General features: G+C 42.9%; 3 protein-coding genes across 4 annotated transcripts; 2 read left to right on the forward strand and 1 right to left on the reverse strand.

Moving 5' to 3' along the window:
- The first annotated feature begins 22,808 nt into the window (after window positions 1-22,808).
- Window positions 22,809-193,442, forward strand: LTBP2 (latent transforming growth factor beta binding protein 2). The gene is made up of 34 exons (XM_054971057.1): window positions 22,809-23,714; window positions 41,904-41,974; window positions 55,918-56,161; window positions 83,667-83,854; window positions 86,937-87,107; window positions 88,294-88,494; window positions 89,536-89,801; window positions 92,299-92,401; window positions 126,995-127,069; window positions 137,166-137,288; window positions 139,180-139,344; window positions 140,978-141,193; window positions 142,087-142,106; window positions 145,477-145,516; window positions 148,075-148,173; window positions 151,620-151,745; window positions 152,013-152,141; window positions 152,978-153,097; window positions 156,712-156,837; window positions 157,719-157,844; window positions 169,787-169,909; window positions 171,408-171,533; window positions 172,665-172,787; window positions 173,165-173,296; window positions 175,806-175,931; window positions 178,675-178,818; window positions 181,299-181,490; window positions 181,900-181,983; window positions 184,506-184,634; window positions 184,858-184,998; window positions 185,404-185,571; window positions 188,053-188,328; window positions 189,782-189,931; window positions 192,197-193,442. The coding sequence occupies exons 1-34, from the start codon at window positions 23,188-23,190 to the stop codon at window positions 192,361-192,363; spliced, it is 5,217 nt and encodes a 1,738-aa protein (XP_054827032.1). The 5' UTR covers window positions 22,809-23,187; the 3' UTR covers window positions 192,364-193,442.
- A 425-nt stretch (window positions 193,443-193,867) lies between these two features.
- NPC2 (NPC intracellular cholesterol transporter 2) lies at window positions 193,868-205,031 on the reverse strand. Its single transcript, XM_054972389.1, has 4 exons — window positions 204,874-205,031; window positions 196,805-196,912; window positions 195,533-195,705; window positions 193,868-194,586 (listed from the first exon to the last, which is right to left on the reverse strand). Exons 1-4 carry the CDS (start codon window positions 204,950-204,952, stop codon window positions 194,500-194,502), a joined length of 447 nt encoding a protein of 148 aa, XP_054828364.1. The 5' UTR covers window positions 204,953-205,031; the 3' UTR covers window positions 193,868-194,499.
- An 8,791-nt stretch (window positions 205,032-213,822) lies between these two features.
- ISCA2 (iron-sulfur cluster assembly 2) lies at window positions 213,823-220,073 on the forward strand. 2 transcript variants are annotated; one of them, XM_054972010.1, is made up of 4 exons: window positions 213,823-213,890; window positions 216,609-216,774; window positions 218,881-218,996; window positions 219,550-220,073. In XM_054972010.1, exons 1-4 carry the CDS (start codon window positions 213,829-213,831, stop codon window positions 219,722-219,724), a joined length of 519 nt encoding a protein of 172 aa, XP_054827985.1. In that variant the 5' UTR covers window positions 213,823-213,828; the 3' UTR covers window positions 219,725-220,073. The 2 variants fall into 2 exon arrangements, with proteins under 2 accessions (XP_054827985.1, XP_054827986.1); XM_054972011.1 differs by having other exon boundaries at window positions 213,824-213,887.
- Window positions 220,074-288,358: the final 68,285 nt, after the last annotated feature.

The following is a 288,358-nucleotide window of genomic DNA, read 5'->3' on the forward strand; positions in this document are numbered from 1 at the left end:
CTCTGCTTATGTCTGCAGTGCTCTTTAGGTATGGGCGAACCTGGGGTGTGTGTGTGTGTGTGGCAGCCCCTGGCTGGGATTCTCTGGTGGTGATGAAAGTCCCTGACTGAGCTTCTCCTGTGGTATTGGGGCTGGAGGGTGCCAGTGGCCCTGTCTCAGCTGCTGGCTGTGAACTCTGATTAGCCAGCAGCTGTGGTTCCTGATCCCTGGCTTCTGCTGAGTCAGGGCTAGGGCTGGCTACATGGAGCTCCTCTTCTCCTGAGGAGTCATGGCTGTCTACATGAGGCTCCTCTCCTCTGGAGGAGTCTCCACCCTCACTGAGCCCAGACTGGGCCACGACAGTGTTTCATTCATAGGGTTGCCATAGGTCAGAGGTGACTTTGAGCAAGAGGGCTCAAAGAACTTTCTAGAGAACTTGCAGAGCCTCTGTCCATCATCTTCAAGGCTTCCTGGAGGACTGGGGATGTGCCACAAGATTGGAGAAGAGTGAATGTTATCCCAATCTTTAAGAAAGGGAAGAAGAATGACCCGGGAAACTACAGGCCAGTCAGTCTGACGTCTGTTGCTGGGATGATATTAGAACAGATTTTAAGGGGATCGATCTGTAAGCATCTGAAGGACCACTTAGTGATCCGGGGAAGTCAACATGGTTTTGTCCCCAACAGATCTTGTTAGACTGAGTGATGAGCTTACTGGATCGTGGGAACTCTGTCGACATGATTTACCTGGATTTCAGTAAAGTTTTTGACAAGGTTCCCCATGACATTCTAATGGGTAAACTGGAAGACTGCGGACTGGACTATAGGACAGTTTGGTGGATAGGGAACTGGTTAGAGGACCGCACCCAAAGAGTGGTGGTCCACTGCGTTTCATCAGATTGGAGGGAGGTGTCCAGTGGGGTGCTGCAGGGATTGGTTTTGGGCCCGGGACTTTTCAATATTTTTATCAATGATCTGGCTACTCAGGCTACTCATTAAATTTGCTGATGATACCAAATTGGGAGGAGTGGCAAACACCCAAGAAGATAGAGTCAAAATTCAACAAGACCTGAATACTCTGGAGAAGTGGGTGGTTGTGAACAGGATGCAATTCAACATAGATAAGTGCACAGTATTACATCTGGGCCACAAAAATGTGAAGTACAAAAACAGGATGGGGGATACACTTCTGAGTAGTAGTGTATGCGAAAGAGTTCTTGGAGAAAGAGTGGAATGTAAACTAAACATGAGCAGTCAGTGTGATGCGGTGGCAAAAAAGGCAAACTCAGTTTTGGGTTGTATCAAAAGGGCCATTGCATCGAAATCGCAGGAGGTCATAGTCCCTCTCTATACTGTCTTGTTCAGGCTGCACCTGGAGTACTGTGTGCAGTTCTGGAGCCTCACTACAAAAAGGATGCGGACAAAATTGAGAGGGTGCAGAAGAGAGTGACAAGAATGATCAGGGGTCTGCTGAGCCCTACGAGGAAAGGCTGAGGGCCTTGGGAATGTTTAGTTTGGAGAAAAGGAGATTGAGGGGGGACATGATTGTTCTCTTTAAATATTTGAAAGGCTGTCATTTGGAGGAGGGCAAGGAGCTGTTCCAGTTGGCAGCAGAGGATAGGACTCAAAGCATCGGGCATAAATTACATGCTGAAAGGTACCGGCTGGATATTAGGAAAAACTTTTTCACAATCAGAGTAGTTCAGAGGTGGAATCAGCTGCCTAGGGAGGTGGTGAGCTCCCCTTCACTGGCAGTTTTCAAGAAGAGGCTGGATGAATATTTATCTGGGATGCTTTAGGCTCATCCTGCACTGGGCAGGGGGTTGAACTAGAAGGTCTGTATGGCCCTTTCCAGCTCTGTGATTCTGTGACTTGACACACAATACAGTAAATGTGAAATGAGATACTAGAGCAGATGAGTTTCATTGTGTAATCATAAAGATGCTGATGCTGAACTTGTATACAGCAGCAAAAAATTAAAGAAAACTGATTTATAAATTCTCTGTTTTTCTCAGGTGCAGGCGCCATTGGCATATGTTAGGTCTTGGAGAGTTTTGCTTTAATCACTTCCATTGGTTTACAAATGGATGCTTTGAATTCTTTTCTTATGTTCTAAAGGAAAATTATATCTTCTCTTTTTCTCAGACGTTCACTGTCTCAATTATTGCTCCAAGACCTAATCGGCTGTGGCTGTGTATGGTTATCCAAAAAGATTTAATTGGCTGTGTAAACAGCCAATTTCATATTTGTTCCAAATAACTGAAACAGTACCTCCCGTGAGGAAAAACTTGCTCAGATGTAAACATTGTGTAATACAAAATATGCCTGAAATATTTTGTGGGGGAAAATCTGCAAAACCTTTACTGTTGGGTTTAGATACCAGTTTTTTCCCCCTAGTGCTACATAAGAAAGCAATTAAGAAGAAATGGGGAGGACAGTTTGCCTTAGAACAAAAAAACCCCAGTGATGACTTTTATCGAGCTGCACTTTCTGGATTCAATAGCTAAACTCACGCTATCACAAACTGATCTCTAAGTGGAAATGTGGACTTTGGAGAGAATGAAGAGCTCAGCATGCAACTGAATTCCTAATGCGCCCCCTTGAAATTGCCCAGCACAATCCTTCACTGACAAATTAGCAACAGCAAATATCAAGAGCAAAACAGCAATTTAGCTGGACTGTTCAGATGTTTTCAGCATCGTTGATAAGTTTCTGGTAAACCATGTAACTTCTGCAATGATCCATTCCTAGCATTTCCCCCCACTATAGTATTTCCAGTAACATACAGAACAGTACTGAGTTCATGTTGTTCATAGAAAGAGCTCTGTAACCTTACAGTGGCTGTGTAGATGGCAAGACTGAACATCTGTCCTGGCAACTGGACATTTGTTCTAATTTATTTTATTTATTTATTTTATCGTATTTATATTCCGCCCTCCCCGCAAGCAGGCTCAGGGCGGATAATTCTATCTGAATGCCAGTACAAGAAAAGGTTTCCTTCCCATATTCCAGGGAACTCATTTCTCTTTGTATTTAACCAAAATTGAAGCTTGAGCATCTTTTGGAAGTATAATTTTGGAAGTATTACTTGTGCAGACTTTTTTGCAAGTGGTAGGTCTAAATTGGTAGAGCATTATGTGCTTTTAATGTATTTAGTGTACTGTACACCAATAATCTCTAGTTGAAGATAGATGTGAGGAAGTTATTTCAGTTATGGAATTCATTACTGTAAGAGCAAGATTCAGGTCCAGTAGCACCTTAAAGACAACTAGAGCTTTCAGCAGTCAAAGCTCCCTCCCCCAGATACTCTCAAAAGCTCATAGTCTGGAAATCTAGTTGGTCTTTAAGGTGCTACTGGACCTGAATCTTGCTCTTCTACTACAGACCAACACAGCTACCCACTTGAAACTACTATAAGATGTAATTATGGATTTGGATTCTGCTTGGGAGCTTCCCAGAAGCATGCTGGCTGCTCTTGGGAATAAAATCCTGAACTTGATGGATCTTTGGTTAGATCCAATAGGAGTCTTCTTATGATTTATTGAAAATAATTTCAAGGCCAGAGGCCTCAGATATTTTGGTGCTTATATTTCATTCTATCATATTTTAATGGGTTTCTAATGCTTTCTTTTCCATTTGTTACTTACACTTACATTTACAGCCTATAAAATCAATTAATCTGATACTGCTAAAAGGAGACATTTGGCAAAACAGTATGATTTAAAGCTGGAAGTGAAGCCAGGGAAGATTAGAGTTGAAGAACTTCATGAATATAGCATTTAATACATTGCTTTGCTTGTACTCAAAGAGATATGAGGTTATGGGAACAAGATGACTTTACATCTGATGTAGCCTTAGTCCCTCTATCTACTTAACTGTTTTTATTCCACCCTTCCTATAAAGCAGATAGGGCAGTTTACATGGTTCTCTTTGATACATAAATTGTTATGTAGGTCCAAGAAACCTAATTAAAGGATTCCATGTTTGGGCAAGGCCTGTATCCATGCTGCCAAGATGGAGGGAGAGGAGAAAGGTGTTGCCTGGAACAAAGCCAGGAAGAGAAGGAGGGAGAGGGAGGAAATCAGGAGGAGGAAATCCTAGGGTTGCCAGCTCCAAGTTGGGAAACTCCTGGAGATCTGGGGGATGAAACCTGGAGGAAGTGGGGTTTGGGAAGGGAAAAGACCTTGGCATGGCATAATTCCATAGAGTCCACCCCCCAAAGTAGCCATTTTCTCCAGGTGAACTGATCTCTGTGATCTGGAGACCAGTTGTAATTCTGGGAGATCTCCAGCCACTACCTAGAGGCTGGTAACCCTAGGAAATCCTTAGAATAGCAATCTGCATATTAAAAGACAGAGCAGTAAACAATAGTAAACAGAGTGCCCTAACCTCTCTATCTAACTCTTTGGCTTGTCCCCCTCCGAAACCTGGGCCGATTCCACACCACCTTAGATCTCGCGTCAGTTTTTCGTCTCTGCCACGCCATTCTCTGATCAGTTCACACGTGTCGTCTTTGAAGTCGCCATTAAATCGTCATTGCGTCGCCCCAGCCTATTGCACTTTTGTCACCGGTTTTTTTCTTTTGAGTAAGAACCTCCCCCCCGTAGATTTCCAATCTTCTCCTGACCCGCCTCCAAATTAAGGATCAACTTTCCGCCCCGACCTTGTCCAACCCTTTTTAAAAAAAAAAAAAATGTACGGTGTCGATAGGTCGACATCTCATTATATTGCTTTCATTTTCAGGTACTGCCTAGAACTGTAATAGCACAGTAGTAATTTTGATCGTTAAACCATGAATATTTATTCATTCACAGGTCAGCGAAATCAATTCTCTGGTGATGGACAACACGGAATGTGCTGCCGATCTTTTCGTTGCTCCCAAGTTTGCAAAGAAATTATGAAGCTCAGCTCTGGCATCCTGCTGCAGGGCATCCTTACCAAACCCCCTTTCCCCTGGATATTTCACGCTTCACGCTGGCCGTTAATTATCCTGTGGTAATAGGGACAATCTGACCAATGACCATCGAGGGAGGGAACGTGTCTTCATTAAATCAAGATAATTGCACGTCGATATATTGTCCTTTCCCCCTTTTTTAAAAAAAGAAAAGAAAAACCTGGAACTGGTCATGTTTTCCCCACCCCTTATCCCGTCTTTTGAAATGGGGATGTGATCATTGTTTTGCGCGGTAGAGGTGCTGATTAGGGGGATGTGAACATGGTTTTCCGTGAGAGAGCCGCTTTTAGAAGGCTGATGTGGACGACCGAGTGAGAAACGCGCCATAAGGGACTGTGCAATCATTGCACAAGAAAAACGGGAGATAAGGTAATGTGGAATCGGCCCTGAAGAAAGAGACAGCGCTGGATCCTCCTCTTTCAACACGCTTCTCCTCTATGTTATCTTCACTATAATCCTGAGAGGTCAGCTAGTTTAAAAGTATAGTGAGTGGCCTAGTTCCAGGATTTTATGGGCCTTGGGTGACAGAGTATAACCTGGCCACCTTTTCGCTCTGGAATAGCCCCTTTCTCCTCTAATCATACCTCCTTCTATTTGGCGCCTCGACTTGGGCTCTACCCTTTTTTTAACCACAGTCTTTCCCATTTCAATTAGTTTATTCTGACAATGTGTGAAAGCAGCACAGAAAACCATCACCCTGTAGGTGCAGCCATACTGTAAGTGCTTGGCTTTGGTTTAGCAAATTACTATAGTGTACACTACAGTTGAAATGGAAAAAGTGCCTGTTTCCTAAGTCAGGTGTTTGTCTAAATCATTAGTTTGCAATATGCTTAAAATTCCATAAAAATAGTCCAAGAAACTTAGGAGGAAAAGCCTTTTGTTACCTCATCTCTCCCAGTCTGATTCATAACTTAGGTTCCTGAGACATTTACAAGAGAGAAATACTTTCTCCACTATTCTTTATGATATAGTTGGTTATTATTTTTCATTGTAAATACTTCAGTCATTCCATCTCATTAGTCTTTATGTTACTGTTCCCAGTTGTACACCTTACACCCTGAGCTATGGACCAGCATCAGAGCCTTGCATCCTATAGATGGGTGAAGGAAAATCATACTGGGAAATGTTATTGGGGAAGGGGGGTGGGCTTTGGGTGAATTGTTGAACTGGAGTTTAATTGTTTTATTACCTCTTTCTGCAGACCAGGCCTTGGTTTGCAGCAACCTGAAACATTAACTAGGTATTCTTATGGTGAAATCCTAAGCAGAGTTACTCCAGTCTAAGACCATTGATTTCAATGAGCTTATACTGGAGTGACTGTGCTTAGGATTGCACTATTAGTGTAGTCTACAATGGTAAATGGAAGTTTTTAGTCTTTAATATGCCACTGAATTTTTGTTTCATAAAAGAAACACAATTATTTCACAGTGGAGGCATTACGTTTATTTCTATGAATAGTTTCATAGGAAACCCTCAGGCTTTAGCCTTACCCTTTCTCACAGACTGGTGATTGTAGCTCTGGCCTTAGACCACCCAATGAACTTCATGTTTGAGTGGGGATTTGAACACTGGCCTTCAGAGTGCAGGGAGGGCAAGTGGCATGGTATAGCCTGATCTTGTCAGACTGTGGAAGCGAAGCAGGGTCAGTACTTGGATGGTCAAGTACCACCAAAGAAGAATTAGCAGAGGAAGGCAATGGCAAACATCCTCTGCTTCTCACTTGCCATGAAAGCCCCTTGCTGAGGCTGCCATAAGTCCACTGCAACTTGAGGGCACTTTACATGTGCATACTTCAGAGTGCAACACTGTATGCTATAGACTCATGCTAATTCTCACAAATAGTACATGAAGAAGTAAACCTATGTCTTCACAATATCACTTTCCACAGCAGATGGCGGGGGGGGGGGGGTCATATGAGTGACTGTCATGTGTATAAAAATATTAATGTACATAGAAAACTAGAATGTCAAGGAAACCCTAGAACCTTTCTGCCAGATATGTAGGAAGAACAGGTCTTGTGCTTCAGTGGGAGACCACCCTCCCTCTCTCCACTCTCCTCAGTGCTGTTCAGCTGGGTGGTGGAGGAAAAATGACAGGGGAAATGGAGGGTGTGTGTGTCATGTCTGCGCCCCATCCATGCCATTATTTGATGCTGATGTATTATTCTGAACCAGTGTTTAATGCTGTACTTTGATGTCATATTGCTAATGCCATAACTGCTTTGCTTTCACAGGCATACTGAAGTTGCAGGTGTCTTAACTAACGGCTTTGGGAGCTCTCAGTGCTTCTGACCTTGTACACTGCTCGCTCCCATGAATTACTGTGTTTCAACTTTAATCTCCTGCTTTCTCAGTGTCTAGACTTGATAGTTAAAATATGAGAGAAGTTCTTAGGATGGGTTCGCACCAAAAGTTATGTTTTACTGATGGGAGGGGGGAAAGGAGTAATTGTGTTCTTTAAGAGGAATGGTTTTCCCACATGTTGCCATTCCTGTTAACCTGTTTTCACTGCTTAGATGCTTACTTTGCTTCTGAGTAACCCTATGGACATATCTGTGGAAATGATATGATTCCTGAATAAAACCTTTTAACCAAGACCCTGGATTCTTGCTGTAATGGTACAGGGGTCTATCTGCCATAGCCTGTCATCCATAGCCTGACAGGGGGTGATCAGTGTCAGACCAATGCCATGCTGTCACTTCCAGCATGACCTGGAAGTGACATAATTGTGTCAGTGGATGCTTTATGGTTAAACCATAAAGTTTTGGGTAAATGTTAAGAGCATTACCCCACTGAAATGACTTCCAGGTCTCACTGGAAGTGATGACATGGTGTTGGCACAGTCCTGAAAATGTCTCCACTACCCATGATGTCTCGCCAATTGCCAGCCATGAGCCTCTGCACATGGTCTGGCAACTCTACAGACATCTAGCGTTCTAGTTACTTCTGAAGTCAGTAGTGGTACAGTCCAGAAACATATTTTGCACTTAATCTACTATTTGTGAGAATTATCCTTCATGCATATGATCATTTTTGGACAGAAGTTATAAGCCTGGTAACACTAACCATGTACATGTGACATATGTGTGAACTAGGGTTGCCAGCACAAGTAGGAGACTTACTGAGTGGGAGGAGCCCCACCAATGAGATAATGATGTAACTGGCAATGTTTTGATGTCACTCCTTGTGACCCAGAAGTGATGTCAGCTTATCACTGGGGACGCTCTAGCACTTGGGCAAAACTCTATGGTTAAATTATAGAGTTTTGCCCAAATGCTGGAGTGACCCCAGTAACACTTATGTCACTTCTGGGTACACAGAGAGTGATGTCAGTGTGTTGGGATGCCACCTGTTGTTTCCTCAGTTTCCTACCATTTTTCACCTGTTGCTACCAGAGGGAACATAGCAAGCCTAGTGTGAACAGATACATAAGAGTAAAAAGTGTGGTTGTACACACTAACCTTATCTCTTATGTGTTCAGTTCCACATTGGAACAGAGCCCAGTTTGTATGTGCAGGTAGGTCAGAGACGACCTGGCATGATCCTACTCCCCACTCTGGGTGAAATACAAATGTTGTGGGTAGAGAGCTAATGTAACCAATGGCATGGGTCCTTTCTAATGCAAGGAAAGCAAGGCTTGTGGAAGAAACTTTCCAACTTCTCCCCTCCTGTAGCAGCCGCCTGCTGTGACCCCTGAAATGGTGCTCTCAGTGGTTGGTGGAACAGCATGGGTGTGAAGAACAGGTCTGTAGTGGCATGTGAGAATCAGTGAAAATTGTCTCCCAGTTTCTAATGACATAATTGAACTGAATTGAATTGAATCAAATTGAGCTGACCTCTACTAACAGGCTAATCTTTCTAATTCCTGTTAGTGGTAAATACACAGCTATGCACTTCAGCAGTCAATAATACTAGTTATGCTACACATAGGATAGGAGAGTGTTTAAGTTTAAGAATGGCTCAGTAGCTGAATACTAGCCAGAGTCCCTGAAGACTCTAACTATAGCACTGTCCATCCAAGATCTTTTACCAGATTAAAAGGGAAAAGAGAAATTTGTGAGGGAGAATAGGGACTATGTGCAATATAGAAGACCTTAAAACTGTTCAGTATTATTTACCATTTGAAAGCTTCAAACCTGATGGCTATTATTTCTGATCTAAGCCCAGTGAACCAAAGCTGAGGGTGAAAGATTAAGATATAATGCGAAACCATGCCTTATTTTAACTATGATTAGTTTGTCAAATCAGGATTCAGCTCACGGATAATCACTCAAATCCTGGTTTGCCCTAACAAATACTGCTTACATTTCCTTCTCGCTGTTGGCTATAGTGTTGCCAGACTGAATTAAAAAACAAAACAAAACAAACCCTGGAGTTACTCGTGTGTGTACCTGGGCCCAACACGATGATGTCACTTCCAGAATGATGTCACTGCTGACCACTCCCCCAGTACTCAGGAGACTGGGCAGGCAAGTGGGCCTGCTGCTTCCTGGGTGCAGAGGAGGAGGTTGGGCTTGCTGGGTGCACCTCTGGCACTTAGACAAGTGGACCTGCTGCTTCCCCAGGTGGGCTGGAAGCAGGGGGAGTAGGCAGAGCTGGACCAGGAAGGCCTGCTGGTACTGCTGTCAGCTTGTGAATGCTAGTAGCCAAGCATCCCTCCTCCTCCACACTAAAAAATAATGGACATTTATATGTCCAGTATTTTAACTGTGTTTCCCCTGGACAACCCCAGAAAAAAATGGACTATCTGGGGGGAAACTGGACATCTGGCAACCCTCGTTGGTTTGAGGGTGTCACCAGAGAATAGGCCAGGATTGAACAAGGATTAAACTAGGGTGGCTGCATTCAGACATCATGTAAAATCATAGTTAAAACTACCTATGATTAATAAATCAACTTCAGGTCCTGGTTTCAGATCCTAGTTTGACTCCCTAACTAACCATAGTTAATGGAGTGGCCTGCATTCAGACACTTTCATGAGTAAAACATAATGTAAAATCATGTGTGTCCAGCATAATGGCCCCATAGAGTCTGCGTGGTGACAGGGCGTTGTGGGTGGCCTGGCTGGAAATGAACCTTGCTGGGTCTGAAGGGATGCTGGTGAAAGGGTGGGGCCTGCTCTAGCCATGTGGACTGTCGAAAGGCAGCCATGGACCAACAATAGGGGAGAGGTGGCACAGCAGGAAGATAGGCAGGTTGGGGGCTGAGGCAGGTGACCGGAAGCAGGTGAGGCAGCATGGCCTAACGTGATGCCAGGTCCAAGCTGGAGTAACAGGAGCCCTGAGAAGTGATGAGACTGAGGCCCCCAACTAGGTGGGCCCAAGTGTAGCCTTGGAAGGAGCACCAAGTACCTGTGGGACTGTTGGCCAGCCATGGGACAGAGAAGCAAGGAGTCCTGGAGAGGGAAAACAAAACTGAGGGCTTTGGCTCTGAAGCAACATCGCAATTGGGGAGGGCTACATATTGGACAGGAGGAAGGCACACCAGTGTAGGGGAGCACCATATAAAAGGAGTGGGAAATGGGTCACTTGGACAGGGAACTCTCTTACAGGCCAAGGAGGATCTCTAGGAAACCTCTCTGCGGTTGCGCAGCCAGGGACCCTACTGAGGCTGTGGACACTTGTGACACCATGGTTTAATAAACTATGAATTAAACCATGGATTCACATAGCATTAATTGGGCAAGTGAAGTAACAAACCATCATAGGTAAGGCAATGCTTGGAAAATACTTGCTGACCAACATTAGTTGGTGAAATAACAAAAAAGACTATTTATTTATTATAAAACATTCTATTACTAAAAATAAATGGAAATCTTCAGAGATGTCTATTGTAACTTTTGTTGCTTAAACTGACTGGTTGTCACTGTTGAACAAATCAGCAGCCATAGAAGAAGGAGAGAAGACAGTGAGAGAAATGAGACAGTGACAGTGGAAGGAAAAAAGGGAGGGTGAGTCTGCCCAGTGAGAATAGGCATTTTACACCACCAGAAGAATTAGCAAATTTCTCCATCTAAGTGGATTGTGGTTATAGGTGTGTCTGTGCACAACATAATATTACAGTAATGCTAAAAGTGTTTTGGATGCCATATAAATTAGCTATGTGGTGCCACCCATATGAGTACATTTTCCTCACTGAGACAATGCATTTACATTTTCCTGTTCTGTAGTTTGGTTTGATATTAGCAGTTGATTGTTGCTTGTTGCTATAGAGAGCTGTGTTGTATGAAATAACAGTGTGGTTTTTTTGGTAGGGTGCATAGTGTAGCTATTTATTACATCTGTCAAAAGTAGTTCCAGGTTTGGGGGGACCCAGGACAAAGAGTGCCCAAGTCCCTGACTCAAACATCCACTGCTTCCTCAGTTGCCATCACCACTCATAGGCCTCCCCACTCATTGCCCTCTTGTGTCTACCTACCACTCAAATGCTTACCTCCTGCTCACTTCTGTTCATATGCCTACCTCTACCCCCACTTACCACCACTCCAACATCCCACTCTCCTATTTGCATGCTTTCCCCCTGCTCACCCTCTTGTCATTGCTCTCCCCCCGTGCTATTTATGGGGGCATTGGCAGCAGCAGACCCAGTAAAGACTTGTGGGCCACAGGAGCTGCTCCACTTCAAGGGATGCTGACTAGAAATGGGCACGAACCAGAAAAAAAACCAAACCATGTGGTTTGTGGTTCGTCACATTTCACGAACCACAAACTTTCACGAACCTGCCCCGGTTTGCAAACTGGTTTGTTTGGTTCGTGAAAATGTCACTCCCAGGACAGCAAATCGTCACTTCTGAGTCAGCAGAACTGTCCTGCCGCCCCTGTCCTGCCGCCCACGCGCTCCTGGGGCTGGCAGCTGTGCCCGGCGCCCCCTCTTTGGCGGCGGCGGGGGCAGACTACCCCCCTGCCCCCCCCCGTCGATCCGGCCCTGGTGCCATACTATATTTACCAGTATTTCCTGGCTTGCCAACCCCTTCCCTGTTCCTGCTCTACCCTTCTGACTGCCTGGAAGGATTGTCTAATGGTTCCCTGCATATACTGCAAGCCAGAATATTCACTGGGCAAGAATTCCATCCAGTTATCTTGTTGATAGTTGATATAACATCTCAGATACTGTTCCATTATCTGATTCATACATTCTGATTGTCCATCCGTCTCTGGATGATAACTGGAGCTTAACTCTGTTTTATTCCGGTTACTTTCATAAGCTCCCGCCAAAAGTTGGCAACAAATTGACCCCCTCCGGGTCAGAAATTAACTTGTTTGGGAAAGAGTGTAAACAGACCACATTCTGCATGAATAGAGTGGCTAGTTTCTTTGCTATGGGTAGTATGGAGCAGGGAATTAAATGTACTTGTTTGGAAAATAGATCAACCACTACCAGGATCACCGTTTTTCCCTTAGAGGGGGGAAGGTCAGTGATGAAGTTCATGGAGATGGTAGACCAAGGCTGCAGGGGGGTCTCTAGCAGTATTAAGAGATCTGGAGGCTCCCCCCCTGTCTTTTCCCTATCAAACTAATGGGGCAACTGGACACATATTGAGAAATGTCTTTCCTCATTCTGAGCCACTGGAATTGCCTTTGTGTTTTTATGAATCCAAGTGCCCTGCTGTTTTGTCATCATGGCATTTTTTCAGCACCTCCCCCTTCAGGGCTGCTGGTATGTACAATTTGCCCTGTCAGTGCCAGTATCCATCCTCCCCCTTCTCCAGAGAATCTTGCAAACCCTTCTTCCCCTCCTTTTCCTGCTCTGTTTTGACTGTCTCCAGCCAGGAGTTTGATGGGGGAGCGAGGAGTTTTTGTGCTTGCCTGTGCGTCAGCACTGCCCTTCCCAACTATGTGGGTGTGAAAATACTGTCAACAATTTCCTCTCTTTGACTTTCGTGTTGAAGGAGGCAGGACAGAGCATCTGCTAAGAAATTTGATTTACCTGGGAGATGCTTGAGTGTGAACTGAAACTTGGAGAAGAACTCCACCCACCGGAGCTGATTTGCCCCCAACCTGCGGGGTGATCTAAGTGCTTCTAGATTTTTATGATTAGTCCAAGTCTCGAAGGGTATTTTGGCCCCTTCCAGCCAATGTCGCCAAGTAGATAGGGCTAACTTGATGGTTGCTGCTTCCTTGTCCCAAATTGACCAGTGTCTTTCTGTCTCTGAAAACTTTTTGAACACATAGGCACAGGGGTGTAGCTCTCCATTAGAGCCCTCTTGTAAAATCACCCCCCATCACCACATCACTTGCATCTACTTGCACAATGAACTTCTTGTTTTCATCTGAGTGGCATAACACAGATTCAGAGGTAAACAGGGTTTTTAACCTTTCAAATGCGGGCTGGCATTCATTTGTCCACTCCAGCTTAGCACTTGGGTTTAGCCCTTCTGGTCTTTTTCCTTTCGTTTTTAACAAGTCTGTTAAAGGTAGCACAATCTGGGCAAAGTTTTTAATGAATGGTTTGTAAAAATTTGCAAAGCCCAGGAAGGATTGTAATTGCTGTCTTGTTTTAGGAGCCTCCCATCCCAACACATCTCTGATCTTAGCGGGATCTATCCCCAGTCCTTCCTTGGATACTCTGTAGCCCAGGAACTCCAGCTCAGTTTTATGAAACTCACACTTTGACAATTTTGCATACAGCTTGTTCTTATAAAGGGTACTTAAAACTTCCCTTACCAACTTTACATGTGAGTCATAGTTATCAAAATAGATCAGAACATCATCAAAATAAACAACCACTCCTTTGTACAGGTATTTATGCAACACTTCATTAATCAGATTCATGAAGACTCCAGGTGCCCCTTGAAGTCTGAATGGCATGACTAGGTAGTCAAACTGTCCCAGGGGATGTTAAAGGCCATTTTCCACTCATCCTCCTCCTTGGTACTCACTCTGAAGTAAGCATCTCTTAAATCCAGTTTGGTGAAAATCTTTCCTTTGAACACCAACTCCCAGCAGCTCTCTCATGAGGGGAAGTGGGTATGCATTTGACATTGACACTGCATCAATCCCTCAATAATCCGTGCACAAACATAACCCTCCATCTTTCTTTTTGCAAAACAACACTGGGACAGCGTGAGGAGAGCTTGCAGGTCAAATGAATCCCCTTTCCAAGTTTTTGTCAATGAACTTGCAATGCTCTGTTCGCTCAGCTGGGCTCGTGGAATATACCTTCCCCTTAGGAAGGTTCTGCCCAGGGATCAGTTCAATAGCACAGTCTGTTACCTCGTGAGGGGATAATTCATCTGCCTCTTGTTCCCCAAAGACCCTACTTAAGTCCTGGTACTCAGGGGGGATTACATCAATTTCTTCTCTTGTTAGGCATACAGTTTCAGACATGGGAGGAGGGGTGCCCCCCCACTGGGGGTTCCACACATGTTTCTGGCAATCCTCAGTGGGGAAACATAATCGCACCATCTTCCACTGTTTGTACGGGTCATGATCATAGACCCATCTGAATCCTAAAACTGCTGGAAATTTTGCAGTTGGGCTTACTACAAAAGTTCTTTCCTCCCAATGACTCCCCATTCCAATGTGGGTCAGTTCAGTCTCATAGGTGCAGGGAGCCCTTTTCATAGGAGAGCCATCCATTTTCTCAAATTTAATAGGCTCTGTTAGTTTCACCAGATTCAGTCCCGGATAGGTGACTAGGGCTGCGTCAATTAGGTCCCTGCTGCACCCTGAATCGATCAGAGCTCTCACCCTAATATGCGTCCCCCTTCTAGGGTGTACTATTGTAATAGGGAGGAAAAACAAGGTTGCCTTTTCTCTCACCATGCTTGGCATTTGCTCTTCTTTGACCTGCTGATGGGTGCCTGTCACAGCAGGTCTGTGCAGTTTCCTCCAAGCTCTTCCTACTCCCTGCTGGAAGGATATCCCTCTCACAGCCTCTTGGGTGCTTTTCCCATCCTGGCCACCACTGCCTTCTCGTGTGCTTGGGATGCTGCTTCTCCCTGTCTCTGGCAAGCTGGGGCTGCTGCACCTCCCTGCCTCGGCCTCCTGGCCAGGCTGCTCCAGGGCCCTGTCTTTCTCTCAGCCCCACTGCACTTTAGGCACAAACCTTGATTCCTCCTCCTCTCCATCTCACCAGATGGGATCAGTCCTCTCAAGTGAGGCTTGTCTCCTCTTCCTCTCTCAGCGGCTCCCTGCTGTTGGCCAGCTTGGTGTTGCAAGTGAAGTAGCTTTACAACCTCCTCTCTGTTTTCAATCTCACACGCCAGTTGTATCCGCCCCAGCAGGGTACATAGATCATCTTGCACCATGGCTTTGGCCACTAAGTCTGAATTCAAACCAGCACTGAAAAACTCCACTTTCGCTAATTCAGTCCAGTCTTGAACTTTAGCAGCACACGCTCCAACTTGGCTGCAAACTCATGCACCGGGCACTTCCCCTGCTGCATGCACTTCAGCTTAGTTCTTACTCTCTCCTCATTGAGGGGATCTTCATACTGCACCCGCATTGTGTGCGTGAAGGCTCTCACATTCTGAAGATCTGGGGCTCGAGTTGTATAGATAGTTACACATCACTTAGCCACTTCTCCCCCCAGGGGGGAGCCCAAGAAGCTCACCCAGCTGGCTTCATTAAGGAAGGTGTGGCCCCATTCTTTCAAGAATTCTGCCGCTTGCAGTAGGAAGTACCCCAACTCCTCTGGGTCCCCTTCAAAGTGGGCTTCTAGTTTCCATAGCCCCCACGGCAGCTGTGGTGGAGGTCCAGGGATCAGCCCAGCTGGGACTCCTGCTGGGCATACGGGTTGGGCCAGTAGATCAGCCAGCACTGGAGCTCTTTGCCTGTCTGGGGGAAGGATGGGTACCTGGCCTTGGGGCACCGGTGCTCCTTGCCCATCTGGGAGAGGAATGGGCAGCTGATCTTGTGGCATTTGGGCAGCTTGACCCAGCTGGCCCCCTTGGCTTCCCACAGGACCGGGTTGGAAGGCTGTCTGCATCATCTGTTGGATATTCTCCATGTTAGCACACAATTCACACCTCATCTTCCTCATCTCGTCTTGGATCTCATGCACTTCATCTGCAGAGGGCACTTCCAGCATTCCCCTCCTTCCTGATTCCTTGTCTTCCCCTCCTTTGGGGAAATCATCCCATTGGATAAGGGACTGTCTGTGAAGCTGAGCCCTCCAACGATCTCTCGGGTCCAGCTCTCTCCTGGCCAGTGGTACTCGTGGGATCCACTCCACCAGGGTCCCTTCCATCCAAGCTCTATAATTGATAAACTGCCAGGAAACACCTGTGTGGAGTCCTGTGCCAGCTCCAGCTCCAGCCAATGCTCCTGTGTGGGGACAACACTCCTTGGCGGGGTATTTAAGGCTTCTCTCAGCTCTGCTGCACTGGTCCCCTTGCCTCCCTCAGCCACCATGGCTCAGAGTTAGGAGTCTACGGTGAGTTAGGTCCAAGGGTTAAAGAATGGCAGTCCTAGCAATCTGTAAGGATGCCAGGCCACTCTCAAGAGACTTCACTTCATAAGTAAAAGTTCTTTATTGATAAGATGCCAGTATCATACACTTATGCCATCTTTGCTAGGACTGGCGACTACAGATAAGTATCATGCAGATATAGGTTCCCCAAGGCTACTCCTAATCCCCACCCCCTTTCTCCTAACAGTTCTCTAACTCTGCATTCAGGAAAACAGGCTGTGTAATTCATGGACTGCTCAAGGTCAAGCAGGCTCCCATGCTCCCATGCTCAGGAGATATTACCGGCTTGGGAGAGATTACAACAGGAACAAACACCTTCTGTTCCCAGTTTCCCACCACAGGTTCAAATAACAGAAACACCCCAGAAACACCCCAACAGCATCAGCTTCAGCTGCACGGGGAGGTATTGAATATAACAGGTGATCCTGAGCACCTGACACTCTGGGCCCTTCTAAAGAAACCAGTAGCAGAGTGGTGGCAGTCTACAGAGAGCTTCCCTGGTCCTTGTCTGTGACAACCTATTTTGGGAAGGTAGAAGGAGCAAACAGAAGAGAATGCAGAGGCAGGAATCATACATAGTTAAGGACAGTAAGTGAGGGTCTCTTTCTAACTTCCTCCTTTGACACCTGTCCTGTTCCAGTCTCCCGTCTCACTGCTTGCAGCCAGCCGTAGTGCTTTGCTTTCTACTCTCAGACATCATATTCTACCTTCTCTTTTGCCCGGTATTCCTTCTTTGCTACCATTCTGCATCTCTGTATTTTTTAAAAAGGTTTCTATTTTTTATTTTCATTATTTATGGCTTGTGTGCTCTAAAGGCATCATGACCACTATTAGAAACAGGATGCTACTTTAGATGGACCTTGTTGATTCAGCAAGGTAATGCTTATATTTTAGGTAAATCAAAACTGGTAATATCCATTGATAGACGAGACATCGGTCAGTAAGATGGTACTTCCCAGCCTCTCTCCTGCTACTGCATCCCAAAATGTTCCTTGAAATGCTGCTCCTGGGGGAAAGGGGCCCTCAGGTACAGCATAAGGGTAGAGTCGGTGGTTTGCAGTAGAAAGGGGGAAATCCATGAAAATCACCTCTTCTTTCCATTCACAGAAATTCTCTGCTGGATCCAAGCCAATATTTTGTGAAAAGGAGACAAGTATGACAAATTTGCATCAGAAAGTAGCAGCTGTTGTGGCAAGGGTAGGAACTGGAGTGGGAACAGTGCATGTTCGAGATGTTGACATCTGCAGTGAGATGTCCTTTTCTGCACAGGCAATATTTGCTGATGTTGGCCCCATACCTCTTTGGATTTTCTTCCAAATTCTGAATGCTTAACTCTCCTTTCAGATTTCAGGCTGGTGTTCTCAAGATTTCTCTTCACATTTTCTGCCTGCACTTAATCCTCAATCTTTTTTTCTCCTTTTTTTGCTTTTACTTAAATGTAATCATTCAAATTGCTCTATATGTGAATAAGTGCTTAGTTGCCTTGCCAGGCAGAAACTTCTTTTTTAAAAAAATTAATCTTATTTTTATTAAGAATTTTTCAGAACAAAAAAGATAAATTGTCGAAGGCTTTCACGGCCGGAGAACGATGGCTGTTGTGGGTTTTCCGGGCTGTATTGCCGTGGTCTTGGCATTGTAGTTCCTGACGTTTCGCCAGCAGCTGTGGCTGGCATCTTCAGAGGTGGAGCACCAAAAGACAGAGATCTCTCAGTGTCAGACACTGAGAGATCTCTGTCTTTTGGTGCTACACCTCTGAAGATGCCAGCCACAGCTGCTGGCGAAACGTCAGGAACTACAATGCCAAGACCACGGCAATACAGCCCGGAAAACCCACAACAGCCAAAAAAGATAAAACTAGCAAAAAACTGAAAGGCAGAAGAAAGAAAAATAGATGCAAAATATGTGAAAAAGAAGTGAAAAGAAATATAAAGTGGTGACTTCTAATTTTCTCTATGACAAATACAAATAGAATCACAAACTTAACACTTACTCTATAATTACAAACAATAAATTCTATTATCTACTTTCTCTCCCCTCCCTTAATCATCAAATCCACAAGTCATCAGTTCATTTTTTCTGTTTCCTGCAAAAAGTCTATAAAGGGTTTCCAGAGCCAGTTTGGTGTAGTGGATAACTGGAGAACTGGGTTTGATTCCCCACTAGGGGTGTGCAACCTCAAAAGATTCAGGTTTCCTGCTTCTGGTTTACCCAGAGCAGGAAAAAAATTTGGGTAAACCCGAAACCCGAAGTGGCAAGCTGCTTCGAGTTCGGGTATTTAAGCCAATTCGGGATTATTAGGGAAGATTCAGCCATTGATTCCAATGGGAAATGCTGCTCCCGGCTATCTGGAGGCCTGGGGGCGGGGTCATTTTCTTTCCTAATAACACCAAATTTGCAGTGGACCCTCTCCCAACCCTCCTCTCATGCCCAACCAAGTTTTAGGGAGATTGGACTTTGGGGGGCATGTTATGTACCCCCAAAGAAGGTCCCCCCCCAGCCGCCGCCTATCTCCATTGTTTCCTATGGGAAAAATTGGGGGGAAGGTTCCCAGGAGGCTGGGGGTGGCATTTTGCAAGCAAAATGCACCAAAGTTGCAAGGGACCCTCTCCCAACTCTCCTGCCATGGCCACCCATGTTTAAGGGAGATTGGACTTCGGGAGGCTATGTTATGCCCCCCCCAAAGTAGGTCCCCCCAGCCGCATTATTCCCTATGAGGACTAACTTCACACCAGAGAATCACAGTAAGGAAAATTTGATTAAAAATAAACAACAAAACCATATGAAGCAAGTGAGTGAGCAACTAGAAGTGAACTAATGAACAGCCTTCGTCAGTGCAGCCAAAATGATGAAAGGAGATCAACTTCACTCCAGAGAATCATCCATTGAATTCAATCCAAACCAAACTGAACCATGTGTTGAAAACTAGTGGACTGTTCTAGGAGGCTGGGGGTGGCATTTTGCAAGCACAATGCAACAAACCTGGAGGGGACCTACTCCTACCTGCCCTCTGGAGATCAACCAAGCATCAGGGAGATTGGACTTCGAGGGGCCATGTAATGGTTCCCCAAAGAAGGTTGACCACTGCCCCAACCACCCCACTTTCTATTGTGGGAAAATCCAGACTCTCACCATAGAAACACATGGAATGTGGCATTCATGGCCACAGGCAGAAACCTCTCAATAAACCCCCAACAGCCCAACAAAACCAAAGACAAACTCCTCAAAATTCCCCAGCAGCCCCAGAGCTGGCTGGCCAGCCACTCTCCATGCTTCCCTATGGGGCCAACCAGCAATGTACAGTCCTAGATTAAATCAACCCCCGCCATCACACCGGAGAATCAAAAACACTAAAAAAACAGAACCAAAAACACACCAAAAATAATTTTTTAAAATTTTATTTCTTGGATTTCTTGGAACAGCATTAAAAGCACATTCAAATCACAGTCCCACCTTGAAACATTTTTTTTTAAAAAAAAATACTGTCCTCTCAGAGAATCCCCCAATTGGGAAGGGAAGAGCTGCTTGCTGCTGCAGCGACTGGCTCTTTCTCTCAGCCAATCTGCCTTCCCTGATCACCCCTCTCCCCCTCCCTCTCCTGCCTCTCTCACTCCCCTCTTCCCCCTCCCATCAATTGAAAGCCGTGGGAAGAGAGCTCTTTGAAGCTTTTTTCCTCTTGCCACGGCTTCACAGAGCAACCCGAATCAACCCGAATCACTTCGGGTTGCTCTGCTTCGGGTTTCCCAAATCTGGCCAGCTCTGCTGGGGCCAATTCGGGAGTCATAGATTAACCTGAATTGGGGTTCATTCGGGTTTGCTTTGGGTTTCTGAAATTCGAAGCGCACATCCCTATTCCCCACTCCTCTACTTGAAGCCAGCTGGGTGACCTTGGGTCAGTCACAACTTCTAGGAGCTCTCTCAGCCCCACCCATCTCACAGGCTGTTTTGTTGTGGGAATAATAATAACATACTTTGTAAACCTCTCTGAGTGGGGATTAAGTTGTCCTGAAGGACAGTATATAAACTGAATGTTGTTGTTATTATTATTATAACAATACATGTAAACAATGTCTTTTCTCTAATCAAAAAGTAAGTTTCACCATCTCTGCAAATTCCATCATCTTCATCAACCATTCCTCTGTTTTTGTTCAGGATTTATGCGCCCCCCCCCCCACCCAGTCAAAACCAGAGAGCCCCATGCAGGCTGACTCAGAGCTGGGAGGCAGAGGCCAGCACTGGGGGGCAAACCAACACAATGCATAACAATGATGTTATGATGTTATAACATCATTAAGTGTTCTTCACAAAAAGAAGGACGTCATAACAATATGACAGTTAATTTGTGTTGCGATTACATGGGTCTCTTTTAGGTTGCTATGCTTTTTGGGTTAAAATGTCTGTGTTTGATGTGACTCTGCGCCAACATTCCATGAGTGCCATATTAGGTTTCTTTTCCTTTCCTTTCCCTCCCCCCCTACTGTTAATGCCTTAGTGCTAGGCGCCTTTGGTTGTTGTAACATCACAACATAACATCATAACATCATAACACGATTGGGCATACACAAAAAGTTTTTAAAAAGAGGTGATGGTGATGTGACAGCACCAGTCATGCTGACAGTGACACCAATGATGATGTCTGCATTTCACCACATATCCCTCTTTATTTCATGGTGGTGCGGACAAAAAAAGATGGCACCCACACCAAGATTAAAAGTAGTGTTCAGAAAGGTAGGTGGCCCAAACGAATTTGATCCTTGAGAAGTGAACACTCACAAAGAGAGGAGTAAATTGCCAGTGCAGAAAAGGCCATTCACAGGATGAATGCAAGGCCCTAAGATGTGAACAGGACACACATCTTGAGCTCTGTGTAGGTACCAACTTTTCAGCTGGCTTTTGTAGCTGTGCCTTTAACAGTGGTTTGATACACAGGAATTATCAGGCAAACTTTCCATGGCATGAAAGATAAACTTATACCACCTGCTAATTGCTGTAGATCAAATCATTGTTAAAGTTACAGGAGAAGGCTAAAGGGATGGAAACATTATGTTCTTCTCTTCTCCAGACTGGCATAGATGAGTTCCATCTGCATGTAGATGTCAGAATATTAATCCTGTACCCTGCCTCAGCACAGCCAGCTAGCCCTTTATACATTACAGAGGCTAGGCTGAGGGCACTCACCCTGTGTCCTGTATATAGCAGTGAGATGTGTTCCATACTCTTATCCTCATGCAGTTTCCCATGCCAAATAGCATTCTCTGGACCATTTCAGATCAGAAATATGGTACAGGAGGAATGACTGAAGCTCCTTCTCTGTGTGTGACACAGTTACAATCTGAATTAGGTGCTACATGCACAGGAATTGACCAAGAACCTGTAACTCACTTCTCACTGATACATCCAGACATGTGATGGGGACCCTAGATCCAATCTATGTCCTGTATAATGTGTAGAGAGGCTGCCCTGGAGTCTGTCAGAACTATGTAAAATTTATTGACTCAGTATATCTAAAGCACTTGCTCTAGTTCCTCCCAATCTAACAACCATGTCTAATATTCCTCATACAATCAGGATTTGGAATCTAAACTATTGCAAAACAAGTCGAGAAGTGTATAGGAAAAGGCAGAAATAAAAAAGAAAACAGAATTAGTTTTAAAAAATGAAAATAACAATGTAGTAAATAACTTGCAGTCTTAACCCTTAACACCTGCAGAGTCACATCTGTGTGATTAGCACAGAGCCATGGATGAGCAATCACAGTTCAAATTAGAACACCAGAGACATCTCTTGGATGCAGGTTTAGATGACTGACACTGCCTGCTGTAAGGAGCCATGCTCTGGCTCTAACTAAATTACCATTTTCTGGTTTTTGAAGTAAAAACAAAGAAAAGTATTCTTTCCCAAAAGTCCAGCTGCTTGTTCATGTGTTCCATACCCTAACAAGAGACCATAGTACAGTGCTATAGCATATGTTTTCATCATGGGTCCAATCCCCGACATCTCCAATTAAAAGTTTCCAGACACAGTGTGGAGAAAGGTCTCTGCTTCCCCCCAAGACACTTTGGGGCTGGTGAGCTCTGTTATCACCTGTGACGGGAGTCCATTCATGCCTGCAACTGCTCTGTCTTAACTAAACAGCAAAAGCTATACAGCAGCAATCTTAGCATGTGGTGCAAATCCAGGAAAATGACCCACAGATTTGTTCAGTGAGATGTGTGCCCATGAGAGAGCCTGAAAACAAACTTCTTGCGCAAGCTCTGGATGGGACTTTCTGGTTGCTCATGGGTTAATATTTCTCTCTTGTAATTTGTTTCCCCGTGCCAAAGTGGGTGTTGCTGGAATGTCTCTTGTAAGGAGGGGGGCTGAGCTGTGTCCTCTGGAGAGGGGCGATGTCAGCATCAAAAAGACACAAAAGGGGGAGGTTTCCAAAAATAAAACCGTCCATCCCCTCCAGACCCAGCTAGTGCCAGCGGCAGGCAAAAAGGTGCTTGGAGCTGTCTGCACAGTGAACACGAACTCTGACAGCCAAAGGAGAGGGGACAAGGCGAGGCGAGCCTGGGAGTTTCTCATTCTTTCAAAGGTAGGAGAGCTGCAGCAGCAGCAGCTTGAGGGAGCCTGCACTGCCATCCGGACTTTTGTTGTGTTATTGCCCCTCTGAGTTCTTTTTCTCTCCAGGCAGCAGGTACTGATTAAGCCTCTTGTCTATCTACCTGGCGATGTGAATGGCTTTGAAACGTGCTGGAGGAGTTTAGCCCAGCTGCCTTTTCTCTCCTTCTAAGCTCCAGTTGTATTCTTAGTTTTATGAAACTCCCAGTCCTACCCTGAGTGTTTTTCCTCTTGGACAGAAAGCATGAGGTGCTCCTGGAGGAGGCTTCTCCCATTAACTGTAGCTCTTTTTTGGTGGGTTGGTGACTGCCAGAGAAACTTTGCTGGACAATTAGATCAAAGACCTTCATTCAGAAGTGAACCTGGGAATAAAGAGACAGCTCGGCTGAGATTCCGGAACCAAGGTAATCTGGGAACAACAAACAAAGCATTCCATTTGATCCAAGCTCACAGTCCTTCCACAGCCATGGATCATGTTCCTGTGACCCCTCGAGTAGATGGAGTCCCCAATGCCTGGATGAGAAGCCTGGCAGGAAGAGAAAACCGAAAGCCACCATCTGCTCTCACAGACCACAAATTCCCTGTTCCCACTAATGGCAGGTCCCAAACCAACAACCCTGGGACAAAAGACGATACTCCAGGCAGAAGTCTGAGCTGGACATCTCAGCAGAGACAAAAGACTGACATCTCACACCAATGGCAACGAAATAGCCTCAGATCAAGGTCGGTGCCACAACCAAGAATGCAAATTTCCCGAGGCCGGATGGCAGGGTAAGTGCAGAAATAGTGATCCGGTTGTCCAATAGGGTGATTGTGAGATTTGACAGGTTTTTGTTCCCCAGCACAACAAAATTATGATGACAATTTGGCACTAAACTTTTCATTTTCAGAATATATTCAAAATAGTTGTTGTCCCAGAAGTTAACCTCTTCTGCAAAACTCAAGTAGCCAAGCACCACGTTCCTGAAACTTTTACAGGACAGATCTCATATCAGCATCTAGGTGGCTTCTAGTTTTCTCTAGAAGTTTTCTCTGGCTATACACAGCCGTAAACATATGATCCTTCCTCATCTTAAAGTTTTTCTGCCTCTGGAGGATATCCCAGTGACTATAGCAGATTAGTGCTGTGGGTATACTACTATATATACTGTATTCATGTCCCAGGCACATTTACTGTCTGTGCATAAGAATGGCGCAGAGCACATTTAACAGGATGGGTATGACATTGTGGTCTCCACTGTCATTATTGAGGCAGTCACAGGGTATTCAAGTGCAATTTGTGCACATCAAAGGATTGCTTTGCTGTGTGATTTGCTATATATGTCATGGTTTTCATGCATGCCTGTTCTATTAAAATGCATTGCACTTTTTTGATACTATTGTAATATCAAGGCATTTATTCTGTTTTTTGAGAAGAGGGTAATTGCTTGACTATCAGGTCCTTCTCCCAATGGATTTTTTAAATGATCCATTACAATTCTCGCGGTGATTTATTAAATCTTATGACTTACATATCATAATTGCATTGTCCTTGGGGAGGAAAGGGGCTTTCTGATGATTTTGCCACCACAATAGGAGATGAGTGGTGAGTTTAAGAAAAGCACTGTTGCGAAAAGCCATGTGAACAGGTTGGGTTCAGATCTGCTCAGAGTGATTATTCTAGGTGCTCAGAATCATGGATAATCTTTTTACTCAAGTGAGACTATACTAACTGGGGGATTTAAAACAACTATAAGTAAAGCTGGTACAGGTTTAGGTACATCTTTCTTACTGAAGTTGGTTGGGTTTCAATTATGTATTTTAACTGTCTTTTTATAATATGTTAATTATATATTTTGTGATGTGCCTTTGTGTAAGGACTGAGTCATACATTGTACTGTTCCTATGATCATGTTAGCTCAGTGCTTGCTGCAAAGTGTCCTAGGTGATCTGAGAGAGAAGACAGAAGCAGGTGCTTAACCCTTCTCCTACTGATTCTTTTTCACTTAAAATTCTATCCTCAACCTCCCCCCTCCCCCCCATTGGAGTCCCATATTTGTGTTTATTATGTAAATATGGTTCTGGAATCCTGTTAGTGCTAAATGTAACAGTGGCAGGAGTGGGGAGTCAGGGTGGCAACTGAAGGAACGCTTCCCTTTCTTGCCACTTCTCAGTTGCTGCGATTGCTTTCCTCCTGAGGATGGTTTGCCTCACAGAAGGGCCCATTTGACTATGGCTTCATGCAACTGTATGGCCCCAGGGCTTCTGGATTGGCATGAGCTTTAGAAGACCCCATGTACCAATAAAAAACTATTTAAACAGAACTAAGGTTTATTCAAGAAAACAAGAACATAATTTCAAACATAAAAATAAACATTAAAACTCATTAAGATACTCAGTGTGGAATCATAAGCAGAGTTACATCCTTCTATATCCAGTGAAGTCATGGTACTGCATGGTATGTGTAGTTCATGATCTAATTTAGTACCACATTTTAAATGTCATAGCCAGAATAAGAGAGAATCTATACCATTATCTAGTCCTAGAGAACAAAAGCAATGTTCTTATTCTGGCAGACGCATGGTCGCATGCAGTGTGTGTGTGTGTGTGTGTGTGTGTGTGCATACATCTTTCTCTCTCTCTCTCTCTCTCTCTCTCCCCCCCTCCCTCTCTCTCCATAGAAACATGGCCATTCAGTGACAACTCCTGACAATGAAAACTATTTCTTTATTAAGAGAAAAAGTTCCTAATGTAGCGTCACATCAGAATTGCTCATGGGACTAAAGTGCATTTCACAAGTTTCTAGAGATTAGGGTTGCCAGCTCCAGGTCATGAAATTCCTGGAGGTTTTGAGAGTGGATCCTGGAGAGGATGGGGTTTGGGCAGGGAAAGGACCTCAGTGGGGTATAATGCCATACATTCCACCTTCCAAAACAGCCATTTTCTCCTGGGGAACTGATCTATGCACCCTGGAGAGCAATTGTATTTCTGGGAGATCTCCACCTACCACCTGGAAATTGGCAACCCTACTAAAGAGAGAATTCACAACAAAAAAGTAATTGTATTCTAAATGTGAGGTTGTAGCCAGGAAAGGGAAATGTCAAGATCAGTAAAAGATTAGTACGTCTTGCTGTTGATATGGATTCAGATGTCTAGAGGGGAAGTTTAAGTGGGCATGAAATTGGTGAGGATGTGTGAACGGTTTCAGTGTACATTCCAGAAAAGGACACTCTGGTAACAGTCTTTAAACCCACAGTCTACTCAACATGCTATAAAATCAATGTGTAATATATAAGTACGTTTGAATATTTGCAAGAGAGTTTCAGAAGTTTAAATGTCATGCATGTTTGAGCTGTATGGAAGAAACAGGCAGAGTAAGGTGGGTGTGGCAAGTAACTTCTAAGAGAGGTTGTCAAAGGCCACTTTTACAGAATTTTTGCACATCACACAAAGGGACCAACAAGGGAATTTTGTGTAACAATTTGCAACTTAACAGAAGCCACCTGATACTCATGAGAAGAAATACAATTAGTTGAATTTGGACAACTGTTCATTATTTGGTTGTTGTGGGTTTTCCGGGCTGTATTGCTGTGGTCTTGGCATTGTAGTTCCTGACGTTTCGCCAGCAGCTGTGGCTGGCATCTTCAGAGGTGTAGCACAATAACTAATACCAGCTTTCAAAAAGATGTATCCAGTCATGTAACAGAATCAATTTACAGAGGTTGATAGGTGGTGTCTATAAGTGTCTTTGTGAACAGGAAAAGAACTGTTAGGTTGCTACTTTTTAAAAAAATCACAGATATATGGTAGAAATAAATAAGTGTGTGTGCACAAGCATGTGCACACGAATTGATATATGTTGGAAGAGAAGCATGTTTGCATCGCAATCCTAAGCATGTATACTCAGGAGTAAATCCCAAGTTCAATTGGACTTACTCCCTAGTAAATGTGCTTAGGGTTGCAACCGGGACTTTTTTTCTGGGAAAAGAGGTGGTTGCCAGCACAGGCAGCGACTCTTGGTGGGAGGTGGTGCCCCTGGTGCCACATGCGCACGCACAAAGTGCATGCATGCCCCCTGGACTGCACAATGACGTTACTTTGGGTCAGATGGAACAAGGGGGGAGTTTTTTTAAAGTTTAAATTGCCCTCGGTGAAAATGGTCACATGGCTGGTGGCCCCGCCCCCTGATCTCCAGACAGAGGGGAGTTTAGATCACCCTCCGTGCTGCTCCAGTGGCATGGAGGGCAATCTAAACTCCCCTCTGTCTGGAGATCAGGGACCAGCCATGTGACCATTTTCAAGAGGTGCCGGAACTCCGTTCCACTGCGTTCCAGCTGGAAAAAAGCCTTGGTTGCAACCATTGTGAAGTAGCAACTAAAATTATTTGTTTAGATATTTATACCCCACTTTTCTTCCCAGCAGGGGACCCAACTCAGCTTTCAACCTTCTCCTCTCTTCCATTTTATCTTTACAACATCCCTGTGAAGTAGGTTAGCTGAGAACTCGAACCTCCAGAGAATTTGAGTTGGATTTTAAATTAAGGTCATACACAGAGGTAGATATAGTTGCCGTGGAATGTCACTGGCTCCTATATACAGACTACAGAACAGGCCAGATTTGAGTGGTAGTCAATATGGTGGTATGTTATATATGCATGAGGGAAACTCTCTGCAGTCATTCTGCATTGTTCTTTACTCTTTGCACTTCCCTCCCACTCTCTTTTAACAGGATTTCTATTAAAAACAGAACCTTTCACTGCTAGCGAGTCAGATAGAGTGACAAGTCTATTATGTTAGCTGCTGTCAGTATTGGCTTGTTTCCTTGTATTCTGCACCTGTCTGTCATATCCACCTGCTGCTTCATGATGTAAAGACTTTTCAGACAAGCCAGCTTAAGCTTATGTACAATGCCTGGGGCAAGAAAACTTTATGGCTTACATTCTAACTATATTATAGGAATAATTTTTAAAGGATCAGTCAGAGAATGATACTATTCAAAATCAGAACCTTTGATTGACTCAAACCTTTGTTCCCCATACAAAATGGATCTAAACAAAGCACACACACCCTTGCATCATTATTCCTATGTACAATAAAATATCGATGATACCTATTGCTTATCTTATATCCCTAATGGAGTATATAACTTCTCAGAACATAGCATTGCATAACCTGTAATGTTTTATGAAAGATTCTGAAGGCTGTATAATGGCAATAAACTATCTTATTTTTTCCCATTGATTATGCTGGGGAATTTCTTCCTCTCCACATTATTTTCTTCAAGAAAGTACTTCTAAGGTGGGTGGACTGGGCTGCTGTGGTGGACAGAAGAGGTGTTTGAAACCAGTAACTTCATGATTGTGTCCTGATGAATGGAAGAGCCAGCAATGGATTCTTTATTGTCACACTTATGACCTTTCCACCCCCGTGTGATGCAAGAATGATGAACTTGTGTTACTTTGTGGAAGTCAATGTGGATAAAAATGGCTCTCTTTCTAGAAATATAGTCAGTGGCTATACTTGGGAATGTCTCCCAAACACTACTGCTATTTTTAAATCTGCTCCTAGAGAGCGCTGTGATTCTGAGTAGAGTTGGCTTTCAGCTGCTTTTATGAGACTCCAGTGATTCTGCCTTCCAGACTGGCCTTATGCTGGGTCATCAAGCTGGCATGTTAACTAGTTCTCAGCATTTTGTTAGGTGCTGATATGTTACAGGCACCTATGACAGCATTTCCTGTGTAAACAGCACTAGGTTTGTGTCTGATGCTGTGTTTCCCCCTTGCAACAAGGTAAGGAAGCAGTCTAATGTGATGTTATTCTTTTTTTATTTCTGTAACTAGGGACTCGGATAAATCTGGGAATGGGCACTGTCAAAAATAGTGTCTTCTATAATCAGCCTTAATTTGAAGCTGTGGCTGTAAGGTTGTTGAGTATTCATGCTGCAGGTATTTATATTCTGGGTTCATGAAATTTCCTAAGTCAGGTCAGCTTTGAGTAAGGCTTTTGCCAGTACACAGCTGAAGTGGCAGGACAGTTTTTCTTCCAATTTCTCCAACACTCACTGACCCCTCTTTATATGGAATCTCAGCGATCAGGGTGGGAACATAATTTCTCACCAGTCTAAAAAGCCCTTATGGGCAAAGGAATCATTACACATTTAAAACAGTCTTTAAGATCCTCCGCTTATATATACTGAATTGTGGACTTGATGCTGATCACTGTGACCCATTCTGTCTGATATGACAAACAGAATGGTATAGTAACTTAATGACTATAGATATCCCCTTGCAAGTGCCCATCAGGGCTTGGAAGAGGTGACCCTCCTGACTAATGGTGGATAGGCTGATGTGTGTCTGTGAGATATGAATGCACAGTTGAGATTCTGGAAGAGGCAGAAAGAGAAGCTGAGAGCCGCTGCTGCGAATTGGTTGAAGCCTCTTGAGGGTGCAAAATCTCCCTCCCTCTCTGGGGATCTGATGTAAGGTAGTAGATCTCCTGCTGTGCAGAAGTGCCTGTTCCTCCACCTGTTTAAATAAAGCAACTGTTACAAAAACACTGTATGTCTTCAGTGCTCTGTCCTCTAAATGAAACTTACCCAAGTAAATCACTACCTCCTGGAACTTCACTGTTTGAGAAGTGAGGCATGCATAATAGTATAATACCCTTTACTCCTTTGTTACTAAATGCCAGGGGGTCCTGGCATGTAATATACTTAGTGGCATCTGGAAAATATGGGCTGCTAGAGTTTTTTTTTTTTTTTACTGGGCTAACTAATGCGTTCCTTTTATCTTTAATGGAATAAAAGAAGATAATATCTCCTGTATTCTTAATGTAGTTACACAGAATACTTAAAACACTTGCAAATTCTGTGCATGGAGTTGGGGACATTAGGGGTCCTAATCTCATTTATAGGCACCCTAACATTTGCTGCAGTGCATCTTTAAATGCTGTTCTCTTCTCATGCCCATTGCAAGCAGAGCCTTCATTGCTGAGTCTATCTTAGTGAAATAGAAACTTATTGACTGGTATTGTTGTTTGCTACTTGGTGAACTAGTGAAGAAACTCCAAAATTAAAAATAGGTTACAACAAGTGATCAATCACGAGCCCCCCCGCCCCCCGCATCTTGCAGATGCTTTCTTCACCTGCTTCAGTACCACCTAGTGGCAGAATTGGGAATTACTGGGCATAGTTTTCACCCGGTTGCACATGTACTTTGGTCCATCTTTGGTCAAACAGCTTTCCTGGATCTAATCCATTTACCTCAGTGAGGGGAAACCCCACAGGGAATAACTTGTTACCACACAACCTTAGGAGTTAGATAGAAAAATCTATCCAGTGGTGGGTAACCAGCAGGTACACATACAATAAAGGTTATGTACTGTTATACTGTTCAGCTGTCTCTTGTTCTAGAGAGTCCAGTGGCACCTTAAAAACCAGCAAGATTTTTAGGGTATAAGCTTTCAAGAGTTAAAGCTTTTTTCATCAGATACAAGTAGGAATGGAGATCCTTCAGCCCTTATATCTCAGTCAGAAGGTGAGAGGGGTGTTCAAATAAGGGACTTAGGATGCAAATTACAATGCAAAATGCAATCAGCTTGATTGCTCCCTTCTGTGCTCCAGAGGAGTTAGCCATGTTAGTCTGTAGTAGCAAAATAGAAAAGAGTCCAGTAGCACCTTTAAGACTAACCAATTTTACTGTAGCATAAGCTTTCGAGAACCACAGTTCTCTTAGTCAGATGCAACACTCCACCCATCTTCTCACTGGGTTATAAGGGCTCAAGGATATACATCTGATGAAGAGAGCTTTGACTCTGGAAATCTTGTTGTTCTTTAAGTGCCTCTGGACTCAAATCTTGCTCTTCTACTCCAGACCAACACGGCTACTCATACGAAACTTGTTCTATCAGCTCCACAGATTGAGCATTTGCTACATTTGCTAACTTTCACTTCTTACTTTCACTTGAATTCCCATAAGGCATCAGAAGAAAAATGCCAATAGCTTGGGCAGCAATCAGTAATCAGGAGAGCCAGTTTGGTGTAGTGGCTAAGAGTGCAGGACTCTAATCTGGAGAGCTGGGTTTGATTCCCCACTCCTCCACTTGAAGCCAGCAGGGTGACCTTGGGCTAGTCACAGTTCTCTGGAGCTCTCTCAGCCCCACCCACCTCACAGGGTGTTTTGTTGTGGGGTAACAGTAGCATACTTTGTAAACCGCTCTGAGTGGGCATTCAGTTGTCCTGAAGGGCAGAATATAAATCGAATGTTATCATCATCATCATCATCATTAATATAGTCCATGGGACAAACCAGACATAGTAGACCAAGTGCACAATCACGACTGCTAAATCCTTATACAGTTATAGAATGGGTGTGTGTGATTTAAACCACCACATGGGAAAGGGGAACAAAACCTTCCCCTTCTAGTGCCAAACAAATTTTTAAAGTCTCTGTTACTCCCAGGGAGACTCTTTGACAGAAAGTAACCTCAACTAGGTGAAAAAAACTCTCTATTGAACAGCAGTATTTGTTGGTAAAGAGCAGGCGGGTGGAAGACCAGGCCCAACCATGGTGTGTTTTAAATCACCTCTACTACCCCTTGCTTTATATAGGGAACTGTCAGGATCCAGCTTGTTCCCTGCCCTCTTTTCTATTTGCCCCTGTAGTGTGAGTTGCATCTCAGCTGGCAGGAAAACATTAATTGCAAATGAGCATGGCGTTAAGACAGCCCAACATGGATCTGCTTCCCTGTTCCATTCTAGGAAGCTGGCTTTTCCTTGGAGCACCATTGCTCTCAAAGCTGTAAACACACTGCGGTCCTCAAAGCTGCAGGAATTTATTTTGGATTCTTTATGAGGCAACAAAAACCACACAGCATTCAAGCCACTCAAATGTCAAGTAAATAGTTTAAATGTAACCATATGCTCAGAAGGTTGGTTATTGTGCAGAGGGAAAGTTACAGTTCCTTTAGTCATCCCTGTAGCCCCTACTCATTGCCAAAGCCCTCAATGCATCTGGCTGCCCACTCACATTTTGTTTAATTAGAATTTGAGTAGTATACACCATTCTCAAAATGGCATGCCTTTCTTGAATAGGGGCCCTTAAAATGAATCTTTCCAATTCTGAAGATTGTTTTCTCATCTGCTTTAGTTGTTACACTTTTGGTAATTCCTCTAGTATTATTAAGTGTACTCCTAAAAATGTAAAGTGTCAGTGAGACAGGATTAGATTTTGATATGCATGTATCCCATACGTACTCTCATTAGAAAGCCAGGTATGACTGTAATTCTCTGTAGGGTGTCAGGTCCTCCAGGGGCCAAACTGGAGGGAGGGGGTTGGGAGCAGGGGTAGTGAGTTCTTACAACCCATCACACTGGAAAATTATGTGCTTTGCATGTATGCCTCTCTGCTGGCCAGATGAGTGGAGGTGGGGGGAGCAAGGGCTGTGGGCAGGGGGTCCCCTGCCACTGCTGGGGGGATGGCATCCCTAACTCCCAGTCAAGGGTATACTTGGTCACAATCCCAGACTTGCAGGCAGATAATGACTGGAATAACCCTATTATATCATATTTGCTTGGGCATCTGAAAGAAAACATTCTTTAATATTTTTTGGCTATCATGTTCATTCTGTTCACAGGCAGACAGGCCAATTACCTGACAGGGAACTTTCCCAATGGGCTGCTGCTCTAGAGGGGCCTCTAGGGGTAGCCAGGAGCAAGGAGAGCTAAACCCTGCCTCAGGAACTCTGCCAGTGCTTCAGTGTACCAGCAATGATGATAGGCATCAGCTGACCAACTGCCTCCTTGCTGCCTCCTGTCAGGATATGGGAGGAGGCACTGAGTGAGCCAATGCCCTTTGTTGGCACTGAGCTAAACAGCTCTGCAGCCTTAGCTTGTAGCATGACAAGAGCTGTTCCGATTGGCTTTCTCCAGGGCCGCTTTATCTTCCTAGTCCATCTTTGATTAGGTGGTACTCATAGGGTAATCACAGGAGACTGTCAAATTTTGGTAACATAATGTATGGTCTATCTAGTGCAGCATCTTGTTTCCCACAGTAGCCAGTCAGCTACCACTGGGAAGCCCATAAGCAGGGCTGGCAGATAACAGCCCTTACCTGGTGTCTGCTCCTCAGTGTCTGACAATTGGTGGCATTCTTCCACTGAACCTACAGATCCCATTATAATGAATAGCCAACACCAGACCTATCTTCCATACATCTGTCCTGCCCAAATGATATATTGATCCACGGTAGATTCCACTACTACTTCATCAGGCAGAACAAGGTATGGGCTCTAATACAGTAATCTACAGAGTCTAGAATGAACATATTTTCTAATTACTATCACAATAGAACCTAATTCTAACCTCTTCACAATTTCTTGTAATTGTATTAAAACGATGACAAAATTGTTGTATATAAATAAATGTAGAGGTAACCTTGATTGTCATCACACAACCAAAAGCTAACCTTTAACCCGAGCTTAACTTCTCCCCAATTTCTCATAATTCTGTTATTACTTTAAAAACTTACATTTAATTGAATATTGGGACTAGTATAGAAAGCAACTGTTTATGAAATTATTTATTCTACCACCACTGAATGGTGCAAAGGCAGGTTTACATATAAATGTAGTAAATGCATTGGCAAGAATGTCATGCACACTTATTTTTATGTTATACAACAAAACATTCTGATGTAAAATAAGAAACAAACTTTGAACTTCCATTGAGAACTGCTGAGACACTGCAATAAAATTATTGCTGAAAATACTATTTATTTATTTATTTTTTTATTTATTTATAGTCCGCCTTTCTTACTAAGACTCAAGGCGGATTTCACAGTATGAGCTTAATACAATCAGTATCAAGTACATTTCCATACAGTATACCAAGTACATTTCCATACAGTGTCAAGGATATTTCCATAAACAATAAACAAGTTTACAAAGACATACCATTAGCAAAGATTCAATACAGAGTAGAAGAAATGCTGAAACAGAATATAATCAATTCTAGGACTGATAATAGACAACATGAAGCTGAAACAGAACATAATAAATTCTAGGACTAACATTTGACAACATGAAGCACGGTAATGCATAGGTGTACATATTTTAAGCAGAAGATAGTATGTAAGGCAACATGGTGAAGTCTATGGTCCCTGGACCCTAACTCATTAGTGAAGCATCTGAGACTTCATCCCTACAATACAGTCTTCCTATCTGAGTAAAAAGGCTTTTTGAATAATTCTGTTTTGCATTGTTTGTGGAAAGCCAGGAGAGTGGGGGCTCTCCTGACTTCCTCAGGCAGGCCGTTTCACAGAGTAGGGGCCACCACAGAGAAAGCCCATGTATGGGCTGCTGTTGATTTCGCCCATGTGCAGGGTGGCATCTGCAGGATACCCTGTTCAAATGAGCGAAGCTGCCGTGGAGGAACATACTAAGCGCCACAATGAAATTTCTTGGCACCATGGTAACTTAGCACCTATGATTTATTAAGCCTTGCCATAGCTAGCACTTTTACAAGCCAGCCCTAATGTTCACCAAGCAGGCAGTGGGATTTTGAACAGATATGTGTATTACTACTATTGTGGCTACTATTATATTTATTATTATTAATTTAGTGCATTGTGCTATACAAAACATAGATGTGATTTAGCTCCTAAGAGAAAGACTGGAAACTGCAATTGGTGGATGAGACAGGGTAGGAAGAGAGACAAGGGTTTTAAAATAGAAGAGCAAGGCTGTAACAGGGGAATTGCTTGCAAGGTATGATAAAGCTTTATTGAAGAAGTGGGTTTTGAGAAGGCATTAACAGAGAAAGAAGATTGGTGAATATAGAAGGAGGTTACTTGTCCTAGTACAACAGTAAAAGGTACACAATTGGAGATTTCCTACTGTTTTAAGAGTGTTTTATACCTCTAAGTAAATATGAAGAAAACAATTCCCAATCCATATACTGGGGCACACTGGTAATTTACAAGAGAACTGCTACTGTGTGCCATGACAAAGTAGACTCCTATGAACTCAAAATAACCCCATAAAGGAGGCTGCCTACTGTGTGTCTGCATGACTTAGTGCTGTGATCTTGCCACCTTCTAGTTAGCTTCTGAGGATGGATAACAATGTTAGATGGTTAGCTGGTGTGCTGTTGGCAGTAGCATACAAATGCTAAGCACCAGGTTGGTGACAGGGAAGCCCCATGTCCTTACCACTGACTGTTGCATGGCAGTGTTGGAGTTGTCAGGGCTTGTCGCTGCCGCCGCTAGGCAGGGCGCCGGCTGGGCCGGCCCTGACATCAGAGGGGCACCAGGGATGCTGCAGGACCCTGCTCTGTGGAAGGAGGGGCAGTATACGTCACCCTGACTTCCTCTCAATCCACTCACTGGCCTGCTCAACCTGGCCTGTTTACCCCCTGCATCCTCCATCATCTCCTCCTCCCAGAACTCTCCTCCAAGCCTCCATTCTTGCTCTGCTCTCATTCCACACCATCACTCCTTACTCACACCCACCACCTCAGAGCTCTTCCTAGCCACCTTATATAGGGTTTCCTTTCCCCGCCCCGCCCTCCTTCTAGGCTTGTTCCCTCTCCTGACTTGTCCCAGCTGTGCCTTCCCTCAGGTGTTTCTCTCCTACCACTAATCCCTTCTTGGCTTCCTTGCCTTGCTGGCAGGGTGGGGTTGAATGCGAGCCATCCCCAGCTGAGGTCTCCTTGGCCTTGCTCACAAGGAGCTGCCCCAGTAGACCTTTGAACTGCTGAGCTTGCCTGGCCTTGCTCATGAGGAACTGCCCCAGCCGGCTTCTGTGCTGCTGAGCATGCCTGGCCTTGCTCGCAAGGAGCTGCCCCAGCTGGCTTCTGCGCTGCTGAGCTTGCCTGGCCTTGCTCGTGAGGAATTGCCCTGGCCAGCTTCTGGGCTGCCTGCTCATTGATGCTGGGCGGGGCTACCCATCTCCTCCCCCAGAATGCCTGTGGCAGCTCCACCTGGAGGGGCTTGGCTCCTAGCAACTCCTGCGCCATGCTGCTGTCCTCTAGCCGGGGTGTGGCTCTGGGCTGTAGTGGCTGCTTCTCCTCCTTGGCTGGTAAGGGCTCTGTTTGGGCTGCTGCTTGGTCCCTATTCCCCCTGCCTTGGCCATTTTCCTCTGTCCTGCTTAGCCCCCTTTCTTCCCCTTGGAGGGTGGGACTGGCTGGTCTCTCCCTGCTCCCTCCAGCCCTCTGAGGCTTTGGCCTTCCACCCCTTCCCCCTGGAGTGGGCAGGTTCTGGACCTGGTTGCTGGCTGGGGTGGTAGGGCCACTGCCTCCTGGTTGCCTCCCACTGCTCCCTCCTGGCAAGTTTGGGGTCTGGGACTCAGACCCCAGGCAGGAGTCAAGAGGCAAGATCTACACTGTGGGTCAATGATAATGCCATCTTGTGTGGAAAACTGCAGGCCAGACAGCAGCTGGGTACTTGACATAGTGCTGACTTTGCCATCTTCTGACTTGTCATCATGGACAACCTGATTACGTCCAAGAGGCTGAAAGATAACTCTCTAATACTACGTTCTATAAACAACTAACCTAGGACCCCACTCAGGAATACCAAAGAGAATTAAATAGGGTTCTAAAGGAATTACCCACACACACATACAGGAACAAATCTATATGGACACACCACAGGAACCTCAACCAGGTACTTTCTATTTTCTGCCCAAAATACACTTCTGGCAACCCAGGATGTCCAATTGGCTCAGGCATAGGGGCCATTACTATCAAGGTGTCTGGATATATGGACTCCATTCTCAGACCCTAGGCCATCAATCTCCCCAGTTATGTGCGAGACACCACAGACTTCCTGAGAAAAGTACAATATGTTGTATACACTAACATTCCCCACAAAGATGAACTACATGCCACCACCACAGCTGACCTTGCTATCAAGCTGTGCCAGTTTGTCCTCACTCAAAATTTCTTCAGATTTGGTGAAGATTTATTCATTCAAATCAATGACATAGCCATGGGCACTTGCATGGCACCACTAGGGATCCTCTTCTATCAGTGAATGTGGGGGATCCCCCACTCCCAGGCTCCACCCACCACTATCTCTCACTTGGCCAGCAGCAGGGGATGTACCGGAATGGGTCAGGACCCCCCCCCCCCCCGAGCAAGTTCCTACATGCTCTGGAACACTTCTGCATCTTGCTGAGAATGACATTATTCATGGCATCCCCTGTGGCCTCCTGTTACCTGGTTTGAGCCCTGGGGGACCTGGCAATCCAGGCATCATAATATGTCAACATTTTCATGGCTGACTTGGAGCAGCGCTTTCTCAGTTGCCACCCACTAATACCCCTCTTATACATGAGATTTATTGATGATATTTTCATCATCTGGACACATGGAAAATAAACACTGGAGGAATTTCACCAGGTCTTTAGCAACTTCTGCTCCACCATCAACCTTACCTTGAACCAGGGCTTTTTTCCAGCTGGAACGCGGTGGAACGGAGTTCTGGAACCTCTTGAAAATGGTCACATGGCTGGTGGCCCTGCCCCCTGATCTTCAGACAGAGGGGAGTTTAGATTGCCCTACGCGCATAGAGCGGAGGGCAATCTAAACTCCCCTCTGTCTGGAGATCAGGGGATGGGGCCACCAGCCATGTGACCATTTTCTCCGCGGGCAACCCACTGAGTTCCACAACCTCTTTTCCCAGAAAAAAAGCCCTGCCTTGAACCATTCCACACAGCAAGTACATTTTCTAGACACTACTGTACAAATACTTGATGGCTGCTTAAGAACCACAAACCTACCAACTGGCATACATATCCACATGCCTTCAGTCACCATCCTAAACACACCAAACAATCCAACGTCTACAGCCAAGTTCTACATTACAACCACATCTATTCCAGTCTCTCTGACAGAGATTCTCACTTGCAGGATCTACAACAGAGATTTATGGAATTACAATACCCACCGGATGTAGTAAGGAAACATTGACAAAGCCAGAATGATACCAAGGGTAATGTGCCCCAGGACAAAACAACAATAGAACACCACTGGTGGTTACATGCAGCTCTCAACTCAAATCAGTGCATTGCATCCTCGGAGACTTGCAACTTATGCTGGACATTGATACTCTTCTCTCACAGGCATTGGAAGGCAAGCCTTTTCTTGCTCATAGACAGCCCTCTAACCTTAAACAACTTCTCACTCATAATAATGTACTTCCGAACACTGATATGGATTCTGGGACCAGGGCCTGCAATAAACCAAGATGCCAACTCTGTCCCTATATTCACTCCAACAACACAATCACTAGTGTTACCAGCTCCAGGTTAGAAAATTCCTAGAGATTTTGGGAGTGGAGCCTGGAGAGGGCAGGGTTTATGGAAGACAGGGACCTCAGCAGAATATAATGCCATAGAGTCCACTCTTCCTTCACTATGTCTCTCCCATCTAATTGAGCTGCATTGTACTTTTGCATCCTGATGCCCTTGTTTGTAACACCCCACTCACTTTTTGGCTGGAATATAAAGGCTCAGGGATTTCCATTCCTACTCATATCTGAAGAAGGGAGCTCTGACTTGAAAGTTCATATTCTGAAAATCTTGTTGGTCTCTAAGGTGTCACTGGACTAAAATCTTGCTGCAGACCAACGCAACTACCCACCTAACTATGTTCTGGGCTTGCTGCATTCTATTAGGAGGCACACCCAGAACAGTACTCACGGAGACCAGGGGTCATTTCGTAGAAAAACAGCTGCAGGAACTCATTAGCATAACTCATTAGCATAACTTATTAGCATATGCCACACCCCTTGCCATCACCGGAAGTGTGTCATTAGCATAATTGATTTGATCGGGCCCGAAATGGCTGGGATTTGGTTGCTGCCAGATGGGAGAGTGTTTCCCCACCTGGCAGTGGCTCGATCAGGGCTGTTTTGGCCCCAATCCAGGCCAAAACGGGCCCAGAATGGCCAAAAATGGCCATTTGGGCCCCTTTTGGGCCCGGATTGGGGCCGAAATGGCTGGGTTTGGGTTGGTGCCAGGCAGGGGAGGGTTCCCCCGCCCCAAATGCTCAAAAGTCAGGTGGGCGGGCCACCTGACAGTGACCTTTTGAGGGAACTACTGGAACTGCGTTCCTGCACGTTCCCCCTCCAAATGAGCCCTGATGGAGACACAACAAGAAATGGTCTTCTCTGTGTGGATGGGAAACTCTTGCTCTTTGATAGCGTAAAAGTAAACCTTTTGGGGTTTTCGAATGAAGCATGCCTTCAATTTTAACCCAGAAAACGTGCCTCCTTTATCAGAAGTTTGTGAAATGCTGCCTTGAGGCAAGAAAGTTCAAGCTATGAGTTAAAAAAAAATTCTAAGGAAGGTAACCAGGTGTTGGCAGTATACATTTTCATTTAATGTGAACAAGCTGTGTATGTGTATGAGAGTGCAGTGGGAATTATATTTGCCATGGTTCTGGAGTTTATCCCATCAGGAATTACAGTCTGGTTTACAGCCAAAACTGTTCTCTTAGCAGGGTGAGTGGTCCCGCCTGCAGGAACCACCGCCAGATTGTGCCAATAATTTGAGAAGAATGGGAAGTGTGCCTCTCCTGCATTTGCAAGATGTGTTCAACAGTTTTGCAAAAGTCCAGTTAACAAATCCTTGGGGGAGAATAGGAAGTTATTACAGTTTTTGCCGTAACATATTTGGCCTAGGGAAAACATAGGTGGGAGGATGTTGTCGGTAATGTTAAAAATATACTTTAACTAACTACACATCGGCAGGAATCTATTCTCAGAGCTATTTAAGGAAGCACCCATTAGAGCTGGGATATGTCATGAACTCTGGATCACACATAACGATTTAGAGTGTTTTAGGATAATATGTCCAGGTCAAGAGGATATAGCTCCTTAGTCCAGGAAGGCAGAGAATGTTAATGAGGATTCATGATCAAAACTGCCAGACAGCCTCAAGAAAACCATGACCTAATCATGACATGTGTCTGCTAAGATTGCCAACAGGCCTAGAGAAAAATGGGATGGGCTTAATGGGATGTTCTTCACAAGCTGATGTTATTTATCGTCTTGCCATGAAAAGTTTCAACTGTCCATTTTCATACATTAAGCCTCTGTTAAAGAGAGAGGAATTCCCCCACCCCAGACCTATTGGCAATTTGTCTATCCCCCTAACCCCCTATATTATAAGGAACAAACTAGACATTATAAGGGTTTGTTTAAACCTACCATAATCAAGCAGATAGAAAAGTGTGGTTGTCCACTTTTAGGAGCAAATGTGTATGTGGGTGAAGGGGGCTGAACTAATGACTCATGACTATTTTCCTTGTAACCTTTATCCCCAGGTACATTTCTCCCAGCTGCTGCTGCTATAAAGCAAGTCAGGCAGCAACAAAAAATGCCTGGGGAGAAGGTCTGTGGGAGGCTAGGGTCAAGAAAAATGGGGGAGGCTGAAGACTTCAGTTCCTCTTACTCCTTAAATTCAGTCCCTGCTTTCTTTGCGGTTGTAAAAGAGCTGTCCCAAGGGCACCAAACAAGCAGAAAATACAAAGAGCCCTTAGGAAAATGCAATCAACAATTATCCCAAATTCATATATTTAAGGTGCTAAAAGTGCTCAGTGCGAATAAGTCCATCATATGAATTGTTCCATCATACAAATTGTCATATAACAAATATCAGCGACGGTATGAAATCACAAATTTCCTTTAGACATCAACGGTGGTATACAAGTCACAAAATTTCTACAAGCAGTACATGTAAACAATACATAAGGTGCTTGGAAGCCCTAATAGTCCAATATAAAGCCAGAATTTCCACAAGAATGTAGCATCCAGGTTATAGAAGTCTTCTCTTGAGTAATGTGCGCTGCCTACGGGGTTCACCGGCATGCAAAAAGTCCAGTCCCGTTTCTCCCCAAAGGCTTCTTCATAGGCAAGATATCAAGTAACAGTCAATCTCATTCCACCATTGCAATTCCTTCCAGTCAATCAGCCCTTGGGGCGAAATGGGACTGGACTTTTTGCATGCCGGCGAACCCCGTAGGCAGCACACATTACTCAAGAGAAGACTTCTATAACCTGGATGCTATATTCTTGTGGAAATTCTGGCTTTATATTGGACTATTAGGGCTTCCAAGCACCTTATGTATTGTTTACATGTACTGCTTGTAGAAATTTTGTGACTTGTATACCACCGTTGATGTCTAAAGGAAATTTGTGATTTCATACCGTCGCTGATATTTGTTATATGACAATTTGTATGATGGAACAATTCATATGATGGACTTATTTGCACTGAGCACTTTTAGCACCTTAAATATATGAATTTGGGATAATTGTTGATTGCATTTTCCTAAGGGCTCTTTGTATTTTCTGCTTCTTTGTGGTTGTGGCTACTATGGCTCTAAACACATAGATCAGCCTTGATCTGCTCCTCTATGTGCAACAAAGTGCATGTGCAGCAAATAGCAGCCACGCAATTGCTAATCCTGCACAAAGGGAAATAACTCATTTAAAAAATAGCCATCTAACTTCCTACTGCATCTGGATACAACTGAGAATTGTTCCTGTTATGATATTGCAGCTTCCTACACTTCTGTTTTGGTGATGTGTACATAAATGAGCACAAGGGAAGCCTCCAGAAAAGAGACAGGTGCTTTTCTTAACACATCCTTATACGCATAACAGCAAGTTAGATGTTTGGATTGTGAAGTCCATGCTTTTCCTGCATTGGTCCATATGAGATGTATGGACTGGAACACTGCATATTTGAACTGAAAGTACTGAAAGTAATGGGTACTGAAAGTAATGAAGCAGCACTCCCATATCATGAAATAAATAGTCTCTGGACATTCCAAAATGCACAAAAGCCACATTGCCCTGTATGGTTTGAAATGACAGCTTGGATCTTATAAGGAGATAGTGTTAGATGAATAAACAAGTGTTTGCTTCAAGAAGAGCCAAACGTTTATGTTCTAACCTTGTCCTTTTTGACTTCCTAGGCCAAATGTTTGTGGGGGACAGTGCTGCTCAGGATGGACAACAGCTCCAGGGACAAATCGATGTATTAAACGTGAGTATAAAAAATAAAAATGTCATAATCATCATTTATACAGCACCGTCTGTGTGCAAGGCATTTTACAGACTAATATATAACAAAACAAAATCCAGCTCCCTGCTTCAAGGAGCTTCCAATTGAAATTTCCACACTGATGACCAAAATAAGGGGTTGGAGCCAGGGTGAGTAGAAGAGATTACAAAGGGGAAAAAGAGAGGGCAAGGGAGAAGCAGGGAGCATAAAATTATCAATGATAAGCCTTAATAACGAGCCAAGCCACAAAAATAGCATAAAACTGCATTCAGCAGCCTAAAATGATATTCAGAAAACAATTCTGAAGCTAGAAGCAGGCTGTAAAAACAACTTTAAAAGATGGAATCCTTCAGTTAAAAGCCTGTGTGTAAAAAGAAATATTTTCACCAGATGCCTAAAGAAGAGTAAGGAAGATGCCAGGCAAAACTCAAATGGGAGGGCATTCCAAAAGCATGGTGCTATTACTGAAAAAGCCCTTTCTCTAGTTGCCTGCCTCCCAACTAGGGTTACCAGCTGATGCTGGCAATCTGCCGAGAGTTTGGTGGGCAGGAACAATATTTTTGATGCTCTGATATATAGTGTCATTTCCAGAGAAAAATTGGAGGTGACATCATTGTGCTTGGGTGATGCTCTAGGATTCACCCCAAACTCTATGGTTAAGTGGCAACCTGGGAAAGGAGGCCTAGCTGGGAGGTCTCTCACTATAGACCTGGCCCCCTTACCTCACCTCTGTAGGCAGGGGCACAGATACTAGGGTTTGGGAAGAGGATCTTATAGATGTGCCATACTGGTTTCATATTTATTTATTTGCTTATTTATTTATAGTCTGCCTTTCTCACTGAGACCAAAAGCAGATTATACAGTGGCTTTTATTACCATAGTTGCTTTGGAATTTTATCTTTGGGAAGTGGGAGATATCTGCCTGATGTTCTGCCTTTCAGTTACAATTTCTTAAAATTGGATCTGAAGGTTTCCTTCCAGTAAGTGAGGAATCTCGTGTTCATTGGAGCAGAAGAACAAAACAGAATATTCTTCATCTTCACTTATTAGAAGGAAATCTCAGAATCCAACCTATGGGCAAGAGTATCATGGAGTTAGGTCTGTAGTGGCCATGAGGGTACTTTTTAGAATTCAGCATAGGTAAGTCATCCATGGTTCACTTCTGCCATGCTGTGCTGCTCAACAACTTTTTGAGATGCTTCTATGCCACATCTGGGGGTTTTAGTAGCTATAACTGGTCAAGTTGTACTGAACCATGCTGTTGGGTCAATATGATGTTCTGTTAGGAGATGGGGGGCATGGAGATGAGGGATGCCATTGTTGCACATGACAAGTTATCAGTTGTGGTCACTAGGTGATGTCACTCTATTCTAGGAATCTAGGAATCTGTTTTAGGTTTTACCATAGAGTCTCTGGCAATTCCAAGAGTGATGTGACCTTACTTCCACATTTTCTTCAGAAGTAATGTCACATATATTATGCTCAGCAATGTTGATTTAAAAAAAATTCTCACACCACCTGAAGGAACAATGACAGGAAGCGCAGGTTGCTGGCTGTGTCGCTATGTAACCCTATGTCCCCTGAGCAGGTTCACAATCAATACAAAGCTCACTGTGAATTCCTGTGGAATTAAAAGGGGGAACCTAGGGGAATCAGGGCAGTGCAGATGGTGTTATCCACATGGAGGAAGGTTGCACAAAACCCACACATAATTTAGTAACTTTGTATGTTGGGGGGAATGGAAAGTGTTACTTCTTGTATTTTTAGATTTGCCCTGAAATATTGAACCAAAAGCACAGGATCTTCAGTCACAACAGTATGATAAACTGAATAAAGGAGCAGAGGCAGTTTTCTTTGAGCAATGGTGAGGTCACATGTCTACATGGACAATTTTTTGACAAAGTGATGCTTCTTATTGGTTCCAGAGGAACCATTCGCTTATTAAAACTGGTTAAAAGGCTGCACTGGGAGAAGCAGGGATGTGATAGTCCATCTTTCATAGGGCAGAACTGCACTCAAGGGATATAAAAGAAGAGATCTTAGGTATTTGTTTAGTTGCCAATCACTTACTTTTCTGAGAATTGATCTTTTAAAGACATTCAAGCAGATGGTTTTACTCTGAAGCTATGTGACTTTAAATACCTGTGCCCCCTCTTCATAGCTTCCATGAGATCTTTCTTGGGTGAAGTTTCTTCCTCTCTTAGGTTATTACTTCAGCAATTCCTCTCTAATTTTAAACATGGGATCTTATAAGCTGGGGCCTCCCGCAAGGCAGTTTGCCTTCAGTATATTTATAGGAAACGGGACAGAGTGGAGTGATTTATAAGGAAATAGTCCCATGGAGGGTTCTGATGACATCATTAACCATATGAGCTGGAAATCCAGCGATGCAATTAATTACACTGTAAATCAGGGCAGCCCATTGGTTGCTAGTCAGTTTTCCTAACCTTTTCATTCAGTTGTGCTTTTAAGTTTTTAAATACTACAAACCTCTGAAACCACAGAAGAATTATATAATGTTACAAGCCTTCAAATCCAGCATTTGCTGCTTGTGATGTTCCTAGCCCTGCATGCAGCAACCGGCCTGAACTACTAAAATCTGCTGCCCAGAAAGAGGCTTTAGAATTTTCGATATAGGAGAGCTTGAAATCAACAGATTGGGTTGGATCCAAAGTTGTTTTCCCACTCATGGAAGATACCCTTTTGTTCAGAAAGGGCATTTTTTGACTCATGAAGGAACACCTTTGGATGGCTCTAACCCATAGCTTGAATCTAGCCTATTGTTGTTTATTTTCTGTGCTCAGCAATAGGGGACCGAACTCTAAGGCAAGCTGTTTGTTCACTGGCATGAATGAACAGAGAATCCAACCTCCATATTACTTGGTATTTACAAGTTCGAGTAGACGAAAGCCTCAATAAACCCGGTCAGAACCACTATCCTCTCGAAATCATACAGGCCCACTAGAAATAAAGAGGATAATAGCAAAAAAAGAGCCCATCTTAAAATTGCAAAATTGGAGCTACTCATTGACAGCTTTGTAATATCTGAAAGTCTTTTGATCTGACAAATTTGAAAAAAAAAAGCTATTTGTTTGGGAATTTCTGTTTGGGAAAATTGTGGGGGGAAGCTACTTCTAGGAATTTGGCGCAAAACTTACGGAATGACGCGCCTTCATGGCACTATTTTCCATCATGACTTTGCTTCGTGGTGTGTTTTCTGACATCATCACAGCACAAAGCAAAGTCATGTCAGGAAATCGTGCCATGAAGGCACGTCGTTCCATAAGTTTTGCGCTATTTTTCAGGATAGGGAGAAGACATGTGGAAATGACCTTTGTTGTACATTTTTCCTTCGGGATAATTGTCACAAACAGCAGTTGTATTAGGGTTGCCAAACTCCAGTTTAGGTAATTCTTGGAGATTTGATGGCAGTGCCTGGGGAAGGCAGAATTTGAAGAGGGGAGGAAGTGCTGAAGGGTGATACCTTAGGATCTATCCTCTGATGCTGCCATTTTCTCCAGAGGAACTGGTCTCTGTAGTCCGGAGATGAGTGGTAATTTGGGGAGAACACCAGGTCCCACATGGAGGTCGGTATTAGCAAACCTGAGTTTTATATAATCCTATTACCTGTGTTGAAAAGCTATCTTGGTTTTGCCTAGTGTATGGAATGTGAGAGGAGTGGGAGCCTCATTCAGGCAGGGCATTCTAGAAGGTGGGGGCCACAATGGAGAAAGCACATGTATGAGCAGTTGCTGATTTTGCCCATTTTTAGGTTGGCACCTGCAAAAGCCCCTGCTCAGATGAGCAAAGCTGTCATGGTGGAGCACAGGGGGAGAGGAGGTCCTGCTGATATGAGGGGCTGAGGCTGAAGGCCTTTGTATGTGATAGCCAATACCTTAAATTGGACATGGTAACTGATGGACTGTCAATGGAGTGACTGCAGAATGGGAGTAATATAGAATCATAGGGTGCAAGCTACCTCCAGGGTCATCTAGTCCAACCCCCTGCGCAATGCAAGAAATTCACAGCCCCCCCCCCCCAGTGACCTCTGCTCCATGCCCAGAAGATGGCAAAACACTGTCAGGATCCCTAGCCAAACTGTCCTGGGGAGAATTTCTTCCTACCCCAAAGTGGCGATCAGCATATGAATGAAAGGGTGTGGAATGCTAATGGAGGCTTCACTGTAGCCTGAGGCACTGTATCCTGAAACCTCCCTCCATTAGCATTCCACACCCTTTGAAACTCAGCCCAACCCCACCCCTCCTGAGTAGATATAAATTACCCGCCAACTTCTTCTCCACACTGTGACACTGAGAGATCTCTGTCTTTTGGTGCTACACCTCTGAAGATGCCAGTCACAGCTGCTGGTGAAACGTCAGGAACTACAATGCCAAGACCATGGCTATACAGCCTGGAAAATCCACAACAACCATTCTCCGGCCATGAAAGCCTTCGACAATATATAGAAATATTTTGACTGACTGACTGACTGACTGACTGACTGACTGAATGATGGGAAGGCTCAGAGTTCATGTTTCTGAACCAAGCAGAAAGGGAAAAGTTAAACAGGCATATGGGGAGCCCCTTGTTCCCCATTAATCAGGCACGATGATCATTGGGGTAGGGGGAAAGACTTTCTCTGCTGGATGTTGTATCCCAAAAGGGAGGATTATGCCTGAGTGATTTGAAAGAGAAGATTCTTTTCCAGAATTGTAGGATTCTGATGCTCACTAATCTGAAATAGTGGCTGGTTTTTTTTGGTCCAGCAATGTTGATTTTAACAATAATACTGTATACATTTATTAGTCACATTTCTGTAAGAATTTACTCAAAGCAGCATACAGAAGTAAAAAATCAGAATACAATATAAAGCAGAATCAGAATACAATATAAAATGGTACAGTTAGAATGGTTTAAGGTGGAATACTTAATGGAACTATAAGAGTAGCACACCATGTGTTCAAGGACATATTGTCCCGAACACATTACAGCACTTTCAGGATGCTGGGAGATAAGTGGATTATGATGTGACATAAGCATCTAAACTGCTAAGCTTTGTCTGAACAAAACTGAGCTCCTGGATCTAATGATCCAGTGAAGCATACCTGGGACTGAATAACATGCCTGTCAGAGTCGACAGAGGCCTCTAGCCATTCAAACCCTTTCCCTTTCCACTTGTATTGCTGTCATTCTTCCTCCAGCTTCTCTTTTTCTAATTATCTCTTCTGGGTTGTGTTCCTTCTCAGCTCTTAGTTCTCAAGAGTGCTGGCTGATTAAAGCCTTCCGCTCACTCAAGTGCTCCTGCTGTTAGTTTGAACTGTGCCACAGGCAGGCTTGTGCTGGACTGGAGAGTGTGGCTGATTCTGCATTGCTGAAATCCATTTGTATGATGTAGGAGTGCAAAAGTCAACAATATGCCTTGGGAGAGTGCGTGCCCTGCCTGGCAGAATGTTACTCAGTAGGGGAGAACTGGTGATATTGTGGGATGGGGAGAGGGACCTGAAGGAAAATCTGCTGCTTGGTCATGGTTTATTTAGAATCTATGGTGTTCCTCATAAGGACGTGATGGGGCTTACGAATAGGCAAGTAGCAAAGAGAATTACAGTCACCTTGGAATGCACCTTGTGTGACAGATGTGCCTTGCGGTATGGGACAAGCTATTGAGCTGGTTTTGCCGTCTGTTATCGGGAACAAGGGAGAGAAACTGCAAAAGGCAGTTTGCTTTAGGCTGCCAGAGTTGCTAAGAGGTTTAACAGGGAGAGAGAGAGCTGATTTAAACGGACTGGAATATTATTTTGAATATGTTAAACATTCAAGAGGACATTTTTATAAATAATAATAATAACAATAACACTCAATTTATATACCATCAGGACAATTTAATGTCTGCTTAGAGTGGTTTTCAAAGTGTGTTATTATTATCCTCACAACAATCACCCTGTGAGGTGGGTGGGTCTGAGAGAGCTCGGAAGAGCTGTGACTGACCCAGGGTCACCCAGCTGGCTTCAACCGGAGAAGTGGGGAGTCAAACCTGGTTCTCCAGATTAGAGTGCTGCCACTCTTAACCACTACATCAAACTGGCAGAACTGTAATATAATGGCATGATGAATATAATGGAGAGCAGGGCTGGGCAATTGTTTTGGCTTGGGGGCCACTTTGTGGGAGTGGAGGTTAGCGGAGGGCCGCACCTTTTAAAATGATTGCATTCATTAGTTAACTTTGCATTTCAGAAAAGGTATAAATTGTATCATAAAAATCAATAAATATAAATTAAATAAAATAGTGGTAGTTTTATTCAATTTATTTATTGTGCTAATTTCATATCATCTATAACTGCAAGCTCATTTAATTTTAGAATCAGTTTAATGAGACAAATTTTTTCTGACTGTCTTGGCGGGCCACAAAAAAACTCTGTAGCGGGCTGCATGTGGCCCGCGGGCCACAATTTGCCCACCCCTGATGGAGAGCATTTTTATAAGGGGACAAGATTGTACCATATTGGGATGTTTATCATACATATCATCATGCTTTTACTGCCTTGTCTTCTACCTTTGTAATTCACTCTCTGCATTGTTTAGGGTATACCTTAGTTTTCTGTTAGCATTGCTTCCTAATTTCTGTAATCCTAGTCCTATTGCATTGTATTTATTTTTAAAATTTTGTAATCTGCCTGGAGCCTCAGTGAGAAAGGTAAGCTATGAATTAAGTAAATAAAATAAATGAAAATGCTGATGAGCTTGTTTCAGGAAACTTATAATATCAACTCAGACTTCATTCATAAATAAACATATTATTACAAAAACTTGATTCTTCTCCTTTGCACTGTCCTCAAAAGGAAACTGACCCCATCAAGATAGCTTAGAAAATACCAGTATTACAGGGAAGGAAGGGGAACATGAAGGGGGGACATGAAGCAATGTATTCTTATGTTTGTTATATACAAAAAATGTCACTGGGCAGCTAGCACATATTGAGAATAACTGGCAACGGACAATTAAGCATTAATGTTTAAGCTGATGCTCACAGAGGAGGGGCTGTGGCTCAGTGGTAGAGCATCTACTTGGAATGTAGAAGGGTTCAATCCCTGGCATCTCCAATTAAAACAATCAAAAGGTAGGTAATGTAAAAGATCTCTGCCTGAGACCTGGAGAGCTGCTGCCAGTCAGACTAGACAGTGCTGATCTTGATAGATTAGAGGCTTGACTCAGTCTAAGGTAGATTCATGCATGTGCTTACCAGTGCTGGACTCTTAAATAGGCTCAGAAGCAAAAGTAAATTCATAAACCAGAATCTCTCATAGCTGAGACATCCATTAGAAGTGGCTCTTTCCAGGCACACCGACTAAAGGTGAGAGCAGGCAAAAGTTGTCATACTAGTCCAAAATCTACAAACCACACTCCATGTAATACCTTTTATTAGGACCAGCTACAGTGACACAGAATATTCTGCAAGTTTTCAAGTTCTCCAGAACTCTTCTGCAGGCTGGATGTTACAAAATAAAAAATAACCAGTACCGAGTGTTTCTCTCTGCCCATGCTTTTGTGGTACTGCACCCTTGCCAGTCTGAGCCCATGTGACAATTCCTTAGGAGTTCTCATATTTCTGGTTCTGAGGTACCAAAATGCTCTTAAAAATACACAACTGCCTTTGCTGTTTAATCTTTAACATGTAAGAGCAGCACTTTGATCTTGACTGTGAATCTTCCCCCTTCTACCATTCAAATCCAAGATGGTATCCCAGGTGGTCACACATCTGGGGTTAGTGGGCAGGGCTTTGAAGATATTAGAGGTGGCTTCCAAGGAAGACTGAACTGTGGCATTTCTCATTTCACTGTTGTGAACCCTCTTGAGCCAGATTGGGGAGCAGATTCCTCAGATGATGACCAGGAGAAACCAGAACCCATTCTGAGGGATGAACAGAAGGTTTGAGCAACACCCAGCACCATTGGATCCCCTCCAGACCTAGAGCAGCTTCCAGACCCAGGGCCCCTTGATCCTAAGGCATCAGTCAAAGGACTTACCCCTGAAGGCTCAGCTCCAGGCAATCCTTTGTGGGGAAGACAGAATAGAAATCCAAAGAAAGCCAAAGAAAATAAATAATCCTGTCAACATGCCAGAATGCAGGACAGCCAGTCCCCAGCCGTGTAGGGCCAGGTCTCGTACTACCATTCCCCCCATTCTGCCAAGTTCTCCCCCAACCAGCAAAAGTGACAGAGATTGCTGGCCCATGAGAAGGCAATGGGGCAATGGAGAAGCACCAGATGCACGTAGTGAGGCAATGGAGTAATGGGGCAATGGGGAAGCCTAAATGCATGTAGTGCTTCACAGGATCAGGGCTCAGTCAAGCCCAGGAACAAGCTGGTCTTTAGCATATTTAAATGTGGGGCTAAACAGAAAGCCTTGCTGGTTCAACCAGTTCACAAAGGCCAAAGCCCTTGAGTTGTAGAACCAGCTCCAGACTCTGCTAGATGATAATTGGCAGAATAAGTTCTCTGTCTCTTGAGGAGAACATCAGTCCAGGAAGCCTGAGGCCAGAACATTTACAAATGAAGCCTGAGAGTGGTTATTTTATTTATTAAAATATTTATATTCCTCCTTTCTCTGTGAATCAACATGGCTTACAAATCATGATTTAAAATATACAACATAAAATAAGCCCCTAAACAATCACACTTCCTTCTAAATAGGGTTGCCAGGCCTCCCGCTATGGCAGGAGATTTCCACTGATTACTTCAATTGCCTAACGCTGCTCCAAGTGGTGGCAGGAGGAAAACAACAACAACAATAGCTGATGCCTTCCATGCTGGCATGTCACTTCTGGATACAATCCAGAAGTGGCAGTGAGTAGCTCTAAGAATTGCTGGAAACTCTATGATAAAACCACAGAATTCCAGATATTCATAGAGTTACCCATAGTGATGTCACCCCCCCCCTCAATTCCCCTACTGACAGACAGACATCTATGGGAAAACTCTATCCAGAGTTTCACCATAGAATTTCCTACAGTTTCTAGAGCTATCCATTGTCACTACTGAGTTGTATCCATAAGTTATGTACTGGCACAGAGGCTGGCAATGTTGTTTGCTTTATTTTTCTCCCAGTGGTGGCTGGCAATGAAAAGAATCCCTGGGACATTGGCTGCCATAAGTGGGCACATGGTAAGCTTACTCCTAAAAGATGGCTGAGGTCTATATACCATTAACACCATGACAAATAACATGGCCTCGGAGCCCTCCTTCCAGCAATTGCCTTCCCTGGCCAGAAAAGATCTACTGTGGTGCACGGCCTGGTTATATCTAGATTAGATTATTGCAATGAGGAGTATTTGGAAACTTCAATTGGTGCAGAATGCTGCAGCCAGAATATTGATTGTAGTGAGTCTTAAGGATCATATCATATTATTCTCGGTCCATCTCACTGGCTCTTAGTTTGTTTCCAGGCACAATTCAAGATGGTGGGGTTGACCTTCAAAGCCCAATGTAGCTTCGGACCAACATACTTGAAGGGCTGCCTACATTATGAAGCTACCCAACCATTGTAATCATATTCAGAGGTCCTGCTTTGGGTGCCCTCACTTTCTGAGATTAGGCAGGTGATAACGCAAGAGAGGGCCTTCTCATTTGTGGCACCAAAACTCTGGAACTCTCTCCCCAGGGAGATGTGTTTGTCTCCTTCAGTTACCATTTTCGACCGGTGTGTGAAGACTTTTTTGTTTGGTTTGGCATTACCTCCATGGTCCGCCCTTCATACTCAATATTTTTAATTGTTTAAAATGTTTTAATTGTTGTTTTTATGTCTCTGTATGTTTTTAGCTCTGGTTTAACTGTTTTAAAGATATATTGTTATTTTGGTTGGTTTTAGTCATTTTAAAATATAATTTTGTTATGTATAACTTGTTAGTCACCTTGGAGGCACTTATGAGGGCAGAAAGGCGGGATATACATTTTGTTAAAGAAAAATAAATATTTCTAGAGATAGCACCCCCTCACCTCCTCAGGAAATTTATTACAGGCTATGATTAATGCCAGGTAGAGTTCCTTAAGTGGGGGAACACTCACTGGGAGCAGCCTGAGGAGTGTAGGCAGCTGCCAAAGCAGCAGCAGATTGGCCATTTAGGCCACTCAGAAGAGTCCCAATGGAACAATGGCGGCGGGGGGATGTCCCCAGGGCAGCCTCATGCAAAGTTAGGGGTGCCAGTCCCCTTAACCTCTCGATGGGAGGGGAGACCCAATGCTTACCTCTTGCCCTTTCCTGGGTGCTCCTCACACATGCTCAAAGCACATGCACATCCTTGAACAATGACGTCACTTCCGGGAAGTGCTGTCATTGTGCATTGTTCAGGTGTGGGGCCCAAACAGGCCTGCTGTGAAATATGGGTGTACTCTTGGGGCAGTATGATGACATCACTCTTGGGAAGTGATGTTGCACCACCCTGAGAGTGTGCCTCGGAGGCCTCAAAAGAAGTGGGCAGAAATCACCGCTGCTGCAATATGGTAGCCCCTACTTTGTGCAAGGCAGAAAAGAGCTGCTCTACTCTTCTCCTTCCCCCTCCATCATGGGGACAGGGATGGGACGGGCCTTCTTTCTCTTTCCTTTCTCCTCACTGAGGGGTGGGGTCCACTTCCAGAACAGTTTTGGCCTCCCAGGCTACCCCTGGTAGGCTGTTATTAGGCACGTTCACAGATGTTTAGTACCAGTTGGGCTGTGCTTTGTTTGTTGAAGGCAGGCCTTGCCATTGATAATGACATTATTCCAGAGAAGTTGAGTAAAGCTGTATTCTGGAATAAGGGGCCAAAGAGTGACTCACTTTCTCAGAAGCCAAACAGTAGAGAGCACACGGAACTGCCAGACGGTGTCTATAAACAACACGCAAGGCCAGGAATGGCAGCATCTTTCTCTCATTAAGAGACTTTTCTGGGAACAGTACAAATGCTATTTCAGAACGACATTGACTCTTGGCTATTAGGGCTGCCTGGTGACTTTTCAAGTGTCAGGCCATTGTTTGCGTGAATTAATTAAAAGGATGCTGTCAAAGTCATAGAAAGTCCTTTTTTGATAGTGGATGGCATATTTCAGGCAGGCCTGAAGGTCAGAGACTTTTTTTCCAGCCAAAGAAGGCTAATACTTTTTAAGGGTAAATGCTGTTTGGTTCCCCTGGTAGCATCCCTCCCACCTTTCTTCCTAGGGTATTTGGGCTGTGGTAATACAAAGGCTGAAATCTTTACAGCTTCCCAAGAGAGGAAGTAGCTGGGTATTCCAAATGCTTCAAATAGCTTTGAGAATCCTAGCCACATAAGAGTCAGAGAAGAATTTTGTCCTTAAGCCTCAAAGCCCTAACTCAAGGTTTGAGGGATTCAGAATTAAGACAATAAAGAGGGTTTAGTCTGAAAACAGAACACCTGCCTTCAAAAACACATTTCATATTCTAATGGTACAATCCTAAACACCCTTCTAAGCCTGTTAATTTAGGTGGGCTTTGAAGGTTATAACTCTATTTAGGATTATATTGTAATTCTATTTGGATGTTCTGTTGTGCATTTTCTCTTGTAGATTTTTTCCCTTTTTGTTACATTCCATCTTGCTTATGAATACACAGGTAGTATCCCTAGCTTGGAGAACCTTTTACCTACTACAGATTGCTATCTGTTGCTAACTGCTGTAGGGGAATGAAGATCTTGCCACAGTTATTCATACCTTAGAAATGCCCAGGCTACATTACTGTAATATGTGGGACTGCAGGCATCAGCTGGTCCAGAATATAATGGCTAGACTCTGGCACATACTTTTTCTAAATAAATAATGTTATTAGGAACTTGTCATAAGGAGTACATTTCTTCTGTGCTCAAAGATCTGCAGTGGCGTTCACTCTTATGTCTGGGCACAGTACAAAGTGCTGGCAATGACCTTTAAAGCCTTAAATGGTGTTAGGGCATGTTATCTGAAGAATGTTTTCTCACATCCAAACTGCTCATCAGTCGAGATAATAATCTCTTCTTCAGATATCTTCCTCAAGTCCTCATTATGATGCTTACTGATCTTTTCAATTTATGTTTTCTTATTTTGTGAAAGTCATTTTGAAGCCCCTTTTAGTGTAGACAATAAATTCTTCTTATTAAGGAAGACAACAGAAGCAGCTTGCTAATGTGTCATGCAAGGAAGGCAGTGACCTTATAGGCAGGTGTTGCAAGGTGGTAGATGCAAATAGGGGGGATGTGGTGCACTTAATGAAAGACACACACGGGCAGGGGCATGGCTTGCATGCCCACTATTGACACAGATATCAGAGCCTTGTGCTGGGCATGATTGGCTAGTTGGCAGCCACATAACTACACATTTCTGGCTTTCTGTCTCTGCTATCTTTAGGGTTATCAAACTCAAGAAAGGACCTAGACTACAGAGATCCATTCACCTGGAAGAAATGTCAGGTTTGGATACCAGACTCTATGGTGTTCATTTCCCCAGTGAGCTTCCTCTCCTTCTCAAATCTTCAGAAATTTCCCAAGCCAGAGCTGGCAGCCCTAGAGCATGACTTCTGGTGCAGGTGCAGTGTCCCATCCTTCTAAGTTGCTCTACTGTTCTAAGTGGATCTGGTCCCTTCCTCCATGAAGCACTTCCTCCAAAGTCACCGCAGCAAGCCAATGAAGTAGAAATCTATTTGCCACCACTTGAGATGTAAAACTGCTATGAAGCAGCATCCAAGTAGAGAACAACCCATCTAAATGAACTTACTTTCTAGCTGTTACTTTGCTGGATTAGGAAACTAATTTGTCTCCCGATTAATTTAAGAAAGAGTGGGGCCCTAGTGTGTAATAATTAATGGTGCTTTGTTTTTTCCTCTTGGAGTTTACAGCTGAAGTTGATGTGCTGTAATTAGGAGCGTACATAGACTGTGGGGTGATTTGGGTGCAAAGTTAATGAACTGTAGCTTCCAATAATTGCTGAAGAATTTGAGTGTGGTGACTTCTGAATTAGCTGGTGGAGGGAACATAGGAATGCTCCTGATTGGATGGGACAGCTTGGAACCAATCTCCACTGCTAAGTCTATGGGAAGTAACAAAACATTTGATCATATGTTCAGTCTGCCTTCTAGATGATTGAACATGTCTTTCAAGAGACAGCAGTGTCGCTTTTTGTCTCAAAGTTGGCATCTCTACTCCCAAATTTCAAAATGTACCTGATTACCTTGGCAAAAATGATCAAGCAAATGAATGGAGATCTTTAATGGAGATTAAACTAAAGGAACTGTATTCAGTTGTCTAAGGTTGAAACACACTGTGGAGAGGGAGATATATATATATATATATATATATATATATATATATATATATATATATATATATATACACACACATATATATATATATATGCGCAATGGTATGAGAGTAGTGAAGATGCTTTGAACAGTATTTACTGTTCTGTGCTTAAACAAACCATTTTCCTACTAGAGTTGAGTTCAAGAAAAACTATTTTCTTCTTCTGCAAACTCTCAGTAGTTTTTGAGGAAGCCAGATTGTTGATTGGGTGGCTCCTGTGAATGCCAAAAACTCACCTGCTCCTCTCATTCCCAATGTAACTGCCTTTAATCTGATTGTGATTGCATTTTTTTAAAAAAGGAGATTAATTAACATTTAATGAATACATATACATGCAAAATTTTACAAAATGTAAAAAGATGGACACTACACCAGAAGAATGGTGGAAAGGAAAAGACTGATGGACTGCAGTTAAAATTGCTGGTATATATGTCTATCATATAATTGCAAAGATAGGAGAAAGCTCGGCTTACTCTACAGGAGAAAATCTGCTGCTTCTATTGTGTTAATGTTATATCCGTATGCAGTGCACCTTATCTTACTTCATCCCGCAAGATAATTTATCACAGTAGGGATCATAGTTCTCTGTTAACTCTTCCCTTGTCTTCTCAGCTGTATGTGACCCTCCATGCCAGAACAAAGGATCCTGCAGTCGTCCTCAGCTTTGTGTTTGCCGTTCAGGCTTCAGAGGTTCCCGATGTGAAGAGGTGATTCCAGAACAAGAATACCATCCTCTTGGCAGTGTAGCTGCCCCTCAGCCTCCAGCAGACTCCCTTCTGAAAAGAATGGACAATGTACAGAGAGAAGAGTCCTTAAAAGGGAGGCAGCTCCCTGCCACACGGAAGTTACCAGCTGGGTAAGTTGCTGTCAGTTAACACATAAGAGCTGTTCTCTTTGTAAATCACAGTGAAGAAGTACAAAGGCAGGAGATATGATTCTTTCCCCTTCTTTAATGGACTAATGATCTTGGTTCCATTCTAAGACAGATGAGGAGGGGAAGGAGGAGGACACACTCTGGCAAACACTGAATCGAGGAAATCTTCTCCTCAAAGATGCCTATCTGGTTAATGGTAGCACAACAAAAATAGCTCCGTCCACTTGGATAGGCATAGCTTAGAGGATTCTGTTGCCAATCTTTCCTGAACCTCCATGCATCTTAGCTTTCTCTCTCTTTCTCTCTGCCTCCCCCCACCCATTATTTGGAAGAAATAACCACTGTATCATCATCTGCTTCTACAGTCATTCCATTAGGCATTATAATATACATCAAGCATTATATGAAACCCTGCTTCAAGAATACAGTTGTGGGTTTTGCAGTCTGCACTCTCATGCCCTCATAATGGAGCAGGTAGTCCAAACAACTAGTCCAGAAGCTTCAAACAATTAGTGATTTAGGAATCACTTTAAAAAAAAACAGTAAATGTGAGGTTTCTGACTGAGGTCTGAAACTGCAAGGGACTCAGAAACAAGAAGGGGGCCAGCAGGGGTTTCCATTAGTGTGAGCAACAGACAGTAAGACATGCAAACTCAGTTCAAGTCTCTATCCCTCCTTGTTGCCCTTCCATTTCTCATCCTCTTCTCAACATATTATTTCCTGCCCCTTTCTATCATATCTATCAGGATAAGACAGATACCATATTTGTTTTAACTGTAAAATGTGCTATTTTTGCAGAAGGTATCTTTTTGTCAGCAGTTGAAATAATGAAATAGTATGACCATATGTGGTCTTGAAGACAGCATCTTAGGACCATAAAACTTTGCAGTTTAAGACGGAATTCTTTTCCCTTCACAATTAAAGACTGCCATCCTGCCCACAGTTAGCTTGTTTTTAATCCCATTGAAGTCAGCGGGATTTAAGCAGCCTGACAGGAGAAATTTGAGCTGTGGAATAAAACTGCTGAAGCTACAACCATACTGAGACCCTTCTTGATCTGGATTGAGAATGCTTTCAGATGTGAACATGATACGTTTGTATATCTCTGCTTCCCCTTTGTGGGTGAATATGTTTCTCTTCCTTCCAGATCTGGGATGGCAAGCCACAAAGGCACATGTACTTTAATATGATATGAGTTTTTAGACGGCTAGATGGAGAGAGGGGAAATGAATTCAGTTATTGAATACTCTTGTCCAGGCAATCAGACACAGTAATTATCAGAGAGCCTTCGCATGGGATTTTGAGCGTTCAGCTGCTACTTGGTACTTAAGACTTGCTGGCTCTGTGCCAAGGAAATACAACTCCACTAGCAGGAAAATAGTTTGTTCTTTTTATTCCAGTGGGGAAGGCCCCAAAAATCCTTTTAACCAGCTACTCTCCTTACCTTGATGTAAACTCTTCCTACTTGCCTTACTTAAGTTTCTATGTGCAGATTCACCATAGTGGGAAATCAGTTTCTATGGCAGTAAATGTACAATAAATTCCTTAGAACGTTGTCTTTTTCATTTAAAAGTGTTTTTTGTGTTGCTATTCATGGTCATGGAAACTATTAGTAACCGCAGGATAATAGCATGATTGCAAGGTTCCCCTACCTTCAAACTAGGAGATGGGGGGTATTGGTTCATCTTTCTTTTGTGGATGCTTTGTGGGGCTTCTGATGACATCACTTCTGGTTCAGATCATAAGGGACAGGGTCACAGCAGGCCAGTTCTTGAGAAGTTGGTCCTAAACATAGCATTTGCATGTTGGCCCAGTTTATAAAATATTGGCCCCGTTGAGACCCCATCACTTCTCGTTTGAATCAGAATTAACATCATTGGAAGCCCTGTGGAGCATGTGCATGCCATTATGCTGCATGCTCTGACCAGCCTCCCCACAGCTCCCCTTTTGGCCAGCCAGGTAAGCAAAGGAGGAGAGTGGCAGCAGGGGCAGGGGGCTGGCAACCCTAGATAATAGGCAAAATGAAATAGCTGTCTTGGGCAACACATCTGGATGCCACTAAAGAATGACAAATTTGCAGTAAGGTATTATTCTGTTTTCTTAGTGAGGACAATATTGTTTAGATTTTTCCAGTTCAGTTGGGAAAATTTCTTGGTCCAGCCCTGATTGGGTAAGAACTATTTTTATGGCCTATTTCCACTGCAGGAAGGTATCGCAGCATTTGTGTAAATTATTCTTCATTATTTATTACAATCAAGAGACTTAACCCAGGGCTTGAAGCCTGTTTTGGTTTGTACTGAACACACACAAAGCATAAAGGTGGTCCTTGCTGAAGCCATTTACACCGCTGAATAATGATGGAAATGAATTTGGTTTCAGTGGTTTGGGAGAGTATTTCAAAGTGCTGTAGTAAAGTCTTTGTTTAGATAGTGTAAGAGGCAGTCTATCAGAACTGAAAGGCATTCTGTCCTCATGAGAGACTGGACTAGTTTTACATTCTGTTGTTTAACTCCTCATCGCTGAAACTAGCCAAGATTGTGGTGAGGCCTTAAACCAGGTGCTGCCATGGTGGCCTTCATGGTAGGTCTTTGAACAAAACAACTTCTTCAACCTACCTGTGGTGCTTACAGAAAATGAGGCTTATGAAGCCCATCTCTTCAAGATCTTCTGGGTAATGTTGCTTTCATTATGATGATGAATACAGGTCTGCTGCTGCTGCTGGGAAGACCTTTGCCATTTGTTCCAAGTGGCATTCAACCTCACTCCCTCAGATCTAAGCAGCAATGAGTGTCCATTTGCTTTCTTATTGCGTCCTGACAGACTTCAGCTGTTGGTTTAAACAACTGACATGCTGAACAGAGAAACTTCACTCATCACAGAGCCCATGGAACTGGCACTCAGTAGCATTTCCCAGAATCTTGGACTGGTTCTGCCATGTTCATCTGTTCATTATTCCTTCTGATGTGGTGAATGTTTGGCTGTGGTTCTATTCATAACAGGCCACCAGCTGATGAGCAGGATTTCTTGCAGGTGCCACGGAGAGATGACAGCCAATTTTCTCCTTGGCACCTTTGAGAAGGTGAGGCCCCAGCCATTCTCTAATACTGTAGCTGATTATTGATTTCATTTCCATAATGCTTTGGTTTAAATGCTTTACTAGTTAGTTTGGATAATCTGAAAGGTATACATATTTTTCTGCTGTCATAAACATATACTGGTTGCTTATAAACATATAGGTTACTTATATCCATAGATTTGTCATAGTATCTGGGCTCAGAATCTTTCCACTGCAGAGAGGCAGTGTGATGGTAGGATTAGAGCGAGGAACTTTCACTAGAGACACTTGGGTTCAAATCCTCATTCTACCAAGAAGCTCACTTTGGGCCAGTCATTCTCTCTTTCAACCTAATCACCTTAGGGTTGCTATGAGGACAAAAAGGGGCCATCCTTGGATATGATAGATAGGTACCGTATTTATGCAAAAGGAAGACAAACAGCCCTAAATGAAAGCTGGCCCCCTTAAAGAAGGTTATACCCCCAAAACTGTTTATTATTAGAATTAACTATAATTTGTATGAAAATGCAAGCTGACACCCCCTCCCAATTTTGGTAGTATAAGTGGGGAAAAACTAGTCTTGCATTTGAGTAAATACTATACATAGATGTGGATTCTTCTGCACTAGAAAAAGGCAGCAGTGGAGAAAAATATAACATTTGCATGTGGATAGTAATTGGTATGGCACTCTCTCGAAATTTCAAAGGTGATATAATTGTCTTTTGTCAAAATACCATTTGATGGGGAAAGGCCACAGCTTAGTAGTAGAGGCCATGGTTATATACAGAATACTCTAGCTATGATCACTAGCAAGGCTCTGCCTGAATGTTACTTCTTTTACAAGTTTTCCATGGAGCCAATCCATCCCTCATGTAGTCACACAGCAGCTCTGGGGAATGGCTTTTATAAAAAAAATTAGAGCCCAAAGGTTTAGAAAGCTGCCTTTCTCCCAAGCCTTTTAGCCCGTGCAAAAACAGTGTGGACAGGGGGAGAGTTTTCCCATTTCTGCTGCCACCATGTGCACACAATACCTCCACAGGGAGCAGCAGAAACAGGAATAATCTCCCTCCCTGCACTTGGGAGAAAGTCAGGAGTTTTCCCTCAACAGCTTTCCAAGCCCATTTGGATTTTCCTTTTTTTAATGCAAGCCCAGAGCTACTGTGTGACTGCGTAGAACATGGATTGGCTCCCTGGTGAACTCATAAAAAAAACATTTAGCATTACCCTGAGACATTGGAGGGCCAGTGATTTGACACACAGTGTAAAGGAACTTCACGTGGAGAAGACAGTGAGCAGTCTGTGGTTGTAGGCATATGCTTTCCTCTTTTATGCATCACAATTAACAGTTATGGGAGAGGTATTGTATTATGGTTAGCATTGTTTACCACCAATTCTGAATGCTAACATATACAAATGCTAATATAAAATGACATTACATTTTGCTCTCTCATTGTGCTGTAAACTGTTCTATTAGTTACAAGTACTGAACTTAAGTACTATCAACTAGAGGTGGGCATGGACCAAAAAATGGACCAAAATTTGACACAGACCAACCTGGTTTGGCATTCACGAACCAGTGTGGGTTGTGGGATGGGCATTTTTCATGGATGTGACTACTTTGGGGCTAGTCCGTTGGTCCGTGAAACCAGACATGCGGGGGCTGAGCAATCAATTCCCTAGGCAATGGAGGGGATGTCCGCACACCTTCTCTGGCTGTCAAACAGAGAACTCCCATTCTTCTCTATGAGAGCAGAAGGAATAAAATCCCCCCCCCCAGGCAAATAGTTTCTGTTTCCAGCTGGCAGTAAGACCTGGAGAAACTGCAGGATGGATTTTTCAGTCACAGAGGGAGGTATTTGAAGCTTTTGTTTGAGATGCTGGTTGCTTCTGTTCCACAGCTAGGCTCAGGGGCTAAGCCTGTGAGGACTCACAGAATATTTTTATATATCATACTTATTAGCAGTATCATTATTATTTAGAGCACTTGTCCCAGCTGGGAAGGTGCCTGGGTGGGTCAGGGCTCTGGACTACCCCCTGTCCTTGCCAAGTGCAAATGCATTCTTCCCACAAGGGGAATTTTAACCTCCTTTCCCATGGGTCCTTCCGTCCCCTAGTCCACCAGTACCTGCTGCCCTCTGGCTGCATCCTAGCAAAGGGACTCATTGTCCATAGCTGGGTTCATTTCAGAAGGGTCTGAGTATAATGCCTTTTGGGAATTCCTCACCATTAGACCATGAGAATCCATGGTTTTGAAGCATGTTTTTGCTCCATGGTAGTGCAACAAAGCAGTGAATGCATGGGGTTTGGGGTGGAATTTGTGGCAGTAGATATGATATGGGGTTGTGTGGTGGATTTTGGGTGGCCCCATGTTAAAATCAAGAGGATTCATGAGGATCCATGCTTTTGAAGCATGTTTTTGTGCCGTGGCGGTGCCACGGAACAGTGGGTACATGATTGTTTCGGTGCTGTCTGTAGACTAGGACATGATCTATAATATGACAGCCTTTTTGTTTTGTTTCAGAATAAAAATCATATGCATTCATGAGGATCCTTTTAAAATCACCTGGATCTGACTTTTACCAACCTCCCTTTGATCTGTTCCCAGAGAGTGTCATTCCACTCTGGTGGCTGTCATTCCAGCCCCAGAGCAGTTTACCTGCCCCCAGGTTACCTGTCATTCCACTGGCAGGGGGGCTTCATTCCAGGCCCAGATAGTGTTGCCAGCTCCAGATTGGGAAATTCCTGGAGAATTTGAGGGTGAAGCCTGAAGAAGGCAAGGTTTGGGGAGGGGAGGAACCTCAGCAGAGTATAATGCCATAGAGAGCTCCCTCCAAGGCAGCCATTTTTTCCAGATGAACTCCTCTCTGTGGCCTGGAGATCAGTTCAGGGAGATCTATAGCCACCACCTGGAGGCTGGCAACCCTAGGCCCAGAGTAGAGCAGTGCATCTAAGCTTGTGCAGAAACAACAGAGAACAGCCCCTCTGCAGACCATATTCCATTCTCAGAGGAAGATTCTCTAACTCTATTCCACGTTTTCATTGCAACTGTTTGGTGCTGCAGTGTATCTCAATGGAGCCAATGCAAGTCAATTAGCATTTGTGGCTCCTATGATATCTAATGGAACTTTCCTGGGGGCAGCCACTTTGGGTGTCTATAACTCAAACATCTGAAATCCAATCTTCACCAAACTTGGAAGGTGGCTGGAGGAGAGCCTGCTGAAGACTCCCTGCAAGTTTGGCATCTCTGAGTGTGAAGGGAGCTGTCCTAAGGCCCCTAGAAGTGATGGATCATGGACTGATGAACCGGTCTGTGAACTGGGGTGGGTCCGTGAAAAGTCCGTGGTCCGTGAAACATGATGGACCATGGACCAATGGTTTGTGTTTTTTCCTGGTCTGTGCCCACCTCTATTGTCAACTTATCTTAAAGTTGAATCTGTGCTCAGTCAAGAAACAAATTCAGTTATTTGGGTAGCATTGGTTAACAGAATTCACATTGTTTATACTGTTGACACTCAGGAGATGGCCTTGGTTTTGTTACTTTTATTACTTGAAACACCCATCTGAGTGGAATACCAATTTTGTTATGGTGTGTGCAAACATCTTGCACAAATTCAGCTGACAGAATATAGTTGAGCTCATGCTTGTGGTATGAGGTACTGTGCCATCCTAAGCACAGTTATACTCTTCTATGCTTGCTGGAGTCAATGGGCGTAAAAGGATGTACCTTTGTTTAGGATTGCACTGGTAGAAAGGCTCTTATCTTCAGCAAAGTTTTATTTCCATGCAGCAGCCAAAAATCAATTCTTGGTCCACAACCATTAACACATGGATGTCATATTTGAGATTCTGTGTTTTTCTAAGGAAACGAATAGGCAAAGGAAACTAAGAGGGAAGTTTTGCTTGTCAAAGTGCAATTATATAAATAGCAGCGCTACTTGAAACAATGAGAAATCCATATGTCTTTTGGAAACTTAAATGTTTGAGAATGATCCAAGAGAGGTGATAATGTCTTTTGTTCTTACCAAAAAAAATTATCTCTAGATCACTAGGCATGGGCATATGGCCTCAGCCTTTATACTACAAAAGGATAGTCCTGTGTAAATAAAGGTTTGCACTTGTAGGCAGGATCTTATTGTCAGCAAAGTTCAAGTTTTCATCCATAATGAAAAGTTTTGCAGTTTTGTTGCAAATGTGCGTGTTATCAGTTTCACCGTTATTTTATCATTGGCTAAAGGCCCATCAAGACTGATAGATGGAGGAGTGCAAAGTTCTGACTTTTCTCCTAGCCATATTCCCCAGGAAAAGAAGCAGGACTGACTGCCATGTGCATTGCCTGCTGAAAAGGATGAGGACTGCAATGAAAGATGAGAGGGCAAGGAAGTGGGGTGGAGACATTCATCGCTGTGGGCATTTTAATACGCAGAACAAAGACCAGGTCTTTTTCTCCCCATGATTCTAGGCCCTGAGAGGTGAGAAATCTTTTCCCCATCCCTCAAAGCTAGAATTCCACATTGATGAGAATGAGCCTGAGATTTCTGTTTTGTTGTTGTGGATTTTCCGGGCTGTATAGCTGTGGTCTTGGCATTGTAGTTCCTGCCGTTTCGCCAGCAGCTGTGGCATCTTCAGAGGTGTAGCACCAAAAGACAGAGATCTCTCAGTGTCACAGGCGAAACGTCAGGAACTACTGGCGAAACGTCAGGAACTACCATGCCAAGACCACGGCTATACATCCTGGAAAATCCAGAACAACCATTGTTCTCCGGCAGTGAAAGCCTTCGACAATATATTTCTGTTTTGTGTTCTGTCCCGCATTAGCAAATCTCACCTGCAAAAGCAGCCTACAAAGCAAATGGGCAGAGATGTGTTATTTGTCTAAACTGTGTCTCTAATCCTTTTGCTAATAAGCAACTCAGCCCCATGGGCAAGAGCAGAACCGCCAGGAGGTTTATTTCCCTCTTCTTGTTATGCCAGGGGTTTGTGGAGAGAACACATTGTAGCTCAGCAGCAGAGCCTAATGGTTCATAAAGCAGGAATGGGGTCAATAGCACATTAGAGGGAACTGGAGGAAACCTAATTAGAGTAAAACAGATCCAAAGGCCATCCCCCCTCCCGGAGCTTTCAAGCACTATAAGAATTTCTCTCCTGGTGTTGTCATTTTAAATTAAAATGCTTGCAATTACCTTAACTCTGCAGAATGTTTCAGATTCTCTGGAGACTTCCCAGCATTCCTGGCTTCACAAAATTGTTCCTGCTCTGATGTGTAGAGGACCAGAATCAGATAAATCTTTTCTGCTAGTTGGGCCGTTTCCAGACGGCCCCCCGCCTCGCGAAACGTCGCGCGTCGTCGCGCGTCGTCGCGCAGAAAACGCGAAATATCGCGTTTTCTCGCGCGAGTTTTGCGCGACGTCGCGCAAAACTCGCGCGAGAAAACGCGATATTTCGCGTTTTCTGCGCAACGACGCGCGACGACGCGCGACGTTTCGCGAGGCGGGGGGGCCGTCTGGAAACGGCCTTGGTTGTGCAGGGAAACTCCCTGTGTGGTTTGACTCATTGTTCAAAGGAGAAATATTGTTAGCTTTCTGCCTTGTGTGCATGTATGTGTACATGGTTTATAGTTATGAGACTTCAGTTATTGGACACTGTGCAAATGGGAGCCTAATCAATGCATTTATATTACCATATTGAAAAGAGACATATCTGAAGTTGTCCTGCTTAGAGTCAAAACTCCTTTCAACCTAACTGAAGTAACACTGATGATTCAAGCATCTTTTTAAAAAAATTATTTACATCATTTATACCCCGCCTTTCTTCCCACTGGGGACCCAAAGCAGCTTACATCATTCTTTTCTCCTCCATTTTATTCTCACAACAATCCTAAGTAGTAGGTTAGTCTGAAAGTGTGTGACTGGCCCAAGGTCACCCAACAAATTCCATAGCAGAGTGGGAATTCAAACCTAAATCTCCCAGGTTCTAATCTATACCACTATACCACACTGGCTCTCTTAAATATACATGTATTCAACCAAATACAAATATCCTCCTTGGGTTTAAAGGTGATCTGCGTCTCTGCCTGATAAAGGGCTACAACCTTTTTGACCTGCTGAAGGATCCATTTCCCTTATTCATTGGTAGGCAAAACTTAGTGGTTTACATGGCACTTAATATCGCACTACATTAACCATAAAAGTCTGTCCCTGTAAGATCCTATTATATGATTACTCTGGTCTCCTTCAGCAAAGGTTCCACTTCCCTTTACAATTTTACTTTTGTTTCTTTGTTTTCAATCTAATTAATGACTTCTCCGTTCTCTCTTACTGGGTGGTTGTTGTGGCACATAAATCAATGTTTCACTATCAGTTCTTGTTCTGTTCCATAATTTTTGGTTATTGTTTATGATCACAATAGTTTATGAAAGATAATAAAAAATAAACATGAGTAGCAGCTTTGACTGCTTACAAAGTGAGAAACAGGTCCAGAGAGGCCTGGCCACTTCCAGCTTTTGAGGAAATGATGACACATGAAAATAAAACTAAGTATCAGGAAGGAGCTACAAAATCTATTATCTGTTAACAAAGAATTACCTGATGGTTGTTGTGGATTTTCTGGGCTGTATAGCCGTGGTCTTGGCATTGTAGTTCCTGACATTTCGCCAGCAGCTGTGACTGGTATCTTCAGAGGTGTAGCAGAGGTGGTGCTACACCTCTGAAGATGACCCTGAGAGATCTCTGTCTTTTGGTGCTACACCTCTGAAGATGCCTGTCACAGCTGCTGGCGAAACGTCAGGAACTACAATGCCAAGACCATGGCTATACAGCCCAGAAAATCCACAACAACCATCGTTCTCCAGCCGTGAAAGCCTTCGACAATATAAAGAATTATCTGTTTTACAAAATCACATCTCTTATTTACTTAAGTTTGCAGTGGTACACTGAGAGTGTATATTGGTCCAATAAGCTGTAAAACATATCAAATGCTTAAAAATTAACAGATGACTAAATCTGAAGTCCCCTTTTGCGCTTGAGGCCAAGGTCAAATGGCCTTCCTGCCCTGCCCCCCTCTCCCTCTCAACCAGAGCTGATAATTTACCATTGATTCATGAATGTTGTGAGATAATTGGCAGGCTGTGAGAACAAAGTTAAGCTGGAAATAGAAGGGCAGAAAATTTAAAGAGACAATATACATGGGAAACCTCAATATCATTTCGACTGTCCACATAGGACAACCTGCAAATTCATTATTTTCATGAATTTGCAAATTCATTATATATATATGAAAAATATATGTTTTTCCATTAATTAAAGAAGGTTTTTCAAAAAAAGATGGCGGAGGAGTAAGACGTGCCGCAGGAGACTCCTCGTTTTATCTTTATTTTATTGCTATTTTAACTGGTAGCAGCTTTTTATCTATAATTTACAGCTGTGGACTTTGTATTTTAACCTTGACCTCCCTAGCGGAGAGTATTTTAAGAAACTAACTAAAGTAAGGAGTCTTCAGCATGGCAGCTAAGAAGCGAAGACGCCGACCATCCCCGGAACATTCTGCCTCCAAGGCTGGTAAGCAAATGAGAATGGACAATTTTATAAAGGAAAAAGAAGAAGAAAATATTTTAACTAAGGATTTAAGCCAGCTACTGTCTTCAAACAGATATGCCTCCTTGCAACATAACACCTCCGCTCAGGAAAGTGATTTAGAGCAACAGAGCTCACCCGTGGCGTCTCAGGAGCCGCTGAATACAATTGAGCATCTGAAGAGGGCAAGTAAGGGAAACATTCTTTCTAAACAAACTGCCCTCATTGCTGATACTCTGATAAGCCTGTATACTAAGATAGATGAGATTAACCTTAAGGTAAACAAACTGAAAGAAGCAGTTGAACTTTTCTCCGGGAAGCTGCAAAACTTACAGGCGCAGAGAGAGAGTTCTCATTCCACCTCTACGAAGTTAACTTATGTGAGCCCTACAAACAACACAGATAATAAGGAACTAGAAGACTCCCATCCTCTCTCTTCCCATGGTATGAGTAGCCGAATTCTGCAAAACAATCAGTTGGCTTTCTACATAGGACATCTAAGAATTAATTATGGTCGTTGGGGCAATAAGAGAGCAGTTGAAAGCTCACTTAACCAGATACTGCAAAGGGATTGTTTAAAGCTGAACTTGAGTCAATGCTTCTGGCTTCCAAGTAATCAATTCTACAAGAGGGTGATTGTAACGCTGAAACAGAAAGAAACCTACTTTTGGCTTTTGGATAGCCGTAAACATCTCGAAAGGTTTCAAATTTATGTCACAAGGGTGTTCAAAGATAACAGGCTGCATTCAATGTGCAAAAAAAGAACGAACCCCCACTCAACTAATAGCAATGGTTTACCAATCGCGGGAAATATTGTACCAGCACATCCTGGACATTTAGCCAGTCGCTTTCAGCTTCAAACACCTATAAAATCTGCTACTAAGTTGTCACCCCTAAAGACTATAAAACAGGCTTCCCTGCATAACACAGGGGGAAGATCGAAGCCTCTCTGTAGAAGCGATACTAACAAGATTACGCAAGAACGGTGCGGAAATGCCCTCTCAATGTGCTCCCCTCAGCCTAGTACCTCCCCCTGTTCTCAGGAGGAAAAGGATCAATCTAAACTTAGCCTGAATAAGTCCACAGAATTGCAAACAGCCGGTTCCCTTCATGAATCCTCCAGTGTTATGGCAGTAGAAGAGTCTCCAGAGAGTCTAGTGGTGCTACCAACCCTGGCAGCAAATTCTAACAAGAAACACGCTTCTCGTTTGACTGTCCCAATCAGTTTGGAAAAAACTTGTCAAAGTAAGAACGAGTTAGCTGAAACATCAGAATTACCACTGGTTGATTACGAGCTAGACTCCTTACTTCTGCATTCTATATACTCTAATAAAAACCCAGCGTCTTTAATGGATTCAAAATCCCTAGCGGATGAACTAGCTGATGCAGCCGAGCAAGTTTCAATCTTACAACCTGCACCAAGTAGACAATTAAGGGTGGAAACCCTCCCCGGAAGGAGTGCCTACATGCGGAAAAATGGATGTGTGTTGGAGGAGCAGATCTCAGAGGAAATCGAGATCATCTCTTCGACTGCTAAGGAAGTCATTTCAAGAAATACCACTTCAGAGGGATCCCAGGATATTGGACATAATTGACTAGTCAGTTCTAATGTTATTAGACTCCTGTCATGGAACGTAAATGGTTGGAAAAGCAAGTGTAGTGACCCTCACATCCTGAGAGTGTTAGGTCATTTCCATATAATAACTGTACAGGAGACATGGGTCCTCGATCAAATTAGTTTGCCAAATTACTGGTCCTTCTCAGCCCCTGCAATAAAAAGCAGGGGTAAAGGCCGACCTAAAGCCGGCCTCGCTTGCCTTGTTTCTAGGGACCTGAAATTGACTAAGAGCGAAATAATCATGGTTTCACCCTTGTTGTTAGCTGTTTGTATATGGACTAACTACTTAGTAGAGCCTCTCCTGATTCTCACAGCATATATTCCACCAGTAGAAGGGGATTCTAAAGCCCAGTCACTCTGGGAAGATTTTACTGACCAAGTGGGACATTCACTTACCAAATACCCTAAAGCGTTGGTGATATTGTCAGGAGACTTTAACGCACGAATAGGAGGTAATGATGAGGCCTTGCTTCCAAATGTGCTGGGCTCATCTGATTTAGTTCTTCCATCTCCCTGGTTTTCCAGATGTTCTAGAGATCGCAAAATTAACTCAGCCGGCAAGTATCTGGCCTCACTGGCGGTCACGCTAAATCTGGTGCTTTTGAATGGTAGTGTCAACCCTAAGCGATCAGGTTGTTTCACCTGCATTACCTCTAATGGTCTAAGCGTAGTTGACCATTTATTGGCATCCCCAAGCTTACATTCCTTAACCACCAATGTGGAAGTAGGTGAATATCTTGGGGGAGATCACCTCCCTTTGATTCTTGAATTCACACCTCAGCAGATGGATATGTCCACCTATATCACTATGGCCCCCCAAGATCGGACCCTTTTCAAGAAATCTATCAAATGGTCCCATGAGATCGAGTCCCAGATAGCTGAATTGCTTAATCAAGGAAAACCTGATATATGCTGGGCACAACACTGCCATTCAGATGAAACGCAAGGAGGCTTGGAATATTATAGAACGTTGATGAGGAGTTTGTCATCTTTCTTCTCTGTAGATAAGAGGGTTATTAAGCAAGGAAATGTTGCACCTAATTTAAGGGGTAATAATTGGTATGATGAGGAATGTAGAAAGCTGAAGAGATTAATCAGAACACAGTTTAGAATCGCTAAAATCACAGGTCTTCAGAAGGAAGTTGTAAAGATCAGACTTCTTAAACAAGAATACAGGAAGACCATTAAAAGGAAGAAAGAGTTGGCAGCCTTGAAAGACTGGGAATCCCTTCATCTAGCGACAGTAAAAAATGATCATAAGCTTTTCTGGAAGCTAGTCAAAAATTCATCTACTTACTCACATGAAAACTCAGATATTACCACACACCAGTGGATTTCTCATTTTAGTGCCCTTTTTCAGAGTACAAAAGAACCTATACAAACCACCATCACAGTACCTTGCTTTTCAAATGAGAACATTGGAACTTGGCCAATGGTCTCTCCAAGCCAAATAACTAATATAATAAAACGTCTGAAACGGGGCAAAGCACCCGGACCGGATTTTATCCCTCCTGAATTGTTCCTAATGAACCCTGATTGGTGGGGGGCTTGTTTAGCTCCCATCTTTTCATCAATAAATAGTTCAGGTTCCATGCCATCTGACTGGAAGCGTTCAATTATAATCCCAATTTATAAGAAAGGTAATAGGTCCGACCCTCATAACTATCGTCCTATAAGTCTACTTTCTATTCCAGGGAAAATCTTTGCGGCACAACTTCTTGATAGGTTAACGGATTGGATGGATCAAGAAGCAGTACTCTACCCTGAACAAACAGGCTTCCGTACAGGGGCCTCGACTATGGATCATTGCTTGGTTTTACACCATCTAGCAAGCAAATATTTGGCACCCCCCGGCGGTAAACTCTATGCGGCCTTCATGGATTTGAAGACCGCATTTGACTCTATTAATCGTTGTAGATTGTGGCGTAAATTGTCAGAATCTACAATAGATAAAAGACTTTTATATTTAATAACGAACTTATATACTGACACTTCCGCCCAAATTAGGTACAACCGGCAGGGTCAATTAACTCCAAGTTTTCAAACCGATAAAGGTGTGAAACAAGGTTGTTTGCTGGCTCCATCCTTATTTAATCTATTCATTAATGACATGATTCCATTTGTGAAATCACATACCAGACACCCCCCTTATCTAGCAAATACTCCAATTTCGATTCTTTTATACGCAGACGATGCTCTCCTTATCTCCAAAACAGAACTAGGTTTAAAATCACTAATTAACGCATTTATTACATATTGTAATAATGAGGAACTTAAAGTTAATTATGCTAAATCAAAAGTCCTGAGATTTTCCAGGTCCTTCCATAACGGCTCCAAATCGATAAGAGTACTGGGAGGGGCTTTGGAGAGAGTCCCCTCCTTTAGTTATCTTGGTATCACTTTTAACTACAATCTATCATGGAAACCACATATCCAGGCTGCTCTGAAGGCCGCAAACATTTCATCAATGGCAATTAAAAAATTCTTTTACTCCAAAGGAGCAAAACATATACCAGCAGCCATTAGGATTTTTAATGCTAAGGTTATCCCACAGATACTTTATGGGTGTGGAGTGTGGATTGAAGGTGTATCCGACAACCTTGACACCCCTCTACACACATTTTTGAGGGAGATAGCGGCAGTCCCGAGATGCGTAGCAGGTACTGCACTTAGGGTGGAATTCGCCCAACCCTCAATTGAGAAGAGAGCATGGATTACAGCCTTTAAGTTGTTCTTGAACAAGGAAATTTACAAGGACAATTCAGGGAAAGTAGGTTTTGCACATTTGATCTCGCAGGATACCTATAAGAGTAGCCGAACTAATTTAATTAACCAGAAACTAAAAATTCTGGATATTGATATAACATCTTTACAGACAAATGAGGCCCTAAGAGTTATAAAAATAAAACTAAAGGATCTCGATTACAGCAGTACTCTCCAGAGAGCCAGACGTACATGTTCGGGCTTATCCCTGGGACTTTCACCTCCAGAGGCTATTCCATCTTATTGCTATTCTTTAAAGATTCCAGCTCAACGCAGAGCCTTCACATTGGCCAGACTTAACTCCTTCCCCTCTAAAGTGCTTTCTGGTCGTTTCTCTGGACTCCCTTATTCTGAACGAGTTTGTGACTGTGGACAAGGAAAGTTAGAGACCTTGGATCATATAATAGTATTTTGCCCTAAGTGGAGTAAGGAAAGAGAGAGATTTATTATTCCTATTATGTTAAAAGAAAAGCTTCCCTTCCTTCCTTGGGCAATCTCAGTGTTATTGTCTGATAACTTTCCTGACAATCAAACCTCTGCTATAGTGGCTTCCTTTTTAGCCACGGTGATAAAGAAACAAAATCTTCATGAGCTTAGATAGTTTAAAGTGATAATGACGAGTTATGCCTGTGTGAATTGGGTATGTTCAAGTGTACAGTTCATATTTTGTTGGTGTTTGTATGGCTTATGGCTTCGGCCGGAAAAGCAATAAACATATTATTATTATTAATTAAAGAAAGGAACAACATATTAAAAGATAGCATGTGTTTATTGTGCATTAGTAATGAAATTATTCATTGATCAACATAGAGTGATTCCGCACACGTTGGATAGTGCACTTCCAATCCTCTTTATAGATCATTTGGAAGGGATTTTTTTTGTGTACGGAACAAGAAATCCACCTCAAACGATTGATGGGGTGCATTGAAAGTGCGTTGTCCTACATGTGTGGAATCACTCATAGACTACTATAGATTTTAGCCATGATGGCCTAATGGAAACCATGTTCGGAGGCAGTGTACATTTGTTACGAATGGTTGTGTTTAAAAAGTGGGGGCAGGGTGGGGGAGCTGTTTCCTTCAAACCCTATTTGTGAACTTCCTGGGAGCATTCCTGGGGGGAAGCTGCGTCCTGCGTGGTGACATCACTTCCCGGAAGTGACATCATCACATGGTTCTGGGAGCAGCGGGCAAAGCACACACACATGTGGTACCAGGGGCACCACCTCCTGCCAGGAGTTGCCCCATGTGCTGGCAACCAATTTTCATATTATATATATATATATATATATATATATATATATATATATATATATATATATTTAAAAATGCAACGAGTTGGCAGCAATATCGTCTGAAACTTAGATTAAAACTTAGAGAACAAAGAATGCCAATTCCATGCTAAACAGGTAGCATGGAACCACCCACAATCTCTGGGATGTTACCCTTCCATCCATTTCAGTAACAAAATATATGATTTTTCAGTACCTTTGACTGTGCATTAAATACATTGTCCTGTCCAGAAACCTTTCATAGTGTTGCAAAGAAGATTTTCAGGTTGCCCACATACTTATTATAAACTATATTTACTGTGATGTGACACTGAGAAACTGTAAGAACCCAGGACCCAGCCATCATACACCAGGGCCCAACTGGCTAAAGCGCCTTCTCGTAGTCTCAGGCAGAAGAGAAGAGGTTGAATGCTATCCTATTCCACCTCCTTTCTTCTAGCTGTACTTCATTCTGACCTCAAGCCTTTTGAAAGCCTTAGCCAGGCCTGGGGCATGTCCAGTGGTCTCCCTCTACTCATAAGCCCTAGGGTTGTGGTCAAGCCTGTGAGAGACCAATAGTACCTTCTGAACAATTTCTGCCCCTTTACTGCATAGGTCGGAGGCGACTTGATGGCACATAACACACACGCACGTGCACATGCGTGCTGACCTTCCCTGACACCAGTGTAGAGCTTCCCAACAGCTGATTGTCATACAGCTGTTGTCAAAGATCTAGTTGTTAGTGGCTACCTGACTGTTGAAGGGCTACTGCCATTGATCAGATGGCTGGTGTGAAGATCTTTAGAAGTTGCCTCTGAAAGCATACTGGATTTGAATGCCATGTTTGACCATTGGGGAGCTAAGAAGGATGGGTGTTGTCTCTAGCTGAACTTAGGGACACAGACATCAGTTTGCAATATGTTTAAGGTAATGTAATTGAGAACTGCTTGTGGACTGCTGCTTTGAATTGTGTTAATGATATTCACCTCCATCTCCTAATAAGTTATTGTTAGAGATAATTGTTTTTGGAGTCTTTAGCATGCAGAACTTTAGTTTTCCTCCACAGCGGGCGGAAGAGGAGCTTGGGTTGAAGATAAAGCAGCTGTATCATTTTTTTCCTCCTTGGAGCTTTGGAGGCAACAGGCATGTTCCTCAGTTATCTATCAATTCTAGAGAGATATCGAAATAGGAAAGTAATTTCATTTGGCTTTTATTCTTATCATGTTTGAAAGTTTGATTGTAATATTCATTAACTAATATAATCCTTTACCGTAGTTACATAAAAACTGGGTGCTTTTCCCAATAATGTACAAATATATTTATCAATAGAGGTAATCTAATAAGGCAAAATAGTTATGTATTTGTTTGTTTATACCAGATTTTTTGTCCCCAGTGGGGACCTAAAGAAGCTTACAATATTGTTCTCTCCTCATTTTATCCTCATGACTTCAACCCTGTGAGGTAGATTAGGCTGGAGAGTTACTGACCTACAGTCACTCAGTGAGCTTCTGTAGCTGAGATCTCCCAGATCCTAGTCTTACTCTCTGACCAATGGGATATAAAGGCTCAGGAATCCCCATTCCTACTAGTGTCTGAAGAAGGGAGCCCAGACTCTCGAAAGCTTACACTCTGAAGATCTTGTTGGTCTCTAAGGTGCCACTGGACTCAGATCCTGCTCTCTAACCACTACAACACATAATGAATGGAGTTAACAGCAATGTAAGTATTTTTGGCTATTTGACTCCTGTCTTAGAAGGAGTGATGAGAGAAATGTCTGGCACTTTAGGGAAAGTCCCCTCCTACAGTCGTTTCAATTGAGAGGAGAGAAAAACACAAGACTTGTATGGCTGAATTGACAGTGTTGCAGTTTGTTCTTTTGGGCAGTTTAGTAATGTTATGTTTTGTGATTACTGTCTTGGCCTCGAATTGTAGTGAAGTAAAACTGATCCTTCATTGCCTGTTGTAAGGCACAGAGAAGCCTTTTTGTGTGTGTGTGTAATTCCTTGTATCCCACACACTATCTTAACAACAGCTGTTTTATTTTTTTGGTATGTTTGTGGGCTCTGTGGTAAAAAGAATTTCCAATGTTGTTGTTGAAAGATGCCTCACATCAACCAAAGTATGGTCTATACATGTTCTGCCTAGACATTTAATGACCACTTCATAGACTGAGGAGGGAAAGCTTCTGGGCTGTGGGTAGTTTGGGACTTTCCAAGGTTGGCTACTTATTTCTGTCCCTGTAGACTTGATTGTTGGTGTAATGTCCATTCTTCTCTAATGATTCAGTGGAAAACTGGAGAAATACAGGAAGGAAGTGAATCACTGGCTTTTGGTTTCAGTGGCTTTGAACAAGGAGGGCTGTTGGCCAGAGGGGAAGGCAGATGGATCGGACAGGTTCTGAAAAGGCTTTTGGCTGGCTCTTGAGTGATGATGCCAGAACTATGATGCCACCATGATGCCAGCAATATATAGAGACGAGGCAGACAAATCTGAATGGAATTACCAGCACTTCAGAAGTAGTATGCTTCAGTGAAAGATTAATTCTTTGCTTCTTTAATAAGGAAACTCTCTCAGCAAGTTGAGTTATTTATTTAAAACTTTTCTATGCTGTCTTTCCATCCAGTTCAGGGTCTTTAAGGCACTGAACAATAAAATATTTATTTCAAATAATCCAATGACCCAACAGACAGAACATTAAAACGTTTCAAATATGCATTTAAAATACACAAATATTTGTATAAAATATTTTAAACACATAAAACTTATAAATATAAACTTAGAGAGAGGGGGTCTAATAAGAGTTAGTGAGAGAAAAACAAAAAGAATAGAGGGAGACAGACAAATCTCCCTAAGGCGAAAGTTTCAGAGCTTTGCTACCACAACCAAAAAGGCTCTTTCTTGGGTTGTCACCTGTTTAGCCTCAGATGGCAGGGGGCCCTGAAGCTGGGCCCCTGAAAGTGACCAGAGTGGTTGTGTAGGTTCATATGGGACTAGGTGGTCCTGCAGATATGCTGGTCCCAAGCTTTACAGGCCAGTACTACCAGCACCCTGAATTATGCCCAAAAATGAATTAGGAGCCAGCGTAGATGGAACAAGAATAGAATGAAATGGTCCCTAAGATCCACCTAGTCAGTATTCTGGCCTCAGCTTTCTGTACCAACTGCACATTCTGTAGCTTCTGGACAGTCTTCAAGGGCCATCCCTACGTAGAGTGCATGTAGTAATCTAATCTAGATATTACCAAAGTATGCACCACAGTGGGAAGATCTTTCCTTATTGTATAGAACTTTGTGAACCTCTCATTCTTTTCATAAAGGACAAATGTGAAGCAGTAACTTAAATTCTGAAGTGCCGAGCCGACTGGTATCCATTCCTTGGATTTCATGTTGTTCAATATGTACTTTTTATGTGGTGTCCAGTGTGCTTTCTGTCCCCTGTGAAACTGCATGATGCAGCAGTGGCCGTTTTCACATGTCTTAACTGTCACGTGAAATCACACAAAACTCATGGAATGACGGTGTCTTCATGGAGCGTTTTCCCATCATGATTCCGTTTCATGGCACGATGACATCAGAAATCGCACCATGAAATGGAATCATGATGGGAAATCACGCCATGAAGACACCGTTGTTCTGTGAGTTTTGTGTGATTTTGCAAGATGGTTAAGAAGACGTGAAAACAGCCAATGTCTAGGTGTCATTTAGCAGCTCTTACTGACTGCCAAAATATGCCTTGTCTTTATTACATGAGCTAATCTAAAATCATAATGGCCGAAAGGGCCCATACAGCCTATTATGAGTATATGAAACTGCCTTATACTGAGTCAGTCATTGTTCCATCTACCCCAGCACTGATCATTTTAATTTCTAACAGTTTCCCCATTCTTCCAGCCATACTCTCTAAGATCATTTTAACTGAAGATTCACATGAAGCTGCCCTGTACTGAATCAGACCGTTGGTCCATCACAGTCAGTAATGTCTATTTAGACTGGCATTGACTCTTTAGCATTTCAGGGAGAGATCTTTCATATCACCTACTACAAAATCCTTTCACCCAGGATGCCAGAGACTGTACCTGGGACCACCTGCATGCCAAGCAGATACTCTGCCTCTGAGTTACAGATCCTTTTCAGGATTGAGGCTGGGAACATTTGTAGGTAAAACATGTTAGACTATTTCCTCTTTGCAAATGGTTGTGTAATTTTGGTCAAGTGAAACCTGCACTGCATCTCAACATATCCACCTTCTCTCCAAGGGACCGTCTCTCCCCGTATGTGCCCCAAAGAGCGCTTCATTCAACCAGAAAACATCTACTGGTGGTCCCTGGCCCTAGGGAGGCTCGGCTGGCCTCTACCAGGGCCAGGGCCTTTTCGGTCCTGGCCCCAACCTGGTGGAACTCTCTTTCTGAGGACACTTGGGCCCGCCATGATCTTGTATCATTTAGGCAGGCCTATAAGACAGAGATGTTCCGCCAGGCATATGGTGGAGGCTAATTTTATTCCATCAGTGCTGAGCCTTCCACCGGTCTCCTTCTACTGCTGGCTGCCCCGAAAAGGAGTACAGTAATCTATCTGTCTGCTACTACCTCCCCTTTTTGTATGCTGACAGGCAGGAGTGCAGGACTGCCCATCTTGGAATGGTTTTATTGATTGCTGTTTTTATGCTGTGTTTATTGTTTTTATATTGTATTTTAATCAATGTTGTACCTCGCCCTGAGCCTGCTTGTGGGGAGGGAGGGTTAAAAATATAATTAATAAATAAATAAGTTTGCTAAAATGAAAAAAAAAAACCAGTCATTTGACATGGGTTTTTTTTGCATGGCTTCCATGAGTATTATCAACATTTTTGATGCTTTCCATGTAAGTTCCAAACTTGCTTGAGTTCTTATTGAGTTTGGCTCCTAGCAGCCCTTGAGGCTAACACCATGGGAGCAGATGCGCGGCATAAGTCATTGTGTGATCATCACCATGTAGCCTCCAAATTTGTCACCCTGATAGTTTTATTGGAAACACATGGTCTGGTCTCAAGGCAAGGTTGGAGTAGTGGGACGGTAGAATGGAAGAGACAGTACAGAGATGACAAGGCATGGCTGTCCTCAGACAGGATGACTTTGCTAGATTGAGTGCTATCATTACTGCCCATGGAATGTTAGGCAAGTTCACCATCATTCCCATGGATGGTACAGTAACTCTAGGAAAAAATGATGGGATTGTAAACATTAAAAGAATAAAGAAAATACACGTTTGTGTTCATTGCAAAATAAAAATAAACAGCTGTAGGAGATATTCCAAGAACAATATGTGCTTGGTAGGACAAGGCTGGGGTTCCTCAAAACAATCTCCGTCTGGCGTGTGTTCTTTTCCCACTGTTTGTGAGCTTCTGGCTGCTTTAACCTCTACATAGTCCACCCCTCTCCCCCAGAACCTTTTGAAATCTCGATCTACTATTATTAGTGCAATGTGAGACAGTTTCTAGGTTTAAGGAGTTATCCTATTCTAAATAGGATTGCCCTTTAGGAACAGGTTTACATTTTGGAGGCGCTTTTAGATTTCTGTCTACAGATCATATTTGTTATGTGACACATAGTTATATGGTGTCTTCCTTGCACGGACACTTCCTCATTGGGCGAAGATGCCGAAGACTCAGGAAAGGAGGCAGCTGGGCATCTAACACCACCACAGAAGGAAGCTATTGAAATACCTCCAGGAGCTTCCTTTGATGTGCAGGAGGAGCCCCAAGACTCTTACAGCCCTGTCTTCTGATTCAGACTTGGATTGTGAAGTCACTCCCCAGAGCCAGCTGCTGAACCAGAGGTCTCTTTCCAATTGACCCCTCAACCCTCTCAAAGTCCTGAACTACCCTGGCCCCATCACAATATTCACTGTCATAACCGGGTATGGCACTTTTAAATACTGGTAACCTGCTCTTGGAGAGAGAGGCCTGTATTCTCACTCCTTAAAAGAGTATAAGGCTTCAGTTGACCTTCAGCCTTTGCTGGAGCAACATCCATGATACACTATTGGCACCAGCTGCAGTAACTTGGCTCCTGCCTTGACCCACTGAACCTCTGTCTTGCACAGGACAATAGTATCTTGAGCATGATTTGGTTGGTGAGCTGAATGCATCCTTCCTTTAAAAAGTGGGTTGTACTCTATCACATTCAGACTGGATTACTACCATGTGTTCCACATAGATCTATCTCTGAAAAATGTTTAGAAGATTCAATTGGTGCAAAATGAAGTGGTTGGATTGTTGCCTAGCACAGATGATAGGGTCCAATATCTTGCCAGTGCTTAAAGAATTGCACTAGCTGCCAGTTTCTTCCCAGGTACAATTGAATATTCTAACCTTTTAAAATGTCGAACAAGTGATCTAACATGGTGGCTGAGGGCACCATTTTGTCTGCCAGTGTGTTTCCTGGAAACACCTGCTTCATGAGGTTCAAGGAGAAAATTCAAAGGATCTTAAATGGAATGGGGATGAGGATGGGAAACAGAGAGCTTTGGTTGCTCTTTAACAACTCACTGTCTAGCAAAGTGCTGAGTTCATCCTAGGTACATCATAGCTCTGCATTCTCAGTCCATAGACACAGACTCTTTTGTTGCTCTGTGAAGCAAACTTTCCCTCTACTTTGGAAACTAAAACCAAACAGCAAAGCAAACTTGAATCCCAGAATTTTTCTGCCCTCTTGGTGCTCAAGAAGAGCCTGGGACACGTTACCTTTGCATCTGCAGGAAGAGCCCATTTGAAAGCAGCCTTGGTCATAAGAGGACACTTGGTTTGGAACCACTCCAGATTTGTAATTTTTGCCATCCCTGTGGCAGCCATATGTGGAGGCACCCAATTTATCAAAATTCCAAAAGTGCCCACAAGCTCAACAAATTTTGGGACTGTGGTGCCTAAAAGTTCATCTGTTCCCATATGAACCTACCAGCCAGAGAAAAGGTCTTTTTTACTCCATCACTTTTATTTCCTTAAAAATACTTTACTAGTGTGGTTTTTCAAAAAGAAATTGCTACAGTTACCACAGGAATGTTACCATGAATGAGAGATGAGGCAGTGCTGAATACAAGTGAATGGAAAGAGTGTGGGCGGGACAGAAGCTGAGCAATTCTGAATGAAAAACTAATGGAAAAGCCAATACTTCCTTCTGATGACTGAAGCATCTTCAATAATAATAGTATTATGAGAAAACCTATTTATTTATTTAGATACCTGTACCTCATTTGTCTCCCTAAGTATGTTATCCCCTCCTCCATTTTATTCTCCCAATCCTGTGAGGTAGTTTAGTGAGGGTAATTGGCCCAAGAATACCCAGCAAATGTCCTTGGCAGAGTATGGATTCAAACATGGGTCACTCATATCTTAGTCTGAAACTCTTATTACTACACCACAATGGATGACACATTTGTACCTGTGTATATCTTAATTATTTTTATTTATTTTACTTTATTTATTTTCCATGTTCCTCATTAAGACTCAAGGTGGTTTAGAAAATTATACCACAATGTAATAAAGTAATGTAATAAAGACCAACAAAAATATGTAATGAACAATGCAATAAAACCGGATTATATAGTTCAATCACAATGACATAAAACAGTACAATAATTCCAATAAACTTCATTATCAGAACTTTTAGTTCATTAGCTTGAGGTTCCAAGCAATCTCTTCTAGATCAGCCTAATCTTCATGTGGATGGGATAAGCCTTTTGGATTATACCGGGACATCTCCTGCAACGAAGGTAGCGGGGAGGTAAAGAAGGCACAGCAACATAGGCAGAGTTCATTTGAAAGGGGGAGGAGATTATCCTGCACTGGCCTCTGGTCTGTTAGTTGGCAATCTGGGACCAGCAATGTCCTTTCAACAATTAGTAGAGCACCAGAGGAGTCAGGTTTGGGTTGTATACCACAGTGAATTCTGAACTCCATGAAATACCATCCTAACAGGCAGAATTGTATGTCTGAATGTGAATCCCGAGGAATTTTTTGAAAAGGTAGTCCAGGGTATATTTCAGCTGGGAATATTATCCTCTGCAGTTGTTTGTATGTAACTCGTTGCAGTCTTGATATTACTGAGGTAAGACAGTGAGATAATAGTTAACTACAAAATGAAAGTTCAAGTGGCTAACTTCACTTTAGCAACAAACCTTGAATTCGTTTTTTTAAGATTTCAGGTAGAGATGAAGCCAAGATTTACAAGCATATGGAAAATATGTGTTGCACCCATGACAACTGTAGCTCCTAGTTTATTTGGGGCTGTTTATTAAATGCAGGAATAAGCAAGAAATCTGACATAGCTTGTGGGGCTTGCACATTTTGTGTTAAACCCCACTTAATCTCACTGGCTCATGTTAAGTTTCTTTGGAGATCCCAGCAGGAACTTCTAACTGATTTAGAATGCTGAAAAACAGAGGGTGGGTCAATATACTTACAAACAAAACAGTCTGGAAAGCTTGGCATTGATTTCTGAAATAGAAAGTGGGAACTAAGCGTGGAATAGGGTTGAAATGGCTATGCAAGATTTAGAACCCACTATATTAAAACAAACTCTGCTCTGCAAAAGTCTGTCGTGGTGACAACCAGCATGTGTTAAAAGGCACTCAAGAGTTTGGCCTTGGAAGCTGGGAGTGTCTGCGTCTTCTTGTTGCTTGGCTGCTGCAAAAGCCAGGCACCATAAATAAAATTACACAGAAAAGTTGCAAATTCAGTAATGGGTGTTCATTCCCTGTAAAGTTTCTTTCATTCATGACTTTTATGGGCTGTATAGTTTCTTTATTTCCTTGGCAAGGCTCCTCTCTCGGCTGCATCCTTGTTGATTCCAAAGGCATGGATGAGAATAAGCTCCAGTCCACTCCTTACAGAGAGCAAGAAGGTTTTCAAGGGATTGCTCATGTTTGGAGGAAGATGAGAGGCTTAGCACAACAACAGGACTTTCTCCGTGAATATATTACCACCCTTCACAGCCACTACACTGATGATTCTTATACTCTGGACCAATTAAGATTGTTTGCATGACTGGAAGCATTTTTTTAAATAAATCCCAGATAAAGCTGTACTTATGGTGAAGCATTTTGAAGTGGCCTGCATGGTAGCATACCGAGCTGAGATCTGTTCTGGTTATAAACAGCTCTGATGTTCAATCAAAAATATTCCTTGGCTGTCTTGCACGCTCTGTGTGTTCTTATGCAACGCTGCTAGATTCATAGTAACATTTAGAGGATGCTGAATATGTTATTTGCAGTCAGTAATGAAAAATTAGTTTGCAGTGATATTGGGGGGAAATCTAGGAAGACTAATAGATGACCCAATAGTGAAAGCAGATCTGAAATGGATAAAGTTGAAAGTTCTATATGTTGAATTGAGGAGGAGGATTCAAGAATAGTATTTATTTTTACTGACCTCCCTGCTAAATGTATATATACACCTTTCTCCCAAAGCATTGCATTATTTTCATTTACTTATGTTCTGCTTTTCTCCCCATTGGGAACCCAAAGTGGATTAGAACATAGAGCAGAACTACAAGTGACAAAAGGCACAGGTTGGACATTTGTCAGCTTCCCTCAAGTTTTGATGGGAAATGTAGGCATCCTAGTCTTGCAGCTTGGCTCTCTGACTGCTGTCCAATGGACTTTTCAACTGTCACTTGTCCAACATTCCGCCAAGCTGCCTACATTTCCCATCCAAACTTGAGGGAAGCTGACAAGTGTCCAATCTGTGCCTTTTGTCACTTGTAGTTCTGCTCATAGTTGTCCTCCATTTTCTCACAATAACCTGTGAGGCAAGTTAGGCTGAGAGAATTAACTGGCCCAAGATCGGGCTTCTATGGTAGAGTTGGAACTTGAACCTGTTTCTCCCAGAATCCTAGTCTGACTATCCTCTGTACCACACCGGCTCTCATGGTTTACATTAATTTAAAATAATTGTACACAAGATGCTTTACATTTTAAAATAATGACTTACAAACTATGCGCTAAGCTACAAGAGACGAATTACACGAGGACATGCATGTGAAGGGAGTTGCAATGTTAGCCGGGAAGCTGAGCTTTAAAAGAGATTGGAAGGTTTTGTCAATTTCCCTTCTCTACAGAGCCACCAAAGATCTCTCCTCAGAGGGGGTTGTTTATTTCCTCTTCGCCTCCTAGAGAGGGGGTGAAACTGACAGAGCCTTTCTGAGGCAAAGAGAAAATTAGCAAACCCTCTGAGGAGCAATCTTTGCTGGCTCTGTAGAGAGGGGAAATTGAGAAAGCCTTCTGATCTCTTTTAAAACTCAGCTTCCCAGCTAACATACGACTCCCTTCCTTGTATAATTTGTCTCTTGTAGCTTAGCTCTATGACATATGGTACAAAAGGGAAAAGTAGTAGGGATGGAAGAGGATAATAAAAAAATAGTCAGTCAGTCAGTACCTTTATTGGCATCAAACAAAATCAGTATTTGAATTCACAAAATGGAAAATACGATCCAAAATTAATCATCTCTCTGAATTTAAGTACTGACTATTTCATGACGTTGCATGATTGGTCTGCTGTAATTATTTTGGGAGGGGAAAAAACCAGAATTGTGCTCAAGGAAATTCACTGGATGACTTTTCTGGGGTGCAATTCAAAGAGCTGATTCATATTTAAAGTCCTAAAAGATATAGGGCCAGTATATCTAAAGGACTTCCTGCTCCCATATGAATTACATGAATTTTGATATGCTCTGACGTCCTGTGTAATCTACCCTATGAAGTATTGTGGGTGGCCATAAAGAAGAGTCCTTTTGTGTTGTGGCAACTTGTCTGTAGAATGCCTGTCCAGTCTTCCAGCCAATTCAAAACTTGCTGACACCTAGCCAAACTCCATTTATTATTATTTTCTTGGGGTTTTGTAAATTGCTGATATCTGGGACCTTCTGATGTTTAACTCATCTGTTCAATTCTTGCTGGTTAATGTTTTTATGCTATTTAGGTTACTTTTAATGTTTCCAATTGCATTTTATGTTTTGTTTTGAAAGTTGTCTTGGGCAAATCTTTGGAGATTGTGCTGTTCAGATATATTAAATAAATAAATACATATTAAATAAATAAATGTTGGTTTGTCCCAGCTGAGCCTCTGGAAAAGCTCTTGCTGTCTCCCTCAAGTGCAGATAGATTTTAACCTCAGAAAGTACTAGAAAGAACAATTAGTGCGACTTCGCTATACAAATATTAACTCGGCTTTCCTTTCTACAGAACTCAAAGCAGAAGTGGTTCCCTTGTTCCCTCTCAGCAGCACACGGGGTCCTCCCGCACAGTCAGACGCTATCCAGCTGCTAATAACGGTCAGCTAACATCCAATGCGCTGCCTAATGGGAATGGATTTGAGCACAATAGCGCAGGGCCTCGTGTGACATATCCAGAGCCTGCTCTATCTCTCTGGGGTAAGGTTCACAGAATGATTTATCATTCTTTGGCAAATAAAGGCTTCTGAGTGCAGTTTTGCGATTGTTAGGAGAGTTCTTTGTTAGATAATAGCTAATTCTTTCATTCTATATCCCTTGAAACATGCCAGCAATCTCTGTCATGTGTTAAAAAGTGTAAAATGTAATTTAAAGCATGGAAATAGAAGTCAGAAAGGGAAGGGGGAGAAAGCAAAAGATGATGGGGATTTTTCTTTTTTTTCCCCAGAAACACAATTTAGCCAGCTGTTCCAGGCCAAGGAAACTCTTCTCCTATTTAAAAAAATTAGCTATATTTTTCTTTCATTTCTGTTTCTCCTAGTTGGAGACATCGGAATTTTGATGGGGTACAGAGTTGTTATCAGTTTTTAGTCTTAAGGCTATCTGATTGTCACACTGTATCAGAAGAAGTGAGCTGTGAGTCACAAAAGCTCATACCCTACCAAAATTGTTGTTAGTCTTATAGGTCCTACTGGACTCTTGCTCTTTTCTATTGCTACAGACAGACTAACATGGCTACTCGTTTTAAAATGTTTTCCTTGAAAGCCTGATTCTTAGTGTGTGAGATTAGATTGTGAATACTCAAAATGAGGGGAAGGCATTATTCACATGCTCAGAGGCATTTTTCTTAATCATATGTAGGCTTCAACCCAGGCATAAGAAAAGAGATTTCAATTATTAGTCCTAGTCCAGAGGAGATGCCCATCAACCTGTCCACTTTCTGAAACATTCCTCCCCCTTAGTGCATCAAAGTAAACTTTCTTTGCTCTCCCACCTAACGCACTGCTTCTCTCCATACTATGTAAATCTCTTTTCTTCCATTTGTGACACCTCCACTCTCATAATTGTTCTCTCCATTATTCCTTTCTCCACACCTCTGCTAATTGGTCTGGCTCTGACTTTGCTGTCTTTTCTCAGTTGGAGGGAAAAAGGAACAAACTGGAAAGCAGCCTTATACTCTGTTAGGGGGGAGGTATTATTGTGGATTATTGTTGTATCCAAGACTCTTCCTTCAGGATAACATTCTCCATTTCCTCTCCTCCTTTAAAAGAGGGGATCGGGACAGGGGTTCAAAGGGCAGAAAAAAATGTCTTTTACATAGAAATATTCTCATGATCTTTTGTTTAATGTTTTCTCCCCCCCCCCTTCACTTTTTTAATTTGAATGGCTTAACTCGTCAAGAATTCTGTTGGTTAACTAACAAAACCCCAAAATACTGCTGTCATCCTCTATCCCTTAACAGTATTTAATGTTGCTTTATAAGTTTCATATCATATGCTATGAAAAAGGAAAAGTTTTGACAACTTTTATAAAGTTTTTTAAAAACCTATGCAGAAAGTTATGTGAAGGAAATGCAAAGATTTACCAGTTAAACACATGTGGTCATACTCGACATGATTTGAAAGATCGGTGAGCAGGACCTTACACTCTTTTTTTGCTTCAAAAAAGCAGTACGGTGCTGGTATATTGATCAAAGAAGCTGAGCTGGGGAAGGGGGTGCTTAGCCCTTTTCTTCCACACTAATTCCATGATCTAAATTGCATCCTGAAGTTATTTGCTATGCAGTGGGGAGAAAAAAGCAGGTATAGAGGTAATCATTTAGATCAGGGAAACGGTATGGAAAGATTTAAACACCTTCATTCCCAGTACTGCTTCCCTGATCAGTGTAGATGCAGTCTTTGCATACACAGCACAAGATAGTTTCAAGATAAGCCCAAACAAAACAACAAAAGAACACCACTGGTAGTCACATACAGTTCACAGCTCAAACCAGTTCAACACATCATTAATGATCTGTAACCATTGCTGAACAATGATACTACTCTTTCACACGTATTGGGAAGCAAATCTTTTCTTGCCCACAGACAGCTCCCCAACCTTAAACACCTGCTTATTCATAACAATGCACTTCCCAACATGGACAAGAACTCTGGGACTAAGTCCTGAAATACACCAAGATGCCAACTCTGTCCCTATATTCATTCTAACAACATAATCGCTGGACGTAACAACTCTAGCTATACCATCTCAGGCTCATTCACTTGTTTGTCTTCCAACGTTAAATATACCATCAAGTGTCAGCATTAATGATCATCAGCTTTCTATATTGAACAAACAAGTCAATCTGTTCACAAAAGAATGAATAGACATAAATCCGATACCAAAAACCACAGCATTCAAAAAACAGTGGGAGAACATTTTAATCTTCCAAAACATTCTATCGCTGACCTAAGATTAGCAGTTCTGAAACAGAGAAACTTCAAAGGAAAATTACGTGAGATTGCTGAAACTGAATTTATTTGCAAATTCAAAACGATGGATCCCCTAGGGCTTAATAGGAACATTGGATTCTTCTCTCACTACAGATTCTGCTTTTATTAATGGAAGGCTGCCGTCTTCCTCACGCGATTTTTGACGCCATCCAGTGATGATGGTGCTTTCATGGCTGCTTGCCTCCATTTTGTAAACTGATGGTGTCAAAAATCATGTGAGGAAGCTGGCAGTCTTCCATGAATATCGTGCTACTTTTAGACCGTGGGGGAAAGGCTCTTGTATGGGTTTTAATGTTCCTCTATGTTAAAAAAAATCTGTTAGTAAAAAACAAGCAAAAACACCTGTCATAGCAGGGAAAACCGTTCTAATCCATTCTACTTCCTCCTGTGCTACTTCTCTTCTTGGTGAAAATTGTATTTTTGTAGAGGAGCATTAAAAATGTGACCCCTCCCACCTGTTCTCGCTGATGATATAATTCCTTCTATCAATTTCATAGTCTACCACTTCATTCTGTTGCATGTATAGATTAGATCTCGGCAGCCGTACACAATTGCTTTGATGTAAAAATGAGAGATCTTGATCTATCTCCACATTATATCTACTTTTGAGGCCAGGAAGAAAGGTAAAACAAGAAGTTAGGAGCAGAGATGAAAGAACATTTAAATTTCATGACAGACAAGCGTAAGAGGGAGAGAGTAACTGAAGTGACTGAGGGAACCATGTCATGTTTGGAGATAGCTCATAGAATTAAGCTGAAATCTGTATTCTTCTCTGTGACTTTTCTCTACAGGTGTCAATCTTACAGAAAAAATCCGAAAGATAAAGATTGTCTTCACCCCCACAATCTGTAAAAAGACTTGTCAAAATGGCCACTGCTACAATAGCTGTGAGAAAGGGGACACCACCACTCTGTACAGCCAGGGTGGACATGACCATGATCCCAAATCTGGCTTCCGTATCTGTGAGTCTTCCAAGATGTCTGACCCATTTCACAAGGTTTATTTAAGTTCCTGTTTCTTTTGTTTGCCAGACTAGCAATTGCCTATAGAAGTAGATTTCAGAGTTGAAGGATTACAATGCCTTCAACGGCCTGAAAAAGAAAGTCTCTCTCAGACTGGTCTTCTTGAGTCCTCTCTGGGAAAAAGGATCAGAAATCAGTCCTTGCTCTAGATGTAACCATCTTTGGCTTTCAGAGTCACAGACAGGCAGTGTAGCATTTCTTCTTGTCATGGCCAGTGTGCTGCTTTTTTTGGCATTCATTTTGGGATCTGATTCCCAACACCTAATTTCTTCCCATTCTCTTCTTTTACTTATGTGCAAACCTGGAGTATTGGCTGAAACTTTTATGCCATTCCCAGTGAATAAGGCAGAAACCTTCCCTCTAATCTTGCTGCTGAAATTTCATAGAAAATTTCCGTGGATTGGACAGGTCAACTATGAATCCACTGCTCTAGAGTTTAATCTGTCTGGTTCCATGTGTAATTGTATTGAGCAGGTCCCAGAATAGAAAAACCAAATATTATTTTTCTGTGACTGATGTTTTTAGGATGTGATGCTTTAATTGCCTTTGGCTTAAGTTGGTAAGTTAGGGTATAAAACCTACACCGGCCACACTGCACATTCCTATGCTCTTGGAATTCTTCTGGCCCATCCTAACAACATTCTTCCATAGTAGAGGTATACCTAAAGATGCCTTATTCAAAATAAAACCATTGGTCTACCGAGGTCAGTATTGTCTCCTGTGATTGGCACCAGATTCTCAGCTCTATCACATCACTTACTACCAGATCCTATTTAACTCAACATACCAAGGATTGAATCTGGGACCTTCTGCATGCAAAGCAGATGTTCTGCCACTGAGCCACTGAAACATCACAAAAGCTCAACATGCATTTAAACCTTGCAGGTTGAAAATGTATTCTTGGAAATGAAGCTAGCTAAATGCTTCAGGTGCCTCACAGTTCTTTCCAAAAATCTATTTTTCCATTGTTGACATTTTTCTGTGACAAGGGGGCAGTGCTGAAGTGAACATGTATTTATGTGAGTTACTTCCCAGTGGAACAACCCATGACATACTTAATGGCTAAACTGGAATTTTATACATTTCTCTTAGTAAACTTATCTTACAGCTTTCTTTGCTTTAACAGATTTCTGCCAGATTCCCTGTCTAAATGGGGGGCGTTGTGTGGGCAGGGATGAATGTTGGTGCCCATCTAACTCGACAGGGAAGTTTTGCCACCTTCCAGCTGTAAAAGCCGAAAGAAAGCAAGTGGGGAGGTCTTCCAACAGCCTAACAAGTAACTCCATGAAGCATTCTATGTACACACTTCCTCTCTCCAACCAGCTTGGTAAGCTGTTTCTCATAGGCTGCTGGAATACAAGATTTACTTTGCTCTTATCTGAACTGCTCATTCTTCTTGTCATGTAGTGTCAAAATAATTATCAGATTTTACTAGTACCTTTAAAGAGGAACAGGTCTTACATCAAAGTATTTTCTGTTTTAAATGCATGCTGAACAGTCCTTAAATGTGAATGTATTTATAGTACTACTCAACATAGAGATATTAGCTAAAAAGGCTACTTATGCTTTGAAATCTTTGAGCGAATATGGTGTTGCTTTTCCTGCTGTTCAGAAATAGCTCTGATTATTTCTCAAACTGAGTCAATCTAAAATATTAAAAAATGAGAGTTATGAGATTTAATGTAAGAAAAGATTTGAGAATATTAATTAAAAATGGATCCAACCCAATGTCTTTAAATTACCATAAGTAGAGCTCTGCTTGCAGAATAAAAATTTCCCACCTCCTGCTGCTGTCCACTGCCCCCACCCCAAATAAGCCCTAGGGGAGAGGAAGCCCCCAGAAATAGCACTGGGCAAGATGTGGGGAATCTATAGTGAAAGGTGAAATTGCTTCCTCTGCTTTGCCTGGTGAAACACCCTTCTGTCAGCAGAAAATAAGGTTTGGATCTAACCTGTTGCTACCACATTACCTTCATCTAGGTAATGTTTCTGCTCTAGATTTCTCACTTTAATAATCTTGTACTTTTGAAATTATAGTCTCTATGTCACCCAGATAGAAATCCGCCTAGATAATGGATGCTTTTAATCATCTTGTCCAAATTTTGAAGCTCACAAATTTCTTATTTTCCTCTGGGCTTTTGCCCGAGTTAGACATTGTTTTATTGGTTTGTATATTATGTGCAGTAGGTGACAGTTGATTCCTGATTTGTCTGGTGTTTAGTTTGGGAACCAGTGTGATCTTGTAACTGCTGTGGGTTTCTTTCTAAGTGTACCTGCCCCATTACTTTTCATCCTAGAATTCCTGTGCTGGTTTATAGATACCTGAATAACAAGAAAAGTCATGTTTCTATTCAAAATTGTCTTCCAGCTTCAATACATCCTTCTCTTGTGAATGTACATATTAACCACCCTCCAGAAGCTGCAGTACAGATCCATCAAGTGGCCAGAGTGAAGAGTGACACAGATCAGTCTGAAGAGAATAGTGTTGAAACCATGTTGATGTCTCAGCTTCCAACCAACCCCCAGTACACTGATAATACTACCACTAGCAACAATATAGTTACAGAAAGCAACCAGCAGCAGAGACCCCAAGGCCTCATGGGGAGATGTTACCTGGAAACAGTACATGGAAAGGTAAGAGATGTTCTGTGTACATTTGTAATGACCCCACTGGGTGACCTTGGGCAACCTCTCATTCTTTCTCAGCCTAACCTATCACAAAGGGTTGTTGTAAGGGTAAAATGGAGGAGCCTGTTGGAGGAAAGGTGTGAGAGAAGTGTCATCAGTTAATAGTCTGTTTATGGGGTGTGAGACTATGGATGCAATATGTGTGATATATGAGCTATGTACTGTACTGGGTAGTTTCTATTGGTTTAATGTCAGTCTTAGTCTTAGAATTGCTTGTACTGTTTCAATATTTCTTCAACTCTTTATTGGATTTCTGCTGGCTCAGATCTTTGGAGATTTGCATTTATGTACCCTATTACAATTGATACGCTGTGTAATCTATCTTGAGTCTTAGTGAGAAAAGCGGACTATAAATAATGTAAATAAATAAAATATAAATAAATAATAAATAATTGTGAATGTGCAGGCTTATCCTACTATATAAAAGGCTAACTGTCTTCCTGACAACTCCCTACTCTGGTGCACCTCCAGAGGGCGCTGCCGTGGAGGGAAGCCTAGACAAGGCAACCCATCCCTCCAGAGAGCGCACCACAGCAGGAAGCCCAGGCTGGGATCAGGCGGCAATGCCTGCTCCCCCCTTCACCCAGCAGGGATCAGGAGCAGAGGAAGTGGCAATGTCCACCCCCTGCCTTCACCCGGACGGGATCAGGCATGGAGCAGGAGGCAATGCCCTCATGCCCGCCCCCCCCCTTTCTAGAGCCCGTTGTATTTTTCCCCACAATGAGCTTTGTTACTAGTGAAATAATAGAGTGAAAATAAAATATATAATTAAATATTCATAAAATTTTTAGAATATCAATTTTTTAATCATGTGGTCCTCTTTCAGTGTGTTCCCCTGTTTTGGAATCATTACAGTAGTACAGCAAATCAAGATTGACACATATGTAACGAAATCACATCCACTCAAACCACATCTCACCCCCTCAAAGTAGTTGTGTGAATTGTTCTTAAGAGTTAGGCAAAGGAATAAAAAACACAGTTTTACCCGACCAAATTCTCGATGATTAATGCTTTAACCTGAAACATTTCATCTTAGACAATAGCTGGAAAAACCCAGTTCTATTATATGAAGTTAATAGATCTGTTCAGTGTTTCGCTCAAAGGCTTGTCCTTTAATCAGCTTATTCAGTGGTAAGAAGCATGTTTATGCCTAACATGGTCTTCTGTTGAGTTCTCCAGGTTACCTCAGGGGGAAAGCTGTGCAGAGGTGAGGAAAGAGCACCTTTAGTCTGTCCTTGCTTTGTTCAGCTGGAGCAGTCTGCAACTGAGCAGACTGGGTGATGGCTAGAATCCTGAACAGGAAGTATTTGTCTCTTCCATTTCATTCAGAAGCCAAACTTATTGGAATGTGAGCACTGGGCACATGGCCATTTTTTGGGATGGATGGGTGCCAGATTTGGCCTGTGGACCACATCAGCTCAGTTCTAATGGGAAATACTATAATCCAGAAGGCCTTGTTGAAAAATGCCTCACCGCAAACATCCCCACAAGGTCTGGAACTGTGTACCCATCTGGCTAGCCAAAAGACACAAGTCTAGGAGTAGGCATTTGTTTATCCACAGACTTTGTTTGGTGGTATCATCTCTGGGTTATGTTTTGCTGTACAAACCTAACAGTAATGCCTCATGTCTAATGCTAATATTCAAGCTTTCCAAGGGGCAAAATAACAAGCAGGCTCTCATAGCCCTGTCTGTGAGTCTGTTTACTGTATTAAAATCTATCTATAGTCCTTCAGGGATAGGCTTGCCATCCTCCCGCCTGGAGCAGGGGATCCCCCTATCCCATCTGCCACACACCAGCTCCACTCACCTGGCTGGGGAGCATACAAGTGGGGAGAACTGCATACATGCAGTCCCCCTCCACAGAGAAATCCCAGTATGCACTGAGTGAAAAACACCCCTTTGGAGGCAGTTTTTACTTTCAGCACACAGGCACTGTTGATCCTTCATCCTGCTGGAAAATGAGTGCAACGAAGGAAGAAACCACAGTGTGTGCTTGCTGAAAGTGAAAACTGCCTCCGAAGGGGCAGTTTTCACTCAGCGCACCCTGGGATTCCTCTGCAGAGGGGGAGCACGGGAACTTGTATGTGTATCACATGCATGGTAAGTAAGTGCCCTGCTGTCCTCTGTTCCCCTGCACTCCCACTTGGCCCCCTGGAACCCTGACAACCCTATGCAGGGAACTTTGCTGCTCATAATGCGTTAGCATCTAAACTATAAAGCAGGTACCTCTGCCTTAGCCCTGGATCACTCCTCCGCAGAAATCCACAGCTATGATCTTCTTTCTCTTCCCTACTCTCTTGGTTTTTGTAGTATTTGGTCAAGAATCTTCTACCTCTGGAAAGAAGGAATAAGGAACCAGGCATTTTGTTTGGTATGGTTTTTGTCCATGAGCGCTGAACAGGGTTAGAATCCTGATGCTAATTCTACTCTTTCTTTTCTAGTGTGCTGAGCCATTACCTGGTCTGTCCAAGTATGAGGATTGCTGTGGAAGTGTGGGGGCCTTCTGGGGGATCAGCAGGTGCATCCCATGCCCATTGAAACCAGGTAAGTGCTATCCAAGGGGAGCATTGTTAGTCTCTGCTCTTCTTGTGGGCAATAGTCTCTGAACATGAGGAGGCTGAACACAAACTGAGGTGTGGCAGAGATGATTGATCTATTTGAATAAGGAAGAGGGGAAAATAGACAGTTGGGACTTATTTATTTATTTATGTTATTTATATTCCACCTTTCTCACTGAGACTCAAGGCGGATTACATTGTGTGAGATTAGTACAATTCGTGGCAAGGCAAGGGCAGGCATTTCCATACAGTGTCAAGAACATTTCCATAAACAATGTCATGGGGTAAAGAATATAAGTTTACAAAGATATAGTATTAGTAAGGATCCAGTATGGGATTGAGGAACTGCTGAAACAGAACATAATCAGTTCTAGGACTTACATTGAACAACATAAAGCACAGGTAGGTTATAGGAGTACTTATTTAAAGCAACAGATAATATGAAAGGCAACATAATGGTGAAATCTATGGTTTCTAACTCATTAGCGAAACATCTGGGATCCCTTTCCTACCATACCACCCTCTTAGCTGAGAAAAAAGGCCTTTTTGAATAATTCAGTTTTGCATTGTTTGCAGAAAGCCAGGAGGGTGGGGGCTCTCCTGACCTCCTCAGGCAGGCTGTTCCATAGGGCAGGGGCCACCACAGAGAAAGCCTGTGTACGGGTTGCTGTTGATTTCGCCCGTATACAGGCCAGCACCTGCAAGAGACCCTGTTCAGATGAGTGAAGCTGCTGTGGAGGGACATAGGGAGAGAGGCAGTCCCATAGGTATGCTGGACCAAGGCCGTGAAGGGCTTTGTATGTAATAACCATTGCCTCGAACTGAGCACAGTAACTGATAACTACAGTCGCCAATGTAGTGTAGATAACTACAGTCGCCAATGGAGCGACTGTAGGATGGGAGTGATGTTCAAGCTCCTGCTTGCTCCTGATAATAGTCGAGCCACAGCCTTTTGCACCAGTTGGAGCCTCCTAGTTAACTTAGATGGGAGACCAATGTATAATGCATTACAATAGTCAAGTTTTTATGTTACCATAGCATGGATCCAGGTGGCCAAGTCAGCTGTGTCAAAATAAGAAGCCATTTTCCAGGCTAGAGTGAGATTGTAGTAAGCATTTTTAGCAGCTCCCTTAACTTGTTTTTCTAGTAGTAATACTGGATCCAGTATAACCCCTAGGAACCTCATTGAGTCTGCAAGGGTCAAACGAACTCCATTGAAGGTGGAGAGTACAATGTTTTTCAAGATCTCTAACTTCCCAACAAGCATCACTTCAGTCTTGTCTGGGTTCAGCTTTAATTTGTTATTTTTCAGTCATTTTACTATAGCTGTCAGGCAGTGTTCTAAGGTTTCTACTGCATCCTGTGGGGACCTGGATAGTGAGATATAGAGTTGGGTATCATCTGCATATTGATGGCATCCAACTCCATAGCTGCAAATGAGTTCTCCTAAAGGTTTTATGTAGAGGTTGAATAACATGGGAGATAAGATTGCGCCCTGCGGGACCCCACAAGATAATTCCCATTCTGGAGATAGCTGATCTCCGATGGCAACCTTTTGAGTCTGTTCCATGAGAAACTATTTAAACTAGCCCATGGCACATCCTTTGATGCCCACTTCTGTTTTTAAATGCTTCAATCAGGACGGCATGGTCTACTGTATCAAAGGCTGCAGACAGATCCAGGAGGAGCAATAAGGAGATGTGGCCTTTGCCTATATTTAGACAGAGATCATCCACTAATGCTACCAGTGCCGTCTCTGGTCTGAATCGACACTGGAAAGGGTCTAGAGTGCTAGAGTTTTCCAAGAAGATCTGGAGTTGGTCAGCTACTGCTCTCTCAATCACTTTGCCCAGAAAGGGCAGATTACAGACTGGACGATAATTGGCCACATCAGCTTTGTCTAGAGATGACTTTTTAATTAGCGGGCGGATAGCTGCCTGTTTGAGTGGCTGGGGGAAGGTGCCCTGAGTTAGTGACTGATTTACAATAGATCTCAGTGGTTCACTTATGTGATCTTTACTTGATTTTAACAGCCAAGATGGGAAAGGATCAAGTGCACAAGTAGTGGCTTTCATAGATGCTAGGATTCTGTTAAGGTCTGTCATTGTAATTGGTTCAAAGCAGTCCAAATATAGGTCAGATGGTGTATTAAGCATGTTTTCTATTTCGTTTGTATTGCAGCAAGCAGCTAGATCAGAGCCTATTCATGCTATTTTATCAGCAAAAAACTCAGCAAAGGCCTCAGCTAATTATCTGTTGTTGGGTCTGTAAAGGTTCAGATTTAGGGGTTAGAAGGTGTCTGGATACCCTGAACAATTGGGATGATCGTGAACTAGCCGATGCAATGGTTGCCGAGAAGTAACATTTCTTTGCCGCTTTCATTTCTGTTTCATAGATCCTCCAATGTGTTCTGTAGCAAGTTCTATCAGTTTCTGTGTGTGTTTTATGCCAGTGTCTTTCTAGATGTCTGCCAGCCCTCTTCTGGTCAGCCAGCTCCATGGTAAACTGTGGTGCCAGCTTCCATCCCAAGGGCTGGAGGGGTCAACAAGGAGCAATGGTGTCGATAACGTCACAGAGCTTTGCATACCACGCTCCTACCACAACTTCTGTGGAGCATGTGCCTGGAATTCTAAAGTCCCCCAAGGCATTTTGGAATCTGGAAGGGTCTATGAGCCTTTGTGGGCAAATCATTTTAATTGGACCCCCTATTTTGTGGGGTGTTGGGGCCATATTCACTTTTGTCTTCAGCAGATGATGGGCTGACTGTGGTTGAGGCCGAACCTCCAATGCTGAAAAAAGGTTTTCTCTTAAAGACTCAGTGCAAAATATAAAGTCTAGTGTGTGGCCTCTTTCATGTGTAGGGCCTGATGCTATTTGAGAGAGGCCTAAGGTTGCTAGGGAAGCTATAAATTCCAGAGCCGGGCCTGACTTTGAACACTCAGCATGGATGTTGAAGTCTCCCAGAACAATAAATCTAGGTGTTTCCAACACCATGTCTGCGAGTAGCTCTGCCAACTCAGAAAGGGGAGCTGGGTGGTCTGTAAATAAGCAGTATACCCAGTCTATCTTTAATTCCCAGAGACAGGAAGATGCAGTCAATACCTGGTATAGCTTGTACTGGAGATCTGCGGAAGTTGAAGGACTCATGAAGAATGATAGCAACTCCTCCACCCCGGCTGCCACAACGAGGTTGGTGTAGGATTGCATAGCCGGGGGAGTTAGTTGGGAAAGACACAATTTGTCATTTTCCTGCAGCCGAGTCTCTGTTAGGCAAGCCCCATCAGTTTTCTCATCCTGCAACATTCCAGCAATGTATGCAACCTTGTTCCTAACAGATCTTAGTGTATATAAGTGTAGCGGGGGTGGTGGTGGTGGAAGTGGCCCCATTATCAGTAGGGGGAATGCTAGAGAGGTTGGATAAGCAACGAGCATTTCTGCTTGATGCTGGGTGCCTTTGGTAAGTCCCACTCCCATATTTACCAGCTCCCAACTGCACTAGAATATCAAATGTGCCAGACATTTTCACCAAGCAAGTAAGTAGTAAGAAGCTTAGCATGGGACTCTAAAACCATGTACCAGAGTATCAGACATACTGATGGTCTCAATTCAAGAGACCAGGGCTACAATCATGGTATAGTTAAGAAAACAGTGTTGGAATGAAGTTGCAACCATCCCAGGAACAGTTCATGATGTAGTGATGTTCTTCCTATTCTCTTGTGTCTACCACGTTGTGGAGTTGATGGTTGTTCCCCGGCTGCGTGCCCCAGGCCAAGAGCCCTTGTGCTCTTGCCTTTCAGCTTGCGCCAAGAGGCTCACACCTCCTGCACAGAGCCCCAGTTAAATAGCCAGCGGTACCTGTGTGAGAGAAGGCAGGGTGGGCAATAAGGCCTGCATCACCAAATGGCCCCCAGCTGCAGATCAAAGGGAAGCACCACGATCTCCTTGTGAGAAAGTATCCATCTAGCCCTCAAAAACAGACTCCTCGTAAGTAGGCACTCCACCCTCCTGCACAGAGCCCCAGTTAAATAGCCAGCGGTACCTGTGAGAGAGAAGGCGGGGTGGGCATGGTCACTCATTCCAGGGACACTGTGGGCTAAACTAGACATGAGGACATCCTCATGTTCGCTATGGGCCTGCTACAGGCATTTTAAAGCCTAATATGGGTGATTTAACAATGCTGCGAGGGCCTGATCCTGATTCCCCGCACAGTCATTTCTGCACTTCTAAAGGTGCAGGAGAGGAAAGCGAACACTTCATCCCCCTGGGCTGTGGGCCCAAATCCCTCATGTTAAACTAACATGGTAGTGGTGTCCTGGTGACAGATATGAGGATGTAGTCTAGTCTGGCCTTGTTTCTTCTTGAACATGGGTGTCTTTCTTGGGATAACCTTGGGCAAGAGACAGCACATATAATGTTTTCCGTGATGTTTACTTGGCCATAATGTTGGCTTAGGTACCAGCGAGAATTGGTTTGGCTTGATTCCCCACAAACCCCAGGGCAGACTGATGTTTGTTCCATTGTAAGAGATGTTAGGGAAGAGAAAACTGGAAAACAATGGCCATCATTTTAGGCAGTACAGCTACAGATTGGCTGGTAAGGCTGTATACTCAGTCTGTCTTTGCAGCTACAGCCTGATAGAATTACTGGCCTGCTTTAGATGAGGGCTTGGCAAAGGCTCTGGAAATAACACCACATCAAACAATTGGCAGGATTTAATCTAGAGCCCGTTCCAGGGGCATAGAATTCCGGCTCTGGATTTTCTTTTCCCAGTACCCTTAGACACTGATGTAGCACAGTTGTAGACTTTGGCTCAATTCATGTGAAAGGAGCATGGCATTTCCATGCATTATTCCTTGGAGTGCGCACGAGTGAGACTGAGTACACAAGCATTTGGCATTTTTCAGGTCAGCTATTTTGTTTGCCTCCTCTTCAAGCGCAAACACTTATTCCTCCACATTGGGGCTAGTTCACATGACCATATTTATCAAGTGAAAACGACAACTCTAAAGTGGTATTTTCTTATGTGAATTGCTGATCAACTTTTATACAGAGTTGTAATGCAATACTGTCTGGGAAGGCAAGCTAATCACTTGTTAATTACCACATCCCCTGTTGGTATGATGAGCCCCAAACTACATGTTATAGTTAACACGTGATCCCTATGGAGACTTGCCCCATGACACCAGCTGTGAGTTTCCCATGGGAACTCAATTTCAAACCACTCCAGGGGCCCAATTTGGATTGGGACCATCACACTGGGGTAGGAGAGGCCATTTTCTTGTACCAAAATGACTTAGGGTGTGTGGTTTGCTGTGTTGGGAGGGGGCTGCATGTGCAAGTATTCTGTGTTCATGCAGCTCCTCTCTACAGAGCAAATAACACCCCCAGGGCTGTTTCATGTCAGCAAAATTGCAAGGGGGAAGCTGGAGTCCCTCCCCCTTTCATTGCAATCTCAATCCGAATAGGGCCCCAGAGTCTTTAGAATTGACTTCTCATGCAGAATTTGCACCTATTAAATGTAACATCCCCATGATGAGTGTTAGACAGGCACATAATACACGCGCAATAGTGTTCACCTGCTCTCTCTTTGTTTTCTCCTGTTCCTGCCAGTGCTGTTCAACAATACATGGGGTGGGGATTTGCTATGTGATGGCCTCAATTCTGGCTAAGGTTCATGTGGTGACTTTTGCTAAATGTTACAGTTGGGAAGTTGTAAAATTAGCTGCGGGGGTGCTGAATTCCAGAGTGACCATAATGTATATAGCCCAGCTCTCGGTTCTTGTCAGTGGGGTGGTATGTGCTGAAGAGTAGGAAAGTGGTCAAACTGGTTGCAGGATGACTCTGAGGGAGAAGGCGATACTTCCTTGGTCTCTGGGTCAGGGTTGCAGTGCTAGCATGCTTTCAGTGTGCTATTACAGACACTCTACACGGCAAAGCTGGAAGCAGTGTACAAATCAGTCTCTCTCTCTTTCTCTGTCTCTCTTGCTGCGTTTGGTCCTCCATCAGCACCCTGAGAAAGTCTAAGGTGGGTAATGGTGTTTGTCTGTAGCAGTAAAAAAGAGCAAGAGTCCAGTAGCACCTATAAGACTAACAAAATTTGTGGTAGAGTATGAGCTTTTGTGAGTCACAGCTCACTTCTTCAGATCACTTCTTCAGGTATCTTATATGTGCTACTGGACTCTTGCTTTTTTCTACTGCTGAGAACGTCTGTGTGAGTGGCATTGATCAAGCCAAAAGATGTGCCTTGCACATTTTTCTGGAATGGAATTACCTTGCTACAGTGATCTATGGTTTTGTAATGCTGGTTTGGGCTACTGTAATATATTACGTGTGAGGCTACCTGTGAATAGTATACAGGCTGTTCATGCGGTTCACACTACAAAGATGACATTGCCACAATGACCATATATAATCCTTATCAAAAAATTATTTTTATTCATTTATTTTATGTCATTTATAATCTGCCTTTGTCACTGAGACTCAAGGTGGATTACATAGTGTGAAATTAGTACAGTCAGTATCAAGGACATTTCAATAAACAATGACATAAGGTAAAGAAATGCAAGTTTACAAAGACATAGCATTAGCAAAAAATCCAATAGAGTTGAAGAAATGCTGAAACAGAGCATAAGAAATTCTAGGACTGAGAGTAGACAATATAGAACTACCCAGTAGGGTCATACTTAAATCAAGGAGCACATACTTAAAGCAAGAGATAGGACGTAAGGCAACATAGTGGTGAAGTTTATGGTCCCTAACTCATTAGTGAAGCAACTCTTTCAGACCACCTCCCTATAATACAGCCCTCCTCTCTGAGTAAAAAGCCCTTTTGAATAATTCAGTTTTGTTTTGTTTGTGGAAAGCCAGGAGAGTGGGGGCTCTCCTGACCTCCTCAGGCAGGCCATTCCATAGGGCAGAGGCCACCACAGAGAATGCATGTGTATGGGCAGCTGTTGATTTTGCCCATGTGCAGGCTGGCACCTGCAAGAGACCCTGTTCAAATGAGCAAAGCTGCCGTGGATGAACATAGGGAGAGAGATGGTCTCGTAGGTATGCTGGACCAAGGCATATGTATATGACCAAGGCTTTGCTTGTGATAGCCAATATCTTGAACTGAGCATGGTAACTGATAGGTAACCAATGGAGTGATTGCAGGATGGGAGTAGCAGCATTTTGCACCAACTGGAGTCTTCTAGATAACTTAGACAAGAGACCTAAATATAGTGCGTTACAATAGTGAAGTCTTCATGATACCATAGCATGGATCCAGGGCCGTCGTCACACGGGCTTAAAATTAGCGCGAAAATTGCGCAATCTACCGCAAAATTCCCACCTTATTCTGGCACTGTTGCGAGTCTGAGATTTCTCCTCTGGTCTCAATTTTCGCGCTATAATCTGCTTCCGTGTGACCATCCGGCATCGATTTCTATCCCATAATGACGGAATTTTCCCTTTCTTATCTTGACCCGTTATTCCAGACACCCTTTCGCGCTCTCCTGCAGCGAGCTCCTTTTTTTTTTAAAAAAAAAACGTCCTTATATCGCTATAACGTCATAATATTATAAAAATACAAAGCAATGAAAGAGTGTTCTTTCTATGCTGCTCGAGCAGCATAGACCGAAAAAGTCTTTCTGCTGCCCTTCGCCTCCGACGGAGGGATCGCAGGTGTGCATGGCACAGAGTGAACGTGCTCTGAACCATCAAAACAACCAGTTGGGCCACCAGAACTACAAGTTCACTCGGTGGAGCCATGGTTGAGTCTTTGGCGATGGGGATCACGTCAGACAGGGGCTTTTCTCAGAACAAGAGTATATTTATGGATGTTCAAATTAAGAAGAAAAACAATCTTAGCCAATGTTCAAGCTGCTTCCAGGGCGGGAAAACTTGGCCAACCTATCCTGCTCTTTTGGGGTTGGGCTAACGTTTGGTTATAACGATGTAATGTCGTTATAACGCAATAAAGCGGAAAAAAAATTAAAAAAAGGGGGGAGGAGTTTTTTCTGTGCCCGTTCAAAATGACGGCACAGAGCGCTACGGTGTGAACAACTCGAAGCGGGAGGAGACGGTATTTGACAAAAGATTGCATCATGGCGCCGATAGGAACAATAGCGCCACATAATGGAAATTTGACGGAATAAACGCCCGTGTGACGACGGCCCAGGTGGCCAGGTCGGCTGTGTGAGGTTGTAGAAAGCATTTTTTTTGCGGCTACCTTAACTTCCTTTTCTAGTAGTAGCACTGGATCCAGTATTACCCTTAGGCTCTTAACTGAGTCTGCAAGGGTCAGACAAACTCTGTTAAAAGTGGGAAGTACAATGTCCTTCAAGATCTTTGCCTTCCCAATAAGCATCACTTTTGTCTTGTCAATTTCAATTTGTTCATTTTCAGCCATTTGACCACAGCTGTCAGGCTGTGATCCAAGATTTCTACTACATCCTCTGGGGACTTGGATAGTGATAGTGAGAGAGTTGGGTGTCATCTGCATATAGATGACATCCCTCTCCATAGCTGCGAATGAGTTCTCCTAAAATCTTTACACAGAGGTTGAACAACATGGGAGATAGAATTGTGCCCTGATGTCTCCGCAAGGTATTTCCCATTCTGGAGAGAGCTGATTTCCAACAGCAACCCTTTGAGTCTGTTCCATGAGAAATGATTTAAACTAGTCCAAGGTGCATCCTTTGATGCCCACTTCTGTCTCTAAATGCCTCAACAGGATGGCATGGTCTACTGTATCAAAGGCTGCAGATAAATCCAGGAGGAGAAATAAGGAGGCATGGCCTTTGTCTATATTCAGATGGAAATCATCCACTAAAGCTTCTAGTACCATCTCTGTCCCATGATTTGATCTGAATCCAGACTGAAAAGAGTCTAGAGCTCTAGAATTATCCAAGAAGACTTGGGGTTGGTCAGCTACTGCTGTCTCAATCATTTTGCACAGAAAGGGCAGATTAGACACTGAGCGATAACTGGCCACATCATTTTTGTCTAGGGAATTTTTAAATTAGTGGATGGATAACTGCCTGTTTGAGCAGCTAGGGGAAGGTGTCCTGAGTTACAATGGACCTCAGTTGTTCACTTATGTGGTCCTTACTTGATTATAATGGGCAAGATGGGCAAGGATCCAGCGCACAAATAATGGCTTTCATAGATGTCAGGATCCTATCATTGTCATTGGTTCAAGGCAGACCATATGTAAGCCAGACAGTGTATTAAGCATTCCTTCCATCTCGTCTGTATTACAGCTAGCATCCAGATCAGAGCATATTCATGCTATTTTATCACCAAAAACCTTAGCAAAGGACTCACAGCAAATTGTCTGTTCTTGAGACGGTAAAAGTTCAGATTTAGAGGTCAGAAGGTGTCGAGATACCTTAAACAACTGGGATGGTCATGAACTACCTGACACAGTGGTTGCTGAGAAATAATTTTTTTGTCACTTTCATTTATGCTTCATAGATCCTCCAATGGGTTCTATAGCATACTCTATCAGTCCTCTTATGTCACCCAGTTCTGTGGTAAACCACAGGGCTGGCTTCTGTCAAGGACCAGAGAGGTCAACAAGGAGCAATGGTGTCAATGGCTTCAAGGAGCTTTGCATTCCATGCTCCTACAGCAGCTTCCATAGAACATATGCTGGAATTCTAAAATCCCCCAAGGCATTTTGGAACCTAGAAGCCTCCATCAACCTTTGTGTGCTCGTGTTCCCACTGTATTTCTGGACACAACTTAAAGTGCTGATTTTTAACTTTTAAAATCTTAAACAAGGAACAAGAGTATTTGAAGGATCACTTTTTCCCATGCAAATCTGCCCCTATTCTTAAGTTAGCACCAGAGGCCCTGCACCTGCTTTCTGATGACTGGCACAGGTGGCTAGAGATTGCAATATTAATACTGAGTTGCCTTAGATTGAATGAGACCATTGCTTTATCAAGGTCTACTCTGACTGGCTCTCCAGGGTCTTGGGACTTTCACATCACCTGCTACCTGATCCTTATAGCTGGAGATGCTGGGGATTGACTGTAGGATCTTCTACAAGCAAAGTATGTGCTCCACTACAGAGCCACAGCCCCTTCTCTTGGTGTATCTTCTGTGTGTTTAGAATAACGCTGGTGACGCTGTGTGTTTAGAATAACTTTACAAGTGAAAAAATGTGAGTTGCAGCATCATTTCAGATGTCCGATAAAAAAATGATTTATCCTCCAGAGCGTTCCCACTGGAATTCAGCTGTCTCTCCCTGTTGTTGCTTCTGGTTTCTTTGACATTGTTTGATGTCTACTGCTTTTGGTTCTGAATTATGTTTTTAAAAATATTTTAATGATTATGTAAGCCCTTGTGAATACTTATGTAGAAAGGTGGTTTATAAATATTTAATAATAAAAAAAGTTTAGAAACAACCCAGGTCTCATATGGTATGCTGGTTCACACTGAGTGTGAACTCTCCTTGCACAGAGCAGGGTCCTCTGCGCAAGGAGAGTGCATGTAAGTTTGGAAGCAGCATATAAACCTCTCTCATGTTGCTCTTGGCCTGGCCAAACCACTCTTCACTCAACCTTGCTTCATGAGTAGCAGTGCCACCAGGGCTTTTTTTTCAGCTGGAGTTCCGGAACCTCTTGAAAATGGTCACATGGCTGGTGGCCCCGCCCCCTGATCTCCAGACAGAGGGGAGTTTAGATTGCCCTCCGCACCGCTCAGCATGTGGTACCAGGGGCACCAACTCCTGCCAAGAGTTGCCCCCTGTGCTGGCAACCCACTGAGTTCCACCACCTCTTTTCCCAGAAAAAAAGGCCTGAGTGCCACCCATGGCTGAGCGTCTTTGGCTGTGACCCTTTCTACACAATAAAAAAAAAGTTTCAACTACAGCATAGTTTTTCTCTCTCACAGGTTCCTTTTCATGACAATAGCAATGCTCTATAATAGAAAGTGGGAAGAAAGCTTTGCTGATGGAGAATAGCTATGCATTCAGTTCTCACCTAGCCTTTGGAAATCTGGCTAGATACAGTGCAGGCAATGGAGAAACACACAACCACAGAATTAAAATAATTTTTAAAAGGGTTCACAGAAATGCAAAAGATTACTGCAGAAAAGCTTTTAAACATATAAGAATAAGGGTGTGTGAGAATACAGAAAAAAACCCAGAAAACTGCTGAAGAATTTTAAAAGTAATGTGATAATGGAAGGGCAGAGGAATTTTCATACTGTCTATAAATAGCACGAGACTCACGGAAGGCTGCCGGCTTCCTCCCACGATTTTTAACACCATCCGATTACAAAACGCCATAAATCACTGTTTGTGGCGTTTTGTAAACAGATGGCATCAAAAATCGAGCAAGAAAGCCGGCAGCCTTCCGTGAGTCTCGTGCTATTTATAGACAGTGTGAAAGCGGCCGCAGTTTCACATCAATAATTGTATCAGGAAAAAATCCAGTCATGCTCGATTCCACACACAGTCACAGCATATCCATAGTGAATAGATTATTTTTGAGGAAGCAAAACATTTTTCTTGTTACAAAAAAGTGATATTCCTTTACCAAAAGTGTAATTTTTAAAAATGTATACTGTGCTTTTTCCTCAGCTACCCTGGAGAAGTAACATTATATCTTCTGAGGTTCCTCTGCAGCCTAAACCCTGCCCTCCCCTGGCTTCACCGCTGAATCTCCAGGGCTTTTCCAACATGGAGCTGGCAACCTATAACAGAACAGCTGAAAAACAGGGTTTATATTAGGGTTGCCAGCTCCAAGTTGGGAAATTCCCAGAGTTTGGGGGGGGGGGAACTGGAGAAACCTGGAGAAAGTGGGGTTTGGGGAGGAAAAGGACCTTGGCATGGCATAATTCCATAGAGTCCACCCCCCAAAGTAGCCATTTTCTCCAGGTGAAATTATCTCTGTGGCCTGGAGACCAGTTGTAATTCCAGGAGATCTCCAGCCACTACCTGGAGGCTGGCAACCCTAGTTTATATTAATAAACCCTTAGGGACAAACCATCTGGCATTCCCCAACCTAACTTGCTGATAGACATTACATCGGGGAACTAATGTTCCCAAATGTTCCAAGGACTGATTCAGCATGAAAGTGTGGTGTGGGGGGAAGAGGGGCTTCAGCTTTCCTTTCCTTCCCATTTTCAGGATCCTCTGTATTGTCTAATTAGGCTTTTATTTTATTGATATTACAGGTGCCTCAGGGCTACAACAACCCAGGCCTTGTTTTCTTAGCATTCCATGAAGGAGAATTGGAGGCTTATCCCCACAAGGCCCAGCCCCATTCATGTACTCTACAGTCTGTCACAACTGTTAGCAGGCAACACTGGGAGACCAAATTAGGCAAAATGGCTGTTGTAGGACAGAAATGATAAGAACAGGAATATGGCAGAGCTTGCTCCAGAGAACAGACAGAGCCCAGAGAAGTCTGCCTGAGATCCCTGGGGATTTGAGGTGCACAGAATGCTGTAACTGTCCAGGAGGGTGCACCTTGTTAGTCCCACTTTCCACCAGGTATAGTGGCAAGTCAATGGGAACCATAATGTGGAAAATTGCATTTGGGCCTCATTGGCAAGGCAGCTACATTCTAACAATTTTAAGACACCCTGTTCTGTTAGCCTGAAGGCTACCACCTGTTTGTAATATGCCAAATATATGATTAAGCTGAATCCTAATGTGTTGCATGGTCCTTCTGGGTTTTGTGGGCAAGGATTGTTCAAACAATGTTATGTGTTGATTCAGCCTGGAAAAATTAATATGGCTCTAGGGCATTGTAGTTCAGTAGGTGCATGCTCATGAAGATATTTCATATCTCACAGACTTTCTAAATTAGAAAGAGCACAGAAAAAATATTTTACAGAGAGAGGAATAGGTCATGGAAGAGTACATGGTCTGTGTGCATCAAGTCTCAGATTCAGTCTTTGGCTTCTCCACTTTAAAGAGATCTGAGGTTGCAGGGCTAGAGACGATTGGGGCCAGAAGTCTTGAAGATCTACTGCCACTCAGAACAGACCACCGTGGAATAGACAGAACAGTAGCTTGACACTTGTGTGTTTGTGTGCCTTCTTGATTAATTCCATATGTCTATGAAAGAGTACAGCAAAAGTCATTCCCCTGAGGGTCTTCCTTTTACATGCTGCTAGAAAATCCCATCTTTAGTCTTTCTGGATTTAATTCTCTTGGCTTCTATACTTTCTGGAAAGGAGACCACAAGAATAGCTAGCCTGTAAGCACAGCACCAGGTGAGGATAGTAGATTACAACAGCAGATTAAAAACATTTACAAGTAAAACCCAAATAAATAACAACATCTATATTCCCTCTGTCCCTTAAAAGATACCTCCCACTCAAACCCCCTCAAAAGCCCTGGCAAACAGACAGTTCTTGCAGCACTCCCTGAAGTTCTCCAAGGTGGGGGCTGCCCTCCCTCAAGGAGCCTATTCCACAGTGTAGGAACCACAGTAGAAAAGGCCCAAGCTCTGGTCAATGCCAAGTGGACCACCCTAAGAGGCAGGATCACCAACAGATGTCTGTCTGAGGATCATCCGACCGGAACTGAGCCTTCAGAGGCAGGGCCTTTGATGGAGGCCTCAGAATCCAGTCGTTCTGGGTCTGGAGGGGGAGTTCAGTTGTGTCGGGTGCCCCTGAACTTTCTGATCATCCCTGACGATGGTCCCTAGTTTGTCCTGGTCATCTTCAGATGAAGATGCTATTCCTAAGTCTGGCCAATAACCCTGTGAGGTAAGTTGCTAGGATATGCTGTGAGAGTGGTTGCCCAGCAAGCTTCCATGGCAGACTGGACCTGGATCTCTCAGATCCTAGTCTAACACTCTAACCACACCATGGTGGCTCTTAATAAAAGAAGTTTCTAATATAGGAAGTAAAAGGAGCAAAGGATTGATTTCCCTGGGCTTGAAGGGAGGTAGGGAGATTTCAAGTGAAGTTGGAGCAAGCCTTCCAGTTGGTACAGGGGGAGGCTTGAGAATGAGAGGTATGCCTGGGGAGGTGTTAATGGTGGAAAGTTTTCAAAATAGGATGGCAGGTTTAGAAGTCATGAGATATAGGCTTAGATCCTGTGGGCCAAGCTAGAAGTGATGAATTACACTTGAATGGCAAGTGAACAGACTCACATGTATTCCTCCCTGTTCACTTGTGCTCCACTTGTGAGTGCAAGTGGAGTGCAAGTGAACAGGGAGGAATACATGTGAGTCTGTTCACTTGCCATTCAAGTGTAATTCATCACCTCTAGTTTGGCCCTGTGACATTGTTCCCCTTGTGCTCCTGCAGTGCTCACTTCCTATACTGCTAGCACTTCCACATGCACAAAACCAATGTTTTTCAAGGAGCTGTTACGTGCGCAGAAGTGCTAGTGGCAGAGAAGTGAGTGCCACAGCAGAGGAAAGCCTCTGTGGTAGATGAAGAGAAGCATGAGAGGAACAATCTCCTATAAAACAGAGATGTTCTGCCGGGCCTTTGGCTGACAGCCAAGCTACAAGTGACAAATTACACTTGCAGCTCTGAGTGCCAGAGGGTGTCCCCCTTCTTCCATCTAAGACCACCACTTTTTCTGGGGCTACCCTCAGCCATCTATTATGCCCATCTACTATGCCTGTATATGGACTCCCAAATATTTAAATAGCCTGCATCTGGACTATTTTAATGACCTTTTAAAGATTATTATTGATTTTATGGTTTTGTGATTAATTCACTGTGTTTTATGAATGTTGTTAGCCACCCTGAGCCCATTTGTGGGGAGGGCGGGGTATAAATCAAATAAAAATAAATAATAAATAAATAATAATTCTTTGGGGAAACCTAGTCTGATATAACTGAGGTGAGGTCCAGCAGACTGCATCAAAACAGTAGAGCACCTTGATTGGACTGAAGTGCTTGTGTTAATAGCTGTGGCGCTAGTAGTGCTTGCTTGGATAATTTCTGTTTGGGTTTCTCCATTGTTCTGACATGCCAGCATGGCATAGAAATTAGCAGGGCTTTTTTTCTGGTGGAGGTGGTGGAACTCAGTGGGTTACCCTTGGAGAAAATGGTCGCATGGCTGGTGGCCCCACCCCCTGATCTCCAGACAGAGGGGAGTTTAGATTGCCCTCTGTCTGGAAATCAGGGGGCGGGGCCACTAGCCATGTGACCATTTTCAAGAGGTTCCGGAACTCCATTCCACCGCGTTCCAGCTGAAAAAAAGCCCTGGTAATTAGAGTGTTGGGTTAGGCTTTGGGAGGTTTAGGTTCAGATCCCAACTCTGCCATGGAAATTCACTGAATGATCCTTGGACAGTCAAACCCTCTCAGCCTAACCTACCTCACAGTGTTGCTATGAGGATAAAATTGAGGAGAACAATATGAGCTGCTTTCGATCCTCACTGGGGAGAAAGGTGAAGTATAAATAAAAAGAATAGATAAACAAATAAAAATAAAACTAAAAAATTGGGCTAGACCTTTCCACAACCACACTGTACTTCATTGCTACAGTTCAGTCATGTAAAGTGATCTACCCCTGCCTAGTCTTCTGCCCTACTCAGCTCCTTTGTTGTGCAAATAAACTTCAGAACAACTCCTTAGCAAGGGATGGCAAGACTATTCTGAGTGTGGCAAAACACAGGGGTTGGGAACAGACCAAAGATTAGAAACTGATGCCAACAAAATGGAGGCTAAATGGTCATAGCTCAATTGATAAATACAGCTGGCTAAGGATAAGCCAAACAAGCACAAAACCTTTTCAAATGTAAAATTAAGAGCATGTTGTTTTGATATTATATCCAGAGTAATATCTTGCACACCCCTGCTGCTGCCCTCACCTCAGGGAGCAGGGATATTTATTTCTGTATATGGGACTAGGAATGTGCACCTAAAAAAACCCTGCTGTTTTTCAGATTTAGATTTTGGGAAAGGAATAAATACAAGTATTCGAGTGCATTGGGGTCCCTCAATACCATTTTGGGATTTTGGCTTGGTTTTTTTCCTGGGATTCTGGAATGATTCAGGTTTCATTGTTTCCTATGGGGAATTTTATTTGCGAGTGTGTATGGAATGACTGTTTTTCAACCAAATTACACCATAATTGCAGGGGATCCTCCCCAAGTTTCAACCAACTTGAACCAAGGGGTACAATTCTATGGGCCCTTGAACAAGGTGCCTCAGCCTTTGTTCTTGTCTCCATTGTTTGCTATGGAAAAAAATAAAAAAAGCTAATAGCCAAATATACAAGAACAACTAATGGCCAAAACTTCCAAATGCAAACAGAACCAATAACACCAACAGGGCCAACATCAAACCAGAGTATCCAAGCCAAACCAACCTTGTGTTTTCTTAAAATACCAAAACACTTGTCTACAGTTAGCTGTTATTAAAACATTACCAGAAATTTTCTTCTGAACCTGTGGCAACAATTAAATTTTTAAAAATCAACAGGAACACCCCAAAACTCTATGAAACTACAAACAAAACCAAGGAAACTATTTTTAACAGAACCACAAAGAAAAAAAAAACTCTGACTCCTCCTCCCACTACAACCCCCCTGGCAAACAGAGAGAGAGAGAGAAATAAGATTTTGAAACAAATTCCACCAGTAGACAGAGAACAAGGTTTTCCCAGGTAGGCAGCAGGCAGTAGAACTCCAAAGCAGATCAGAGCAGCTGCAGCAAATAACAGCATACTTCCCCAAAGGATCTTGCTCTGAAATGGGGATAAAAGCAGCTTGACCTCTTTTGCCATGCACAGAATTCTCCAGGTGGAGCAGCAAAAATGGAGAAATAATTCCCCACCCCACCCCACCCCACCCCACCCCCTTTCTGTTTCAGTGTGGAAAAGTGGCTCTGGAGGGAAGGTAGAAGCCCACCCTCCCCTGTGGTAATGTTCCAAGCCTGTTTGGGCTCTCCTTTATTTTCAAAAAGATATTCCTCACAGCTGCTGTGTGACTGTGGGGGAACTGATAGGTCAGGGAACCGGAATGTGTACTTGGCCCTCATGGAGGGATGTGAAAATTGTCATGATTGGATGGACAGTTCAAGTGCTTCCTCTAACATCTAATCCTATTATCTGGGACAGCTGCCTCCCTTCTCCTCCATCCCTCCCATTTATTTATTTTTACAAACATTTATTCTGCCTTTCTACATGTTTCAAGGTGGCTTACAGTAATAGTTAAAATATTTCCAGTTAAAACCAAAATAAAATAAACTCAAGTCTTTCCATTCTCCCCTTAAAAGATGCCTGCCATTCCCACCCCCCGCCCCCCGGCAAAAGCCTGTTATGAGGGGACCCTGAAAAATGGGAGGGAAAAGTCCTGAGATACCAATAAAGTATTTTGGGGGCTGGAAATATACATGAGATTTGTATGAATTTACAAGACAGAATCCATTTTTACAGGCAAGTTTTATGGAAGGTGTATGAAAAGTGCTCCCAGATGGAGGGTGTCATAACAAGTGAGAAAACCCTACACAGGATTTTTGAGGCTTTCATACTACTTGTGCAACATGTGAATATTGTTAATGTTGGATAGAATTTTAAAGGAAATCATGTATATGCTAGTCAATATAGTCAACATTCCCATTATATGTTGATTTACGTGCAGCCTCACATGTGAAAACACCCCTCAAAAAGTACAGCCAAGCAAATACTGGAAGAGAAAGATAGACTTTTTTAAAAAATGGTTGGCTTGCTGCCAAAAACATTTCAAGGATGAAAGACAATGTCCAAGGGAAATCCTTTTCTGGAGATTATTAACTACAGCAACAACATAGCCTGATTGTTTCATTGGTTTGGAAAAGAAAGCAATTTGACGAATCAGAGGATAGGAAAACAAGGGCTACATCTTTAGCTTGAGACAGGAATTACAGGAAAAGTTTCATTTCACCTGGATAATGACTGCTGATTGGCCTTGCCTGCTTAAAGAAGCAATCCCATTTATTCAATGGGACTTACTCCCACGAAAGCAATCCTAGACTTGCAGCCTTAGAAACCCTGCACGTTCCCAGTTCTAGTTAACAAGTATTTTTCAAGGTTCTTACTTTGTCCTAGAGGGGAAAAAACCCTGTGTGTATTGGAAAGTTGGATTTGGTAGTGCTGAGCTGTGCATTCAGCACATTCCCCAAATGGACCTCCCATTGTTAGGCAGGGTTGGCAAACAGGTGGCAGCTTGCCCAGATCAAGCCAGAATCATTGAGGATTGCTGAATGATGTTACAACCTCCACACCATTCTCTCTGCTAGGATGGAAAATATTGTGAAAATCAAATTCTTGCCCATCCTCACTGGGATAATGATCAAGATGACTCAGAAAAAACAGTGAAAGCAACTAATGAAACCTTCTCCAATGAAGTGGCTCAGCAGTACCCCTGAGGCTGCTCAACTCATGCTGAGTGTGCTGTGGGGTAATTTTAAGTGGGAGAGGGAGTTGATTCTATGAAAATGGAATTTATCTTTTCATTAAGTGTACAATTATGTGGGTTTCCCCCCCATCTAGTGGAATTTCAACATGATGAGGGCAATTCACTTCTTAACTCCCTCTGGAGTGGCCTTACATACTTGGAAGGAAAAGACTGAAGCTCTAAAGGGCCAATGAATTGTTACAACTGAATGTGTACTTAACTAAGTTAACTTTCTACTAGTTCATTGGTTTCTTGCTTGTGAGATACAACTGGAAGTACTGCACTAATTATTCTGCAGTGCATGGAAACACAACCAAGCCATTTTAATTGCTTAATTAGCCACTTGAATAGAAATGTAACCAAAAAGCTGTGATGAGCCTTTTGAAAATACCCTTGAAACAATTTGATTAGAATAGAAATCTATACGCCATTATAGAATCATAAAGCTGGAAAGGGCTAAAGGACATTGGTTTGAATCTCCCACTTCCCAATCTTCCATCTCATTTCCCTGTATGAAGCCCATGGGCATTCAAGCAGTTGTAGGCCTGCTGTGAATGTAAAGCTGCAGCTTATTAAGAAAGAATGCAGTTCAACTTGGGCCCAGCAGTCTTCACTTGAGTGTTTGGTTGGATGGCTAACTTACTGCCCAAATGACTCTCTCGCCTAGACAGATGCCAAACTCACAGCCTCATGTGCGCAACAAGTAAGCTGAATTTGCCACTCACAATCTATAATGAGATAGAGACAGGTGCTTTGTTCATCTTCTTTGTGCTGCTACCCTCTGTTGTGGTCCCAGTTGAAGCACCCAGAGGCCCATTTCCTGCATTTCAGGATCCTTCAACCCTGCTGTCGTATTCCTTTTCAAACCCCTACATAAAATGAATGCAAAGTGAGGATTCACTCATTGCATCTGAAGAAGTGGCTTTAGTCCATGAAAAAATAAAATGCCGTTGATCTTTGTGGTGTCATAGAACTTTATTTTTGCTGCCACAGACAAACATTTACCCCTAGGGAATTATTAAGAGGCAAACAAAACATCTTTTGAAAAAGTCTCAGTCACATTATGAGTTTCCAGAGACATATAAATGAATTAAACAATATCAGATGTGAAGCTGAGGTTCCATCTGTCTCAAAAACCACCATTTCAGTTTACCAAAGTGCTAGTCCACTCTTCATACTCCTACAAGCTGTGAACTGATGTTCACCTGTGGTACTGCTCCCAGCTTTCCCTCTTGTTGCTTCACATTCTCAATGAACTGCTGAGTTCCCTGCCATTCTTGGCTTTGTGTGGCTATTTATTCTTCAAGCAATAATGCCGTTCCCTCTTGTTGGAGCCTGCCTTTACTTCTTAAGGAAGCCTCCTGTTCGTCATACACACCATTCACTGTTTGCTGACTGCAATACTTGGCTCAGTTCCATCACTCTGCTGTCAGCAACAGCTCACAATCCCCATTGCCGCATGCCCCTCCCCACCCCCATGGCCATTGTGGCTGCTAAACTTATTTCTACACAGCTACTTCAGTGCACAGCTCAGGAAATCAGCATGGTGTTTTGTACCTACTCCATCATTCATAGCGCAGGCTCCATTCTTGCTTCTGTTAGCCCGCAGGCCTCAGTCTTTCATATGCAGCTGCTTTCACTGATGTCAGGTGCCTGGAGCGTAGCAGCAGACAGGTAGCCTAGAACTGTATGCATCAAGGTGAGTGCAAGCACCAAGGAACTCTGCAAACAAGTTCTTCTAATTGAGAACTTGGCACCCCAAGGGCTCCTGAGGAGTGGCATATATCCATGCAATATCTTGGCAGCTGGCTAGAGCTGGATCCTCACACCCAGTTCAGAATTTGCACAGAAACAATTACCTACTCCTATCCCTAGCTGTTTGTGAAAGTTGTCACAGGAATCCTTTTTATTTGTGGTCTGCCAGAATCTCTCCTTACTTTCTACAAGTAAATATGTCTCCCTTGGTGATCAACACAGATTAATGTCTTATTAGCCCACCTCAGAAGGCAGGGAGGCCTGTAGTTAGAATAGCACATTGGAAAATGATGCAAAATGGAATTATTCAAAAAGAATTTTTACTCAGAAAGGAGGGAAGTATTGTAGGGAAGGGGGGTCTCAGATGCTTTGCTAATAAGTTAGGGACCCTAGACTTCACCACTATGTTGTATGTTGCTTTGAATATGTACTCTTATATAGTACCTTGCTTCATGTTATCTAATGTCAGTCCTAGAATTGATTATGTTCTGTTTCAGCAGTTCTTCAATGCTGTATTGGATCCTTGCTAATGCTATGTCTTTGTAAAATTTTATGACATTGTTTACGGAAATGTCCTTGACACTGTTTGGAAATGTCCTTGATACTGTATGGAAATGTCCTTGATACTGATTGTACTAATTTCACACTATATAATCTGCCTTGAGTCTCAGTGAGAAAGGCAGACTATAAATGACATAAATAAATGAATAAAAGTCATACCATGCCATAGAACTGCAGCGTGGCACTGCTTGACATATTACCCCTTTCTCTGCCTTTGTAGTCTCTTATTGCTCTGTAATGCACAGATTTTCCCTTCCAAATGCCTTTATGTAAAACAGCTGAATAAACCCTTTGTTTTGACTTGGGATATTCAGTTGTAGTCATTGCTGCAATGCAAACAAAGAAAATAAGGGTGGAAAAGAACAACAATTATTACAAGATGATCTAGGGTCATTGTTACAGAGACAGATTATAGGGTTGCCAGATCCAGGTTGGGAAATTCCAAGAGATTAGGGGTGGAGCCTAGAGATGGTAGGGTTTGGGGAGGGACCTCAGCGTAATATAATGCCAGAGTCCACCCTCCAAAGCAGCCATTTTCTCCAGAGGAACTGATCTCTGTAGTATGGAGATCAACTGATGGCTGGCAACCCTAATTCCCACTGATAATTTCCACAGATGGAAGAAAGGATAGTTTTTGCCAAAGCCCCTGTCTCGTGGCAAACTTCTAACTCCTCCCTCAGGCTGTCCCTGGGGGGGTGGTCCTCTGTTGGAAACCATTTGGGGCTGCAATGGGGACAGGGGAATGTAAGAAAGCCATGGTGTGTTGATAGAAACCCATCTGTCTTTGAAGATGTCAAACTTGTCCCCTTTTGTCCCCTTTGAAAAACAACCATTGAAGCAATCTAAGGGAAGGATTGTTCCCTTGACTGTAAGTGTCACTACCATGAGAGCACCTTCTCAGGGATTAAATGGATTTCACAGAATATAAGAGATGCATGCAGTTTCTCAGTGCTGAGAAAGCATATTGTGGCAGGGCAGTGAGAGCTATAGCTCTCTGTTGAGACCAGGGCAGATTGCTTAATCTTTGTTTGATTTATTTATTGTTTTCTCCTAAGTTGGGTAGGTGTTGCTTTTCTGTCACCTCCTGATATATGAACCTTTATGGCAGCTTGAAAGCCAGCCTGATGGGCTGTAGGTTTCCAGTGAATTATCTTCCTTCTACTGATAGTTTTTCATATTTTATGAAATATTTTCTTAACAGTTGCATTCTTCAATAGTTGAAAAGATAATAGCCTAAAGCTTTGGTTGGAGTACACTTCCTCCTTTTTCTCTAGGGCTCTAATTGTGCCCAACTTCCTAATAAAGTGACAAATCTTTCTCAGGCTTTTTGCATGAAGCAGCCTTAATTTGGGATTGGCTTTCGCTTACAGACATGACAAGAGACTATCATGGCAATGAATTGACACTGGGGATGGGGAAGTGGGTTACTGTCCAGGCAGTGTAGGTGGAGTATCTTTGGCCACCTGCAACGAGCTCTCTCTTAAAAACAAAGCCTACTGTTTGCAAAACTGGCAATGAAGCTGAGGCACAAAGTTTACATCATTTTAGCCCTCAGCCAAATTTTCAAGCAAGCTTGATGTCCCAGTTTCTCCCAGGGAAGGATCTCTCAGCTGCCTATTAGTCTAAGTCATATTTCCTTTTTCTGGAGAGAATTATAAACAGATACACAGTGTGTGTGTCTAATCCTTTCTGGCTGCCTTGTACAGACCCCATCACAGGCTGTGCTTAGTCAGAGCATCTGATCTTTCTTCAAGTGATTTGAAGGTCTCCTTCCTTATTCATGTTCAGCATTACTTCCAAGTCTAGGACTCCAGAGCCACAGGATCAGACAATTGGAATGGAATGGCAAGGTCAGTTGCTGTTATCCTTCAGACTTAGTTTTAATAGTTTCAGTCTCCATGAACCATAGTTGATAATAACTAACATCAGCTCTATGCAAAAGAAAAAACTTTAATAACTCAGACTCTTGAATGTTAGTCTAGATCAGAGGCTGCTTACCTAATTGATAGGTGCCACGAGCAGTGGAAGCAGTAGAAGTTTGTAATAGTCCTGGACAGGAACAGGAAAGTGAGTTTGGCTATGGCATTGAGCCAGGCCTACATTCCTGTCTTCCTCTTTAGGAATGCATTACTGCTTGGTCCCTGAATTATGGTGCAGTCTGGAGTTGCACCGTTCAAAGTCCATTGAACTCACTGGACTTACAAGAGTGTAGCTGCTTAGGATTGCACTGTTAGTAGACTAGAAACAAAACTGCTGCAAGCCTTGGGGGATTTTGAATATATTTGTAGTGTGCACTTAATGTGGCACTGTGATAGACTGCACCTTTTAAAAGCTGGGAAGTTCTGTAGTAACAGCTGAGGGACTGTTAAGGGTTAATCCCTCACAGACACAGAGAGCTTTGAGTGACAGGCTACTCTAGGGAATCTGACTGGATAGTATGACCTGGAAAGAGGAGGGTCTGTTTTCAGTCTTAGCTGAGAGGAATCCAGTGTGAACAGTTGGGGGAGATTAAATCCTAATGGAGAGCAGTTTTAATATCAACAGGAGAACTGGGAAGAAGTTGGCAAGGAAGTTTGGGAAGTAGGTGCAGATTCCCAATTGGGCCAAAGAAAAGGGATAAATCTAAGGAGAGGAGAGTTTCCCCTACCCAGTCAAACAGGGAGGTAGCTCCGGAGAATGAAGAGATCCTTAGTTGGGTGTGATTGGAAACTGCTTGTGGAGACCTTCAGATTCAGTTAAAACTGAAGGAGAGCACTGGTGTTTGGAGACAAGGGGATTGGGGTACTAAAAAGTGGGTACCAGCATTCCTAACTCCAAACGAGAAAGAGAATATTGAAAGAAAGAATACTAGAGTGTTTGGAGGAAACCAAAGCCTCAAAACATAAGCATTTAAGTATCTGTGAAGAGCATAAGAACTAAAGTCTGTGCAAGTACTGATTTTACCTTATATATAAGGTAAAGTAAAACCCACGCCACAGGTACAAAAAAAAATCAGAAAATATTTTATAAATTTGTGAGGAATTACCACAGAATTCTTGTCAGAAGTGGCACTACCATGTAGACCAAGAGAGGCACATGGAGGAGAGGTAGAGGAAACATCTGCTGGGGAGAATCCTGGTCAGGAGATAGAAAAGCTTTCAGGGAAATAAAAGAAAGCAGGCGAAACTTAGCTATGTTGATGTTTGTACAGACACAATACAAAGAAAGAGGCACCTCCAACACTCAAAGTAGTGCAACTACAAACGGAGAACACCGTACTTGGAGGAAACAATAAACAATGACTAGTTAGTAAACCCAGTTGTATTCGAAGTGAAGTCAAAATAACCTGTCAAAGAACTATAAAACAATGAAATCAAGACATCCACAATCCAAATATAAACAGTGAAAAACATCACAATTATTTACAATCCATAAGCCACTTCAATATAGGTAAACCAAGTATGTTGAGACCAAATGGAATAATCCAGTCCTCTTTTGCAGGTGTGAATCTCCATATACGATCCACAGCGGCTTATGGATTGTAAATAATAGTGATGTTTTTCACTGTTTATATTTGGATTGTGGATCCATGTTTCCTCCATGTACGGTGTTCAATGTTTGTACAGAGCCTTAAACAGATGGGTTGAGGGAAGTAAAGTACAGACAATTGAGAAATTGAAGCAATTAATAGGCTTAGAATAGGTTTACAGACAAGCTCCCACACAATTTAGATGGTTTCTGAGGGATAAAAAGTTAAAGACGGTTGATGAGGCCGCCACTGTATTGGATGAGAAAGAAGGGGACTTAGGACAATCTCTTTTCCCACCGCCCACCCACCCCCATCAAGGAAAATAAAGCTTGGGACACCTCACCTCAAACTGAGCCATTTAAAATCAACCCTACAAGGCAGAATACTCCTGACCTAAATAGGAAAGGAGGGATAATGTGCTTTAACTGCAGGGAAGAAGCAAACGTGAAAGCCCATTTGTCTGGACTCAGCCTTGCAGCATGGCCCAGACTTCTCCCAGCTGCTGCTTTCCTACCTGGAGCCAGGGAACAGCAGCCAGGGTGGCAGCAAGGACACGGTGTGGTGTAACAGTGACACCCAATCCATCCATGGTGGCTCTGGCTCCATCAGCAGCAGTGGTTGCAGGCCAGCCTGGCGCACCGACCAGGGGACGTAGTAGACCTCAGCATCCTCCCACCAGATGCAGCGCCCAAAACACACCTGAAAGCCCACAGAGCTGGCCTGTGGACAGAGGTGAGGTGAGCAGCATAAAACCCTCCCCAGAGCCACGCCACTTGACGTGGCAGGAGCACGGCAGCAGTGAGCACTGGAAGTAGCAGAGTGGATGGCAGCTGCAGCAGCCCCAGCCCCACAGGGAAGGCAGAGGCAAGCCGAACAGATGGACACCCACCGGTTGGGCCAGCCAAGTTCTGGTCCAGCCAGCACCAGCCCTGATAGGGCAACAGTGGGCAACCTGAGGAGTGGCCTTGATGGCCAGCAGGGAAGGGGACTGGGCACAGAGGTGTGGCCAGCTGTGGCCCAGGTGGTGGGACTCACGCTGGGGATGGGAGGCTGGGAGATGGGGCAGGGTTGGCATTAGCAGAAAGGGATAAAAAGAGGGCTCCACATCCTGGCCGAGGAGGAGATGAGAGGTCTGGGCCTGATGCTAATGCCAACTTCTCAGGTGGGACACCGTTGTCCAGGGGCACTCCACCTCAACCTTGCTCCCACCAATCTGAGGCTGTCAAGGGAGGAGCTCTCAAGAAGACAGAGAGGGAACAACTCACAACTACGGGCCGAACAGGTGGCCCTGACAGGCTAGCAAGGGGCGCACTGGCAGCAGGGTTGACGCCACAACAGATGCTCACAGCGTAACGGGAGCTAACCCCATTCTTGACACTATTGTCCAAAGTTAGACAAAAATAGCAAACTTCAGCCAATATTGTTGAATAGTTAGAAAGAGAAGCAGTCACAGAACTCCCCCCGACCCTGTTCCAGTAAAAGCCCAAATAGAGAAACCAGCTAGCATCTTTCAAGTCTGGAAAGTGCAGGAGGATTTAAACAGGGAATACTTTGGAGTCTGTAGACATAAACAATGAAGAAGTAATAGGCTGGAGAGATACTGGAGCAGAAGTCACCTTAATAAAGCCTAACCTAGTGAAGAAAGAACAGTATTTACCAGGAACAACATATAGGATTAAGGAAATCAGTGGCCCAGAGTTTGATGCGAACTTGGCAGAACTCACAATTAAATATAAAGGATTCAAGGAAAAATGGATCATTGGGGAGAATTGGATGTTCCAGTTTTCAGGGGGAATTACCTGACCTCACAGGCTTGGGTGGTTAAAGTAGTGACCAGGAGTAGGCCGCAAAGTCAGACTTCAGGGCAGCAGACTGGGCCTGAGATTCAAGGAGTTGCTATGGGTGTAGCCACCTAACAGAAGAAGGATAGATACAGGCAGTAATTCAGTACTGTATGATTTATTCTCACAACCGGTTTTATGTGGTTTAATATGTATGGGTTACTCATTTCTCTATGGTCTCCAAAGACAAAAATGACTGAAAGACTGGACTAATTACACATTCTCCATTCACTAAATAATGCCAGCTGGTTTGGCTCTTTTTGACTTGCTAGTTCCCCACTCATAATTCTTTTCTGGTTTTTAAAATATAAAGATTGTGGTGTTCTCCTTTTGCTGTTGGTTCACAGGGTAGTGTACTCACTCAGCTACCCATTCTCAGGTCCATTCAGCAGAGAGAAGTTGGCTCAAAACATCAGCTGTTTATTTGCAAGGAGGCAACTTCAACAATCAACAACTTCAGCTAACATTAAAAAACTGGAAACTGAAACAAGAGCTCCACCCAATAGGACCAAACTAACTTACACAGAGATGAGGGGAGGAGCAGACATAAATACATGTATACAATATATATAGACCGCAAAGATCACTGTTTTTAATGCTGCTATCAACCTTACATACATACATACATGTGTGTGTGTGTGTGTATGTATGTACACACACATATATATGTATATGTATGTGTGTATGTATGTACACACACACACACATATACACATATATACATATACATATATATACATATACATATATATACAGAGAGAGAGAGAGAGAGAGAGAGAGAGAGAGAGAGAGAGAGAGAGAGAGAGAGTTTGGTGTAGTGGTTAAGAGCAGTGGGACTCTAATCTGAAGATCTGGGTTTGATTCCCCACTCCTCTGCTTGAAGCCAGCTGGGTGATCTTCGGTCACAGAGCTCTCTCAGCCCACCCACCTCACAGGGTGATTGTTGTGGGGATAATAATAATATATTTTGTAAATCGCTCTGAGTGGGCATTAAGTTGTCCTGCAGGGAAGTATATAAATCGAATATTTATTATTGTTGTTTTATTATTTGAGAGAGAGAGTTTCATTACATGACTTTTTAAAAAATTATTTGGAAATTCACAAGAAGAAATTTATTTACTTTTAGAAGCCAGTCAAAGCCCAAGAAGCAGAAGTCACAGATGGAGATACCAATTGCTGCCACAGGCCCTTGTGAAAAAAGAGAAGCAAAACATTCCCTTGGTCTTCCCATACCTGTCAATCACAGCTCTGACTTTTCTCATTGACCTAGAACAAAGGAAAGCAAGATGGGCCTTTTTCCCACTTATGTCTCCAGATCTAGAAGGCCCAGAGACGTGCTTTTATTCAAAAATGAAAGCTGGAAAAACGGGCCAAGTAATGGGACAAACAGGAGCCTGATGGCATGCCCAGATGCTGGGTAAAAACTGGCCAATAGGGAAATATGGAAACTCTACTCACTGCACAGTGAGACTTCAGAACAAGTGTAGAGGGAACAGAGATGGGAGAAATGAGGATTGCCTCTTAATAATTTACACTGCACACACCTCACCCTAAAATCGGTTCTGTGGTAGGTAGGTAAGTAAATGAATAAGCATATCTTCTTTAGTGGTTCAGTCAAACACAGAGTCTTTATGCATTGCTCCTATGTTTCCTTTAAAAATCTCTCAATTCACTCTAAAATACAGAACTGGATTTTTTTTAAAAAAAAATTATTGGCTTACTTTGACTCACCTATAAAAAGTTTTTGAGAGGTTTAATTGTGTTCTTTGCCAGCCATTTTAGAGTCCACATACCTATTTTAAGCAACTATTTAAAATTCTCTTCAATGCTTCAGGAAAGCATGTGTAGCCAGAGCTGTGAGACCCTTGTAAAAAAGGAGGAGGGAAGGGGAAATAAATGAGCCCTGGCCTGCTATTCCAGCACCTCATCAGGAGCCTATGTCATTCCTTCCACTTTCATTTCCCTTATCACATTCTGTAAGAGATTTGAATAAAGAAAAGAAAGGAAAAGATACATAAGTGGAGAACCTAGAATATTCAGAATATGGGGGAATGGCAGCCACAGGTGGCAACAAGAGCACAGTTTTGGCAGCACCAGACCTTTGCAGTAGTTCCCAGCTGACAGTGTGGACTTTTAAAGAACAGTGTAGATGGTTAGCTCCTTTCTGCAGAGCTTGTGGGAATTTCACAGTTAAGATGAATACTTTATCATTTATATATTACCTTCATTAGTGTTGTGGATTAGAATGTGCTGTATTCTGATTTAACCCAGATTCAGGTTGAACAGATACTAAAAGAACACAGAACAAGCACACAAGTAGAACCAAATTGACATCGTCAGCTCAAGGCCAGCTCACTAGCCTGATCTAACTTGTTGTTGTACAGCAATTTTGGTACATTTGATCCTCCTAAACCAGGTAAAGCTGATTTCCAGCTCCCACCTGGGTGAATGGGTGTCAGTTACACATTCCATAGACTTGGAACAGCCAATCACCTTCCCCCAATCAGCTTCTGGCAAGTCATGACTCAAAATATTACTGTTAATAGAAAAAATAAATTACAGTTCAGAGTTATGATTTTTGTGCTGATCACTGATAGGAAACATTCAATATTGCATTTTAGTGATTTTTGTATATTGATGGCTACTGTCCTTTTCAGCTTAGGCATGCCGAAGCCTGTCTAACACTGCATAGAATTCAGCTGCCTTTTATCCTGTCCTTGAAATTTAATTTTGCTCTAAACTGATTTTTTGCCGTTGAATTACAGCAGCTTTGCATGTAGGCTAAAGATTAACAGGTGCCAATTCCCTGCACAGCTTGACATATGAAATAAAGTATTGTAAATGAAATGGTTTGCAAGAATAATTTGGATATGATCATGTGTCTGCGTACAAAACCAGTGATAGAAGAGACACATGTCATTCAGAGGACTGAAGGCCCAAGCCATGTCATTATTTTCATACTTTTTTAAAAAATAACTTTTTTTGACTCATGATAACTCCAAAGCACTTTAATTAATTTTTAAAACCACAAGTTGTGGGAAATAAGAAAGCAAATAATGGCTCCATATTTTACAATAAAAGATGTTTAAAACTTATTAAGAATCTTTAATAAAGATTTAAAACCATATGGAACATCCAGACTCACAGTGCACAGAGTCAAATTTATGAAGGTTTGCAGTCTTGCTGAACAATCAGCCAGCTGTATAGGAAAGAATGAGAACTTGTGTCTGAGAAAGTTATGACTTTGGTGACGGTCTGCTATGCTCACACAATTGTCTGTTTCTAAGGTCATTTACAGTGCATTCCTAAGCACTACAGTCAATGGGTTCAGAAAGATGCAACTCTGCTTAGGGTTGTTAGTTGCAATGCTTGTAGTATACTTTGCAGTTGTTTGAGACTCACATCTGTAGCTGTAAAGCATCTCGGAGACTATAACAATTCCCTTCAGTGGGGAATTGGTAACATTTCCAAGAATGCCAGGCAACGGGAATTAACTAATTAACTATTTGTAAGATTCCATGTGGAATCTTGTTTTGAGAGATTTGGTATATTTAAACTGGTACTAGCTATTGTAATTGGCTATATACTGTGTTTTTAATAATCATTTATTTGCTGGTTAGGTGCGAAAGTCACCTTGAGCTGCCATATTTAGTAGGAGAGTTGGGATATAAATGTATATATATATAAATATATATAAATGATTTTCTGGTATTATCTTAGAAACTTGTGGCATTGCAGAAAACTAAAATTATGTCTCCTGAGTTCTGAAGATATTTCAGATTGTTAGATGTACTTAGTTAATTAGAGTACCAAATGTTCCAACTAATTCTTTGAAAGTTAATATGGTAGGAAACTGAAGTAATTATAGAGTTGCTCTATGATGATTTCTTCTATCCATTTTCTTTCATGAAGACAACCAACACACTTTTTTCTTTGCTGTATATGTTATGGAACCGATGAAGTGGGGCTAAAATTCCAAAAGAATTTAGTATCATTTAGGTAATTAACAGTGAAATTCTTTGCAGAGCTACTCCAGGCTAAATCCACATAGATTTAGGCTGGAATAACCTTGTATAGGATTGCACTGTTAGATAGTCAGATTTTGTCAAAACAGTTCGTAACTATTTTCTTCACATTGCTGTAGAACCCTAACGGCATGAGGTTAGGTTGATCCTGTTTTGCTGTTCTCTTGTGGGCATCCTGTTGAAATCCTCATGTATGTAAATATACCCTGAATAAATGAAGATATTGGACACTGATTTATCATGCAAAGGTCATACCACTAAGCAAGAGGAACAAGTACTGACTGCCCCCTATATGAGAGACATTTAAATGGAATGGTGCAATGAAATTTCATTAAGCAGAGCCTGTTCCAGATGCCAAAAATTGCAGAAAAGAAGCTTCGGCTCTGCCAAATAGATACAAGATAGGAGTGTGGAACCTGTTGCATCACTTCTGTAGGCCTCCTTGGACCACACTGGGACCTGCTGACCATGGGTATTGAGCATGTGCAGCCCTCTACAATGTGTCAGATACATGCAGTCACCATTTTATTCATGAGGATAGAGTGCTCAGACTCTGCCTGGTGGTTGTTAAGCTATTATTATTGGAAGTGGGAAATTCAGGTTTCTTAGCCTTTCCTTGGCAGTTCTCCTGCCAAAGGAAAAGTGATGATGAATCTCTATTATAGTGCTGAGGCAAAGGAAGGAACAGGGTTTTCTTCCCAGTCAGTCACAGCAAGGCAGATTCCTTGATGTTCGTCTTGCCTAAATTGAATTGCAAAGCCAGGATGGGGGGAGATAGGGAATTTTCCATCCCCTGCAATTCTTTGTGGGTCACCCACTTGTATTATTAGAATCACCAACCTAACTTCGGAATAAAACTTTCCATTTCTACTCTGCAGTAAAGGTAGCAGATGTATCTTAGAGCTTGCCAATTTTTCCCTACTTCTAGTTAATAACGTGTAGCAAATTTCTGCTGCCTTTCTGCTGAGTAGGAAAGGAAATTTCTAATGAACAGTCCAAAGAGAGAACAGACGTAATGGGAACATAAAAGTTGCATTCATTCTATTTTTAGTTCATGATGCAAGGTCGCCCCAGAAAGTCATTGGTGAGATTCTTGATTGGCCTCGGTGGCTAGGAGGCAAGATAGTTCTTCAGTCAGAAAACGTTAGTGTATGACTGAAAGTCAATTCAGAAACAATCAACTCTAGGTCACCTGTATCTTTAAAAGCTGCATAAATGGGAAATGTTGGCAGCTTTTCCAGTCCCTAAAGCAGTGACCTGCCAACATCCCCTCATTTATAAAACTGTTAAAACATCGAAGTACTAATGCTGAAATGTTAACTATCCCTGCTTTAATTAAGATGTGGGACATATTCAAAAATGTTTTATAGCTCTTTAAGCAAGGAACATATTTAAAAGAGCCTGCTGTCTCATATCCTCTTGACTAGTGAGTCAGTCTTTTCTGTTTTCTTGTATTATTAATCTCAGAAATAAAAACAATCTAACTGAAACCCATATTAGGGATTCTTGAAGCAAATATATTCTGGTTGTCCAAGGGGCAAAGTTAAGTGTTCTAAAATAATGTTATTCCTCTAGGACAAATTGAAGCACAGTCATTCTTAGCGGATCAAACATTGCTAATATTACTCTCAGCTACAAAACCAGTGTTGAGGTCAGAGTAAAGCCTGTCTCTTTTTTTAGGCAGATAACTCAAAGATGATGTAGACAAGAATAACAGCAGCCTTAAAAGGGTATTTTCCCCCACTTTTAAGTAATCCCCTCTTTCAGATCCTATTATTTCTACCCCATTTGAAAGTTGTGCTGTTACTTTTGCCTCACACATTTTAATTCTAGAGGCAATATATGGCCCCAGCAAACTGGCATCCAGAGTTCTATGAACAGTTTACTTTTTCTAAGTACACTGCCTCAGTACACTGGTGTTCCACAGATGTTTGCTGTGGTAAACATGCAAAGCATTAAGATGTTTGCTGTGGTAAACATGCAAAGCATGACTACTCTATGTAAGTGCCCCTGTGCTTGAGAACAGGGTTACTCAGCTTCTAAAGAACAGAAGAATAATTTTTGAAACTCCTCCAAAGTCACCAAATTCTATGACCATGAGGTAGGGAGTTGTGTCAGTTGTCATAAATTATGTCATAGGTACTATTTAGTAGGTCTCTGAGACACTTGAACAACCATATTCTACAGAGAAATAGCAATAACACCTGTAAACTGGGTGGGTGTGCGAGAGTGAAACAATCACTTTTTCCCAGTGCCACATTGCTGGAGGTTGTGTGGTAGGAAAATGTGATATCCCTACAATAGAATTCCTTCCTTAAGGAGAGATGTCCAGATCCTAAGCAATGAATGAGTAAAAGCTGTGCATTTGTTGGCAAAAATTCATCTGGAAAAGCTTCAAGAGTCCAGATGTGTTCCTGTGCAACTCCCATTCATTTCAGTGGAGCTTATGCAGAAATGTCTTTGCAAAGTTATTGATGTTGTTTTCCACAGCAGATAACAAAACATATGATTCACATAAACCCTATCATATTGTCTGTGTAACAGAAGTGTGGAAAAGGTCAGTCATGGACATGAAAGAGTACTATTTTATGCCTATTCTTAAATGACAAAGGAGTCCAACTGCCAGTGTTAGCTGAGGTTGTGATGTTCACAAAATGTGTTTGTAATAATGGCATCAAGCAGAGGTTTCAATATTATACTTCCAACTACAAGCTCTACCAGGTGACCCATTTTGCACCAATTGTAGCTTCTGGATTGTCTTTAAGGGTTGCCCCACACAGAGTGTATACTTTAGCCTTAGTCTTGAGGACACAGAAGCATGGATCAATGTGGCCAGTTCCATGGGGCTGAGGAAGGCAGATAATTTTAGCAGCAAAAGCAGATGATTGGATGTATTCTTTGCCACTCCCATTTACCCAATCTTTTAACAGAAGTGTGGGATCACTAAGCATGTTCCAGAGATATAAAATTCATCCCTACCCTGTCTAAGGGTTGGTGAATCACCATGGCAGATTTGATAACCACTCTCAGGAAAGCCCATGTGGAGTTTTTACAGAGCGTGTGTGAAAAGAAAGGAGAGGAGAGGAGAGGAGAGGAGAGGAAAGAACTAAGATGCAGTGATTATGTCCTGGAAGAAAGGTCTCCTCTTAGATTCAACAGCCAACTTCCCAGGGAGGCCTCAGTTAAAGTTAAAAGTGATTAATAAAATAGACTCAAACTGCTAAACACAATCTGTCCCCCTCCCCCAGCCGCAAACTTTGCTGCCCATTTTACCGAGTTACTATGCAAGCAAACAGTTTCCGTTTTATTCTTCTTCTTAATGGAATGTTTCTAAACCACTATAAAATTTGATTCAAAGTATTTGAATCAGTTACTGGACCACTTTTTAAAGTTGGTGTCTGAACTGGAGTTAAAGAAGTACTGCTGCACCTGAACTGGAACGGAACCCAAATTTTTAACTTTTTAACTCCCTGGCTACCACTCTTATTAGTTAGTTTGTTTATTGTTTGATTTGATTTGATTTTTAACCCACCCTCCCCGTGAACGGGCTTAGGGCAGGGTACAGTAAAATGCTCAGTACACAATAAAACAGATAAATATATTTAATATCCAACCCTCCAATTTCCCCAGTCAAATATAAGCAAAAGAGGGGGGTGGGGGGCACAGTTAATATTATTTCTGTGATTGCACTTGTAAGGGGGGGGCAGCTGATTTCATTGCCCCCCTGGCTGGAGACTGGTAGGGAGGCTCCTAATACAATCAAAGACTGGCCTCAACCGTATGCCTGGCAGAACATCTCTGTCTTATAGGCCCGACAAAAAGATATGAGGTCTCGGTGGACCTGGGTGTCCTCTGACAGAGAGTTCCACCAGGTTGGGGCCAGGACTGAAAAAGCCCTGGCCCTGGTCGAGGCCAGCCGAGCCTCCCCGGGGCCAGGGACCACCAGTAGGTTCTTATTTGCCGATCTTAGTGCTCTCCGGGATACATACAGAGAAGAAAGGTAAGTTTGACATAGCCAGATAATTGTCAGGAAAGGGCTTCTTCAAGAAAGGACGGATGTGTGCTTTTTAAAAGTCTTGCATCTCTACAATAAGGAGTTGGTAATATGAAACAATGGAACCTTCATTTTCCCTGCAACATTTTAATTAACCATGTAGGGAAAAGGTCACATTATGGTCATAGTCCGAAGAACATTTTCTTAGGCGTAAGACCCATTGAATAAACTGGGCCTTACTTCTGGATACACTGCTTAGGATTGCTATCTACATGTGGTTGGCTTCATAAGCCCCAGGATCCTGTCATCATCTATTAAGGAGTCCAACTATCTATGTAACTTTGACCAGAGCGCCTCTACTACCTCTTGTCTCTGAAGTAGTGTCCATGTTGGATAAGAAATGGGAGATTTAATCAGCAACATAATGCTCAAAGTCATTAACACCTTGTGCATTGTACTCTTTCATTTTTTTATGTATCTGAGAAGGAAAGAAGAGGCTGAGTTGTTCCTCCTGATAAATGTTTTCCTTTTTCTCTTGACTTAGCTCATCCAGTGATTGAAGATGGACAAGTTGAATGCCCACAAGGATACAAGAGATTAAATCGGAGTCACTGCCAAGGTAAGCTTAATTACATAAATATGTACTTTAATTGATATTTCACACCCTTGAATGTACGAATGTTCCCCATTATCAGTACATGAAAACTTGCCTTACCTAGTCCAGCTTAACCTAGCCCTGTATGAGATACAGATTTCTCCAACCTTTAGAGAAAGGTATAATGAATGGCATACCTCTTTGCCTCTAGCAATGTTGTAATTAATAATTTAATTGCAGGGTGTGTTCTAATTTTTCAGGTAGGTGTTTTGAACAAGGCTTATTATTTTTTGTATCTTAAAGCAAATTTAGCTGTGGCTGTTTTACTTTCTCTGTGTAGGGTATATTGAGAGGAAGGTTTCAAAGTGAGCAGATGTGAAAGCTTCATTTTAGTTCTTTCTTTCCTTGTTTTGCTTTAAAAAGCCTGAGGGCAGATAATAATAAAACTCCAACAATATAATAAAATTAGTTAAAGATAAACAACATAAAGAATAATTACTTAGTAACAATTACTAATAAAAGAAGTATGATTGGAATAAAATTCACATCTCCCCAAATGCCAGCAGGAATAATAAGATCTTAACCTCATAAAAGCCAAAACCAAGTGGACCTACTAAACCTTTCTAGGGAGGAAGTTCCATAGAGAGTCACCACCAAGACACCCTCCCTTCTCCTGCTAGGCAATTTAATATCAGACAATGCTGGTAAGTGTCAAACATGCACCCCACTGGATGGCCCGAATGTATGGAGGAAGTTCATTCAATTTGTGTGCCATTATTTGGTTTCAGTTTCAACTACTTGAATCAGCTCTACAGTGATATGTGTGCTAAATGACTGACCCCACATATTTTCTCATGCTCTTCATTTTTTGTCACCCGTGCATTGAGTATATAAAGCAAATATTCAGTGTCGGGGAGCAACTCTGCAATCACTATCATTTTGGGTGTGGATTTGCAGGAATGAAGAAGGATACGAAGGACTTGAGCGGTTGCATGTCCACTGGATAAATGTCAATTTAAGATCACATCACAGGCATACTTGCTTTCAAAATTCCTATTGCTCTAGTTGATGAAGATTCTATTCCTGCCCATTTGATTTTTCTAATATACATAGAGAAGAAATAGTTGTTGGGCCTCTTCAGGGAATATCCTTATGCTTGGTACAAATGCCTGATGCTATTCAAAGCACAGAGCGCATAATTTCCTCTCAGTGGAATCTCATGGTTCTTTTCTCTATTATATTTTTCACAAAGCATAGTGAGATGCTGCTTGGAGGGTGTAATGAGAAGACTTGTTCTGGAATTGTGCAAGCCCAGTGATGGATGGTCTCTTGACACATTTCCTTTAACATGGAATTTCTGGCATATTGAACTGATTAGGAAGTCCCCACAATACTGTGGGTCTGAACCTTTGTGGTTCCCAGCCCATTTGTAAATCATGATTGCCTGTCATTACCATTCCATGCATCCCTTTTTGCCTTTTTCTAACAGCCATGTCTGCACATATTGTGTTTGATGAACTCTGCTGTAGAAACTCTGTTCAATATCTTCTGGGAGATGATTAGCAAGGCTATAGCCCTGATTTTTCTAAACAATTATGTAGGCTTTCCAAATTCAGCTTAGGGCTGAAGGAGCTGTTTGGGACAATTGAGGTCTGCACAATATTCTCACCAACATGTAGGTCCAGGCTACATGTTCCCTCAGAGCTGAACTACATGAGATGAATTACATACATAGAGCACATGATTGCACTTACATGTATTTCCCCCATTACTTTCTTGTTTACTCATACACTTTAGCCACACAGCAGTTGATCCCATGTACAGACTGGCACAGGTTTCCTCTCTGTTCCTGTGAGACAAGGGATGGTATCCCATGATGCACCTTATCTTTGCGCATGATGAAATTTTCCTCGACAGTACAGAACGAATTTGGTAAAATTCGGCCATTGTTTCCAATGGAAAACACAATTCAGGACTTTCCAGGGGTCTGGGGAGCCATGTTTGGACTGAATTTTACCAAATTTGCTGGGGATGTACTCCTAACTGTCCTCTAACAACCCCCGCCCAAGTTTCATGAATATTGGACTTTGGAGAGCCCCCCAAAGAAAGTGCCCCCAGCCACATCCAATCTCTATTATTCCCTATGGGGGGAAACTATGGGGCTATCCAGGGGGATGGGGGTAGCATTTTGCAAAAGAAATCTACAAAATTTACAGGGGACATACTCCTGTCTGTCCTCTAACCCCCCCTCCCCAAGTTCCATGAAGATTGGACCCTGGGAGGCCATTATATGTCCCTCCCCCAAGAAAGTGTCCCCAGCCACCTCCAAAATCCATTATTTCCCATGGGGAAAATTAGGGGAGCTATCTAGCAGAGCTATCTTGTGGGCTGGGTGGCGTTTTGCAAGCAAAATCCACTGAATTTACAGAGGACCTACACCTAACTGTCCTCTACAGACCCTCAAGTTTCAGGGAGATTGGACCCTGGGGGAGCATTTTATGGCCCTGCAAAGATGGTGCTCCCAGCCTCCCCATTTATTTCTGACTTTCACTGCAGAAACACAGGGATCATGGCTGCCATGGCCAAAGGCACACTCTCAGTTACAATCTACACACTAGACAGCCCAACAGATCCAAAATTACCCCCCCAAACCCACTGCCCCCTGAGCAGGGTGACCAGCTACTCTCCACTGTTCCTTATGAGGACCAACATCACACCAGAGAATCACCCACACCAAAATGAAGCCGGGGGGGGGCAGTCTTGCAAGTGGACATACAGTTAAGGAAGTCTAGGCAAAATGTTCAACAACTCCAGCTTCCTACAGCATAACAACTTTTAGTCCAATTTATTTCAACAGAAAAGATGCAACACAGGCTTACATCTATCACTGAAGCCAATGACTAAAAGAGCTTAGTTTGGTTGGATAGAGCCTTGAGCTTTTAAAATAAGCATGTTATTCCATGTGCTACAAAAGAGAAAAGCAAAAAGTCTAGCTTGATTTGAGAAGGGGAAAAGAAGGTCTTAAAAATAAGCATTTCCTAACTTCAAAATAAATCTAGAAAGATAAGCTGAACTATTGTTTAGTAACCTTAAAATTATTATTCTAATTTTCTGTTATTTATTTGAAGTGTATCCCTTGCAACAGTTTGGTTCGGGGGTGGGGGGTCCATTCCCTTGCTTGAGTTTACTTTTAGTTGTAAGACTGTCCCTTGTTTCATTTTGGTTTGGGTGATTCTCTGGTGTGATGTTGGTCCTCATAAGGAACAATGGAGAGTGGCTGGTTAGCCTGCTCAAGGGATGCTGAGTTTTGGAGAGGGGGCTTCAGTTTCTCATTGGAAACAATGGCTGATTGTTACCCAATTTGGTCTGTACTGCTGAGGAAGTTTTGAGCATGCACAAAGAGAAGGTACATCATGCGATACCATCCCTCGTTTCCCCCTACACCAACCAAAATCGGCACTCTGCACCAGCGACTCATGGATTATGACCATGGACACTTGCAAATGTAGCTACATGAAGTTACAGGACACATGCTCAGCTTGGGGAAAAGTCGACACAGGCACGTTGAAGCATACACGCTTCTAAACACTCGCACAAACACGTGTAAGTCGTCTCGTGTAGGTTGGCCCTCAATGAATGCATGTTTCCAAACCCATGTTTCTGGAGATAAGAAGAATGTGGGAAGAACCAGGAGGGCATTTGTTGGAGAGAGTTGGTAGGCGAGTGCTTTATCTTTCATATGTTTACTGATTCGGTCCTTCAAATGCCCTCTTGACCACTTCCCTTCCTGTTGGACTTATTTCCATCCTGGGAGCCTAGTTTGGGGTGGGGCTAAGAACAAGTGTAGGAGGTAATTGATAAGCAGAGGAACCCTGTTTTGATCATACCACTTCCTCCTGCCTCTCACTAGCATTTCACCTGTCCCCATATTTGCATTACAAGCTAAATGCATGGGAGTTGTAGTGTGGACACAATGTGATTGGATCTCTCTTCTTTGGTCTTTTTGTTATTTGTTTGTGTATAGTTACTGGGTTAGATGCTATGGTAAATTCCCAGTATTAGAGGGAAGAGGTGATTTTCACCAGTACTTTCCTTCTCCTATAGACCTCCAGTTCTCCCCTCATGTTGTTCTTGAGGGTCCACTTTTACACAGGAACAGTGTTTCAGGAATCATTTAGGTCTGCAGCAGGAGGGGAAAGGTGAGAAAGGCCCTTTCCACTGACAGAAATGCCTTCCATTAGCAGAGTGTTACCACAGGATCCAAGCCTATGTGGTCTCCTGATTTCCTTTCAGTGATTGAGGCATTGTAGCTGAAGGTAGGGCAGATTAACAATGAAGTTGCAGCTTATAGGGCCTCAGCCAATTTGGCAGCCCTGCTGATATGTGGTCCTCCCTACTATGAACTATATATGCAACCCACTCTCCTGCACTGGGCTTGTTCTAAGAGCCTTTGTTTCATCATATGTGAATGGAGCAACTGATATTGAAACTCCATTGCCCAGAGGATGGCACATGATAAGAGTTCTGCTGTTGGAGTTGAGCTTGACTAGCCAGGATCGCTGCCTCTGCCAGCATGGGAGATGACAGGCTGGGAAAGGGGTGCCAACCTCCAGGTGGGGCCTGGAGATCTCATGGAATTACAACTGATCCCCAGAAGATAGAGATCAGTTCTCCTGGGGGGTGGATTCTGTGGCTCCTTCCCCTCATCAACCCCACCCCCCAGGCTTCATCCCCAAATCTCTAGGAATGTTCCATGTGGAGTTGGCAACCTATCTGGGAACCATGTGTAGACTGAACTCTTTGAAGAAAGGAACAGGGATGAGTACACTCAAAGCCACTGTCTATGTATTTGAATTTGTACAGAAGAAAATGTCAGAGATTTGTAGGGCCCTCAAATATGTTTCTAAGCATACTGAGATTACAGTCTTTTAAATCTAACCACTGAAGCCATGCTGCTTCCTCAGCCCCCCTCCCCCCAGTGCTGGTAGGAGTTGTTTGTAATGTTTGCAACTTCTGGCAACTGTGCAATGTGTACCTGGCAGACCACAGCTTGCCCAGAACTTGAATCTGAAGGCCTTGCCTAGCTCTAAGAACCGTTTGGCTGGAAGAATGCTGGAATGAGACCACACAGAATGCCTGGGAGCCTCCACAGCAGGGCGGGATGGGCGGGGGGAGAATTGGGGTGGTTAATGCTGATTTTTCAAGGTCTTCAACACTTCTCCTGGTGCCAAGCTGAAAAAGAGCCAACATGTGAACGGTTAACTAAGTTTGTTTTCCTTCTATTCTTTTCTTAAAAGAAGGGGAAAGACATCAGGACTCCTCTAGAATTCTTGTACCATGTAGGTATTCTCATGCTTACAGACTGAATTTGAGATAGGAATCAAATTCTAAATGCCAAGTACAAGAACTGCTGGGCCCTGGAATACGTCTGATCCTGTGCAGAGTATCTTTCTCTTAGAACTGTAAATATAGCTGGAATAATGGCATGCATCTGGTGCAAGAGATGAAATTGCTCATATAAACCCTGGATGACAACTAGGGTTGCCAGCTCTGAGTTGGTAAATTCCTGGAGATAAGAGGATGGTTCCTAGGGAGGGCAGGGTAGAGACCTCAGTAGGGTATAATGCCATAGAGTCCACCCTCTAAAGCAGCCATTTTCTCCAGGGGAAGAGTTCCAGATCACCAAGCCCCACCTGGAGGTTGGCAACCCTAGTGACAGACTGCTATGGAAAGTAGGTGTGGGTTATGGTAAGATGACCTTTCAGTGTGCTCGTCACTGTGCAGTCTTCAGGAAGAATAAAAAGACAGCTACTTCTCCATGTTATGCAGAGCAAGGAGATATATATATATATACGAATGCAAACACAATATAGTTCCATTAACTCAGATAGGAATTCATTCATGAACTCATTAAATCACTTAAAATGTTTTAAGCAGCAACACATGAAGCTGACAGACCCTTGGCCAACAAGGCCAGTAATGTCTACTGTGACCCCTGTAGGGGTCTCAGGGTGGGGTCTTCCCAGGGTCTCAGGGCCTTTCATATCACCTACTACCTGATCTTTTTAACTGATGATGCCGGGGATTGAACTTGATACCTTGTATGCAAAGCAGATGTCCTGCCACTGAGCCACTACCCTATTCCTGCTCAACAGTTGTTCAAAATATCGTCCTATGATAAGAACCATGTGCTCCTTGTGGTGTGCATCCTCATCTTCACCAATACAGGTTGGTCCAGTAACACCTATCATGTTACAGTTCTTGTTCTCTTGGGCCATCATGGAGACAGCTCTTTCTCAGATATTTGTGTCTCTGGGAAGCCTGCTGCAGAAGTGGAGGGTTCTTCTTCCCTGTTGTATGTTGGAGGCATCCCAAGCAGTACATCTGGACTAGTCATTAGACCGATTTCTATTAGGGACTCTGTTGAACCAAGAAGCCAGAAGGAGCTGTTATCTCTTCCTTCCTGGTAGGCTATTGATAATAGTTCTTCAGAGGCATCTGCCATGTCTGAGAGCTTCACAATGATTAACACACACCGTCTGACCCTTTTCACTCTCAGTAGGCCAGAGGCCATAGGGATCACTGTCTCCATTGTACTGATGGCTCGCAAGTGGAAGGGGCTTGCTGTAGGTCATGTTGCGAAGTAACACAGAGCCATTTAACATCTGTCTTTTTTGACAGCTCCTTTGCAAACTGAAGACTTGTCCTCCCACAATGCGCGCTTCCTTGCATACCATTCCCATAATAAAAGGAAGAGGTTTTAGTCCTATGCAATAGTATGACCCTCCTGTCTAGTACATGATGATGGCTGTGTAGTGCAGACAGTGCCCTCAGCTGTTCATGCAAAGGAATGACTTCTTACAACCATTTGTGACACAAGACTTATTTGCATTATAAATGCTTCTCTTTCTTTAATTTCTTTTATGTATTAACAGACACTAGCAGGAAGACACTCAGAGATTTAAGCGCTTGTGAAAATGCTGTAAAGGTCCTTCAAAGCCCATTATTCAAATATGACTTTAAACCTGTACTTGCAAGGTCACTCTTGGATGGAAATCCACTCTACATCCTGGGCAACTGAGGATTCTGTATAGAGTAGCAAGAGTGTTCTAGACGGATGTGCATGTATGGCTTATTGAGCAAACAATGTAATTTTGTTTGTTTGGCCCATTGTTCATCATAGAACAGCAATTTTATTTCTAGAAAGCCAAAAACTATGTTATCATTAAAACATATGTAAAAAATAACCTTTCTTGCATGTGCTTCAAAGGCATATAAAGACACTATTTCCACTATACTGCTGTTACCCTGAAGGAACTGATTATTTTTTAACCTAATGTCTATGTGAAATTGTGTCATAAAAGTGGGGAACCTGCAAGGACTTGGGTTCATCACATTTCCCAGTCCTCCTCTATTTCCTATTTCCCTGTCCTTCCAACCCACCAGCCAGTGTACCTTTATCCCCCCTCCCCATCTTTAGTTTTCCATCCATCTCAGCATGTGCCACCTACCCACCAGCTTAGCAGAGCAGATAGGAAGGTAGGTGGCAGATGGGTGTGTGTGTTGACTATGGAGGATCCCACTCTCTGTCACCCGCCCTCCCATGACCAGCATGACTGACTCAGCAGCAGGTGGGAAAGCAGAAGGCTCCCACTCCTCTTTCCCTGCCCACCAACAGTGCTGGTCTGAATACTCTGTTTGGATTTTTTCCCATTCATCCTCCCTTTTTGAGATTTAGTATTTTTTCCTGCAAACTTGGAGGGTCTCTTTCCACTCCCCCTGGACCTGCCTGCCCACGGCTTCTCTCTTGTGATGAGGAGAAGCCACAACTCCTCTCTCCATCTACAGCTTCACTACTGCAGCAATTGCAACTCCCCTGCTTGCCTAACTGCAGCTTTGCTGCCTAAATGGCAGCAGCTATGGCAACCCCTCCCCTGAAAGGTGGTGGCTGTGGTGACTCCCCCTCCCCCCCCGCCTACCTGTCCACACCTTTGCTGACTCCTCCCCTGCCAGACTGCACTTCACCTCCTCAGTGGCAGCAAATTTCCCCCACGTACCTGCCTGTTTGCCTGCATGCAGCTTTGCTGCCTCAGTGGCAGGGTGGGTGGTGGAGGAGTATTGAATCTTTGCTTGCACTTGTGCAGACAATGCTCTTGTATTATGGGGGGGGGGGGTGTTAAATCCCTCTCCATATTTTTCCAGATATTTCTGCAAACCCGAGAGCTCCCCAAAGTTTGCAGAAAAGTCTGTTTTCTGTCTCCATGGCCCCAGTCCACAGATTTCAATATCCACAGATGGAGCTACAGATGAATATTAGAATATACAAGTAGGGGACTTGCAGTGGGCCTGTCATTTTCTTCTCCCTCCACATCCTCTTTCCCTTCCTTGCCCCCCCTAGCATGTCCCCCTTTTCTGTTTCCTTCTCTTCTTCTCATCCACCTTTGTCTGCGCCCTCCCACTCCCGTCTTCACCTGTCTCCCTCTCCTGGCAGCCTCTTCCCCATGGCACAGTAGTGTGGTGCAGATCCTGCAAAGAGTTGTGTGGGCGGGGACTTCACTTTTCCCTGTATGCCTTCCCCACAGTATTTCCTTTTTCCTTCCTTCCTTATATACTTCAAACCCACTAAGCTTACCTTTTATCTGCCCTCCCTCTTTATCTATATTTATTATTTTACTTCATTTATATACTATAAAATCGGGAGCCCAAAGCAGCTTACATCATTCTCCTTGCCTCCATATTATCCTCACAACAGCCTTGAGATGTAAGTTAGGCTAAGAGTGTGTGACTGCCAGTAAGCTTCCACAGCAGAGTGGTGATTAGAACCTGGGTCTCCCAGATCCTGTAACCACTACACTATACTGGCTTTAGTATTGGGGTGGGGTGGGGGGCTACTGTTGAACAGAAGCAAGAAGCCAGGCCTGGGTGAGTCATGCAAGTCATATAATATCAAGCTTCCCCCTATCCCGGTGGTTACTGCTGGGTCTGGCCCCGATGAGTCCTCCCTTAAAGGCCAAAGTAACCCTGGAAAGGACCCTTGCCTTTTACTGACAGCAACCAAGCCTGAAATACTTCCTAAACTGTTATGGTTGCCTAGCAACAGCCACTGGGGGTATTTGGTTAAATCTAGAGGGACTCCTTTTATTATTTTGGGGTTTTCTTTTTAAAAAATAGATTTGTATATTTTTAGATTTGATTTTTCTGCAAACCTGGGGCATTTTTCAAGTGTGTAGGAAGATCTGTCTTGTCAGTTCACAGCTCCAGTCTCTTGTAATTAAATATCCAGAGATCAGGGCCACTTGGCTATTAGTATATAAGATGATATTTGCATATATTTGCTACCTTGGTATATGTGGCATCTGAAGAAGGGAGCTTTCGCTCTCAAAAGCTTATACCCTTGAAAAATCTTGTTGATCTCTAAGGTTGATCTCTAAAGACTCCGTTTTTAGTATATGTGAGTATTTAACTCAAGAAAACATTGGTTATGTGCTTGTTCAAAATCCCTTTAAAGAAAATTATGTTCTACAAAACCTCCCTCCAGTTCTATTCCCTTAGTACTAATTATCTCCAAGCAATGAGTCACCGGCTTTTTGGCAAGGCATTAATAGGGAAAACAGAAAACCAGCCACGTATTATTTCAGTCTTTTTCTATTTGTTTTTTCCGGTGGTCTCCTCAGTCCATAACTCTCACAATTCTTCCATTGTTTAGGAATCCTGTTTGGTCCAAGGTCCTTCATTGCTCTGTCCCATTAGGATTAACTCTCATTGCTAATGCAGTTGTTCCTTACAGTGTCCATTAATGAGCAAGTTCAGGTTAGATTGGCTAATGTAACCTGAAGGGCTAGTTTGGTGTAGTGGTTAAAAGCATGAGACTCTAATCTGGAGGGCCTGGTTTGATTCCCCACTCCTCCACTTGAAGCCACCTGGGTGACTTTGGGCTAGTCACAGTTCTCTGGAGCTCTCTTAGCCCCACCCACTTCACAGAGTGTTTTGTTGTGGGGATAATAATGACATACTTTGTAAACCACTCTGGGCATTAAGTTGTCCTGAAGGGCAGTATACAAATCGAATGTTATTATTATTATTTATTATTAATCTTTTTCTGTCTCTGTTCATTTTATAGATATTAATGAATGTCTGATACTTGGTATTTGTAAAGATGCAGAATGTGTGAATACCCGGGGCAGCTTCCTCTGCACTTGCAAATCTGGCACGATGTTGGATCCATCCCGCAGTCACTGTATCTGTAAGTGCTAACTGATAACCAATAAAAATTTCCCTTTCTCTGTGCACCTTTTTGTTGACATCTAGTGTAAAATTTTCACTTGCACAAGAGTACACATAAGAAAAAGACCATTGCAGCTGCTTGCACTAAGTCAGACTTACTGTATACCCCATTTGTGGTCCTGCTTGTACTAGACCTTGTGCAACCAGTTTCTGGTCACTATAATATATAGGGAGGAAAGCACTTGGTCATGCACAAATTTTTGCTCAAGTGCAACTGCACTAAGTCTGTTAATGTTTCTGCTTGCACATCACTGGATCCAAGCCCTAGTTTTTCCATATCAATTGTACTGTTAGGTCACTGGAAGAAATGTGAAGGTGTGGCCAGAGGCAGTGAATGTTTATACCATACATCAGAAGTAACGTGGATACAATTGTTGGAAGACAAGAAAGAGGTTTTCTCTTTAGATCATGCCCATAACAGAAGTAGTAGTAAGACCATCAGTTGCACTTTGGTCAAGAGACACCCTAATTTTTAACATCAGGATTTGAGTCCAGAGTCCTAGGGTCCAATAAGATTTTCAGGGCATAAACTTTTGAGAGTCAAAGCTCCCTTCTTCAGATACAAGTAGGAGAGGAGATGCCTGTGCCTTTATATCTCAATCAGGAGGAGGGAGGGGTGAAGCAAAGAAGGGAGTCAGAATGTAAAGGTTCAACATTACAATGCAGTTTGATTCAGTCCTCCCAGCCCCTGACAGGGATGCTCAGGGATCTTCACTCCTACTTCTATCTGAAGAACGGAGCTTTGACTCTTGAAAACTTATACCCTGAAAATCTAGTTGGTCTTTAAGGTGCTACTGGATTTGAATCTTGCTGTTTTACTGCAGACCACATGGCTACCTAACAGAACCTAGTTTTTAAGATTGCTTTCCCTCCCAGTTTGAAAATGGATCTTCCAGCATTGCCTTTGTTCTGATCAGTTTCCCCTTCATGTCAGTTTCCTGTGCAATGTTAGGCCAGAAACAAAGCAAAACAATGTTACTTAGGCAAAAAATAGAGTGAAATTAAATAAACTAAAATAAAAAGCAGCAAAGCCCAGCTCCCTTGAATTCTCTGCAGATGTTGCCACCCATTCACACATGAAGATAATACTAAGTTTTAGTTATTAATTGAAATATGAACACCTGCGTTTAAGACTTGAATTATCTTGATCAGTGATACTCAGTGGTTTGGGAGCCACATCTGGGTGGCCCTTTGATGTGCTACCTGTGGCTGTTCTGAACCCCAGCCTCAATATGGCACCTGCACCATGTTTCAGGAAAGTGGGCACGGTCCTTGCCCAGTGGGGCTTGTGGCTGGCGGTTGGTTTCCACCTTAACACAGCTGTTGCTGGAAGAACAAATAAATGTGAACCTCCCTGAGGTGCAGGCCTCATGCCAAGGATGGAAGTAAATGTAGCTCTTTTGGTTGATGGTAATTGTGAATGTGACTGTCAGTAAGCCATGGGGTGGGCACCAGTTGTTTGATATAAAAAACCTAATGTTTTTTTTAATTAACTAGGTTCTTTGCCAGTGAACTAAACAAGAGATGCCTAGATTAGAATCTAAAAACAAAATTTTAGTATGTTTTCATCAACTGTTCATTTAATGAACTATCTCACAATGCAAATATTTTCTGTCTTTTTTACATTCGTTTTTGCTTTTTTACTAAGGACATTGAACTGTAATTGAACTTGAGCTGTAACTTTTATTAAGTTTTGTTTCCTGAGAAACACTTCGGGAGTCCATTTTTGGCTGAAAAGTGAGATACAAATATAAAATAAAGAAGAATTTCAAGATGAGCGATAGTTTTATTTTAAAAATTTCTAGATAGACTAGTGTGTCCAAAGGATGAATCTTCTGCTTGTGTTTCAGCGGATAAAGCAGTCTCCACGGAGCAGGGGATGTGCTTTCGCTCAGCAGTAGCAGGAGTCTGTGATCTTCCACTCAATCAGCAAATCACTAAACAGATTTGCTGCTGCAGTCGTGTTGGCAAAGGATGGGGTAGAAATTGTGAGAAGTGCCCATTACCTGGGTCTGGTAAGAATTCTGTTTGCTCTTTCAGACACAATTTTTCCATTGTGTCTAGTTATTTAATTATGTGATTTCTTTAATTGTCCTATTTCCTTAGTCATGCACCACTGTAGACCCTTCATATTCTCTGGCAGTCTTTGTTTTAAGTAGCGTAATAATTCACATATTATGGATTATGCAGCTTGAATCTAGGCCCCCCCGTGCTACGTAATAGTCAGGTGTGAGTTACAGGTTGTCCTCAATTCCTGCATGTGGTATGCCCAATTCAGCATAGCTGCAGCACATTACCTTCCCGCCCTTCTCGATATGATGTTTTTCTGAACTGGGTGCTATCTGGACTAACCAGCTTTATTGAGGCATAAGCTTTCGAGAACCACCGCTTTCTTCATGCTTCATGCACGAGAGCTGAGGTTCTCGGAAGCTTATGCCTCAATAAAGTTGTTTAGTCTTAAAGGTGCTACTGGACTTTTTACCATTATAAAAAAATAAGCCTTTAAGCCCCTTCCCTTGCAGAGATTTAAAGAAAAAAGGCAAATCTTTACAACAGAAGGTCTAGAGACTTATTTTTTAAAAAAATGAAAGCTGGAAATTCAGAGAAAATTGTATAGCTATTGTTACAACAGCATATCGATAGAATAATGATATTCTTGTGCTGTTTTTTTTTTAATTGCGAAAGACTTGGTAGCCCAGAAAAGGGGGATTGGCCACCTGCTGGGGATTAGGGTAGGAAACTGATGGGAAACCTGCCATGTGGAGGCCCCATAGCTGCTGTGCTTTATCTGCAGCCACACCAGCAAGCACAAAATCCTGTCCCATGTAGAAGACATCAAGCTGCTGTCTAAGAGAAAACTGTCTCTGTTTCCTTGCTCCTAACCTATAACTATAAGGTCTTCATTCTTTCTACAATAGCAACCAGCAAGGTCTTAGGCCACATGAATCAGTTTATCATTTTGTGTTATATTATATAAGGGAGGGAAAATGAAACTCTTAGAGGAATATGCAGAAATTACATGCAGGAACTTTGCAAACAGCCCTTTCAGATGTGAGCAATGGTCAAGGAGTGCCAAGGAATGAAAAAGGTACTTAGTCTTGCAGCACTACTATGGCTGTTTGTTTGACCCTTGACTCTTTTGCAGCCTGAACCAGCAATAGTATTTTCCTTTGGCCTTCTTTATCTCACAGCTGCTTCTCTTTGAGAGAAGGATGAATCACTGTAGACAGAGTGGGAGTTTCCATGTGGTTTTATTTTCTTGTCAGTCCTAAGACAACAAACAGGCACAGTTTCCAGTGTCTGCTAATGTTAGGTTACCTTTACTAACAGTATACTGAGCCTTGCAAACATGTTTTGTTTTGTTTTGTTCTCAAAACTTCTCATCTTCAGTTATAGCTCCAAGTAGACATAGTCTAAACATGTTCTATCATATTAGAGAAACTGTTTCAAATGCTGCAGATAACCTAAATACACTAAAGGAGAAACATGTTCCAACGTTTCTCATCCAGTGAGGAGAAAAAATTATTTCCCCTGTTGAGAGACATTTTCAGAGATATGTGTGCGCCCTCAGCTATTTCCCTCCGTTTGTGCTTTTATCTTTTCTTTGTATCATCAGATTTATATCTTGCCCTCTAAACTTTATTGCAGAAGCCTTTAAGGAGATTTGCCCTGCTGGCCATGGCTACACCTACTCCAGCTCTGACATACGAATGTCCATGAGAAAGGCAGAAGCAGATGAACTTCCACTCAGTTCAGAGGAGCAGGGAGGGAAAAGCGACTTGGTTCCTGACTGGATAACAAGAAGGCAGCAACTGCAAGATGTCACAGACACAAAATCCAGCACTGACCTCTCAGCAGGAAAGGGTAAATAACATTTGGATTGAATGATTATTTATTTATTTATTTATTTAGATGTTTATACCTCGCTTTTATCCACAATTGGGCCCCAAAGAAGCTTACAACATTGTTTTTCACTCCTCCATCTTCTCCCCACAACAGCAACCTTGTGAGGTAGGTACAGTTCCTAGGAGAGGGTGATTGGCCCGGTGATACCTAGCGAGCTTCCATGGTAAAGTGCAGATTCAAACCTGGGACTCTCAGATGCTGGTCTGACATTTTAACCACATTGTGCCTGCTCTCAAATTCCAGTTGCTTTGCATGGTTCAGATGTTGAATTCCCACAAAACTTTTTGATTTTTAAGCAAAGAACACACACAGAAAGTGCTGGACACTGCAAACTTTATTTATTTTCATTATAATTTTTCTACAGTATTTCTTGAGTACCTTTTAATAAATTTTTCCAAAGGAAGTTGCAGTTTAAGACTAAAATAACAATATCATAAGAACAATTAAAAATTAAAAAACTAAAAAATAACAAAGTAACACAGCAGCAACCTACCCAAAACCCTTCTAATGTTTATTTGTTTATTTATTTAAAACGCCACCATTTGCCTCATGGAAAAAATATATAGGTACCATACATGTAAGGTTGATTAAATATCAGCTTAATGGGTGGAGATATTTATTTAAATCAGGGAAACAGAGTATGGTAAACTGTAATCTTCTCTCCCCTGACTTGGCAAAACCATAAGAGATCCTGATCTCCTAGTCTGGGCCCCACAGGATGCATAAATTCCAAGTACAGGACTCCAAATTATTGGCAAAAAAGCTAGTGATTCGGCTTCTGTGTACAGATATACCTAGTATACTAAGAACTGTTGCTTTCTAAATTAATTATGTCTTCTGTCATTTTACAGGAGAATCTCCTGAAGATCAGGTAAGTGAAGTTTCTGCTCCTACCAATTTGAGATATAGGTATTCAGGTTTTTTGTGTTGAAAGAGCCTGATTTGAAATGCAACTAAGTATGAATTTTCCAGGAAATGCTTTGATGTTTGGATCAAACGAGATCTGAAAGATCTAACTGAGGAAGAGTTGTCAACTCCAAGTTTGGAAATTTCTGGAGATTTTGAGGAAGAACTTAGGGATGGGGTGGGATTTCAGACAAGGAGGGACCTCGGAAGGGTATTATGCCATACAGTCCACCCTCCAAACAGCCGTTTTCTCCAGGAGAACTGATCTCTGTAGTCGGGAGATCTGTTGTAATTCCAGAAGATCTCCAGGCCCCACTTGGAGGTTGACAACCCTAAGCTAAAGGTATGCAAACTATTTCATGGCAAGCTGAGGAGGCCAGTCTGCATTGTGGTAGAACATATAGGCTGGAGGTTTCAGACTATAGAGACCAAGTCGTAAAGCCAGCATATCAGTCAGTAAATAGAGTACTAAGAGTCTCTCTAAACGAGATGAATTACACAAGGACGCTCAAGTGGAGCGAGGCGCAATGTTAGCTGGGAAGCTGAGTTCTTAAAAGGACAGATAGGAAGGCTTTGTCAATTTGCAGACTCTCTATAGAGTCTACAAATATTGCTGCTCAGGGGGTTTGTTTATTTCCTCTTAGGCTCCCAGAAGGGGAGGTGAAACTGACAGAGCCTTATCCAGGCATGGAAGGACAGGCTTTGTAGAGCTAACACTGGCCTGAGTCTAGAGCATGGTCAAGGAGTTGGCAGGTAGTGCAAATGTAGTAGTACATCAGGATGAGGTTTCTTACCTCTAACATCAGGCTGAGGTGAGAAGAGGAATCTGATGTGGAGACCAATCAACAGGCTGTCGTGATACATTCTTTTTCAAGTGAAGTGGCCTTACAATTAAATAATGCTGCTGGATCTGCTTAATACTGATGGCCATAAAAATCTTCTGTTAATGTTTTTATTAGATGTCATAGCCGTAGGCCAGCTCAAATCCAATTCAAATGAAAACTGACTGAGGATGTTTTCTGGTCATCAGTATTGGCAGCTGGTAAAGTAAACAAGTCCAAAAACCTTATTTCATACTTATTTTGGGGGAAGAAGGGGTTTTTAATGCTGGGAGAATAAAATATACTACACAGCTCCCCTCCTCCAAGGCTGGTTTGAAGATATTTTCCCTAGACTTGCAGAGATCCTTTGGGAAGCCTTTGGAATGGTTACTGCCAGCAGTGTAAAAAGCCCTGTATCCATTAGGCATGTGCTTTAAAAACACTGCAATTAAAACCATTCGCCCCCCTACCACCTGAGTTTCCATTGAATAATTTATTGCCACTGTCATTTGGAGGTCAAAGAGTATACTTCAGGCTTCCTCTTCCTTCTTTTCTCAGGGCCAAACTATTGACATGTGTTGGGTCATGGGTGCACAGTTAGACCTGCAGACAGATATACATTGGGGGAACTCAAAAGTACTTGTTCAATCAGTGCTGCAGGACAGCAGTGAAAGGAAGGAAAAGGACCTTCCAGTTTCCTTTCTACCCCATTTTTGCCAGGGGAAGGGATGGTGGGGAAGCTTTTTGCCCCTTTTCTCTGGCTCCACCTGCCAGAGGATGGAATAGAAGCTCAGGTTTCCTCAAAGGGTGCTAATTGTTAGGAATGGTAGTTCTGTTCAATATCCTTGAGAGCCTGAAGTTGGCCCTCCCTAATTGAAATGAGATGAAACATTGCATCTTGTCAAAAATTGCAGTGAATGAAAGGGTTTCCATCAGTGTAGCAAGACTTCTTTGTCTCTCTTCTCCTGCCACATCCCAAACCTCCCAAAATGCTGCTCCTTGGGGACAGAGAATCTCCAGGAAAAGAGTTTTATGTCATTTATATTCCACCTTTCTCACTGAGACTCAAAGCAAATTACACAGTGTGAGAATATCAGGGACATTTCCATAAACAATGTCAAAGGGTAAATAAACACAAGTTTACAAAGACATAACATTAGCAAGAATCCAATACAGAGTTGAAGAAATGCTGAAACAGAACATAAACAATTCTAGGGCTAACATTAAGCAACATGAAGCACAGGTAATATATAGGAGCACATATTTAAAGCAACAGGTAGTATGTAAGGCAACATAGTGGTGAAGTCTATGGTCCCTAACTCATTAGTGAAGCATCTGCAACCCTCTCCCTACAATACAGCCCTCCCATCTGAATAATTCAGTTTTGCATTATTTGCAGAAAGCCAGGGGAGTGGGGGCTCGCCCATTCGCCTCAGGCAGGCCATTTTACAGGGTAGGGGCCACCACAGAGAAAGCCCAAGTATGGGCTGCTGCTGATTTCGCCCATGTGCAGAGTGGCACCTGCAGGAGACCCTGTTCAGATGAGTGAAGCTGCCATGGAAGAACATAGGGAGGGAGGCAGTCCTGTAGGTATGCTGGACCAAGGCTGTGAAGAGCTTTGTATGTAATAATCAATACCTTGAACTAAGCATGGCAACTGATAGGTAGCCAATGGAGTGACTGCAGGATGAACGTAATGTTCATACTTCTCCTCACTCCTGATAACAGTCAGGCCACTGCATTTTGTACCAATTTGAATCTCCTGGTTAACTTAGATGGGAGGACCTATGCATAGTGCATTACAATAGTCAAGTTTTGATGTTACCATAGTATGGATCCAGGTGGCCAGGTCGGCAGTGTTGAGGTAAGAAGCCATCTTCCAGGCTAGAGTGAGGTTGTAGAAAGCATTTTTTGCAGCTGCCTTAACTTGTTTTTCTAGTAGTACCGCTGGATCCAATATAACCCTTAGGTTCTTAACTGAGGCTGCAAGGGTCAGAAAAACTCCACTGAAAGTGGGAAGTATAATGAGTATAATGAGGAGGGAGGTGGAGATCTGCAATGTGGGGAGGGATCCAATGCCCCTTCAATCAGCAGAAATCCTCTGCAGAATCTAACCCATCATCATGTTTGAGTCTGCAACAAAGAGAAAAGCAGAAAGAGAAAACTGTGAGTTCACATAAGCACCTTATGGCATAGGATCACTTCCTTTCTTTAGTGGTCTGATGTGGAATAGTAGATCAGCTTCCTTGTAAGAGCACCTGTTTGCTTTCATCTATGCTATAATATATTTGCAAATATTACAAAAAATGTCATGGGTTTCCAGTGCCCTCTCATTCCAAAGGAACCAATTAATGTAGCAATGTTTCTGGAACTTTTCATGGCTCAGGGATGTAGGGAACATGTAGCAATACAATATACTTAACAGGACATCACAGAAGAAGGGAGTTCTTTCCATTGCAGAAATTTTGGTATGTGAATCCTTTGTGGTCTGAGTATAGTATTTGTATTTCACAGGACACAGATGATGTTATCCAAGAACCTGATAGTGACCCAGGTAAATGCAGAGTAAATTGTTGGATCTAGCATCGGCAAATAAACAAATGTGGATGAGCGTGTTGCCAAGCCATGCCAATAATCTTGCTGCTGGGGAGAGAGCAAAATTTGCTCTGCCTTTATAAAGCTTTTCTAATGAGAGCCTATTTTTACAACATATTTCTGCTGACAGAACAGCAGGAATCTAATGGATAACGGGTCTGGGAAATGCTGCATCCTTTATAAAATACTTTGCAGAAAGGACTGTGTTCTGTTCATTGAGCTGAGGAAGTCAGCTTTCTGTTACTGCATAAATGTTTCTTTTAGTTTTGTTTGTTGTAAACATGCTGAAAAATGAACCAGGAGGAAAAGGTGATCACCCTATGTATACAAAATAATATAGAAATTACTAAAAATATTGACTATAAAGGTCCTCAAAATAAAGACTCAGTACAACAGCAACTCCAGTACATGTGGAGGGGTTTACAAATGCTATAGTGGGTCAAATTGCTAGGATTTTATACTGCTATTTTTGCTTTTGTTTTGTTGTAAAAGTTTCTGTAGAGAAAAAAAAACTTACAAAATTCCAGTTCACAAATCACTGAGAATAGGAAAATGCTCAATAATATATATTTTTGTATAAGTAAAAATAATTAGGAGCATATACATACATATATATGGATTGAGTCCAGTACACCTTAGAGACCCACAAGATTTTCAGAGTATGAGCTTTCCAGAGTCAGAGCTCCCTTCTTCGGATACCAGGAAGCTCTGACTTGAAACCTCATGCCCTGAAAATCTTGTTGGTTTCTAAGGTGCACTGTACTCAAATCCTCTTGTTCTGTTGCAAGCCAACACAACTACCCAACTAAACTATACTGGACTTATAAACATTTGTGTGTATGCAACCATCTGTGGAATTCTAAGAGTGGAAGTTTCCTAGTTCCCCATTAATTAGCAGAGGTTAATTAATGCACAGTAGAATGTAAGAAGACAGACTTCAGCATTTTAGCTCTAGAAAAATGCTTTACTACCTATTAGGACAAAAGGTACATTTGGAGAGAAAATAAAGAATAATAGCTAAGTGCTACATCTTGATGGCTAGACTCTCACATCCTGAACTGAACTCTAATCAGAACAAAGTCTTGACTAAGACTGAACGAAGAGCAATAAACACTCTGGTATATGTTAGAAGTTAATTGCCCCTAATAAGGCTAGTTACCCAATGGTGAGTCCTAGATCTCTTCATTATGTATAATACTTCCCTTTTCACTGGCATGGACTTTCACTCCAGGCCTAAGTGGTACTATGCAAACTAGCTGACTAACTAAACAAGCAGAACAACAATTTAACTCTTTCGTGACTGAACATAGGACACTTGCTAAAATCCCAACACCCTTCCTACTGAGCCCCCTTCCCCCCAAGAAATTTGTTCCAGGGGAATTCAGTGGACAGTCAGCAACAGCATGGGGGGAAAGCGAAGAAATACTGTGGAAGGCAAAAACCTCTATCCCCTCTTCTGCAAATGGAAATGCCATTTCATTGGAGGAACTGAATGTTTGGATACATGCTAGTATATCAATAATATGTATATGAAATATACATAATATGCATATCACAGAGAGTTTTCTCATTGCATACTACCTATCGAATATTGAATTAGATATTATACTTGCATCTTAACAACAGTAATGTATTTATAAATAGACATTTTTGCTGTTCTCTATGTTTATAGTATGTAGTGAAATAGGCTTTCTATATACCTACTGTGTTTCAGAGTTTGGCTAAAGTGTTATGCTTCTATTATCTGTCACAGTGAATATGCTGACCAGGAAGAGTAAATAAATTAATTAGACATTAATAGGTTATTTTAATGGCAAACTAGTCACCAGACCCTTAGAAGCTTTCCCCTTGCTATTTACTCTGTATTGTGAGGTTAGATCAGTGAAGTGTATTGTGATCCTAGTCTTATACCAGCTCACTCTATATGGTGTGGTTGATAAGAGTGTTGGCCTAGGATCTGGGAGACCCAGGTTTGAATCTTCACGCCACCATGGAAGCTTGCTGGGTGACCTTGGGCTAGTCACACCCTATCAGCTACAGTTGCCAGACTGGCTGGTACCCCTTAGAGCTTTGGAGACAGAGTGAGAGTCAGATGTGACATTGTACTATGTGTTGAAGTCATGTTCAGATAAAAACCTGGACATGACTTCAGCCAGCTCGCAGAGCATCAGCTGATATCATGTCCAGATTTTCACCCAAACATGACCTTGACACATAGCACATCATTTCCACCTCCCATTCTTCTTCCATTGGCCTCCAAGGCAAGGGCAGGGGGTAATGACCAGCAGTGGAAGAATGCCTGCCCAAAGCGGGCAAATGAGTTGCCAACTCTCAGCCTAACTTATTTGACAGGGTTGATAGGATAAAATGGAGGAGAGGAGAATGATGTGAGCCATAGGAAAGAAAGGCACGATATAAGTGAAATTAATAAATAACTCTGAAGTTGAGAATAAATACATAGGATTGCAGCCTTAATAATACTGGGCAATAACTAACAACCTCTTGTATCCTTTACAGTCTATATAGCAGAAATTTCTCCACATTCTCCTGCCCAGCCATTTCCAGGAGTTGTTGGAGAGGATGCTGCTCCAGTAGATGTAGCAACACTGTTCCCAGGTATGTCAGGTAGCGTTTGTGCTTGTGTTGTTCCTTGAATGGCAGCCATGGAAGGGACTAGTGGGCCATCTCATCTCCGCCCAAAGGCAAGAGAATCCATTGACAAGCCTCCTTAAAAGAGGCACTGTAGACTAATAGTAATTATTGTTGTAGTTGATATTTATTAATGTTGTTTTGAAAATACCCATTGTCCTGCCATGCTGCCGTTTCTGTCCTGGTCTAAGAGAATAGAATAGATGTTTCTGCCAAATCCCAGTAAAGCACCATACCTTTTGATGTGGTGATGCACAAGTCCAAATTTACTTGGGACGGTGATCCAAAAACAAAAACCCCAAACTCAGAGAATGCCAAATCAATAAAATTGCAAAAATATGAGATCTACTTTCACAGATTTTGCATCCCACTTTTTGGTTAGAACCCACAGAATGGGAACTGCTATTGTAGAGTTTAGGCTCTCAATTAATGCTTTGCATGTACATATACTAGATTTTAGTTTTAGCACTGAATACATACTCATGACAGTATCTTATACTGAGTCAGACCATTGCTCTATCAAAATCAGTATTGTCCCGTCTGACTCTCCAGTGTTTCAGGTGGAAGAGGTCTTTCCGATTACTTGCTACATATCATTTATGATTGATGCTAGGGATTGAACCTAGTGGCTTCTGAATGCAAAGCAATGCTCTTCCTTAGAGCTAAGGCTCCTCCCCACAGTGCTTCACATGTACTGCTATATAAGTGCAGTAATCGTTACAACAGCTGCAGTCTTATTATTCACATATTGCAGATTTGAACAACTGGGGAAATAGTGGTTTAGCTAAAGATGAGTTTTGGACCAGGGACTTCATGGTCCTAAGTTCTTGTTTCTTAACCACCACATTGGCTCTTAAGTGAACCTAGCCCTATTCACATGTTATAGTCAACACATGAACATATGGATAGTTTAGGTAGGTAGCCATGTTGGCAGGGGTGATGCCAGGGTTTCTGACACCCGAGCTGCCTCTACATGCGCACACGTGCCCCGGACTGTGTGATGTTGGGCATGGCGGGTGGCTAGGGAGGTTCCGCATGCCACCCTGGACGCCTGCTGTGCCTGGGTCGTGGCTGCTGCACCCTGCCAGGGGCATGTGTTGGCAGCAACAGCAGCACGGGGCAGGAGGGCTGGCAGGCTGCAGCAGCTGCAGGCCAGGCATGGCAGGCGGCTGGGGCAGTGCGCGAGTGGCTTCCCATCCCTCCCACTCAGCTGCCAGTGCTGCCGCCGCCAGCTCCACGGCGTGCACCCCCACCCCCGGTGCCCCCTTCAGTGCCTCAGCACTCGAGGCGGGGGCTGGACCTGCCTCAATGGGTGTGCCGGACCTGCATGTTGGTCTGCAGTAGAACAGCAGTATTTGAATCCAGTGGCACCTTAGAGACCAACAAGATTTTGAGAGTCAAAGCTCCCTTCTTCAGACATGGAGAACCCCGAGTCTTTATATCCCAGCCAAAGGTGGGTGGAGTATTACAAGGGAGGGCAGCAGGATGTAAAGCTTGATTAGATGGGAGGGGTGTAGCAAAGGAAGATGTCAGGATGTAAAGGTGCAGTGCAACTTGATTAAAACAGAAATTATCATCTATAGTAAGATAAGAATCCTAAATCTCTGTTCAGCCCTGGGGGCGTGGGTGGTGGTTTCCCTTGTTCTAAATTTGTGAATGAACTCTATTTCAGCAATCTCATGTTGTAATCTTCCCTTGAAGTTTCTCTGTTTGAGGACAGCAGCTTTTAGGTCAGCAATGGAATTTCCTAGAAGATTAAAATATTATCCCACTGGTTTTTGAGCATTGTGATTTCTAATGTCAGATTTATGTCCATTTATTCTTTTGCACAGGGACTGACCTGACATGAACATGCATATGTCTGTACACTTTATGAGTGTGTTCACTTTATGAGTGAAATGAGGAACCAGTATGGAATAAGTGTGGGGCTTATATCATACATTCTGCTTTACATCTGTTGGCTGTACCATGAGCATTACTTAACACATGTACCAAATACAATCATGCGCATCCTGTACATAGATTGTATATGTGTTTAATGTAACTTGTGAACAGGGATCTTGTACTTACCTGATTTGGGTTGTGTAAGAGCGTTTGCCACAAGAAGAGCTAATGGTGTATTCTCAGTGTCTCAAAGCACGGTGAATGCATTTGACGTAGGTGCCTAGATTCCTTGCTTGGTCTGATTTCATCAGATACTCATTTCTACACTGCACACAGCAAGTGGGAGTGCAAAGCATATAATAGACTCATGCTAGCAAACAGAGAAAGGAAATCACAGGATCCCTTATAAAGAAAAAGGCAGTTATCAATAATGGAATGGCAAGATCAGAAAATGTAGAACTTCTGTTTTGAAATAGGCCAATTTCTTGTGATTTGGTCCACATCACAGAGTTGAGTCATGTTGATTTCCTGGTGGACTGGTAAGTTGTGGGCCCGCTGGAGAATAATCTTTGTATTTAGATAATGACAGCTCTGCTGTTTCAGCATTGCCTAAATGTCAGTACTGCCCCTGCTCATGTGCACTTGATGAAAACTTTCTTGGAATGAATCTCTGAAAGAAATATCTTGTGTGATAGCCTGTTTGTGTGAGCTGCTTTTCCAGCTCCTGATTTCACTGGTGCTGGGTGACTCTCACTGATCCAGTGCGTTTGACAACAAATTGGTACAATCCAGAGTGGAAGAAACAGGAAGAGGAACCAGTTAATAGGTTTTGGAACTCATGGTCTAGAATTCCATTTTGGAGGGGATAGTTTTGAATATGGATGTGTGGCAAAAATACATGAATCCTTCCCCACAATCCTACAAATCTCAGTTTTCATATTTTTCTATGTGTAAAGTTCTACAGATGAAGTAGTTGTTCACATTGCATAACTGATTAATGAAATTCATTAATAGATTAATTAAATTCATTGCCAAAAGAGTTGATGATGGCCATGGGCTTTGGTGGCTTGTAAAGAGGTTTAGACAAAAGACAGAACTGCCAGCAGCGAACACATGATATGCTCTGGCATGGTTCTTTGTATGTTAAGTTCTTCTGTTCTAACAATGGCCAGTCATTGGCTTCCAAAAATCTCACAAGCATGGCATGAAAATCAACAGCCCGCCTTTTTTACTTTCCCCCCAACAACAGATATTCAGAGGTATGCTACCTCTAGATTGGATTTGACTGCTCTCCTCTTAAAAGGTGTTTAAGTAAGAGGCCATCATCATATGTTGTGCAATAAAGTTCATCAGTTGATAAGAACAGAAGAAGAGCCCTGCAGGAACAGAGCAAGAATTTCAAGCCTCTCCAGGGCCTTGGGATGGTTTATATGATAATATTAATGAATTAATCAATTGGGAAACCATGAGCTGCTGAAGAGGGAAATGGAAATTCATCTCATGACAGTTTCATCTCTCTTCATTCTCAGAAATAAGTGCCTGCTCCTCTTCATCCAATATTTGTGGTCCTGGAACCTGCGTGAACCTTCCAGGAGGATACACCTGTCTCTGTTACCCTGGCTTCCATCAGCATCCCAGTCACACCTACTGCATTGGTATTCCAGGGGTTTTTGTTGTTGTGTTTATTGGGGGGTGGAGGTTGAGGCAGGGAGAAAGAATCAGAAAGACCACTCCCAATTAACAAAAATTGGATGTGAAGGTTGGAAAATAGACCGCCTAGCCCAATATTATCAGAACTTGGCTGAGGTGGAGTCTTCATGGATAACTTTCAGATTCCAATCTGCTGCTCTAGAGTGCCCCATTCAGAGGGTGAGATTCAGAATGTTTGCTACATTGACCCTGCTGCTGTCCTCTTGATTCAGATGTTGATGAATGTGAGAGAAATCCATGTGCTGGGAATGGCCATTGCATCAACAATGAGGGCTCCTATTCCTGTCTTTGTTTCTCTGGATACACTCTTCTTACCACACAGGACACACAGTCATGTCAAGGTAAGTAGTACCTGTGTGGCACCCAACTGCTTCCAGTGCCATTTCCTGGAAGGGAAAAGCTCTTTGCTTTTGTTGTGGTCAGGGGGTATCTAGGAATGAATCAAATGCTACATGCAGTCCTTTGAATATGTGCTATTGCCATATAATCATAATAGGGCACCATGCATATTTTCTGCAGAAAATACATGCAGTGCCCTGTGCTGTATTCAGATGAAATGGTGACCATGCATATTGGGAGGATTGTGGGTAGCATGTGCTCCTAATCTGTGTAGTTGGATACGCTCCAATGTAATTCCTGTAAAGGGCTACTGTGAATTGCCTAACTGGATTTCTCCTTGTGTATTTCAAGCTTAGTAAAAGAGGTGAAGTCCTTTTTGTTTGCTTTATCTGGAGCTTCTCTTTGTCTTCCTTGGAGATTAATGCCTTGATGTCAAAGGGATGACCCAAGACTACTGGACACAATTTTTTGATAACCATTCCCTCTTATTAGTATGTATGGATGAGGAAGGAAACTCTTTGTTGGTTAATTTGCTGGGTTCCTGGCCTCTGTCTTTTTTTCATTTTGTACATAAAAAAGAGTGACAAGAGTGAAAGTAAAGAAATGAAAGGGCAACAGTATTCACCTGGTGTTTAAATTCCGGCAATGCTTTACCTGATCTTGATGCTGGCTTTGAGAAAGGGGTTTGAATGAAGACAAGTGGATCAGTTTGGATAGGACTATGTGGGTAATGAGAAGGAAGAGCTCTATTTATCTAACTGCTTGACCTGCAGTTTTGCTTTAGTGCTTTGGATCCAACCCAGTTTGCTTAAGGGATATGTTTTCTATGTGTTAACAGATCTAAATGAATGTGAGCAGCCTAATGTGTGCCGTGGAGGGCAATGTATCAACACCCCTGGCTCTTACCACTGTGATTGCAAGACAGGCTATGTCCTAGGACATGGGGGAGAGTGTGAAGGTGAGTTTGCAAGCAACCATTGGCTTGGATCCCACAGGAAATTTCCACTAACAGGAAGAGGGCAGAATTTTCACTGATTTCCCCCCTCCTGCTGCACACCTCCAGCTCTCTCCATGCTGTTCCTGGGCGATGCCTGTCCCCCAGGAGCAGCAGATCACTTTGGGAAGCAGAAAAGAGGGGAGACAAAGACATTCCTTCCATTAGTGGAAATTTACTGTGAGATCCAGGTCATTGCTTTTGTATAGAGTTCCCCTTTCATGTCACCATGACTTAGTTTCCTCAAATACTGTGCGCTCAGGGTGACATACATTGATCTCTCCTCCATTTTATCTTCACAACAACCCTGTGAAGTAGGTTACGCTGGGTGTGTGAATGGTTCAAGGTCACCAGGAAGCTTCCTGACAGAGTGAGGATTCAAACCTGAGTTTCCCAGGTCCTAATCAACACTTTAATCACTACACCAAGTTGAAAAAGGCCCTTTGTGTACATAGTTGGGCTTTTGAACTAACATACATCTATGCATCCTCAAAAGAATACATGACTGTTTAGAAGAATGCTTCCCATAAGACTAAAAGGGAGGGGAGGGAGGTTGTTTCTCTATAGCCAGTCAGGTTTTAGCTTTCATATATCCTGGCTAAAACAAGAACAGGCATACAAAGCAGGTGAAATAGAGTATGCAGAACAGAGGCTGCCCTCTTCTGGGGAAGAAGGGAAATTTGGTTATCTAGCCAGCCTTTGGTTAACTAGCTGCTGCATTAAAATACAGAGTGATGTAAGATTGATGCATATATTTGAGGAATGCATTTGGAGAAAATTGACTTTTAAAAATAATCACACTCAGAACAGAAAAGCAGAATTTAGTATTTGTTGAATGCTTTCAATATCCTCAGACCACTTCACATATGTTATCTTTTTGTTATTCTTACAACTTTGTATGGTAGGTCAGTATTTAGGTTTGCCAACCCTAGGCTGGGAAATTCCTGGAGGGCTGGAAGGAATGAGTCAGTGCTCAGCTTTCGTGGCACTTCCTTATGTGCCCAGGGCACTGTGTCCCAACCTTTTTCCTTAGAGTACCCCTTAAATTAATTTTTCAAATCCCAAAGAACCTCTACCTATGAGTATGTTTACAGGCCAGTAAAAGTTGATGGTGAAGAATGCAATTCGATTAGTGCAAAATTATCATCAAGAAAACTTATTTGTAAAAAGGTGAATGATATATTTTAAATTATTTATTTATTTCTCGTGGAACCCTTGATGATGTCCTGAGGAACCCCAAGTTCCGCACAACCCTGGTTGGGAAACACTGGTCCAGGGTAATGCTGATCGGCACTTTGAGATCAGGAAGGAATTTTCCTCCAGGACAGGTTAGCCATGAATCCTAGAGGTTTTTTGCCTTCCTCTTGGCATTGAGCAAGAGTCACTGGAGGAGTGGAGGGGTAGCTGTAAATTTCTTGCATTTTGCAGGGGGTTGGACAAGATGACCCTTTGGGTCATTTACAGAGGGTTTTCTGGGTGTTTGGCCTGTGAGGATTGGATCTGCATTGGGCTTCTGTAGTTCCACATCTGAAGGAGTCAAACTAATTTTTTTTTCTTCTGCACTTAGAAAAATGCCCCATTTCTGCTGCAATCTTTATGACATCAGCATTTTTTCAATGTGTTGATTGTCTGAGGTGTTTTGGAGGGAAACTTAAAAATATTAACCAGGAGTGCCCCAACCTCAGAAGCCTTTAAAATGTTTTTATTTTTTTAAAACAAAGTTGCAACACTTAAAAAAAAAATAAAAACAGAAAAAATGGTCTAAAAAATAAAAGAAACAGAGACTCCTGCATAAAATGTCAGTCTGATAGCTTGTGTTGGTGAAAAGACAATTTACTACCAAGATTAACTGCTGAGATTAAGTGCCAAGGTTAGCTTGCACACACAACAAATAACAAATGGCGTTTTTTAAAGGATGAAAGAGAAGAGTGGCAGGAGAAGAAAAGGGGGGAAAGAGTGTGATTACACATTGCTGTTCTACAAGTCAGGATGCAGTGGGATAAAGAGGAGGGCAGTTTGGATTGGGACTGTGGAGCAGGGGCCCAGTTTGAATTGGGACTGTGGTGCAGAGGGAAGAGGGGCTCATGTCTTCCTCCTGAATCATTTTTGCAAGCCAAAATGGCCTCAGGGAGGCATTCTTAGCCCCATCAGGGGGCCGCATGCGCAAGCATTCAGTACACATTGCACACACAACCCAGAGATGGGGCAAATTATGTCCCACAGGTGGCTTTGGCTCAGGGAAACAGTGCAGGGGTGGGGGCGGAGGCAGGAGTCTCTCCTCTCTCTGTGCTACAGTCCCCTTTTCCTTCTTCCTCTCTCCATCCCACCCATACTTACAGCTGTTGCTCTGTATGGATCCTTCAGTTCTAAGAATTATCTTTCTAGAACTACAACAATATGGAATGAAAGGAAAGTGGCTTGGTGGTGGGGAAGGTTCAAGCCCCTTGTGTATTACAGTTCCAAACCTAACCAGACCTGTACTTGCCTAGAAATCATGTTCCTAACTGAGAACTGAAGAAAAGAAGAACCGGGTGTAAGGTGAAAAAAATATTCAATTGTTGTAGATCCATACATGTTTTGTTTAAAAATTTCATCAGGGCACCTTCTAGGAAGTATTTCAAGTGTCACTTTGAGCAGTGGAACTCCCAGAACATTTCTGTAGAAGTTCACATGTGAATCAGCTCTTGAACTGCAGGTGTACCTGTATGAGCACATGAACTGAGGCAAACAGCTGCAAGTATCCTACCACTCTGTGTGTTGAAGATGTAGTTTTCATGTTTTCTTCTTCATTGCTGAGGACCCTTCTGATGTTGCAGGACCAGCATGGAGGAACAACCACATGAGCGAGGTCTAGATGAAGAAGGACAAGGAGCTGAAATCACTCCTCCTTCCCCTTCTGCAAGCAGAGCTCCACTGAGGGGAGCGGACAACTTTACACCCTTGTCCTTCTTCCTCACTGCAGCCCCCCAATCATTTCCTCTGCTTGGATCCTGCAGCCCTACACATTATCTTTCTTGAGGTCAGAAAGAGCTGCAGCTAGACAGAGGAATGTGAGAAAACTCCATGTGGAAAAGGATAATGCCCAATAAAACAAAAATGAAGATAATAAACACAAGTCAATAAAACAAGTCAAGTCAATAAAATAAAATCAATATTTGTTTAAATAGCCTGCTCCTGGACTAATTTAATGAATTTTAAAAAATTATTATTGATTTTATGGTTTTGTGACCTTTAATGTATTTTTTGAATGTTGTTAGCTGCCCTGAGCCCCATCTGGGAGGGCTGGGTATAAATCAAATCAAATAAATAATAAATAAAATAAAAAACATTCTATGACAATTATACTGGACTTTCCTAGCCCCTCCAAGTTTGGTATTGTCCTCTATTTTCTTCTCAGGATCCATTACAATCCTGTTAGCAACATGAGGCAGGGCTGACATGTATGTACCCACATGACCGTGTAAGCAATTGCTTATGCAATTGCTTTGTGAGTTCTCTTTTTGAGTTATCTTACTGTTGATCTGCCCTAACTAAACCTCTATTTCTTGTCTTTTCCTCTTTCTAATTTGTTTGTGTAGACATTGATGAATGTGCAGACCGCAACGTCTGCCCCAGGGAACGCTGTATCAATTCTCAGGGCTCTTTTTCCTGTGTGGCTTGTAGCATGGGATATATTGCATCAAGGGATGGAAGAACTTGTGAAGGTATGTCTCATGGCCTGGTACAGTGGGCAAAGAAACTGTCCCATGGAAGAAGGAGGACACGTTCCTCCAACCAGATGGTTGGGAGGGACGTTCTTGTGTGACTACAGAACTCAAATCACTGTATTAGGAAAGGTTCCAGTTGTATCCAGTGAATCTAACATGTGAGGTTTGAGGGCCAAACTGGGACATCTGCAGGGCCAGCCCAAGGGGTTTTTTGAGCCCTAAGAGACCTATGACTTTGATGCCCACCCCCTAGATATTGCATACACAAACATAATGAAACATCAGCAGGCTCATTCCAAGGACTGCAGCCCTAAGCATGATTATGTGCAAGTAAATCCCTTGAACATAGTGAGACTTCTGAGCAGGCATAGTAGACTTGCATAGAGGGCATATTGATTCTGCTCCACCTCTGCCCTGAACCCCTGGGACTTCTTGTGGCCCTTTATTTCCTTGATTGCCTTTCAGCTTTGGTGCCCTAGGTGACTGCCTTCATTTGCCTAGTGGATAGGAGGATGGCCTGGACTTCTTGAGTTCCTATATGGGGAGAAAAGCAAGGTATAAATGCCTAAATAAATAAATTAAATAACATAGATCGCAGGTCAACAGCATCTCATCTAGTTTGGACCTAAAAGTTGAATTATTTTGAAGAGGAACCTCTGGATAGCAGGGCAGCCTTTACAAGTGAAATGTAAAAGCTTAAATGAGCTACTTGGAATGAGTATTAGAAAGCTTAATGGCAAAATGAGCTTCTTTATACTGGCTTGAAATAGTATGCTGACAGAGAACAGTGTATGGTAGGCATTTCCTGTTTTTTTTGCCATAGAAGCAATTGTTTGTTCCCATTATCCCACAAAGGGTGACTTTTGTGTTTTCTGTAGATATTGATGAGTGTATCTCACCCATGGCCTGCCCTCTGGAAATCTGCATTAATACACAGGGATCCTTCTCTTGCCAAGCCTGTGATGTAGGCTATGCACTCTCACCTAACAGGCTCATCTGTGAAGGTAAGAGGCTAGACCCCATTCTACCTAGTTGAATGACTGTACTACTTAGTCATTAATTAAACATTTATTTAGTATATTTTCATCCCACTGTTCCTTCAAGAAACTTGGGGGAGTGTACATGGCCCTCCATTGACTTGATCCTTACAAAAATCCTGTGAGGTAGGTTAGCCAGAGAGAGTGTAATTGACTCAAGGTCACTTGTGATTTCCATAGTGAGTTGGAATTTGATCATGGATCTCCCATGTCCCAGTCCAGTACACTAACCACTAGGCAACACTGGCTTTATATATGCAGTACTAGCTTGGTACCCATGCTTTGCTACAGTATTTAACTACTTTAAATCCAGTTATAATACTTATGGGTACGTAACATCTTTTGGTTTGTGCTTTTTTAAAGTTGGTTTTATAGTATAATAACATAGAACCTGAGCTTTACAAAGGTGTTTGAATAAAGTGAAGTGTGTTGATGCCGAAAACCGATGAAGTGAATTTCAAAATGTAACATTTATTAAAGAAATTTTAAGAGGGAAAGATTGCAGTCCAATAAATAAAGTGAAAAATATGTACAGCCATTTCTTTTTTCTACTGAAGGACCTCTTTGTAGACCACATTGGTGGCTTTCCCCTCAGGTGCTAGGATCACCAGGCTGCTGGGTAAGCTTACTCTGGAGCAGGCCACATACGTAGAACTGCCCATATGAGAAGCACTCCCCCTTCAAAGTCAATTCCTGCCACCTTCAGTGTCTGTCCCTGGGACTTGTTGATCATCATAGCAAGGCAGACCAGGGGGAACTGTAGTCTCTTTTACTCGAAGGGGTTATCTGATGGTATGAGTGGTATGCACCTGTCCCTGAACTTTGAAGGTCAGCATGAAGCTGTCAAAGCTTCCAGGCCCCTTTGCCCCAGCCCAGCTGATGGGAAAGGACACAGGCTGTCTGGAAGGCCTTTTTCAAATAGCACACAAATTACAAAATGGGCAAGAAGAGAAAGTCTCACTCTTGCCTAAGTAGGCTGCCACCAGCTCCTTTAGCTATCCCAAGGCTAAGAAGTAAAGGAGCAAAGCTCCAGAGCCTATTAGGGAATTAACAAAACAGAAGTCTACCTTGAAAAGGTGGTTTGCAAGCAGAGGTCTCAAAACAAAGTACTATTATGGTAGGTGGTTCTCGAGCATACACAGGGTGAGTTAAACAAAGATTTTATAGCTTTGAGGCTTCAGAGTCACAACCCCCCACAAAGTAAAATATAATTATTTATTAATCAGACTGCAAGGTTATCACAAAGCACAAAACAGAATGTGAGGACAAAACAAAAAAAAAGGCTAAAGAGGTTAGCACTACATACCATAGTAATTCCTTAACAAGACAAATCAAGTTGATTTCAAAGATGTAGCAATCAAAGTCTCTGGTCAAGAGTCCAAAAGGTCAAGCAGCACAGCAGTCACAAAGTTGGGAGCCTCAGCATCCCTCCAACAAAATGAGCCAGAAGCAAAACAAAGGGGCAAGGGGCAGTTGTCTGTTACTGACACCCGCCACAAGCTCAGACTCCATTTTTTAGTAGCCAATTTATGCCAGTTGGGACCAGAGTGATGCAGGCCTGAACCACCAATCAGGTCACAGCTTGCAGACATCACCTGAAAGCAGGTGTCTATTTGCAGAAGGGAAGCGTGTCAAGTCTGCAGCTCTTGGCACATGACCCAAATCCACAGGTGTAAATTTGATTGCCAATTAACTCAAAAAAAGTTCAGCTATGGAGGCTTGACTTGACACCAACTAGAACAGCTTATCTTATCTCAAGGACAGAGGCTGAGAAGCGAAAGTAGCTTGCTGCTAGTGAGAGGCCTCTCAAAGGGGGGAAGCGGGGAGAGAATTTCTCTCAGCGACAAAGCCTGTGAACTAACTCTCAAGAAATGGCTTCTCATATAACCATAGCATTTTTTCTTAACAGAAGCCATCTCATAGTACCTGCTTGGCCCTGAATGATGTCATGCTGAAGCAGCCATTGTACTTCTGTACACAGTCCATAAAATGGACATGGTCAGGGTGGCTGCCCATTACCAGGCTGTAGAGAGCCTGGGGCAGAGGTTTGAAGGGTGGGAGCTGCACCTTGCCATTGCTGCAACACATGCCAAGGGCCTGCTCCTTCCACTTGAGGGCACTGCAGTACTTGCATTTGTGGGTCATGGTACCCAGAGATACAGTGCTGTCTGCCACATCAGGATCATATGCCTGAGTGAGCCCCGACCTTCCATGGAAGTCAGTGTATCTTGCATGACATCTGCCAGAAGGCTTCTTGGTGGCAGTAAGAGGTGATGGCTGCAAGAGGTGTGAGGTGGAGTTGGACTGAGGGAGGGGTGGTGTGGTGGGCACTTAGGCAGGTTCATGTGAGAGGTTCGCATTGAAATGCCCCCTAGAAAGGTTATGTACCATCTCCCCATGAACATTTAAAAACTCAGTTGCCATTTTTATATAAAATCCTTATTCAGGAGTCTTGTACCGTCTTTCTTCAATTGTATGCAGTTTCCGTTACCTGAGTTTTACCTCAGAACTTAAGAATGCCACAGCTGACCAATCAGAGAGAGGGTGCAAGCAGGCAGGAGGTCCACAGGAAGATTAGCAACCATAGTGAACTTTGAGAGGAAGACTGGGAGGTGCATTTGACCTAAGGACACATTCAATGACTTCCAATAGCAACTGCAGACTGCTTAGAAGGTGGGGGGTGAGGGACCAATGCTGGATGAACAGAGATCATGACCTGAGTTGATTCTTAACTTTCGTAGAATACTTTCTCACTTGACATGGTCTCATTGATCCTCCTTTCTCTCCATCTCTGGAAAGACCTCTGATCATAAAAGGTTCACTGCATTTGCAGTCTGATGTATTTTGGTTGGAAATATCTAGGAAAGGTGAATGTGTTTCATTAATGAGTCAGTTGGAGCTTTGCAGCTAACTTTCATTAACTCAAATTAGGACAATTCCGAAGAGAGAAACAAAATGGATCTGGTGAGTGAAAGAAATGAGTGAATAATTATTCAGAGGGATTAAGAAGGACAAGCCTGTCTAGTCTTTTTAAGCCACAAATTAGAGGCAGGGAGGCATATTGGATTTTCAGTGTCAAAAAACCAAGACAGAGTAATTAGGCTGGAATACTAGATATACAAATATGCCAGTATAAAATAAAAATAGACAAAGGATTAACAAAACCAAAGTAGGGAAAAAAAACAATTAATTAGAGACCATAGAGAAAAGGGCTTAGGGAAACAAATTAGCAAAATGCAGTGAAGTTTAGACAAGTGAAATAAATAGGCCAGTGGAAACAAAAATGCTTTTGTTTTCTTATAATTAGTTAAGAAAATTAACAAAAATTACATTATTATTATTATTAACTGTCACAAGCAACTTTTGGGGAAATGTGGCGTGAATATTTTAGAAATAAATGTTTTAACATTTTGTATTGTCCTGCGTAAGGGTGGCACACATAAGAGTAATGTAAATGCCTATTGCTTTTTTCCAAAAAAAGATTAAAACAGGGGAAATTAGAGGCTGCAATCCTAAGAACACTTTCCTGGGAGTAAGCCTCATTGAATAATATGGGACTTACTTCTGAGCAGACCAGAATAGGATTGCTTTTAGTCAGTTAAACCAATTAAGTTCAAATAAATTTCAAGGCTTTTCCTTTTGCTTCTGTCCCTCTAGTAGAGACTTAATGGGATGTTATTACCAGGTAATATTTGAGTCCAGTAGCACCTTAAAGACCGACAAGATTTCCAGGTATGAGGTTTCAAGAGTCAGAGCTCCCTTCGTCAGGTAAGAGAAGTGGAAAAAGGAAGGAGTCCTTATAATAATCCAGTAGAGAGTGGGAGGAGTATTTTAAATTAGAGTGTCAGGAAGATAGCTATAATACATGTTGTAGTTAGCTTGATAAGGAATGGGTGCGAAGTGCAGAAAATTAGCATCTGTAACAAGAGAAAAATCCCATGTCCCAATTCAACCCTGAGGGATCCACTGTTTGCAAATAAAACTCAGTTTCAGTAATCTCATGTTGTACTTTTCCTTTGAAACTTCTCTGCTTAAGAACTGTTACTCTTAGGTAGACATGAGCACGAACAAGAAAACCCCCCTGAATAGACTGTTCGTTGCCGATGACAAACACGAACAAGCGAACGGAAACGAACATGTCCCATTAACAAACGTGTTTGGTGTTCGTGGTTCATCGGCACCAGAGCGGCCCCCTTAGCACTTAGAGAGCCCATATTCACAGGGAATGTGAGAGGGAGAGGAGGAAAGAGGGAAGATGAGGTGTTCTGGGAAAGGGGGACCAAGGGGTTCCAGCTGCAGTAAGGAGCCTGACCCGGAAGTCCTGTTGACAGGAACGGGTGGACCCCGATCCGACAGCGGCTGCTGACATGACCCACCTTCCTGCCCTCGTGGAAAGGAGGGGGCAGGGCGGGACAAGTCTTTGGGAAGGGTCGTGGCAGTACCTGAGAGGGAGAGGTATTGACCGGGAACTGGAAAGCTCCCAAGCGTTGGGAGTCCTCATCTGCGGAACCCATAGAGGTACTCTGCAGCGGCAGCTGACGTGACCCACTGTCCTGCCTTCACAGAAAGGAGGGGATGGGGTGGGACAAGTCTTTGGGAAGGGTTGTGGCAGTACCCAAGAGGACCTGGAAAGTTCACAAGCGTTGGGAGTACTCATCCGCAGAACCCACAGAGGTACTTGGCGGCAGCAGCAACCATCACCCACCTTCCTGCGTGAGTGGAAAGGATGGGATGAACGGGACAGGAGAGGTAGTTGGGAGGGGTCGGAATGGTCCCAGAGAGGGAGAGGAAGAAACAGGACAGCGACGGCAGCTGCCATTGCCCACCTTCCTGCCTTTGTGGAAAGAACAATAGTCGCAGGACACGTCCCCCCCCCCCCCGGCTCAAAGGGGTCCAGTCAGTCCCGTTGACAGGGGAGTCACCATGCTGTGCAACCATGCTGTAGCACTATACTGTACAATTATATGTGCAATCTCAGCCGAGCTGTCCCTCGTGACCAAGGAGGCAGCATTAACATGGTAGTCCCTCATGAAGTGGGGGCTGACATGACTCACCGTCCTGCCTTCACGGAAAGGAGGGGATGGGCAGGACAGGAGAGGTTGTTCGGAAGGGTTGGAGTGGTTCCACAGAGGGAGAGGGAGAAAGAGGGACCAGCATCCCCAAGAACTGAGGGGGAACAGAGCAATTCCACACCACTCTGAGACACCTCACCTATGCAGGCAGTACGCGCACTACTCATAACAGTTTGGATGGCACCGCCAGACACCAGAGACCTTCCTGCCCTCACGGAAAGGATGGGATGGGCTGGACAGCAGAGGTCTCCCAAGGGTTCGTAGAAGGAGAAATGGGGACCGTGTGAGTGATGAAATGTGCAGACATGAACCACCTTCCTGCCTTTGCGGAAAGGATGGAGTTGCAGGACCCATCCCCCACTTCTGGGAGAGGACAGCAGGTGCCTTGGATAGGGGGCACCATGATGTTCAACCTTATATGCAACAGCAGTTGAGCTGTTCCTCGTGGCCCAAAGCGGCAGCAACCGACAGTACCCACCTTCCTGCCATCGCAGAAAGGAGGGGATGGGCGGGACAGGAGAGGTCGTAGGGAAGGGTCAGAGTGGTTCCATCCAGAGAGGTAGAGGTAGAAAGAGTGATATGGAACTTTTCAGGGAGAGGAGGACAAAGGGTTACCCAGCAGAACAGGAAGGATTGAGAAGACCCAAACCTATGAGAGCCCTCAGCCGAGAAACTCACTGAGCTTGCCTCTGGAGCTTTGCAGCCCGGGATCTGAGGGGGGATAGAGCACGACACCAACACTCCCAGATACCTGACCAGCTCAGGCGCTAATAATTATCTAGGTGAGCCCTCAGTAGAAGTGTTCGCCCCAGCTTGGCCCCTGGCCTGGGAAGACATGGTGGTACAAATGCCAGTGTCTTGATGAGTCCTCCTGAGCCCTCAACCTAACTGTTCTAAATGGCATTGTCCCCAACCCCGAGGGAACAATCTCCACAGGGGCGGCCTGCCTGACCGTGCTGCTCCCACCTGACCCAAACGTGCCAGCCCTCACTTGAGATACCTGCTGGACTCGATGGGCAAGGATGCATGGCAATGGCATGGAGAACCAAGGGGCAAGATGCTTTAGTAGCCTGTGGAAGCCCATGCACTCCACGATGGATAGGGGCAAGCCATGTAAGGCAATCATCTCTGCCAAAATGTAAAAGCCCACCTCCTGAGCCCTCAACCTTGCTGTTCTAAGCGGCGCTGTCCCAGACCCCAAGAGAACAACCTCTGCAAGCGTGGCCTGCCTGAGCGCTCCACTGCCACCAGCATCACCCTCAGGGCAAGGATTCTTGCTTGGGGTGGATTCTGGTGACCCTCCCACTGATCCCTGCTCAGAAGAGCTGGTAGCTCCCTTTCTCCCCCCAACAGATGTTTTGCTGGGCAAGGACGGAGACCACAGGGTCGGGTGGTGCCTCTTCAGGTGCCTAGTCAGGGCCGTCGACGACAGGTCCTTGGGGTTTTGCCCCTGCGCACTAGGACATCACAGGCATGGCACCGCGCCACACGGGGGTCATTAGGAAGGGCTCAAAAGTGCCTCCATACAGAGGTGTTGAAATGTGGACCACTAACTGACCCAGGGGAGGGAGGACAAATGGTTACAGGCTGTGCTGCAGAGCTGGCCACAGACAATGGAGTAAGGGGTGGACTGCAGGCAGGGACTCCACCGAGAGTCTGGGATGGGGACGGGAGGGATGTTTCATAAAACACAAACCATTCCTCCAGATATCCGTCACCCTCCTCCTCCTCAAAACGTTGAGGGAGATCCTCTCCCCCCCCAGTGGAAAGACCTCTTTAGCCTCCTCCACAGCCCCCACAGGTGAATCTGGGGGAGTGGGAGTACTCTCTGCTGCCCCCAAGCCACACCCAGTACTGCTTGCCATGAGGAAACCAGGAGGACTACCTTTGCACTTCCCCCCACGACCATCCATGGCCACCACAACATGAAGACTCATTCTGCCACCAAACTAGAATTAAGGAGGACAGAAAAGGAGAGAACACTGTGAGCCCTCAGCCAAGGTGCCCACAGAGGTTGGCCCCAGAGCCTGGCAGCAGCCCTGGAATCAGAGGCTGAGGCTAGAGCCCTAGCCCAGCACACCCAGAAGCCTGACCAGGTCAGGCACTGATACTGAATCATCATCATCATCATCATCATCATCATCATCATCATCATCATCATCATCATCATCAATGTGAGCCCTCAGCCGAGGTGCCCACTGAGTTGGCCCCAGGGCCTGGCAGCAGCCCTGGAACTGAAGGCTGAGACTAGAGCCCTAGCCCAGCACATCCAGAAGCCTGACCACCAGATCAGGCACTGATGATGATGATGATGATGATAGTCAGGGTGAGCCCTCAGCCGAGGTGCCCACTGAGCTTGGCCCCAGGGCCTGGCAGCAGCCCTGGAACCAGAGGGGATAGATCCCTACCCAACCCACCACACACAGAAAAAATCCCAGCTCCAATGCACTCTCCCTATCTCTCTCCCAAAAGGCTATCAACAGCTCTGTCCCACTCCAGTGCTTGCCGAAAGTGAAAGCCAGAACTGGGAGCGCAGTGCCCTTTTATAAGCAGAGGTCTCGTTGAGAAACACAGGAGTTCTCTTGTTGGCAGTCAGAACTGCCTAACAGGGTTTGCAGGGATGAGATTGGAGTTCCCACGGCCACAGAACACCCCCCTCCTCCCTCCCTCCCCCCTGGTGTCTGCTCCCATGTTACCAATTGTAACCAATTTGCAGCTCCACACTTGGAAGGAAGACCTGCCCATCAAGCTAAGTTGGGCTTTGATTGGGGTGTCCGGGGCGACGGAGTTCAGGCAGTCCCTCCCTCCATTGCCGAGGCAATTGATTGAAGGCGCCTGAGTGTCTGGCTTCCTGAACAGCGGCCGAACACAACGAACGAGGCTTGCAACAACCACCTGTTCGTCTGGAATGGTGCCTCATGAATGGCCCGTTCGTGAACAGACGAACAGCCTGTTCGTGGGTTTTTTCCATTCGTAATGCTGTTTGTGCCCATGTCTACTCTCAGGTCAGTGATGGAATGTCCTGGCAGACTGAAATGGTCTCCCACTGGTTTTTACATTTTCTGACTTTTGATATCGGATTTATATCCATTCTTTTGCAAGAATGTTTGTCCAATATAGAGAGTTGAAGGACATTGCTGACACTTGATAGCATATATAACACTGGAAGATGAACAAATGAATGAGCCTGAGATGGTATAGTTCGTGCTGTTAGGTTAAGTGATTGTGCTATTGGAGTGAATATGTGGGCAGAGCTGGCATCTTGGTGTATTTCAGGCTCTAGTCCCAGAGTTCCCATGTTGGGAAGTGCATTGTTGTGAGTGAGGAGTTATTTAAGGTTGAGGAGCTGCCTGTGGGCAAGGAAAGGTTTGCCTCCCAGAGTCTGTGAGAGAGCAGTATCGTTCAGCATGGGTTGTATCAGGGCTTTTTTTCAGGGGGAACGTGGGGGAACGGAGTTCCGGAACCTCTTGAAAATGGTCACATGGCTGGTGGCCCCGCCCCCTGATCTCCAGACTGAGGGGAGTTTAGATTGCCCTCCGCGCCACTGAGCGGCACGGAGGGCAATCTAAACTCCCCTCTATCTGGAGATCAGGGGGCGGGGCCACCAGCCATGTGACCGTTTTCTCTGAGGGCAACCCACTGAGTTCCACCACCTCTTTTCCCAGAAAAAAAGCCCTGGGTTGTATTAATGATATGTTGAACTGGTTTGAGCTGGGAACTGTTCACCAGTGGTGTTCTGTTGTTGTTCTGGCTGAGCTTATCTTGTCGCATCCCTTGGAATCATTCTGGCTTTGTTGATCTGTTTTCTTATTATATCTGGTTGGTATTCTAATTCCAGAAATTTCTGTTGTAGATCATGCAGGTGAGAATTTCTGTCAGAGGGACTGGAGCATATGCAGCTGTAGCATAGAGCTTGACTGTAGACAGTGGATTGTTTGGTATGTTTCAGGTGGTGGTGACTGGAGACATTTAGATATGTTTGGCGATCAGTTGGTTTTTAGTGTAAGGTGGTTTTTTAGTTTTCTTCATTACCAGGTAATGTTATTTACCACGAAAAGGGTATGAGCTTTCGTGAGTCACGCAGCTCACTTCTTCAGAATTTTGTTAGTCTTATAAGTGCTACTGGACTCTTGCTCTTTTCTACTGCTACAGACAGACAAACACAACTACCCATCCTGATTTAATGATAAGCCTGGATTTGTTGCCATTTAATATATGGAATGGCCCAAGAACAGGGTAGACTGTGAAATGGAAAAATGAGACTGAACATCACCAAGATGGGCTATATTAGGAAAGAAGCTGGAGCTGTATTTGTAATATATAGGCCAAATCACATAACTATTTTGTTCAGGGCAGAGAAAATGGGTGGGTGTGTCTTCTAAACATTTTCTCCCTTAGCAAACCATACATCCCTTTTCAGAAGAATGATATTTGTCAACAGGCACAAAAATGGGTGAAAAATTAGTAGTTTTGTGGGGGGCTACTGTTTTTTCACTGCTGCCATTGCAGCTTTTATAGGAAAAACTGAACCTCATTAAATTTAGTTTTGTGGATTTTTTTTTGTTTCTAGTCTTGGCTCTCCCTTCCCCCCATGGATTGTGTTCCTGCAGCAATCTAGTCATGTGAACTGGCAGCCTCAAGCACAAATCCTACACATGAGCAGCTGTGTGGGTTTCCTCACCTCCTCGTGATATGCAAACTATTAATTTCTGCTTACAGTTTCCAATTCACTCAGTCAACTGAGTATGCACATTCAATCCATGCAGTGTAACTGAAGCCCAGCTGTAGAGGTTAATACATATCAGTGCGATTCTTCCCTGTGTTAAACTATGTTCTCCCTGGTTCATTTCTCAATTCCCAAATTCTATTTTTATTTTTCTTGAGAAAAAATATTGTATGAGAAATCTAAATGGCTTTGGCATTCAAGAGCTGACAAGGCCTCTGTTCAGTTTCACAAGGCTTGTTCTTTCTGTGACTTACCAGTTGGTCAACTTCAGCCTGGGCCTCATAGAGGTATCAGTTTTTTAAAAAGAATAGCAAGTCTTTGTTCCCTGTTTAGGGGAGGGATTTTGGCTCAGTGGTAAAGCATTTGCTTGGCAAGCAGAAGGTCCCAGTTTTAGTTCTTGGCGTATCTAGTTAAAATGGATCTGTGATGTGAAATAATTCCACCTGCGTGAGACCCTGGAGAGCTGCTACTAGTCAGAACAAACAATACCAACCTTGATAGATCAATAATCTGACTCAGTAGAAGGCAGCTTCATGTGCTCAGATGTACCAGTTTTTAGTGGGGAGGTTTATTTACTAGAGATTTATTCACTAAATAAACCTGCTGAGCTGACAAGATGCCTGTATATATGTATACAGTTCTCCAGCTTGTATATTCTCTGGCTAAATATCTATTCACAACATTTTTATCCTACCTTTCTTCCACCCTGGAAATCTAACAGTACAATCCTATGCAGGATTTCTCCACCTTAAGACCATTGCTTTCTGCACAGGACTACATTGTAAATGGCTTAGATAGATGCCTCGGAGCTCTCCCACTCAGGCAGTAACTGACCCCAGACCTACATGTGTCTTTCAACTATATGATTCTACGATTTTAGTATCCTGTTGGTGATGTCTTATGCCAATCCCTGCTCTGTGTTCTACATTAGGAGGTACAAACATTGAAAAGGGAGCTGCTAGGAATTGCTCAGAAAAGTAGTAATAGCTGGAGAACAGGTTGGATAATTAACTATACAATTTGTCATCTGAAATAGCTCTGCAATAGATTACGTGGAAGTTTTCTATACATATAGCATGAATACACCAGTAAAAAGCTTTCATGTGGTTGCCTAAATCAGTGTCTTCTTGAGTAGCAATGCTTGTTGACAAATAACCTGCTGAGCATGATGGTTTCTTAGGGCATATTTAATTCTGTTTTAAGTCTAAATGCTACAAACCCTTGTGTGGCAAACAGGAATGCTTATTAGAGAGATGTGATTTTCTCTCATGCTCTATTCTATGCCCATTCAGTGGGAAACCCAGGTTTCCTTTGCTTAATGTGCAAAATGGCTCTTCATAAGAAGGTGAGTTTGGACCTTCCTTTTTGATTCAGGCACAGTGACTTAATGATCAAACAAATTATTAAAAATCTCCCTTGAAGAGATGCAAGGCCTGCAAGTTGCTTTCTCTTTGTAGACATGGGCTTTCTCCCTATGGCTGATGCTGAAACAGTTGGATAAGAGAGCGGCAGGGAAAGGTTATCAGGCATGGATGTCTTCAGAGGCTGGACTGACCTAGAGGAGAAGATCATGTTTTTCTCTCTTTAGAGCGGTGTCTATCTGGGCTTTTGTGATTGAATCAAAACAACCTGTGATAGCTGGAAGAAAAGCAATGTACAATGAAGAGGGGTGTGTGTGTGTGGATAGGAATTCTTTATTTTGATATGTTTTAAAATAAGAAGGGCAAAGCTTATCAGAATGTAGGTCAGTGAGGACTGATGTAGAAGCAACTGCAGAGAGAAAGTGCTGTATTATATCTGAGTTTCTAATTCGCTTGCCATGGGAGATTTTAATAGCATACATTACCTTGGTACAGCTGATTGACGTTCATGTGAATCCCCTTTCTTTCACTGCAGTTTAATATTTTAAAAAAGCCTATGATTGTGTAATTACTTTATGTTGGTCTATATTTTTTATGTTCTGTGGTGTTCCTCTCCTTACTTATTTGCAGTAAAGTACAAACCAAAGAATCTTGCAGCATTTTAAAGGCTAATAAATTTATTGAAGCATATGCTTTCATATCTGCAAAAGGTTCTCCACCACTAATCATGTCCCCCTCTTGGTTGGGCAGATATTAACGAATGTGAAGACCCAAATATTCACTGCCTGGGAGGCAAATGCTTAAATACTTTGGGCTCCTACATGTGCCACTGCCAGCCTGGATTTGAGCTCTTCAACGGGACTATGTGCGAAGGTATGACCAGTTCTGAGAGGACAGACCTGCCTGTTCTGCTCCCATTTAGTCACTTTATCCCAATTAGTTCAGGTCAGGAGAAAGAATACACGGCTTATTTGGGAGAATTCCTTTCCTGTCCATATGGACTTGGTGCAAACTGTAGCATTGCCAGACGACTATCTGTTCTGTCTACAGCAGTGTCCATGCAGATGTCGCCTCTGCTTAATGCCGTTCTTAGAGGCTCCTTTACAACACAATGTGAGACAATAAGTGGGGAAATGGTCAAAATTTGCATTTGTGCCTATGTTGTTTGAAAGCAGGTCCTGGCCTGCACTTGCTCAACCCTCTATGCTAAGTCAGTCGAACAATTAATTCATCCCTTGGGGATCAAATAGAAACATATTCATATGTCCCAATCCTGCCTGCTTTTTAAGATATACTTATGTTCACATGTCTTTTGCAGTTATGTACTCATCATGGCTACACTGGCCATGATGTAGGAGATCTGTCACCCACCTCTTTTTTTAAATCAAAACAATTGCAGGGGGCCCATACTGGATTGGATCTGAGGAAAGGATGTTTTCCCAGTTCACCATAAATGGGAAGTGACTTGATGGCACATAACACACAACCAGTATGCTGCTTCCCTCCCCAGTTTGCTCTGCTCCCATTCCCTGCAGCTGCTTTGATCTAAAACAAAAGACTGCCAGAGATCCTGCTCATAGATCTCCTGCTCCATGTCTGCTTTGCCCTGAAGTATTTTCATATTCTCTTCTTTTATCCCTTCTCTTTTTGTCTTCTTCAGGTGGCTATTTATTTAGACTATAAACCCAGCTTATTTTTAATATTGTGGTGATGTTAATTGCAAGCTGCCTTGAGCAGGACTCAGAAGAGGTGGTATAGAAATATCCTAAATAAATAATAAATATGGGCAAATTCTACTTTTATTCTATGTTCTTTTTTCTCTTCTGTGTTTTGTATTGTATAGTATTTTGTGCTGTGTATACATTATATGGTGTAGTACTCTGTACATAATAATTAGTTAAATATTATTATCCAGTTAGTAATAATGTCACTTTGACTCCGATAAGTGACTTGAGCAGGTCTAATAAGTTCCTGGACCCAAGCCTCTTGGAGTAGGAAATTCCCCACAAGGCCTGACTCGGATGAGTTGAGTGAGACATTCTTGGAAAATCCCCTTGGAAAAAGTGCATTTCCACACAAAACCAGCAAAGCCTGTTCCTTCCTGATTTGTTTTTCTCTGTGGTATTACTCCTGCAGGTTCCTCTAACATAGTGCCCCTTCTAGACTCAATAGATAGGTAAGGCTTAGGAACATGCAGAGAACTTTGTGGTTTGCTTCAGTAAAAGTTAGATGGAGTGACCAACTTTGCAACAGAGGTGTCCAAGGATGCCAAAACTGATGAGGGTCTGGGCTGACAAATAAATCAGATGGGGATAATAAAGTAGCACCTGCTCTGAATAAGATGACTGTAACTGTCTTTGCCTTCTTGTAGATGTGAATGAATGTTTGGATAGTGGGGTCTGCAGCCCCAATGGTGAGTGCCTGAATAGCCATGGGTCATATTTCTGCATTTGCGCGCTCGGCTTCTCAAACGCTGCTGGTGGAGTCACTTGCCAAGGTGAGGTCTTAGAAGCTGGAACAGAACTGCATTTGTTCCTTTGTCCTGTTTGCCTCCAGGTTTTCTCAGACATATCCCTGCCCCTCCTAATGGGTCCTAGAGCTCTGTGATTTGGTTCAGTGCTGCACTACTAACCTTCACCACCAACCTTCTGTGCCAGTCTTCTGTGTCATCAGCCCTGCCCTTGCAAGGGAGACAGTGATGAGAAAGCTGGTGGCAATGGAAACTTCAGGTTTAAGATCTAGAAGCCTACACAAGCATGCTCAGGGGTGTGTTCTGACCCAGAGTTTAATCCAAACTAACAGTGCAATCCTAAACAGAGCTACACCCTTCTAATCCCATTGACTTCAGAATTACAGAGGGTATAATTCTGCTTAGTATCCCAGTCTGTGTGTCAGGGTGACTGTGAGGGTACTAATTCCAGTTAACCTGCGCACATGCATTCTTACATCAAGTGTAAACAGAATTAGTTTCTAATTAGAATTTTCTGTACAAGAAAGGAGAAGAATCAGTTGCGTGTAAAAGCCTAGCAGAAAACTAGGTCAATGCACATTCCATCTTGGCTTGTGGTGGTGTCTGAATCCATAGTTTCCACTACTTCCTCAGGCTAGTGCTGTATGGTTGTCAACCTCCAGGTAGGGACTGGAGATCTCCAAGAATTACCACTGATCTCCAGATTGCAGAGAACAATTCCTCTGGTGAAAATGGCTGCTTTGGAGGGTGGATTCTATGGCATTATACCCCTGCTGAGGTTTTTTCCCTCCTCAAACCCTGCCTTCCCTAAGCTCTACCTCCAAATCTCCAAGAATTTCCCAGCCCAGAGATGGTGACCCTACAGTGCTGTCATAAAGTCTCTCCACCTGCAAAGGTAAGTTTAGGAAAGGGAAAGATAGCAACAGGGTCCAATCTGAACTAAAATACATTAATTCAAGCCCATTCCAATTAAATCAAGTCTAAATTAAGGCATTTGAACTGGGCCTAGGGGAGTTTGCCCATCGCTTCTTGTCAAAATATTCCTGTGTCTATCCTTGGTCTTCTGCCTTCCCCTTTCTCTCTAAGGGTGAGTCACTGTGGGAAAAAGTCATTAACTGACACTCTGCCTTTCTGATGTATTATATTCCCTTTGCCCAGATGTTGATGAATGTGCAGACCATTCCCGGTGTTTGCGTGGCCAGTGCCTGAATACAGAAGGATCCTATAGATGCTTGTGTCAGACAGGCTTCAAGTATTCTGAGGAAACTGATGACTGCATAGGTAAGAGATGGTCTCTGAAGAAGGGGGAAAGACTACAGAGATTGGAGGCATGTGCAGGCAGCAGATGTTGCAGAACAGGGAGAGTGTGTCTGCCTCCAGCCCCTGGGAAAATGTCCCTTTTATTCCTCCTCCCTCAACCAGTTCCCATCAGAATTAATTATCAGCTCTGGGAATGATGCCTCTCCAGATTCCTTTTGCTTGTGTTCCTTAGATCCCTGTGCTGGCTAGGCTTGAGGAAATGCTGCTTTTCATGGAAACTCAAGCAGCTCAACTACTCTTTAAAGATGTACATTCCATTGGCAGGATTCCATTTGGAAGTGTTTTGACCCAGTTTACTATTTTGCCTTTTCATTTAAAATCATTGCCTTCATTGACAGATGTGGATGAGTGTGAAGAGTACAGGAATGCTGTGTGTGGCACGTGGCAATGCCAGAACACTTTGGGCTCATACCGCTGCATTATGGGATGTCCACTGGGCTTCCATCGCACACCATTTGGAGAATGCATTGGTAGGTCCCCTCTCTGGAGAAACTCAGGGGTGTGCAGAAGGCCTTTACACCTTTGTAAAAGAGGACTGTGAGTGGTATGGGGATGGTGTTTGACCAGTTAGCAAAAGCATTGCCCTTGTTGCTTGTCTGTGCTCCTAGCCAGACAAGACTTTTATACCTTGTAATGTTGTAACAGAAGCTACCTTGTTCTGTTTTTCCTCTTGACAAAATTATTTAAGGAGGTACACGTTCCATGCGTGTGACAGATACCGCAATGTCAAGGCTACCAGCAGGCAGATGCCTGTTAAAATTGATTTACTGACTCATCTCTTTCTTTCTCTTGCCTGTTGATACTGGGAAGTCCTGTATGAAGAGTCTTCCTTAAAGCTTGGAAGGAGTCAGCATGAATGCTGGATTCCTTTTCTGTGTCAGCTGTGAAAGGGGAAGAGAGAGCTGTGATGGAGGAAATGACCAACAGGGCACTAGCTCCAGAGTTAGCACTCTTTATGTGAATCAGAGACCAGTTCCAGCTCCTTAGCCTGTGAGCCTGAGACTATAGAGACATCTTGCTTCCTCAGCTCCTATGAAGAGAACTTCCTATCTTTGTCAGCAACAGGTGGAGGCAAAATATTGTTTCAGGGCTTTTCCTGCCCTCCTTGTTCTTTGCATTTTCCAAAAGTGCCATAGAAGGGAGGCAGTTTCCATATATGCAGCACCCAGCATTTTTTAAAAGCTCCCCCCCCCCCGAGCAGTCTTGATCTGAATTGGTCCCATGTGCACCTGCAAAGTTGGTTTTTTAAAAGGTTAGCTGCTTCAAGCACAGACCTCTTAGCATATGGTGTAGTTAGGTCCACTGTGATAGCAGCTCCTCCAAGCATGTAGGCAGGGTCTGATTGCTTGGATATTATGTGGAGGGTTACTTACCTTTCCACACTGGCCCATTTGGCTTAGCAGGAAGCAGGGGTTTGTTGGAGTTTGCAGTGAAGCTCCTAAAAACAGTTGAATAATCTTTGTGCAAGTTTGTAGGGTGTGCAGTTTGCTGGGTGTGAGGAGCTATGTTAGCTGGATGAAGCCAAAATAGCAAATTTTTGTGGCACCATAAAGATGAATTAATTAATTGTGGCAAAAGCTTCATGAACTGGAGTCCACTTCATCAGTGGAAATATTATTGCACAAAGACTACAAACAGGAGGAGGACTGAGGTACAGGTTGAGGGTGGCAGGGAAGGCAGATACTACAAAGGCCAAGTTTCTTCCTGTGACAGGGAGTGTGACATTATATTGCAGAGCACAAATGGAACAAGACCTGGTCAAATGAGTAAATAATCCACTTAGAATGGGTGTTGACCACTCCCAAACACTGAGGAATTAGCAAAATAGGTTGGATCTGAATAATTTACAGAAACCTAAGGAAGGAGTAAAAATTACTTTTTGTAGCAAGCTAAGCATCCTGAGTCCTTGCAGCATTGAAGTCTGATAAATATCAAAATTTGCTAGTGAGTTCCAACTCAGCAGCTTCTGACTGGAGTCTAGTTTTGAGACTTTTTTGTTGACGTCCTGTTGATGTCCAAGAATACTGAAATGCTCCCCCACTGTTTTCTGAGAATTACTCTAACCCACAAGAAAAAGTTCATCTTCTGGGGGGAGGGGGCATCAGTGATGTAGTGTTCAGAGTGTCAGACTAGGATCTGGGAGAACCAGGATTGAATCCCCACTCCACCATGGAAGCTCGCTAGGTGATCTTGTGCTAATCACTCTCTCTCAGTTTAACCTACCTCACAGAGTTGTTGTAAGGATAAAATGGAGGAGTGGAAAATTAATGTTGTAAGCTGCTTTAGGTTCCCATTGAGGAGAAAAGTGGAGTATAAATATCCAAAATAAATAAGCAAATGTTTCACAGAGAGACTCCAGTGAGAAGCTACTGAGTTGGAATTCCTATGTGGATTTGATACTATCAGACTTGGGCTCAACAATGGATTCTTGAATTACTACAGACAGTACTTAAACCTCATTTCAAGTTTCTGTACAATCTATTCAGTCTACTTCCCTGGTGTTTCAGTAGTTGAGAGGGGTACACATTCAGTCTGAGTAGAACATTTACCTGCTTGACTGGATCTTGTTTTGTATCTATGCTCTACAATGTCACACACTTTGGTCCTGAGCTGGGCCTTCTGACTTCTTTTTATAACCACTTCACTCTTCTTGACTTTATGCTTTTTGTGGCTCTGGGAATAAATGTGTCTGCTAACTGAATGGATCACTTCTTTTTTTCTTGTTTCTTTGCCTCTTCCGGGGGACATTTGCTGGAACTTCTGCATAGATCAGTTTATGCATTTGATGAAATGGGCTCTGGCTCACAAAAGGCTTTGCCGCAATAAAGTGGTTAGTCTTTAAACCATGACAATTTTTTTTGTGCAATGAACCCTTTAAGTGACATTGTAGTTGCTCCCTTGTGAATGGTGCAGGATGAGTGTGGGGGTTGGCTTTCTGAAAAACAGACTCCTCTGCTCTGACTCCTTTGTTTCCTGCAGATATTGATGAATGTGCTAATGAGACGCTGTGTGGAAGCCATGCTTTCTGTGATAACACAGAGGGCTCATTCCGTTGTCTGTGTGACCGTGGCTATGAAAACTCACCTTCAGGCCTCGACTGTATTGGTAAGGGTGACACAGTTTTCCTGCTTCCTTCTTCTGTACATGCTCAGCCTTCTAATATGTGATCCAAAAGTTCTTTGTGCTTCTGTGATCAGCTCATGCTTCTATTGTTGTTGTTGTTATTATTATTATTATTCTGATTTTGAACATTTTGCTCCCATAAAAAAAGAATCCAGTCCCTCATAATCCTTAGCAATAAAAAGTATTCTAATGGGCTGCAGACAAAAAAGGCCTTGAAATTAATCTCCAAAACCTAGTTTGGTTTCTAAGAGATGGTAGCACCAGTTCTGTGTATGTATGAAGCCAGGGACTGGGGGGAGGGGTTTCATTTGGCTAGGCAGTCTTGAATCCTTCCTCAGTTTATGCTTTTACTCCAGAGGCCACCTTCCTCTTGCTGTCTTTCTTCCAAGAAAGACTTCCTTATTTATTTAGATATATTTATATTTCATCCTTTTCCTCAATGGGGACCCAAAGCAGCTTACCTCTCCTCTTTTCCATTTTATTCTCATAACAATAACTCTGAAGTAGATTAGGCTGCGAGAGAATGATTGGCCAAGGTCACCCAGCAAACTTTCATGGCACAGAAGGGATTTGAACCTGGGTCTCACTCTCTCAGATCTTTATCTGATACTCTAACCAATATACCACACTGACTTCAGATTTTTGGAATGAGCCCAGCAGAAAAGCAGCTATGAGGTGGAGTTTCAGAGGAAAAAACTGTAGCTAGGAAAGGATTCAGATTAATCCAGCCCAGTAGTCCCCTGACCCCTTTCCAGTTTGAAACCATAACTCTGTTGTAATTGCATCTTGTTAGATCCTGAAAAATAGATTCTGCTCTATGTGCCTCCACTTCTGAATTGAAGTACCCAGCTACAAGCACAAGGCATTCTATTGCTCCAGTTTGCTTCTGTTGGTTGCAACAGTATCCCTTGCTTCAGTATGGTTTGGGTGGAATGGATGTGATTCTCTAATGTGGTGTTGGTCCCCTTGCTTCACTTTGGTTCGGGGGGGGGGGTTCCATTCCCATGTTTCAGTTTCATTCTGTTGGACTTTCTCTGGGATGATGTCAGCTTGCATTTAGGAGTGTGCCTTGGCCATGGCAGCCTCGCCTCTATGTGTTTCTGCAGAAGGAGTCAGCTTTGATCCCCCCACCTCAGATAGCCTCCAGATAGTTGTTGTGGGTTTTCCGGGCTGTATTGCCGTGGTCTTGGCATTGTAGTTCCTGACGTTTCGCCAGCAGCTGTGGCTGGCATCTTCAGAGGTGTAGCACCAAAAGACAGAGATCTCTCAGTGTCACAGTGTGGAAAAGATGTAGGTCATTTGTATTTACTCAGGAGGGGTGGGGTTGAGCTGAGTCATCCTGTAAGAGTTTCCCAGGGTGTGGAATGCTAATGGCGGGAGGCTTCACTGTATCCTGAGGAGGTTCTTTTGCATATGGATTGGTACTTGATGTGCTAATCTTCTCTGCAGGGCTATTGTCAAGGATAGAATGTTTTGTTAGCCTGGTGTTTTTCAGAACTGGCAACCATGCTCGGTTCATTCTTAAGGTTTCTTCTTTCCTGTTGAAGTTTTGCTTGTGCTTGTGAATTTCAATGGCTTCCCTGTGCAGTCTGACAAAGTAGTTGGAAGTGTTGTCCAGTATTTTGGTGTCCTGGAATAAGATACTGTGCCCTGTTTGAGTTAGGCTATGTTCAGCCACTGCTGATTTTTCAGGTTGTCCAAGTCTGCAGTGTCTTTCATGTTCTTTTATTCTTGTCTGGATGCTACGCTTTGTGGTCCCGATGTAAACTTGTCCACAGCTGCAGGGTATACGGTATACTCCTGCAGAGGTTAGGGGGTCTCTGCTGTCTTTTGCTGATCGTAGCATCTGTTGTATTTTTCGGGTGGGTCTGAATACTGCTTGAAGGTAAATACAAATGACCTACATCTTTTCCACACTGTGACACTGAGAGATCTCTGTCTTTTGGTGCTACACCTCTGAAGATGCCAGCCACAGCTGCTGGCGAAACGTCAGGAACTACAATGCCAAGACCACGGCAATACAGCCCGGAAAACCCACAACAACCATCGTTCTCCGGCCGTGAAAGCCTTCGACAATACAGCCTCCAGATAGTTTTCTCCATAGGGAATAATGGAGAGTGGGAGGGGGCACCTTCTTTGGGGGCCCATAAAATTGAGCCCAGGGTCCAATTTTCTTGAAACTTGGTTCATCTTTAGAGGACAGTCAGAAGTAGGTTCCTTCTACATTTGGTGATTTGGTTGAAAAATTACCTCCAGGCCACTGGATACCCCCTTATTGATTTTCACATAGGAAACAATAGACAACGTTTACCAAATTTGTTCTTTATTACCGAACTGAACTAGAGAATCAATTTTGTAATTAGGGATTTTTGTTCTCTAGTTTGATATTCCTGAACTAGTTTACCAAAAAACAAAAAGGGAGTTTTGCATACCCCTAGTGCTTGGGCATAGACATTTTAAAGAACTAATAACAGTCCTCAGAACATATGTAGTGGAGGGCTCAGATTCTTATGTTAAGTTGTTAGATGAAGGAATGGATTTAAGATATGTACCAGATGAAAAAATAATGGGTTTGATCTAATGGATTTGTTCCACTAGAGCCTTCTCAAATTCAAGAGCATCTTTCACCACGGAAGAACTTCTTGTGCCAAAGGAGTTTATTGCATTGGAGGAAGGTGTCCTCTTTAGCAGAACAGATCAGAGACCTGATTTTTTTATCTTGCAGATGTAAATGAATGTGAACTAATGGTTGCAGTGTGTGGAACTGCACTCTGTGAGAATGTAGAAGGAGCCTTCCTGTGCCTGTGTCCCAGTGACCATGAGGAGTATGACACAGAAGCCGGAGTGTGCCGCCCCCGATCAGGCATGGGTGAGAGTCTACTGGGCAGAACAGCGCAAGACAGAATTTGAGATTCTGGGCTAGCAGAAAATGAACTGCAAGTTCTTCTTACATCTTTGTGTAAAAGAAAGCACTGCACTATGTTGTTAACATTTTGTTTTTGGCTTTCTCCATGAGCCCTATGATCTGTATAATCTACAGATTTGAAATTTTTTTGATCTAATTGAGTTATGACTTTTTTTACACAAATGACCCTGTGGTTGAAAATAGAACCACATGGCGATTCTACCACACATCTTTTTGTTTCTTGAGGACAGGCACTCAAGAATGTTAACTGCTGGGTGAGAAGACAGGATTTGAAATCCTCTCCATACCTGACAACAGCACTCTCACTCTCCAGAGAAAGATTTGCTTACCAACAAAGGGAGAATACCTGTTGCAGCTGTGTCTTCCCCTTTTTAGAGAGACAATTCTAAAGATTTCTGATCTACAAAATTATGGTGGAAAGATCCCTTAATCCACCCCCACCCCTCAAAATGTGCTTGAAAGGGACTAAATTTTTTTACCTCAGAATAGCCACCTCAGTAGACCATGACATAAGTCATCCTAGGAGAGTCAGGCCCAGGAGGATGCTAGGCCAGCAGAGGATCACTCCAGTTGGCAATTTGACAAGAAGCGAAGTCCACATCCTTACTTTACAACAGAAGAAGAAGGCTTGACTCCAACCACCAGGGGTGTGTGACAGGAGGATATTATCATTCCCTTAACAGGAGCAGTAGGCATACTATCCCAACACGCAATGGTCCATTTCTGGTAAATTCTCCCATCCTGAATTTCTTTAGATAGATGGAGAAAGTGGTTGTGAGGGACACCAAAGAAGCATAGTGCAAGCTTAGCACAAGGCAGATCCTACCAAGATGTTCCTCCCAATCCTCTTCCTCCACTTCATCCTTCTGCCTTTCTTTACTGCCAAAAGAGCCTCAGAAGGGTCATTCTGTATGGAAACACTGCAGATGGAAATCTCCCCATGGCCTTTTCCCCCATCTCACCCTGCTGTTTGCCCTAGTCTTCAGCTTGAAGAGCATTCACCAAGTCTGTGGCAGTACATGTAGGACACCTGCACTGAAGGAAAGCATGTATATTTATTTGTTTATCCCAGACTGAATTCCAAGGGCAGAAATATTGTAGAAATAAGACTAGTTTGCCAGAATCCAATGGGGAGGTCCTTTTGCATGCCTTATGAGCATTTTTGTTTTCATGGCCTCCTAGGGATCTCTCTCATTTATTCACTGTTTATATTAGTTCTTATTCTTTGTTCATTGGTTGCTTCAGGGACTAGTTGTTAACAATTTCTTACAAATTCCACAGATTCCCAGAAGCAAAAGTTGCATCTCAGTTTGGGGGAGAGGTGAGATCATTCCTCGCCTCCTGATATGGGTAGAATTTTAGCCCTGTCTTTTGCACAGGAGGATAGCTATCAATTGCTCTTTGGAGGGAAACATGTTTGTACAGATCCAAAATATAGCACAGGTTGTTCTGGGCAAATGTGATATCCTTTTAACAGAAATACGACCATGAGTGAAGGGTGAAAAACAAGTAAGTAGCTATGCATGCACTGTTCAAAAATTGAGAATGTGATAAAGCCTTACATATCTTATACTCTGACAGACTGATTGCATTAATGAAATCTCTAGGAACTTCCCTACAAATCCAGAGTTCTGGCTAATTGCACAGCAGAATATTATCAGTGGGTGTTTCCACTGTTAGCAAGAATTGATTGTGTACTAGCAGACAGTCCACACAAGGCTTGTTGCTTTATAAAAGAAATCGATGTCCTTCATTGTTAAAGAAAATATCAGAAAATATAGGATGATCAAGAATGGTCCAACGGGCAACCAAATTTTGACGTCTGTCTTAGTTAGCTGCCCATGTTCTAATGATGTGAAACTGGCTCCACCTATTAGTTAAAGCCCTAGGAGATGCTTGGAAGGTGGTCAGATGCTGGGGAGGGTTTGAGGTAAACTCAGAAAGAACCCTAAGGGCATGGGTCACTGTTTCCCCTAAGAACCATCAGCACTATTCATGTTACTGTTTACTTTGTTTATACCCCACACCTTTCGCCTGAATGAGGACTCACAGCAGCTTATGTTCTCCTCTCCTCTAGAAAAGGAGAGAGGGAGGCATTCTAGCTATCTAGCTAAGCTAGAAGAGTGGAGAGAGATTCAGAGAGCACATACTGCTCTTGTGGAGGTTAGGGTGGGGGTGGGATGACAAACATAGTAAGAATAGGAAGTAGCCAGAAGGGAACAAGTTCCTAAGATTAGCATTCTGGGTAAACAAAGAGACAGCAGCAGAATGGAAAAGGGAAAGAATATAAAGAAAACTCACCTGTTCACTTTAGTATTTATATTGCTCCCTCTGGCGTATTGATGAGCTTGTTGCAAAGAGATGTTGCACAATCATTCACTTCCAACATCCTCTTCATTCCTCTTCATTTTTCCTACTCTTAGAGGAACCTGGAAGACCTGTTTCTTCTCATCCTGGTGCCTCTGAGCGGAAAGAGTGCTACTACCATATCAGTGATGTCCCGCTATGTGACAGTGTCTTGGCCAACAACACCACCAAGGAAGAATGCTGCTGCACTGAAGGAGCAGCCTGGGGAGACACCTGCGAGACTCATCCTTGCCCTGTCATGGGCTCAGGTAAGGCACTTGCCCCCTACTCTTTTCTTCTCGAAGAAATCTAGGCAAGGAGAAAGGACACCCATGCTTGCAGTGTCCCAGAGAAGCGTTATTAGTGTTGCCAACTCCAGCCTGGGAAATTCCTGTAGATTTGTAGATGGTGCTTGTGGAGGGGAGAATTTCAGAAGGGATTTTGCCTAGAATCTATGGTATAGCATAGAGTTTGCCCTCTGACGTTGCAATTTTTTACACAGGAACATCTCTGTAGTCTAGAGATCATTTTTAATTTTGAGAGAAGTTCAGGCCCCACCTGGAGGTTTGCAATCCTAAGTAGCATAATAATTAGCTCCCTGTTTTTCTCTCTTTCTCTCTCTCCCCCTCTCCCTCTCTTGTTACCTCTCCCCTGCTTCCTCTCTTCCATGTTTGCCAGTGGAATATATTGAGATTTGCCCTAGTGGGAAAGGCTACATTCCTGTGGAAGGAACGCTGATCTTTGGACAGACATCATACACAGGTACTCCTTTTTCTTTTTCTATCAGCTTGCATTTCAGTGGTTTTTCTTTGAGATAATGTCCAAAGAACTCTCCTCTAACTCTAATTGCCAAGTCAGGGAAATAGCAAGATTTGTTTTTCTCAGCAGAAGTGAGTGCTGTTGCAGTGTAGACTAACAAGATCATACAAAGCTGAAGTTGGTTCCCAGTTCCTTATTCGCAGTTCCTAGTTCCTTATTCACAAAGCCAAATAAAAATATTGTGGGGAAACTGAAAAGCTCTGAACCCCAAAATGAAGTTTGCAGGGGCACATATTATACACCTCCAGATTCAGAAGACGCAACACTCTAAGTGGACCTATACTGGGTCATCCTACAAAACCCAGATCTTGAGTAAACAGCTTCAAAATAGGATGCCCCCAGAACAATTCAATAAGAAGAAAGGGGCGGCAGCTGCAGGAGAAAAAAAAACTTTGGATCACCCCAAATCACACAGCCCTGAACTCCAGAGACTGTACCCTACAAGAGGACATGTGCTGGTGCTGATCCAGTCTCTGGTTCCGGAGTTAAGGCCTCCAATTTCACCTTTCTCCCAGAACCATGTATTAGACATTGCTGTCAATAAGGAACTGGGAAACATAAGAGCCCTCTGCACCCCCAAATAATCTTTGGATCACCCCAAATCACATAGCCATGAACTCCAGAGACTGCCCTCTGCAAGAGGACATGTGCTGGTTCTGATCCAGTCCCTACTTCTGGAGCTGAGGCCTACTATTTCACCTTTCTCTCAGAACCTTATACTTTGCATTGCTGTGAATAAGGAACTCAGAAATATAAGAGCCCTCTGTACTCCCAAATAATCTAGTTCTGGACTGCAGAGAGCAGTCTCTGGAGTTCAGGTCTGTGTGAGTTGGGGTGATCCAAAGATTGTTTTGAGGCATAGAGGGATTTTATTTTCCCAAGTGTCATATTCACAGCAATGTCTGATAGAAGATTCGGGGGGGGGGGGCAGGCCAAATAGGAGGCTTCAGCTCCGGAAGCAGAGATTGGATCAGCACCAGTACATGTCCTGTTGTGAGGGACAGTCTCTGGAACTCAGGTCTGTTTGATTTGTGGCGATCCAAAGATTATTTGGGGGTGCAGAGGGCTCTTATATTTCTGAGTTCCTTATTCACAGCAATGTAAAGTATAAGGTTCTGAGAGAAAGGTGAAATAGTAGGCCTCAGCTCTGGAACCAGAGACTGGATCAGAACCAGCACATGTCCTCTTGTAGGGGACAGTCTCTGGAGTTCAGGACTGTGTGATTTGGGGTGATCCAAAGATTGTTTGGGGGTTCAGAGGGTTTATATTTTCCAAACATTGGTAGCATTTAGTTAGCTGGAAACAAAATTAATTCTGAAATTTCAGGTTCCAGCACTGTGGGACTCAATTTCTTTAATAATGCATAAGTCTGGAAAGACTGTCACTGAATCTCCCAAGATTAGGAAGCATCCCTCCATGGCACCCCATTACAAATGATCTTTTAGAAATCTTAATTAGGCAGACATTACATGGAAGATGAATATATTTTCAGCTAAATTATATATTGCTGTTGGTTAAATAATACCAGTAAACTAGAGTAGGGGTGGGCAGAAGGTGGGAGTGAATGATCACTCTCCATGCAGTTAAAAGCAGTTCTCCACTCTTCTTCCCGTGCTGCTGTAATCACTTTTTTATCTGCAGCAGCTTCTCTCCTTTTTTTTTTGTACAACTGATATAGCTGGTGAGACTGTGAGATAATTTGGACTGCTAAAATAATCTTAATACTGACTGGACAGTTATAACTCTAATATAGGGATTTACTGAATGTAATTAAAATTTTGGCATTGTGTGGCACTTTGGATTTGAGGAGCTCTTTGTCAACTGCAAACTTGGGTCTCCAAAGTCCTAGTCTGACACTATAGCCACTACACTGCATTGGCTCCCTTATTTAAACAAATAAATGGAGTGGATGTAACCAGTCTTCCAGCAATGTGCTAATACAGGAGACTGCTGGGTAAATTTTAGTGTATATTTCAGTTGCACCCAGAGCACCAACAGGCCAGGCCACCTCCCTGCACAATTCAGAATCCTCTGCAACATGTGCAGATTCTGTGGCAAACACTGATCTTCCAGTAGACAAACTGATGTGGCAGAGTCCTCGAGCTTGAAAACTAGCATCCTAAGGGATAAATAGAACAGGATCCCTGTTGGACTAGGATATTTGATTTTGGCATCTGATGTTATATATGTTTTTATGTTAAAATGTACACCTATCATAATCTCAGACACTGAATATTTAAGAAGTTTACAACTTTTTTAAAAAGCACAAATAATATAAAGTTAAAATTAAACAATAAAATAGCAGCTTCGTTTTTAAAAACTGGGAAAATGGTAAAACCATCCACAAAATCAGAATAAAAGAATAAAAGCAGCATAAGATGGCATACATTTTGACACTAATAAACTAGGAATGAGAGAATACCTAACAAAAATCAAACAAAAACATGGAACACTGTCTTTTACAGATGCTGATGAGTGTGAAATGTTTGGCCTTGAAGTCTGTCGGAATGGGCATTGTGTGAACACTGTGCCAGGATATACGTGCTTCTGCCACACTGGTTATTTCTTTGACTCCAGCAAGCTTGAATGTATTGGTAAGAAGGCTCTTTTTTGCTGCTTGCTGCAATTGCTGGGACATCATTCCAGGGAAGAGTGCCTGTATTAGAAACAAGCATCAGGGGGAGGTGAAGTGCCTGAAATTCTATGTATGCCTAGTTGGGGGTGGGTGGGGGAGGCAGTACACTGCTTGGAGGAGGACAAAGGTCAGTCTCCTCATTTGCCTAGCGTAAGCTTTGTGCTGAACCCCCATGTTTGCAGATCTAGATGAGTGTGAGAATGAAGAGGCCTGTGCAAATGGCAAATGTCTCAACACAGCTGGCTCATATCACTGCTTCTGTAGCCTTCCCTTGGTGCTGGATGCCACCCGTAACCGCTGTATCAACATGTCCAACAGTGCAGGTGAGATCTGTTCTGTCTACTGTGTGAATTGAATGTCTCTGCCAGAAACCTGAGATTGTTTGTAGTTTAAAAAGTCCGGTCTAGACCACACATTTAGATATAAAGGAGAGGTTTTATACTGGATCAGACCAATGATTCATCCAGCCCTGCACTGATTACTCTCCCAAGCAGAAGTTCTTTATCATTTCAGGCAGAGGTCTTTCCCAGCCACAATAAATAACTCAAGATATCAAGGATTTGAACCACCACCCACTCAAAACAAAGCAATGTAGCTGAGAGGCCAGTCATGAGGTACAGTGTAGAATGGTACATTGTACAGCACTGAAGTTGAGTTTAGGCTGCAGTACAGTCGTCACTGTTTCCTGTGCTTTCTTTTCATGTCTTTTCCAATTTCTTTCCTAAAAGACGATGTGGATGATCATGAAATTCACTTGGACATCTGCTGGCAGAGAGTCTCCAACTACATTTGCAATCGGCCACTGCTGGGGCACCGAACCACATACACGGAATGCTGCTGCCGTTATGGAGAAGCCTGGAGTCAGGATTGTGCACTCTGCCCCCCAAGGTCCTCTGGTGAGAATGCACCAGCCACATGGGATTGAGGGAAGAGAGGGCACAGTCTGCGACCACTAGGCGAGGCCTCAGCTAATACAATCACCAGTTGTATGGCCAGTGCGCAGACTCTTGTAGTAATTTCCACTGAGCCAGTCTTCCCATGTGACCTACTGGATCCACAGTTCTCATTGGTTGCCTCCTAATTGCTTCATTTAACAGCATTTCCAAGAATCAACAATGAGTTCCTTTTCATATCCATACTAGAGCATAACACTAACACAGACTTAACGCCTCTACTAATACTTATAACTTATGATGGGTGAAGTTCCCTTTGCTTGCCTGGCCTTTCACTAGGGGTGTGCATGAGTTTTCCTTACAAGGCCTCCCTCAACTTCTTGTCTTTTCAAGCATTCACAAGAAAAGGGCCGAATCCACACGTCTCAAGTTTTCCACTTTTCCCCCGCCCATTATTGGCTGTTCACATACTCTTACCTCAATCCCGCCATTCTCTCGCGTCTTTCGCGTTGCACCTCAGACGAATTTGTCATGTGTTCAAACACTTCTCTTGCGCGGTTTTCACCGTGGATGTGGACAAATAGAAGCATTTCACAAGGAGACCGCCCCCTTCAAACCACCCCACTTCCATGTCTGAAGCCTTTCCGGAACACCATCCCTCTTTGCCGTGCAATTATCAAGCTTTTCCACTCTCTTCGCAGCATGCCTGCCTGCCTGCCCTTTCCCTTTTTTTTCTTTCAAAAATGGGACTTTCCTGCATTGTTGCACAGTCCCGGCCATAAATCTTAATCGTGGTGCTCCAAAATCCCTGCAGAGACATCAAGGGGTAGCGTCATTTCCATTTCCGTGTCATTTTTAGGATGCCGAACAGTCAGAAATATCGGTGGCTGTTAAAATTAATTTTTTTTAACTGTTGAAATTACCGTTATAGCGGAAATCCGTCATTCTAACATTACATTCAAGCGTCAAATAATTAGTCTGCCCGTTTGGAGAGTTTGGATCACCCCCATCTTAAATATCAGTTCAAATTAGCCCGCCAGAATAATGGTCCAATGGATTTCAAAGAAGAAGGCATAGAATAACATTAACCACAGGCATCATAGGGGTGTGGCCTCACCATAGCAATTTAGCAAAAAAATGCTATAGCGGAAATCTGATGAAAAAATGAACGCGATGTCATTGGCGACATCGGATCTAAACCCACCCCGTATTGCGCGATTCTACCAGGGATGTGGATGAAGTATAGCGTGAGGCAGCGGCAGTAAGAAAAGGGATGTGAACACAGAATGGGACATTGCGGGATAGAATCCAACGCGATTAATGCACATGAAAAGCAGAAAGTAGGGAAGTGTGGATTCGGCCAAGGTCAGATGGGGGAAAAGAATAGATTAAGAGAATGTCCCCACACTAGTACCCCATCTTCCTCTCAAGCGTAAAAAGTTACCTTTGAGTAGAGGGAGGGCCTCACTACCAGCGGGGAGGGATCAGGTTCAGGGAGGTCTTTCAAAGTGAGAAACAAAATTTCTGACCATACTCAGGAGCATAATTTCCTGATGGAGATCATGGGATGTTTAGTTCCCTTTGCCTCCCAAATGTGGTTTGAAAGCAAAAGAAGCTACATATCCTGTGTTCTGTCTGGGTGTAATTGCTTGCTGAGGAGCATGGGGATTGTAGTTTCCTCTACCTTGGAGACAGAGAATTTATATGTATGTTCCTTTATCATGAAAATTTTTGTTTTGCTTGTAAAGAGGGATGGAGGGCTGTCTAATGTAGTGTTGTGGAGGAGTGAATCTCCTTGCAAATCAGTCCTAAATTTGAAGGGATCTGAGACCAATTCTTAATAGGATGAGGGCCTTCTCAAATTAGGGTTGTCATCTCTGGCTTGGGAAATTTCTGGAGATTTGGGAGCAGTGTTCAGGGAGGGAGCTCAGCAGAGATGTGATGCCACTGAGTCCATCCTCTGAAGCTGCCATTTCCTCTGGGGAACAGATCTCTGTAGCCTGGAAATCAATTGTAATTCTGGGAGAATTCCAGGTCCCACATTGAGACTGGTAATCCTGTATCAGATTTGTATTTCAGACTCCTACAATTCACCCATCAATACTTACAATAGCTAAATATTTGTTATGCTGTTCTTCACCAGAGGCACACTGGGTTGGGTACCCACTCTGCATGGCCTCAGAGCTCTAATCTTCTGCCATCTTTAGACCAGTTGGACCACAAATGTGTTGGGAGAAAAAGTGTGCCTAGCAATAAATCTCAGTATCCTGTATCTACAGATAGATAAACAATCTGGTGGCTTTTATTTTCATCAGAAGTTTCTCACAGGATTTCTCAGGTCCTTGAATTATTTAAAAAAATGGACCATGGAAACAATACCTTAGAATTCCTGGTCTTCTGTGCTTTATTTTTGCTCTGTGTTACATCTAGATGTTCTTGTGATGTGCTGTTTTATCAGTTTCTTTCCTCTGCCTGTGCTTCTAGAGGACTTTGCTCAGCTATGCAATGTTGCCGGAGGTGAGGCAGAACTTCAAGAGAGGCCTGGCTATGAATATGGACCAAATCAGGAAGATCACCATTATGGACTTTATAGCCCAGATTTAGAACCCTATTACAACCACTTGGGTCTTGAATATGGCACCTCTGATGTCACCCACTCTGACAGAGAACCAAGCACTGAATTAGGAGAGAGTGCATCCCAGCAAGCACCACAGCTTCGGCTTGCAGAGACACAGCCTCACTATGTGTCCGGCCATATTGGTAAGTAATGGAGAGAGAAAAATGGTGTATCTAGTTCAGCCTATGCCCAAGGTTGTGCTAATGACTACCTTCTCAGCTAACTAATCCAGATTTCAGGGTGTAGGCAGTTCTCTGAGGCTAGTTTACATATTACAAAGTCCTTGTGAACAGCTAGAAGGCTATTGTCTATAGCCTTCTAGTCTTGGGTTGGCCAGACCAAGATTAGATGTAAAATGGGAGTTTTGGCATCCCAGGCACACACGTGCCCTTTTTTCCAGAAGCAGTTGCTGCCTTCCCCTCAACACTGTTTGTCACCTCCTTAAAATGCCCCTCTGAGTAGCTGTTGGCTCCATTTGTGAAATCATGTTACTCAAGGGTCTGCACAATGTATCTTGCAACAAGATGTTCACTTCCTTTTTGTTGGTGAAGTCCAGCAACTTCACTGCTCAGGGGATCTCTTTTTGCATGTGGTGGATTACACTTGAAAATAATAAGACCAGAGGACGCAATACATGCTTTATTGTTCATAGCACACTGTATCATTCTTATAGCATATCATATCCCTAGGCATCACTCATACTATTAGAATAATCACAGAGTTATTATTATCAGCTATTGTCTATAGCCTTCTAGTCTTGGGTTGGCCAGACCAAGACAGAATCTATTGACTGATGGTTTAATGTACACTTATCTCCTCATAGGTTGGACAGAGCTTCACCCTGAACCCTGTCAAATCTATAGCCTAGTATATATTTTTCCTAAACTTTAAAGCTGTGATTGAGCATTTCCCCAGTGGTCTGATTCTTGTCTAATGTAGATCAGTCTAACATGTTTACTACTTAAGCCTTGCTTACTTTTCTGTATTCCACCCCTTATCATCATTCCACACACCCTTCTATGCCATATTACTTCAAACGTATTCATAACACAAAAAAGTACATTTTGACAGACATTTAACATAGAAGAATGCAGCTCAAAATATTCTAAACCTATTTTTCATTTAGAAATAAACAGTTATTGCATTCTGAGGCAACCCACACCCCATATAGTTTCAGGGACTTTCCAAAGGTCATCTGTTTAAGACTTTCCATATCAGTATTATTTTCCTAAACATTTTGGTCTCTATTTGTTCTTACTCTTGATTTCATAAACCAGTCTCCTGACGACTGAGAGTCCAGTTAATCTGTCTTCCCAGAATTCGCTGGTCCAAATGCTACATGCCTCTTGTCTTCCCTTTCTGTCCAGTTTTCTTCTTGTGTGTTAACAAGCTATATTTATCTAGTAATTTTTTATTCTACTCTTACTCCAAGCAGCTTAGGGCAAGATAAAATTATGATTCCTCTTTCTTTTCATTGTCCTTACCACTCTGTGGCACAGGCATGACATGGCCCAAAATCACGTAGACAGATGCATGGCCATGTGGGTTTTGTAAGTCCCAGTCTAACCACTACCCCACACCTTCTTGTCTCCCCAGGACAATATAGCAGCTTTGAAGGGCTACGGGCAGAAGAATGTGGGATTCTGAATGGTTGTGATAATGGCCGCTGTGTGCGTGTGCAGGAGGGCTACACCTGTGACTGCTTTGATGGTTTCCAGTTAGACTTGATACGCATGGCTTGTGTGGGTAAGTGGCTTCAAAGGGGAAAGAGGCCAGACCTCCCCAAAACTGAGAAGGATTCATGGCTTTTGATTATATTCTGCAATGTCATAGTCTTTAATGAGGTTCTGGGAGTGCAAATATAGGAGTCCAAACCATTTCCAATCTTTACCTGCTGCTAAAGGAACTCATCCAAATGACATTTGTTACTAGGTTGCCAACTTTTTTTGATGGTGTTAGCAGCTAGCATGTAGGCAGAAATCTAGCAGGTAAAACTTTTGCCATATTGAAGATGCAGTAATAGGAAAAAAACCTTTGTTAAATCTTTGCCTGTGAATCATCAGTTAATGGAACAAGATCCACATCAGAAAAAGAAAACTGGTCACCTTGATAATTGGAGACTTATGTCGAAAAGGTTTAGTGTGCACTGTGAATTTCATGGAGGGAAACAACAGGAAATTCTCTTTTCAGGCTGGTGCTTCGTAACAGAGGATCCTTTTAGCTAAAGAACTCCACACAACCTCCACATAGCTACAGGGCAGAATAGTATCACTTCATTTTGGAACTATCTTCATTTTGGAAGTCTCTCTGCCTTATTTACTTACGGCTCATCCCTCTTCTCGTTTTAAAAAGTAGAAACCCAGCTTCTTAAACTGCATGGTAAATAAACAGTTTTGCTGCTGATTAAGAGGATTCCAGTGCCTTCAGTCTGTACTGTGTGAGACCAAGCTAGGTCTGCAATTTAGAGTACAAGGCCTCCTTCCTTGACCAGAGGGCATTCTCAAGATAAGGAGACAAAACCGAAGGTTGGGAGATGGAGGGGAAACCTGTTAAAATGGCACTGCAGGCAGAAATGCTAAAATGTAATGCTAAAGAAGTCTACAGCCTTTTAAACTGTTTCTCTTCATATATTTTACAGTAAAAATGGGTACAAATAAAACATAACCATGCATTCACTTTTACCCTGCAATGCGCAAGGCAGCGGCATATCTTCCTATCACAATGCCTAGGAACAGACATTGCCAGAGCTGAACCTGTCTCTCAGCAGCACTTTTCTACATGATACCCTTGCTGAAGACATGTCATAACCTTGTGAAACATTACCAGTACCAGCACAGGGAGGGTTACATCAGTACTTAGTTCTCTTGGCCCCTTCTTACATGCCCAGGGTAAAGCTGATTGGCACCTTGGGGTCAGGTAGCAATTTTCCCCAGGCCAGCTTGGCTAGGGATCTTGATGGTGTTTTGCCATCTTCTGGGCATGAAGTAAGAGTCACTGGGTGTGTGGGGGAAGGGAGGTATTTGTGAGGCATTGTGCAGGGGGTTGGACTAGATAGCCCTAGCGGTCCCTTCCAACCTGATGAGTCTATGATTCTATGAAACACTGAGCATGCATTTGTTTCTATTTTAAAGCATGAAGTGTCTCATGTGCTAGACAACTCTTTGCATGCTGACCACATTGGTTAGTAGTGACTTAAACATGAATCCCACTTTGCTGCAAAACACTCAAAAAGCACCAGCTTATAAATGGAATCTCAGAGCCATTTTGGTAGTCTTGTTTTTTTTTTTTTGGTGCATTTCCAGGGCAAAGTCCTTTTGACCTGGTTTTATCATAGATGTTATTATTAACTAGATTGCTGAAACATCCCTATCGAGATGCCACTTTGCATGACCTGGTCCACTCAACGGAAGTAAATTGGCATTACTAGCTTATGATGTTTGTTCAGAACCTTAGCCCTACTGAACGGATCTTGGCATGCAAAAAAAGGGGGGGGATTTTTCCTGATGAGCTGTTCAAGTGTTTTTGGAAAAGATTATTGAGCTATTACTTTGGTTCCATGCTAGGTTAATAGTACTCTCTATTTCATAGTACATGGGAAATTTTGAACATTTCTGTGAGGGTATATTTCTCCGCATGTTAATGCACAATTGTACAATGACAGCACCTGATGCCAGCGAATGATTATTTGCTGGATTCTACTCCTTGCTGATCTCTTGGGTACACATAAAATACTGCTAAAAGATTCTCATTCACTGTGATAGCTCCTATGGAGGCACTATTCACAAGCCTGTAACATGTAGCCCACAGGAAAGCTGTGCTTGCATACGAATGCTACATATATGATCTGGTGCATGGATGGAAAGCCCTTTAACCATGCTACCCAGAACACAGGCTCTGTATTTTTTGTGCATCCAGTGTCTCACTTAAACTGGGCCTCTCTGAGGATGTTGAGATGGGGGAGGAATTCCATACTAATGAGACTGAAGAATGTTTTCTTTCTTCTCCCATCAGATGTTAATGAATGTGAAGAGGCCAGTGCCACCATGCCCCTGTGCGAGGGCAGTGTCTGTGAGAACACAGAAGGCTCTTACCGCTGCAACTGCTTGCCTGGATATGTAGCTTTAGCCGAGCCTCACCGTTGTGTGCCAGAAGCAGCTCAGAGTCCAGAGGCAGCATGATGCCAGAAGGCAGTGACAGAACAGAGGCAATTCCTTTGGTCAGATACCGCTTGGGGAGCTGGAAGCCCTTCAGTCTGGGCAAGAACTCCTGTGATATCAGCTTTAAAGCCTACCCATTGTTTCCCAAAGTGCAAAAATGCAGCATCTCACTGGACTGAACTCAAAGACCAGTAAGAAGCTCTAAAAGGTTCAAGCATCACCCTTGCTGGCCTATTCAACACAAGCTTCCTGCTTCAGCCACCGTCTGCTCAGGGTCCAGTCCCTCATACACTGCCATTCAACAGATCGTCATCTTCATCAATCCTCATTTGTAGAACAAGTCAAACATCCTTGTCCTCTGCTCATTTCCATTGTATGGGCCAATATTAGACTCATTTCATCTCTGCCCCTCAGTTCTTTGTAGGATTTTGTCCTCCGAGTTATTCTCACCAGGCCTTATCCCCATGTGCATTGTTCTTCCTCCTCCGAAGAAACCTCCCACATTATGTAAGATCCCCTTATGTTGCATAGAACCACTACATTCCACACACCTTACCTTGCCGGTCTCAGAAGCACAGTGCTGTAAATTGGTCAGTCAGTCACAGTTAGTCAAGCAACATAAGCAGGACTCTTCCAGTGTTTTGTTATACAGGCAGCATCTCACCATCAACACAGATATCCATGGATTGTGTATTTTTTGCCTGCAGCAGTTGAAGAGTACCCCCCATTTCACAGATGTCGCTGGACTCCTGCAATCTTACTCCCATTCCCCAAAGCTCCTCTTGCTAGCAATGCAAGGGACACAGCCTTTCATACCTGAGCCTGGAACACGCTGGCCAGCTTCAGAGAATATGGGTTCTATTTATAGTCAGGCAGTAGCTTGGACTCCAAAGGCCTTTTTGGCTTAAGCCCTCTGTATTCATCCCAGGGCACCTACCCCCTGCACTTTCTATGACTGCTGGAGCATAAAAGTTTGAAAGATGGAAAAGATTAGCACTCTTTAGTTTCAGAAAGTGTTCTGTGTGGTATTTTCTGTTGTGGGGGAAATACAACATAATGTTAAATAAATGGTTTTATATAGTGCCTTATGGCTTGCATAATGGGGCTAATCATAAGCATTCATACCTTCTGTTTGCCATGTTTAAGTTACAAAACAGTAGGATGGAAGGAAGCACCTAAGAATCAGCCTTGATGATTCAGAAATGATAGTTCACAATTGGCAGTCCTGAGAGATTTGGCAGCATTTTCCCTCCAGGCCACATGGTTTTCAGATCCAGCAATGTCTGTACCCTTCCCCCCCCCCCAAATCATTCTTTAAATTTTCAGAAACAAATGATGAGTGGCAGGAATCCCATAATGAGTGCAAGTTCCACCACTTTTTGTCATTGACTGGGAAATAGTCTCTTAAGCAGTTAAAGGTTACAATGAGCTGATATCCTTCTAGTTTCTCTAGATGCACATTGACCAGGCACAGTACCTTCCAGGTTGAAAACATTTCACCATCCACTAACAAAACAGACATAAGTTCATTTATTAAGGTTTATTAAAAGAAAAGTTATAAATGGAGGCTGGGATTGAGGCAAGCAGTTTTCCCAGCAATTCCAGGTTATGAGATAGTGCAAAGCATTGGTTAATGCAAGTTATCCCTGCAGAGAAATCAAATGCAATTTTGGTTTGGCATCTGTTGTCATAAAACTCCCCCCACCCTTTGAAGCAACAGAAGGTATATCTATTCGGATTCCTTCTGGCCCCAGGTGAGGAAAGCAGATCCAAGGAAAGTCCAGGTCATGATAGCCAGGAGAAGGAGCAGGTGGAAGCCTGCAGTATCTGATTATGAGAGGCACAGTAGTGTTGATAAACAGCAATAGTCCTGATGGTTGCTGGCTCAGTTTTCTTACAGATAAAGTCCTTTCTGATGTGTTTCAGTCACTTTTGCCAATGGTTACATGAACCTTTGCCCTGAATTACAGTAAGACATCTTCCAACCATCCAGACCTTGGTTAGATTCATTTTGGTCACTGGCCCCCTGCTTCATCTGGCCATTGAGAAGAGAACAGTTGTGGGACTCAAAATAAGAAATGCCTTTTACAGCAAAGCACTTGACTCTTCTATCTGTATCCAACTTTCTTCCATTCCCTAGTAAACTGCAGGGGTTCATTAACTGGTGATTTGGACAGGAATCCTCCAACAGAACATCATCTGGTTCTGGTCATCAAGCAGTTCCCATCTGACAACTAGTTTCAACTGGGGAAAAATTAGTAAGAGAAATTTAATCTCAGGCATATAAACATTAGAACTGGGGGGTGGGGGTGGTTACAGTGCAATCCTAAACAGTTACCCCAGTCTAAACACATTGATTTAAATAGGCTTAGACCAGAATAACTCCTCTTAGAATTGCACTGTAAGTGAAGTTGTCCCACTGAGATTCAAAATCATTTTCATCTATGCTGAAAAGCAGGGATCTCAAGCAAGGCATATTATGGCTAAAAACACTGTTCATTTTTCCCATTCTCTTATGACTCTCTGTGCAGAATCACCCATATACAGTTCTCTACAAAGACATGATACCCCTGACCATTTAACTGCTACTAGGTTGTTAGGTTTTTCACAGACACCAGGACTGGGTTAGGGATATATTTCTCAAGAGGAATAGCAAGTTCTGGTACTGCTGTCTCACAAAGACAAGATAAATTAATAAACCTGGCTGGCTGTGGACTATAGTGCTTTCAGATGCACACAGAGGCTCACATGACTGAACAATCCTCTATGTAAAATAATTGGCTATCCCTAGGAAAACCAGATGTCAAGTTGAAGGGTCTATGTTTGCCTTTGGCCTGACACACCAACCAGTTTTGCATGTATAGGAATTCCACACACACACACCCCACCCCCCATGGGGAACCTTTCATCATATGAATCCTTATCTGCAGTCTGAAGTGCAACAGTCTAGACCTAAGTTTTGTCACTTGGTCTGCTGTTTGTGACAACTCAGCCCGGGAGAATCCTGAGTTATCACACACGCTCACCCTCCCTCCAATATAGCAAGCTTCAAAGGCCTCCCAGGCAAGAGTTAACCAGTTGCTGATTTGAGTGGCTCCATCACTTTCCATGAGCATCTCATTCTATAGATCAGGCAAAAGATTTTGATAGGAAGCTGTAAATCCTGAGATTTGCCAATGTAGATACTTACAGATGGATACTCAGTCTTCACTGGAAGCTTGTTCAGGTAGTTGTAAGAATGGCCTGTCTGGATAGGGCACTGGATTCCACATTTGCATCCATCAGGCTGGTCTAGTGGGAAGGAGATGGGCACATGTAGCAGTTCTCCATACACTTTTGCTTGGCTGCCCTGGCTGTCAATCTCTGTGGAAGAGGAAAGCGATTAACAAAGTAAGAATAGTTATTTTTATATTACTGAGGCGGGGAGCAAATGACATCTCCTGTAGTTGCATGGAAGAGAAAGAAGAAAGTACTTCTAGGGCACCAAGTCAAAACTGCAGGGCATTAATTACTTTTGCAACCCTTGTGCTATCTTGTCCTGACTGCTGTAAAATGTGCATGGAAACAAACTACTCTGCAGTACTCTTTAAGAATCTCCATATAACTCCTCCAAGTTACTTATACAAAAGCACTTCCATTTTTAATATCATTCTTCTGGTTTCAACATGGCCCCCTTTTTTTAACCTTCTGCAGCTTCCAAACATTTATCTAATATTTTTGCAGTTGGTTTCTCGCCTGCTACTCTCTGTGTGTTTGTGTTTAATAGATTTTCTGCTGTATGGTTTTAATCTGGAGAGAAGGCAGCATAGTAGAGCCTAATTTCATCAGATCTCATAAGCTAAGTAGGGTCAGTACTTAGATGTGTCACCACCAAGGAAGGCTCTGCAGAGGAAAGCAATGACACACCACCTCTACTTCTCACTTGCCTTGAAAGTCCCTTTCTGGGGTCGCCATAAGTTGGTTGCAACTTCACAGCTCATACATTGTTTTAATCAATGTTGTAAGCTACCCTGTATATATTTACATAGAAAGTGCAGGATACAATTAAGTTAAAAAATAAGGGTAGGAAAACCCATGAAAACTGAATGTGGATCATTAGCTAGAACAATCTCTTTTATGGTTATGTGAACCCTCTGAAAGTGTGAAAGAAAAAAGCTAACTGCAGTTTGCCAGCAGGAATGCAAACACACACACAAAAGAAATGTGTAGACACAATATGCAAAGTGCTATCCTAAGCAGACTTATACCTTACAAAGTCCCCTGGAGCCAGTAGATTTAAAAGAATGCAAACTATGCTTAGGATTGCACTGGCACAATGTGTTTCCCCTACATGGATGGTTTCCATGAAGAAACAGATCAGTCAAAGCCTTCCCGACTCAAATGCTGAACACAGACAACAAAGATACTTCAGTACTGTGCATGTTGCAGCTTTAAGAGCTGGAAGCCAACAGACTATACTTACTACTAGAAAATGTGACATTGACAGTGTAGGATTGCCCTTTGTGAAGAATACAAGGTTCTGCAGGGCAAGGACTCACATTGACCTCTGTGATACTTCCATCTTTGGAACCTGTGAAGAGAAAACAAAGAAATAACCATGTTAAGACTTTTCCCATGCATGACGGTTCTTGGCTGCAACAAAGCATATTGCTATCCTTGGTCAAAGTTCAGGTTTACCATAAAAGCTTGTAAATCTCTATGACCATATGCAATGTAATATTTGCAGCTCCTGGCAATAGTATGGTTTGGTTTCACTACCACAATTAGGCTACTGTGGACACAGCTTGCTTAAGTTTGTATTAAACAGGACTGACAAGCTTATAAACAGATAATAAATGTTTTTCACTTAGACAAGGAAACCAGAAGTCAACAAGAGATACTCTGGAAAATGCAACCTTTGACTCTTAGGCTGATTCCGCACATGTTGGATAATGCACTTCCAATCCTCTTTATAGATCATTTGGAATGGATTTTTTCGTGTGCGGATCAAAAAATCCACCTCAAACGACTGATAAAGTGCATTGAAAGTGCATTATCCAACGTGTGTGGAATCAGCCCTGGAGAAAGAGTTTTAACCACTGAGATTTATTGAAAGAATCCCGGGTAGGAACAGGTGACTTGGTCAAGGACAAGAAGCAATTTTAGCAGCAATTCACAGTATATGCAGAGAAAGTTACACATCCTACAACGGGGAAGCACAAATCTTCCACAAAACTTGCCAGAGTACCCTCAAGATTATAGTGTTTCAGCTTTGATTACCTCATCATAGAAACAGTGAAACTTCTGCCAAAGTTTACTCCTAGAGATCAATGGCTATTGGAAAATCCCTTCCAGTTTCCTTGGGAAAATGTGACATGTCTGCCCTAGACCTAGTGATTGGTCCATTTTTATTGAAAAAAAATCAGTGACAGAGGATCAGTCTAGAAGAGCTTAGTGTTGGACACACTACTTGGAAACATGCTTCCTTGAAATCTTCAATGAGTCATTTTGTTGTGGTAAATGCTATATTTAGGAGTGGACATACAATGTTTCACAACCAAGTGAATTTGAGGGAAAGCCCTCCTGTTCAGCAAAACCAGCCAAAGTTGTGCATAAATATGAAAAAAAATTCAAAGGATATTACTACATTCCTTCCCCCTGCAAATTCTAAAAAAAAAAAATCGATAACAGCTGATTTGCTGTCCCTGATAAAGGTTGCAATAGAATTACTCAACACATAGCTGTCTGAAGGATTTTAACATGAATCAGCAAGTTGTAAGTACACAAAAGGTGAATCAAGCCTGAATAGAATAAACTGGTTAGGCTGAGTTTTATGGAGCTCAAGGGCATGGAGTTCATTCACAGATTCAGAACTAAATTTGGTGTGAATGGAGATTAATTTTTTCTCTCTCTCACAATAAAATTTGCTATCCTGTTTTTTGGGGTATGGGAGGCTGTTTTTCAAGGGTTTGCTTGTTTTGGTTAGCTTTCTGACTAACTGTCACCTACAGGAAGAATAGCCTTAAATTTGGCAATCCAAGTACAGATCATATTAAGACTTAAGTAAGATGTCCAATGTGTAAACAAAACCATTTTGCATGAGTCCATTGGAACAAGAGTTGGTAAGGAACACATTATTTATGGATTTGAATGTTTCCACTAAAACTAGGTCACAAAATCAGCCCCAAACTCTTAACTACTATTAATTTAAGCAAACAGCTTAAGATTTGGATAAATGCATTTGAGATAAAGTTTGTTTTTCCTCCAGGTAGTCCTGACAAAGCCAGCATATTCACACATACATGCTATTAGCAGCGCTAAACACCTTCACATGTGAAGGGGAGAACCAGTCAGAAAATGTTTGGGAACGAATAGCAGCAACGTGCTGCGATGCTCCTGGCAATATCTGCTATGTGCCCTTGGCTGTTTATTAGCAAAACGCCTATCATTGTGGGGAGTGAATGGTATTTGTAATGATGTCTTGCATACAAGCAAGAATCACTGAGAGGTGCAATCTCCTGCAGGATCCTGACATTCAGGGCTGGGCCATGCTGGAATGAAGCACAGATTTTGTCCTCATCACCAAGTTGTTCCCTAGCACACAGCTTTTCTTTTAGCAGTGAATGGCTAATATTAATTCACATGATAGGAAGTAAGAACAGCACACTAGGGGCCACACCTGTTCCTCATGTTTCCAGCTATTAGGAATTGTGTGTTCTTTCACCTGCACAGCACCCTTCTGGTTTCTCAGTCACATGGAATGAGATGGAACACTAAAAGCAGGTTTTCATACATAGCTAGATTTATGTAGCACCATCAGTGTAAATGGCATTTTATAGAACAACCGCAAGAAGAGGGAGAGGCCTGCACCCCAAGGAAAATCTAACACTGGGCAGGAGAGAACACATTGAAGTATAACAGGAAATGTCAGCAAATTTATCTTCCCCTTATAGTGTGCAATGGTTAGCACTAAAAAGAACTACTGATTACCCTGAGCATCTAGCCAATATAGAAAGACACTTGCAAAAGTATTCTGCAAATAAAATGTACACACAGCAAAAGCAATTGCTCTGCAAAGCGTGAATCAGCCCTCTAAGCTGTATAAAGCAACTTCTACTCTCACATGACTAGTGACACATTGACCATTTGTCTTTGTCTCAAAAAGTCTTGCCAACTACATGTGCAAGCTTTAGAAGGAAACTGTGGCCTCATAAAATTGCTCAGTTTGTGTCTAAAACCATTAATGAATCAATAATCCTATTTGTTCGTGAGCAGAACAAAACAGGGCAGCTTTACTTCCACTATGTCTGTACATGCTTACTCAGAAGTAAGTCACTGAGTTCAATGGGATTCATTTCTTTGTAAGTGCACTTCAAACACACTGCAGCCTTAGTTTCAAATCAACTCTCATGCTGAAAGAATAAGGAAGTGGGTATTTAGTGCAGAAGCTGTTTGCGAAATCACACTGACACCCCCTATACATGAGCCCCTGGATGAGCTGCAAGTACAACAGTCAGTTATGATTCCATGTGCTTCAATTTATGCAGAGCATTTCTGAGACCAATGGCTTATACACATATCAGCACATTATTAAGGAAACTGCATTCCCAGAAAGCAGTCACAGCTAACAGGACTAGTATAACGGTCACCAGTAATTAAACTTTGTATTCCAGCATGATAATTCACATCCATGCAAGTGAATATGAACTATATGGGAAACCTCATGCTGACTCCTCCTTTAGTTATTTTGGCAATCAGAGGTGCTAAAAAGTCTACCATCACCAAAGACAAACAGCTGTTGTGCTTATACTGCATGTGGATAAGCTGCATTCAGCTGGCTAAATTGCCATTCTGTGTCAAGCAATAACAATATGGTTTTGCCACATTCTGTAAAAAACTCTGCTTATCTGCTGCACTGATTAATTGGTACAAATTTTGCAGAGGGGGAGGGAACCTGTTCTCATTAGGCCATGTGATACCTTTCTTAGGAGCAGTGGGTGTCTCACTCCCCACTTCTATTCATCCCTCTCTACTCCCAAGACCCTTCCACTTCATTTTAAAGACACCCCCTCCTCCTTCACTGGAACAAGTTCACTGGAACAAGTTTGTGAATGAACAGTTCATTCACAAAGCCATTCCCACAAAGCCAGGTTTTAAAAAAAAAAAAACACAGAAGAGCCAGTGGAATTCAATAGTGCCATTTTAAGACACTTGGGGAGGGGGACCCTGCCATGAAACTCACTGAAAGATCTTGAGGCCCCACTCCCACACATACATTTCTTCTCCCACCTTCTACAGTTATTGTGAGAACAAACAGGGTTAGGAGAACCATGAACCTAAGCTCCTTGGGGGAGAAGGATGGAATGACAATGAGAGAGAAATTATTCCACATGTAAATTCTCTGTGAAAAGAAAACATCATGCATGAAATGGTGCTTGAAGCAAAGAGGCATATGAGAATTACATAAGTGAAAGAACAAAAATGCTTTATTCTGCCCATCATATTCTTCCCCATTTTAGTCCAGAGTGCCCATTTCTTGTGTTTACAGGTATGTTTTGCAGCCTACAACTTCCCAAGCAATCTGTTTTTCTCTCCCCCGAGCTACAATTTGAATCATAGAAGTTTGAAATCTTACATAGACTAGTTGATGAATCCAACCAATGAAAAATAAAACCTTGAATGGAGCTTTTAATGTGGTCAAATGGACAAAGTGATAATACTGAACCTGAACTTATCCTCTGTTCTCACAAGAGATTTTCTGGGCAGGAAGGAATCACTGGATTGCACTCCAATTGCATGCCCAACAATGGAGAACAGCTATTTTTGTGATACATTTTATATACAGTTTAATGTACTTTCTGATACATTTAAAAGTAGTGCTTCCCAGAAGACATCAGGCCAGACAATAATGACAATACTAAACCTGTTTAAGCTAGCATTTCCACTAAAGTGATGGAATACTGGCCAATGAAAATTATAGACAGATCTGTTCAATTTCACGTTGTTCTAAATGGCATGAAATAAAATAGCAGTAGCCAATAACTCTGAATTGGAAAATTAGAGGGTATTTTAATTAGCAAGCAAGCATGGATTTGCATTATGTATGTTAACCTGCAATTACAGCCAACATTTTGGAGCAGGCCTTGCTTGAGAAATGGATACATGTTTGTGAACCAATCAGAAGCCAGGGCATGTCAGCAGCACCCTGACTTAGTTGGCTTTTTACTGGAATGAGGTGCACGTCTTCCATGTACCCATTCTGCAAATATTTATGCAGAGCACCTGCCAATCCCAGTCAGCAGATTAATGTAAGGAACACTAGGCATTGCATAAGCAGCTACACAAGGACTACATGTCTAATACAACAGAGTGACACAGCGGTTAGACTGTGAGCAGAACCACAAGTGACAAAAGGCACAGATTGGACACTTGTCAGCTTCCCTCAAGTTTTGATGGGAAATGTAGGCAGCTTGGCGGAATGTTGGACAAGTGACAGTTGAAAAGTCCATTGGACAGCAGTCAGAGAGCCAAGCTGCAAGACTAGGATGCCTACATTTCCCATCAAAACTTGAGGGAAGCTGACAAGTGTCCAATCTGTGCCTTTTGTCACTTGTGGTTCTGCTCTGTCAGAATAGGACCTGGAAGATCCAGGTTTGAGTCTCCACTTTTTATTTTATTATAATAAATTTATACCCTGCCTTTTCACATGGTTCAATGCAGTTCTACCATGGAAGCTTGCTGAGTGACCATGAGCCAGTCACATGCTCTCAACCTAACCTACCTCACAGGTGATGATAAAAGAGAGGCAGAAAAAACAATGTTGTAAGCCACTATGAATCCCTACTGAGAAGAAAAGTGGGGTATAAATATATTAATTTATTATCCTTTGCTCTCAGGTGCCACTTCTCACATTTCTAGTTTTCTACTAAAGATTTAAACCATTAGCAACAAAGCTCCTATGTGGACTCACCGGGAATACAAAGATTCCCCTACATCAGAACTAGCCTTTGTTCTCATTATCCAGTGACTTCCCTTGGAAAACATCTGTTAAAAACTTGTGGTGACTCACTGGGGATGAAATAACATTATACTGTCGATTGTTTTATTTGAGGGCAAAAAAGCCATAACTAGTAGCCAGCAGCTGAAGACTGCTGGAAAACCAGATTAGAAATAAGTTACAAGCGTGGGGCAGCAAGAAGAAAACTCTAAGTGCAGTATGAGAAGGCAGGAGGGCAACGCCAAACTCCCCACCCTGCCCCCATGTACTTGCCTGAAAAATGTTTCTCCACAATACAGAAACATGGCAGGGAGAAGTTCCTGATAGGAGAAAGATAGCAGGTGTGAAGGAATTTCAGGAAGGAAAAGGACAGCTCTTACCTGTCCACCATGGCAAAACCCTACTCAACACAGTCTAGCAGTGAGTGAATTGCCACAGTCACTGGTTTCTCTCTGTCATCCCCCGCCTCCACCATGCCCCTGAAGCTAGCACCAGCTTGGAGATGCTGCTGGCAGCAAGCCATTATCAGAATAACATCAAGAATGCCATGTTGGATCAGACCATCTAGAACAGCTTTCCGTTTCCAGCAGTGGCCAGCAAGGGGCCCTTGAGAAGTCTACAAACAAGTTTTTATGAAGGCAATTGGCTGTTCTCACCCAGCAACTGATATTCAGAGGTACAGAAGTCATTGCCTTCATGAAAGCCATTTAATCCTGGCTAACCATTGTGTCAAGCAAAATGTTCTATAACCATTTCAAGTGGTGGCTATGACTCTGATCAGACAGTGCAAAACCATGGTTTATTTTAACTACTGCTCAAGGACGATCGTTTAAATCCAGGTCACCACTTTCACACTTCCTTCTCTCCCTTGCAAGAGATTCAACTAATACCCCAGCATGCACTGCAATGAAGGAAACAACGGGGAACAAGGCAGGATTCAGACAGAATGTCCCCCAGTTGTACATCATGCAAAACCATAGTTAAGAATAACTGCAGGTAGCAAACGAACTTCTAACTAACTAGAACTCAACTGTAGTTACTGGAGTAACCCACTTTTAGACAATCACACTCATGAGCTAGTTTTAAAACTGTGAAACCCCTCACTTAGTCTTGAAAAGACATGAAATGACCTTATACCAGCTGCCTCAGACCACTAGTCTATGAAGGTCAATGTTGTCTACTTAGACCGGCAGTGGCTCTCCAAGGTCCCAAGCAGAGGTCTGTCACATCACCTCCCAATCAAACCTTTTAGCTGGAGATTAATCCTAGGATCTTCTACCTGAGAAACCCTGCACCTCACATTTCTAATAAGCATGTGTCTTATACAGAGTCAGAGCATTGGTTTACTGAAGTCAGCATAGTCTACTCTTCGGATCTCGGGGTGGTGGTGGTGGCTTTCACATCACCTATTACCTGATGATGCCAGGGATTGGCTGAAACAGGGCCTTTCTGCATGCAAACTAGATGCTCGACCACGTAGCCACAGCCCCTTTTCATAAGCCCCTTTTAAGAGAAACACATGCTAAGAATGTCTTAAGTTCAATTAAACCATGGGATTTGAGACCAGTGACACCTTAGAGACCAACAAAATTTTCAGAATATAAGCTTCGGAGAGTCAGAGCTCCCTTCTTCAGACAAAGAGCTCTGACTTTTTAAAGTTTACACTCTTAAAATCTTGTCTCCAAGGTGCCACTGGCCCAAATCCTGCCATTCCACTGCAGACCAACATGGCTACCCACCTATCAATTAAACCATGGTTTCCTGTGACCTCTCGACCACACCTATGCAAACAAAGTCATCAGGAGACTGGCCCTGATTGTCCTGCTTGACAACACTCTCACAAGTAGTACCAAGGGCATTCTTAATGGCACTTAGGAAACTGGAAGACGGAGAGGAGAAGGCTGCCTTCCATGGGAGGATGCACAGTTGCCAAGACCTTGATCATCCCAGACTGCAACAGGATGGCAATGTGGGCAAACTTCAGAGTAACAGTCTGGAAATGGTAACTTAGTTTGGGCACATTTCCCCAAAGGACTAGAGCCCAGCTTGGCTGATGGCCTCTTTTTATGAGTTCTGTATCTGCTGAAGCTGTGTTGTGTTTTGGTTTTGCTGAAAAAGCTGGCTAAGCATTTGAGTACGAGGCTTCAGAAGCCATACATCGTAAGAAATGAGCTCTGACTCAGGAAAGCTCTTGCAGAACGTTAACCTTCAAGGTGCCCCTAGACTTCTGTTTTATGTTGTCACTCAAACACCTTAGCGCTGTCTTTTGGCACTATTTCTCTTTAAATTAATTATGTGAAAACTGCATGTTAATATAAATTAACATATGCAGATTTTGTCCCTTTTGGTCCTCTACAGATAAGTGGGCACTTGCCTAATCTAAGAAGCGCAGGGCCCTTGGAGCATGGAGCAAGCCAGAAGGTCCGATTTCCACGAACTCTCGCCCCCCAGAGAGAACGTCGTAGAAACGGCAGCGCTACACAGTCTGGGGTGCAGGGAACCCGCTGCTCCTAGGCTGAGAGAAAAAGCGACTGGAGGCGCCAAGGGCTACTCACCGCAGTCCAAGAACTTGAGTGGCTCAGCCATCACGGCAGCGCCAGCGACCAGGAGCAAAGGCAGCGTCAGAGTCCACATCGTCCCGGTCCCGAAGAGCAAGAAACTTCCCGCAACTGCCCGCCGACCGCAGGAAAAAGTCTGCGCCGGCGTCACATGAGAGGCTCTCGAGGCCGGGCCCGCCCCTGCGCAGTCACCTGAGGGGGACGGGCCTGCTCTTCAAGGCCGCCCTGAGTGGCTGGAAGGAAGGCAGAGGCCGAGCTGGCCGGGGAGCTGTGGAAGCCCGGCTCCCCCTCAAGACGCTTGGGAGCCGTGCCAAAAGAGCCGACGCCGGCCTGTCCCCAGCTTGCAGCCCAGGCCCTGGGTATGGCGGGAACGGTGGCGCAGTCTAGAATGACACTTCTTTTGAGAAAAGCGCCGCTCATACCGGTAGGCATTGTCGCCAGGCAAACGATGCCCGCCTTCTTCGGAAGTGACAGATCCCACACAGGCCGTCAGACGTATGCGATCGGCGCGTTTCTTTGTGTGCGCGTGAACATTGGACGGCGTGAGGCTTTGAGATGCCAAATGATTTGTTGTTATTTTGTTTTGCAGCAAGTTAATTCCATTTAAATGCACAGACTTGGATTTGGAATGCGCAAAAATGAATGACACCAATACCCACAACGAGTATTCTTGTCATTCGTTTGTTTGTTGCAAAAAGTACACTTACTGCAGTGGTTGTTGCTTCAAAACTCGTGAGAGCTGCTGAAAAACCCGAGAACTGGACAAAGTTCTGGGAAGGCCCTGTTAGAACGGCCTGTACTGCGGTGGAGATTGTTGTAATAGGCTCGTTTCCCCTCCTGTGCAAGCACACGTGCCTGCATGTTACAGGTGCGTGCATCTGCTATTCTGTTTTGTAGAAACATTCCTGAGGTACCCTCCTCTGGCTCTCAGCATGAGTGAAAGGTGAAAACATGCTAACTGCTCTTGTTAAAGTTGCTTAAGGTACCAGCACCATTCAGGATTATAGTTTGCGAAGAGGGATGGATGATGGAACAATTAACCTGATTTAATTAACAATAAACAACAACAACAACAACAACAACTGTTTATATACTACTCTTATGGACAGATTAGTGCCCCACTCAGAGCTGTGAACAAAATCAGCTTTGTCATCTCCACAGTGCAGCTGAGAGAACTGGGGCTGAGAGGAGTGCCTTACCCAAGGCCACCTCCTGAGCTCAAGGCAGTAGTGGGATTTGGACCAGCAGAGTGCTGATTCGCAATCCAACCACTTAACCACTATGCTATTGCACTCTGCTTAGAGTTTAGTCTTGAGAAAAGATATTTAAAGTGGGAGGGATGAGCCCTCCATAGTCTGTTTCTTGTGAATCTAGCTTTCACTATTAATCTGTCTCATAAAAATACTAGTTTCAGGTGGGTAGCCACATTGGTCTGTAGTAGAAGAGCAAGATCTAGGTCCAATAGCACCTTAAAGACCAGTCGCTCCCAGGCTGAGAGAGTTTGGTTTTTAGGTGCTACTGGACCTGAATAAAAATATTATGAATCTGTGATACAGCTACAGAACTGGAGATCTGCTACAGCACTGTGGTTAAAAATGAGTCTGGAAGTCCATAGTTCAGATCTCACCTCTGTCATGAATTCACAAACTATCTTAGAAAAAGTCAGTATATTTTCATAATGCCATCCTGTTGCAATACAAGGATAATACCAATCTTCCTTACATGGTTGTTAGCAATGATTAGTGAGATCTTTTATGCAAAGCTATTTGGAACATACAAAAGCACTACATAAATGCTACTTGTTGTAGCTGCTGTTCTTGTTATTGCATAAAGTGCTCCAGGACTTTTGAAACTAAAGAAAACATCTGGGGCAGGCAGGACGGGGGAAGCAAAATAAGTACACACTGAAAAACAAATAGTGCAAAACAAGAACTCAAAGCAGGAACAGAAACTCTTAAACTAAATCACGTTATTGCAAGTGCCCAATCTTTTTATAATTTTAACCCATTCTACACAGGCTTTTGTCTTGGTTATGCAAAGTTAGTAGTTTATAGTCTGAAACAGCCAGGAAGTGGATATTGCTCGCAAACATAAAACAGAAGTACTTTATATTGTCGAAGGCTTTCACGGCCGGAGAACGATGGTTGTTGTGGATTTTCCGGGCTGTATAGCCGTGGCCTTGGCATTGTAGTTCCTGACGTTTCGCCAGCAACTGTGGATGACATCTTCAGAGGTGTAGCACCAAAAGACAGAGATCTCTCAGTGTCACAGTGTGGAAAAGATGTTGGCAGGTCATTTATATCTACTCAGGAGGGGTGAGGTTGAGCTGCCAACATCTTTTCCACACTGTGACAGATTAACCCGGGGTGTGGAAAAGTGACCTGGGCTTCAAATTTCCTCTCTTTCATGAAGTTTACTGTGTACCATTGGGTCAGCCACTCTTTCTCAACCTGAGCTACCTCACAATGTGTTTATTAATTGAAATGAAAAAAGAAATGATAGAGTTGCCAACCTCCAGATGGAGCCTGCAGTTTTTCTGGAATACAATTGATGTCCAAAGTACAGAGTTCAGTTCCCCTGGAGAAAATGGAAGCTTCAGGAGACAAACTCTATGGTATTCTGTAGATTCTAGGTAAAATTCCTTCCCAGATTCCTCACTGCACAGGCACCGCCCCCAAATATCCAGGAATTTCCCATGCCACCATTGGCATGTATGATTCATCTGTCATCAGCATGAAACGGATGGGGACAAATAGTCTTGAGCGCCTTGGAGGAATCTCAGGGGAAACAATATTAAGTAAGTAGGTAGAATGCTTACATCATTGATGGTCAAGAGTGCCATCAGGTAATAGCTGGTTTATGGCAACCCCTGCTGTGGTTTTCAAGGCAAAAGACTAAAAGGGAAGGTTTGCTGCTGCCTACCTCTGCATAGCGACCCTTGTCATCCTTGGAGATCTCCCATCCAATCACTAACCAAGGCTGATACTGCTTAACTTCCAAGATGTGAAGAGATCAGGCTTGCCTGGGCTATCTAGGTCAGAGTACATACATTATTAGGAACAATGTTATTCTGGAAGTGAACCATTCTCAGAAAGGTCATGGCATACTGAATTATAAAAACTTCTTTCCTCCAAGGTTGTTGAAAAACAAGTAGTAGTATGTATGTGCGGGGGGGGGGGGCGTGAATCTGTCACTTGCCTGAAGCACTTGAGTCTTTCTTGTACCAGGCTGAAATGTCTCCGTGCCAGTTCTCAACTGCAGCAAGCACTTGAGTGTATTTTCCTAACAGATTCAAGATAAACCAATCAGATGGCCTTAAGCAAAGGTAAAGGAGGCCTCCCTTCTTAGAGCTTCTGCTCACTTATCTGCAGTGATCTAGGATGTTTCCAGGTGAGTCAGAGCTAAACTGATTTCTGAAGATCATCTGAATTGCCCATCACCAATATGAGGTGGATATGAATAAATTGTCAACTCCATGAACAGAAATATTTCCACCCACTCATTTCAACCCTAATGGAAATATATCATCATGTTTTTACAGAACATTGACAGCAGGTTGTTTCCTGGAGCATGTGGAACTGACTGTTGCTGAGGTCAGGATAGTGGTCTAAAATTAAACCCTTAGGCTGCAGCTATGAATGGCTGGGCAGTTTAAATTCAATAGAAGCCAGTGGGATTGAAATAGGCCAACTGGGTGCAGGAATTCCATCCAGGTCTGGCCTGATGTGGCTATTCTTATGCTCATGGAAAGATTTAAAGAGGATCAGAGGTGTAAGCAGTGATCTGCTAAATCAGGACTCAAATTTATCCTAAATTCAAGACTGCCCCACCTTTCTATTGTGAATATAAAAACAATGACCTAATGTATATACTGCCCAATGCATCTGATAAAGAGAGCTCAGATTTGTGGAACTTTATATGCTAAAATAAATTTTGTTAATCTGTAAGGTGCCACTGGACTATTTTTGCCTGCTGCAAACTAATTTTCTACACAGCTATAATTATCATTCCGTTTTATATGGACTTTATTGTTGGAAACCATTCTGAGTATAGATTACAGAAAAGTGGCAAAGCAGCTTTGGAAATGAGACACATACAAATATATCTTCTTTGGGTTCAGGCATGGTATCACACAATACTTCCCCCTGAACCAGCACAGCTCCACGATATCCATTCCCTCCCTGGAAGAACAGGGTTTTGGTTCACAGGCCTATTTCGTTTTCTGCTCCAGGGCTCTCTCCCCTGACAGTTCTTCCCAGTGTCTTCTAATCTCTGTATTGTTTCTCCAGTCTTCCACAATATGCTATGCCTTGATATGCCACGGCCCTTCTTTAACTCATGGATGAGCACATGGGTAGTTCATAGAATCTTAGAATCATAGAGTTGGAAGGGGCCTTACAGACCATCTGCTCAATGCTATGCCCTCCTAATCCTAGATGGCCACTCCATATTTAGGCATAGTTCTCTGCTAACAAGATGGACCATCCTGCTATATCCCAGCAACCCGTATTGTATCTTTCACATTCTAGCTGTGTTTGTTGCAACAAAAATGAAAAGAAGCCTTGTGGCACAGGATCTGCTACCCTAGTTAAAGCCTAGGCCTGGCCAGAGGTGGGGCAGTGGGTGAATGAGACAGAGAGCACGTCCAGATGCTGCTGGAGAAACAATCTGAAGGTTAAGAGCCAAATTGCTCTTGGCCCTTCATTCTTAGTCTATTGCTTGCCTGCCACCTGTAGTCTGGGTGGACTGCCATGATGAATACCAGACCAGCTTAAGATACTTTCAGTGCAATCTTAAGAGCACTTTTCTGGGAGTAAGCACAATTGAGTAAAATGGGACTTATTTATAAGTATACCTGCTCAGGATTGCTCCCTTTGTGTACCTTTTGATTTCCCCCACTTCTTTATGCTGCATTTTGTTTATTTAACTTAAAACAGTACAATCCTAAACACGATATTTAGGATTGTACTGCTTAGGATTGCACTGTAGAAGTTTGACCCAGATGGAGAAACAATCTTAGAATCATAGAGCTGGAAGGAGCCTTGCAGACCACCTAGTCCAACCCCCTGGGTCAAAAAGCCATGAAATGTAAGAGATACATTCTGTAAAGTTCAAAGTGTAAAAGATAAAGCAGGGCAGCCATTCAGAACAGCTATTTCTAGATAAGATTCCTACATTACTGTTACTGTGAATGCTCATTCATTTTCTTCCATACATGTGAAATCTCTATAGAAATGTTATAGTTCGTAACACCTGCATTTCATGTTTTTTTGTACCAACTTTACATTTTACATTTACAGTTTACACCTACCCCAGTTATACAGCTGTGCAACTCCAGGATTACTGGAATAATTGATCCAGTCCAGTTAGCCACTTCAGGCCTGGTTTTGGAATGGACACTGCCCTAATGGATGACCTTTGGCAGGAGAGAAACAGGGAGCAAATTAGAGATGTGATTTGCTTCATTCTGTTCTGAGCTGCTTCTGGTAAATTTTGGCTGTTCAATGCTTAAAGCTGAGTTGCCAGTGCATTAGTTAACTTCATCTAGTTCATCTCTAAAGTTATTCCTTGTATAGCTCTGCAGAAGCCTGTGAGACTATGCTATGATGAATCATTTGAAGATTGCAGCGTTTGGAAACCCTTTAGCCCAGATTACAAAACCTCCTTTGCTTGCACAAAACAAGGACCTTCTGCCTTGTCTTTATCATGAAGGTGATAACCAGCTCATTTGAGGGTCATTGTGGAGATGTTTCTAAATGTCCTTGTCAGATCAGCAAGATGGATCTGTTGGCAGCAAATTTTAAGCTCTACCCCCAGTATGTTTGTTACATGTATCCCTTTCACCTATATAGAAAGAATGCACTGAGCTCAATCGGACAGATATGAAGGAAAAAAGGAATAATAGAAAAGAGGGCGCCATTGTGTTGCAAAAATGCTTTGGTTCATTTTGACCTGGTAGGGAATGAAAAGAAAGATGCATGCCCTGATAGCCTTGTAACTTGACTACTGTCATGCATTGTATGTGGAGCTGACCATTAAGGTTGTTTCAAACCTGCAGTAAGTTCAGAATGCAGCAGCTTGATTGACTTGTGATGTTAACCATAAGAAGCATGCTGGACCAATTCTGCATGAACTCCTGTGGTTAAATTTATACATCTGAGATAAATTCAGTTTGCTGATCCTTACCTTTAAATTAAGAACATTACAATCTGAGTTTTGGATACTTCTCCCATATGTACTTCCTAAGACACAGAACTAAGTATCTTTTGATAGCCCCTGCCATCCAACATTTTTCTGTTGTAGCCCCTCAAGTTACATAATTACATAATCAAGTTACAAGTTACATAATCTACTGCTTATAAACTTTGCCGCATATGGGACTGTAGCTCTTTTAAATACATCTGTTTATTTACACAAGTGGTCTGTTTAATGTAATCTTTTGTTCTTAGTTTATTATAAAGACAGCTTGTCTCTACTGAATTTATTGTATTGCTGTTTTATCAATTTTTAATTAAAAATGCCCTTGTCCTGAAAATCACTTCATTGAAAGGCTCATGATAAATTCAAAAAATAAATGAGAATGTCCTTTCATACTGTTATGACACAATTCAGAGGTAGATTAGATCGTTGTAGTGACAATGGTTTAGGATGACGTTATGCCGCACAGAGAGAACTGACAGCTGATGGTTCTTGGTGTTATGTACTATAAACATGACAAATGCAATCTTAAGCAGAGTTCTATACTTTAAACTTCAGTAAACTTAGAACACTGTAACTCTGTTAGACTATTTACTGGAATAGTAAATTCATTTTCTGTGTAGCCCTTTACATTCACACCAGTAATCACTAATGTTGTAACTCTTAAAATATTGTAAACCCATTGAATCTTAAAGGAAGGTGTTTTTATTATGTCTATTTTCTACTTTTCAACTACAAAGTCTTCAAAGCAGCTTGTAATGCTTTAAAAGATTATCTAATTTTCTCCTCTTCCCTCCCATTCCCAATAAAATTGCAATTCTATGCACATTTACTTGGGACAAAAGGCCTCATTAAATTCAGTGGAGTATGCTTACTTAGTCTGGAGGTTTTTATCTGTGATGCTGGACTTGAGGCAGTTTGTGCTTCCCACTTTTGATGGGATTCAGTTGATCCTTGCAGACTTGGTTAAGAGCCTAGGGGTTATACTGGATCCAGCATTGCTGCTAGAGGTTAATGCTGCTGCAAAAAAAGAGCCTTCTTCTATCTCAGTCCAGCCCGAAGCATAGATCTTGACATGGCTGATCTGGCCACCTGGATCCACACTACGGGAACGTACTGTAATGCACTCTATGTAGGTCTTACCTTGAAGTCAACACAGAGAATGCAGTTGGTGCAGAAAGCCACACAGTTCGATTAGTAGCAGCAGCTAGGCCTGAAAATACGTATTACTCCCATTCTTCAGTCACTCTGTTGGCTACCTATCAGTTACTGAGCTCAGTTCAAAGTTTTGGCTATACAAAGCCCTTCATGGCCTTGGTCCCTCATATTTACAGGATCACCTCTCTCCCTATGCTCTGCCACAGCAGCTTCCCACATCTGAACAAGGTCTTCTGCAGGTACCATCCAGCAAACAGGCAAAATCAACAGCAGCCTGTACAAGCACATTCTCTATGGTGGCCCCCACCTTGTGCACTGGCCTGCATGAAGAGGTCAGGAAAACTCCCACTCTCTGGGTTTTCTGCAAACTATGCAAAATTGAATTATTCAGGAGGGCTTTTCAAAATAAGTAATAGGGCTGTGCTGTAAGGAAATAGCTTAGAGAGATGCTTTGGTAAAGAGACAGGGACTGTAGACTACACTACTAAGTACTGTCTGTTGTTGAAAGTATGCTACTACTGGGTAGTTTCAGTGTTGTTCACTATGTCATGTTTTGTTTCATTGTTTCAGCTCTGTATAGGATTTCTGCTGTTTTCCGTTTTCTGCAATCCATTACTCTTCTGTATTGTTTATTGAATGCCCCAGCTGATTGTATTAACTTACACTGTATAATCGAACCTTGAGACTCAGTAAAAAAAGGTAGACTATAAATAACACAAATAAATAAACAAAGTGCTGTAGTGTACACAGAATCCTGGATGATCAAACCAAGATAAATGTAAGCTTATTTTCTCTGAATTCAATTCAATGGATAAGACTGCACTCTGAACACTTCTAAATCAGATCTGTTCAGAAGCCCCATTTTATTCCATGCCACTTACTTCCAGAAAAAAGGGTTCTTTTAATCGAAGGTAGGGCTGCTAACCTCTGGGTGGGTCTTGGAAATCTCCCGTAATTACAACTGATCTCCAGATGAAAAAGGTCAATTCCCCTTGAGAAGACGGCTGCTTGAGGCCACGTTATACCTTGCTGAGCTCCTCAGGCTCCGTCCTTAAATCTCCAGGAATTTCCCAATACAGAGTTGGCAACCCTACAAGTAGAAAGAACAGCTAGTGAACTGCTAATTCCGTTTTGGAGAAACGACAGGAGTACCAAGGGAGGAATTAAATACAGAAATGCATGATCCAAAAGGGTAAAGGTTTTGAATAGTTTTCAAATTATTTCGAGACAATTTTTCAAAACGAAAATAGCAGTCTAGGCTATTCAATGATGATTATATCCTCTAAGTTAGTGGAAGTTCTTCCCTTGGCATCGCAGCGCCATCTAATCAAAATACTTAATAAAGGAGCAGGTAGCATATATGGTATTTTCCACCAATCCCCCCCCCCCCCCAAGATTTTCTCCGTGCGACATACGACACTCCCCTTCTCCAGCTATATGTGAAATGGCTTCATTCTGTCATATGACTTCTTCCGCCACACTTCCCTCCTTTCCAATGGGACAAGCCTATTCAATTCTATACCCAATAGATGTTTGGTAGGGGCGGGACATAAGGCACGTTTCTACCAATTACGAGGCAGTAGTGCGGAGAGCAAGATGGCGGCGCTGGCAGGTCTCTGTTGCGTTAGGACATTGAAAACTTGCGGCCGGAGCAGGTAGTAGTTGCTACGTCCTTTTTCTGTATTATGAGTCCCGACTCCCAATTAAGTTTCCCCTCCTTGTCTTTGGACGAAACGGCAATTGGGGTAGTGCTGAGTCTGTTTTTCGGTGTTGCCGCTTCCTAGGCAATAACAGTTGCCCCCTCTTTCTGAGCTCACTCGGCTTATAGATCCTGTTTTTAATAATAGCAATGGCATGGCTTTTAAAAGTGAGAACCCTGATAATTGTGCAGCGAGGCATCGGGAGCAACACATTGTTTGACTTGGTAGAGCAAGAAACTGTTTAAAGCTGCGCTTCTGGTGTGTGTGCCTCTCCTGGAGTAAACTGTCTCCCCCTCCCCCCAATAAAGTGTGGCTTGCTGCTCACGAACCATGCATAGGTTTCCGCTGTCAATCCGTTGCGAATTTTTTTAAAAAAAATTGTGCCATTGAGCGTCTCAACGCTTCTGGAATTTTTGGCATTAAAAGCAAAATGGAATGAAGTTAGTTTGATTGTAAGTCGCAGACACCTGGGGAACAAAATCCAAAATACGTAAAAAGCGGTTTTTCCTGTCCACGCCTGTATCGCTGCCTTTACAAATAAAAAGTTGAAAGAGGGTGAAAGTTGAGAGTTTTTCAAGGTCATACACACTCATCAGGCGCAATCTCGTTTAGTTACAATTTGTTTATTTCTTCCCAGAGGAATGATTTACAGCTTGAATGTCAAAACTTTTAGATAAGATAGGACAGATGGAAATACAGCCCCTTTCAAAGTTTTTTTTTCCAGCAGTGGTAGTGTCCTTGTCCATTTATGTTCATATAGTTTTGTTAGTATATAAATGTTTACTCTACAGTGCTGGTAAAAAGGAAATGTAGGTGTAAGTCCTTGACTGAAATGTTCACATGGCAAAGTCTATATACTGAACTCAAGAGGACAGGAGTCCTGTCATTTGACTTTGCAGCTCTGAGGAAAAGATGTATGGAATAAAACAGCAGATGGGGCACAGAAGAGAAAAAAGGGTGTTTAAGGCTCTAGGTTAAAAGAAGTAGTCTTTTTGCACTGAGTAGTTAGCATATGAATCTCATAACCAGAAGGCTGTATTAAGGGCAGAAGCTTAGCAGGGTTCAGGCAAGGTTCAGGCATATGGATAACGACACCAGTACAGTGGGAAAAATAACTACAGATGATTGTTTGGCTTGTGATGCATCTAAGGCTGCCCAGAGCCAGGGAGCAGACAAAAATAACCGCTGCTCATTTCAGTCAAATGGCTTCTTTTCCCCTCTCTATAACCTGTATAGGCATCTGCTTCTGTGTTTCAGTAAAACAGTTAAGACTGCAATAAAGTTATTATAGACAATGGCTTCTCCCTTCTGATCAGAAGATCACAAACACTGTCACAATAAATCTCCTATAGCTGTGGAACAAAAAACCTGTTATTGTCTTCTCCCTTGTGTTTGCATAAATGCCAAGCATACATGAATATTGTGCTTTGCTTTTTTATTATTTACAATAGATGCCCATTTGTATAATGGAGAAAGAGTGCTGTTCAGGTGAAGACAAAACAAAGGGCAGAAAGCCTTTTACAATTAACCCCAGATCCACTAATAAGAGGCTCAAGGTCATCTTGAACATCCTATACTAAGAAAGTGACTGATATTGCTGTCTGAAGCAGCGTTACAGATGTCTGTTGAAGTCAGTGTGCTTAGAAGGGTTTAACTTTGTTTAGGATGACACTGTTAGGCCTGTTCTGCAGAATGTGGATTTTCTCTCAGTTGTTGTCCTCGGATATGTAGATATAGTACCCTAAATAAAAACATTTAAAGAAGAGCTCATTCTTCCTTGCCTGGGCTGAAAAGTTCCACAGTAGCAGGAAGTCTGTGAAGGGCCCTCACCATTCTTTAGTGCTTTGGAATTTGTTTTCTACCAGAGACTTTCCTGTCAGTGTAGAGTGATGAATTATGAGCAGGCAGACTTGTATTCAAATCCATGTTTGCTCTGAGATTTACTGAGCTTAGGACGGTCAGTCTTTCTTAGCCTTACCCACCTTATTGGGTGGTTGTGATGATAGAGGAGGGGAGAACCATGTATTTATTTACTTCATTTATATGCCAGTTTTCTCCACAATGGAGACCCCAAGTGGCTTACAACATTCTCCCCACTCCCATTTTATCCTCACAACAATTATGTGAGATGGGTTAGGTGGAGAGTGTGTGACTGACCCAAGTTCACCCAGCAAGCTTCCCTGGCAGAGTGGAGATTGAAATCTGGGTCTCCCACATCCTAGTCTGACTTGCTAATAGCACTCCTTGGAGGAAAGGTGGGGTAAAAATACACTAAATAATTATGAACCAAGAACTAGGAAATATAAGGTATTGTGTGATCTGCTTTCTGTCAAAAGTACATACAGGTACAAATGAGAAGAGTGCCTCACAAGCTGACCCAAACGGGTCTTCCAGAAAGAAGTTTTTTGCCTCTGCTACTCAGCAAGGCATTATAGATGCTTAAACTAGTTTTTACATTTTGGTTACAGAAGCACCACGCTTTGTTGCTTATGCACGTTGGGATTTCTTTAAAGACACCTATTCCTTCAGTTTGCAAACTCTTGGCCTGTTGGTAGCTGCCTTCTACTTTTGTGTGTTCTTCTCTTGCCTTTTATGCTGCACTCATTCCTGGTATCTTCTATCTGCTGTACTTTCTGCCTATCAACTTACCTTTCATTCCATGTTTTTCCCACATAGCCCTTCCTATGCTCTCTGGCATCTGGTGAGAGCCCCATCCCAGAATTCACAGAACAGTGCCTGTGTGCCAAGGATAAGAGGGCGGTTGGTGGCATCCTCTGCCCCTGGAGAGAGACAGAGTGATTCGAACGACGGACAGATCTACCTTAGTGAAAGTTGTGTGAAGGTATGACTTCTTGGTAGTCATCAAACCTGTGTGCTACACATCATGTCTTGATTACTCCTGATTTCAGAATGACCTAATGTTTGCATGCCTATGCAATATGCTTATGCCCTCTGTCTTGCTCTGTGCATTTTAAAACTGTATTTTTTAATAGTAAGATTATCATAGTTCTAAATGATGTTTTATTATTATTAATATTATTTTACTGGCAGTCTGCTACCTGCCAGTTTAAATGCTCTGTACTTTGCTATCAGTACAGATCATGGATTTGTAAATAGTAAAGTGTGTTTGTAATGAAACACTTGATCTAGGTTGACAAAAAAAAGTTTAGCCTGTTTACACCGTGTCAGAGGTGGATGATATGAATCTGAGGTTTGTGGTTAATATCAACACATCTGTTGCTTGAGTAAGCTACATAAAGTGTTCCCTGTGGGATGAATGTGCTGCTTGGTGTGACTTGCCTCTCCATTCTGCACTTTGTGTGCTCTCTCCTGCTTCTAATCCCTTCAAGGGCTCTTTCTTATCTCACTTTCAAGTGGCTGCTAAATCTCTCTCTCTCTCTACATATATGTGTGTGTGTGTGTGTTTATATATATGTGTATATATGTGTGTGTGTATATATGTGTGTATATATGTATGTACATGTATGTATGTGTGTGTATATGTATATGTAGAAATGTATGTATGTATATGTGTACGTATATGTGTACAAAGGGATACAGCTTTCTTATGTGGCTGGCAGGCTGCTGCCTGCTTGCACCCCCACCCACTGCCAGGTCAGCCACATTTCCCTGATTGGGCCAGCCTTTCAAGGTCATTTGCATATGTGGGCTGATTGGGACTCACAACATTCCACACCTCACAATCCCCCTCCCCCAGAGACATTTGGAACATAAAGATCATTTGCTTATGAGGCCTGATTGGTCCTTACCCCCCTCATTCTAAACAGTATGCAGTTGCTATTGGGAGTCATTGAATGCGTCCTGAGGTCAAATGGAACTCCCAGTCTTCCCTCAAAGTTCCCTAAGGTTGCCAACTCAAAAAAACAAATAAACCCACAAACCAAAAAACGTTATACACCCATTAAGTATTGTAACCGGATCTAAAGTAGTTAAATACCGTAGAGAAGCACGGGTATCAAGCTAGTCTCTCTATATAAAGACTTGTCCTGACTGACTCATCAACTCCCAGCCCATACTCCTGGACCTAGAAACATGAAATTTGGGGAGAACAGTCCTTTCATGATGTAAACACCCACTAAGAAGGGATTTTAAGAAATTCGTCCCCTAAAGGAGTAAAAAGGAGTAAAATGTGTTTTCCCAAAGAGATACAGCTTCCCTGTGTGGCTGGCAGGCTGCTGCCTGCTTGCACCCCTGTCCACTGCCAGCTCGGCCACTCTTCCCTGATTGGACCAGCCTTTCAAGGTCATTTGCATATGAGGGCTGATTGGGGCTCACAACATTCCACACCTCATCTCCCCACCCCCCCAACAGTTGGAACACAGAAGTCGTTTGTGTATGCGGTCTGGGGCCTGGCTTTCCTGTGCAGCTGGCAGGCTCCTGCCTGCTTGCACCCTCCCCCCCTCTGATTGGTCAACTGGGGAACTCTGTGTTCTGAGGTAAAAATCAGGTAAAGGAAACTGCAGACAGTTGAAGAAAGACAGTACAAGACTCCTGGATAGTGATAATGCACTTTGCTTTATTCAAACAGCTTTGTGAAGCTCAGGTACTATGCTATTATACTACAAAACCAACTCAAAAAAATCCCACAAACCAAAAAATGTTACATACCCATAAGTATTATAACTGGATTTACAGAATCATAGAATCATAGGGTTGGACGGTACCTCTAGAATCATCTAGTCCAACCTCTGCACAGTGCAGGAAATTCACAAATACCCTCTTGACTGCCCCAGTGACCCCTGCTCCATGCCCAGAAGATGATGAAACACCCCCAGGATCCCTAGCCAAACCAGCCTGTGGAAAATCGCCACCTGACCTGGGGTCAGGATTTAAAGTAGTTAAATACCGTAGCGAAGCACGAGTATCAAGCTAGTGTCTGCATAGAACTCTTACCGATCTTCTTAGTCTCTCTTTTCTGTTGCAACAGAGGATATTGGAGATTGCAGAAGGGTCTGAATTTCTCAGGCTGCAGGTGGAAGGAGGAGGCTGTTCAGGTTTCCAGTACAAGTTTTCATTGGATACAGTTGTCAATTCTGATGACAGGTAAGGGCATAAGATAACATTGCGTGTGACCGGGGGAGTTGGAGTTGTGCGTGAGAATCTCTCTGTGTAGAGAATGCCATTTTATAGATTCTCATCATCATAATAAAAATGCAATGGTGACTGTCATGGAAAGGAGTGGGATTGTACAGAGTTTTGCTGTGGGCAGGGATCTCTTCCAAGGAACCCTCCACCCCCCACACGTACCTTCCTTCAGCCCGGGAGCAGGCAAGGGCCTTAACTGGCCCATTCTGGTTCTAGAATTTGACTGGGGAGGGCCTAGAGCATCCTTCCTGCCCCCAGGCAGCTCCCTCTTCAGTCAGGGCATGCCTTGCTGTATGGTCGAATGTGAGGCGTGAAGGGCCCAAGCAGTGTGTACAGAACTACTAGTTTATTCAATAAATAAAGTAACAGTAGATGAAGTAAGAGAAGAATTAGTATTAGCATAGAGTATACTACACATAATATAGAGAAGAATTAGCATAGAGTGCACTACATCCACAGAGGGCAGGCCAGTACTTGTTTCCTAAAAGGCCATTTGTATTTCTTTCTCTAGGGTTTTTGAACAAGGTAGCGCCCGGGTGGTTGTGGACTTGGACAGCCTGAACTTTGTGAAAGGGGCAATGGTGGACTTCAACCAGGAGTTAATTCGTAGCGCCTTCCAGGTGGTGAACAATCCACAGGCAGAGCAAGGCTGCTCCTGCGGATCATCTTTCTCCGTTAAACTCTGATTGAGCTTTTCCTCGTGGACTCTGGTGGATGCTGAGTGATTACTGGTTGCCTTTTTTCTCTTCAGTTTGTTTGAACAACTGTGTAGTCTGTTGTATGATGGAAGCACCAGCACCTCTCAGAACTCTAGATTGGGCAGAATCTCTTAATGGGAGTTGATCTCTCCAGGACAAGGTGTGAAATAGACTTGTCTCCTTTGTCCTTCTCGAATCACCATGCAACTTCCCAGTATGACCCTGATGATTTCCATGTAGCATTTAAAATAGCCTGCTGTGTAAAGAGATATTTGTACATACTTTTGTACTTTGCCATGTTTTATGATTGTTTAAATTATACATATGTTGCATCTAACTTTTGTGTATGTCAGCAGCTTTTTCACATTTGATTTGAGCACAAATTAGTAAATGGAGGGAGTTGATAGATGCCTTCTGGTCCTGTCCCCGATGACCATGCTTTCAAAAGCACAGTTTTCATGAAGCCTACATGTATATGCTGAATACATGTAGATTTCAATATGGATAATACAGGACCCTGGAAAATTGTGAGCCTGTGGAGTTAGAAGTAAGGCCTGTAGACACATCTCCTGTCTCCCCACCCTGTGCATTTGTTGAAACATATGATAAGGGCCTTTGTATAAAATATGCACAAATGCTGTCGGAACTAGACATGAGATTCTCAAGTGTCTCACTTGGGATCCCACCAAACACTTCTGCTGATGGAAGTATTTCTGTCAGCAGAGCATGACTGTCTCGCCTTCCCCCTCTCAAGTCCCTTTCCTCTACCCAAATTCTGCTCTGATGGGAAGGAATGGGACTGCCAGGACCAGCAGGAGTCAGCTGATAGTGGAAGAAAAAAATTGTCCCCCCCCCTTCTGTCAATGGAAATTCTCTGTGGGACTGAATCCAGTTTGCTTGCCTACAGTTGGTTATTTGCTGACTCTGGGACTCCACGTATTTTCCTCCGAACATTTAAATCTATAGCACCAGATTATTTCCTTTCCTGTGCTCCAGCTCCAAGCAAATCAATTTTCAACATCTAAGACAAAGGGAAGGAAATAAACAAGTAGAAAAGGAGGATTGGTATTTATATTGGTTGGAGTGACACTTGGCCTGTTATCTATCAAGGCTCTTTACTAAATGTTTGTATATATTCTTTAAAGTGTTTCTTTTTTCTTTTGGATTTTGACAGCGGAGATGTTTGCAATGCAATGTGGGGGGGACTTATTATTCATAACTTAAAATTTTCTTTCTCCTTTTGCCTCCAGTTATTTTCCTCTTGGTTTCTGTTCAAAGGAGCCAAGAGTTTTAAACACTAAACAAAACAAAAATACTGTTCTGAGGCATTTAAGCTATTTTTGTTGGGAAAAGAGGATGGACTTGTATAATTGCAGTGTTAGATAATAATCATGTATTTCCCCCCTTCCAAATCAGCTAGAATTTGAAAACTTAATTTCTGGCAAAGAACAGGGCTGTATTGAGGAACCTTTTCTTGGGCCACAAATCCTGGCAATAATTAGTGGACTTTTGCAAGATTCACAAAATGTTTATCTGGGAAAGTATACGTATACATTCATCAGCACCATTTAATGCCTAAAATTGTACTTTATAATGCTGTTTGGCTGGGTTCTCATCTCAACCACTTTGCACAAATGTCACATACTTGATTGGTGCCTCTTGAGTAAGGGAAGCCAGAGTTTTCTTCCTGTTGTTGGCTGTACTTTCCTATAATTAACAAAGCAAGAATGTGTGTTTCCACACGAAAATTGCAGCTTATCAGATATGTTTCCAAGAAATGAGACATGTGAAAGATAATATTGAGCTCTGATGCTTTTCTTTGGATTCATTCTGCTTTGGGGCCAATATGGTAAAAGAGAACTGCAAATGCAAACTATTGCAATGCTTCCACCTTTTAAGGAAGATTGATCGAGTGGGATGTGTTGCTTTTTTTGCATCGCTGTTTTGTGCCGTGAACCCTAGCTGCAAACTGACTTTTGCGATTTGCTGTGAACAGGAGGGAAATCTATTTTGTCTCTTAAGTTACATCCTTAATTTTGGTGAGGGCTATATTTGGATAGGCCTCTCCCCGTATCTTTACATATTTTGAATGTGTTTGGATATGGGGGCAAAGGAGTATCACAGTACCAAGCATTTGAATGATGTTGCACTGCACAGGTATTTATCACTGATGCTGTGTCCTTTTTTACCTTGACTGATAACATGCTACTGTTAACACTGTGCTTAGTTCCTCTGTAGAATAGGCCACAGTGGCACAGGTTCTTTCCAAGAGTTTTTGAGTAAGAGCAAGACCAATCGCCCACAAAACTAGTAAGATTTACAAATCAAACTGTTTTCTTAAGCGGCACTACACTAGCGGGAAAAAACCAGTTGCATACAAAACACATGCTATTACTTCATCCATAGGAGTTAAGAATGCCAACTGGAGCTACAAGCTGGCCAGCCAGTCACTTTGGAGGCGAATAACATATTTGGTCTTCATGGGGATGGCAAGGAGAAAGCAGGCATCCTGGTCCTTATTTAAAGAAAAAAAATTACCCGCCTATAGCTTTATCTATCTCTTGCTTGCAAATACTTACTAGAGGGTCTTCTAAAAACTGTCTCTGCCTATTTTAGCTACTTTTTAGCAAGTCTTCTCAGCCTGTAGGCCTCCTTTTTACAGCTGGAAATCTTTCCTTTTCTCAGTTACAGCCTCTGAGCTCTTTCAGTTCCTTAGCAAGGTTCTAGTTTGCTGGTGAGGTGGGGGTTCATATATTGTTTGTGGTTGTCCTTGTTACTTCCACTTGCTGTACATTGAAAAAGTCAGAAAATATGACTGTAAAAATCTTTTAAACCTTTCAGAGTAAAAATTAGAATGTAGGATATGCCTGGATTGCTATAATTTAATGTACTTGATGCACGGATGTAGCACAGCTGATCCTCTGGTAAACATACCATGCTGCATGCTATTCCTTTATTTTTGTGGCTTAATGACCACAAGAGGAGGGCTGCTTTCTGTGTGCATTTTTCCCAAGGCACTTCCTTCTTGTATGCTACAGCACTAAACTGGGAGATTGAAAAGCTGCTGTATGTTTGCATCTGAGTCTGCAAGTCTGCATGCCACTTAACACTCCTTATATTAGTAAATGGGTATGTCTGCACACACACAGATATTGCAGGTACCTAGAGAGGGTTTAATGGAAGGTAATGTAGGAGAAGGTCTGCACTAACACATCTCCAGCCCTGCAGAAGAATACTTGATTTTGACAAGTAGCCTGAGGGTAGTGCTGACCCCAGCCCTAACTATAGGTTGCATATGTGCACTATCTTTAGCAGTGTAAGGCAGTGAAATAATGCTAAGACATAAAAGGCAAACCGTGTTTCCGACGACTCGCTTATCCCCGTGCAGGTGCAGTATGTGGGGATAAGAAGCGAGTTGGGCAAAACTGTTTGCCTCCTCGGGGTCTCCAGAGGCCTGGAAAGGCCCAGAGCAGCTGCGGGAAGGTCCAGTGCAGCTCAGGGCTTTCGGAGGCTTGGGAAGCGCCGGCCCTGTGACAGGAAGACCTAGCCCTGCGGCACTGAACCTTCCCATTCCTGCTGCCTTGGGGCTTCTGTGGAACCTACCACTACCACTGAGGAACCACTGTGGGAAGGCGCAGTGTGTCGGTGAGGCCCTCCCAAGGTCCTGCAGTGGTCGGGGGGGGCTCCCTGCCACCTCCACAGGGCCTGGCCCTGCTGCTAGAGCGGTCAAGGGGCTGGAGGAGGAGGGAGTCTACTATCTCTTCCCTGATCCCCCCTCAATTGATGCCGCAGGGGGAGGCGCGGGGAGGGGAAGTGCTGCTTCGGTCCATTGTATTTTTCAAAAAAATAAGCCTTATTGCTAGGCCTAACATTTCTATTCAATTATCATTCTCTCACTTTTTGGCCAAACTCTACCTATGATGCGCACTCTTCCACTGCTGTTATGGCCTATTCTGCCTTTTTCCTTTCTCACCTTTTCAGATTAAGAAAGCAAGAATCCATTGTGCAAATAGCATATTCCAATTTGCTTGCTTGCTTTTTGAAGAAATTGTGGAAATATATTGGTTTCATCCCTGACCTGGATAGCCCAGGAAAGTCTGATCTTGTTAGATCTTGGCTGCTAAGCAGGGTTGCTCTTGGTTAGTAATTAGATGGGAGACCTCCAATGAAGACCAGGTGCAGAGGCAGGCAATGGCAAACTTCTGTTAATCTTTTGCCATGAAACTCCCAGCAGATAAGTCAGCTGTGACTTGACAGCACTCTCCACCACCACCCAAATTCTGTTTGCAATTCTACACAAATGTTACTTACGCTAGCATAATTGTTTGCTTCCCAGTGCTCAACTAGGACTTGAGAAAAGATATTTCTTTGTCTGAATGACTATAATTATAGCATCAATTCGCTAGAGGGCACCCTTACCCTTTGAGATCCCAATGGATGAAGAACTTTGCCTCTAGAAAAAATGTTGGCTTGGTTGTGCTCATGTGCTGTGATTAAACATGAGCCTGAAAAGCATGTAGAAGTGTTGCTTTGTTTCTCTCATTCAGGAATAGGCTAGACAATTGATTTTGCCCTAACAAAACTGAAAAGCCTTGTCTGCTGACTGCTTCTTGAAAGGATTATTCTTTTTAGTCCAGTATAGCGTGGTTATGACAAGGTCCTTAAGTATAGTGAAAAGTAGCCTGCAAAAAAAGATGTTAAAGACATTAACAGAAAGGCAAAAATAGAGTCAAGAAATAGTCTGATCACAATTATTTCAGTTCTTCCAAGCTGTCTAAAACTGCATTGGACATTTGCTTCTGCTCTAATACATCCAGTACCTTTTAAAAATTTGAGCTTCTCATTTACTTTTCTCAAGGTAGGTGGTGTAATATTCTAAATTATTTTCAGAGCATACTAAAGATTGTCTATGAAATTGTTGGATTTTAAAAACTGGGACGGAGATGTCACTAACCAACTTCTTCATGCATACATCTTCCCAAGATTGCTTGTATACCCATGTAAATCATTCTGTGGGAAGATTATTCCTGTGCCTGTTTTATTGCATACATAAATGGGAATCCTGCTGTCAATTTCAGTTTCCCAAGGAGTAACATAGATCCATGTATAATCTTCACAGCTATGAAAGGAAAATGTTATGTGCGAAGCAACCCTGGATAATGGATTTTCAAACTGTGGTTCATGAGTTATCTTGGGGTGGCTGTGGATCAGGAGTTATTCCGGTTGATTTAAGCTGCACTGTTGCTTACGGGATATGAGTGTACTGCTTTCTGTGTCCTCAAAGGAACTCCCCTGCAATCTGATTTGTAAAAGGAAGCCATGGATCTTCTGTTGCATTGACATGCTGTGCTGGATTAGGAACAAGAGCTGAGAGTTCCACCCAAATATTCCATCTGTTCAGAATGAGACTGGAATTCCCGGGAAGGGGGAGGGGGACATCTATGGAACTCTCAAGGTGAAAATTAACAAATCAATTTGAGATTTAAATTTAAAACCAGTTTATTGAATCTCACCATATTCTTTGGGCATTTCATATTCTCAAAATTTAGGAAAATGTGGTTAATTGTTTCACAGCATCTTTGATGTCAAATTCGTTTACTTTTGGTTGGAGCTCAGCTGAAGAAATCTGCTTCAGTTGAGGGCATACAGTGGGATTTTAAAAGAACAATTTGCAAAATGAAGTTTTGTCAGGGAAAATATTTGCATGTAAAATACAAAAGGCCTCAGATTTATGTTTTTCTTTGGTGACAGAGGTCATTTATATCACCTACTCAGTGGATGTCTATTAATTCAAAATATATAAACATCCCAGTAGTCCGAACATAGTATCTTAAAGACAACAAGAATTATTAGAGAAGTGTGTACAATGCAACACATTATGTCTTGTATCCAGCATGTTCAATACAATAGGTTGTTTCCTGCCAGCATCTCCACTCATTCACCAGATTCCAATCCTCACTGCAGGCTCCATCCTATGTGGCTTTTTGCTACATGGGTCTCTTGATTCTTGGCAGAGCACTGAAAATGCTTGATGGATCCAACCCAGTTTATTGAACAGAATGGAAATGTTTGCAGGCTTTCCTGCTGAACCTAGAGATTAAGGGCTGATTCACAGATAACAATGATTGGGTGTTCTGCATGTGGATTCTTGACAGATATGCTGCTGGGAGTGTAATCTCCATGCGTGGTGAGAAGAGGTTTAAATCTTCTGCATTGTGTCATTTTCTCATCTTGAAATGTCCGTGATGGTGGACTCTCTAACATGAGAATCAGTTCTAAAATGAAAGCTGGGTCTCCTCCATTTTATACGTGCAAACACTTTTCTATGTTCAGTTTAGATCTCAAGGTCAGGCAAGACCAAGAGGTGTACTGGAAAAAAGATCCAGTTTGCACAGATTGTCATGTCCTGTTATCGGAGCACAATAAAGCTTCCAGCTTGAGACCTCTAGCTTCTTGGGACAGAGAGCTTTCATACCTGTAAATCTTCCTTCAAGCTGTTCTGAAGTCTCCCATGCTGACTGTGAACAGAGTAAAAGTCTGTGGGTACAATCACCTGCAAAACATGCCCAGCTTTTGTGGCCAACAGGGAACTGTCCAGGAGCATGTGACAATGGGCGCACAGCAGAAGCAGTTCCTTCTGTGCCTACTAGCCATAAGGAGAATGAGTGAGAGGCAATGTTACAATCAGGATGCATGTAATGCCATGGTGGTTCCAGCAAGGCCTTCTTTATCCAGATCCATGAGCTGTTTTAAAACCAAGGCCTTTACACAGACCTCCCTGTGGCTTTGGTTAGTTTGTTTTTTAATGAGAAGAGTTCCTGATTTCAGTGTTTGTAGCCTATAAGCATTTTGACTCATGTCCCTGTTTGGCTAATCAGGTCTCATTTACCTTTGACATCCTTTAGAGGAACAGAATGGGCCATTACAGTTGCCTTGGAAACAGTGAGATTAAATGCACATTGCCATGGCAACCTGCCATGATCTTCAGCTTCTATCTGTGGGACTCGTTTCTTCAACAAGGGGGTGGGGTGGTGATGCAGGATCTTCCATTGTGAAGACACAGGCTGAGTATTTTGGCTGTGGACCAGATATAGAAGGGTTACAATTGCTACTTTAAGGTCCATAGCTGGAACTATGGGGTGATAAAGATAATTCCTTTCACACTTTCTTGAAGAACTGTCATTTGGATTTGACCTGATGACTCAGATCTCATTACTGCCACTTCCTCAGTTTATTCTTCAAATTATAAGTCTGTGTAACATCAGTAGTTTCTAAGCATGTTCCAAAGGACTGCAGTATGAGGATCTTTTGCTTCATAGATAGGACAGGGAGGAGAAGACAATGGGCCAGGCTGCCCATTAAGAAACCTTTCTCTCAAGTGAAAGGGGCAGGAATGGTATCAACACTGTATTAAGAGTCTGTTTTTTTAAAAATGACTGGAAATGATTGATTGTGTGCTATTAAACAGGTCTTCTGACATTTATGAGAGTGCATCCTACAGAAAAAGTAGATTATATTGTGCATAAATACACACAGTAGACAGTATACATTGGTAAATATATACTGTCTCTGTAGTAGCTGAGATAATGCTGACAACTAAGATAAACCTTGTTTTCATGGTTAACAAAAAAGACAATTTTTTTGGTATGTTTTCTAATCTACTCCATATTTTTGGCTCCACTTGAATACAGAAATTGGCAGGCCCAGCGCTTGTATTCATCCTCTCTGATGGTTCTGCAGCACTGAAAGTCCATATTATACACATCTGGTCTTTTCTCACAACATTTGGATATCACTCTCTACTTTAAAAACATTTCTTGCATGGCAGATTTTTGAATGTGTATTAGAGAGATAACTAAAAGTACTATAGATGCAGGGAAGTGGTCAGTTCCTAAACTGCAAGCGCACAATCAAAACATTAAAGTTAGAAGTTGGAACACCTAGAAGAATCCATAAAGCTTGCCTCCTTTTTTCTAAAGGGGATAATATATGTCTACAGATAATATCCAAAGTGCTGTAAAAAAGATAAGTCGCTGAACGTTTCTGAATTATTTTAGTGGATATATTCAGTAAAATTAATAATGCATTTGAATACAATAATCTTGCCTTGTGTTTTCTGACTTTCTCTATTACAAAACCGACCCACAAAGCTATGAGGTTGGGTCATATTTTGTGAATGGTAAAAATGCACTTGGAAATATTAAATCCAGATCTCAGATCATGCTCAGAAACAAATGGGAAGCCGTTATCAGTCACTGAACACAGAGCTATGGAGTAGTTCTTCAGGGAGACACTGCCAGATGGGAGATTTCTAAAGGGATGTAAGTTTTAGCAATTCACAGGATGAAATGGCATCTGGTGATACTTAAAATCAAAATGAATACCCATGCTCTACACCAGCTAAATTCTCCCAGGTACCAGGCCTGATTCTTCAGTGCTTAATTGTGAAGTGACAAAAGTGAGATTGAAATTGCCATCTCACCCCTGGTTCTTTCAGATACCCATATGGCCAATGGTGTCATGTGGTTGAGTGGATGCATGTTCTACTAAAGACTTGAAGTAACATGATGCTATTATTAGTCCCCATCTTCCTCTGCTTTTTATATGCAGGCACATGAACAACCAATGTAATTTCTGTCTCTGCTTCTATTTTGGCCCTAAGGTAAACTGGGATTGTTGCTTGGTCCTGATAAAGGTCGGCATACTAGGCATTTGGACTGAAATAATGTTTTTAAAAAATCTTTTCTACATCTCTCAAGAGCCCCGTGGCACAGAGTGGTAAGCTGCAGTACTGCAGCCCAAGCTCTGCTCACGACCTGAGTTTGATCCTGGTGGAAGCTGGGATCAGGTAGCCGGCTCAAGGTTGACTCAGCCTTCCATCCTTCTAAGGTTGGTAAAATGAGTACCCAGTTTCCTGGGTGTAAAGTGTAGATAACTGGGGGAAGGCAATGGCAAACCACCCCGTAACAAAAAGTCTGCCAAGAAAACGTAATGCAACGTCCCCCCCAAGGGGCAGTAAGGACTCGGTGCTTGCATAGGGGACTACTTTTACCTTTACCTTCATCTCTTCCAACTCATAAGTACAAAACAGGTGAATGAACTGTAGCTATTAAGATATAACACCTGGGAATTGTATGCCTTTGGGAAAAGCCAATAGACCTGTCCACACTTTCATAAAATTGTAATTCCCTGAATACTTTGTGGGAAGCCTTAATGTTGAAATTGATCTTGGTCTTTAAAATGTGTAATAGGAAGCAGTGTTACTGTCATGTCTGTGTACAGCCATGCCATGGTTGTCTGTTTGTTGTATTGCTTGTGCCACAATATGCTGAAGCTATACTGCTTTATTACTAACTTGATGTGTACTCTCTCTGATCATTCATAACCATATTGCAGATGTTACTTGTTTGGGACCCAGAACGGGCCTCCCTGGTTATCTTAGAGAAATATGCGAGTCTCGGCTAACCGTGACTTTGGTGTGTCTAGATGCCAGCTTTCGCTGCTATTCCCAGAGGCTGGAAATACTTTATTGTATACCTAATATATAGTCATAACTAAATAGATTCTCACAGGACTCTTGTAGGCTTGCACGCCAAAACCTTAACTGTCATTTGGAGAGCAGGAAAATCAACTATAACAGAGACTGCTTGATTTGAATTGTCACTTCTGCCAAACTCCGTGATGGACTACAGACCTGAACTGCATAGATTCTAATAAAGCTACTTCTGCTAGGACCAACGTGTGTTCATTGTGGATGGGCTTGAGGGATCTACCTGCCAGGGACTGACAGTTACTAGATATAAATATTCTTGTATGTGTGAGAATCAAGGGCCCTGTACAAGACTTTTCCCACTCTAGGGTACTGATATATGAAAATTCAGGTTGACTATTGTGCAGCACTAAGTTTGGTTGGAAACATTTGGAGAAAGGCATTATAGTAAGTAGTGCCTAGGAAAACTAGGCACTTCATTTATCCTTATTTATTTAAAACATGTATAACCCACCTTATCTCCTTAGTCTCAAGGCAGCTCATTGAGACTCATGGTGGATTACAAAATTATAAAAACAATGTATTAAAGACCAGTATAATATATACAATAATATTGTATATACAATCCTATTATATAAAAGGCAAGCAGTATCCTGACGACTCAGTCCTTATCCTGGTGAGCCTCTAGAGGGCGCTGCTGCAGTAGGAAACTCAAGTGAGGAAGCTCGTGGCTCCAAAGAGTGCACTGTGGTGGGAAGCACAGGAGAGGTGGCCTGTCCTTTCCTCCCGCTCCCCTGCCTGTCTTCACTATGCAGCGATTGGGGCAGGGAGGAGGTGGCAATGCCCAATTGTCCCCCCCCCCCGCCTTCAGCCAGCAGCGATCAGGGTGCAGAGCAAGTGGCAATGCCCGCCCACTTTCATCAGGCTGGGATCAGGTGATTAGCAGGTGGCAATGCCCATCCGCCTCTTCACCTGGCTGGGATCAAGAACAGAGCAGGTGACAATGCCCGCCCCCTTTACCTGGTTGGGATCAGGTGCAGAACAGGGGGAAATGCCTGCACCCCCTTCACCCAGCCGGGATCAGGCGTGAAGCAGGTAGCAATGCCCACCCACCCTTCACCCGGCCGGGATCAGGCGTGGAGCAGGTGGCAATGCTCGTCCCCCATTCACCCAGCTGAGATCAGGAGTGGAGCAGGTGTCAATATCTGCCCCCCTTTCACCCAGCTGGGATCAGGAGTGGAGCTGGCGGCAATGCCTACCTCCCTTCACCCGGCTGGGATCAGGCATGGAGCAGGTGGCAATGCTCGTCCCCCCTCCACCTGGCTGGGATCAGGAGTGGAGCAGGTGTCAATATCTGCCCCCCCTCACCCAGCTGGGATCAGGAGTGGAGCTGCCTACCTCCCTTCACCCAGCAGGAATCAGGCACGGAGCAGGAGGCAATGCCCACCCCCCCTCACCTGGCCGGGATCAGGTGCAGAGCATGATGGGGTGACATCAGAAATCGTGCCATGAAGATGCCCCTGTTCAGTGAGTTTTGCGCGATTTTGCATGAGGGTAAAGATGTATGAAAATGACCTAGATTACACAATTAAAGAATAATGAAATAAAGACAATATAATACTTCAGGGACAAGGTGTATACAGATACCTGGGAGTTTTGCTATCCGAGGTGTTAGGGAACAGGGTAGTGTGTTCCAGTGCACTTTCCTGAGGTAACGTGGCTTATGGTAATCCTATAAGAATGTATGTGTGTACCTGTGCATTAGCTAGATCTCTTCCTGTCCACTCCATTGCTGTGTATGAACATGGTGAGAAAAAAGGAGGCCACCGAAAAAGGAGTCCAAACAGGTAATCTAGAAACACTGGCATTGAGAAACACCCTCTACCCAAGAATTCACCCTAGTGTTTTAATTTTTGTGACTGCTCTCTGTCCATAGACAGGAGCCCTGCTGCAGAATGATAGTTGGCAGATGGGAGGGGGGGGTTGGAGATAGTAGCTGTCCAGCTCCTAGGACACAGCATGTCAAGCTCTTAGTTATGCTAATAGCTTAATATCTTATCTCCTGCTAGTAAGTTAGAGCCATAAAGCTGGGAAGACTGAAGTGATAGAAGGATTATTCTTCCTTTGGGACAGAAAGGTCATCCAAAAGGGGTGAGGGAGAAACTGAGGTATTAAAAATTTTGGACATGAGGGAGAGTGCTCTTCTTCCATTTTAGGCAGCTCCTCCTGCGATGCGCACAAGCCACAATGGACTAAGTTTGCACCGAGGGACTTCCTGTTGTCCACAAGGCAGGAGACAATGGAGAAAAGTACCCGACTGGAGCTCTAAGGTAATGATGAACTCAACTTATTGCACCTGTAAAATCCAACATAGTTTAGAAAGTACCTAGTATAGGTACTTTCCCTTGCTAAGTCCAAACTGTTTGAATGGAACATGTATATTCTTTTATTCATTTATTAATCTTTCTTATATTTTAAATGGTTTATGTCTGATCTTTGGAAAAATACCACATTTATCTGATCTTGCTATCTGAAGTGTGGTACTCTGAAGGGGCATCAGAGTAACTCACCAACCCTGAAGCACAGTAATTCTAAAGTGCAAAGTTGTGATAGAATGTCCTCTTTCTTGCTTTGAGAAGGGCAGTGGGAAGCACAGCAATGAGGCAGGGCTTCTAAATGACAACACAGGTACAGAGTGTCCGACATATGACTTCATGTGGCAGGAGATGCTCCTAAGAGTCATTGGTGGCAATTGGTGGTTACTCTGGTTGTAAATGACCCCAGAGGAGCAAGGGGAGGGGGCACGTTGCAAAGCGGAGACTTGTGGCAGCTGTGAGGTTCTTCTGATTTCCTAGGGAAGGGCTTGCAAATCTGACAGTTTACAACTGTGGCTGTGCTGCAGATATCTGAGATCCTTAGGTTTGCTTTATGTATCTTCCTCTGTGGTTTCGGTCTGTTCCATGGTGTTTTGGGAGATGGCTCAAAACCTGCAATTGAGTTTGATTCTTGAGTTTTCACACAAGCTGTAAATATTCTTGGGTGTGGAACAGGCTGGATGTAGGATATGGTATCAAATAAATTCCTTTCCTCCGAGTACCTTTTCTACATTATGTGTGATGTGCAGGAGCACAGTAAAACTTTTGATGTCTAGGAAAATCACTCTCTCGCTCTTGAAAAAACCAGAAGCACTAGATTAATGCCCATTGGGTTGATTTCACACTAAAAAGCGAGATGCTAATAATGTTTAGAAGAGAAAAGAGTTTGAGAGAGAGAATGGTCTATCTGTCTTTGGTGACAAAGGGAGAAATAACAGAGGTACACTTCATTATGAGAACTTTATCTCCCTGCAGCGTTTGAGCAGTTGATGGGGAGAAGGGAGGCAACAGGGCTGCAGGGCAGATCGCTGCCTGTTAACAAAGCTCTCCTCATACCACTGGTGTCCTATATTCCCAAACAGCAGGCAGAGGCCAGAAACAGGACTGACACAGTGAAAGAAGTGTCTTAATCCTTTCCAAGCTAAACTGAAGTGTATGAGTGAAAAAAAGCCAATTCATAGGCCAGGGAAGAATTACACAGGAGAAAATTGGGTCCACAAATCAAAGGCAGCTTCTTCACTGACAGAGGAAATGAGGAACATCAGACATGAGAATGAGGAAGAAGGCTGAATAAAGCCTCCTGGCAACAGAGAATGGGTTATAGAGGCCTTCAGAAAAGCACTTGCTTGCCCTGAAGAAGGAGCAAGTTAAAAATAGAGGGCCACTCACTACCGATTGAGTTTAGTACCATCAGAAACCTCTTCTCTGCGGCTCTCTACAATACTCTAGTATCCCCTCTCCCATCTATGTGCCTTCAAAATAAACACTTATTTAGAACATTATAGTCCTACTTTTTGATTTCAAAAGACTCCAAAACAGTTAATGAGATTCATAAAACCACAATACAAATTAAACAAATCACATTTTTTTAAAAAGGAACAAAGTAACAGCAGCAAAAACCAACAAGACCAACATGGCAGCAGTCAAATTCAGACCAAAACTGTCAGAACAGTTGTGTATTTGGGGTGATATTTTGCTTCTTTTCTAAAGATTTTTTTAACTGCTATGTATTTTTTCCATTTTACAGTCTTCTACCAAGTTGAAAAAGAGGACATTTACCCTGATTAGACGTTTCTGGTATGCAGTGCAGAGGGTAGGGGGGGCACAGGGAGGGGAGCATCCTGGCATGTTTCCTTGATACTGATTGTACTAATCACACACTATGTAATCTGCCTTGAGTCTCTGTGAGAAAGAGTTAGCCGTGTTAGTCTGTGGTATCTGACGAAGAGAACTTGATTCTCGAAAGCTTATGTTACAATAAAATTGGTTAGTCTTAAAGGTGCTACTGGACTCTTTTTGATCAGTGAGAAAGGTGGACTATAAATGACAAATGACATACATACATACATGCATACAAAACCTTATCCTAAAAATGTTCATAGGGTAAACTAAGCTCATGCTATCATGTTAAGTAGGTTGAATATAAATAGATTTGATGAGAGGTGTGTGCCGTAGGGTTGCCAAATCCCAGGTGGGGCCTGAAGATCTCCCGGAATTACAACTGGTCTCCAGGCAACCAATATCAGTTCTGCTGGAGGCACTGGGTGCCGCCCAGGAGAGTTCTCTTATACCTCCCTCTCAAACACTGCTCTCCTCAGGCTCCAGCCCCAATCTCTAGGAATTTCCCAACCAGGCGATTTATTTATATCCTTGTAGTATTAAGGAGGAAGCCAGACCCTTGGAGTAGAGCCAGGAGCCAGCACTATTATCCCTGATAAAAGTGCTACAAAGTTGTGTGTGGCAAACTATCCCTTCCTTTGGTGTTAGAGAAACCACTTTTGCATCACTTCTGCTTGGCCCCTCCTCTTTCTGCCTTTGTTTTGGTTCACAAATCTTTCACCAACTGCCCATGGTGAGAGCACTTATAGTGGAGAGTTATATAACCTTGACAGTTATCTTCCTTAATAAACAAGGAAGAGGTAATTCTTGGTCACTGCAGCATGGGTGGCAAAGCTCAGCTGAAAATGTATGAGGAAGGAAAAGTAACTTTTTATGCATTTCTCCTTAGAAATGATTATTGTGTGCTGTGTCTTGTAATCATAAAATTCACTGAAGTATTTTATTTTTTTAGAAACTTCAATTTTTTTAAAATCCTGTTTTTCTTTTGCTTCTTTGATAGTTGCACTATAATGAAGATGGCATGTGATTCCCATTCACCCCCCCATTTTAATTCTATTTAATTTAATTCAGATTGTTCATTCCAAAGATGATGTACACTTTTCACATGTTGACATTTTTATACTGGTTGAAAGCTGAACCCAATCCAGCAAAGGGCAGCACTTTAAGTTGTGTCCTTAGGAGAATGGTCAACACACAGCACATGCTTAACATTATGCCCTTTGTTTTTACAGAACAAACTGTGCAGTCCCATGATGAGTTATTCTAGTCTAAGCCCATTGAAGTCAATGGACTTAGATTGGAGTAACTCTCCATAGAATAGCAGTATTGTTTAAGGCAAGGGCACCGAGCAATCTGTGGGACGATAGGACCAGCAGCGTGGAGTTGCACTTGGAGAAAAAGGATGGCACTTGCTAACCCTTGAGAACTTTGAAACTATCTTCTTGTTTCTGAGTAGGAGGGAGATGTGTTTTCATCTGGAGATAGAATGAGTAATGTAAATTTAAAAATAAATAATCTGTGATGGAAGCAGACGTACTCTTCAGGAGCTGGGGAAACGTCCCAAATCAAGCTGAAAATCTTAGTATTCATATTCTGTGCCAGTTTCCTATTCCACTCTTGCACATATCCCTGATTATAGCCATTTCGATATAAAAACATATATGCCAGCCTTGCAATAAGTCCACAGAAGTTATTGACTCATAACATTTAATTGCCTGCTTGCCTGCACCTATGCTAGTCACTGCTCATTTATGACACAAACGGCTTGGCAGTGGAGAAGCAAACCTTTGTCTTGCTGCATATAGATGACATTCCTTGAATGGTGAGCCTGCCATTGATGCACACTCACCCCTCTTTGGACAGCTGTAAAAACTCTGAAGTGAATGGAGTTCAGGAGCAACCATTTCACATTTTCAGGAGAGATTGTCTTTGCAGAATGCTGGTCGGCTGGCATTTGCGGCAATCACAAAACCATTCTTGCAGAGATTGAGGGGGGGGCCCCCTGAAAAGTCATATTGGCTTTTTTAAGATGCCAAAATTAGTTAAATAACATACTAAGTATCTTAAATAATTTTAAATTAAAAAACCAATCAGAATCCATGGTGACCTGGGAAAGAATGATGGAAGAGGAGGATCGAAACAAGGATAAGGGAGTGCTTGTCCTACAGTGGAAAAATGTGCATCTACTTCTAGATGGAGGTATCTGCATGCAGCCTCCCAATTTACAAGAGTTTCTTTGCCTGGGTCACATGGGGGTGACTGGATGAGTGGCTATTCAGGGAGGGGGTATGGCTCAATGGTAGAGTATCGGCTTTACATGCAGGAGGGCCCGGGTTCAGTCCCAGCATCTCCAGTTAAAGGGGTTAGGTAGCAGGTGTTGTGAAATACCTTGACCCGTGCGACTGGAGAGCTGCTACCAATCAGGGTAGACAATACTGAATGTAATAGGCCAATAGTCTGACTCAGTAGAAGGCAGCTTCTTGTCTTCATATGACAATATTTATAAGTTGATATTTGCAAGTGCTACACGTACCCTATATGTTCTGAAGAAGCAGAAAATCTGTTTGGGGAGTAGAATCCCAAGCCTTTGAGGTCAGTGTCTGCCCCACTCTGGAACTCTCTCCCCACAGAGGCTTGCTTGTTCCCTTCAGTTGCTGTCTACTGCCAGTGGCTGAAGACTTTTTGGCATTTTTTCAGTGATCCCTCCTTCCTACCCTATGTTTCAATTGCTGTTTTTATTATTTTGCATGAGTATTTTAGCTTGGTTTTAATGATGTGTTTTTGTTTGGTTTGAATGGATTTTAACATGTTTTTTATTACACATGTTTTTTGTTTGTTAACCTCCTTAGTGGCCATGATGAGCGCAGAAAGGTGTGGTATAGATTTTGTAAATAAATACATAAATATTTAAGGTGATATCCCTTCTTCTTCCTCACCAAATGCCACCACTCTGTTGAACTGACTTCATGAAACATTTCTCACACCTGACAGCTCTGACAGTTGCAGTATCAAACCCACCCACCCCCGCCCCCGATCAGCTCAGAATGACAAAAAGATTGTATGAGATATTGGGGCCAGGTAGCACTTTCCCCAATTGGTTCCACTACTATCTGTTAGGACAGCAGAAACTGCTCCTTGAAGATGGCCTTAGAGTTTCCAGTTGCCTGGAGGGAAAAAAATGTCCTGTCCCTTTAATAGAGGTTTAATAGGATATTATTTACCTTCCTGCCATGAAAAGCATCAACTTCCCATTTCCGCATAATAAGCCTCTGTTAAAGAGACAGGACATTTTTCTCCAGGCCTGTGCTTTCTGTACCTTTCTGTACCTTAAGCAGGTTACTCTTGATAATGATCTATAGGGCATCATGCAATGAGTAAAGTTTTCTTTAGCCATTCAGCAAGGGCAAGATCATGGCTTCTCTTGCATCAGCATCCTGTGGAGGACATGATAACCTGCAGTTTCCAATGAAATTATGGAGTGAGTTGTTGTAAGTCAATGGACTGTGAATATTAGCAATCAGGTTTTTTTTAAGGACAGTGCCTTTAACTGATCTCTAGTTTCTCAACCTAGAGATGTAGTGTGTGTATGTGTGTGTGTGTATTAGGGACTTCTCCTGCTGAATGCCTACCAGTTGTGCAGTTGTTAAAGGCATTGAAGCTCTGCATGGGAAGTTGGACAGTGGCTGTGAAGAGCTAAGCATTTGCTTTATTGGTCCTACGTTTCAGTCATTTTGTTATTGTGAATTTAAGTAAAAACATTTGAAGCTGTTCAGTACAATGAGGTATTAGCTCTGTGTTTTCTCCTTGAACTAATCATCCTCTTTGGTCCAAATATGTTTATATGACAGCATTCTGCTTTTCCTAGTACTCACCTCATCCTCATTCAATCTGTCTTCTATTACTTGCTTTCTGAACTAACCAAGCTCCTGTGTATTAAAGTATCTGTAGAACTTGACATGTGAACAGCTGGAAGTTTGGAGTGTATTTTATCATTAGTTTCCTGATGCTTGCTGCAGAAAGAGCTGAGCACAATGACTGCAAATGGTGCCTGCCTGGCATAGATGTTACCCATTTTTTGCAGAGCCTCTTGTCAAGGGGGTCTGGCAATAGAGAGGGCAGGTGACTGCTAGCCTCAGCAAAAGGAAAGCATGAAGAAATTTTAAAAAGATACACAATTGGGCAACTTTTTTTTCTAATTTCACACATACAACTATAGGATCTAAATTGGTTGTAATCACCCAGGAATGAGATCTTGGGATCATAGCAAAAAGCTTTCTGAAAATGTCAGTTCAGAGTGAAAAAGGCAAATTCAGTGTTAGGAATGGGATTAGAAAACAGAACAGCAAATGTCATAATGCCGCTATATAAATCCATACCATTTTGTGCAGTTCTGGTTCCCCACAAGGCTGGTAAAGGCACTGAAAATGGAAACTTAAATGATATGAAGGATGAAAAATTTAAGAGGCTTGGGCTTTCAAATGTGGGGGGGGGGTGAAAAAAGGTGTATAGAAGGGACAACACTACCAGTTTATAAAATTAAAAATGATGTCAAGAGACTAAATAGAATTTTTTTTCAAAACACCAGAACTCAGCCTTTATCAATTAAATTGATAGGCAATAAATTCATGCAAAGCATATTAACATGGTGTGTTTCCTGGGGCCCATTTGCTCTGTCCCTCAGGCAAAGAGTCAGTCTTTGCTTTCCTTCATCCTGGATTGCCAACTGCAGTTTGGAAAATTCCTGGAGATTTGGGGGTGATGGTGCTTGGGAAGAAGAGCCACCATCTGGAGTTTGGTAACCTTATCTCCTCCTCACTGGAGCAAGAGGTGCTTCAAAAGACCCCAGAACACATCAACTTTAGGTTTGCAGGGAAAGTCAGTTTGAATATTGCAGCCCCAATGAAAGGAGGATAATTGGCCTGGGACCTCCTAACTTTTTGTAATTGCTCTCCCATGGCAGCTGTTTTGTGTTTGGTCCCTGCCTTCTGTGGTAGCTGTTTCATGATGCCACCTACTACCCTTCCTCAACATTCTAAAAGTGCCCACAGGCTCTGTTGGGATTGATCCAGTCCCCACCTTTTGTTTGTCATAGCAGCTACTAGCAAAACCAGAGACTAGGAATAAAGAGACCTTTAGTGTGATAATCTTAGAAGAAGATGCTTATGTTCTTAATGCTACTCTGCTTTCCTTGATACCTGATGCTCTTAAAGAGAATGGTAGAATCAGCAGCTGGTAAGTCCCTCCCCTCCCAGCCCTTCCTTTGAAGCCCTTGTTAAAGTCTTCAGACACACACATGCACATAATCAGCAGGATTCTCTGAAAAGACAAGGAAAGGCTTTAAATTGCTTTCTTAGTCACTAACATTGAGCATCTCACACAATTGTCTTCTGATATATGCAGTAGAGAAGGAGGTAGAAGAACCAAAAAAAAACAACACCTTGGCAGCAGGTAATTTTCTAAAAGGGCTGTATTTGCAGGGAATGTGGTTGTTTTGCTGCCCAGAGTCCTTGTAGTATGCAATTTATACAAGAGAAGGAGCCAAGAGGTTCATTTGCTAGCTGATAACTGGTGTTAGGCTTTGCGGCATGTGGGCATTCACCCATAACATCTCTATTCAGGAGAGAGTTGGAGAGGTTTTGCAGCTTCCCTTATTGGCAGACATTTATGCGACTATCCGGAGACCCGAGCCATCATTCTTAGACTCTTGGGTCATCTGCCCCAAAAACGTGCTTGATTGTGCAGTCTTTCTATTGTGTGTTATATACAACAAATAGAACATATTCATAAAATCACTCCTATTTTATGTATGAGGGAGTGGAAAAACAACTGCAGGCCTCTCCTTAGATTCCATAGAGAAGAGGCTCCTGATTGAAAATAGCAGGATGCGCTAGTGAGGCTTTAAATCTACCCTAATCTCTTGAACAGTGGCCAAAGAGGTGATGTATCTAGTTGGGCTCATTTTATGTAGGGTAGCATAGCTCTGCAAAGTCATTCCATGCTGGGAAGAATTAATCACAATCCAGAACACAGTGGCCCAATCCAGAAAAAGTTACTCAGAGGAGTAAAATATTCAGTTATCTCCTCTTAATTTCACAGATCATTCAGTGTAACTAAATTTTTCTGGATCTGGCCCAATGCCACAAGGAGAGATGCAACTAACTCCATTAGTAGCATGCCTTCATTTAAGAGGAACATCTGAATTAGATCTCCATTTTTAGCAGAATACCTGAATTAAAACAGCTCAATCTTCTAGGCTTTACTAGTGAGGCGTCAGCTTTAAGCAGCTGTTTGTTTGGACAACTCAGAACACTAGAACAAGCACATGTGCTTTATTATATTCTGTCTGCTAATCTGCTCATTCTAAGAGCTAGGGACAGACACCACAACTTAAGCTCTGCTACAGAGAACAAAATGTACACTACATTCTAAAATTCAGTGCAATAAAGCCTATCAAAATTACTCCGTACCTGCTTACCACTAGAGTTAATAGCCAATAGGTTTTATAGGGATTTTTCCTCTGCTTTTATAATGCTTTGCCGACTCTGTTGTTACTCACATTCCAGGTGATGTCTGCTGCAACCCTCTGATTTTTTTCCTTACCCAATCTTTTTCAAAAGTTGGTTTATAGCAATTACAGCAAAGGCACAATCAGTGCAAACTTTTGTGGTGCCATTTTCTCCTTCAGTGTGATAAGGAGGGTTTTGTTAAGGCTCTTCCTTCTCTTAGGAGGCTGCTTCCCTCTTGGTGTTACCTGTGTGCTTCCATCAGGCTTTCTGCCTGGGGACTCTCTGCTCAGGGGTATGGAACGTCATGTGTCCAGGCCAGATAATATTTCCTTTGTTATCTGACTAGTCTTCCTTGACATCTGTCCTAGTGTATTCATAAAACTAGAATCAACATTACAAATGCTGGATATGGTTTGTATGGAGCAAATTATACATTATAAAAGAGATGGAGCTGCTGACACTCTGTGACTGTTGTCCCTTTCTTGTCATGCCTAAAACAAACAATACATAATGCCCTTGAAGCCATGGTGTAAGATGGGGATAGAGAGATACATAGTATGGTGACAATATTTGTTAGATATTACAAGTAGAGATGGGCATGAACAGCAATACGAACTAAAAAAAGCCACGAACAGCCCAATCAGCTGTTTGCGAATAAGCTGTTCGTGAGGCCCCATTCTAAACGAACAGGTGGTCATTGCAAGCCTCTTTTGTTGCTGTTCGTTGCTGTTATGCAATCAATTCCCTTGGCAACCGGAGGCAGGGACTGCCTGAACTCTGTCTGAACTCCTGCTGTTGCCCTGGAAACCCCAGTCTAAACCCAATTTAGCTTGTTAGGCAGGTCTTCCCTTCAAGTGTGGCACTCCAAATTTCTTAACAAGGAAGCAAAGAGCAGGGGGGGGGGGCTCCCAGCTCTGGTTTTGCGGACAGTGAGAGAGAGAGACAGTTGTTGTTGGCATTTTGAGAGAGAGACAGGGAGAGTGCATTGGAACTTGAATTTTCTTTGTGTGTGGTAGGATAGGGATCTACCTCTTTAAGTTCCAGGGCTGCTGCCAGGCTCCGGGCCAAGCTATTATTTATTAATGGTACATTTCCTGCTGCCTGCTCAGGTAAGGTTTCTGGGATGGTGCGGTAGGGATCTTGATGGCTGGAGGAGAGCCTGCTGGCCCGCACGAACAACGAACAATGAACATGTTCATGAACAGGATCATGTTCATCAATGTTTGTTGTTCATTGTTTGTTGATGGCAACGAACACCATGTTCATTTTTTTTTCTGATCTGGGGACAGGGTAAGTATCCAATTTTCTCATCACCCGTGAGTTAGGAATTGTGTTCCTAACTCCTCTCTTAACTGAGAGGAATTGTGTTCCTCTCAGTTCTTCAGTACAAGCCGGAAGATGTAGACTAAGACGACACTCTGATCCACTGGAGCTCAAGAATTGTTTTGAGGTGCTTGAGATGGTGATGGAGATGAGAGTGGAAGGAGAACCACAAAGATCTGGAGGAGGGAGAGAAGAGGGTATGGGGCCACACGGAAGTGGAAGAAAATGGAAAGTGGTGGTTGTCGGGGACCCGCTGCTCAGGGGTATGGAACGTCATGTGTCCAGGCCAGATTTCCTATTCTGAGAGATGTGTTGCTTGCTGGGGGCCAGAATTCAGGATATTACAGACCGACTGCCAAAACTGATCAGACTGACTGATCAGTACCTGTTTGTGCTGGTTCACGTAGGAACGAATGACACGGCCATGAATACCATTGCATGAATTAAAGAGGACTATGAAGTTCTTGGAACGCAGTTGAAGACATTAGGGGCACAGGTGGTATTTTCTTCTATCCTTCCTGTCAAAGGAAGAGGAATGCAAAGGGAGCAGACCATACTCGAGGTGAATCGTTGGCTGAAGTGGTGGTGCCAGCAGAAGCGCTTTGAGTCTGGGACCACAGGCTAAGTTTTCTCAGAGAAGGCCTTCTGGCACATGATGGGCTTCACTCCTCAAGGTCAGGGAAGAAAATGTTTGGAAAGAACCTGGAGAGCTTCATCAGGAGAGCTTTAAACTGATGCCTCAGGGGGAGGGGGACGATCAACATGGGGATTTCAATGAAGAAGTGATAACAGCAGGGGCCCACCTGAGTAGGACAGATCAAACAAAGGTACAAGGCCACAAGTGCCTATATACCAATGCCCAAAGTATGGGCAATAAGAAGGAAAAGCTTGAGCCTCTCTTGCAAACAGAGGGCTACAATATAGTAGGAATTACTGAGACTTGGTGGGATGATTCCCATGACTGGAATGTGGTAGTGGATGGGTATGAGTTGTTCAAGAAAAACCGGAAGGGTAGAAGAGGAGGCAGAGTGGCATTGTATGTACAGAAAAGGGCTTGATTGTCAGCAAGTTCTGGAGAATGTGGTTGACAGCCCTGTGGAAAGTATATGGGTGGAAATAAGGGGAGGAAGGACAAAGGGTATTGTTGTTGGAGTCTGCTACAGACCACCTGACCAGGGAGAGGAAATGGATGCTGCCCTCCTTGAACAGATTGGTAGCGTATCCAGACATCAGAACCTTATAGTTATGGGTGACTTCAACTTCCCCAATGTGTGCTGGGAGACAAGCTCAGCAAAGCAACAAGAATCACACAACTTCCTGACCTGCCTGGCCGATAACTTCCTTTTTCAGATGGTGGAGGAAGCTACAAGGGGCTCAGCCATACTAGACTTAATATTAACCAACAGGAAAGAATTGGTAGATGGGGTGAAGGTGGTGGGAACCTTAGGGGGAAGTGACCATGTCCTCCTTGGATTCCAGTTGCTCTGGGGGACCAAGGAGGTTCGTAGCTAGACTCATAGGTTAGATTTTCGTAGGGCCAACTTCGATGAACTTAATGAGAGTCATTTCATGGGGGAGTGTGCTGGAAGAGAAAGGAGCAAGTGAAGGGTGGGCTCATCTCAAACATGAGCTTTTGTAAGCTTAAGCCCTCACTATTCCAGCAAGACGAAAACATGGTAAGGGCTCCAAAAACACATGTGGATGAACAGAGAACTCCAGAAAAAGCTAAGGGAGAAAAGGGAAATGTTCAGGAAATTGAGAGGACAGACCTCCAAAGAGGAATATATGGGGGTTACTAGGTACTGCAGATCAGCCATCAGAGAAGCCAAAGCTCAGTATGAACTGGGTCTGGCCAGGGGTGCTTGCTACAATAAGAAAAACTTCTACAGATATGTGAGAAGCAAATGCAAGGTAAAAGAGGCAATTGGACCATTGTTGGGAGTAGAAGGAGAAACTCTGATGGAGGACAGAGAAAAAGCAGATAGGCTTAATTACTTTTTTGCCTCTGTTTTCTCCCTGAAAAACTTGAGCCTGAACTGGAGAGCCAGTTTGGTGTAGTGGTTAAGAGCACGGGACTCTAATCTGGAGAACCAGGTTTGATTCCTCACTCCTCCACTTGAAGCCACCTGGGTGACCTTCTCTCAGCCCCACCCACCTCACAAGGTGTTTTGTTGTGGGGATAATAATAACATACTTTGTAAACTGCTCCGAGTGGGTGTTAAGTCATCCTGAAGGGCAATATATAAATCGAATGTTATTATCTAGAGATGGTAGAAGACATGACAGGACACCTGGGTGGCTAGTTGACATTCACTGAGAGGTTGTGAAGAGGCACTTGGCTGCACTGGATGAATACAAATCCCCTGGGCTGGATGGTGTGCACCCAAGAGTGCTCAAAGAACTTTCTAGAGAACTTGCCATGCCTCTGTCCATCATCTGCAAGGCCTTCTGGAGGACTGGGGATGTGCTACAAGATTGGAGAAGAATGAATGTTATCCCAATCTTTAAGAAAGGGAAGAAGGATGACCTGGGAAACTACAGGCCAGTCAGTCCGACTTCTGTTGCTGGGAAGATATTAGAGCAGATTTTAAAGGGATTGATCTGTAAGCATCTGAAGGACCGCTTAGTGATCCGGGGAAGTCAATATGGTTTTGTCCCCAACAGATCTTGTCAGACCAACCTGGTTTCCTTCTTTGATCGAGTGATGAGCTTACTGGATCATGGGAACTCTGTCAATGTAATTTACCTGGATTTTAGCAAAGCTTTTAATAAGGTTCCCCATGACAGTCTAATGGGTAAACTGCAAGACTGCGGACTAGACTATAGGACAGTTCGGTGGATAGGAAACTGGTTAGAGGACCGCACCCAAAGAGTGGTGGTCAATGGCCTTTCATCAGATTGGAGGGAGGTGTCCAGTGGGGTGCCGCAGGGCTCAGTTTTGGGCCCGGTACTTTTCAATATTTTTATCAATGATCTGGATGAAGGGGTAAACGGGCTACTCATTAAATTTGCTGATGATACCAAATTGAGAGGAGTGGCAAACACCCAAGAAGATAGAGTTAAAATTCAACAAGACCCGAATACTCTGGAGAAGTGGGCGGTTGTGAACAGGATGCAATTCAACATAGATAAGTGCACAGTATTACATCTGAGCCACAAAAATGGGAAGCACAAATACTGGATGGAGGATACACTTCTGGGAAGTAGTGTATGCAAAAGAGATCTTGGGGTAAGAGTGGACTGTAAACTAAATATGAGCAGTCAGTGTGATGTGGTGGCAAAAAAAAGCAAACTCAGAGCAAAGCTACAAGTGACGCCTGACACGGGTTGGACACTTGTCAGCTTCCCTCAAGTTTTGATGGGAAATGTAGGCATCCTGGTCTTGCAGCTGTAATGGAGAGCCAAGCTGTAAAACCAGGATGCCTACATTTCCCATCAAAACTTGAGGGAAGCTGACAAGTGTCCAACCTGTGTAAGGCGTCACTTGTAGCTTGGCTCTCAGTCTTGGGTTGTATCAAAAGGGCCATTGCATCAATATTGCAGGAAATCATATCATAGTCCCTCTCTATACTGCCTTGGTCAGGCTGCACCTGGAGTACTGTGTGCAGTTCTGGAGGCCTCACTTCCAAAAGGATGTGGACAAAATTGAGATGGTGCAGAGGAGAACAATGAGGATGATCAGGGGTCTGGAGACTGAGCCCTATGAGGAAAGGCTGAGGGCCTTGGGAATGTTTAGGTTGGAGAAGAGATTGAGGGGGGATTGCTCTCTTTATTTGAAAGGCTGTAATTTGGAGGAGGGCAAGGAGCTGTTCCAGTTGGCAGCAGAGGATAGGACTCGAAGCAACGGGCTTAAATTACGTGCAGAAAGGTACCAGCTGGATATTAGGTGGTGAGCTCTCCTTCACTGGCAGTTTTCAAGAAGAGGCTGGATGAATATTTTTCAGAGCTGCTTTAGGCTCATCCTGCATTGGGCCAGGGGTTGGACTAGAAGGTCTGTATGGCCCCTTCCAGCTCTGTGATTCTGTGTTAGTTTTACATTATAGATTTGGTCTATATATCCTTGAAAACATGCTTGCTTAGAATTCCCCAAAATATGTTCTTCTGCTAAAAGATATCTTCTCATATTACTGCATTGCATTGTGTACAAGCACGAGGGTAGCAATAATCCACGATAATTCTCCAAACTAGTTTCTGTAGTGTGAGTAAGTATGAGAAAAGGGAAGAAAAGTTCCCTGGACTTCTGTATGGCAAGGATCAATGTGGTGTCATGAAGTGACTCTGCCAAGAGCCCTCCTGTCTACAGCATAGACCAAACTCTGTTGAAGGGGCTTGGTTTCACTTTTCTATCCTAATAGTTTCCATAGTAACAAGCAGGTATTAGTAATGAAACATAAAGGCTGTAGCTCTTGAGAAATGTATGACTAATGTGCTTCCATATTCTGCTAGTCCTAGCTGCTAGGCAAATTATTTTTTGTGGTTTGGGGTACTGACAACTGGGTGTGTAACCTTAGGCGTAGCCTGCTGTAGCTTTTGTTGTTGTTGTTCTTTCCCAATGATTACACATGCTAGCCATTAACAGAATCCAGTTATTTAAAAAATTGAGTTTAGCTTTGCACACCTTCTTGGAACTTCATCACGATGTCAGATGTGTTTAGACACCTATTCAAAATCACTGAACCCATATTAGCAAATGCTTGGGTCACAAAATAACCAGGTTAGAAATAGAGTGATTCTGAGGATGAAACGAACAGAATAGGAGTTCTTCTAGATTAATTAACACAGAATAAATGAGTCTGATTGTATGCACATTTACTGTAGAAACTCTTGCAGGCTCTGGATTCACTGTGACATAGTAGAGATCGAGTCAGTAATGCTAAAAAAAAGTATGTTTCCTTACATTTGCAGAGATGATGCTCAACTTGTCAGTGAAAAAGCACCAACCAAATCAATATGCATGAAAACTGGATACATGGCAGAGCTGGGTGTATGGTTAGGCTTTTCCTGTCCTAAGCAATCACTTTAATGGATTCTGTTGTCTGCTCAAACATTATATTATAGCAGATTATCCCAGACTGGTCATGTACTGCTTAAATGTCTGCAGAATCCTGCAGTCGGTTCATATTTGTCTATGTTGTAGATAGAATAGCCTTCTAGAACATCATCATTACAAAAGCAAAATATAATATAAAAATATAGCATATAGAATGAACAGTTCAGTTTTACAACGGTCCATAACTCATAACAAAGAATTCTGTTGAATATGGGACCTACATAAAAAAAATTAGTCAAGATACAAGGGCACAAATATACTAGATGCTCATAGAGGCTATGAGCTTGGTGTTACAAGCTTGGAGTATGAGTTTGTTGTGGTGTAGCTGCCAGGTGAAAACTTCTTTATTTTCCCCTGGTCTTTGGTTAGATGTTTTTTTGTTAATTTCTGTGCCCTCATTTACGGCAATTCTGTTCTTGTTGAATTATTCTGTCATGCTCTGTTATTTAATTCTGTGTTGTTAATTGGTTTTATCCTTCTGCCTTTACCTGTTTTACTATTTTTGTAATTGTTTTATTTTGATTGTATTAGCAGTGTTGTATGAGGCTTCTAACATCTTTTAGAGAATGCAATTTTTTTTTTAAAAAGTCATACACATTCATCTGAAGAGAGGAAGAAGATAGGGAAAATCATTAAGGCAGCTGAATGGGATCTGGGTTGAGCTTCTTATCCTCCTCTGTTTGCAAGTATTAGGCTGGGCAAAGCCAGAGGTGTGAGCCTTTGGCAGGAGCCAAAGGACTGTTGGTTTTTATCCCTTGGTTTCAGCCTGAAACTGAAGCGAGCCAGGCCAACAGGTCCAGAATTAGCCTAGGATGTGATATACTGTATTGTTTGCATATTTAAAATTGTATTTCCGTATTTCATAAGCTGCATTGGGTCACCATTAGGCAGAAAGCTGGGATAACACGCCCCCCCCCCAATAAATGAATACATTAAAAATCCCTCTTTTTCAATATTATGCTTACAAGCATAGTTTAGAACCTTTTTATGCACCTTGAATGGAAAAACAGTTCCCGTGCTGGCTGGGTCAGTGCCTGGCTGTGGCACTAGAGACCCAAGTAGTATCAGGCCACTGACTTACCAACTCCTATACTGTTCTTTGCTCTTGGCCAGGTACCTGCACCTTCCCTCACCTCTGTGGTGTGGGTTAATATAAGTCGCCATCCATATTATTTTAAATCACAGTAATAATAATAACAACAACTAACAGTTATATAGCTCTTTAGAGCGTTCAGTGCACTTCACATACATTACCTTTTAATCCTTTCCGCAGCCAATACTGACCTTTATGGCCAGGAAGGCAGGTATAAATTTTGGTAATAATAAACCTTTCCAACTCATCTTTCCATTTCCCCATGGCTGCAAAGGATTGAGAAGCTGTGTTTTCACTTTTCAAGGAATGTCCCAGAGTCATGTCCAGGAAGGTTAGAGATGTAAACACAGTCTATGTAATATGCACACACGGCAGTCTTTGTGACTGAGCTATTGTTTCCAGTGACAATGCAACCTCTTTCTAGGGCCCAGCCTAGCATCTAGGGAGTCCTATCCAGGTCTTAGACTGATGCATGTAGATCCAGATAACAAAAAGCTGCAAATTTTGTGAGTCTGTATTGATGGAGATTGCTCTGTGCATTGGAGAAGCAGTTCTCCCACTGTGGTAGTTGGAAGACAGATTAAAACCAAGGCTTTGCATTTGCTAAATAACTGAACTGCCAGTTGGCACAGCTCTTCCTCGGAATGTAATTTTTTAAAGTAAGCATAATGAAAAGCCAAGAATGGTAAATCTTGAGGCTTCTCCAAGACCAAGCGTTTTGTGGCTCTTCTGGCCCTCTTCTGTCACACTCACATATATACAGAGACAGTTCCTTCAAAGGCTTTGCTGGTGATTATAGGGATTGAGTCTCAGCAAGGCCACAAGAGGAAAATGAAAATGTTCTTTGCCTTAGTCGCTGCCTCTGTGCTGCCCTATGTGGCCATAAGAAGCTACCGTTTTACCAAGTCAAGTAGTCTAAAGAGGATAAGCTTTGAAGTTGCTCCCTCAGCGTCTTTTTTGGGCTCAGGCTCCTGAGGACTCAGACTTCATTAGGGTTGCCATCTTCCAGGTTGTGGCTGACAGAAAATGGCTGAATGACAGAAATGGCTGTCTTAGAAGGTGGACTCTGCGGCATCGTACCTCACTGAGCTCCCCCAAATCCCATTTTCTCCAGGCTCCACCCCCAAAATATCCAGGATTTTTTCCCAACCTGAAGCTGGCCATTTTATTAATCTCTGCAGTCCCTAGTAAAGCCTGTTTTGAAGTATTGCCTCTCTCACTAGAGTATGAGGGAAAAGTGAAACAAGGGAATGTGCCACCTCAGAGATTTTCTTCAATTAAAGACTTTGGAAATACTTATTGCATCTTTAAAGCAGAGGAATTCCTAGTCAGGAAGTGAAAAGCCTATGGAGGGCATTAAAGGAATGAAACTACACAGGAAGGGGAAAAATAATTTCCTGAAGCCTCAAAGAGGCTTTTTTTTTTTTTTTGCCTCTCCAAAGCCTCAGCTTGTGGGGCAGAGGAAAGGGAGCTATTGGCACAGTGAGTGCTAATTTATTAACACAGAAAACTAACTTGGAGAAGAAGGCTGCTGCATGTAGCTTTTTGCCAGATAAATTTGAGCCTCCATGTAGTATTGCGGCCTGGAATGAACTGGATTCAATTCCAATCTGCTTCAGGCTTTAAGTGCAAGTCTGTGAGCCATTGCCCTGCACCCCATCTGGCTTGATGGGCAGCAGCCAGATTCCCTACTGTTTTGATCTCATAATACTGCAGAAGATGAACAACTATGGGCCAGAATATTGTGAGACCCTTCCACGGAACCTGCAGACTAGTAAAGATATCTCTGCACTACATGTTTACCCTTCAGGCATCTGACACGCATCTGAGCAGTTGTTCCTTTCAGTGTCTGCATCATGACTTTGTGACACTTTTTCTGTATGTATCTGCCCTATGTAGTCTGTACTGATCATGTTTGGGAATTGGAGTTGATTTATTTATCTGCTGTACATAAACTGTTTGCTCTACAAGGTGAGGCCAGGTAATAAGTTTATAAAACAGAATGGCAAATAAATATTATCAATTTAAGATATAAAGCACTTGCATTTGTCAAATAATCCCTGGTGTTCTTTTTTCCCTTTGGAAAAGTCAAGAGAAATGATCTTTCCATTTTTTTCCGGCAAACAAAAAGATGGTGAAATTGTATTAAGGGATATAATCCCAGTTCAGGGATCTCTGGAGTGCCCTTGCTCCACCTGAAATGATGAGATTTCATGGAAGTTCCATTCGTGATCAGTCAAGAAAAGAAGCTGAGCTGTTTACAGCCATACAGCAGAGAAGTGAATGATGGGGGGTAGACACAGCACACTATATCCTAGCCTAGTTTTTGACAAGCGCACTTACCGTTGCACAATAAGAATGAGATCAAATGGAAAAAAGAAATTGCTGTTTCTCCTTTTGCTATTTGGTCAACCTAAAACTAGCAGCAAAGGTTTTGCTGGACTGTTTCTCTTTTTGAGGCCTCTCTGTACTTACTGCTTTCAGTTTTCTTCATGCATTGCTAGATCTATTTAAATTCATAAAGGCATGAAGCCATGACTGCAGTATGTCTATCAAAATCACCCACCCAAGCTAAAGCGACTGCCAGTCAGTTTGGGGTTGCTTAGCCTGATGGATGGAAGCCATTTGCACCTTCTGCCACGAGGCTAATAGATTCAGTAAGCACTATATCAGCCCCTACCTTATTTCATCTCTTAAATGACTTTAGCACCACTTGGCCATTAAGCCGGTTGGTGTCCTCAGAGGCTTGGATCCTGTCTCTCTGTGTAAGGAATGGAGGCATCTTCAAGACGATGAGCCTCAGCAAATTCATTATTTTCGCATTTCTGCCGCTTCTGCTTCCTGTGGTTCAATGGAGTGGAGGAAGAGCTGGGCAAAGGGACAGCAAGCAAAATGTATTCAAAATGGGGGAAGATAAAAGGCCCCCTGAGAGGCAACTATAATGGTGCCTGCCCATCATCTTCCATTCCCCTGGAAAGAAAATGTGTGGGATAAGTCTAAGTGCCTATTTCCACATAAGGTTCTCTTGTGCTATAATGTACCCTGGCAGGAGGAGTAGGGAGTAAATTTTGTATTTGGCAGGCATAAATGTGTCAAATTAGGAGTGAGTCGAAGAAAAGGCTGAACAAAAATTTAAACCGACCAGAGTGCTTTTTACATGACCCAGCCCCTGCGATCAGCATAGATGAGTTATTTCCATCCATTCAGTTGCTTCAGTTGAGGGTGGGGGGAGAATAACCAATTGTCTTGGAAGGAAAGGGGTACACTGGCAGTTTATTCAAAACTGTGTACCTGAAGGCAAACAGAAGATTATGTAAGCAGGGCAGGGGCTACTGAATGCTACCGCAGGCCTCCAGACAATGATTCCCCCTGGGCTCCCTTCACTTTCAGAAGAGCATATACAAGATGCTTGATCAGAACAGGTATACTGCTACCCCAACAGCAGCTTGCCTGTGTCCCCAGCCCCCCTGGGCTTTCTGTGCCCCTGGAGTTTGGTACCCCTATATCCCCCCCCATCAGAAGTGTCTCAGTTTTGGAATATACAGGTTAGGTCTGGGATCCACACCCTAACAGTCAGACACAAATAGTTGCAAGTTCTCTTCAACTGCCATGCATGGGTGTCCAATTCAGACTGGGACCATGGCACAGATAGAGAAGGAGTTTCTGCCCCTGCCCTGCTGCCCTGTGCTGTTTTTTCTGAACTGAAATGATCCTGAGTGCACATCTGGTGCATTGAAAGAGCTTGCATACTCCCTGTAATACGTATGGGTTTTCCCATTGGGACACCAAACAGCACTCTCTTGGATTGTTTCAGGTTGGGAAAACAGAGAGAGAGAGAGAGAGAGAGAGAGAGAGAGAGAGAGAGAGACCCATTCTCCCTGTGCTCTGCAGTCCTGACCCAAATCAGGCACCCTGCTTTCATGAATTGAGGGGAATACACAACACATGTCTGACTGTGTTGTGCAGGCTTTGGACTTCAGGCGTAGGACTTCAGAACCAACCAGTGTATTCTGTAATACAGTTACTGTGTACTCCTGCCTTTTCCCAAATGAACTTAATCATAGGCCCTTCTTTGGGTGCTCTTGCCATCTGAGGTTAAAAGGGTGGCAACTCAAGAAAGCACCTTCTCAGATGTGGCACGAAAATTGTGGGATTCCCTCCCCCATGAGATTTGTCTCTCCTTCTCATCTGTCTTCTGCCAGTGGGTGAGGACTGATCTGTTTTATTTGGCATTCCCTCAGTGATCATTCCTCCTGTTTCTTTTTTTGTTTTTAAAGAGTTTATTGTAAAGCTTGTTTTAATGGTTTTACCACCTTAGGGACCCTACATTGGGTGGAAAGCCAGCATAAAAGAGTTTTAAACCAACAAATATATCTCAACACACTGCCAGGCAATTTAGGCATAGCTTGAAGGAAACAACCAACTCAAATTCAGGAGCCAGCTAGGACCTTTGGCCCCATCATGCTTCCTCTCTGTACGTCCAGCACAGAGCAACATGTGTCTCCTCACTTCACCCCAGGTCTGGTTTATTGCATCAAGCTGAAACTAAAAAATGCAAAAAGAGAAGTGGGTTTATATATAAAGAAGTAGAGATCTGTGAGTTATTGGGAGTAGGAGCGCAATTAGCACTTCATCGCTTTTGCTTCCCCATTTATAATCTGTTATGGTTGCTATCTATCTGACCCAGCAAGGAACACCTGCTTGGGTAAGGGGAGTCCCACCCACTATTGACTAAAATGGCTTCCTACCTTGCTCTTGCCACAACACCACTTCCAGTTAGGGTGAGCTATTTCCCTCTAGAGCAGCTGCTGCTTGCAGGTCATTTAGTCTCAAGGGGGAAACCTGAAAGGGGGCTACCCCTTTGGGTTCTTCCAAAAGAACAAGGAGAAAGAAGCATCTTTTTTTAAGGTTGTTTGAAGTTCAACAATAAGAACATCTGACATTGTAAGTGCGGAAGTAAATAAATCTGACTTCTCTACTTTGTTTTGAGCTTATTCAGCATCCTGAAAATGTGGACAAGAATCTTGGAGAAGTAAGAGAAACAATCGATATGCTTCACCCTTGCTCTTTCTGGCAATTTAAAGCTTTACAGAGTAGGAGGGAATAAATGGACAACCTGAAAGAGAAATGCTTCTTTGCAGGAAGGGAACGGTCCCTGTAACGCCTAAAGATGCTTGATGTGACCACTTTCAAGGACACTTTCCCTCACTGCCTTTGATTTGAACAACTTCAGGCTGATCTCCAGTGTTCCATACTTTAGCACAATGACTGAGTATATAGTGGTCTCTTATCTCTAGGGTTTTTTGGATGAAAGGAATTATTTGGATCTTTTAAGATTTGGCTTCCAGCTGGGTTTTGGCACTGAGATGACCTTGATTGTCTTAGTGAGTTATCTACTCTGGGAAATAGACAAGAGAAATGCATTCCTGTTAATTCTCTTGGACCTCCCAGCAGTTTTCAGTACCATACTAATGGCAATATGAATTAGCAGCGTGCTTGTACAAATAAGATTAGAGACAAGTTATTAACGTGCTTCAGGACTAGCAACTTCTTTCTCAACTCTAATGGGTTCCCACAATTGCTGACACATGATTACAACAACAGCTAGGCAAGTAAACAGGGAGATTTCATCTAAAAAGGAGTGGGAAGTAATTGGGTTCCAAAGGTCTTTAACTAGGCCTTTTGTGTTTGCATGTTAAACTGCAGGAAAGCTTGTCCAGGTTCCAGACCCTTCTCTCAGACATCATCTTACTTTTTCCGTTCCATTTCTCACTCCTCTTCCTCCTCCCCCTCAGCCAAAAGGTAACTGTACCTGAAGTCAGAGTCAAGGGCAGTTGGGAGATCTAGTCCCTAATCTCAGAATCACTATTATATTATCAGTTTTGGTATTGTGGACCACTTAGTGCGGGCAGGTCTGTGACATACTATAATTTGATGATGGTGCTGAATGTGGGTAAACAAACTGAAGCTTAATCCAGATGAGATGAAAGTGTTTTTCATTGCTTCTCCTGAAGATTCAGATACACAATTTGGGTGTCCTTCTGAACCTAGCTTTGCTCCTAGATGTCCAGGTGGCTGTGGTCGAGAGTGCCTTTTATCACTTACGCTGACTGGTAAGGTTACTTATACTAGTGACCTCTCCTAGAGAAGAGTTACCTAGTAGCCATACTTACACATGCTCTGTTGATGTCCAGGTGGGATAAAGAAACAGACCCTGGGTGGCTGCTTTTGAAAAGTTCTCGGAAGCTTCAGTTGGTTCAAAATGCAGCTAACCTAACAGACTGTTTTTAGCGCAGAATTCCTACTGTAATGCTTCTTCATTGACTGCAGTTTGTTTCTGGGTCCCCTTCAAGGTATTAGCTTTGATTTATAAAGCATTCATGATCGGAAACAGGACACTTCAAGAATCACCTTATCCAATATGAACCTATCTACTTGCTTGAGTCAACTGGAGAAACCCTACTGAGTGTTTCTACACCCTTAGAGGTTCAGCAGGTGGTCACACATCACTATCGCTAGGCTGCAAAACAAAGGTTGTGAAATCTACCCCTGACACCGGCTGAGACTTGTTTGGTGCATTTTTTCTTAGTTTCTTGTCATTTTTACTTAAACTCCATAGGCGTTTTTAATTCTATGATTTAGTGCTTTTTTGTTTTCACTCAGGGCCAAGCTACAAGTGACAAATGACACTTGAATGGCAAGTGTATTTCTCACTGTTCACTTGCCCTCCACTCAATCCACTTGCCAGGCAAGTGTCTTTCATCATGTGTAGCTTGGCCCTCACTTTCTTCGAGGGAGGGAAGGGGGCTGATGTTAATGTTCTAATTGTTAGGCATTTTAATTTGTTGTATTTAAACTCTTTTTAGTAAGCTGCTCTTGAGGGGTGGCTTGTTGCTGAAAGCAGTATAGAGAGATCTTAAATAAAAAGTCCCTTCTGTCCCCTTTTCCTCCTCACCCTTTATTCCTCCTCCCAAGGGAGATGCCTCCTTCTCACTGTCCATCTCTTGTGTTCCACACATATCTCCTAATTAAAAAAAAAAAAAGCATTCTTTGTTTTTCCATTCCTTCCTTCCCACTGGTATTTGCATTAATTGGAGTTGGGGGAGGGAACAACCATTCATGCCATTGAAAGATGGAGGCTATTGGGCATGCAGGTCTTATGCCAACCAAATTGGCTCCAAAACTGCTGTAGAGATCTTGGCAAAACCTTTCTTCGGGTGGGACCTCAAGGGACGGGAGAGAGTCCGTTGTGCAGGACCCCCCCTCGCCCGAGATCAACGCGCCCTCAGGTTCTTGAGCGTTCTCCGCCTGTTCTCCGCCTGAGAACAGTTGGCTATGGGCAAATCCTCGCCCCTCTAGCCTCCAAAGCAGCAGCCCGGACAGCTCAGCTCTTAGAGCTGCGTTAGACCTTCATGGAGCTGCATTAGACCTTCATGGATCCCAAACCGGAAGACGGAAAGATGGAGGCTATTAAACCAAAAGACGGCATTGTTGCTCCCCGCTGAATCCCACTGGTCTCCCCAATAAGCTCCTCAGGAGCACAGTTTTGTAGACAATTCCTCCCCAACCCTAGGATAAACCAAGGGATTGTCTTGGGCAGAGCTGAGAGATGTGCTTCTTTGGGGGTTTATGGAGGAGGTCTAGTGGTGGGGTGGTGTCTATGTGACCTCTCCCTATTTTTTCTTCAAAGGCAGATGTTCTTTACCACAGAGAAGAGCTTCTCAAGCCCAACTTGTTTGTTCTTGGACCGTTCACATACTAACTTGAGTTCAGAAACAGAAGGGAGGTGTGTGGCTTAGGTTTGATCTTACCTAACCTCTGGATTTAAAAAACAAGCAGTAGAAAGGACCTGGCAATGAGAATGGTATTTTAAATAATTAGCCTTTTCCACTTGTGTACTTATGCCAGAGATTTGCAAATGCAAACCCTGAAGCAGAGTAAATCATAGGCAGGCAGCTGGAAGGCAGCTGGGGGTGCTGCCTGCTCTTCTCTGTGCCTGCAGCCAGTGAAGGCTCTGTGAAGAAATGTTGTTTGTTCTGACATTTAGAATAGATTAAAAATCATTACAGGCTCTTCTGGAACATTGTAGAAGCCAGCATTATTGATTTAGCAACTCAACATCAGTTTTGCATAAGCACAAGATGAAATGCCCTCTTTTTTCTTCCATGACCACTCAAACAGCAGTCAGTGCAGCTCACTTCACCAGTTGGCACAAGGTAGCTGCTAAATAACAAGCCCTTGGAGCATGCACTAGCTCTCTGTCCCTGCTCCACTGACGTATTTGCACTATGCCTAGGATTAAGCTCCTTGCATGTGACTTCAGAAGCTTGAAAAATGATGTTTGTAGTGGCATGCACCAAGTATTACTTGGATGAGAGTTGCACATGAGTAGCTGGGAAGGGGGTGGTATCTTCGAATTCTCAAATGGCTACCACAGCCTCAGTGGTCATTTGAATCAATACTCCGTCTTTTTTCAGTGAGGCTTCAAATTCAGGTCTCCCTAATATTATGTTTTAACCACTATACTTACTGGCTAATGGAACAGTGGCTAACTTTTTTGAAACAGGAATACATTAAGAGGGGAAATCAAAAAGAGTCCAGTAGCACCTTTAAGACTAACCAATTTTATTGTAGCATAAGCTTTCGAGAATCACAGTTCTCTTCGTCAGATGCATGGAGAGCAAAAAGAAACTGGTCAGATATAGAGGAGGAGAGGGGAGGGTGGAGTAGATGCAAACAGCTCCTTCTGATATGGAGATGCAAACAGCTCCTTCTGATATGGAGATGCAAACAGCTCCTTCTGATATGGAGATCAGTTTGCTTCTGTTGAGGAAATCAGTTACCTCTGATAATGAGATAACCATTCATAGTCCCTATTCAGTCCCAGCTTGACAGAGTCAAATTTACATATGAATTCCAATTCAGCAGCTTCCCATTGGATTTTGTTTTTGAAAGGTTTCTGTTGAACTACAGTGACCTTTAAGTCTTTGATGGAATGTCCTGGTAGATTGAAGTGTTCTCCCACTGGTTTCTGGATGTTGCCATTTCTAATGTCAGATTTGTGTCCATTTATTCTTTTGCGTAGAGGTTGGCTGGTTTGTCCAATGTACAGAGCAGATGGACATTGTTGGCACATGAGGGCATATATCACATTGGAGGATGAGCAGCTGTAAGAGCCAGAGACAGTGCAGTTGATGCCATTGGGTCCTGTAATTGTATTCCCTGGGTAGATATAAGGGCAGAGCTGGCATCTGGGTCTGTTGCAGGGCCTGGTATCTGTGCTGGTGACTCTGCTAGCCGATTCATGATTGTAAGTGAGAAGTTGTTTAAGGTTGGGGGGCTGTCTGTAGGCAAGGAGAGGTCTTCCACCCAGGGCTTCTGAGAGAGAGGTATCATATTCCAGGATGGGTTGTAGCTCACTGATGATACGTTGGATGGGTTTGAGCTGGGAACTATAGGTGACAACCAGTGGTGTTCTGTTGTTAGTTCCTTTAGGTTTGTCCTGGAGCAGGCTGTTTCTGGGTACTAGTCTGGCCCTGTTGATTTGTTTCCTCACTTCATTTGGTGGGTACTGTAGCCCCAAAAATGCTTGTTGTAAATCTCTTAAGTGGGAGTCCCGATCAAGAGCGTTGGAGCAGATTCAGTTGTAACGTAAGGCTTGGCTGTAGACAATTGACCGAGTGGTATGTTTAGGGTGGTAGCTGGAGGCATGTAGATATGAGTATCGGTCTGTGGGTTTCCGGTATAAGGTGGTATTTATCCGTCCATTATGTAGTTGTGCAGTGGTGTCCAGGAAGTGTACCTGTTGTGTAGAGTGGTCCAGGCTAGTAGGGTGAAAGTGGCCACAACCGTGCCCATCCTCTACGCAGTGCTTTATTTACTCAGGGAGATCTTTAAGTGTGTGGAATAATAATCCTAATGCCTTTTTCTAATGCCCCCCTTAAGAAATAAGCCTTCTTTCATTTATCTGCATAATTCTAATTTGGATTGTTCTTCTTGGTGCCACTAGATTCTGAAGGAACGCTTTCATATGTATAGAGAATGTATTTATCAATCTGCATGAGGTTTCACAAAGTAATGGGAGCAACAAAAAAAGAAGACCCTGTTTTGCAAAGCTTACCCTCTAAATGTCAACAGTGGGAGGGGTGGGAAGGGAGAGGAGTGGAAAGAAAGAGAGAAAAGCAACAAGGGAAGGATGTGAATACACTGCATGGAAAATCTCCTTAGAAAGATGCCTGCTGAAGCAGATGAAGATACCTCTGGTGAGTGTTACTATGGAAGGTGTCAACTTCAGGTACAGGATATTAAAGCAACAGGGCTGCTTGTGTGCAGCCCACCAAGTTTCTCCACATATCAGCAGAAGTGAAATGAAATTGCCTCTGCTGCTGGCTATGGAGAGCTGGTATCTTACAGCCTCTAATCAGGGAAGATATGAAATTTCTTATCTGTTAAGTAAAATGGTGCTGCGCTTCAATCCATCCAATTATTTTTTCCAATAAGTGTAAGTGAAAGTGCGAGGGAGGGGGGAATGACAGAGCGAGGCCAGGCGAACTTATTAGAGTCAGGAATGAGCTGGCAGTGTAGGGCTGCACCTGCCTTCCCTCCTCACACAGAGCCTATTAGCTAGATAACTTGCCTTGAGCACTTAATTCATTGGAACAAGTCAAAGAGTGTATTACAAAACAGACCATGGCTGGCTAACTGGTTGTAGAAGAAACTGGGTTTTAGCCATTTGGGTCTGAAGTAAAAGTGGTGAGAAGAACAGCTGACAAGGTCAAGAGGTCCCGATGCAAGATAGTCTGGCCCTTCCCTAGCTTAGGTATTAGACAACCTCAACAAAATAATCCAAAAACATGTGGAGATACTGACAGAGGACACTGCCCTCCGCATCTTTGAAATATAGTTGAACTCCTGATGTGCATTCCCAAATTTTGACTCCTTTCTTATGAACTGTGGGACTTCTGAACTCAAGTACTTCAAGAGAAGGGAAAGACAAGTCCATTCCAGGAAAGAAGAGGAAACAATTGGGGTTAATATAAAGGGTTAAATCAAGCTCAGCAGAATTATTCCCATGGTGCTTGAGTCAGACAGCAGGCACGTGCTGTGAAGAGCTCATCTGATCTTTGGCTCCTGCCTTCTTCCTCCATTGCAGAGACTCTGCCAAATTTTAGGCTCATTAAAATAGGAAAGGGATTTAATTTGGTAAGATTACCATTCAGTTTGAATATCCACTTTTGGCTTTACTTCCGCTTGTGAAAAGTGAATCTGTGCACCTGTTTTTTCCATACCTTTTCCTATTCCCTTGCACTGGATTTTTCCTGTTAAAATGAATCATTTCCAATATTATTTTTGCATCAATTTCATTAAAATAGCATAAAATGGCTTGTAAGAGCAAAAAAATCCACACATACACATCAGCAAGAGCAATGAAACCAATGCAATGACAACATGCAGAGTCATAAAGAAACAAAAAATTGCTGTATTTCTCTGTTCCTAATATGGAAGGCTTATCAAGATGAATTCCACAACCTCAACAAGAATTTCTCTTTGTCTCCAGATATTCCAGCCAAGTGCTCAGAATGACATTAAAAAGGAGATGGATCAAAGTGTCTGGACACCAATGTTTCTTCCTCCCCATCACGCAATTCCTCAATACATCAGAATTATCATGACATGGAAACATTACAGTGGAAATAGAAAGAAAAGAAATCTCAAAGGGAACAGTAGGAGGGAGTCTCAGGTAGCAGCCAGAGAAGCTTCAAAACCAAGATAAAGCAACAGCAAAGATGGAAACTGAACAGAACAAGTACATCAAAGAAATGAAGAAAGGCACAAAAATTAAAAATACCAAAGATTGTCAGAAAATTAGGAAGAATTTGGTTTAATATATCAGAAGTGATTAAAGAGTGTACTGCAACATAGCAGTTTTGTATTTAGTGACTGGAACTAATTGATGTCCATTTATTTAGCTACAGTTCTGTGGCTTTTCTCAGCACATGTTGATAGGTAGGTCAGAATAGCTGTCATCTTCTTATATTCTGCATTACATTAATCTTGATAAGGCTGAATCCTATAATTAAATTTGGAGAGAAAAACAGAAAATTAAATGGAAAGATACTAAGTTCCTTTAAATCTTTCAGTGCTGGATCACTGATGTTCATGAAGACATGGTGAGGGTGACCACCTTTTTGGATTTATTTTTATTTTGTATAGTGGCAAAGTCAATGTAATAGTGTTCCTTCTTGGGGCAAAAGAGGGTTTGATTCTAGTATCTTGAACAAGAGTGCAGAAAGGGAAGTTTGGGCAGGTTTTCATGCTGGATGAGAAAAGTTACTGCTGTTGATGTTGCCTTTCAACAAAACATTTAATGTTGTGCTCCTTTGTTCTGTCTGTCACCCTCTGTGCTGAATGTAGTCTCAGTACAAGACCTAGGTTGGAAACAGCAGGTGAGTCTGTTCTCTAGCTCACAGGGACGTTTCAAACCCTTGTTGTCGATGGAGCAGTTCACACAGTACGTATGTGAGGCAAAAGACTCTTACTTAAGAGCTGTTTCTTTCTGATTTTAAATTGTAGAGACTGGGTTTTTGTTATTAACCACAGTTCTGATCAATAGTCAGTTTTAAATGCACTCACGTTTAATTGAAAAAGGGAGCACCACCTCTAGACCCCGTTGCAGTGTTAAAGATGGGGAGAGACAAAAGGAGCGATACTGTTGCTTACTACTCAAAACAAGACAATACAGTGCTTGCTTCTGCTTTAGCAGGATTTAGTTACAGTATGTTTAGAACTTGTTTGCATGATGAGGGCTGCTTCCACATGGAGATCTGGCAACAGTTTCATGTCTAAACTAGATTTAAAAAAAAAACTTTCAGTTTTTGTGGATCCCTCCACTTTGTTGTAATCTTTCCAAATCCTGGTTTGGGAAAGATTGCAGTTGTGCTTTGCATGCTCTGTGGACAGAAAGCTGTACATTTTTGCAGGTCCAGGCCTTGCTCTAGCCCTGCCCCATGCCATGGGAGGGTGCTTCCAGCTTTTTATCTGTAGTAAGCTGTAGTAATTTGTTACTTATTATTTATTTATTAAGCTGTAGTAATTTATCAATTATCCTGACCTGGATAGCCCAGGTAAGCCTGATTTCATCCGATCTCAGAAGCTAAGCAGGGACAGCCTTGGTTAGTAATTGGATGGGAGACCTCCAGTGAAGACCAGGATTGCTGAGGCAGGCAATGGCAAATCACTTCTGTTAGAGTCTCTCTACACAAAACCTCTTACATGAGGATGTTCGAGTGTAGGGAGATGCAATGTTCGCTGGGAAGTCTAGTTGAAAAGGACACCTCTCTACATAGAGCCAGCAGAGAGAGCTCCTGGGAGGATTTGTTAATTTCATCATTGCCTCTGGGAAGGGGAGGTGAAACTGACAGAGCCTTTGGGGAGGAGAAGATGAAATTAACAAAACCTCTCTGGAGCACTCTCTGCTTGCTCTAAGCAGAGAGGTGAAATTGGCAGAGCCTTCAGCTCTGTCTTTTTGAACTAGGCTTCCCAGCTAACATTGCGTCTCCCTACACTTGAGCGTTCTTGTGTAAGATGTCTCATGTACAGAGACTCTTAGAGTCTCTTGCCATTAAACCCCTCAAGGGGGTCACCATAAGTCAGCTATGACTTGATGGCATTCTCTATCACCACCAATTTATCAATTAACCAATATAATTAACATTGATAACTGGCATATCACTGTAGCTTAATGCTCTCGTGATATGTCCATTTCTGATATTTTCCCCAAAAGTCTTAAAAGCCCTCTGGTGGAGTGAAGGGAGATGGTGGCCAAAGGTAAGCTGGGGCAAAGAAAGTGCCGGGAAAACCACCACGTGGATGGCCTGCTGGAGCAGCAGCAGCAGCAGCAGCAGCAGCAAATGCTTCTGCGTTCACAGCACCAGCCAAAGGAAACTTATCAGCACGTGGATATTGCCAAAGTACATCTGAGGTTCATTCTAGGGTGTTTATCTTGAATCAACAATCCCTGTGCTGTTTTGGTTGCATCTCTTCGCTCACTATGTTGGTAATTTTCAGGTCCTTGAACTGTGACCTCTACCCAGCTCTTCATATCTAAGTGATTGTTTCCTTGATAATTTATCTCACAGTCAAATAGAAGTGAGTCAGGAGCCCCAAGCTGTATCCAGATTTTTCTGTTCACATCCAATTTGTGTCAGCCTGTGATTAATCACATGACCAACCACTTGACAAACTGGAGATTAAAGTGAGTTAAGAGGCTGCTATACTTGGATAGCTGGGTATGTAAACAAGTCATTTAATAACTCCTCAGTAAAAATAGTTAAATATTGTCACAGGTCACTGCATTTTATTGCTGTTGCACATCCCATAGAATTTGGATAAATTGCCTTTTAAAGATGAATAGTTACATTAGATTATATTAACAAAAGATGAAGTGGAATTACAATTTAAGTTCTCTTAAGGAAGTACCAAAAAAAGCACAAGCTTTCACACTTGATGTGTGGTCTCAACTTATTCCCCAAAATATAGAAAGAATGCCCTACTTCTTTCAGTGTGCTTCAAAGAGCTGGTATGTTGTAGCAAATAGTGTAGTGGGCCAGGAGTGGGTGACCTGGGTTCAAATCCCAGCACTGGCATGAAGCTTTTTTGGTAACCTGGAGCCAGTTACTCTCTCTCAGCCTAACTTACATCTCAGGGTTGCTGAGAGTTTAAAAAAAGGGAAGGGGGAGCCATGTATGTCACCCTGAGCTCCGCGGAGGAGGAGTGGGATGCAAAGACTAGGTGGGTAACTAGTTTTATTTCTTGGTGATTATGAACACAATTTGTTAGTTTACTCTTGTACACAGTATCCCATACTTTGATGAGCCACGTCAGTGGTTATGGCCTCCAGTTTCCCCCCACTATTATTCTAGCTACTAAAAAAGTGTCTATAGATCTAATTCTGAACTGAGAAGTACACTGTAGATCAAAAATTCACACACAGGTCCATGGACTGGCAGAAGGAATTTTTTTACAATCCTCAGGGATGTTACAGGTTTGCAGAAAAATAAATAAATGCATTGGGAGTTTTTAAAAAAAAACCCTCAAAATCTTAGAAGCAATTTCTACTTCTTGAAGAAAAGTATATTACCAAGATTTTGCAAGGCTAAGTTATGAGATCTCAGTCGCCATTTTTGGGATTGTTAGGCAATGCCGAATCGACATTGCAAAGGCTTTCAATTGTCTAGCATTGGAAGCGGGAGAGACACACTTTAAAAAGTGAAAGATAGCGGGGAGAGAAGGTAACTATGGAGGGAGAGGCAGAAAAAAAGGTGACTAAGGAAAGCTGAAGTTGAGAGGGAAGGAAAACAGGAGACTGCCAGGGCAGAAACAGAACAGGTTAGGAAGGTGGGTGGGAGAGAAGGAAAGAGGAGGGAATGCAGAAGGCAGAAGAAAAGAGAAAAAGTTGGAGGAGGGAGAGGCTGAAGATATACTGCCATGGGAGTGAAAAAGAGAATGAGAAAATGAGACCAGGGACATCAGGTCACCCACAGACAAGTTAGTGTATTCTACATATTTGATAGACTCTCTAGGTATACAGAAAGCAAGCAAACAAACAAACCTGATGAGGACTGGAAACATACCAGAAGAAAGAATTTTGAGAGCAGCTGAACAACAGTCAAAGAAAAGATGGGGAGGAACATAAAGTAGCATGAACAAGTCCCTGAGACCTCAAAGAATTAAGGGGTGGGGAAATTCAGGCATGTTGGGTAGGATTTACAAATCATTCCTTCCTGCAATTGCTTGTAACTTCAAGTTTGTTCCATACTAAAATATACACTTCAATGCCAACAAAATCTTGGGGGTTAGTGATGGTGGAGTGGCTGGGCACTGGTGGAATTCTTTGGTCTTTGATCAACTGGATAGTATCTATCATCTCCCCATCCAGGTAAACTTTTTAACATAATGCTGCCACCTGTATGGAAAATTGGCATTATAAATATTATATTTCCAAAAGAAAATGTGAGTATAATAGATTTCACTTAGTCTGGCTGCCATGTAATACCAGGATGCAAAGATTTAAAATAAACTTTCGCTTAACAAATATTGAAGTAAAATATCCTGTTTTACCACTGTGTGGTCATTCTGAAGTACAGAATAGAGATTGCTCAATTTGTCCCATTTTACATAAATGGCATCTTCTCCCGTATCCAAATTCATCAAGATTTAGCAGAGGTAACCTCCACATTTCCACCTCTCTGTTCGCCTCTTTAAAGGTCTTTTTTCTCTTTCCTATCTGAACTGTGCTGTAGCATTACAGCGCATCCAGCAGGAGAAAGGGGATTCCAGGTCATGGCCTCCCACTTACTGCTGTGCCGCACATTTGTGCATGCAGGATGAAGAAAAGATGGGTGGGAGAGTGGCATCAGCAAGTGCAATGGGGGTGGAGTTGTGTGGGTACTGTTCCTGTCCATTTGTTCCCCTCTTGATGCTATGGTAGGAGGAAGAGGTGGAAACAAGTATTTTTATGTCCTTGTGTGGAAAAAACCATGTTCCCTTTCCCAAGCATCTTGCCCCCCCCCTTTCCCTAGACAAATACTAATAATCTCATTTTGAAGATCAGGAGAGATATATATGCCCATAACTTTGGATTTCTTTATATTTGGTTTATAGCTCCAAATCTTGGTTGGAAGATAATAATTTGAGTGAAAGCGTGTTGTTACCAGAACTGCTCTTTATTATAATGGGGAATTAGCTATAGCAGTCTGTAACTTAAATTAGCGCGGATCTTAACCTATGTCTACGGAGGTCCCGATTCCAGACACTCTAGTGAAAAAGAGGCAGACTACAAATAAGTTCCAAACACGTGTATTTAGTGTGGCGTAAGCCTAAACTTGCACAAGCATACAAGAGAACATACAAGATCTAAGAAATACAGAGTAGGAAATACAGAGACTTTCGCATTAGCTGGTTCCCAATGATGGTAGAGGGAATACTCACTTATCCTGAAGCGAAGCAGAGACACAACAGCGAGGTGGCCCAATGCCAGCACTGGGACCACAGACGGACAGCAAGGGGTTCTGGATAGGATGGCCTGAGCCACGGGCAGCAAGGGGGGGGGGGTCTGGATAGGAATGGCCTAAGCACCGTGTGGTCTGAGAGACCAGCTTAAATACCCCAAAACGTACCCTGGGGCTGGTGCTGTGCTTGGTGGTTCTCACAGATTAAAACAAAGGTTCTAATGGGTTACTGAATGGCTTGGATGGGCCACTTTGGTAATCAGATTGTGATAAGTGACACCTCAGGAAGAGGGGACAAAAGAGGGAGGGGGAAATCCAAGTGGGCTGAAAGGATGTTCCAGCGGACAGAGCTTGTCCTGATGTCATCAGCTCTGGAATGCGGAGGTTTCTTTGAGATGCATTCTCTAAGTGCTTGAAATGGTCGGCACTTAGTTCCTTCTTCTGGGCGGCTCCTAAGATATGCAGAGCGGGGCGAGGTACTCTCGCTGCGGACGTGGTGTGCCCGCTTCGCCGAAATGGCTTCCCAAAGCAGTCTTTTCCTCTGGGTCTTCTGGCTGCCTAAGAACATGGATGCCGGCTGGGCATGGCTGGGGCTGGATAGCAGGCTGCCCGGTAGCGAGGGCAAGCTCGGCGACCGGCTCGCGGGAGGCTCCAGGCGGGAACTGACCAGGGAGTGCCTAGCCAGGCTCGCTGGAGGTTTCCCCGGCAGGCGCCCGGCTGCTAGCAGCGGCTTGGGCCCATATGAGGCAGGCTTCCATGGAGGCAGGGGAAACAGCACACAAAACACAGTCCAAAGCAGGGAACAGGCACGGTCCGTGGTAGATGGCACTGCAGGCACGGGGCACACTTGTAATAAAGTCCAAACGCACACTGGGAAGTCCAGATATAGGTCTGGGCAGGGCTGCCCAGGAAAAGAGTCCTTTGTGCAGTTAACCAAACATGGAGTCAGGGATCTACACAGTCTGTTGCAGCAGCAGGGTAATTAACAAGCAAGCAGGAAACTGACACGTGCATTAGAGCACACACGTGCAAAGCAGTCTTTGGTGCAGCAGTAAAACAGCAATGCAGGAAACTTTAATACAGTTCATGGCAGGCCTTAAAGCAGGAGAGGGGGCCTATTTGGCAACAGTGTGCTGGATTAATCACTGAGATAGCAACAGTATACACCACTATATGGTGATGGCTCTAAGTGGTAGCAAGGAATGTGGCTTCTTTAACCACCTTCAGGCTTTCTGCAATTTAATCCAAGCTACAAGGTCTTAATACACTGAGACTAGGGAATGAAAAGGGTAATAGGAAACATTGGGGCAGGGGAGATATCTGCTATTCATGACCACCATCATTGCAGCAAGCAACTATTGCTTCAGGCAGGTTGAACTAATCCAAAGCTGTCTATGCAAGCAATTCAAGCTTGGCTGAGCTGGCACTGAAGCCCTCTTGTTACTATGTGGGGCCTATACATGTGGGCTGTCTTAATGAGCCCACCTCACAAACTGCACCTGGAGTCACACAAAACAGCCAAAGATAGGAAAGAACCTCTCGCCCTTCCTTCATTGTCCTTTATTTCTGTCCTAGCAAGAGATGCTGATTATGGAATGGATCCAATTATTCCTTCCACCCATTTTTTTAAGAAAAATCATTTAATGAAGGGAGACTTTTCTTTGTCAAAGGAAACCTTTTCACCACTAGAAAAGTCATTCTCTACTGTTCAGTCACAGAAAACAGCCCTTAGGCCAACACCTAGCTTGAAATAATGTGCCAAAATCTGGGTTTAGACCATCTCAGACTATTTTTAAGAATCAGTGACAAAGTGACAGGGCTTCAGAGCAAGTTGGGACAAGTAACACCAAGCAAGAATATGATATAATAATTAAGAGGGTAATCCTAAGCAATCTTACTCAGGCTCCTACGCAAGTCTGTTCAACAGGCTTACTTCAGGAAAGTGTTCTTAGGATTGCACTAGAAGTATAGTTTATTTGAGGGGAAATAAGATTCAGGCACAATGCAAATAATATTCAAGCATGTTACAGCACCAAACACGAAGACTCCTTGCTTCTGCTACTAGAAGCTGCATTTTACACCAGTTGAAATTTCCAAATTGTCTTTGAGGGCCATTCTGGGTAAAGCAGATGAGCCTTGAGGTTATTGTAGTATGGATCAATGGGACCAGAATGGCTGAATCTAAACAAAGGCAGCTTCCATACTAGATGAAGATGAAAACAACCACTTCTTGCTATCAGGTTAATCTGCTTCTCTAGCACCAATCCAGCATAATCCCCAGGATTCTCACGTAAGTCAGCCAGAGACCAACTGGTGGTGCAACATCAAAAATAGGAAGCCAACTCCCCCCCCACACACACACACAGTGTTAGGCTGGCCGACCAGCATCTCCTCCATTGTGTCTGGCTTCAACTTGTTTGCCTTCAGTGACTTGACCACGTGACACTAAGATCTATGAATACTTGAATAATAAGTATAATTCCTTTCCATAAAATAATAATATCTTCATATATCTTGTATGTTAAGTATTAGTTATCAATTCTTTAAAATAATTGGAACTTTATTAGAATGTTCTGTATTTGTAGGTGTTTCCATCTTTGATCTGAGTACTCCATTAATGTCATCAGAAATCAATATATTCCTTTCTATAAATCCATCTGAAGTCTTAATTACATTTATAAAAAATAATTTATTGCATGTAAATGCATATAATAAAATGCTTGAGATTCAGATTAGATCCTTCAGCATTAAATATTTGGTCTCTTCATGAGTTTTTTTCCTTTCACAAATGGAACTTTTCTTTAATTTTAGTTAAGAGACCTTTTGTTTAACTAGTTATTCATATGTGATATACAGAACAGTTTTCCAAAAACTTTTAATCTGTTTGGAGTATGTATTTTACTGTGCCATCTTTCCCACAAAATAAAAGCAAATGTCCTTTGCTTACATGGAATTATTTACTCCCCTGATATTTACTCTATGGTCTTGTAAGTAGGAGAATCTATGAAACTTGCAGGGGGAATCCCACCCACCTCCACTCAGCACACGGGGTGGGTGGGTGGGAACACCTGCACTGGATCCCGCTCCCACTCTCCCCTGCCTACTTGACTCACTCAAATGGTAGGAGGGAAGTGGTTCTTGGACCTCTTCCCTGTCTGCCTGCTGGGTTAATATCCTAAATAAATAAAATCACACCCAGTAGTCCTTGGATCTCTGATTTATCACTATTTTTTGAGAAACATCACATTTGCCGGCTTTCCCTTTTTGTACTTATCCAACTCTTTAGTTTTTTTTAAAAAAAGAATCTATACTGTCTTTCTTACTGCAAAATTTGTGGATGTATGTCCCTCAGCACATCAAGTTGGTTACCTTCAATAATAAGCTTTTCCCTGTTACAAAATCTATTGACATTTGCATCCCTTCTTTGCTTATTAGAAACTTAACTAAAATATCTCTGAGCTTCAATCAGCTTTATCAAGAGCAACATATGGAAGACAGGTCTTTAGAATTAATCTTTTAAGCCAGAAATTCACCAATAATACCCCCCCCCCCCATTTGGGAAGATACCATATAATGTTTTCGAAGGGAGCGGCAAGAAGCTTTCAAATTATGTTATTTGCTGTCTCTCCAGCTCTTGGCTTTGCCTTTCTGCTGCATCGACCATCTCTCCTTTTTCAGCCTCACTCAAAGCATGCTAAAGATAGAATCGGGGACAGTACTATTAGCCACTAGAGACTTAAGCACTCATTAGTGTTCCAAGTAGTCCAAATCAGCCTCCTTTCTTTTGCCTTATATCACATTTCTAATCCTCTTAATATAACACTCTCCCTCTGTGTCACAAGGGCACTAACCCCTAGCAAGACTTAACTCTCCTGGCTGAAAAGATAGCAAGAATCCTTCTCACCTGCTTTGCCCTTTCAACATGCCTGGTGATTTGTGTAACTGTGGCAATGTAGTGACTGATTTGGGAAGCTGTCATCACAAACCTCTCTGTGTCTCTTAAATGACTTTGGACTCTATAGGATCTTTCCATGATGCATCCACAAGCCTTATTGCCTGACCTCCCCAAAGGACCTCAGGTTAATACACCACCCTTTCCCCTGGGTTTCACAGTATGCGCTTGAAGGAGTGGATGCTGTCTGCAGGCTCTGGCTTCCCTTTTTAAAAATAATCATGGCAGTTATTTTGCCAGCGTTTCAGAAGTGAACTTGACCTGTTTTTAACTATCTAGCTTCAAAATATTGCAACCAAGGCTTTGGAAAATCTCTGATGATTCATAATATTTCTGGCAGAGGATGGTCGGAACAAGGCAGCGCACTCAACATTCAAAGATGCTTTTCTGCATTCTCCTAAATCAATGGTTTCATCTCCCATTTCTATTTCTGCTTCTCCAACAATGGCCTTCCACTATGCCATCTTTACCAATAACTTCTAAATGCCACAATGGCAATGGAATCTCTGTAGCAATAACTATTTTACAGCCCAGTCATATAGATCAACTTTAGTTGCTGCTGTGTAAACAATTTTTTGAGTAACTGCAGCTAAAGCATCAATCCTGTCCATGGCAGGAGGAGCAGATACATTCTGCTTTCCTTTACTTGCTATATATTACCCTTACCGCAAGCAAACAGCACCATGCGGCTTGCACTACTGTTCTGAACCTATAAACAGCCCATTGCGCATCACAGAAATGGGAATTGTTGGTACTACCCCACCCTGGCAGGTTTGGAGCTTTGCAAAGGCAGATGCAGCAGGGCTATGCTCCAGTTCCTTAGCAAGATACTACAAATATTCTTTTGTTGGTTAAATGTTCTTGAACAACAATGAAAACACATATGGTCATAGATGACCACCTTCTCTACTGCGTATTTCTGTTACCAATTGTTGCCTGTTAAATCTCCTCCTAACCTGCTGAAATCAGGGATGCAGAGAACATAACCTAAAAATGCATTCACCATTCAAATTTACCCTGTTCTTCAATGTCTGTTATTTAGCACCCCCATTTGATCACCTCAAGGACTTGCTTGCAATTCAAATTGACCAGCATTTCAAGCAGTTTTACACCTGCACAATGGCGACATTCACCATGGCAGGTGGTTGGGTAGCCTCTGTTGATGTATGAAACATGCTGTATTTACAGGCTAGCTTGAGTTATATGTTTCCCAGGGTCATCATGAGTAGGTTATGCAGTATTTAAAATCAGTCACATTAGTGCACATGTGTTGCTTTTGCACCTGCACACTCAGTGGCATTAATTAATCAGCACCATTCATCATGCTGGTGGATGCCCAGAACTGATTAGATTGAACTGCAGTTCTCAGGCGGTAATGTGAGAAAGCATAAATCCAGTTAATACAAACACAAGCACACTCAGTTTGAGGAGCTGGGAAAGGAAGCAAAATGCGCAAGACTGGGACATTTGAGAAATAAGCTATGCAGCTTTCTTTATTACCCCCCTTCCCCCAACAGGATCAAGAGAACCAAGATCTGAGACAACCGTTTCTCTTTTAAATTGCTTTTCTTCCTGTCAGATCTGTTGGGCAAAAAGATGGGGGAAAGGAGGTGGGCGGCACAGCCATAGTAAAATACTTATAATGCAAGCCTAAAATAATGAGTTAGCCAACATGCACATGTGAAATATTTGCAATCCGGATCCACTGAGCATTGAATTAAACAGGCAATATGGGCAGAATAACTTCTCCTTTTAAAACTGATTTTGATCATATAATAAAAATTAATGGATAAGGGACTGGGATGTTAAAAGTAGTACAAGAACACCCATGTGCCAAATGTCTTTGATGCCATTTTGACCATTAAAAACTCCATATCTTGAGTCTGTTTGCAATATGTGAACAAGGTACAGTTTGAATGGAGGGGCCTATATTATTTTTGTTTCCAAACAAACTATGTCAAAAAGCTCTAGTAAACCGATCTCATAAAGCATCATGACTGTGTGATGCAGTTTAAATGAATGGAAGGTTGTCAAATTAATAATAAAGGTAATACATGTATTTGCCATATATTTTTCCTTTTATCATGGGAACCTATGATACACTAGCACCGTCTGGCACCATCTACTGGATATTAGCCAAAACAGCAGGCATTAAACATGATTTTAGTACCCAATCAATCAAGTACTCCCAAGAATACTCTTAAAGCCTCTCCTATGTAAGTAAATGGCTTCCATTCACAGGGGAGTGGGGAGTAAAATGTCTTTTGGGATATTATTGCAGGTAAGATTAAATCCCCTTCCCTGCTCCTAGTACTTGGTGGCCTTCTTCGCTCATAGGGAATCTTAAAAGGGTACTGTGTCTAACTACAGGGCACTCAAAGGTACATTGAGCATAGCATGCTATCCTGCTCCATACTCTGGCTATTCCAGTGATTACCAGGATGCTGGTTTTACTTAATAAATGTCAGTTTTAAATGCAGTGAGAATGGGCTGATTTTTAATTTATTTCACTGCACTTCAGGGAAATCAGTAAAACATGACTTCAGAGATCCACAGTGATTTGCTACCAACTTCCTGACTATATATTACCCATAGCTAATAGTCAGTTTTGGACCTGATTGAAGTAACTATGTTAGAAACTATCCTCCCCCACTTTTTCCCTAAGGGATTTAATTTTTTGTTCCAGTTTCTGAACTTTATCATCCAAGTCTGCTGTCAGAAATGGGTTTGAGCATCTGCCACCAACAATGCAATTCTAAGCAGAGTTATACCCTTCCATTTCCATTGAAATCAATGGACTTTAGAAGGGTGGAACTCTGCTTGGGATTGCACTGCTAATCACTTAATTGAAAGTAGTCCCATTGAAACCAAAGCTCTGTTTTGGAGGATTTGGTTTGCGAACTGCTGTTTCAGAGACTCACAGTGTCTTTCCATTCTAACTAATGCTGCTGACATCAGCTCAAAGGGAACATTGGTTTGAGCACAATCTAATTTCTGAGAGCTGAAGTCCAATTCCTTTGATGAAATTTCAGCTGTGTGGTAAAAAGATTCATATGTCATTTTCTGCCCCTTTAATATTTTGGGGGCATTTCACCTCTAAGCCTGGCAAAGATGGACAACTTCTATGAAATATGATAGCAGTTCAGAAACTGAAGAGCTAAAAGGGCTACTAGTGATTATACCAGAGATGTTCCTTGGTGCTATCAAGACATCTAGAAGTACCAATCAGTAACTATAGCTTAATTGTCTCTCTTTGCCCACCCCCCTTTAAAAAAATAAGTAAAATAAAATGTGTGGTATTTAAGAACACTCAACAACAAACATAAGAAAAGCCCTGCTGGATCTGAACAGTGGTCAGTGTGGCCAGCATCCTATGGCCAACTTGTTACCCTGGGAGTCCAACAAACAGAACAACAGAAGCCAAGGCCTCCCTCTGAGTTGCTGCCTCACACTGGTATTAGGAGATTTACAGCCTCTGGTTGTAGAGTTTCCCTTTGTTCACCAATAACCTATCCATGACTGTCTTTTGAAGCCACCCATGTTCAAGTACATCACGCTATCTTCTGGCATTAATTTTCACAATTTAATTACTGTTTAAGTAAAGAAAGACTTCCTCTTGTCTGCCTTGAATCTATTGCTCATCAGCTTCATCCGGTGCCCTGACTTTACAGTATTATGGGAACTTCAATTCAGTAAAAAAATCCTCCCCTATAATCTAGAGTTTTGCAGATACCATGGACAGCCAAAAAGGCAAATAAGTGTAGATCAAATCAAGTCTGAATTCTCCTTAGAAGCTAAAATGACATGACTAAAGCTATCGTACTTTGGTCACATCATGAGAAGACAAGATTCTCTGGAAAAGGCAATAATGCTAGGAAAAGTGGAAGGCAGCAGAAAAAGAGGAAGACTTAAAACAAGACGGCTTGACTCAATAAAGCAAGGCACATCCTCCAGTTTGCAGGATCTGAGCAAGTCTGTTAAAGATAGAACGTTTTGGAGGTCTTTCATTCATAGGGTCGCCATGGGTCAGAGACGACTTGATAGCACATCACACACACACACACACCATCTAGAATCTCTTTGCTGTGGCAAAGCTGCTTGTTGCCAAATATTGGTATCAGCTGACTATTTGTTCTATTTCAAAATGGTTAAATAAGTCTTGGAATCTGGCCATCCACTTTTGGCTGGGGGCTTGTAAAAATACATCTTTATTTAGCACATACCTGCACAGGTAGCTTTGTACTGATCAGTAATGCTTTTTAAAGGAGAGAACATGACATAGTCACAGGGTCCTGGCTCTTGATGAGGATAATATGAGAAAATCTATTTTACAACAGAGCAAGAAAAACAAATCATCAGGTGGGGTTGATGGACCTTTCATGAAGTGGAGCCCAACTTTTCTTTGGCAACAATTCAGTCCAAAGGAAGAGACAGTGCTGTTCAGTTCACAATTGTGCACATGGTTTCTCTGTTGTGTACTCTCTAACCCTGGAAAGCTACTCAGACTGAGTGCCGTTATAAATGGAACATTTGTTTGGATGGTAAATCAGGACTGATTGCTGGTTTCAACTCCTAGTTACTAATAAAGAATCAAATCTCATGTGGATAAGATCCCTGAATTGAGATATCAAAGCCAATTGGAGTTTTCTCTCAGTCTTCACTTGCTGCTCTGTGCACGAGGGAAAGGTGGGGCTGTGAGCCAAGGAGGATGAGGTTTATTCATCTCACAAACCACAATTTGTTTGTGCCACAAAGTGCATTTGGTTCTCATTTGTTGTGCATAGTCCTCATCACTGCTCTTTCAGTTGCTCCTCTGTTGCTGGAAGATTGTGTTTTCCCAGCACTAAATTGCAATCATTTGTATCTGGTAAATATGTGTTTTAATAGATCAGTTCATTTCTCCTGGTTTGCTTGGGTCATGAAAGACATCGTGAAAAAACAAGCTTGTTCGGATTCTTGTTTCTGGTGGCTACCGAGGAGCAACAGGAAACGTGAGAAAGATAGACAGGTTATCTAGACTGTGCACCTTGCGGTAGAGTCTTGAGAACAAAACACCTATCACATTTTGATGATTTCTATATATTATTTGAAATCCTAAGTCTGTAACAACTTTAGGATCAGGACAAAACCTACTTTTAAAAAAAGATTAAAAATGACAATGGAAAAATAATAAGTCTCCCCCTTCTCAAAATATTAGCATTGCACAACTGGAATTGGGGGGGGGATTCTTTTGTGAACAGTTTGCATTCTTCACATCTTTGCCTGACTTGGTTCCCTGAAGGGCTACACTCCTAGTACTGCCCCTGTTGCTGTTTCCACACTAGTAAGAGTTTGGAAGCATGTTTACAGCAGCTTTGTCAGTTTGACAGCAGTGTTTCTGTGATGGCCTGTCAGCTCCTGATAACAGTAGCATCCTCACGCTTTGGAACACAAGTCCCAGCATAATAAATCGCAAGCTGTTGTCTAAAGTTGACTGGTGAGGAGAAATGAAATCAGGACCTTGCTACTGTGAGTTTACAGGTGATCCAGGAAAGGAAGCCTGCAGGAAATTGGTGGCTTTCTAATCCCTTTGTTTAGTCCAGCTGTGCAGGCTTACTGTCGCTGTAGAGTTTCTGGCCTCCTGGGACTAGCTGAAAGGAAAGGAGAACAAAAATATTGGAAATAAATGCCCTAACAGGGGAACAGAAATGTCAACCTTATCACAGCCAGACATTGGATTAATTGTTACGGTGTAGTGGTTAGATTGTAGGACTTGGATCTGGAAGACTCAGGTCAGAATACCCACTCTGCCATGGAAGCTTGCTAGGCAACCTTAAGCTCACTCTCAGCCAAAGTTACCCTGTTGTTGAGAACAAGGATGCTATTTCCTGCTTGGTAAATTCCTGGAGATTTCGAGGTGGTGCCTGAGAAGGGTGTAGCTTGGGGAGGGGAGGGAGCTCAGATGGGGGCGAGGATGTGATGCGATAGAGTTAACCCTCCCAAGTTGCTGTTTCCTCCAGGGCAACTAATCCTTGTACTCTGTACATCAGTTATGAAAAACAGAGATGCTAATAGAGGGGGGAAGGTTCTGGATGGAGTTCTACTTTCTCTAAAGGAAAAGGTTCACAACCGGGAGGTGAGCTGGCTGCAAGGTGAGTGCTGAGGGGCGGGATGAGCTTCCTCTCACAAGGGGCTGTGGCAGACCTGAGAGAAGACCCTGGCTCCCAGGTCCGCAGGCCCTTCCCCACCCCCCTGGCCACCCAGTTTCAATTGGCAGGCCTTGGCCAGGACCCAAGGCAGTGTGCGCTGCTCTGCCAAGGCTGGCGGGAACTCCGCTGCACTTCAAACATAGTAGCCACCATGCACCCGTGCCCTCCTTCCCTGCTCCACCCGCAACCAGGCCCCCAGGTCAGTCTGGGGGCCTGCATTTCCCTAAAGGAAAAGGTTCATAGCTGGGAGGTGCTGATCGACCTGGGCTGTTGGATAAACAGGTGTCAGTGGTGGCCAGGGGCATCCTTCAACAGCTTTGGCTAATAAGCCAGCTGCAGCCCCTCCTGGGTAGGAAGGATCTTGCCTCTATGGTGCATGAACTGGTAACATCTAGATTAGATTACTGCAATGTACTTATACATGGAGCTGCCCTTGAAGAGTATCCAGAACCTTCAGTTAGTACAGAATGGTGCAACCAGAATGTTGACTGAAGTGGGTTTTGAGGACCATATCACTCCAGGACCATATCACTACACAGGCTCCCAATTTGTTTACAGCTTGGGGCCAGCATAGCTTAAGGACCTACCAAATCATATGAACCTACCCATTCACTCTGGTCATCTTCAGAGGCCCTGCTTTGGGTGCCCCCACCATCTGAGGCTAGGCAGGTTGCAATCTTAGAAAGGGTCTTCTTGGTTGAGGTGTCCAAATTCTGGAATTCTCTCCCCAGGGAGTTTCATCTGTTTCCCTCTATTGTTGTCTTCTGTAAGTGGGTGAAGTCTTTTTTTTGTTTTGTCTGGCATTCTCTCAATAGGTGTCATTGGCTCTCATATCTGTTTATGTGTCTTTGTGTTTATGTGTCTTAGAGTTGCCAGGCACAGGCATAGCATGCAACTGGTGGGAGATGGGGGAAGCAAGGCCTGACGGTTTGGGGGGGGGGGGGAAGGGAGGGTCTGTGGACCTGCATAATGCTATTGCTTCTGGTGCAGCCTGGAAGTGAAATCATTGTGTCATGCCCAGGGCGACATACTAGCAATGGCCCAAACTCCATGGTTTACTATTGAGTTTCGAGTAAATGCTAGAGCATCTCCCAGTGTGGTGATGTCACTTCTGGGTTGCACCAGAAGCAATGTAATTGTGCCAGGGACACTGATCAAGCGATCCCATTTCCCCAAGCCTCTCCTCCTACCACCTAACTCAGTGGCAGTGGGCAACAGAAGTTGAGGGTGGGAGATTACTACCCCCAGTGGGAAGATGGAAATCCTAATGTATCTATACATTTTATTTAGCTATTTTAAATGTTTTATATATATTTATCTCTGTTTTACATTGTTTTGAATATTTGCCACCTTGGGGACCCTAAGTTGGATGGAAAGGTTATGTACAAATTTTTTAAAATAAATAATTCCCGGAGAACTCCAGGCACCACTTTGAAGCTGGTCAGCCTAGTTGTATGGATAAAATGGAAGAGGAGAGAATAATATTGTAAACGGCTTTTGGTTCTCATTAAGGAGAAAAGCGGGTATAAACCGTGCTTTTTCTTTAGGGGTACGTAGGGGTACGCATACCCCTAAACATTTTGTGAATCTAAAGGGAGAAAGTAAAAATTTTAAAATGTTGGAATTCCCGCTAAACCTACGCCAACTGAGAGTACCCCCTAAACATTTTTTTAGAAAAAAAGCACTGGGTATAAATATATAAATAAATGAGTGTAAAAACTGTACTGAGTAGAGTGTAAGACAAACTATGACTCCTGTTATGATTTGTTCATCTGACTGTATTTTATTGTATTTACTTAAGTTATACTTAACCTGCCTTTCTCTTGTGATAGATTTAAGGCAGTTTTATTTTGAAGCATGACTCTCAAAAGTGGCTGCTGTATCTGAAGTTCAGGAAATGTTAGCCAGCTGTATAGTACATTGGGAAGAGAGGTCTGCCTTTTTAGCAGCAGTCAGGGAAAAAACGGCCCAAGAATAAAATGGCTTTGTCTGTTTCCACTATGTCAGGGTCTTTTCTGGGACTCTGAGTGATTACGGTAGGAAGGACAATGGCTGGATAGAAGCACACTCTTGATACATGCTCTTACTTGTATTAAAACTGTGCCTTGGCAAGCAGAGACATCTTCCCCTGCTAGCCATTCATTTGTGCAAGGAACTTTGCGACTATGATTAGTGTTGCCAGCTCTCCCAGGAAAAAGCCTCCAGTCATCACTCATTTGCATATATTAATTAATTTAAGAGATTTAATTTAATTTGTATGCAAATTTTAAATGGTCCATTTCTTTGCATTGTGGTTAAGAAAAAGTGGCCTAGAGGGAAACAAAACATAAACATCCATCTCAAATAAGGTTGCCAATTCTGTCTTGGGAAATTTCTGTAGATTTGGGGGTGGAGCCTGGTGAGGGCACAGTATGGGGAGGGAACTGAGCAGGCATGTGATGCCACACAGTTTGCCTTCTGACGCTGCCATTTTCTCCAGGGGGACTGATTTCTGTGGTCTGGAGATCAGTTGTAATTCTGGGATAACTTCAGGCCTTACTTGAACAATGGCAGCCCTAACTTGATGTACGTGTATGTTGTAGGTGCACTTGGGGGCTCCTGGGCCCATTCCCCGCACTTCCCCTTCCCCAGAGCTGAGGACCTGGGACTTACCTGTTGCAATATCCTCAGAGAGGAGAGGTGTGATGATGTCAGTTCTGAAAAGTGTGGGGGCCAATTGTGCGGGGCCAATTCTTGCCTGTTTGAGGCTAAAATTGGCCCCAGTGAAGAGCAGAAGCATGCCTGTGCCCAGTGCAATGATGTCACTTCAGAAACTGAAGTGACAAACCTCCATGCCAATACCAGGCAATCGGTGTGGGGGTTTGTCACTTCCTGCTGATTGCCAGTGATTGGCGGGCAACTGGGCAAAACCCCAGGATATTGCCCACCACTGGCAGGCAACTAGTAAGCCTACCACCCCCCTGCCAGCCAAGTGAGTGGTGGCAAGGGGGGGGCAGAGCCTGGGAGAGGGGAATTCCCCATTCCCACCAGGGGACCGGTAACCCTCCTACCCCTCTTCTCCTCCTCCTTGTTCTGCAGCCAGATGTCTGGTATTTTCATGACATTTCCCTTAGACAGTCCAAGAAAATACTAGACTGTGCAAACCAGACACCTGGCAACCCTAGAAGCAGGAGCAGGAGATATCCATGATGTCCTTTGTTGTTGTTCTTCTTCCTTGACTGTGGAATCTCTGTCAGAGGTTCACTGGCTCCTTTACAAGATGGAAGGCATCTTGAGACCCAGTGGCATAAAGTGGTTAGAGTGTCCAACTGGGCCTTGGGAGATCTAGAGTTCACAATCCCCATGCAGTCATGAAGGTCACTGTATATCTTGTATATGTGTTCAGTCCATTCCAGCTCTAGGGGGAGCTGTATTGTATGTTTACTATGGTTCAGAACTTGTTGAATACTTCTCTCTTTTTAAAATGTTTTTTCCTTTTCCTAGGGTTTCCAGCTCTGGGTTGGGAAATTTCTGAAGATTTGAGGGGTAGAACCTGGAGAGGGTCCATAGTGCCATAGAGTCCACCTTCCAAAACTGCCATTTTCTCCAGGGGAATTGATTTCTGTCACCTGGAGATCAGCTGTAATTCTCTGAGATCTCAAGCCATCACCTGGAGGTTGGAACCCTCCCTTTGCCTCTAAGTAATATATCCTGAAGATCTCTCTGCTGATGGTTGGCCTACAGTTAGCTAATGCTTGTTGCAATTCTGCACGTGTGAGACTAGTTTCTTTCCTTAGTTCTGCTAACATGGAAAGACTGCATAAAAATGACTGAAATAAATATAAAATATTGCGTGTTTCCATATAAACCTCCCGGGGCAAAGTGCCATTTTCTACAGAGGCTCATCCCAAAACGACATGAATTCTCTGGGAAGTTACGCTGATGTGAGAAAACACTTCAAATAAATCTCATCACTGGGTTGGTTTAGGTAGATGTTGTGGCTTGAGATTTTCAGGAGAGATGACTGAAGGAAGAGCAGTCCCCTTATGGACCGACTCGTGGAGCCCCTGCTGCTTCTCCTGAAAGCACTTGCTGGAGGAGACAGCACACAGTGTTCATCTGTCATGTTTCACCAGAGCCTTCAGTAAGTGACAACAACCCTCACTTTGTCTCTCTTGAGCTTAAAACTTTTATGAAGATGAATGGTGCACGTCACATCAAATCAGCACCGTCACAGCTAGCAACAGCTTAGGTGAAAGATTTGTTCAAACAACGAAACGAGTCTTGCTTCTCTCCGAGGGAAGAGCATCTGTTCATAAACACTTGGCTAATTTCTCATTATTTTATTGAAACAGCTCAAGCCATTGCAAGAGGAGTCCCCAGCATGGTTAATGCTCAGCCGACAGTTGGGAGACCTGGTTTGATTTACTGAGATCATGGAGTGTGATACACGCAGTGTTCACATTTGTTGAGGTGCATCAACAAGGGAGACAATTGAAATATAGTGAATTCCACTCACTGCAGGTAGTATTGCTTGCAATTAAACAACTGGGGCCAAATTGGTACCTGCCCCCCTCCACTTTTTTTAAGGTGGCAGCATGCTCAAAAGCATGGAAGAGCTTGGGTTGCCAACCTCCAGGTGGGGGCTGGAGTTCTGCCAGATTTACAACTGATCTCCAGACCACATAAATCCATTCTTCCTGGAGGAAATGACAGCACTGGAGGGTTCACTCTACAGCATCACTTCTCCACTGAGCTCCCTCTCCTCCCCAGATTCTATGCTCTCCAGGCACCTCTTTAAAACTTCCAGGACTTTTCCAAGCTGGAGTTGACAACCCTAGAAGACAGAGTGTGGACAGATCTTGTGCAAATTTACCCAGAAGTCATAGTAAGCTTGTTTATACAAAGGGGTGCAATCCTGATGAAGGTTCATCAACATATCTCCAGCATGCAAGACTTCTTGATTTTCAGAGGTGAGTTGGAGTAGGCACAAAGGACTTGCTGACTTAGGTGCAGAAAATCAAGGATGATCTTGGATGAACTGCAGACACTATTCCAGGAGGTATTTCCTCTCCTGGCTACAGCATGACAAACCAGAGCAGTCTATACCATGTACTGCATCATCAAGAGACAATCAACACAACCCTCTGGAGCTGTGGATTAGAAATATGCTTTTTAAAAAGTGTTTCTTAGGTGGAGGCTGGATGAACTGCTGTCTACATTTCACATAGTCCCTAGTATTAGATGAAACTACACACACCATCTCTGAGATGAGCTTGCTCGCAAAGCAGAGAATCTTGTTGACTTCCTGCTCAGGGGTAAAAGGGATGGCTCAGGCACCTGGAGCAAAATGTGTCTGTTCATGAGCAAATACTGCCAACCCCAAAATGTGCATTGGTCCTCTTGAGACACTGGGAGAAAAGTGCCATAGGAGAACCTTTATCTTTACCATCATCACCAATCTTCATGCTCTGTTATCAGAAAAGGAAATCAGAGTCTGGTTGGTTAACTCGCTCAGTTACAATCTTCTCCCTCAGTGATTTTGCATATGTGGTAATACAGATTCTCTCCATCATTTATTTTATTCCATTTTTTATCTTACCCTTCCTCCAAAGAGCTTAGGGCAGCCTTCATAGTCCCCCGTATTCTCCCCTCACAGCAAGCCTGTGGGGTAGATTAGGCTGAGAGAAAATGACCCACAGTGTAGTCCTAATCAGAGTGACACCCTTCTAAAATGCAATCATATAACTCTATGTAGGACAATGCTGCTTGTCACCTAACAAGCTTCTGAGAGAGCCAGGATTTGAATCCAGGTCTCTCCAGAGTTGGTCCAACTCTCTAACCAGTACAATGCCATCTCAGTGTGTATGCATGTGCCTCATTTTAAACACTGATTGCTTTAAAATAGGAAATATAAGAGAACTAAATAAATCTGGTTTTCAGAGAAGAGAGCCTTCTTTTATTTCTTTCTCCCTCAGTATGTTTTCTTTATTTTGACTCTCTCAGTAAAAGCAAGTGGTTTATAAAGAAAAAGATGAAATAAATTCAGGGCTTTTGTGTGTGGCACTACTCACTGGTATTGAGTTATTGGTACCTTTTGAAGGGCTCTCCCAAGTCTTGATTGGGAGCGAGGGCGTTGATGGAAATCAGTGCAACCATATCTATGAGTACCCACACCTTTTAAAAACAAAAACAAAAAAACCCAAAATGCACTGAATAAACTGAACAAGAGAGAAAGGAGTAAATTAAAAAATAGAATGTAGATTAACAGGGAAAGAATAAATGAGAGGGCAGGAGGGAATAGTGACCTACTTTGGAATTTCACAAGAGGAAAAAAAAGGTGGCATGACAGAGATATGTGGCATGCTGAGAAGGATGATAATGCAGAGGAAAGAACCACGCTAAATTAGATGAACACGCAGATGTTCACTGAGACAACTCAGGATTATTGATGGATTATTGATCCAGAGGATGTAGCAAAACTGGATCCAGTGAAACACTCCTTTTCAAAAGAATAACAGTAATTTCAGCGCAATTAAATGCTGGTGGTATGATCAAATAGGAGAGGAGGGCTGTTCAAATCTCTGAATAGCATCAAATTCTGGGTAACTGCATATTAAAGAATGATATAGTGTGCACAGAATGGCTCCCGTCCAGACAGTTAGCAGTCTAGCCTTCAATTTTTACATATATTGAGAAACTCCATGGATGAATCAAAAGCTTAGCACTAGCAATATTGCAGGGTTTCAGTAAAACACTGGGACAAAGACTTTAATCAGACAACTAAAATGGAGCCTGCTGAGGCCTGAATAATACATATTTGGTGAGGAAGTGGTTTATTATTTACTAGACCTCAGGATAAAAGGGCATGCGTGTTTGCACAGCTTTCCAGATAAAGGAGGAGGCTAAAATGACAGCCCTGGAATTAAAGTGCCCTAAAAATTGCAATGGAGGAATTTGTCTCTTGAATTCACATCCATGTGATGAATGATAGAGCTTTGATGTTTGGGGCTCACCTTTTGAATCGACCCTGAGAGAGTTTTATCTGAGCACTTTCCATTTTATACTACCTTATTCCAACGTGGACACTTTCTGTTGCTGCCAAGGCAGCCTTACTCACAGGCTTTGAACCTCCCATTGCTTCCGAAAATGACACTTTGCAAGATTCACCTGAAGATCCTTCCATTTCCTTTATCCTCTGAGTCATTTTCTGTTTTCAGCAAATCTGCAGCATTTTTATCCCAATTGATAGCGTCAGTGATGCACAGAGTTGGTTTCGTAGGCAGCTGGCTGGTTGCAGAGAGGAACGCGCTGTCTGGAAGCAGGTAACTACGAATCTTTGGGGGAATCTTTCAGGCGATGGTTTCTTGGTAGGATACAGGCTATTGTCTAATAAGCAGATAGTCAGAGCTGGCTCTGCTATATAGACAGCTCTGTCACCCAAACTCTACTACATTCTATGGCATTGGTGTTCTATGGGCAAGAGTTATTCCTTCATTCACCTGACTGATAACTGTAGATGGGAAGGAGTGGCATTAGGGTCTAACCATCTGCAGTATCTAAGTGAATCTACTCGTGTCCTGGTCTCTGAGCTGAGTGCCATGCCTTCACCAAGAATTGATGCTAATGATGACCATCCTCTCCTGTCCCCCCTGGATGAGGTGAGTGGCACCAGCAGCCACAGAAAGATGAAGGGGACAGGAACATGAGGAACTAGGTTGGCCATCTGGTCCTAAAATAGGAGGCAGACTGTAGGGAATCACCCCATGATGTCTGCCAATTGTCCTTGCCCTCCAGATCAAGGAAGCTGGGAAGGCAAGCTTCTCTTCTGCTCCGTTCCTCCCCTCCTTATCTTGAGGCAAGCAGGCTCTTTACCCATTTGAGCCATGAGTGGCTATAAAGAACTGCTGATGAATTTGACGCTTAAGGGTCACATTTGGACCAGGCTATTGATGGCACCAGCAAGAGGGGAGACAAGGAGGTAGGGTGAGGAATGCAAACTCAGAGCTTGGAATTTCATTTTGGTATGTGACTTGGTTGGGCTATTTCCTTCGCTTCTGCTGGTTATATGGAGCTGGGTTTGATTCCCCTCTCCTCCACTTGAAGCCAGCTGAGTGACCTTGGGCTAGTCACAGCTCTGTGGAGGTCTCTCAGCTCAACCCACCTCACAGGGTGTTTGTTGTGAGGATAATAATAACATACTTCGTAAACTGCTCTGAGTGGGGATTCAGTTGTCCTGAAGGGTGGTATATAAATTAAATGTTGTCATTGTTGTTACAAGGAAGGGCCGCATGAGAATAAAGCTTTGTGTCCTAGTTGTGTGGCTGACTCTATGTGAGAGTATAAGAGTGAGGTCTTATTGTGCTTATGTATTTTCTGCTTCTGAATCCAAGTGCCTCTGCCTTTGGTCTGGTCTCAATCGTAGTGCCTTTTTATCTGTAATATGGGCTGTGTGCTTAATTTTTTGTCAATATACTCCATATTTATAACTTTGCTAGTGGTCCATGAATTATCTGCTTTGTCTGTAGATCATTTTCTGCTTTCTCACTGTGGCACAGTTGCTGCCTAGCTTGATTTCTATAGGACCTGATATAAACACATGTCATTCTGTACAGTGTATAACAACAGTGGAAGAGGGAGGGTGTGTTTAACTCACCCAGAGGGAGAAAATATCTTGAGCTGGTCCTGCCAATAATAAGGTATCAGCTCGCTTCTAGGCCTCCCAGCTTCTGCAGAAAAGTCTTGTCTTTTCTAGGAAAATAATAATGTTACCGACAAAATGTATTTATTGTAACCAATGACCTCTTCCTCTTCCCCTGTGAAATGTAGAAAACTACTTTTGGGACTTGGGTTAAAGTATGTATACACTGGCAAGGTACAGCTCTTGATTTCTTTTCCTGATTCTAACAAAGGTGTTCTTTGGGTAAGGTATCTATTCTATACACTCTATGAGTGCATGTGGAAAAGGAGAGTCTCTTATGCTCCTTGAGGTCTCAGATCATTTGTTCTGGATTCTGCCATACATCCTCTACTGTGTATTTTATAACCTGATCTACACATGCAGTAGAAGGATGTAAAAATATGGTGGTAGAGTCCTGAAATGGTGATGGACTGTACCACTTCAGGCAGCCGACAAAATTCGTTTTTGAATAACTTTTTTATTTTAAAAGTTCCCTCTCTGGAAAAAAAGTTACAGAGCAATCTTTCTCTTCAATGTTCTAGTTGTTTAGTTGCAAGAAGCTTAGAAAAATGAAAGGAAGCATTCAAAAATAGCATCCTCTACCAATAGCTGAAGTGGTTCATAATCTTCTACTTCAAGAGTCAATCACCTTATTATGCTTTATGTGACCCTACTCTTAAATGTTACAACATTTTGACCTGTGCAGTGGATAATGCTCTGCTCCTATTGCTTTTGTGGGGCTGATATGAAAGAGGGAGAAACCATCAGCATGCACCAATCAAAAGAACACCCAAGACTAATGTTTAAGTGAGTGGTGAAATTCTCTTTCCCACCATGATCAGGGTAAATTTGTGCTAATAACCTGTTTAAGACTTAGTCTTGTGAATTATTCCACCAAAATTAAGATTATCAATCAAGATTAATTTAATTGCTCAAGAGCTTTACTAAGCTTGAGTTGGACTGTGACCTGACAGAGCATCTTGCAGTGAAGAAAAAAAATAGTGTCATTCTTTCAGTTAGGTTTTTTTTTTTTTGTCCCAGATTAGGTCTGATTTATTCCCAGGATCTAGCAGTTTATAGTGCAATCCTAAACTGAGTTTCATCCTTTCTAAATCCATTGAAGTCAGTGGGCTTAGAAGGGTGTCACTTCGTTTAGCATAGGGTTGACAATCTCCAGGTGGTGTGGCTGGAGATATCCTGTAATTGCAACAGATCTCCAGGCAACAAAGATCAGTTCCACAGGAGATAAGGGCAGCATTGGAAAGTCGACTTTATGGCATTATACCCAGCTGAGGTTATTCCCATCTCCAAAACCTGTCCTCCTCAAGCTCCACCCCCAAAATCTCCAGGGATTTCCCAACCCAGAGCTGGCAACCCTAGTATTGCATTGTGAGTATCTCTTGGGATGGAATAGAAAGTTGGGTTATTTAGTAGGGATGAGCCGTAAGAAATGTCCTAATCAAGATCTCATGAAGATAGTGACTATTCCTAAATATCAGAAATGCTTGTTTCTGGATCGAGAGCAAACAAGATGATTAAAAGCTTGGAGCACAATTCCTATGTGGGGAAGGCTAAAGAGGCTGGGACATTTCAGATAACAAAAAAGATGACTGAGGGGGGACATGGTAGAGATTTATAAAATTATGTATGGGCAGAAAGAACTTTTTCTCCCTCTAACAAAACAATAAAACCCAATGAAGCAGATGGGCAATGGACTCAGGACAAACAAAAGGAAGTGCTTCTTTACCCAACAAGTGATTAAAATGTGGAGTCCAGTCCTGCCAGAGGATGTAGTGATGGCCACAAACATAGATGCTTTAAAAGGAAATTACATACATTCATGGAGGATAGGTCTTTTAGCAGCTATTAGCTACAGTGACTAAAGGGGACCTCCACAATCTGAGGCAATAAACCTCTGATTACCAGTGCTAGGAGATAACACTGGGGGAAGGCCTGCACCTCTCAGGCCTGTTGCTGATCCTCCAGAGAACTGGTTGGCAGAATGCTGGACTAGATGGACCACTATTTTGATCCTGCAGGGCTCTTCTTATGTTCTTATTTCCTTTATTTAGGAGCGGGCAGAGAATCCTTCCAGTCTGACTGTTATTCTAGTTCCTTGTGGTCTGGTTTCAATTTCCTGAGAAGTGTGAGGGGCTGGAGCAGTGAGGGAGTGACTCAGATGGCCACAGTCATGTGCATGTTGCAGCAATATCAGGAACAGGACAATCCTGACTAGTGTTTTTGTGCTCATAGTTTCTACTTTCCAGTAATTCTCGCCCCATGTCACTGGATTGTGGAGGGCTTTTCAGATTTGGTAAAGCTGCAGATCCTGGTTGCCTGTGCTGTTCTGATATGCTTGAAGGCTTTGCTTTTCCTGGCAGACAGGCAATGCAGGTTTGTGTGTGTGTGTGTGGGGGGGGTGAATAGACCCACAGTGGCTATGGTTTGCACCCCTTTCCCCATGAAAGGCAGTGCCAGCCTGCATGCATGTCCTGCACATGGCTGAAGGAAATGCTTTGCTTGAATTGACTGGCAGGCAGGGCTATAGAGCTCTGGGGGATAGAGGCTAGGCTGCCAACTCTGGCTTGGGAAATTCCTGAAGATTTGGGAGATGAGCCTGAAGGGGAGGACCATTCAGTAGGGATGTGATGCCAGAGTCCGCCCTCTGAAGCTACCATTTGCTGCAGGGGAACTGATCTTTTTAGTCTGGAAATTTGTTGTATTTCTGGGAGAATTCTAGGCCCCACCTGAAGAATGGCAATCCTAATAGAGGCAGATGTTCAGCTCCCACCCCCTCACAGGCGAGAAGCAACCCATCTCCTCTGCAGACAGACAGTCAGGGGGCAATATTTATTTAATGGGCTAGATGGCTCAGTGGTAGAGTATCTGCATGGAGAAGGTCCCAGGTTCAGTTCCCAGCATCTTCAACCAAAAGGGTCCGATAGTCATTGATGTACAAGACCTCTGTATGAGACCCTGGAAAGCAGCTCCAAGTCAGAGTAGATGATACCAGCTTGTAATTCCTAGGAGTGTGTACTGCACATGCTTCACTCTGGCTGCAGTGTACCCTGCCCCCTCCGCTGCTAATACTTCTCTTCGCCTAGGATCAGGGTTTTCAGTGAGCCCTTGTGCAAATGGAAATTCTAGCGGCAGAGGAAGTAAGCTCTGCTGTAGCTGGTACAAAGCATGCATGGAATGTGTTCACCAGATCCAAGCCAGTGCCTTTGACTTAGTAGGGGGCACTTTCAGGTGGGTAGCCGTGTTTGTCTGTAATAGAAGAGCAAGATTCGGGTCCAGTAGCACCTTAAAGACCAAGTAGATTTCCAGGGTATGAGGTTTTGAGAGTCAGAGGAGTGGACAGACAGAGGAGAGGAAAAAGGAAGGAGGCCTTGTAATCCAGACAGAGAATGGGATGGTATTGTAAATTAAAGTGTCAGGAAGCTAGCTATAATCTGTGCTGTAGTTAGCTTGACAGAGCCTGGATGCGGAAGTGCAGAAAATTAGCATTTGTAATGCAAGAAAAATCCTGTGTCCCAGTTCAACCCTGGGGGCAGTTTCATGTGCCTGGGTAAGATGTAAGAGTTCAGTAATGAGGACGAATCAGATCAGGACCTGAAATCTCTCAAGATTTGTAATTTCATATATAAGCCCTCAGCAGTCTCACATTTCCACAGTACAACCCCACCCCCTCCCACTGAGATTAAATTCCTGAGAATTTCACCCAATTGAGGAAGGGAAATTTAACCCAGAAATGTGTTTCCCATGGAACCAATAGAAATTACTATTGTATGTATTTCCTAATATGACTAGCTTTATTTTCAACTAATAAGTGCCTATAATATTTCTGCAACTGCTTTCCACATGGGACTGCTTATTGCAATATATGCACCAGCTATGGTAAGTCACATATTCTCAGTGACAAGATAGTGTGGTTTGAGTGCTGAGAAAATGTGATATACCTCCAAGCAGAACACTATACTGAAGGGGGGGGGGAAAGCTCCTGGGTAACAGCTGGACCTCTCTGTGAACAATAAATCGTAACCCAAGGAGGCGGGTGGAAGTCATAAGGTTTTCTATAAACAATAATTAAAGAGATACTTTATGAAGAATTGTGGATCGTTGAGATAAACAGGAATCTTTGGAGAAACTATAGTTTGCAGCAGTTAGAGTGCTTGTTCTGTGGGATGTTATAGTACTAGTGGTACTATCAATTTAGATGGGTGGGTGGATGGGTAGGCAGACAGACAGACAGGTGAGCTTCATCCCCTCACAAGAATATGAAAATGAAGGTGCTTCTACCACAAATAGAAAAAGGAAAGAGGTGGACATGGGTCTAGACAATCCATTTCACACAAGATAGCCTGGAGTTGTGCATCCTCAGTTGAGCACCTTGGGTGTAGAAATTTATGTTTCACACATGAACCAGCACTGGAGTGGAAGAGAGGTATTTTCAGTGGTAGAACCTAAGTCACATAATGTGGATTAATGAAAGGGAAATTTACACTGGAAACAAGGAATGTGTCTATGAACGTGCCCATCTGAATGCAAGCTGTGGTTGCTAGTATGGGGTGCTGCTGTACTTGCCCCAGAATAATAGAAGTCCAGGGCTCTGACTCACAAAAGCTTATGCTGAAATAAATTGTGTTCATCTTTTAAAGCGCCACTGGGCTCCTGTTTTATTTTGCTGCTATAGACTAACATGGTGACCCACCTGGAATTATAGACAGGGTCATTTGAGAGATCTGGAGCATGGGTGTGATTGCTTTCTGGCATTCTACCACCTTCCCCTGTTCCTCATAACTTCCATAAACATTCCTTCCCCATGTTGTATTCACTTTGTATTAGAACCTTCACACTATCTCCTCTGCTGTAGGACAGCAAGATTAGAATCCAGGAGCACCTTTAAAAACCAACAAGATATTCAAGATAAAGCTTTTGAGAGTCAAAGCTCCCTTCATGTTCAAGTTTCTGCAGTAACAACAAGTACAAATCTGAATCCCAGACTTTCAGGAGTCTTTCAGAAGTCCCGATGTTTTCTTTGGTGGAATGTTGCACCTTTGACCACTCCAAAGTGTCTCTGCTAGTTTTGTTATGGGGATGTTACATGTCATCGGTTGTGTGAAACGCAGTTTCTCTGA

This window comes from Eublepharis macularius, chromosome 2 (assembly GCF_028583425.1).
Source record: "Eublepharis macularius isolate TG4126 chromosome 2, MPM_Emac_v1.0, whole genome shotgun sequence".
Lineage (NCBI taxonomy): Eukaryota > Metazoa > Chordata > Lepidosauria > Squamata > Eublepharidae > Eublepharis > Eublepharis macularius.

Excerpts from the sequence above, each read along its gene's own strand:
- LTBP2 (XM_054971057.1), top strand. The coding sequence starts at position 23,188 with ATGAGGTGCTCCTGGAGGAGGCTTCTCCCATTAACTGTAGCTCTTTTT. Across the intron at positions 89,802-92,298 it reads TGGAAACAGTACATGGAAAG|TGTGCTGAGCCATTACCTGG; the intron begins GTAAGAGATGTT and ends TTTCTTTTCTAG. Across the intron at positions 178,819-181,298 it reads CCGCCCCCGATCAGGCATGG|AGGAACCTGGAAGACCTGTT; the intron begins GTGAGAGTCTAC and ends TCCTACTCTTAG.
- NPC2 (XM_054972389.1), bottom strand. The coding sequence starts at position 204,952 with ATGTGGACTCTGACGCTGCCTTTGCTCCTGGTCGCTGGCGCTGCCGTG. Across the intron at positions 195,706-196,804 it reads CAATGTCACATTTTCTAGTA|AGATTGACAGCCAGGGCAGC; the intron begins GTAAGTATAGTC and ends CCTCTTCCACAG. Across the intron at positions 194,587-195,532 it reads TGAAGACTGAGTATCCATCT|TTGAAACTAGTTGTCAGATG; the intron begins GTAAGTATCTAC and ends ATTTTTCCCCAG.
- ISCA2 (XM_054972010.1), top strand. The coding sequence starts at position 213,829 with ATGGCGGCGCTGGCAGGTCTCTGTTGCGTTAGGACATTGAAAACTTGC. Across the intron at positions 216,775-218,880 it reads TTAGTGAAAGTTGTGTGAAG|AGGATATTGGAGATTGCAGA; the intron begins GTATGACTTCTT and ends CTGTTGCAACAG. Across the intron at positions 218,997-219,549 it reads GTTGTCAATTCTGATGACAG|GGTTTTTGAACAAGGTAGCG; the intron begins GTAAGGGCATAA and ends TTCTTTCTCTAG.